Source organism: Diceros bicornis, chromosome 27 (genome assembly GCF_020826845.1).
Source record: "Diceros bicornis minor isolate mBicDic1 chromosome 27, mDicBic1.mat.cur, whole genome shotgun sequence".
In the NCBI taxonomy this organism is placed as follows: Eukaryota; Metazoa; Chordata; class Mammalia; order Perissodactyla; family Rhinocerotidae; genus Diceros; species Diceros bicornis.
In genome coordinates, this window is record NC_080766.1 from 45834924 (window position 1) to 46123281 (window position 288358).

Here is a 288358-nt window from a genome sequence, read left to right on the forward strand (position 1 = left end):
AGCCTCAAGAGTGAAGCGGGCCCCTGTTGGGAAGGAAGGTGTGTGGACAAGAGTCACCAGACCCGCAGAGCCGAGCGTGTCGAGCACACCCGCGGCGGGGGGATGCCTCAGCGTCCACGTCAGAGCCCTCGGCAGTGCCTCGGGGTCAGTGTGCGGCACCGAGACCAGTGCCCACTGCTGCCGCGCGGGGTCTGCCGGGTGGCCGGCCAAGTGGCTGTGCTCGCCGCCGCGGCACACGCCGCCCAGGCCGAAAGCTCAGCTTGGCGGCCCCGCCTCAGACCCGCGGCCCCAACGCTGGGGGCGGCCCCGCCTGAGGCCCAAGACCCCAACACCTGAAGCAGCCCATCGGGCGTTCAGACCACGCGGCGATCCGGGCCCCCGGCGCAGAGCCTCCCGGGAGTGACGCTCTCCCGCCTCTCCCAATGGGAGCCCGGAGCGACCTCGCCGCGTCCTCAGGGCCAATGGGAGCGAGCATTTGGTGTTGCTGGGCGGGCCGTGGGCTCCCAGCCCAGCCTGCAACCCGCCGCGCCTGCGCGTTCCCCTCCCGCCCGTCCTGCTGCGCACGCGCGCTCCGTCTAGGGCTGGCCGGGCGCTCGTGCCCGCGCTCGTGCTCGTACCCGCGCCGGTGCGGAGCCGCTCGGGCCGCGCCCCTTCCCTGCCGCCTGCGCTCCCGCCGGGCAGATGCGGGTTGCCCGGCTGAGGGGAGCGAGGTAGCCGCCGCCCAGCCGGACCCCGATTCGTGCGCCGGCAACGGCCACACCCGGGCGCGAGCCGGCCTGGCTGTCCGCGGGGCGCGGCCAGAGCGGGCCATGGCCGACCGCGAGTGCCCGCTGGAGGCGGTGCCGCTGCCTGCCGAGGTGCGGGAGAGCCTGGCCGAGCTGGAGCTGGAGCTGTCGGAAGGTGAGCGGCCCGAACCCGGACCCGGACCCCCGCGCGGCCCTCGCCCCGGACCCGGACCCCCGCGCGGCCCTGACCCCGAACCCCCGCGCGGCCCTCGCCCCGGACCTGGACCCCCGCATGGCCCTCGACCCGGACCCCTGCTTGGCCCTCGCCTCCGGACCCGGGCCTCCGCCCTCACTTGGCGATCTGGAGACCCCTCTCCCACCTCCTCAGCCGGGACCTTGCCAGGTCCCTTTACATCTGAGACCCCCGTCATGCTCCTCGCACCCGGGACCCACAGGCCCCTGCCTGGCGTCTCGTGGCGGGATCCCTGACCCTTTGGCCTTTGGGCGCCCGGTGGGACCCTGCGCTTTGCCCTTTGACTGGATGGTTTGGCCTGAGGCGCGTAAATCTTGATAGGAATGACTATTTTTGTTCAAGCAGTAAGCAGTGAATGTCCGAGCCCAAGGCTGCAAGTCTTCACAAGAGTGCTATGTGGTGTGCACCTGTGAGCCCAGCCTTAGCCCTGTGTGCCTCAGTTTCCTCCCCTGTAAAACGGGGTTATAACAGCAGCTGCCTCTCCGGTTTGTGATAAGGCTAAAATACCTTAACATATGCAAAGCACTTAACACTTAGAAGGAAATTGTTAGCCGCTTTTACGGAATTTTTAAAAATTAAAAAAAATATGTTCCATAAATGTATGTTTGTTAAAAATAGACTGGAGTAATTCAGCTTTAGAGGTGGTGGGTGACTTTCCCCGTCTAGATGTTCTCTCTCCCGGAGGCGTGTGTACTTAAATGCATTTTCATCTTTTAGAATCTGTTTTTTCATAGTCTTATTGTTCTTATTTTATGTTTCAGGTTGATATGTTTGGCTCAGGTTGGGGTAGTGAATTCTTGAAACAACCAACTAATAAATATGTACAGGCTTGTACTAACTCATTTAATTCTCACCAACGTTAGGGAGGTAGGTGCTGTTGTTATCTTTGTTCTACAGATACGACGACATCTACTTACAAGTGTTTTGAATTCAACATTCGAATTTTTAAAAGTTCTGTGATATGTAGCACAGTTTATTAGTGGAAGTATAATAAGAAATGGGTGGATTTGAGAATTCTTGGTGACTAGATGCTCTTGGGAAGATTGAAAAACTCAAGTTAGGAGTGGTTCTGACAGGAACTACTGTCCTGAATTTGTTATAGTGCTTCATCCAGGGAAAATCATGTAGATGCGGTTTAGATTTTACACATTTGAAATATGTTTTTGCAGATTGCACCTAATTTCTGCTCCAGTGGATTTTTTATTCTCTCAATTCCTTGTTTTGTGTTTGTGTTTGAGTGCTTTCTGGTTGACTGTTAGATAAGATTAGATCCTTTCCTCCAAGAACTTCGTAATTTATACGACAACGTGCATGAAGACAAGTACTTCAGTGAAAGAAATGCTTTTTATCCATTGAATCCATTTATGCTGTTGTCATTTTAGACATATGTAGGGGATATATAGATAAAATATAAAATTACATGGAAGTGGAGAGGAACCTGGAAATGTAGCTTAAGTTGAGGAAGAGGATGAACAAAATGTTAAAGGGAAGGGACAGCAGAGTGCAGCGGCAGCCAAGGAGGCAGGAGCCCTGGCTTCTGTCCCAGCTCCTAGACTGGCCTGACACCATTCTTTTGGCCCAAATAGGTCAGTGATTACTCAGGCACAGTCATGCTTGGCCCTCCTCCCAGGGTACTTGCACACCTTTGATGCCGGCTTCTTCAGTTTGTGTTGTGATTGTTGTTGACACGAGGCCTCCCCATTGGACTTGGAGATGCTTTTTGATAGGGACTGTGTCTTAGGTAGAGTTTTGACATCTTCACACAGTGGCTAGCATCTGGTAAGTGTCCATGAATCTCCACTGTCCATGAATCCCCACTGAATTATAACATCTCTGAAGTTGGGTTTGGTCAGCTGTAAAAGAAGATGAACACCAGCCTTACTAACGTCCACAGTTCTTGTGAAGATTCAGTCAGAGGGTATATGTGAAAGTGTGTTGAAACTGGTAAGGTATTTTATTTATATAATTAAAGGAAGGTATTATTAATGAAACACAGTCCTAAAGCAACTGAAGTTAGTTTCACTGTCATTATTATTTTTGTATTTTGATCAAGTAGAAATAGAAAGTGGACTCCTCTTTGTCCCGTGCTTTCTCCCCCTACATTTGGGGGGGAGATAAACTTATAATTCAGAATAAAGTAATGTCAAAATAGGATGACTTCACAGCACTCACATTTGTCCAAATGAGAAATTGCTTACAACTTAGAGTCGACACTGCTGGGCAGGTTGGAGGGAAGAAGAAATAACAGACAAAATGCTGTCTGTGTGGAGACTGTTAGTGAGTGATAGATACCTGGATAATCTGGAAAATCCTGCATGACTTCCCCTCAGCCTATACACAAGCAGTAATTAGTTGCAAGTATGCCTGGCCTTTATTCATAACTCACATGTGGTGGTGGTCTTCAGCATCCTCGCTGGATTCTCCCGTTGTAATTGGGATTGGCCCTCAGGGAAAGTTGTGGTCTTAGAAGGCACTGATTTCTTCCCAGAGAGCAGGTTTGCTTATTACTTTCTGTTATGGATTCCCAAAAGGGAAATAAGGCACAGCTGTGATCTTGCTCTCTAAATTTCCTGGCCGTTTTGTCCTCTTTGATTTAGGATCTCCCTTCAAATTAAGATGAGGAGCACGCTTTTCTTAGACTCCCCCCACCATGAACACACTTAGAAGAATTCACACCTATGGCTCCTCAAAGTGTATCAGAATGTCCATGGTTGAAAATGAGGTTATTAGAGGTATAACCTTGATTTTTAATAAAAGAATTAATTCCCAAACACGTGTGCTTTGTCTAGTATTGTATCACATTACCTTTGATATGCCTCACAACTGGTTTTGGTACTGAACAGTATCTTGGGGCTATTCTGCTGAACCACTTTAAAATGTGGATGATGGTGTAAGGTTTGTCCTTCGTCTTAGTGACCTGCAGTGGCTTAGAGAGGAAATTCCTACACAATAGGCTACATTTGTCCCACTCCTGTTTCTTTATTCTGGATAATAGGTCTATTCTGTAGCTTTAACTGTAGTCTGTTTCTTGTTTTTGTGCATTCTGATAAAGCAGGGGCCTCATCCTGGATGGAATAGGGGAGAAGCTCTGTTTGTGGGTGTAGAGGAAGGGACTTCTTCACAAAGCTTTTTTCCTCTTTAAAAGTCTTTAATTTCTAAAATTTGTGGTATAATTCTTAGTTTTCAAAATGACAGTCTGACATTGCCTTCACATCAGTAGACATTTGTTGTACTTCCTAAAGATTTTGTGGTATGTTAAAGTTCTCATGTCCAAAGTCTATTTACCTGTCAAAGCCCAGCCCAAATGCCTTCTTGTTTTGATCCTTTCCCGATCATCTCTGATGTGGCTACTTTCTTGCTGTTCTCATCACACTTGCCCCATCTTTTGGAGTTGTTGCTACTTTTTGTTTTTTGCATTGTTACTGTATATATTCATTCAGTAATTATTGAGTGCCCACTGGGTGCTAGCTAATGTTTCAGCTGACAAAGGTTAGGTTTAGCTCTGTTTCTTCGTTGATCATAAGACTTTGCATAATGTTGTATTAAAAGATAATGCAGATACACATGGCAGAGAAATGAAACAGTTCGAAGGAAATGTGGGGTGAAGTGAGCCTCAATCCTAACCCCCCACCTCTCCCCAGAGGTGGGCTCTGGTATCCATTTCCTGGGTTTCCTTCCAGAAGTAATCTTGCAGTCATTCCCAAACCGTGGTTCACAGACTCTGGGGGTCTCTGAGACCCTTTCTGTGGGCCTATGAGGGAAGACTGTTTTTATGATAATACTAAGCTGTCGTTTCTGTTTTCCTGGTGTTTGCACTGATGGTGCAAAAGCAGTGCTGGGTAAGACTGCTGGTGCTTTAGTGCAAATCGAGGCAAGGGCCCCTGGTCAAACTAACAGTCCTTGCGTTCTCCACCACTTCCTCACTTGCAGTAAAAACAAAGTGCCACTTTCACTTAAACATATCCTTCCTTGATGCAGCAGTAAAAATTAATTTTCTGAAATCTCGATTCTTCAGTACTCGTTTTTTTAATAGTCTACTTGAGGAAATGGGAAGTGCACATAAAGCACTTCTGCACAAAGAGGTAAGGGCCTGTTTTGAGGAGCAGCAGTTGTGCAGTATGAGTTGCAAAATGAGCTAGCCGCTTTTGTTGTGGAATGCCATTTTTACTTGAAAAAATGGGCGACAGAGAAGCTATAATTATTCAGACTTGGGTATTTGATAGACATTTTCTGAGAACTGTCAGAATTTATGGCCAATAATAATATTTGTGCTTTCAAACAAAAATTTAAATTTAAAAAAACTTATCTGCTACCATGAGCTTGACAGCTTCCCAGTACTTAAAGACTTTTTTTGATGAGATCAGTGGCAATATTAATGAATGTGGGTTTTTGGTGTTATATAATGAAATGTGTCAACATTTGGTAGATCTGCATGAGTCTATGAATCAGTATTTTCTAAATGATCAATGCATCATATTACAAATTCATGCATGGGTAAAAGATCCATTCAAAAGATAGACTGGATTGTAATGTAATAGTACGAAAAATTCATTGATATCGTTTTAGATTCTACATAGCAATTATTCTTTAAGTAACTAACACTTGCCTAGTTTTGATGTGGTATCAAAGAAGAATGTCCACAATAATCTGAAAAGACTACTGAAATACTCCTCCCTTTTCCAACACATGTCTGTGAGAGACTAAATTTGCTTCATAGACTTAACCAAAGCCACATATTGCAGCAGATTGAATGCTGAAGCAGATGTGAGAATCCACTTGTCTTCTGTGAAGCCAGATATTAAAGAAACTTGTAAAAGTAAAACAATTCCTGTACTCACTAAATGTTTTTGGCTTCATGAATCTATTATTTTTTTATAAAAAATATTATTTATGTTAACATGATAGGTTTATTATAAAAAATTTAAGTGAATTAAATATTTTTAAAGTTTCACAGTTTTAATTTCTAATATGGTAAACATTGATAGGTATAACCCACACAAACAAAAGCTCTTCGGGGTCCTCAGTAATTTTTAAGAGTGTAAGGGAGTCCTGAGTCTAAAACCTTTGAGAACTGCTAGTCCATGAGACTCTAACAAAACTTTTAAGGAAATATCTAGATGTCATCGTGTATTTATTTATACTTTTTATAATATATTTTTTAACTAATGCCTGGTATAATAAGGATTTCTTTATATATGTAAGGACAATCAGATGTTTCAATTTATAATATTATAATTTAAAATGTTATAGTTATAACTTTAAAATATATCGTTATAATTTAAAAATTATACTGTTGGTTGTGTGCCACTTCAGCAAAATCTGTTATTCATGATTCAGGAATATTCCCTTTAGAGTTCTTTCTTTTCATAGTGTATCATCCTAGTGCAGTTGTCTCTTTACAGAATTTTAATTTATAAGTTTTTAAAAGAATATTAATACTGTGATTTCAACTTTAATATCCTAAAACGTTGCATATACTGTCCATTGCCAACTATTCTGTACCTGTTGAATTCCTGCCTTTAAGACTTGTTTAGGGCCAGCCCCGTGGCTTAGCGGTTAAGTACAGGCACTCCGCTGCTGGTGGCCCGGGTTCGGATCCCGAGCGCACACCGAGGCACCGCTTCTCCGGCCATGCTGAGGCCGCATGCCACATACAGCAACTAGAAGACTGTGCAGCTATGACATACAACTATCTACTGGGGCTTTGGGGGAAAAAATAAATTAAAAAAAAAAAAAAGACTTGTTTAAACTTTGCTTTCTGTTTGAAACTCTGCCTTCCTCTAGGAACCCACCCCCACCCCCCCATCAGATGCTTGCTGTTCTGTGTCCCTTTAGCACTCATTGTATCACTCTAGTAGGGTTTATCACAATATTGTATTTATTTGCTTGTCTTTTCTTTGCCACTTCGCAGGGAGCACTTCAAGAGGAAGTTTTGATCTGTTCATCTTTATGTCCTCAACAATTAGTACATTTTAGTGAATGTTTGTTGAATTAATAAAAGAGTGAAAACTACACATAGTGTTTTCAGTTTTAAATCAAGAATCCTCTGTAATTGGTTGAATACTTAGCTTTTTGATAACAGTTTTTCAAATTCAGTGGAGCCATCAGCAGGACAGACCTGTACCTCAGGGAGCCATTGAACCAGGATGTGGTCTTTGTTGCTCTAAACTACCAGGAAGAAAAAAGTGAGGCTGAGTGTGCTCTGGAGTCCCAGCTTGAGCTGGAGAGACCCCCCTGCTGTAAAGCTTGCAGACTCGAGTCTAATCTAGCAGGTTGTTCCAGGCTCTGTGGTGGCCATGATCCACCTATGGCCTCACCTGCTGGGCTTGGGGTCCACACTGCCTTCACGCTGAGGCCACACTTCCCATTGTAGGAATACAAAAGCAGGCTCATTCCTGGGAGGCTGTGATTCCTGATGGGGACTCAAGGACTCCACATTGGCCTGAAACTTTCTTAGAGCTGCGTGGAGTCTAAGGCTTTTTCTGCCCAACCCGCCCTTTTTTCCTCTCACTTCCTCAAGGATCCACCTGCATCACATCTGACAGCTCTCCAGCCTCCTCTGGCTCCCTCCTCATTTTCCCTCACAGGGGTTTTCCCACATAAATCTCTTGCATGTCTAATCTTGTCATAGCATCTACTTCTCAGAGACCCTGAACTGCCTTATGGGGTCGCTGGTTTAGACCCATGTTGGAAGGGCTGGTTTATCTGGTGGTGTTGGTTAAAGTATCTGTCTCCCTTATCGATGGTCTATTCTTTGAGGTTGTATCTGGCACATAGTTGTTGGTCAACACGTATTGAATTGAATTATTCGCTCTTCTCAGGACCCTTGCCTGTGCCTGTGGCAGACTCTGGTTTAGTTCTCCATTGTGACACTTCATGAGAGCAGGGGCCAAGCCTGCCTTGCTCTCCTCTGTGTCCCAGGTACCAGAGCCGGCTGGTGTGTTGTCCGTGTCCACTGACCTGTTGTGTACACTTCCAGACTCTGCTGTAAAGAAAGGCACCGTTTGCTCTATCCATGTGCCTTCTTTTAACAACTGGTAGAGGGGGGAAGTTGGGACTCGGAGGGGTGACTTTAGACTGGTGGTCAGAAAATACCTCTGGGCAGGCGAATTGAGTGACAAGAGGAGCCGTCCGTGTGGCTGGGGAGAGAGCATCCCAAGCAGATGGTTTAGTTGGGCCATGGCCACAGGAAGAATGAGCCTGGTGAGTCATGTGATGAGAGGGTGGGTGTGCTGTAGGAGACAGGCCAGGAAGGCAGCCTGAGGCTGGGCCGAGCCTGGTGGATCTTTGGTTTCTTTCTAAGTGTGATGAGGAGCCACTGGAGTTTTGCTGCTTTGACCATTTATGTCCTTAAAGACTCACTAGTTGTTGTGTCAAGAATGGGTTGGAGGGAGGCAAGAGTGAATCCAGAGAGAGACAATTGAGGAGGCAGGGGCTGCTGCGTGAGAAATGGTAGCTTGGATCTAGGGCAGTGGCTGTGGTGGGAGGTGAGAAGTGATGGGATCTGAGGTTCATTCTGAAGGTGGAACTGAGGGGATTTGCTGATGGCCTGGATGCTTTGGGGGGAAGTCAGCGGGGAATCAAGAATTGAATACTAGGTTTTAGGTTTGAGATGCTGCATATACAATGGTGAGAGGAGGGGGAAGGAAATGACTGGATTTGAGGGAAAATGTAGTAGTTCGTTTATTCAAGGAAGAACTCATCTAAACACGTTAACTGTGCGACATGTGTGTGAGGGAGCCATGTGGGGATGTTGAGTCTGCAATATGATATGCAAGTCTGGACTTCAGGGGAAAGGTTCAAGCTGGAGATGGACATTTCATTCATCATCGCTTTCAAATATGTGTTGAGGAATTATAGCAGTATGCAAGATAGAAATTTCTACTCTCACAGACATGCATTCTAGTGGGATAAGAAGATCATAATATCAATAAAAATATATGTAATATTAGATTGTGATATACATATCACAGTTGAGAAAAATAAGGAAGAGGGATAGGGAGCATGCATTTGTATATTTGGGATGAGGAAGCTGCAGTTTTCACTAGGATGGACAAGTAAGTCCTCTCTGAGGAGGGGCAATTGAGTCAAGATGAGAAACTATAGATTTCTGGGAGATTTGTCTGTATAGAGGGCTCTGCAGGTGGAGAGGCCCCAAGGCAGATGAGGACCTGTTCTATACAAGGAGCCCCATAGAGGTCCGTATGTGTGGAGCAGAGGGGACACAGCGGGGAGTGGGGGAGATCCCATAGGGCCCTACATGCCTCCCCAGGATCGGCGTTTATTCTGTGGAGGAAAGCCATCACCTGACAGGGTCTCTGTCCCCATAATGAGATTGGTTGAATAGGACAAGGCTGGAGACATAGAGTGAGGTGATGAGCGACGATGGTGATGCCAGCTAGTCAGCTGGATCATTTCACTGTTTTGGGATGACTTTGTTTTTTTTTTTTTTTTTTATAATTTTTATTTATTTATTCTTTTCCCCAAAGCCCCAGTAGATAGTTGCATGTCATAGCTGCACATCCTGCCAGTCGCTGCATGTGGGACGCGACCTCAGCATGGCCAGAGAAGTGGTGCGTCGGTGCGCGCCCGGGATCCGAACCCGGGCCGCCAGCAGCAGAGCTCACGCACTTAACCGCTAAGCCACGGGGCCGGCCCTCGGGATGACTTTGAAGAATGCATTCACTGCTGTGTCCAGTGAATGTTTATTTAATGCTTCATGGAGTAACAGGTACCATGAACATCACAAATTTGCTATCCTAATGCTATATCACTTTCCTTGTTAGTTTATTAGGCATTTGAGGCCTAACTTGACTCCTGACTGCTAATTGTAAAGCTATTTCTATTGAAGTGGTACTGAAAAAGTGACCACCAACCCCCGCCCCCCCACCGCAGCTTGGCTGGGTCTCCCTCATGTCACTTACAGCACCACCTACTGTTCTTTAGGAGCACTTATAAGGAGGTACTTTCAGAGAATCCTGTCTCGTGTTTGTCTCCCCTTCTCAGTAGTCATAAGGACCCTAAAGAGAGCGGCATTGCCATCCTGCTCAGTGCTGGCCGTGGGCCCCTTCCTTGGCTGCCCAGCTGGCTGCTGTAAACCACCTTGATTTCTCACACAAGGCACTTGTTGGCAGGGTGGAAGCAGTGTTTTGTCTCAAGGGCACCCTTCTTGAAGGAGAGCCACCTGGCCCTCCTCTCCAGGGGCAGGCCCTCAGCCGAGGTGTGTGGGGTGTGTGGGTCAGAGTCATGCCCTCTGAGGCAGCGTCTACTGGTCGTTTAGTTCCCATCTCTCCTTTGACCTTCAGTCTCACAAAGTGGGGTAAATATATATCCAGGACTTAGAAGTTTGAAAAGAGACTCAGGGCTGGGGGTACTGGTCTGCTAGAGTGTAGAGTCTCTGCCTGATGAAGTGTCCTCATGGAAATATGAGCCTGGGGAAGTGGAGTCACCCCCACAGTCCATGCCCGGCACGCACACCTCATGTGGTGTACCTTTAGTGAGTGTTCACTGATGTGTTGTTGCTGTGGCCTTTCTCTCATCATCAGGGTCTAGGATGAATGTTCTATCTTTTTTGTTGAAAAGTACTAAAGAGTTGTAATTTTTGAAAAAACATTTTTTATATCATCTTTTAATGTGTTCTTTTCCTTTATGTGACATACAACCTTTATTTAGTATAAAAATGAATTCATACAAAGTATTTGGTCACTTTATGTGATATAGGGTTAAGTTAATGGGAAAACTTACTTTATTCTGCTTTGCCAGTTAGTCTTTTAAAACTAATTCTTGCTGTAGCATTTTCTTGGTAATGAGCTTGCTTCTGAGTAAGACTAATCTAATCCTTGTCGATCAATCTTTATACCCTTAAATTATCTACCATTTCTGGTATTGTATTTGTGTATTAAAAAGACTAGGAAGTTACATACTACTCGGCAAAGAAAACCTGTATAGTTAGTGAAAGACACAACACCTAAAAATTGTTACGTCTGTTGTTTATTGATAAAGAATTGCTTGAAGTGATGCACCCATCCCTGTTTCACACAGGACATGAGTGTCCTCTGTTTTAAGATTTCCTGGATTCTTGAGGCGGCACCTCAGATAATCGCTGGGGACAATAATCATGCAGAGGTTTCCTTTCAGACTGGCTTTGTGTTGTTCAGCTTGAAGGAAGGAATAGAAATCCTGTTCCTTCAGTCTACATGGACTATTCCAGGGTTAAAAGTACTATTTTGGAAATACCAGAGAAAGAACTTTTATTCCCTTTCAGATTTCAGAACAACTTTTTCTTCAGGGTCTTTGGTAAAGAATCTTTAAATTGAGTACCTGAAACTTAAAAGGACACACTCATCCTTGTTGAAAGTATGTAAGTAACTCAAAAGAACATGTCATAGTAAGTTCCTACATAACTCCTGGGCTTTGTTTCCTTAGCTTATCTCTGAAGATGAAGGAGGTTAAGGATTAGCCTTTTCAGGATACAACCAGAAAACACTAAAATTAGGATTGTTTTGAGATAAAGTTTAAAGAAATGAGAGATTCTAGCCTAATTATTAGATAATCTTGGTGTTATGGATTGAATTGTGTCCACCTCCCAAATTTATATGTTGAAGCCCTAAGCCCCAGTGTGACTGTATTTGGAGATAGGTCTTTTAAGGAGGTGATTAAGGTTAAATGAGGTCCTAAGGGTGGGCCCTAATCCAGCAGGACTGGTGTCCTATAAGAAGAGGAGGGGACACCAGGAGTGGATGCACACAGAGAAAAGGCCACGTGAGGACACAGTAAGAAGGAGAGCCAAGCAGAGAGGCCTTAGGAGAAACCAAACCTGCTGATACCTTGATCTCAGACATCCAGCCTCCAGAACTGTGATAAAATAAATTTTTGTTGTTTAAACCACCCAGTCTGTGGTATTTTTGTTATGGCAGCCCGAGCAGACTAAGACACTCAGTGTGTCATCCTGTTGTTCAACAATATTCAACAGATGAGTGCCAAGAGGCTCATGGCCTAGTGAAGGCTGAAAAACACATAAACAGTGGCAGTATTGTGAAATGTGTGTAGGACCCAGTTGGCCCAAGAAGGGGAGTGATCATCGGTACTGGGCGAGCGGGGTCAATAGAGGAAATAAAGTTTCTTCCAGCTTTGTTTTGAAAGCACATATGACGGGGGTGGAGTAGGAGAGCAGGGAAGAACATGCTAGACAAAGGAAGATGAACCAAAGTTCAGTGGGCCGGGAGATTTCCAGACAGTGCTCCCCAGGCAGATGGGTGGAGAGAGCAGGTTGGGAGGGGTAGGGGCTAGCTCATGGGAGGATTTATGCATCCTAGTAAGGCATTTGGACTGGACTCTATGTAGTCTAGACCAGTGTTGGAACAAACTCAAATGCCTCCTGCAGCCGAGTGGGGGTTGTGGATGTGTGAGGTGACTGGGAGTAGGACAGGTACCTGTCAGCTCTAGAGCAGCACAGTAGAACTCTCTGTGGTGATGGAAATGTTTTCTGCTGTCCAATATGGTAGCCACTAGCCATGGCTGTTAAACACTTGAAATGTGGCTAGTGGGACTGGGGAACTGAATAGTCAATTTAATTTACTTTTAATTAGAATTCAAATAGCTGTATATGGCTAGTGGCTACTGTAGTGGACAACACAGCAAAGTGTAGGCTCTGCTTAAAGGCATTCTATTTAAGAAGAGTAATACCAGCAAAGTGTATCTTATGTAGTTTTCTACCCCTGCTCTTGACAATGGGGAGAAAATGGGAAAGATTAAAATATGTATGTGTGTTCAAGAACCCATGAAATCTTGAAAATAGAGATGGCCGATTTTCTATTTTGTAAAAAGGGCTAAGGGGGTGGTCATTCTTGGGTGCTTTATTTTAAATAAGTCTTCCTTAATAAATGATGGGGCTGGGCCTGGTGGCACAGTGGTTGAGTCTACGCTTTCTGCTTCGGCGACACAGGGTTTGCTTCCTGGGTGCTGACCTACTCACTGCTCATCAAGCCGTGCTGAGGCAGCGTCCCACATAGAAGAACTAGAAGGACCTATAACTAGGATATACAACTATGTAGTGGGGGCTTTTGGGGAGAAAAAAGAAAAAAAACTGTGGAAGATTGGCAACAGATGTTAGCTCAGGGCCAGTCTTCCTCGAATAAATGAATGATGAAGCCAGCAGTTACTTTTTTTTTTTTTAAGGTACTAAGCAGCAATTGAAATATTCCTGTGTGATCTCTCTTTGTCTCTGTTGATCTCTGTCTCTCTCCTTTTCTCTCCTCTCTCACTCTGTGATATAGGACAGTTTTTCTGGCAGCATGCAGAGTGGATTGGAGGAGTCTGAAATTGGGAGCAGAAAAATTAAAGAACCCATTGCAGTAATCTAGGGCAAGAGATTGTAGTGGCCTGGACAGAGGCTGCACCACTGAGATGGAGATAGTGGTCTGAAATAGAATCAGCAGGCTTTAGTGTAAAGAAGTGGACATTGAAGGAGGGTCTAAGATGACTCCTGAATTTCTCAGATGAGTGACTGGAAGGTGATGGGGCTGTTCACGAAGATGTGGAACACAGAAAGAACATCTGTTTTGTACCTGTTGAATGTGAGGTGTCTCTAGGAGATCTGAGTGGTGGTGTCCAGGGGGCATTTGGATATGTGGGACTGGTACTTTCTAGAAAGGGCTAGTCTAGACGTAGAAATTTGGAAGTCCTTGGCGCATAAATTGTAATTGAAGTGAATATGATCACCCCATAGGGAGAAGTGAATAATGCAAAGAGGCCCTAGGGCAAAACCACAGGGAACCCAAACCCATAAGAGAAAGGCAAAGAAGGGAGGCCACGGGGAAGACTGAAGCAGGTGCCACAGCAGGAGCAGGTGAAACAGGAGTGTGGGTGTCTGTGCAGCTGAGGCAGAAGAGGGTTTCAAGAGAAGAAGTGTCTGTGGGAGTGGAGGGTTTTCTGGGCCCATGTTCATGACCAACCGTCAGGTGAAGATGACGCTCCTTCCCCACATCTCATTGAAATGGTAGAAGTTTTAAAAATTAAAAAGAAATTCATAGCAGTTTAGATTCTGGGAAGTCAGAAAGGTGAATCAGAACAGCAAGCACCATCTAGGTAGGGAAGACAGGAGTGGGGCAGATCAGTAAGGGACAGTGCATCCTTTGAACTAAGTTGGGAGGGATAGGAGTGGGAGGTGGTGAGGAGAGGATGTAGTTTTCTCTGGTTTTCCAGTCTGCCATACCACTCCCTTAGGAGGAGCCAACAGTTGTATGGGGAAGGGGATGATCAGAGGGCAGGCCCCACCTCTGCCTCAGCCAGAGTGACTTCTCCACTTAACACTCCTCAGAAGTGTTCACTTGGTCGGAAGGTATGCAGCTGAAAAGCTGGAAAAACACTGGAGTGGATGATATTTAAGTTCTCCTTCCAGTTGCAAGAGTATTTTAAGTTCTAATCATGAGTGTCCAGTAAGAATCATACTACAGTGTGGCTGTATCTCACCAAGTGATGTTTAAAAGCATTCTTTCATTAAATTTCTGCTATTTTTAAAAGGTTTATTATCTATTTGCACATTTATGTAATACAAACTTGTTAGCCAAGAGGGATTTTTTTTTTTTTTTTTTTGTGAGGAGATCAGCCCTGAGCTAACATCCGCCAATCCTCCTCCTTTTTTGCTGAGGAAGACGGCCCTGGACCAACATCGGTGCCCATCTTCCTCCACTTCACATGGGACGCCGCCACAGCATGGCCCACCAAGCAGTGCGTCGGTGCGCGCCCGGGATCCGAACCAGCGAACCCCGGGCCGCCACAGCGGAGCGCGTGCACCCAACCGCTTGCGCCACCGGGCCGGCCCCCAAGAGGGATATTTTTATGGAAGAATCTTGTTATCCTTCTCTGTGATATTGCTGTCTGTCTATTTGTATGTCCTAACTGCATGTGCAGGGTCTTACTTAGTTCAATGGGAAAACTTAAATAAGCTCATGAGGACTGTAGAAAATATGGCAGACATTCTCATTGAGCAAGGACTCTCTGGTCCTTGGGAAGTGCAGCCTACCCAACTGCAGAATTCAGTTTGAAACTCTTTTAAGAATTAGAAACTGCTGAATGTGGATGACTGCTTCTTGTTTAATTTTTTTTCTCATTGTGAAGTATTTCAAACATACAGAAAACTTGTGAGAATCATGGTAAAAAGACACAGGCACCTGCCATTGACTTAAAAAAATTAATATTTTGCCACATTAGTTTCAGATCTTTTTTCAGATAACTGTTCCAGAGAGAGTGGAAGCCACACTCACTCTGATTCCATTCCCTTTCCCCTAACTTCTCTCCTGAACTTGGTATTTTATCATTTTATTGCATTTCCATATAACTTTAAACAATCTTAGTGCTGTTTTGCATGTTTTAAAACTTTACATAAATGATCTACTATATGACTCCTCCTGAAACTTGCCTTTTATCTCAACATTATGTTTTTAAAATTATGATAATGGTTATGTTAATACATGTAGCTCTAGCTCATTCTAGCTACTGCTTTGTGGTATTGTCTTACATGATTATACCATGGTATATTAGTTTTTTTCTCCAAGTGTGTATATATTTTTAAATTAATAAGCTATTTTTAGAGCAATTTTAGGTTCATAGCAGAAGTGACTGGAAAGTACAGAGAGTTCCCATATAATTCCTTGTTCTCACACATGTGCAACCTCCCCCACTATTGACAACCCCCACCAGAGTGATACATTTGTTACATCAATGAACCTACGTTGACACATCACCACTTGGGTCTATAGTTTGCCTTATGGTGGTGTATATTCAATGGATTTTGACATATGTATAATGACATATATCCTCCATTTATCATACGGTCTCAAGTGTATCTTTCAAAACAAATGGAGGATGAGCAATCTGCATAGTTGCACCGGCATCACTCCACAGTCCACTTGGAGAAGAGTGCCCAGGGGGAGGCATCAGGGCCTCAGCCCAGGAGCTCAGACACAAACCAGCATGGAAAGAGCTCAAGAAAAGAGGGAAATGGAGAGAGCCTTCAGACTGGACCAGGCCCAAATGCTGGCTAATGGTGGGAAGTACAGGAGTCAAAGTGGGCTCAACACTAGAGGAAGCAGATCCAAGGTGGGTCAAGGCAGGTCTGGGATGAATCTCAGTAAAAACATATTCTGGCCACAGCTTCTCTCTTATTCTGTAGGTTGACCTGCTCCTGCTAGACCATGGGCATGTAAAAACAGTCATTCAGTTTATCTGTGTAGCTACTTTGTTAGGGTAGATCTGGCATTGTTGACCTAGAGATGTTTGCCTTTCCTAGGGTAACTCAAGGAAGCACATGTTCTTCTTCCTAAATTGCATGGCAATTTAAAAAATCTACATATATTTTTTTATTGGTCACCCACTGTATAGTGCACTCATTGGTAGCCCCAAAGAAATCAGGTCCTAATCCCTGGAACCTGTGAATGTTACCTTATTTGAAAAAAGGGTCCTTGCAAATGTGATTAAGTTAAGGATCTTGAGATGAGTTACCAGGATTTTTTGGGTGGACCTTATATGCCATCACAAGTGTCTTTATAAAAGAGGCGGAGGGAGATTATTCACACACAAAAGAGGGAGGAGAGGCAGTGTGAGCACCAAGGCAGAGATTGGAGTGATGCGGCCGCAAGTCAAGGAATGTCGGCAATCACGAGAAGCTGGAAGAGTCAAGGAATGGACTCTCCTACAGTCTTCAGAGGTAGTGTGGTCCTCCTGTCCCCTTGGTTTTGGCCCAGTGAAACTGATTTTAGACTTCTGGCCTCCAGAACTGTGAGAGAATAAATTTCTCTTGTTTTAAGCCACTAAGTTTGTGGTAATTTGTTATAGCAGTCACAGGAAACTAATCACACCCATTTTAAGGTCTGTGACATACTTAGTGGAGAAGGTATTTTCTTTTCGTTACTTGTTCTTTATTACCTCTTTGTGAATTATATTGGAGGTCTGAAATATTTTTGTTTTTTCCTTTATGGTTAGTGATCTTTGTGTCCTGTTTAAGAGGTCTTTCTCTACCTCATGGTCATGAAGATATTCTCCTGTATTATTTTTTTTTAAGTTTTATTGCTCTATCTTTCACATTTAGATGCATAATCCACATAGAGTTGAATTTTGTGCATGATGTGAGGAAAAAGTCATTGCATTTCTATTCCATATGAATATTCAGTTAGTTGACCCAGCACATTTATGGAAAAGGCCATCCTCTCCCCCACTGCTCTGGACTGATTTCTGCTCCATTGCTCTGCTTGTCTATCTTAGCACCTACCTCACTCTGTACTGTAGCTTAACTGTAAGTCTCAGTATCTGGTAGAGTAATAAGTCTGTCCTTTTTATTTTTCAAGTTTCACTTAGCTAATCTTGGCCCTTTGTATTTCCATATACATTTTAGAATCAGCTTGTCTATTTCTACACAAAAAACCTGCAAGAATTTTGATTGGAATTACTCAGAGTCTAAAGATCCATTTGGAGAGAAATTATGTCTTTACAATATTGAGTGTTCAGATTCATGAACATGCTATATCCCTTCATTTCTTTAGGTCTTTTAAAGTTTGTCTCAGTAATGTTTTTAGTTTCTGTGTAGTGGTCTTACAAACATTTCCTTAAATTTATTCCCGGATTTGAGATACAGTATTTTTCAGATCTAGAACGTATTTTAAAAAAAACATTCACAATCCCAGTTTTTAATTCCTTGATTATATTGATCGTGGTTTTTTTAAAGTTCCATTATGTGGATTCCCTTTGTGTATCTTTCTATTATCTATTGTTTTTCATGGGTTTTAGTTATAGCTTCCCTTTGCCTATAGGCCAGACACTGTAGATGCAGCAATGATTTGTGATTCTAGATGATCCTATGTTTCTTCATAAAGGATTTACTTTTGCTTCTGGCAGGGGCTCATACAATCCAAGATCACCTTAATCCACCTACGGAGAGAGTGATTTGAAACCAGCTCTAGTCCCTGTGAGGGCTGCTCTATTTCCAGTTCATACCCAAGGTGTGGTCCCTCCAAATCTCAACAGACAACCTAGGGTGTTTTCCAGGCCCCCTCCTCCTTGGTGAGTTCTCAGCCCCGAGGATCTGTCAGAGCTCTGCTCAGCTCAGCTACTTGGTTATTACTTTTCAACTTCTCAGATCCCTCCAGGGGAAAAACTGGCCCCCAATTCTTCACTTCTTTGTTAGTTCTCTGATATCTTCAAACAGATTTTAAAAAAGTGTTTTTTAAATGCAGTCTTTCTAGTTGTTTTCATTGGGAAAGTTGGTCTGAGCCCCGAGTCGGCTGTTGCCATTAATGGAATTCCTGTGTGTATGTGTGTAGAAATATAAGTATATAAATATATATGTTTTTTGAGTTTAATCAACGTATTTTCCATAGTTTATTAAAAACTTTAAGGAGATAAAAGAAAATAATATCTATTAAACAACACTGCAAACCCTGGGCCACCAAAGCGGAGCACACGCACTTAACTGTGTGCCACTGAGCTGGCCCCTTAGAAAGTCTGCTTTTAATCGCAAATGAGACATTAGACATTTAAACCCTACTATGGAGGCATATTTAATGAATGCTCTTCAATGTTGAGCATAAATAATTTAAAGCCTGCAGTCAGGTTCTGCTTTTGTGCATTAGATCTGTATATTTAAGACCTTTGTGTTGGGAAACTTTAAGACTTGGAAAGTGAAATTCTCGCCTGCTCATACTGAGTTCAAGAACCACTGTGACCAACACATGGTACCACCAGGCAAAATATTAATCCTCACAGATTTTCTCCACCTTTTGTCCTGTGCCACAGGCTCAGAGCCTGCCTGATGTTCTTTATGGTGGTCTGGCTTGAGGTTTTACAGTAGTCAAGTGTGGAGCCCCATTTGCCTCCCAGTTCTCTTTTTCTTGATTCCTCCTCTTCCTCCTTTTGGCTACCTCCAGCAGGTCCTGTCCAGTCCAGTAGCCTGTGGACATGCACAGCTGTGATAACACAGAGACCCTGCCTTAGGAACCTGGGTAGGCATGTGTGGCCCAGATTGGGACCCAGTAGACTCTTGGACCCCTTCTCTGGGGACAGAGTGGGGGCCAACACCCTTTCTAAAGGAATGGACACAGGTAGCCATGTCCTGCTCATTTTGGTTCAAGGTCTCTGGTAAGCATCTGATCTCTGGCTGTTGCTGAATTTGAAGTGGTCAAGGTGACCTACTCAAGGGCTAACTGGACCAGATTGGATCCTGCCTGGGCCCCTGGGGCTTGTACCCACTGTGCCTTGCCCTGTGGGGATGCCCCTTCTTAGGCCACACTTGACCTTTGTTGGATCACCCAGCTGCTGCCTGCCTGAAGTACTTCTTTATGTCAGACGTTCTTCTCAGGCTCGGGGGTTTTGATTTGCAGCAAGTGACTCCTCTATTTGCCTACCCTATGTGCAGGTAGGTGCCTGAGGAAGGTTCTGATGGGAGTACCCACCTGCCTTTCTTGTCATCTCTGCCTCTCTTGCCCCTCCCTAGGGCTGCTGTCCTTCATCCATCCTTCCATCCCTGCAGCCTGTCCTATGGTACACATGTATTTTTTTTATTTTTTATGTTAATTATCATACAGTCAAATAGATTTTTTTCTTTTGATGCACGGTTCTGTGAATCTTAATGTGTAGATTCATGTAACCACTACCATAATCAGGATACAGAACAGCTCCGTCACCCTAGAATACTCCTCATCATATCCATTTCAGTCATCCCTTCCTACCCTTAATGCCTGGTAACCACTAATCTGTTCTTCATCCCTATAGTTTTGTCTTTTCAAGAATGTCATACAGTATGTAACTTTTTGAGACTGGCTTCTTTCACTCAACGTAATGTCTTTGGGATTCATCCACATTTTTCTGTGTATCAATAATTTGTTCTTTTTTATTGCTGAGTAGTATTCTATGGTGTGATTGTACAGTCCATTTATCCATTCACTTGACACCTGGCTGTTTCCAGTTTTTGGTGATTATAAATAAAGCTGCATAAACATGTGTGTACAGGTTTTTGTGTGAATATAAGTTTTTTATTTCTCTAGGGTAGATAGCCAAGAGTGGAATGGCTGAGTGTGTATGTTTAACTTTAGAAAAAACTTCCAAACTCTTCTCCAGAGTAGCTGTACCATTTTATATACCCACCAGCAATACATGAGTTCCTATTGCTCCACATCCTTGTTAGCACTTAATTCAGTATTCTTTTATTTTAGCCATTCTGATAGATGTGTAGTGGTATCTCCTCATGGTGTTAGTTTGTATTTCCTTAACAGAAGGAAAATAATAAGAGCAAAAATCAATGAAATTGATTTTCTCTATTGTTTTTCTGTTTTCAATGAAACCAAAACCTGGTTCTTTAAAAAGATGATAAGTTGATAAACCTCCAAGAAGACTGACACAGAAAAAATAGAGAAGACACAAATTATCAATATCAATAATTAAAGAGAGGATATTAATATAGACCCCACAGACATTAAAAGGATAATAAGGGAATACTATGAACAACTCTATCCACATACATTCAACACCTTAGATGAAATGTAGCAATTCCTTGAAAACCACAAACTACCAAAACTCATCCAAGATGAAGCAAATAACCTGAATAGTCCTATAACTATTAACAAATTGAATTCATAGTTTAAAAACCTTCCAAAGGACCTCTGATTTCTTAACTTTGTATGTAAGGAGCTCGGAAGTTGCCACGCAGTCTTAACAACAAGTAAAAAGCTGAACAGATTGAAAAATCAGCAACTCTTCTTGGATCTGTAAGAGAGGAGACAGAGGGCAAACCACTGCCCCCAAGATTGGCGAGACAGGCAGGTGAATATAAGGAGTCACAGCTTACTAGAGCAGAGACTCATGAGCAGAAACCATTGTGGGAACCAGTGCTGGGGTAGGAAAACCTGAACTGTAATTGAGGACCCCTCCTGTAAGAGATGATCAAGAATGCCCTCATACCTGAAACTAAAAGGAAAAAGTTTACAAAGCCTTGAGCAAGGAGATAAATAGACAAAATCAGAAAATTGCAGCTCTCTATCAGAATAGGTTAGCAAACAATTATAACGTTAAAGATAAAGAGAAGAAAGCATCAAAAATAACTATAAACACTTCATTTTAATCACGAACTCACAACACAAAATGGAATAACTTGTGATGACAATAACTTAGGGAAGAGGAAAGCGATGGAACCTGATTAGGCTAATGGTAATAAGAGGTTCTCAGAAAATGAACTGTCTCATCTATGAGATATTTTATACAAACCTCATGGTAACTGCCAAACAAAAAATCGGAACAGAGACTCAAATGATGAATAAAGAGAAAATTGAGAAAACCATCATAGAAAATTACCAAACTGAAATGGCAGTCAGAAATACAAAGGAAGAGGAACAAGGAAAAGATAGAACAACTGGAAAACAAGAGATAAAATGGCAGTATTAAGCCCTCATATGTCGATAATCACTCTAATTGTAAATGGAATGAATTCTCCAATCAAAAGACACAGAGTGGTTGGATGGATTATAAAACAAGACACAACAATATGCTGCCTCCAGGAAACACATCTGAGCTCTAAAGAGAAACAAATGATCAGAGTGAAGGGATGGAAGACAAAACTCCAAGCTAATGGCAAACAAAAGAAAGCAGGTGTTGCCATACTTATATCAAAGTAGACTTCAAGATTAAAAAGATAGCAAGAGGCAAAGAGGGGCAGTATTTAATGATAAAAGGGATGTTCCACCAAGAGGACATAACACTGATGAATATATATGCACCTAACACGGGAGCACCAAAGTACATAAAGAAACTATTAACAGACCTAAATGGAGAAGTTAACAGCAACACAATAATAGTAGGGGACCTCAACACCCCACTTACATCAATGGATAGATCATCTAGACAGAAAGTCAACAAGGAAATAATGGAATTAAATGAAAAACTAGACCAGATGGACTTAATGGATATATATAGAACATTCCATCTAAAAACATCAGAATACACATTCTTCTCAAGTGCACATGAAACAACCTCAAAGATAGACCATATGTTGGGAAACAAGGCAAGCTTCAGTAAATTTAAGAAGACTGAAATCATGTCAAGCATCTTTTCCAACCATAATGCTATGAAACTAGAAATCAACTACAAGAAAAAAACTGGGAAAGTCACAAATGTGCGGAGACTAAACAACATGTTACTGAACAACCAGTGGATCAATGAAGAAATTAAAGGAGAAATCAAAAAATATCTGGAGACAAATGAAAATGACAATACATCATACCAACTCTTAGGGGATGCAGCAAAAGTGGTCCTAAGAGGGAAATTCATAGCAGTAAAGGCCCACCACAGCAAAGAAGAAAAATGTCAGGTAAGTAATCTTGAACTACACCTAACAGAACTAGAAAAGAAGAACAAACAAAGCCCAAAGTCACCAGAAGGCGGGAAATAATAAAAATTAGAGCAGAAATAAATGAAATTGAAACCAAGAAAACAGTAGAAAGGATCAGTGAAACTAAGAGCTGGTTCTTTGAGAAGATGAAATTGAAAACCCTTAGCCAGACTCACTAAGAGAAAAGGAGAAGGCTCAACTAAATAAAATTAGAAATGAAAGAGGAGAAATTACAATGGATACCACAGAAATACAAAAGATTATAAGAGAATATTATGAAAAACTATATGCCAACAAATTGGATAACCTAGAAGAAATGGATACATTCTTAGACTCATACAACCTCCTAAAACAGAATCAAGAAGAAATAGAGAATCTGAATAGATCAATCACAAGTAAAGAGATTGAAACAGTAATCAAAAACCTCCTGAAAAATGAAAGTCCAGGACCAGATGGCTTCTCTGGAGAATTCTACCATTCAAAGAAGATTTAATACCTGTCCTTCTCAAACTACTCCAAAAAATTGAAGAAGATGGAACACTTCCTAACTTATTCTATGAGGCCAACATCACCCTGATGCCAAAACCAGACAAGGACAACACAAAGAAGGAAAATTACAGGCCAATATTGTTGATGAACATCGATGAAAAAATCCTCAACAAAATATTGGCAAACCGAATACAGCAATAAATTAAAAAGATCATACAGTTATGATCAAGTGGGATTTATACCAGGGACACAGGGATGGATCAATATCCACAAATCAATTAATGTGATACACCGCATTAACAAAATGGGGAATAAAAATCACATGATCATCTCAGTAGATGCAGAGAAAGCATTTGACAAGATCCAACATCCATTTATGATAGAAACTCTCAATAAAATGGGTATACAAGGAAAGTACCTCAACGTAATAAAGACCATATATGACAAACCCCTGGCCAACATCGTACTTAATGGTGAAAAACTAAAAGCCATTCCTCTGAGAACAGGAACAAGACAAGGGTGGCCACTGTCTCCACTCATATTCAACATATTACTGGAGGTTTTGGCTGGAGCAATTAGCAATAAAAATAAATAAAAGTATCCAAATTGGAAAGGAAGAAGTAAAATTCTTGCTGTTTCCAGATGACATGATTCTAAATGTAGAAAACCCTGAAGAATCCATCACAGAAAACTATCAGAAATAATCAACTACAGCAAAGTTGCAGGGTATAAAATCAACTTACAATAATCAGTTGCATTTCTGTACTCTAATAACGAAGTAGCAGAAAGAGAGCTCAAGGATATAATCTCATTTATGATCGCAACAAAAAGAAGAAAATACCTAGGAGTAAATTTTTTTTTTTCTTGTGAGGAAGATCAGCCCTGTGCTAACATCTGCCAATCCTCCTCTTTTTTTGCTGAGGGAGACTGGCCCTGGGCTAACATCCGTGCACATCTTCCTCCACTTTATATGGGACACCGCCACAGCATGGCTTGCCAAGCGGTGTGTTGGTGTGCGCCTGGGATCCGAACTGGCGAACCCCGGGCCACCACAACAGAGCACGCACGCTTAACCGCTTGCGCCGCCACGCTGCCCCCCCGCCAGCAATAAATTTAACTAAGGAGGTCAAAGACCTATACCCTGAAAACTATAAGACATTACTGAAAGAAATCAAAGATGACATAAAGAAATGGAAAGATATTCCATGCACATGGATTGGAAGAATAAACATAGTTAAAATGTCCGTATTACCTAAAGATTCAGTGCACTCCCAATCAGAATCCCAATGACGTTCTTCATGGAAGTAGAACAAAGAAGCCTAAAACTTATGTGGAACAACAAAAGATCCTGAATGGCAAAGGCAATCTTGAGAAAAAAGAGTGAAGCTGGGAGGCATCACAATCCCTGACTTCAAAATATACTACAAGGCTATAGTCATCAAAACAGCGTGGTACTAGCACAAAAACAGACACACAGATCAACGGGACAGAATTGAAAGCCCAGAAATAAAACCACACATCTATGGACAGCTAATCTTCGCCAGAGGAGCCAAGAACATACAATGTAGAAAGGAAAGTCTCTTCAGTAAATGGTGTTGGGAAAACTAGACAGCCACATGCAAAGGACTGAAAGTAGACCACTACCTTACACCATACAGAAAAATTAACTCAAAATGGATTAAAGACTTGAACATAAGACCTAAAACCATAAAACTCCTGGAAGAAAATATAGGCAGTGCAATCTTTGACATCAGTCTTTGAAGGATCTTTTCGGATACCATGTCTACTCAGGCATGGGAAATGCAAGAAAAAAATAAATGGGCTACATGAGATTAAAGAGCTTCTGCAAGAGAAAGGGAACCATGAACAAAACGAAAATACAACCCACCAACTGGGAGAAAATATTTGCAAACCATATATCCGACAAGAAGTTAATCTCCAGACTATATAAAGAACTTATACTACTCAATGGGGGGGGGGGGGGAAGCCTGATCAAAAAATGGGCAGAGTATATGAACAAACAGTTTTCCAAAGAAGATATTCTGAATGTCAGCAGGCACATGAAAAGATGTTCAACATCACTAATTATTAGGGAAATGTAAATCAAAAGTACAATGAGTTACCACCTTACACCTGTCAGAATGGCTATAATTACCAAGACAAAAAATAAATGTTGGAGAGGATGTGGATTAAATGGCAGCCTCATATGCTGCTGGTGGGAATGCAACCTGGTGCAGCCACTATGGAAAACAGTATGGAGATTTATCAAAAAATTAAAACTAGATAGGGCTGGCCTGGTGGTGTAGTGGTTAAGTTCGCATGCTCTGCTTTGGTGGCCCAGGGTTTGCAGGTTCGGATCCAGGGCATGGACCTACGCACCGCTTAACAAGCCATGCTGTGGCAGGTGTCGTGCATATATAGTAGAGGAAGATGGGCATGGATGTTAGCCCAGGGCCAATTTTCCTCAGCCAAAAGAGGAGGATTGGCAGCTGATATTAGCATCAGGGCTAATCTTCCTCTTCATAAAATCAATCAATCAATAAAAATAAAAATAGAAATATCATACAGTCCAGCTATCCCAGTACTGGATATTTACCCAAAGAACTTGAAATCAACAATTCAGAGACTTAATGCACCCTTATATTCATTGCATCATTATTCACAAAAGCCAAAAATGTGGAAGCAACCCAAGGGCCCATCAACTGATGAATAGATAAAGAAGATGTGGTGTGTATGTGTGTGTATATATACCCACACATACACACACAGTGAAATACTACTCAGCCATAAAAAAAGACAAAATCGGGGGCCGGCTTGGTGCTGCAGTTGTTAAGTGCACGTGCTCTGCTTCCGCGGCCTGAGGGTTTTCAGGTTCAGATCCCAGGTGCGCACTGACGCACAGCTTGTCAAGCCATGCTATGGCGGCGTCCCCTATAAAGTAGAGGAAGATGGGCACGGATGTTAGACCAGGGCCAATCTTCCTCAGCAAAAAGAGGAGGATTTGCAACAGATGTTAGCTCAGGGTAATCTTCCTCACAAAGAAAAATAAAAAAGACGTCCCATTTGCAACAACATGGATGGACCTTGAGAGTATTATGTTAAGCAAAATAAGCCAGACCGAGAAAGACAAACACCTCATGATTTCACTCATATGTGGAAATTAAACAAACACATGGATAAAGAGAACAGATTAGTGGTTATCAGAGGGGAAGGGAGTCGGGGGGTAGGTGAAAGGGGTAAAGGGGCACATATATATGGTTATGGATAAAAATTAGGCTATTGATGGTGAGCATGATGCAGTCTATACAGAATACTGATAATAATGTATACCAGAAATTTCACAATGTTACAAACCATTATGACCTCAATAAAATAATAAAAAAAGAGGAAAAAATCCTGAAAGAAACAAGAGGAAAAAAGAACACCTTACCTACAGAGGGACAAAGATAAGAATTACATTTGACTTCTCAGAAGCCACACAGGCAAGAAGAGAGTGGAGTGAAATGTTGAAAGTTTGGAGAGAAAAAAAACACCAACCTAGAATTCTGTATCCTGGGAAATTATTCATCAAAAGTGAAGGAGGAAATAAAGACTTTCTCAGACAAACAAAAATTGAGAGACTTTGTTGTCAGGAATGTTAAAGTTCTTTAGAGAGAAAGAAAATAATATAGGTCAGAAACTTGCTTCTACATAAAGAAGGAAGGGCATTGAAGAAGGAAATAGTGAAGATAAAATAAGAACTTTTATTTTTCTTATTCTCAATTGATCTAACAGATAACAGTTCAAAATAATAATACAATGATATATTCAATTATGTATGCTTAAGTCATATATATGCATGTGTATATGCTTATGTATGTTTAAAGATAAGTGAAATGAATGACAGCAATGATATAAGGGATGGGAGGGTAGAATTAAGATTATTTTGTTATCATGAGGTACTAACACTTCCCATGAAGTATTAGAGTGTTATTTGAAAGTGGACTTGGATTAGCTGTAAGTTTGCAAACTCTAGAATAACCACTTAAAAAAATTAAAAAAGAAGTGTTAACTGGTATACTAACAAGGAAGAGAAAATGGAATCATATGAGATGCTCAGTTAAAATCATGAAAGGCAGAAAAAGAGTAAAGACAAAAACAGGAGCAAAGAACAGCAGCTACAAATAGAAAATAGTAATGAACATGGTAGATATTAATCCAACAATATCAGTAATCACTTTGAATGCCAATGATCTAAATGCACCAATTAAAAGACAGAGATTGTCAGAGTGGATCAGAAAACGAGAACCAACTATATGTTGTCTATAAGACACCCACTTTAAAGATACATATAGATTAAAAGTAAATGGATGGAGGAAAATATACCATGCTAACACTAATCAAAAGAAAGCAGGAGTAGCTATGTTAATTTCAGACAGAGCAGACCTCAAAGCAAGGAAAGTTATCAGGGATAAAGGGGTTACGTTATGATAAAGGGGTGAATTATCCAAGAAAACATAACAATCCTTATTGTGTATGTGCCTAACAGTGGAGCATCAGACTATGTGAGGCAAAAACTAATAGAACTGCAAAGAGAAATAGATGAATCCAGTATCCTAGTTGGAGACTTCAACAACCCCTCTCTCAGAAAAGGACAGATCTAGCAGGCAGAAAATCAGTAAGGACATAGTTGAACTCTACAACACCATCTATCAACTGGATATAATGGACATTTATAGACTGTTTCATCCAACAGTAGCAGAATACACGTTTTTCTCAAGCAAGCAGTCACCAAGATAGACCACATTCTGGGCCATAAAACACATCTTCACAGATTTAAAAGAACAGAATCATACAATGTCTGCTCTCAGACTACAATGGAATTAAACTAGAAATCAATAACAGAAAGATAATTGGAGAATTTCAGAATATGTGGAGATTAAAAACACACTTCTAAATAACATGTATCAAAGAAGAAATGCAAGAGAATTTTTAAAATATTTTGAAATAAAAGCAACAAATTCTGTGGGATTCAGTGAAAATAGTACTTACAGGGACATTTATAGCCTTGACTGCATATATAAGAAAAGAAGAAAGATCAAAAATCAATAACCTGGATGGACCTTGAGGGCATAATACTAAGTGAAATAAGTCAGACAGAGAAAGATGAATACCATATGATTTCATTTATATGTGGAATCTTAAAAAAAACCCAAACAAACAAAAAACGAACTCATAGATACAGAGAACAGATTGGTGGTTGCCAGAGGTAGGGTAGGGGGATGGGTAAAACGGGTGAAGTCAGTCAAAAGGTGCAAACTTCCAGTTATAAAATTAATAAGTCATGGGATGTAATGTACATCATGTGACTATAGTTAATAATACTATATTGTATATTTGAAAGTTGCTGAGCAAGTAGATCTTAAAAGTTCTCATTACAAGAAAAAAAATTCTGTGTGGTGATGGATGTTAGCTAGACTTATTGTGGTGATCATTTCGTAATATATACTAATATCAAATCATGATGTTGTACACCTGAAACTAACATAACATGTCAATTTTATCTCAATTTAAAAAATCAATAACTTAATTTTCTACCTTAGGAAACTAGAAAAGAAAGAGCAAATTAAATCTAAAGTAAGTAGAAACAACGAAATAATAAGAATTAGAACAGAAATCAGTGAAATTGAAAACCAATAGAAAAATCAGTGAAACCAAAAGCTGGTTCTTTGAAAAGATCAATAACATTGATAGGTCTCCACCCAGGCTAACTAAGAAAAAAAGAGAGAGGACACAAATTACTAATATCAGAAATGAACGAGGGGAAATCATACAGATCCTTTGAACGTTAAAAGGATAATAAAGTAATACTATGAACAACTGTATGCCCCAAAATTTGTTAACCTGGATGAAATGGACTAATTCCTTAAAAGACACAATTTGCCAAAACTCACACAAAAAGAAATAGACAATCTGAATAGGCCTATATGTAATAAAGAAATTGAATCAATAATTAATTACCTTGCAAAACAGAAAGCACCAAGCCAAGATGAATTCACTGGTAAATTCTACCAAACATTTAAAGAAGAAATTGTACCAATTCTCTACAGTCTCTTTCATAGGATAGAAGCAGAGGGAATGCCTTGTGATGAGGGAATGCGTCATTCTATGAGGCCTGCATTACCCTAATACCAAAACTAGACAAAGACATAAAAAAAAAACTACAGACCAATATCTCTCATGAACGTAGATGTAAAAATCCTCAACAAAATATTAGCAAATTGAATCCAACAGTGTATAAAAAGAATTATACACTACAACCAAGTGGGGATATATCACAGGTCTGCAAGGCTGGTTCAGTGTTCAAAAATCAATTAATATAGTCTATCACATCAACAGGCTAAGAAAGAAAAATCACATGATCATACCAATAGATACAGAAAAAGCATTTGACAAAATCCGACACCTATTTATGATAAAAACTCTCAGTAAACTAGGAATAGAGGAGATCTTCCTCAAGGCGATAAAGAATATCTATAAAAATTCCACAACTAATATTATAGTTAATGGTGAGAAACTCAAAGTTTTTCTATTAAAACCAGATATAAGGCAAGGATATCCCCTATCACCACTCCTTTACAACATTGTACTGGAAGTTCTAACTAATACAATAGGATAAGAAAAGGAAATAAATGGTATATAGATTGGGAAGAAAGAAAGAAAACTGGGACCAGCCCAGTGGCGTAGCGGTTAAGTGCCCGTGCTCCGCTTCGGTGGCCCGAGGTTCGCACGTTCTGATCCTGGGCGCACACCGACGCACTGCTTATCAAGCCATACTGTGGTGGTGCCCCATATAAAGTAAAGGAAGATGGGCAGGGATGTTAGCCCAGAGCCGATCTTACTTAGCAAAAAGAGGAGGATTGGCATTAGATGTTAGCTCAGGGCTGGTCTTCCTCACAAAAAAAAAAAAAAAAAGAAAAAGAAATGGTTCACAGATAACATGATCATCTATTTAGAAAATCCAAAAAATTTGAGAAATAAAACTGCAACTAATAAGCAGTTATAGCAAGGTTACAGGATACAAGGTTAATATACAGAAGTCAATCACTTTGGTATATGCCAGCAGTGAACAAGTGGAATTTGAAATTAAAAACAATACCATTTACATTAGCACCCCCCAAAATTAAATACTTAGGTATAAATCAAATAAAATATGTGCAAGATATATATGAGGAAAACTACAAAACACTGATGAAAGAAATCAAAGAACTAAATAAATGGAGAAATATTCTGTGTTTATGAATAGGGAGACTCAAGATTGTCAAAATGTCAGTTCTTCCCAACTTGATCTATAGATTTAATGCAATCCAAATCAAAATCTCAGCAAGTTGTTTTGTAGATATCAACAAACTGATTCTAAAGTTTAGGAGTAGAGGCAAAAGACCCAGAATAGCCAACACAGTATTGAAAGAGAAGAACAGAGTTGGAAGACTGGCACTACCTGACTTCAAGACTTAGTATAAAGCTATAGTAATCAAGACAGTGTGGTATTGGCAAAAGAATAGACAAGCAGGTTAATGTAACAGAATAGAAACCCTCATAAATATAGTCAACTGATCTTTGACAAAGAAGCAAAGGCAATACAATGGAGCAAAGATGGTCTTTCCAACAAATGGTGTTGGAAAAACTGACATCTACATTCAAAAAAATGAACCTAAATGCAGACCTTACACCTTTCACAAAAATTAACTCAAAATGGATCACAAGCCTAAATGTAAAATGCAAAACTATAAAAAATCCTAGAAGATAACATAAGAGAAAACCTAGATGACCTTGGGTTTGGCGATGACTTTTTAGATACAACACCAAAAGCGTGATCCATGAAAGAAATAGTTGATAAGCTAGACTTCATTAAAATTAAAAACTTCTGCTCCGTGAAAGAAAATGTTGAAAGACAGAGAAGGCAAGCAACTGACTGGGAGAAAATATTTGCAAAAGACAAATCTGATAAAGGACTGTTACCCATAATATACAAAGAACTCTTAAAACTCAACAGTAAGAAAACGAACATTTTTTTTTTAATTTTTTGTTTATTGCAGTAACATTGGTTTATAACATTGTAAAAATTTCAGGTGTACATCATTGTACTTCTATTTCCGCATGGACTACATCATGTTCACCACCAAAATACTAATTACAACCCATCACCACACACATGTACCGAATTATCTCTTTCACCCTCCTCCCTCCCCCCTTCCCCTCTGGTAACCGCCAATCCAATCTCTGTCCCTATGTGTTTGTTTATTGTTGTTATTATCTACTACTTAATGAAGGAAATCATACGGTATTTGACCTTCTCCCTCTGACTTATTTCACTTTGCATTATACCCTCAATGTCCATCCATGTTGTCACAAATGGCTGGATTTCATCGTTTCTTATGGCTGAGTAGTATTCCATTGTGTATATATACCACAGCTTCTTTATCCATTCGTCCCTTGATGGGCACTTAGGTTGCTTCCAAGTCTTGGCTATTGTGAATAACGCTGCAATGAACACAGGGGTGCATGTACCTTTGCAAATTGGTGTTTTCAAGTTCTTTGGATAAATACCCAGCAGTGGAATAGCTGGATCATATGGTAGTTCTATCCTTGATGAAAACGAACATTTTGATGGGCCAAAAACCTTAACAGATACCTCACCAAAGAAGACATACAGATGGCGAATAAGCATATGAAAAGATGCTCCACATCATATGTCATCGAGGAAATGCAAATTAAAACCAACAATGAGATATCACTGTTCACCTATTAGAATACCCAAAATTAAGAACACTGATAACACCAAATACTGGCGAGGATGTGGAGCAACAGGAACTCTCATTCATTGCTGGTGGAAATGCAAAATGGTGCAGCCACTTTGGAAGATAGTTTGGTGGTTTCGAACAAAACTAAATATACTCTTACCATACAATCCAGCAATCACAGTCCTTGGTATTTACCCAAAGGAGCTAAAAACATATGTCCACACAAAAACCTGCACACAGATATTTATAAGAACTTTATTCATAATTGCCAAAACTTGGAAGCAACCAAGATGTCCTTCAGTAGTTGAGTGGTCCATCCAGACAATGGAATATTATTCAGCACTAAAAAGAAATGAGTTATCAAGCCAGGAAAGAACATGGAGGAATCTTAAATACTTATTACTAGGTGAAATAAGTCAATCTGAAAAGGCTACTGTATGATTCCAACCGTATGACATTCTGGAAAACTATTATACAGTAAAAACATCAGTGGTTGCCAGAGATTGGGGAATGGAGGGAAGGATGAATAGGCAGAGCACAGAGGATTTTTAGGGCAGTGAAAATACTCTGTATGATATCATAATGATGGATATATGTCATTATACATTTGTCCAAACCTATAGAATGTACAACACCAAGAGTGAAACATAACTAAACTATAGACTTGGGGTAATTATGATGTCAGTGTAATTCATGAGCTGTAACAAATGTATCACTCTGGTGGTGAGTGTTGACGATGGGGGAGGCTGTGCATGTGTGGGGGTAGAGAATATATGGGAACTCTCTGTACCTTGCCCTCAATTTTGCCCCAACCTTAAACCCCTCTAAAATAACTAAATAAATAAAGTCTTAATTAAAAAAGTAGAATACAGCAAAAGATAGAAGGAAAAAATCCAAGCTTCTGGAAAATAAATCTGCAAGCCCAGATGGTTTCACTGACAAATTTTATCAAACACTTAAAAAAGAAATAACACCAATTTTATATAGTCTCTCCCATATTTTTTTTTAACTTTATTTTGAAATAATTTTGGTCTCATAAGAAGTTGCAAAAATAGTACATAGAATTCATTCAGTTTCCTGCAATAACATCTTATATAACCATAGTACATTATCAAACCATCTTCCATATATCCTTAATTACAAAGGATTATATGATTATTGTGCTAAAAAACTTAAAATGTTCAAAAGTATATGAAGTAAAAAATGAAATCTATCTTACACCCACCCCAAGCTGAATAAATAAATCACTATTAGGGCCGGTCCCATGGCTTAGCGGTTAAGTGCACGCGCTCCGTTACTGGCGGCCCGGGTTCGCATCCCGGGTGCGCACCGACGCACTGCTTCTCCGGCTGTGCTGAGGCCGCGTCCCACATACAGCAGCTAGAAGGATGTGCAGCTGTGACATACAACTATCTACTGGGTCTTTGGGGGAAAAATAAATAAATTAATTAAAAAAAAATTAAAAAAAAATCACTATTAATAATTTGTTGGGTATCCCTCCAGACATTTTCTGCAGACACAGAAATGTACACACCTACATGCATGTAAATATAGTTTTATTTATCTATTTTTACCAAAATTAGATCATTCTGTATATCCGTGGGTTTTCAGCTTAACTCTTTTTACTCAAAAGGATATCCTGAATCCATGTGGGTCATACACCCCTTGCCCCCGCCTCCCAAATACCAGGGTGTTTTTTTTAGGACCAACAGTATTCTGTAGTAATAATGTATGGCAGCATATTTACTTCTTCTTTTTGTTGATGGAAAATTAGCTTGTCTCCCGTTATTTGCTGTTATACGTAATGTGTACTGCCTATCCTTGTTCCTGTGACCTTAGGGAGTTGCTGAGTGTTTTGAGAATAGGTTTGTAGAAATTATGTTGCTGAGTTAGGGACTTGGGGATGTCATTTGGGATTTTGCATCTGTAAGCCCAAGAGACTTTGGTTTGCGGCACTGGAAGTCAACCACAGTCATACCCCTACCCTGGAGGGCTGGTAAGAACAGCTGCTAGCTCATCGACCACCAGAGAATCATGTGGTGAGTAGAGGCCCTGATGTTTTTCCAAAGTCCCCCAGGTGCCTGGGTGCTCAGCCAGGGGAGAGCTCCACCCTATCTGCGACTCCTTTGGCTGTCAGGTCAGGGTTAACCCAGGTCTGTGTGGTGGATTGGGGAGCCTGGCTCTGCTGTTTGTCTCTTTAGTATTTACTGAGCTTGGGGTCAGGAAACTTGGATTTGAGTCCCTTTTCTATTAGCTTATTAATTTTGTATCTGGATTCTATTTTGGAATTCTACCTTGCTCTCTGTGCGGGTGGAAGCTTTGCATCCGACAGCGTATTGGGTTAGTGTCTTAAGTTGGATACGTGAAAATGTGGTAACTGGTTACACATGAAAATGTGTAGCTGGTTATGTTCAATTGGTTCAGTAAAACAAATGAAACACCTTTTGGGATATCATGAGCATCAAGCAGGGAGTTGGTTTGTCTCATTTCTGAATGCTCTTTTGGTACCTTCACATATCAATGTTCATTTGAAATGGGAACATAAGAAGGAACTGTTTCCAGGAAATAAATACTTGATTTTTAAATATCCTGGAAATGCTCTGCTTTTAAAAATAAGGGTTTATCACTTTTAGTTCAGTGTAGCAATATTTAATTTTCATTTAAATTTGTCTTAATTATGTATTTTCATATATTCCAGAGGAAATATACTTTTTTTAGTAGATATTGCTTTAAAAAATACATGTGTTTTGGGGCCGGCCCGGTGGCGCAAGCGGTTAAGTGCGCGCGCTCCGCTGCGGCGGCCCGGGGTTCGCTGGTTCGGATCCCGGGCGCGCACCGACGCACTGCTTGGCAAGCCATGCTGTGGCGGCGTCCCATATAAAGTGGAGGAAGATGGGCACAGATGTTAGCCCAGGGCCGTCTTCCTCATCAAAAAAAAAAAAAAAGAGGAGGATTGGCGGATGTTAGCACAGGGCTGATCTCCTCACAAAAAAAAAAAAAAAAAAAAAAAAAAAAAATACATGTGTTTTAAAGTTGTTCACAAGTTGAAACTTAATAAGTGAAATTATACAATCATATCCTAGATCTGATTAGGGTGTGTGAGTGTCGGTAAGATGAGGACGATGCACCTCAATGGCCGCTGCAGTCAGCAGTGGATTAGGTGTGCTCACTACATTGCGGATGGGTTGATCTTAAAAATTCAGTGCTTGGTGAAAAAAATAGACAATAGAGTGAGATTTATAATATAATGCTATTCAGGTAAAGTAAAAATACATGGACACAAAGCAGTGTACATTCTGCAGAACATATTCAAATTAAAAGTCACTAAATACAATAGAATAGTGTCCTGTGGGGGTGGCGGGGGAATAAGGTGGGGACAGAGGGATAAAGGAAAGGATAGATGAGACTGAACAAGCGAGGCTCTGCGAGGAGTGGCCTGGCTGAACCAGCTGCTGTGAAAGCAGAGGCTCTGTGCAGAGGGCGGGGCGCTTCAGGGCTCTGGAGCTGTGTGGTAGCCTGGCCTGGACCCAGAGCAACTCCTGCTTGGCGGGCAGGATGGCCCACTGCTTCCCTGACCTGACATTCCTCTTCTGTAGGGTGACGTATTAATGCCTACCCAGAGGCTTTCAGTGAGGCTTAACTTAGATGTTAGACATTCAAAGGTGTCGGCTTTTTGACACAACAAATCCTGCAGTCAAGAGTTTATCTAAAGGAAATACTTGGTGAAGCACTCAACAAGTGATAGCAGTCTGTATCTTCTGATTCCCAGCAGCCTGACCACTTTGCTTATTTGGAGAGAGGGGGATGGGGGAGTGGGAGGCGGGGTTCAAAGAGGGCTTGCAAAATGCTGAAAGCTTTCTGTGGAAGACAGTTCACCCAAAGAGCAAGCTACTAGTGGGAACTGTAATATATGTTTTCAGTCTAAATAAAGTATCGAAAACATGACAGATCCACTCTGAGCACTCCGAGCTCTGGCTGGGAAACCAAATGATGTGCTTAGATTGAGAAGTGTTTCCATTAAGACACATTTCCTGTCTTGTTCCTAGGTGGTTTAATTTGTTTTTATGCTGTTCTTTATGGTAATTGATCAGAACACCAGTCCTTTGTCCTGAGTCCTTGCCCAGGGACACCCGTTGGCCTGCTAGGGCTCTTTTTCTTTGGGTCCCTTACCCCATGCTTCCACAACCTGGCTCTGTGCAGGAATCATGTGATCTTGGTGAAGGGCGGATTCAGCTTCTGTCAGTCTGGAGGACGGCCTGAGTCTGCATTCCTCACAAGCTCCTCAGGGATGCTGATCACAGGTTTTCAACACTGAAGTATCATTTCCATACAGTAAAATGCACCCTTTCTGGTGTGCAGTTCTTTAAGTGTTTAACAAATGTGTACAATCATGGAACACCACTGCAATCAAAACATAGAACAACTTCATCACCCCCAAAAATTCCCTTGTACCCTTTTGTAGTCAGCCTTCCCTCACTCCCATTTTGAGGAGGCTCGCTAGCCTTTTGAGCCTGGCTTCTTGTGCTTAGCAATATGCATATCAGATCTATCCAAATTGTTGTGTAGGTCAATAGTTTGTTCCTTTTTACTGCTGAATAGTATTCCATTGTATGGATGCATCATACTTTGTGTATCCAGTCACCAGTTGAAGGACATTAGTGTTTCCAGTTTTTCCATTATGAATTAATTTTTAATTCAAAAAATTTTGGAACATTAGAATAAATATAATTCTCTTTTTCCATTTTGTTTTAGGTGACATCACTCAAAAAGGATATGAAAAGAAAAGGGCAAAGCTGCTTGCACGTTATATACCACTTATTCAAGGTAAGGTCAACACACTCATGGCTGGCCCGGTGGCTTAGCGGTTAAGTGCACATGCTCCGCTACTGGTGACCCCGGTTCAGATCCCAGGTGCGCACCGACGCACCACTTGTCCAGCCATGCTGAGGCCGCGTCCCACATACAGCAACTAGAAGGGTGTGCAACTATGACATACAATTATCTACTGGGGCTTTGGGGAAAAAAAGGAGGAGGATTGGCAATAAATGTTAGCTCAGAGCCAGTCGTCCTCAGCAAAAAGAGGAGGATTAGCATGGATGTTAGCTCAGGGCTGATCTTGCTCACACACACACGCAAAAAACCACACTCAAGTGTTTTGTAGCAATTATATTGTCTCATAAAACTTGATTGAAAATTGATTTTAGAGTTTAACATGGGTATGTTTCATATTTTATTAAGAAGGATTGGGCAAATATTATGTCTAATATTAAATAATAAAATCCAAAGGCATAGATTATAATTTACAGCTCTGGTTTGGTATAGATCTCATTCCCAAATAGGATTTATTTTATTTTTATGATTATAGAGCATGATTGTTTTTATGATTATAGTAAGGAACATTTCCTTGCTTAGGTTTAGAACAAATATTGTAAAGATGTCACTTCTTCCGATCTTAGATTGATCTATAGAGTCAGCACATTCATCGTTTCAACAGATTTTTTATGGGTATAATTTGACAAGCTCATTCTAAAGTTTATATACAAGTTTAAAGGGCCAAGAGACTCAAAATATGCTCAAAAGAAGAACAAGGATTTGCCCTACCAGGATATGAGGAATTAATATCAAGCTATTGTCATTAAGACAGCATGGTTTGGGGCAAGAGTAGACAGCTAGATTAGCAGAGAACATGGAGCCCAGACACAGATGTGCACAGATGTGGAGACATGCCTTGTGGTAGAGGCGACATTACAGGTCATGGAGCTGGCATAGTTCCTTATCCATATGTAAGACACACGACATTGGACACAGAAACCTGTCCTAGGTGTATTAAAGGCCTAAATGTGAAAGGCAAAAACTATAGCACCTTGAGAAGATCGTCGAGGAAAACTGTCACAATCTCAAGAAAGGAAGGATTTCTTAAGTCACTAAAGTACCAAGCTGCAACCATAAAGAAGAAGAGTGATTAATGGGACTACATTAAAATTAAGAATTTCTTTGTATCAAAAGTCACCATAAAGAGCTTAAAGTGAAGCCACACAATGGGAGAAGATAACTGTAACAGAGAAGTGGAAAAGAACTGGTATCCAGAACATAGAAAGCAGCACCATCCAGGAGAACTTCCTGTGATAATGGTGATGTTCTGTAGCTCCGTTGTCCAGTGTAGTAACCACTAGCCACATATGGCTTTTGAGCACTTTAAATATGGCGAGTGTGACTGAGAGACGGAATTTTTAATTTAATTTTAATTAATTTAAACTTAAATAGCCAGAAAGTTCTCAGCATGATAAAAAAACAGTCCAGTAGAAAATGGGCTAAGACTTGAATAAGTATTTCGTAAGAGGAAATCCTGATAGCCAACAACCAAACACAAAGATGCTTCAGCTCAGTAGTAATTAGAGAAATGCAAATTAAAGCCATAACCTACCTTGGGGTGTTGGAGAGGATCCAGACAGTGGGGATGCGGACAGCTGGTACAGTTGAAGAGGTGCAGAGATGCAGCAGTTCAGGTACACACACGCCCTCAAGAAACTCCATATGTTTGCACCTCGTACCTCCTCTGTGCACAGGAATGTTTGTTATATCCCTAAACTGCCAAGAACTGAAACGTCCATCAACAGAATCCATACAGTGGAAATCCGTGCATGGAAATCTGTACAGGGGAATCCATGCAGGAGAATCTGTACGATGGAAATCCATACAGTGGAAGTGCAAACATGGAAATCCATACAGTGAAAATCTGTACAGTGGATATGTACAGTGAAAATCCGTACACAGAAATCTGTACAGTGGAAATCCATACGTGGAAATCCGTACAGTGGAAATCCATACATGGAAATCTGTACAGTGGAAATCCATACACAGAAATCCGTACAGTGGAAATGCATACACGGAAATCCATACAGTGAAAATCCATACAGTGGAAATCCATACAGTGAAAATCCATACAGTGGAACTCCATAGAGTGGAAATCCATATAGGAAGATTTATACAGTGGAGATCCATACAGTGGAAATCCATACAGTTGAAAGCTAAAGACCAACATATGCCAGCAAGGACAAATCTCATAAACATCATGGGGAGTGAAAGAAACAATTAGAAACAAATGTAGCCAGATTAAGTTAAAAAAACACGCCAAACTGTACTGTTTAGGAACCCATATGTAGTTGGTGAAGAAAGACAAGAAGATGGTTTTCATGGAAGTCAGCATGCTGTTTTCTTGTGGAGTAAGATTAGAGGGCCTGTGGGGCTCCTAAGGCACTTCAGTGTTCACTGCTTAACAGTGTGGTTGTTACATTGATTCTTTTCTTTTTTTTTTTTAATTTTTATTTATTTATTTTTTCCCCCAAAGCCCCAATAGATAGTTGTATGTCATAGCTGCACATCCTTCTTAGTTGCTGTTTGTGGGACATGGCCTCAGCATGGCCAGAGAAGCGGTGCGTCGGTGCGTGCCCGGGCTCCGAACCCGGGCCACCAGCAGTGGAGCGCGTGCACTTAACCGCTAAGCTACAGGGCCGGCCCCCATTGATTCTTTCCTGTATAATAATTCTTAAACTGCATACATGCTTTATACTGCCTGTATCAATATGATATATTTTATAATAAATCAACAAAAAATATTGAGAAGACTCTTTATATACTGACATTCATTCATCCAGAATAAAACAAAAACAAACTCTGAGTAAAATTGGAATTGAAGGAAACTATTAAGACATCTTAAAGCCTGTTTGCCAAACATGAACAGCAACCATCAACCTAAGCGATCCCTTGCTCTGTAGCATTTCTCTTCCAAGGTGGGGAGACAGGAGTGCTTGCTGTGCCCACTCCTGTGCCACTTAATTCTGGCGGCTGCTGCCAATGCAGTGAGATGGGAGAACAAGGCAGGCTGAATAGTAGAATAAAAGACAGTCGTCTTCACTTATGGAAGGTATTATTTTATACCTTGAAAACTCAGGTGACTGCTTACTTAACTATTAGAATTAGTAAGAGTTTTTGGTTTATAGAAGACAAATATGCAAGAAATATGCAAGCTTTTCTCTGGCAATATTTCTGTTAGTGAAAAAACTCACATTCACAATGATAATAAACTGCCAAATGCTTATGAATACATTTAGCAAGAAAGGCACAGAACCTATATTAGGATCATAAAATCTTTTTTTTTTTTTTTGTGAGGAAGATCAGCCCTGTGCTAACATCTGCCAATCCTCCTCTTTTTTTGCTGAGGAAGACTGGCCCTGGGCTAACATGTGTGCCCATCTTCCTCCACTTTATATGGGATGCTGCCACAGCATGGCTTGCCAAGCAGTGCGTCGGTGCGCGCCCGGGATCCGAACCGGCAAAGCCCGGGCCACCGCAGCGGAGCGCGCACACTTAACCACTTGTGCCACTGGGCCAGCCCCGATCATAAAACCTTTTTGAAAGAAATAACTAAGACCCTAAAATATGAAGAAACATACCACTTTCCTAAATGAAAAAACTTAATGTTATGAAACTGTCAGTTTCCACATTAATGTGTGAACATATTATAGTCCAATCTGAATACCTGTGGTTGATTTTTTTTCCCAAACCTGGGATTGGAAATAGTAACCCATTTGAAGGAGAAGAGTTCTGAGAGTAGCCAATACATTTTTGAAAAAGAATACAAGTGAGAAAATAAACCTGATTGCATAAACTTCATAGTCACCGCAGGAGGGTGTTGGTGTATGGGGTAGAAGACCCAATTAGTGGAAGGGAAGGGGGTCTAGAAATGATTCAGGAGAATGCAAAGGTGGGAGGATTTATTTAGTAACCGATGCCATCCCTCTGGAGGCAACAAAGCTGAAACCCTCTTCCTCTCCACCATTAGTGAACATAAACTGCAGAATGGTTAAAGCTCTAAATAGGTTTATAATTATAAAATATTATTAAATTCAGGAGAATATTTGAATAACCTTTGAGTGGGGGTTACAAGATAGGAGACTTAGAAGTTAGAATGGAAAAGAAAAGCAGGTATGATTCGCTGTGTAGAAATGACCACATTTCAGAATGACTGAGCTGCCACTAGCTGGGCCACAGCTCTGAGAGGCATGCGTAGTCCAGGGTAGTGTCCCCAGCAGACCAGGGCTTCCTGCAGGTCTTTTAGGGGTCTCATTAGCTGGGTATAACGAATAGAAATTCAAAGAAGTGGAAATGCAGATGGGCAATAATCATTAAATTATATTCGACCCCGCTAGTAGATATGGAAATAGAAATTAAAGTGGACCATTTTTCTCCTGTCAGATTGGCAAAATTCTACAACTTTTTATAACACCCATGCTAACAAGGATGTGGGGAAGTGACACTCCCATACGTTGCTCGTGGGAGTGCAAATCGCTGTGACCTTTTCAGAAAGTTATCTCTTGATATCAGTTAAAACTAAAAATATACCTACTCTTTTATCCAATAATTTCACATTGGGTTATGTATCTTTGTTGAATAAATGAATCTATCTCAAAGAATAAAGGCATCCATATTTTGGAAATTAAGTATAAGGATGTCCATATGCATATATATCACTTTGCAACGTGCCTGTTTATAATCCACAATGCATAAGATTCTATGTATTCTGCATATGAACTTTAAAGTAGTTTTATCCAGTCACAAGAAACAAAAAGCCAATAGCAGAATTGATCAGTATTGCTCTAAGTATCCATATGTATATGTGCATATATATGTATGCATATATGCTCAAATGTTGAAGAGCTAAACATTGATTTCCAGAGGGAGTGTTCCCATTCTCTAGCACTTGAACTAACCATCCCAACATGTAGTACTTCAAACAAGAGCGACATTGTCTGTTCTGCTCACAAACCTGCAGTTTGGCCAGGCACAGTGGGTAGCTCCTCCCTGTCTGTAGAGTCACAGCCCGTGTCCTGTGAGGGCTCCTCAATCACTTGTGGCGTTGGTGCTGGGAAACTCAGGCAGCCTAGTGCTGGGCTCTGCACCGCCTCTGTCCCCTCTGTCTTCTCATGTGTTCTCAGTGTCTTGGCGCAGAGAACGAGGTGGGAGCTGTGTCGCCTTTCATGACCAGCCTTGGAAGTCACACAGCGTCACTTCTGCCACACTGTGTCTGCCGACGGTCACTGACCCACCTGAGTTTGAGGCAGGGGTGGACTGCCTCTTTTCAGGGAGTGACAAGGGCTGGAGGAGCCAGTGGGGCTGGAATCCCTGCTGGCCATTTTTATGAGACATCTTGAAACAAAGGCTAAAATTAAACAGATTGTTTTGATGAAGCACAATGGAAGGCTTTGCTTTGTGCTGTTCTCATATGTCAGCAAATTAGGACTCAAACAACACCAGAGATTCTCTTTGATGACCCTGCATGCTTGTATCCCGTTCCTTACTTACTACCCTGTCCTGAGGGCCTGTGTGGTCAGGGCCATGGATGTGAGAGCCTGTGGCCTGGAGATGGAGTGTGGAGAGCCGTCCACAGGTGGGTTTGGAGACAGCACTCCGGCGTGCAGGCTGAAGCAGTGGGGCCTGGTCTCTGAGCACTCTGCGCTCTATAGTCCTTGTTATCAACGCCTCTCACTTCTTTTTCTCCACCGTTCACTGTTCCCCTTCTTTTCTGTCTGTGTCTAAGGGTGACTGGTAACCCCCCTAGTGATTGCTTGTGGGCTGTTTCTCACTGAGTTGGCTGACACCATGGACAGTGCCAGGAAAAGGGGCACGGGCCATTTCCGATTTAGGAATACACTTTCAAAGGACCTTCCCTAGAGAGTCTGCCCCGAGTAGCTGCATATTGTGCTGACGGGGCTCAGTGAGGATGGCTGTGTGATGGTCACTCTTCTTGCGGACTTGTGGACGGTGGGCGGGGCACTGTGGGGAGAGAGAGCTGTAAGTGCATTCACAGCTCTATCCCTGACCTCAAGACTCAGGGGTCTTCTGGGCTTTGAGGGCCACCGCAGGGTGCGTGTGCTTGGATCATTGTTTTTGGTACCTGTGTGCTGTGTAGCAACATATGAGATGTGTGGCCTGTTCTAAATGGATTTTCTCATAATTGGAAAAGCAAGTTGTTTAAACAAGATATTTCTATAAAATTGTGTTTCAGGAGTAGATCCATCCCTACAAGCCGAGAATAGGATCCCGGGGCCCTCACAAACCACGACCGCAGCGCCCAAACAGCAGAAGCTGCGGCCCACCAACTCACGGGATGAGCGTTTCCGGTCAGGTAGGGACCAGAGAGGGGGCAGGCCTTGACTTTCGGACTCTTAAGTCTTTCGGTTATTTTTTTTTTGCTAAAAATGTCGGGCTGGTCTGGTTGCGTAGTGGTTAAGTTTGCACGCTCTGCTTCGGCAGCCTGGGGTTTGTGAGTTCAGATCCCAGGTGTGGACCTACGCACTGCTCATCAAGCCATGCTGTGGTGGCAACCCACATACAAAATAGAGGAAGATTGGCACGGATGTTAGCTCAGGGCCAATCTTCCTCACCAAAAATAAAAAAAAAATCTATTGAAGAAATTATTTTCACTTGAACAATAATGTACTACATCATCACATTCTTCAAGAAAAAATTTAACCTTCATATAACCACAATATGTTTTAATGTAACCTGTAGTGTAAGTGCTCTCTTCTTAGGGGATGCTTATAAAAATCTCTGGAGACATCTTCCTTCTCCCTGATTAGAATAATTTCTTTAAACATTTTTGTCCATTTTTTTGCCTAGAACTGTGGGGTTTGTGTAAGTAGTTTTTGTATATTATGGAGCAGCTTTACTACTGTAGGTGTTTTAGTATTTTTTTCTTTTTCTAATTTTGACGATTTCCTTCTAATTAGATTTCTACCACTCTGTCAGTGCTTTTATGAATATTTAAATTTGTCTTGGATATTTTATTTGAATTATCAGAACATCCATGGAAAAAATTCATGTTTTCAATTATAGGTTACATATCAGCAACTTTGGAGCACTCTATTTCACCTGTTTAATAACATTTCACCATTGTGTGATTGTATATTTCCTTCATATTTAAGCTCTTTTGATAAGCCTTTTTTTATAAAGAAAAACTTTCAACAGAGAAAGAAATGGCGATTTTGTTTTCTTTTTATTTATAATTTTATTTATTTATTTATTTTTCCCCCAAGCCCCAGTAGATAGTTGCACGTCACAGTTGCACATCCTTCTAGTTGCTGTATGTGGGACGCGGCCTCAGCATGGCTGGAGAAGCGGTGCATCAGTGCGCGCCCAGGATCCGAACCCTGGCAGCCAGCAGCGGAGCGTGCGCACTTAACCGCTAAGCCACAAGGCCGGCCCCGATTTTGTTTTAATAATATCCAAAAAGAACGTTAAGATTTTAAATGTTATGTCAACATGGGAATGTGATGAAGTGATTTGAGAAATTTTTGATCAGATAATTTCTTACCAATTTTAATACACATTTAAGAAAACTTGGTCACACTGATAATAGTTTCTTTTCTGATGATATAAATAATACATGTAACATAAAGTATTACTCCAAGTTTAAGGACAAAAGTGAAAATCACCTGAGCTCTCTGAATCCTGAGACAGCCGCCATCAGCATCTCACTGCGCAGCATCTTCTTTAGCCCTGGGCGCAGAAACACACATGTGCACGTGCGTGTTCACGTAAAAGGTCTCCTTCCCCTCCCTCCCTGTCTTCCTCTTTTCCCTCTTCCCCATCCTCCCCACATCCATTGCCACGTAAGCCGTGTTAACAAACTGCTTCTGCCCTTGTGAACTTTATTGTAGTTTTAATGCTTTATGTTGTGAACACAAGACCTGTATCATAAATATGATTTGCTAATATTTTCTCCTAGGCTTTGTCTTCTCTTTGCATTCTCTTAAAGTGGCTTTGGAAGAACAGAAGTTTTAATTTTAATGAAGTCCAACTTATCAATTTTTTTTAATGCATAGTGCTTTTGTTCTTGTTTCTGAGAAATCTTTCCCTAACCCAAGGTCACAAAGATTCTCACCTGTGTTTTCTTCCAGAAGTTTTATAGTTTTAGGTTTTACCTTTAGATCTATGATCCATATTTTAGTATGAGCTCAAGGTATGGATCAAAGCTTATTTTTTTGCATATGGATGTCCGGTTGTCCTCCACCATTTATGAGGAATACACGGCCTTTGCTCCTTTGTCTGAAAGCAGTTGCACATGTATGTGTGATTCTATTTCTGGACTCTTACTCTCATCTCTTGATGTATTCGTTTATCTTTATGGCAAAACTATGCTCTCTCAATGTTTGTAACTTAGTAATAATTGTTGAAATCAGTTGTGTTATTCCTCCAAGTTTGTTTCTTATCACTGTTCCCTTGTATGTAATGTGTCTTTTTTCCCTCTGGCACTTTTAAGATTTTTCTTTTTCTTTTTATAACTGGCTAAGAGTGATTTGATTATGATGAGCCTTGGTGTGGTTCTCTTTATATTTCTTATGCTTGGGGTTTGTTGAGCTTCTTGGATCTCTTGGTTTATATATGCCTATTGTGTTGATATTGTCTACATTTTTTTTTTTATTGATGTTTTAATGGTTTCTAACATTGTGAAATTTTGGGTTGTACATTTTTGTTTGTCCATCACCCCATATATGACTCCCTTCACCCCTTGTGCCCACCCCCCACCCCCACTGCCCGGGTAACCACAGTCCAGTTTTCTCTGTCCATGTGTTGGTTTATATTCCACATATGAGTGAGATCATACAGTGTTTGTCTTTCTCTTTCTGGCTTATTTCACTTAACATAATACGCTCCAGGCCCATCCATGTTGTTGCAAATGGGACGATTTTGTCTTTTTTTATGGCTGAGTAGTATTCCATTGTATATATATACCACATTTTCTTAATCCAATCGTCAGTCGAGGGACACTTAGGTTGCTTCCACTTCTTGGCTATGGTGAATAAATCTACGTTTTTGTTCTGTGTTGTTTTGTGTATAGGTTTTTGTTTGTTTCTGAGACGGCAGTAAAGTTTAAAGTGTGTGCTCACAGTCACTGCTGTATCTGCTGCAGGCCCTCCTGGATTTGTGTCTCTCTCTCCAGCACCTTCTTCCATGCGTGTTTTCAGTTGTATGTCTGGGATTATTTTTATTAGACCCTCATGTTCAAATGATAATTTGGCTGGATATAAAATTCCAGGTTCAACACCTTTTTTTCCAACTATGTTGCCTTCTTGCACCTAGTGGTACCATTGAGTAAGGTTGGTCTGTTTCTTGATCCTTCAAGATGATTTACTCTTTCTCTCTGGAAGCTTTTAGAATTGTCCTGTTATCTTTGATGTTGGCAAATTTTATTTTAATATGTCTAAGTGTGAATTTTTCATCTTTCCTGATTAGCACCCTATGAGCCATTTCACTGTAAGGTTTCTAAATGTTTTAAAAACATTTTGTTGGAGAAAAATTTAAACATGCGCAAAAGTAGTCTTAATAATGTAATAACCCCCTTGGACTCATTGTCCACAGCTCCCAGGCATGCTCAGTCTTGGGCTCATTCATCGTCACCCACCTATTTCCTTTCTTCCTGTGTGATTTTGAAGCAAATCGCAGAGATTATGTTATTTCATTTAGGTGTCATAATATTCCTGGTCTCTGTATCTGAAAAGAATGTATATTCTTCTAAAAGATAATGGCATTATCACAAAATAATTAACAATAATTCCTTAATATCAAATATCAAAATGTTCATATGGCTTTTTTAAAACAGTTTATTTGGACCCAGGATCCAAAAAAGATCTACATATCACAAATGGTTGATATGTGTGTGTTTTCAGTCTTTCTTAATTCATGGATTCCCTCGCTCCACTCTATGCAAGAAGCTGGACTATGTGTCTGATGGCTCCTCTGTGATATAGTCCTCTGCTCCTTAGCTCCGTAGGCTCCATGAGGGTCAGGTGAGGATTTTCAGTTGTTCATAAGACTTTTTCAGAGACGAGGCTGTGTTCTTCCATCAAGAGACACAGCACGCCTGATTCTCTCTCTTCCTTGGAGTGCTGGCAACCAGTCACACTCAGTTCCTAGATCCATTAATTCATTAAGGTTGCAAGATGGTAAAACAGATTCTGTCATCCTTCCTCATTCAAAGGCTGGAATACTGCTGTAAAGAGAAACTTTTCCTCACTTACCAAAGGAGAGCCGGGATAGATGTTTAATTCTTTTCATTTATTTACTCCTTTTCAAAATAATGGGTTGGGGCCGGCCCCGGGGGCCTAGTGGTTAAGTTCAGTGTGCTCTGCTTTGGCAGCCCGGGTTTGGTTCCTGGGTGTGGACCTACATCACTCTTCTATCAGTGGTCATGCTGTGGCAGCGGGCTCACATACAAAAGAGAGGAAGATTGGCAACGAATGTTAGCTCAGGGCGAATCTTCCTCAGCAAAAAAAATAAAATAATATAAAATAAATGGGTTTAGTCACTGGCATCCTCCAAGGGCAACCAGTTAATTTTGCTTCCTCTTCTCCTTTCTTTCTTTTCTTTTATCTTGTTTTTTAGTATTGAATTTGATATTCCATCCATTCTAGCAGTTATCCTTGTTGAGATTCAAAACCTTAGCCATTGGGAATGTCTTCCAGTCGGCTCCAGGGCCTGTGAGTGGTTTGATCATGTCCTGGCTCTTAGGGTGAGATGCTCCAAGCTCATCTGTGCATCTCACGACCCGGCCCTAGAATCTGCCATTTCTCAGGGCGCTTTTAGTAAGGATGGTATTCTAGGGATACCCCTTGCCATTGGGCTGGCCATTGTTTCTAGACATTTTCTGTGGAGAGAGGTAAGACATTCTGTTTAAAGACGAACTACCACATGCATCCATACTGATATTTTCCATTCAGGTTCCAGACTGCGGAGTTTTTCTCACTTTTGTCTTTGTAGCTCTTCTCTCCCTCAGGAATGTCTGGGTTCCCAGGGACGATAGAATCACATGACTCTTCATTTGTGCTACAAACATCACAGTGTGACAGTGCCCTCACTACCACCAGCAAACAGTGTGACTGCGGAAAAGAGTTGAAATTTCTTATGCAGTTCTTTTTGTCCTGAGTAGATATCTCTAGAGGAGCAGGTTAAACAGTCTAACTGCAGTGTTTTAAGTCATTTGGAATAGTTCGTGCCAACAACTGGAGAAACATTTAGGTTCATTTGTTTCATTTTATTTTCAATTTTGGGGATTTCTTTTTTATTTAGTTTTGATTTATAACTATGAAAATATTTACATGGTGCCAAAGTCAAATCTACCAACAAAGGAATATTTAAAGAAATGTTCCTTTCACACTCAATGAAAACAAATAAAAAGATGAAGCTCAATTTTGTTACTTTGTAACCAACCTTGTAAAAAGTATCTTACTGCTCTTACTTTGGTGTAGATGTCCACACTGAAGCCGTGCAGGCAGCTTTGGCCAAGTACAAAGAGAGGAAGATGCCTATGCCTTCAAAGAGACGTTCTGTCCTCGTGCATTCGTCTGTGGAAACCTATACCCCTCCAGGTATTGATGCACAGTGTCAGGAGTGGCTTGTGTGGGTGTTTCACAAGCCTGATGTCTTAACATTTGTTTCCCGATGAGTTGGAATATCCTTCTGACCTGCAGTGATGATTTGGAAAATCGGAGATTACAACTGTCTGTATAAACTTCCTTACCTGAAATCTGTGGTCTACATGGTAGGGCTCTTGCCACACAGAGACTTGCTTTCTGCAGGACTTTTTCTGTAGATTTTAACTTTTTATTGAGATGCTATTTGCGTCTTTTAGTGAAGAGAAGAACCTAAAATAAGTGCCTAGTGGAATGCTCAAGTTCCCTGAATTAAGAATTTTAAAATTGTTCTCATCTTGTTAACTATTACTTACTGTGTTGTTACCAGGCCTTAAATGGGAGAGTATAAGGCTATTTGGAGGGTTTTTTGTTATTTTGTTATTGTTTTGTTGTTGTTACCATTAGAAATGAAGGCTTTTGTAGGAGTTTCTCTTCAGCAGTGATGTGTTTTAATAAACTATACAAGGTGTTTACAGTGTTTAGCGACTGCGTTATCTGTGCACTTAACTGCTGTTGCCCATCTTGTTATTTAAGTCACAAAACTGGCGACATTAGTTTTTGGTTTGATGACACAGTAAAAGCCAAACACACCAGATTCACAAGATAGTTTAGTGGTTTGGGTAATGCTTCCTTGCTACAGAAAAAGTTTATATTGTTGAAAAAAATCTCAGAAATGGCTGTTGAATTATTGTTTTTATGAAATATAACTATAGATACTATCTAGTTTTAAAAAGACTTTTAAATAATTGTGAAACCCATAATAAAATCACAGTTGTGCTGACTTGATAGAACCTTAATTCACAGTTAATTTTATTGACTGAAGCAGTTGTCTTGGGAAGGAATTCTTTTCAGAGCTCATTCCTGCTTCCCCTAAGAGGATGCAGGTGGACCAGGTGAGGCCTGGAGGCAGGTCTGGGCTGCAGCCCCCACAGCCACCACGCTGGCCCGGGAGGTATAGCTTGGCCCTGCCTGGGGGCTGTCCAGCCATGTGTGGAGGTGGTGTGGGGATTGGAGTGGACACTCAGTAGTAACACTGAGTGTTCACTGAGCACTCAACACTTGGGGTCTCCTTCGGTACTGGAGACCCCACCGAGGAATGTGCTGAAGCCAGTTAGGAGTTGGGGCTGTCTTCACTGCCAGGGTGTAGTGCCCCTGAGGCTTCATTTTCTGGGGAAGCTGGGGTTGTGAAGCCAGTGTCCAGAGTAGGGCCCTTGGATCTTACAGCCAGTCAGATGCAGGCCCTGCTAGATGGAGGGCCACCACATCTGGGTGCAGCTGTGCAGGCGCACAAAGCATGTCCAGCACAGGCCTGGGTGGCCCAGGTGCCAGTGTGGGAACCGCTCCCTCGTGGACTTGTCCCTACATCATGCCTGTCGTCGTTATTTTAACCACAGACACGTCGTCTGCCTCAGAAGATGAGGGCTCTTTACGGCGACCCGGGCGACTTGCCTCCACTCCGCTCCAGAGCCATTCCAACGTCGAGCCCTGGCTCGACCGGGTCATTCAGGGCTCGTCCACCTCATCCTCCGCATCCTCCACCTCATCTCACCCGGGAGGGAGACCCGCCGCCACGCTCGCAGGCCCTGCGGCCCACGCCCACATAGGTCAGTAACAGCTGCCAGGCCCCTCCAGGACAGGGGTGCCTCTGCACTCATCAAGACCCACCTTCTCTTTTTCATCTGGCAAATGTCTTTTTGATAACAAAAGTAGTTCTTGATTCTTCTGTGGTTTGGCAATCCCAGACCCTGTGGCATGTGGGCCTCCCCTGTGGACCCCGAGAAGTGCACGGAGTTTCTTGATGTCGTGTCTCCTGCTCTGGAGGGGTGGGCTGTTGCAGGTGGCAGGTGCAGGGTGGGTGGTCAGTTGGACGTGACCGCGGTTGCTCCTGCGAGTCACCCTTGGCCTGTGGCCTCTCCATTGTCTCCCTTTGCTCATTGCTTTGTCTGCACAGTTGTGGAGCCATCAGTTGTGCCTGCGTCTGGGTGGTCCCAAGGCAGAGGGCTGGGGCTGCAGCCATGGGCTGGCCTTTCTTCTTCCACATACCAGGTTAAACAACCCTTCGACCTGAAAAGAGATGTCAATGAAAGCCAAATCATAAAGATGCATAGATCTTTTTCAAATCATCCAATCCTTTAAATTACATTAAACTTAGAAAGAAAATAATTACAGACGTTTCATCGTTTGAAATCATATTTTTTAAACAAAAATAGTAGCATAGTGAGTTAGCTGTATGTGGCTGACGTGAAGCCCGCATACATTCTTGCACTAGTCCCTTAAAAAAAGTGTACTCCTCAGATCGTGCAATCAGTATTGTCTAAGCCTCATCTTCACCCCCTCTTTTTTCTAGATGTGGAGGGAAGACAAAACGTCGAGCTGATTGTAACTTGTCTGAGATCACACAGCTGGCTTAGTGGCAAAGCCAGGGCTGAGACACAGTTTTCTCGATTCTTGCTCATTTTCTTTGCTGTTAGTTGCTTTCTGCTAAAACTGAAACGGTGCACCAGCAGTGCACCCAGGAAGGATGGTGTTTGCAGTGGGGTCCCAGTGGGTGAAACAACCCCCAGTCAGACGCTGGACTAATGTGCTGAGCTGTTTTTGTGTAAAATCTCGGTCATTTGGCTGAACTGGGAGTAAATCGGGTGTTTAAGTAGCCAACAGCTTCTGTCTCAGCCTCCTCTGTGAACACATCACTGATGCTCTTCATTTTTTATTTGTTGAGTCAATACACAAAGTCTGCGCATTTCTATTGAGCATGTGTCTTCTACTGTGATATAAGTCTTAGATGAGAACTCACGACTCCTCACTCTGCTTCTAGCACACAGAGAAGCCTCCAGGACCCCTAGGGTAGCATGAGAAGCTGGAGGTTGGGCCATCAGGGCTGTGCCAGGCAGCATGTTTTATGAGAAAAGTACCCTTTGGAAAACAGATTGTTTTCCACCAGATTGTTTTGGTAGCTTTCCTGGGTGTCCTATGAATGGCTAGTGGTTGCTGCCCACCTTTCCTCAAGGAGTTTACAGTGGATAGCTTGAAAAACAGCTTTTGTACTGTTATATTTTTTCTCTGTTTGTGATGGTGATTTGACTTATTGGAAATACAGGTGTATTTCCGATGTGAGAAAAACAGTAGTTTTTGAATGTTCTGTTACCTTATTTCTGCTTCCTGAAGCTCTGTTCCAGGTGAGACATTGTAGGAAAGTAAAGCAGAGCATTTATAGTTTGAGTATATTAGCCATTGATGAGCTGTTGTCAACGCTGCTTCCCACTGGGTTAGAAATAAAAACATATTCAGCATGAAAGACTGGCCACAGTTCAAAATGTTTAACCAGACAGCTCTCGACTTTCCAGTGGGTCTTCCAGTGGTTCTGGGGCCTTGTAACAAAGCACTTAGCTGTAAGGTGTGTTTGAGTTAGGTGTTCTCATTCTCTGAAAGGCTCTGGCTGTGGAGATGTGTAAGGTGGGTTTTTACCTCCGGGGGTGGAGGTCTCCCGACTTCTGCAGGTGTGGAGTGACCATCTCCTCTCCCTCCGCTTGGTCGGCCTCACACATTGTGTGATGAATTCTGGGAAATCCCCACAGTCTTCACTTGGGCTCTATCCAATACCTTACTGTGGACTGTAGACTTCATGTGCTAGATGTTTGCCGATGTAGTTGACGTAATTTCTAAATCTGAAAATACTCAATTTCTTTCTCTGTATTATAAAATCATTCTGGAGAATTATTCAATTTGGGCTAAGGAAGAAATATAGAAAGAAGAAGAATATATTGGGTAAAAAAATTTGAGGTAGAATGTATTAGGTAAAGGTAATTTAAAAAATATATCATTTTTAATTTTGGATTAAGGAAATCAAATACCTAAAACATTTGGACACAAATATAAGTACTTATATTTAAAAGAAGTACTTTTAGTTATAGTAGTTTATTTTTATTTTCATGTAGTTTGCTTATTTTTAATGCAGCTATTTTAAAAACTACTTGTAGTTAAGATTACTATTTATGCCTTTTTTCATGAATACTGTTAAAATCATTTGTTCTTTTTGCTGGATTTGGAAGGGTGGTGAGATTTCTTTTTCAACTGAAAGAACTTCATGATAGGCAGATTTTAAAATGCTAATTTCATCAACATCAAGCTTTTTAAAGGTTTATGAAAACACTGTGTCTAAAGTTAGATTTTTCCAAATGGTGTATTTTGCTATGTAAATATTGAGCTTGTGTTTTGCTTCTATGTAATTTCATCTCTCTACATAAAAAATTCTTAGTTTGCCTTCTGCCTAGGTTATAAAATGATAGGTAAATTATTGGAATTTAAAAATTAAAGTGTTAGAGTGCCATCTGTGATGGCAGGAACATTCATTAGAAGATTAAGCAGATTACAGATCTCCACCGACATTGGCTCATGTTGGTTCTCACAAGCGGACAGGTGTCTGCAGTCATTGTCGTGGTGGGGCGCAGGAACCATGCCTTCCCAGTGGTAGACTCAGTTATAATGATAATGCTGTAGCGACTTACAGTCAGCCAGTGCTCCCAAGAGATAAATGCACTGTACACTGAAAATTAAACACAAAGTGGAAGAAGGGACTTGAAACATTTTCTGTATCTAACATAGTTTGTCTTTAAATGTGACATTAATATGTTCTGCTCTAAGAACTTGATTATAGTCTCTTAATAAGTGAGATGTGTTGAACAGGCAGTGGGGGTAGTTTTTATCTCTGTCAGTGTATTCTTTGAAGCCAGCAAAGATCTTTTGTCTTTGTGACATCCAACATACTTTTTTAGGGAGTGTGGGGTAGTTTATAGAAGCCTGGCTATTTTTTTCATAATATAACAAAAAATGGTCCAATAACAATTGATTTTAAATGTGTCTCTATGCTGTAGTTGGTGGTTCTGGTCTAGACCCCTTTGAGAACTGAGCAGCCCACATGCACACATATTTCTACATGCCATGTCTGGGAGTTCAGAGTTCACAGGGTCCCAGTGTGCTTTGGTCAACCAGAAAAACAAAATCAATCAGAATACTGCATTCCTTGCTTAGAGCTCGGCTAGTGAGGCTTTAGTTGAATGAGGTTTAAATAGCAACTTAATACTCTCTTGAATTAACAGCTGCTTTTATTTTGGGTTTGTTTTTCAAAAGCAGATCTGCACCCTGCCCCTCCTGATGTCACCACAGGCCTTGTGGAGCATTCGCACTGTGAGCGTCCACAGCTGGCTTCCGTGAGAGGTGTCCCTCGGGGGTACAGCGGAAGCGTCCTGGAAACGGCAGGTGGTGAGCATGCCTCTCTGTCTCCTTTTGAAATAGTAGAGCACAGGTTCTCTCCTCAGGTATTGAGCATCACTTTAGTGGATTTGCTGTAGCAAACCTGAGCCAGTCATCAATTATAATCCTCAGCGCATGTAAACTGAGACTGGTGTGTGCACTGAACGTTATTACAGAGCGCATCATGTGGAGAAATAATCAGGAATATCCATGGAATTGGTCAAGTGGGGAACATGGAGAGTAGGGAGGAGAAAGCCTCCAAATTTAAATTGAATGCAAAGGAGTTTGGATCTCTAATATTGTAGGAAAATGAGAAGCTGTGGGAAGTTTCTTAGTCTGGACTCAGTGTGGCTGCACAGAGCAGGTGCGGGTGTGCATGCAGCCCTGCCTGCGACACATCAGTGCCCGCGCTCTCCGTCCTCAGCAGCCTGTGAGACCGGCACAACAGCCGTCACAGCTTCCCATGTGCAGCCCAGAGATGTCAGCCTGATTTTTATCGTGTCCTCGTTTATACCATTTTGTTTTGAAATAGTTTCCAGTGTCTTTTATCAAAATCCTTTGAAGTTTTCTTTCCAGTGTACCAGATTTGAATTGCAGAAAAATCCACAGGGTCTCAGATCTAAGACTTGAACATGTATTTTGATACTCCTAAGCAGTAGGTCAAATATTGTCAAGGTCTTTCAGCTCCTTGTCCAGATACAAAAGGAAAACACTGAGTCAGCATGAAGCAGGTTTTCCATTGGTTAGATAGATTTTTAAAATCTGTTTTATTACTCTTTATATTAAGAAAGAATTAGGGCCGGCCCCGTGGCTTAGTGGTTAAGTACGTGCGCTCCGCTACTGGCGACCCGGGTTCGGATCCCAGGCGCACACCGATGCACCACTTGTCCAGCCATGCTGAGGCCGTGTCCCACATACAGCAACTAGAAGGATGTGCAGCTATGAAGTACAACTATCTACTGGGGCTTTGGTGAAAAAAAGAGGAGGATTAGCATGGATGTTAGCTCAGGGCAGATCTTCCTCACAAAAAAAGAAAAGAAAAAATTAAGAGCTTAGTTGAGGTATAGTTGATATGTAATCAACTGCACATATTTAAAGTGCGCAATTTTATGAATTTAAGATATGTATACACCTGCGAAACCACCCCTACAATCAAGATGGTGAACACACCCAGCACTCCTAAAAGATCCCATCTGCCCTTTTTGGCTTCTTCTCAGGCAGCCACTGATTTATTTCCTGACACTATAGGTTAGTTTGTACTTTCTAGAATTTTATATAAATAGAATCGTATAGTATTTACTCTTTATTGTCTGGCTTCTGCCACTCTGCATAATTATTTTGATATTCATTTGTGTTCATTCCTCTTATTGATGAGCAGTATTTCATTCTTTGGGTGCACCACTGTCTGTTTATCTATTTACCTATTGATGTATATTTTGGTTGTTTCCAGTTTTTGGCTATTACACATAAAGCTGCTATGAATATGCTTATGCAAGCCTTTGTGTGGATGTATACTTGCATTTTTTGGGGGCTCAGTACTAGGAATAGAATGGCTGGATTGTATAGTAAGTTTATGTTTAACTTTTTAAGAAATTGCCAAATTGATTGCCAAAGTGGTTGTACCATTTCATATTCCCCACCATTAGTGATGAGAGTTCCAGTTCCTCCACATCCTTTCCAACAGTTGGTATTGTCGGTTGTTTAATTTTAACCATCCTAATAGATGTGTAGAGGTATCTCATCATAGTTTTAATTTGCATCTCCTCTTTTCATCGCTTATATGCCATCTGTATGTCTTTTTAGAAGAGTCTGTTCAAATCTTTTGCTTAGGGCCGGCCCCATGGCCTAGCGGTTAAGTGTGCGCGCTCTGCTACTGGCGGCCTGGGTTTGGATCCCGGGCGCGCACGACGCACCGCTTCTCCGGCCATGCTGAGGTGGCGTCCCATGTACAACAACTAGAAGGATGTGCAGCTATGACATACAACTATCTACTGGGGCATTGGGGGGAAAAAAAAGGAGGAGGATTGGCAATAGATGTTAGCTCAGAGCCGGTCTTCCTCAGCAAAAAGAGGAGGATTAGCATGGATGTTAGCTCAGGGCTGATCCTCCTCACCAAAAAAAAAAAAAAAAATCTTTTGCTTATGTTTTTAATGTGTTGTTTGTTTTCTTATTAAGTTTTGAGAGTTCTTTATATATTCTGGATACAAGTTCTTTATCAGGTTTATAGTTTGCATTTTCTCCCAGTCTGTGGCTTATATTGTCATTCTCTTAAAGGTGCCTTTCAAAGAGCAAAAGTTTTTAATTTTGAAGAAGTCGAGTTTACCAATTTTTTCTTTTATGGATCCTACTTTTGTGTCATATCTACGATATATTTTCCTAACCCAAAGTCATAAAGTCTTTCTCCTAGAATTTTATAGTTTTAAAGGGTTTTATGTTTAGGTATATGATCCATTTTGAGTTAATTTTAGCATCAGTGCAAGGTATGAATCAAAGTTCACTTTTTTGTATCTGGACATGTAGTTGTTCCAGCAGCATTTGTGGTAAAAACCATTCTTTCTCCACTGAGTTTCTTTGGCATCTTCCGTGAAAATCAGTAGAGTGTATGAGAGGAGCCTACTTCTGGGCTCTGTATGCTGCTCCATTGCTCTCTTTGTCCATCCTAATACCAATACCACACTGTCATGACTACTGTGGTTTTATAATAAATCTTAGAAGTCATGTAGTTTGTCTTCAGCTCTGCTTTTCATTTAAAAAATTGCCTTGGCTATTCCTTTGCATTTAAATATATATTTTAAAATCAGTTGTTAATTTCTAACAAAATTCCTGCCAGATTTTGATTGGCATTTCATTGACTCTCTAAATCAGTTTGGAGGGCCGGCCCCGTGGCTTGGTGGTTAAGTGCGCACGCTCTGATGCTGGTGGCCCGGGTTCGGATCCCGGGCGCGCACCGAGGCACCACTTCTCCGTCCATCCTGAGGCCGAGTCCCACATACAGCAACTAAAAGGATGTGCAGCTATGACATACAACTATCTACTGGGGCTTTGGGGGGAAAAAATAAATAAAATCTTAAAAAAAAAAAAAAATCAGTTTGGAGAGAATTGACATCTTAACAATATTGTATATTTCGATTGATAAATATGGTGTACCTCTCTGTTTATTTAGCTCTTATAAAAATTTTTTCAGCACTGTTTTGTAGCTTGCAGTGTACTGGTATTATATATATTTTGTTAAAATTATCGCAAAATATGTTATATTTTTGATGCTGTTTTAAATGGCATTTAAAATTTTTTCCAATTATTTTTTGCTAGTCTATAGAAATACAGTTGATTTTTGTATATTAACCTTGTATTAGTTCTAGTAACTTTTTTGGTAGATTCCTTAAGTTTTCTACACGTTGTTGTCTATGAACACAGTTTTACTTTTCTTTCCAAATTGTTTGCCTATAGGAATACTTATTTTTCTGGCTTTATTGCAGTGTCTAGGACTTCCAGTGATGTGAATCAGAAATGCTGAGAGTGGACATAACTTGCCTTGTTTCCAAGTGTAGGGAAAAGCATCCACTTTTCCTGTTTTTAGTTGTGATGTTAGCTGTGGGTTTTTCATAGATGCCTTTCATCAGGTTGAGCAAGTTCACTTTTTGTCCTAATTTCCTGAAAACTTTTTTTGTGATTTTTGTTAAATGATTTTTTAAAATGATCTATTAAACTCATCATATGGTTTTTCTTTTGTAGTTTGTTAGTAGAGTAAATTTCATTGTTTGATTTTTGAATGTTAAGCCAAAGTTATATTCTCAGGATAAACCACACTTGGTTATGATGCGTTATCTTTTTTATGTATTGTGCATTTTATTTGCTAATATTTTTTGTTAAGGATTTCTTGTCTATGTTTGAGATACATATTGGTCTATAGTTTTCTTGTAATATCTTTGTCTAGTTTTAGTATCAGGATAATGCTAGTCTCAAAATGAATTGAGAAGTGTTCTTTCCTATTCTATATTCTAGTCAGAAAAAACTGACTTTTCTATTCTTGAGTCAGTTTTGTGTCTTTGAAGGAATTTATTCATTTCGTCTATGCTTTCCAATTTATGGGCATAAAGTTGTTCATGATGTTCCCTTATTATCCTCTGATGTATGTAGGATCAGTGGAGCTGTCCTCTCTTTTATTCTTGATATTAGTAATTAGTGTAGTCTCTCTTTTCGTTCTAGCTAGACAGTTAATTGAATTTTATTTATCTTTCAAAGAACCAGTTTGGGTTTAATTGATTTTCTCTACTCTTTATCTTTTTTCTATTGTCTTTTTTCTACTCTTATATTTATTACTTCCTTCCTTTTACTTACTTTTGAGTTTACTTTGGTCTTCTTTTTCCAGCTTCTGAAAACTTTTTCCAGTTTCTTAGTGGAATCTTAGATCATTGAGTTTAGACCTTTCTTGTTTCCTAATTTAAGTATTTAAAGCTATAAATATTCTTCTAAGTGCTGTTTTATTTAGCATCCCACATATTTTGACATGTTGACTTTTCATTTTCCATATTCAATTCTAGATATTTTCTAATTTCCCTCATGCTTTCAGTTTGACCCATGATTTATTTAAAACCATGTTGTTTGATTTCAACAGATTTCCAAATATTTCAGATATATTTCTCTTATATATGTAATTTAACTCCTTCTACATATATTGAAACTTTTTAATGGCCCAGCACTTGGTCTATTTTGATGAGTGTTCTACTTGAAATAATGTTGTTTGATAGATTTTTCTGTAAATGAGGTATATCCAGTTGGTTGATATGTTTGAGTCTTCCCTATCCTTATTGATTTTCTGTCTACTTGTTCTATAACTTGCTGAGAGGGGGGTATTGAATTTCCAACTATAATTGTAGGTTTGTTTATTTGTTTAGATCTGTCAGTTTTTGTTTTGTGTATTTTTAAGGTCTGTCATTAGGTGCATACATATTTAAAATTGTTATTTCTTGATGAATTGGCCCCTCCATCTTTATAAAATTTTCTTTGGTGATAGTGCTGAAATCTCTTTTATTTGATATTATTATAGCTACCTTGAGCTATTTTGTGGTTAGTGTTTACATAGCAAATATTTTTATCCTTTTACTTTTACCCTACCTGTGTCTTCATAATTAAAATGTGTTTCTCATATTTAGTATTTTATTCATTCTTGCTTTTTGTTTAAGCAGACAATCACTGCCTTTTCATTGAAGTGTTTGGATCATTTATAGTCAATGTAACTGGCAGTTTGGTTGGGTTTAAATCTATGATCCTGCTGCGTTTTCTCTATTTTACCCATCGTGTTAATTTCACCCCCTTTCCTGCCTTCTTTTGGTTTATATTCTATCTTATCTCCACCTTTGTTTTTTTAGTGGTTACTGTAGGATTTACTATATGCATCTTTACCTATTGCTGTGTGCCTTCAAATAATATTTTTCTACCTCAGTGTGGCAAAGATGGTCTTTTTAGTAAATGCTATTGGTACCACTGGAAAGCTTTTTGGAAAAAGTTAAAATTAGATCCTTTCCCCACACCACTGAAAAGGAAAAACTCCAGAAGAAGCAGATATCTAAAATGTAAGAAATGAAGAATGAAAGGAAGAAATTAGTGAATTTCTCATTAACCTGGTTATAAGTAAAAGCTTTCTAAATTTAACTAAAAACTACGTGCAATAAAAGTAAAGATACATGAATTTGACTACATGAAAGTAAAAAAAATCCTTTACATGGCAAAATAATTCCATAGAGTCAAAGGAAAATTTGACAAACTAGCAGAAAATATTTACAACATGTGTGATAGATAGTTCCAATACAAAAATGACTTTTAAAAATCAAGGGGAAAATACCCAAAATCGTATGGATGAGGGGTCAGCAAACTAGGGCTTATGGACCAGTGTCCTGCGTTTGTCAGTAAAGTTTTGTTGGAACAGGGCGGTGCCTGCCCTTCCCATATCACCTGTGCTGCTTCCTACCACAGTGACAGAGTAGGGTAGTTGTGACAGAGACTGTGCCTGCTGCCCAGAATGTTTACCGTTTAGCCCTTTAAGGAAAAGTTTGCCAACTCCCAGTGCAGGAAAATGGGCAAAAATATAAAGAAACAGTAAATAAAAACAGATATAAAAATAGGTCTTAAAAATGATCTTTAGCCTTTTTCATAATTAGAGAAATACACGTTGTTGGTGGGAACGCAAAATAGTTCAACCTCTTTGGAAGGGAAATTGGTAAAATCTATATACGGACTTACATTTGGACCTAGCAATGCCAATGCAGGAATTTACCCTGTACACACGCCTCCAAAAATAAGGAAATACATGTGCACGAAGTCATTCATTGCAGTACTGTTTATAATTGCCAAATATTGGAAACTGCCTAGCTATCCAAGCCTCACAAATTGGTTGAATAAACCTAGTACATTCACATTGTGGAGTACTATGCAGCTGTTAAAAATAATGAGAATGTGGGGGCCAGCTCGGTGGCATAGTGGTTAAGTTTGCATGCTCCGCTTCAGCAGCTCAGGGTTCGCAGGTTCAGATCCTGGGTGTGGACCTACGTACCACTTATCAAGCCATGCTGTGGCAGGCGTCCCACATATAAAGTAGTGGAAGATGGGCACGGATGTTAAGCCCAGGGCCAATCTTCCTCAGCAAAAAGAGGAGGATTTGCAACAGAGGTTAGCTCAGGGCTAATCTTCCTCACCAAAAAAAAAAAAAAAAAAGAGAGAGAGAGAGAGAATGGATCTTTATGACTTGAAATGAGGTGATTTTCCAGGAGATGTTAAGTGAGAAAACAAAGTAAAAGAACATTATAGTACACCACCTTTGTGTGAGAAACAAAGGAAAATAACAAACCATGACATATCTGCTGATCTTTATAGAAGGAAACACTGAAGGATAAACCAGAAAGCAATGAAGTTGACCACCCCTGGAGGTGGGATAGGATGGGTGGAAGGAGTTCAGGAGGGAGTGATATTTCTTTGAGTTTATCTTTTTATATAGTTTTGACTTTTAGAAGTTTGTTAATGTTCTACATACTCAAAACATAAACTTAGAGGATGGGTAGAGGGAAAAAACCCCTAAAATTGAAAGCAAACAGAAATAAACCTGATTGTATTTCCAAGAAATACCATAGCCACACTAAGGGAGTGATAGCAAGAGCTAATACAGGTAAATCATGGACATGGTGTCTGACTGTGCACCTCAGTCTTAGATGGGGTTGGGTGTGAAGAGCAGCAAATAAATCCTGAACTCTGGTTAGGAGGTTTGTTTTTTGTAGTGGTGTGGGTGAAGCAATTGGAAATGACTTTATGTACATGATAATATTGAGTGAAGGCGTCGATGTTGTTGGGAGCCAGGGTTCTCACTCTGGAGGAATGGACATCTAAGTATGAATGGGAAAAGGCAAGAAAGAACCCTATGGGGAAGACTGGAATTGGACGTACTGGCGTGGACTCATGATTTCCAAGATATAAATGTATAGGTTTATGCTTGTCTGTGCACACGTGTATATTGTACATGTAGTTGTGTATGTATGTCCATGAATACATACATGTGTCTATACATCGTATTCTTTTTTAACTCTGTGTCCTTAAAGAAGCGAAGACACTGCAGTAGCACTGAGCACATGAGTGACCAGATGTTGGTTTTTAATACCGTTCTCACTCAGAAGAACCAGGGCTTCTTGGAGAAATAGGTGATTCCAGGGCTGGGGCAAGGTAGCATGAAATGTCTCTGAAATATCTTATGACAGAAGATAAGGCAGTGCTCAAAATACTGATGGGGGCCTGTCACAAATCAATTTGCACGGGATCCTACTGACTAAAAATGGGACAGTTTGTGCGTCAAAATAGTTACGAACCATAATGATTTATAACAATTGAGAAAATAGCAATCCATGAGTCCTTCCTCATGATTGATTGATAGATAGGTGACAGACAGACAGAAAGCTGAGTGCTGACTAGTAAATGTAAATAAAGAGCTAAAGTTGGAAAATAATTTTGCAACCATTGCAGTAAAAATTGCTTCTGGCAAGAATGATCCAATGTCTGTTAAATGAAGGAAGAAAGTTCAGTGAGGATCAGGATATTCATATGGTCTTCAAGTGTCCCCTCACACATTGCTTATCAGTTGCATAAGAAAAAATAGTAACGATGTAGTGGAGAACCCAGACAGCGCTCTGGGTGATGAAAATCAACATCTCCATGAGGGTAGGTGGATGACTCATATATCTGGATGTGATATTTGGGTAGTATTTCAGCCAGGAGTACAGCACCTGAATTGAATTGTGAGAAAACCTTGAGCAAACTCAAAATGAAGTGTGTTCTAGTTAATAAAAAGAAAGAACTATAGTCTTTCAAAAAGAAGTGAATGTTGTAAATGACAAAGAAATGTTCCAGATTAAAGGAGACTATAGAGTTGTGACAGGTAAATACAGTTCTTGATTCTAGGCCGGCTCCGCTACCGGAGGAGGGAAAATGCTATAGAAGGGCATTATGGTGTCGGCTGCCACACTTGCAATTGGGTGGTGGACCAGCTAACTGTTTCCACCCTTGGCTAGGGGTGCCTGGGGCTCAGGGGGCCTTGTTTACTCCTCCTCCACATGTGCTCTTGGTCGTCTGCCCACATATGTTTTCCTTAGAGCCCTCGTCAGCCATGTCAAGAGTTTTTGTTTATTTGCATGTGTACATATTTTGCTTCTTTTCACGTAGCAGGTGGTGAGCTGGTTGAGGGCAGACTCTTGTCTGTCTTTTTGCTGACTTGATAGCTCCCAGAACAGCATTTCATTTTTTTTTTTTTAATGGTTATTTCAGATACTCTTCTTTTTTTAGGAGATTGATGCCTACAGTGAATTTTTTTTTATTGATGTTTTAATAGTTTATAACATTGTGAAATTTTGGGTTGTACATTTTTGTTTGTCCATCGCCATATATATGTCTCCCTTCACCCCTTGTGCCCACCCCCCACCCCCATTGCCCCTGGTCACCACAATACAGTTTTCTCTGTCCATGTGTTGGTTTATAGTCCACATATGAGTGAGATCATACAGTGTTTGTCTTTGTCTTTCTGGCTTACTTCACTTAACATAATACCCTCCAGGTCCATCCATGTTGTTGCAAATGGGATGATTTTGTCTTTTTTTATGGCTGAGTAGTATTCCATTGTATGTATATACCACATCTTCTTGATCCAATCGTCAGTCAATGGACACTTGGGTTGCTTCCACTTCTTGGCTATAGTGAATAATGCTGCAATGAACATAGGGGTGCATAAGCCACTTTGGATTGTTGGTTTCAGGTTCGTTGGATAGATTCCCAGTAGTGGGATAGCTAGATCATAGGGGATCTCTATTTTTAATTCTTTGAGGAATCTCCGTACCGTTTTCCATAGAGGCTGCACCAGTTTGCATTCCCACCAGCTGTGTATGAGGGTTCCTGTTTCTCCACATCATCTCCAATATTTGTTGTTTTTTGTCTTGGTGATTATAGCCATTCTAACGGGTGTGAGATAATATCTTAGTGTTGTTTTGATTTGCATTTCCCTGATGATTAGTGATGTTGAACATCTTTTCATGTGCTTATTGGCCATCTGTATATCTTCTTTGGAGAAGTGTCTCTTCATTTCCTCTGCCCATTTTTTGATCGGGTTGTTTGTTTTTTTGTTGTTCAGTTGTGTGAGTTCTTTATGTATTATGGAGTTTAACTCCTTGTCAGATATATGTTTTGCAAATATTCTCTCCCAGCTGGTGGGTTGTCAGCATTTCTTAATAATTATTGAGGACATCAAAGAGCTTTTAGTTTGTGTGGATTGTATCTCTTGATATTTCCCATATTAGAAATTAAAACTAAAGACTTAAAAAATTTTATTAGTTCATTTAAAAATAATAATAAACTCATTACATCTTAACATAAATAGCACATATTTATGAAAAAATCTCTAAAACAATAAAAATTTAGTGAGAAGAATGAGCTTGTTTTTTGTCCATCTCTCCCATGACTGGCATAATAAAAGCATCTGGGCTCTTACGTCTCGTCTCCACTTGGTCTGTTGTAATATCACATGTTGTGAGGCCTCTGGGATACTCCACTGTGTGCTCGTGAGAGGAGGAGAGTGAAAATGGGGAAATGACGTCTTAATATGACTATGAAAGTAGTTTTGACCTCATGAACCCCCTGAAAGGGTTTCTGGCATCCCCGGGGTCCCTGGACCACTTTGAAAACCACTAACTTAGGACAAGTTCTAGTTCCTGAAAGGCATTTGGTAAATATTTGTTAAGTGAATTAATAAATTCCCAAATGGCTATTTGATGGGGCCAGCTCTTGGTGGGATTTATAAGTTCCAATCTATTCATGTAGTTGGTCACTGGACCCATTTCCACGTCCTGTTCCCCAGAGGATTTGGTGTGTACTAGCCTCAGTGCTCCTCTTCCCGTAACAGGTGTCCCTGTGAACAGCAGAGTGTCCTCCAAAATCCAGCAGCTTCTAAACACCCTGAAGAGGCCAAAGCGCCCTCCGCTGAAAGAGTTCTTCGTGGATGATTTTGAGGAGTTGCTGGAAGGTGAGATTGCCCTGACTTTGGCTCTTGAGCTTATGTGAACCGGGTGGCTGTTATGTCTGGAGATTTAAGCTAATGTTCATCATATGTGGGTTGTTGCTATGATGTTATAACACAGTAAAGTGACGTTCTCTGTGTTCCCAGACTCTGTGGTCACTGTCTGTGATGGTGAATTTAGCATCACATTTGACTGCTAGCTTTATTTGAGGAGGTAGAAAATTCATTGCTCACAATTAAGAGAATTAGCATTTCTCTATGCCTCTTTTTATTTATTTATTTTTAAAAAGAAAATTACCAAGAAATGGGAAGAAGTGTAAACCTGTAGAAAGGGAACAGAAATAAAGCCCAATACAAGATTCAAGCGTGTGAATGTGTTGTTAGAGCCTCAGGGGCACAAGGCCGGCCCACCCTTCAGCTCCTGGCTCCTTTTCTGTGTAGTGTTGCCACCCCACAGATCAGCTCCAGGTGTCTCCTCCATGTGTGAGGATTAGACACAGCTTTTCGGGCATTGTTTCCCCTTTATAATCAGATAACGCCTTTCAAATTCAGAGTTCAATGGTATGAATGCTTTTTTTAGGGCAGTCTTTCTTACACTTGGGTAAATCTGGGTTACATATCCACTGGAAATATAATTGATTGTACTTTCTTTTTTTCTTTCAACATGGTGGTGGTTGTTTTGAATGCTCAAACTAATCATTTGCATCCTATATGAGTGGGACTAGTGCCTGCTTCTGAGGCGTGATCAGGGTCGGCCATAACCCCGTGAAAGCCTGGCCATCACTGCCACCGTTCTGGGGATTGTCGTGTGGGGTTACGGTAACCAGGATCCATCATTATCCATGACTGAATTTCCACCCATCCTTTGGTCAATTGGTGTGTGACTATTATAAAGGGAAGGAAATCTAAACAAATTATTGCAACCTTTTTATAATTGGTACTTTTTTAAACAGAAAATTATAAAATATGAATGCTTAAAAAGAGAATGTATGCATGGTACTATGAAATGTTGATTTTTAAATTTCAATTTTGCTTATAGTTCAGCAACCAGATCCAAATCAGCCAAAGCCTGAGGGAAGCCAGATGGTAGTGCTGAAAGGGGAACCTCTGGCCCTGGGGACTCCCTGGCCACCATCACTGCTGGCCGCCTTGCAGCGGTGGGGCACAATGCAGCCCAAAGCCCCCTGTCTGACCGCCTTGGACACAACTGGGAAGGCCATCTACACCCTCACCTATGGCAAGTGTCAACAGAAAGCAATTGGGCTTGGTTTAGGTGTAAAATATTACATGTGTCATACGGCACAGACATATAGCTTGTGAACATGATAGAACAAATTCCTGAGAAACTAACACAACTGTCAGATAAATAGAACATTGCCTCACTCCACTGTCCCTTCCAGACCACTGCCCCTTCCTCCCACCAGACGGGACCACTCAGTGACTGATGGTGACCGGCCACTGCTTTGGTTTTGAGTGTTCACATAACTATATATGCATTCCTGAACAGTGGAGTTTAGTTTCTTCTAATTTTGAACTTTGTATAAGTGGAATCACACAGTTACACAAATCATAAGCATATAGCTTGATGCGTTTTCACAGAGAAAATACACTCCTGTAACTAGCACCCAGCTCAGAAGCATTTCCAGGTCCCCAGGCCCTTGTGTCCCTTCTAGCACTCACATCCTCCGACACACAGAGGTGACCTGTCGTGCTGACTGCTGACACCTCTGGCTTTACCTGTCTCAAAGTTTTATGTAAATGGGGTTTATGAACGGTGCCTGTGCCTGCATTCTTTTGCTCAGTGTTGTTTGGGAGACTCATCCGTGATATGGTGTGAAGTTGTAGTTAGTTTATTCTCATTGATGGATGTTATTTTATTGTATGAAAACGCCAAAATTTACTCATGCACTTTATGGTAGATTTCCACTTTGGGGCTATTGTGTATAGTGCTGCTATGAACATTCTCACATGAGTCTATTGGTGAACGTATATAGGCATGCTGGATATAAACGTAGGTGTAGCATTGCTCAGCTTTAGGACACACTGCCAAACAGTTTTCCAAAGTGGCTGTGGCAGCCTTAATTCCCACCAGCAGTGTGTGAAGACTTCCAGTTGCTCCACACCCTCTCCAACACTTGATAATGTCCTTTATTTCATTTTAGCCTTTCTTATAGGTGCATTGAGGTGTCAGGTTATGGTGCTGGTCTGCATTTCCCTAATGGCTAATGATGCTTTTCATATGCTTATTGGCTATTTGAATATCCTCTTTTATGAACTATCCAAAATTTTGTCTCATTTTTCTGTTCGATTGCTAATGTTTTCTTCTTTATGTATTTCAGATACACATCTTTTGTCAGAAACATGTTTTGAAAATATCTTCTTCCACTCTTTGGACTGCCTTTTAGCGCTTTTAATTGTGGCTTTAGATAGATGAGAAGTCTTAACCTAATGTGGTCTAGTTTATCTGTTTTTTTCCTTTATTATAGTACTTTTTTGTCCTGTTTAGGAAGTCTTTGCCAAACCTAAGATCCCAAAGGTATTCTCCTACCTTTTCTTCTAAAAACTTGTTTTATTTTTCACATTTAAATGTTACAATCCATCTAGAAATGAGTAGAAAAAATTTTTTCAGTCATTCCATTACAATAGGAATAAATCTTATGAAAGATGCTCAAGACTTCTGTACTTCTGTTGTGACTTTGTATCTAGTAATCTTGTTAACTTATTCTTTTTTGTATATTAATTAGTAGTTCGTCTGTATATCTTTTGGATATCCTGTGTGCAGAGTCATGTCATCTGTGAACAATGACAGTGTTATTTTGACTTTTCTAATTCTTACATCTTTTATCTCTTTTTCTTGCCTTGCTGCACGAGCTACAACCTCCAGTACAATGTTGACTAGTGGGCATTCTTGCCTCCTTCTCCATCTTAGGTGGAAAGCTTTCAGTCATGAGGTATGATGTTTGCTGTAGTTTTTTGCTTGTTTTATAGTGGAAATTCTTTGTCAGATTAAGGGAGTTCCCTTCTGTTCCTAGTTTGCTGAGTTTTTTATCATGGATTGGCATTGAATTTTATCCAATGTTTTTTCTGCTCTGTCAAGACTATCATATGGTTTCTGTCCCCTCCCCCATTAGTTTGATGAATTGTGTTGATTAATTTTCAAATGTTAAGCAGCCCTTGCGTTCCTAGAGTAAATCTCACTTGCCATGATATCTTTTTAATAAATGTCTGGATTTGATTTGCCAATATGTTGTTTAGGATCTTTGTATCTGTGTTTGTTAGAGAGATTGGTCTGTAATTCTGTAGAAGGGAACTCACTGCCTGCTTGGGAGGGAGGAGTGTGGTTTGCTGACAGCCTCCACCTGTGGGATTCAGCTTTCAGGTCTAGGTTATGCTGCACCTGGGGCAGCCCCTGGCCAATGACTGAGCAAGGTGGTAGACAGGGCCTTGTGTTTCTGCTCAGCACGACTTTCCTTGTGAGCAGTCTGCTCGATCCCCCCATTGGGGTTGCAGAGACTTTATCACAGCTGCACTGTGGTCTGACAGCACCTCCCGCCCATTTCACCGTTTCCCTTCACAAGTTTTACTCCCCAGGAATCCTTTTTCCTGCCTAGCTCTGTCTCAGTGTCTGCTTCTTGAAGAACCCAACCTGTACCACACCTTCTCTCCTTTTGCGTTCTCCTTGCATTTTAAATGTATATTCATTTATACTTCTAAGACATTACTACTGCTGTGTTTTTTTTTTTTGCTGAGGAAGGTTCACCCTGAGCTAACATCTGTTGCCAATCTGCCTCTTTTTGCTTGAGGAAGGTTCACCCTGAGCTAACATCTGTGCCCATCTTCCTCTGTTTTGTATGTGGGTTGCTGCCACAGCATGGCCGCCGACAAGTGATGTAGGTCCGTGCCTGGGAACTGAACCCAGGCTGCCAAAGTGGAGCACACTGAACTGAACCGCTGTGCCACCAGGCCGGCCCCACTACTGTTGTTTTTTAAGTCAGTGCTCATAACTATTTATTCTTTCCTGTCGTCCTATGTGTCCCGCTGTAACCTCTCCTTGTGGCTGGCAGAACTCCCTCTGTATTCATTTTACTGTAGGATTGCTGGTGACGAAGTTTCTCGGTATATGTCTGACAACAATTTATTTCATCTTCATTTTTGAAGGCCATATTTGATGGTGGTCATTTATCTCCTTTGAACACTCTAAAGACATTGTTACTGTCTTTCCAGAAGTAAGATGCCACACTATTGTTCTTCTTTTGATGATAATGTGTCTTTTTTCCCTCTGGCTGCTTTTTAAAACTTCCTCCTTCTTTGGCTTACATCTGTCTTACTGTGATATATTTAGATATGGTGTTTTTTGAAATTTTTGGGGGGGGTCCACAGGGCTTCTTGAATCTGTGGAATGGTATCTTTAATCAGTTTTGGAAAAATTATAGATGTAATCTCTTGATATGTTGCTTCTCCCGCATTTTCTCTTTCCTCTCTGAGACTCTGATTACACTTATATGAAACCTTTCCTGAGTCCCACATGCCTTTAATGTTCTTTTTTATGTTTTACGTTCTTTTTTGTGTATACTTCAGTTTGGAGATTTTCTATTTTCCTTTATTCAAATTCTTTCATTCCGTCTTCTGAAATTTCTAGTCTAACGTGAAACTCCTAATCAGTTCTTATTTTTAGATACAGGCATATCTTGGAGATACTGTGAGTTCAGTTCCAGACCACTGCAATAAAGCAAGTATCACAATAGAGCGAGTATCACGATAGAGCCAGCATCACACTAGTGTGAGCATCGCAATGGAGTGAGCATCACAGTAGAGTGAACATCACCATAGAGCATCACAATAGAGTGAGCATCACACTAGAACGAGCATCACGATAGAGCGAGCATCACGATAGAGTGAGCATCACGCTAGAGCATCATGGTAGAGTGAGCATCACACTAGAGCGAGCATCACAATAGAGCGAGTTGTGTGCATTTTTGGTTTCCCAGTACATATAAAAGTTATGTTTACACTGTGTTGTCGTCTATTAAGTGTGCAATAGCATTATGTCTAAAAAAACAATGTACAAACCTTAATTAAAAAATACTTTATTGCTGAAAAATGTTAACCATCATCTGAGCCTTCAGTGAGTCGTACCTAATCTTTTTTGCGGTGGAGGGTCTTGCAAAAAATGCAGTGTCTGCAAAGCACAATAAAACTAGGTATGCCTGTATCGTCTTTTTAGTTTAGAATTTTCATATCTTTATTCTAATTCCTGTTCTAATTCTCTGGAAAGATTCTTTATCATTCCATGCATTTTCCTCATCTTTTCCTCTGTTGCCTGGAACACATGCTCCTGTAGTAACTGAAAGTCTCTGTCGCTCTGTCTGTCAGGTCGCCTCTGGTTCTGTTGCTGTTGTCTGTGCATTCTCTTGGTTTTGGTCTGGGGAACCTCTCTTTTGGGGTGCCTGGTACTTTTCTGGTTGAGTGTTGGTTGTTGTGTACTAGAGGCTCCAGGTGATGTCACTTCCTCAGGAGAAGTCCCCCTTGCCTCCTCTAGGCAGGTGGTGTAGTAGCTGGTCACTGCAGTCCAGTCAAGGCCAGTTCAGGCCCCATCTTCTCCCCCACTGGCCCCACCGGCACTTTGGTATGCCTGGTATGTTCTGTGTGTCCCTTTCCTCCTGGTGGGGTCTCCAGCCATGGCTTTTATCTCATGTGACTACTTAAGGACTCCACCTTGCTTTTCAGAGGTTTTCCATGTGGATTTTTAGTCTCCTGCTACACACAGACCCAAGATTCAGCAGATTTCCTGGGAGGAAGCTGGCTGTGCTCTCGAGGCTCCCAGTCTCTGCTGAAATCACTGCTTTCTCCGTGCCCCAGCAGCAGCGCTCTATGGGCATGAGGTGGTGAGATAGATGCTCAGTCTCCTGTGGGTGCCAGGACCCTAAAGACTCCCAGCTTTTGTAAAAGCAACTGCAGAGCACAGCTCCCCTCCACAGGGTTTCCCCCTGGAGTCTTAACTCTTCTAGTTATCTTTGCTGCCTCCCACAGATGTTTTCTGCGTTTTATCCAGTTTTTAAAATCATTTTAGGTGGGAGTGCTGGTCTGCCACCAGTACTCTCTCCTATTTGGAAGCAGAGTCTCTTACTGTTATGCTTTTAAGATTCATCCATATTATTGTCTATAGTTGTAGCTCATTCATTTCAGTTGAGGAATGAATATATCAGAATTTACGCATCCATTGTACTGTTGATGGACATTTAGGTCATTTTCAGTTTTGGTTATTATATACAGTGCTGCTAAGAACATTCCGGTGTGTGCCACCTGGTACATTAGCATGCATTTTTGTAGGGTTCATACTTAGGAGTGGAAGTGCTAGGTCTGGGATTATGCATATCTTCACATTTATCAGATAATGCCAAACTTTTCCAGTTTACATTTTCCAGCCCATCAGTGTGAGTCCCACCTGCTCCCTAACATTGTCAGGCTTATTTTAATCAGTCTGGCGAGAATATGGTAGTATTTCTTTGTGGAGTTAATTTGCATTTTCCTGATGACTAAGCAGGTTGAGATCTTTTCCTGTTTTTTCAATCACTTGGGTTTTCTCTTTTGCTAAGAACTGTTGAATCTTTTGCACATTTTTTTATATAGGGCTGTTTGTGGGAATTTTTTATGTGTCCTGGATACCAGTCCTTGTCAGTGACACGTGCTGCAAGTGTCTCCTCCTCTGTGCCTTGGCCCGCTCACTCCTGAATGGCAGCTTAGTGAACAGAAGTTCCGTCCAACTTCACCTTCTTTTCTTTTATGGCTTGTGCTTTGCATGTTCTCTCTAAGGACTCTTTCCCTAGGCTGAGATCATGAAGCAATTCTATTATGTTGGGAAAGCACTGTCATTTTGGCATCCACATTTAGATCTACCATCCACCGGGAATGAGCTTTTGTGTATGTGTGGGGATGGGGCCCACAGTCAGTTTTATAAGAGAGAGAGCCATTCTTGTTCCCACAGTGCCACCATTCTTCTGCAGTGCCACCTGGGCCATAAATGGAGTTGTCCACACATGGATGGGTCTTTTTGGGGTTCTTTGTTTTATCCCATTGATTATTCTGTCTTTATGCCAATATCACACTCTCTTAATTACTGTAGCTTTATAGTAAGTCTTGGCATCCGTGGAGGAAGTCTTGCCATCTTGTTTCCTTCTTCAAAAGTGTCTTGGCTAGTCTTGTCCTGTATATTTCAGAGTCAGTTTTAGAATCAGCTTCTTGGGTACCACAAACATACCTGTTGAGATTTTTATTATCATTGCTTTGAACAGTTTGAGAATTAATACCTTTCTATTATTGAGTCTTCCAGCACATGGACGTAATATATCCCTCCATTCATTCATATCTTTTTCACTTTATCTCAATAATATTGTATAATTTTCTGTGAGGAGACTTTGCATATTTTTGTAATACTTATTCTTAGGTATTTGGCATGTTTATTTTAATCTTACTGTAAGTAGTATCGTTAAAATTTTTTATTTACTGTTTTTGCTGGTTATATAGAAATCAAATGGTGTTTGTATATTGTTTTTCTATCTGGCAGCTTTGCTAATTTCACTTATAAAAGATTTGTAATGTACATAGTCATGTTATCTGCAAATAGTGACAGTTTTTATTTGTTTTACCTCCCCCCCCCCCCCCCCCCCCCGCATTGCTTTGGCTGAGACTTTCAGTAAAAAGGCAGATGTCCTTGACTTGCGTCTGCTCTCAGAGAGAAGCTTTCAGTATCTGACTATTAGTGATGACATCTCCTATAGGATTTTTAAAGATGGGCTTTATCACGTTAAGAAAGTTCCTTTTCATTCCGAATTAAGAGGGATTTTTAAAATCATTTAAAATCCTGAATGATTGTTAAAGCGTTTTACTATTTTTCACCTTTATTCTGTTAATATGGCAAATTATGTTGATTTTCTGTTAAACCTTTTTGCATTCTTGAGATAAAACTAACTTGGTCACGATGCATTATTCTTTTTTATATATAGCTGGATTCTCTTTGGGAATCTGTATGTATTATGATTATTAACATTTTGAATTGACCTTTTTACATAGGCAAAGACAACAATGTTTTGAGTTGAATATTTTTTCTCATTTATATCTCAGGTCCCACAGTTCACTTATTTCACAATGTTGCAGCTGAGTTGAGAGTTACTTACAATGAAATTTGAGCATTTATTTGGAAGGCATGGCTGCTGAAACTGCATGTGGTTGTGCCACAGGAATTTGAGAGGGGCTAAATTACAACTTCTGTGGTACACTGCATAGGGTAAACATTAGGGCTGCTTCGGGTGTTGAGAGTGGACTCAGGTTTTTCTATATTCCTACCCCATTATCACCCCTGCCTCTGTCTACCTCCTCAAACACCTTCAGTCTTCTTCACTTTTCCTTTGTCTCCCATCTTCCTCAGTGAAGCTCTCCCTTGCTAAGCATTCACCAGCGCTGGACGCTGCACATTGAGACTGTGTGCCAGGAGGGGAAATGTGGTGTGCAGGACCTCACAGGGCTAAGGGCTGAATCCTGGGGGTCCAGATGTACCACTCCAGCAGTTGATGGCTCTGGGCAGGTTACTTAACATCTCCCTGTCTAATCTTGAGTGAAAAGTGGAGATGAAAATATGACCCACCCCATGAATTGTTTTAACAGTTAAATGAATTGTATGCCACTCTTATAAGAGTGGCAATTATGTATGTACAATTATGTATGTACAATTACAATGTAATTGAGACATATTTAATGACATGAAATGCATTTACAATGCAATGTTGATTGAAGAAAGCAGGGTGAAGTATGATCCTATTTCTTGAAAATTACGCACATACATGTATGTGTGTGTGTGCGTGTGTGTGTGTATACATATGTACCTACATAACAGAAAGAATGCTAACTTTTTTCTGCTGGCTTTTCTATATTCTATATTTTCTATAATAAAATCCTGTTTTATTTATGTGTTAAGAAAAATAAATCTATAAGTTGTTTTTAAGAGAAAACTATGATGTTCGTTACAGCATTGTGCAAAATGGTTTATCATTTGGAAACTACCTGAACTTCTAGTAATAGAGTGATGGTACATTATAGGATATTATGATTGCTATATTAAAATGTTAATTATTAGTTTCTTAAATTTTACTTTGCTTAGTATTTTTATTTTATTTTAGGCAAACTTTGGAGTCGGAGTTTAAAACTGGCTTATACTCTACTTAATAAACTGACTAGTAAGAATGAACCACTACTTAAACCTGGAGACAGAGTAAGTAACTAGAACGTAACTTTACTGGAGTGAGCAAAAACAGAGACCTAAAAATCTGTTTCATTCAAGTCAGTATTCTATCAGTTGGTTAGACTTAGAGCATTAATACAAGGGATTTAAAATCAATGAAAAATAGGAAAAAATATTAAATTTGGAAAACGTTTGTGATGATATAGATAAGTTGATCGCTTTTTATTCTCCCTCATTGCCCATCCACTGATTCTTCTTTTTTTCTCTTTGACTTCATATATGTTGATGTTAATAAATATATTAATATCAGAGATTAATAAATGTTAAATTTCCAAAGCTTAAGTTTTATGAGGGAACGCTGAACTTACTTTGAAATTCTTTGTACTTTATATTCATCTCCTTTGCTATCCATGTGGCCAGGCAACCCCCTCTGCCCTACCTGCCCAAATAGAATGTGGAGGAGGCAGAGGCTTAGTTCTTCATCCTACACTGCCCAGCATAGTTGGCAGTGGCCACATGGAGCTATTTAAATTAACCAAAACTAAATAAAATTAAAAATTCAGTTCCTCAGCCACATGAGCCACATTTCAGGGGCTCAGTAGCCACCTGTGGCTAATAGCTGCCATGTTTGATAGCTTGGAGGCAGAACATTTCCATCATTGTAGAAAGTTCTCTTGGGCAGCGCTGCTCTAGGCAAGCTGAACCAGACTAGAGGAACCCAGGCATACCAGAAAGTCCAGGATGGAAAACAGGAGAATATGGTTAAAATCAGCATACTTACCAGTGAAATCCCCTAGTGAAGAAGGTTGCCTATGGTCAGATCACCCAACAATGGTAAGTTGATGCCAAGCTGACACAGAGTTTCAGGCAACTCTTTGAGTGTCTCACTCTCTAATATGAACCAATAGCCAAGGACATTTAAAGAGAGAAACTTCAATGTAAAGGAAAACAACCAAAAGGCAAAGAGAAGAATAGAAAAGGGGGAGAGAGGGAGAGAGAGAGGGAAGAGAGGGGGAGGGAGAGAGGAGGAGGGGGGATGGAGGGGAGGGAGGGGGAAAGAGAGGGAGGGAGGAGCGGGGAGGGAAAGGGGGAGAGGGAGGGGGAAAGAGAAGGAAGGAGGAAGGGGGAGAGAGAGAGGAAGGAGAGGGTGGGAGGGAGGGAGAGGGAGAGGGAAGGAGGGGAAGAGAGAGGAGCGGGGAGAGGGAGGCAGGAGGAGAGAGGGATGGAGGGGGAGGGAGGGAGGGGTGAGCGGGGAAAGAGGAAACAAACAAGCTTGGAAGAAAGCTAGATACAGAAAATGCATTTAAAAAGATTAGTATTAATATCCCTGGCGATTGAAGATGAAGATATTGCTCCATAAATCAAGAAAAAGATGCTACTAGGGAAGCCCAAGAGATAGAAAGTAGAAAGGAAAAATAGTGCAAAAATTAGACTTGATCAAAAAGGCCCAACATCTGACTAATAGGAGTTCCAGGAAGAGAAAGGAGAACAGAGAGTAGACAATATTAAAGGATAATAATGAGGCGAGACAGTATTTTAGAGCTGGAGAGCATGTTTCAGAGTGAAAGGACCTGCAGGGAAGGCAGTGGACCCACACAGAGCACATCACCAGGGATGTTGCTGCTTCAGACCAGGGATGTAGACAAGAGCCTCCGAGCTCCTGGGGAGACGTGGCATGTCTACAAAGGGTCAGCCGTCATGGTGGCTTTGGGACTGGTCAGGAGTCATACTGGAAGAGGCCAGAGTGATGCATCAAAGTGCAGAGGGAGTATGATTTTAACCCACAGTTCTGTTCCTAGTGATTCAGCAAATGTGAGGGTGGGGTAATCATTTTCAGACATGTAGGACTCAGAAAAAACTTGGACTCCCAAGCACTTTTTCTTGGGAAGTTCCCAGAGGATGTGCTTTAGCCAAATAAGTGAGTGGGGTCCAAAGAGAAGAGCCACAGTCCCAGGATGACCGCTAGAGCCCAGCAGGACTAAGAGGATACAGGCCCCAGGGGGAGTGTGGGGCTGGTCAGCAGCTGTTGAAATTTACGGGTTTACTTGACTGGTTGGTTATTTGGAAAATACTATTGATGATTCTTTGACACATCGGGTGGAGCATTTTATTTTATTTGTATTTTATTTTATTTTATTTTTTGTGAGGAAGATCAGCCCTGAGCTAACATCCATGCTAATCCTCCTCTTTTTGCTGAGGGAGACCGGCCCTGAGCTAACATCTATTGCCAATCCTCCTCGTTTTTTGCCCTTTTTCTCCCCAAAGCTCCAGTAGATAGTTGTTATGTTGTAGTTGCACATCCTGCTAGTTGCTGTATGTAGGACGCGGCCTCAGCATGGCCGGACAAGCAGTGCATTGGTGCACACCCGGGATCCGAACCCAGGCCGCCAGCAGCGGAGCGCGCACACTTAACCACTAAGCCATGGGACCAGCCCCAGGTGGAGCATTTTAGAACAAATGGGCCAGTGCATACATAGAAAGCAAAGCAAGTAAAAATGGTAGCTATTACCATCAGAAAGAGAAGAAATGTGTATTTGGCTGTACAAATGTAAACAGTACGAGAATGATACTTTATGATGTGTTGTGCTGTAAAATGAATCTAAGAATCACTAATTTATTTTTATTAAAAAAATTCTTGCATTGACAAAGACTTCCAGATACTTTCTTGACTTGCAAGAGAATTCATGTAGTTAGGTTAATTATAAGAGGTTTGACAAGATTATGGTGAATGAGTTAATGATCAGAGATGGGTGGCAAAACCATCCTCCTGTGGTAGTATGCTTTATGAAAATGAAAAAATGCAACTCTTAAACAAATTCTCTAAAAACGTATTTTCTGTACCAGACATCTAGTCTCAAGGCTATAGGTCACAGTTCTGGGGCAACCACTATTAACATCAACTTTTGAAGGAGAGCTTTCTCCTTTTCGACAAACAAGCTTGTTAGAAACTTGATTTGCAGACCTCAAGTACAGAACAAATAAAGATATAGCTTAAATTTTGTCTTATGAATTGGAGGATTAGTAGTTATCCATTGCTGTGTGTTCTCAAGGGCCCTGTGTTAACAGTCTGCTCACATGCTGTTCTGACCGGTCACTCATGGTTTCAGGCATGCCTGTTACAATATTTGGGGCTTACAAAAATCTTATTCCATGAGTAGCTTTTAATTTAGCCAGATATTATAAGAAATGGAAATTGGGATGATGGGAGAAGAGAAAGGGAGAGGAATGCAGAGGTCTAGATACTCATTACAATAACAGGAAATAAAATTGGTACCCAAATATTTTCAAAAAATAAAACATAACAATATAAGCATAATATTTTAAAATGTGAGAGTAACGAGCAAAAGGAAGATGTAAAATATTTTAAAAGTGGTTGACTTGGGGAGGGGAGAAGAGTGGAGCATGGGGGTGTTTTTCGTTAGTCCTTTTTGTCATTTTGAATTCTGTGTTTTAAAAAAATTTTTGATAAAAATAAAAATGTAAGATAAATAAAATACAACATAATTTAAACAGTGGCAGCGTGGTGATCAGGTGGGAACAGGGTGTGGGCCACCTTCAGGACTCAGAGCAGCTGTGGGGGTCTTACGTGAGATGTTCTGTGCCCACCACCCTTCCCTGTTAAGTCTTGAGTGCAGATCTGTTCACTTAAACCTTTGGTGCTAGGACTTTTTTCTGTTGGAAGATTCTTGAGATGTGATTTGATTCCGTGTCCACTTTTTGTGTTGGCACAGGTATTTTTCCTGTGGGCTCATTGGTGGTGGGTGATGGTCCCTCACTTCCCATCCCGTTGCTGCTGCCCAGATGGTCAGAGTGGATGGGAGCAGGATCTCAATCCCACTGCCAGACCTGTGCTGGACTGCCTTTAAACCCAGAAATTTAAAATTATTTTGTTGCATGTGGAGTAAAGACCTCAACCTAAAAACTATTTGTTAAAAGTTATGTAGTTGAGGAAATTTAGGGAACAAGAATTAACCCCCAAATTACATTTCCTGAACTAAATTTGAGAAACTATAAGATAATCTAAAATGTCTAAATTCCATCTAATTAGTAGATATTCTAAAAGTTGAGATGACTGAATCATTCACAAGTAGATCTCATGATTTTTCTCTGTACTGTTGTAGGTGGCGCTGGTGTTTCCAAATAGTGACCCTGTGATGTTCATGGTTGCGTTTTATGGGTGTCTCCTGGCAGAGCTGGTTCCTGTCCCCATAGAGGTGCCATTAACAAGAAAGGTAGCCCGCTGGGTCCAAGTGGGGCTCAGGTTCCCTGAGGTGCATTCTGAAGTTGACACGTCGGTTTGCTGGTGTCTTCTCTCTCCTCTGTTCTAAGGAGCAGTCTGGCAGATAGGCGACTGTTTGACAGAGGAGAGGAGCACAGGCGGGCCAGGACTTCAGAGAGATGTTAGGTGCAGTTTTGTCTACAAATCCTCTTTTTTATGTGTCTTGTTGATGAGAGGGGCACTTAGAACAGCTATAGATGGAGATGTTATATCACCTATTTGAATTTCCCAACAGAAACAATGAGCATTTTTTCCTCTAATGAATAGAATTTGGGATTTGATAAGATTTTGTTAAACTTTTTCTCAAAACCATATGTTTATTGATAATAATTTTCATTTCTTGGGGATAAATAAATGCTATAGTGATGTATTATAGCTCACTTCTCAGTGATAGTTTTGGATACATGAGATGGAAATCCTCTGGTGTTTCTGTTTGCTTACCGGCAGTTTTTATTACTGACAAATGATTAATTTGGGGACTTGCTGATGTTCTAGGAGCTATTACATTTTAGGTATACATATCAGTAATCTGATTATTGAAAGAAATACCATTTTAGGAGTAGACTAGGCATGTATTTTAGAAAATAAGAGTTTTCTATTGTATCCCAGGGTTCAGGTATTTGTTAACATGAGCACTGTCAGCAACAAATATTCAAGAATCCCAAAATAAAGTTTGCAAATAAAACCAGTATATCTCAAAGGATAACATACAGTGAACAGGTATTTAAGTACAGGGATTCTTAGGAAAAAACTAGAGATTTGTCAAACTTACAAGAAGAAAATGATAAAACTTTACTGAGGGACGTATATAAGAAGTCTTGACTAAAAGGAAATGTGCATTTCTGTGTGGAAATAATTAATATTGTTAACGGTCGGGCCTCCCCAGATTAATCTGTAAATTTCGAACACAAATCAAGTGGAAATTTCACTGCCGTTATTTTTGGAGTTTATTAAAATGCTGCTAAATGTCATTTGCAAGAAAAAACTTTGAGAAATTAGCCCATTATCCAGAACTTTATATTTCACTGCAAAAATATATCTTTTAAATTTAAAAGCAATTATATTTTATTTTTGTGAAAATATAGTATATACTTTTATAGAGTTGAATTGTTCTAGAAATTTTATGAGAGGTGAAAAAAAGAGCTCTACTTTTGGTGCATGGGCCTATGCAATAAAGGGTCCGTGTGGCGGCGCCCTGGAGGCCTCACTCCTGCCTCGCTCTCTTCTCCGCAGGATGCTGGCAGCCAGCAGGTTGGGTTTCTGCTGGGCAGCTGTGGCGTCACCCTGGCCCTGACCACAGACGCTTGTCAGAAAGGCCTGCCCAAAGCACAGACCGGAGAGGTGGCGACTTTCAAAGGTGGGCCCCAAGGGCGAGGGGAGTCAGCATGGCTCTGTGTTCTTCATTAACCTGGGCCCTCTGGGCGCACCTTTCTAGCAAGTGAACTTTGTTTATGGAGGCTGAAGGGTCTTCAGCAAAAGTGAAGTCTTTGTTTGAGGCCTTGGTGAATCTTGCTTCTCACCTGGTTCGGAGTCTAGACCTGTACTGTCCAGCACGGTAGCCACTGGCCAGAGGCACCTGTTAGATTCGATATAAGTTAATAGAAATCAAATGAGACTGAGGCTCTGCTCCTCAGGCGCTCAGCAGCTAGTGCTGCATGTGAGACGGTGAGGCCCTGAGTGTGGGGAGCAGAGGCCCTCTGACCGCCTGCCTGTCCTGTGTTCCCTGTCTGCGCCCTCACAGGTTGGCCTCCCCTCGCCTGGCTGGTGATTGACGGGAAGCATCTGACTAAGCCCCCCAAGGACTGGCACCCGTTGGCCCAGGATGTGGGGGCTGGGACCGCCTACATCGAGGTAGTGACCACTCCTAACTCAGAGCACGCTAAAACCCAGGGGCTTAGGTCTTGGTTTTCATAAGAGTGTAAGCTGCTGTTTTCTTTTTTCTTTTTAGATTACAGGCTAAAACTTCTCCTTATGTTCTGTCTTCACCCTATAAATATAAAGTGGCATATGGAAACTTACTGGGATCCTTTCAGGTGTCACTCTTACCTAATTCTCCCCTCACTGGCTCCCCTGGGGGTGTGGATAGTCATAAGGGAGCCTGCACACGCTGTTGCACTGAGGTGCCTGCCCCAGGATGAGCCCCAACTTCAAGGGTTTGGCCTCAAGGGTCAGGGCGTAAAGTGGGCCCTGGTTTAAGGGGATGGTTGGTGAAGGAGAGATGACTGACAGCTTCTGCTTTCTAAAATGCCGTCAGCTTCCATTCTGTGTGCTGTGGCCTCCAGAAACATCACATAATAGACTTTTTCTTGAAATCTTTCAGTATAAAACCAGCAAAGAAGGCAGCACAGTGGGGGTCACGGTGTCCCACGCGTCCCTGCTGGCGCAATGCCGGGCTCTGACCCAGGCGTGCGGCTACTCGGAAGGTAAGGGTGTGTGGGGTGGCTCTTCCAGCTGTGCACAAGGCACCTGGAAACTGTCACCGTATGTGTCAGATCCAGCCCTGCCTGGGGCCTCCCTTTCGTCCAGGCTTTAGTCCAGGTCGTGCGAGGGGCTGGGGCTCTCTGTGCCCCTGCTGACATGTGGGTGTTAGGTCGCCCGGGCAGCCCCTTTCAGGGTTCTTTGTGATAAATTCATGTGCATGTTGATTATATGGAGTGTGAAATCCATATTCTACCAAGTCGTCTATGCCCAGTGGGCTGGTTCAGTCTGTGATGCAGCTGTGGGGTGGTGCATTTTACATTTAAAAAAAGGGGAAAATTGTCTTACTGTGACACACTTTCCTATGACTGTGATTTTTGTCTTAAGCTGCTGTGCATGCAGATATACAAATGCAATCTTTGTGGTCATAGCCTATCTCTTGGTAACATTTGGTAGCCCCTCACTTACTGTTAAATATCAAGTATTTAACTTAGGAAACTATTATTTAAAAAATTATAAAAACAGATACATGCTAAATGGTAGTTTTCTTACCATTACAATACTGGAATTGAACAAAACTAGAAAGTAAATTGAATGATATGTTTAAATATCTAAAATATGGGTGTTTAAAAGCAAGAGGTGGCTTGAGGGCACAGCTGAAGGTATCAGTGGAGGTTTGGAAAAGGATTTTAGATATGTTCAAGGGCCTGAATAATTTTTAAAAAATTAGATCTATCATGTCAAGTCCTGTGGTTTTCTTTCTCTTCAGGTCTAGTGCTAACCCTACATGGATCACCTGTAATTTGGGCTCTTTAGCTAACAAAGGAGCATGTGCGCGGTATTCTTATTCAGAATGCAGCAGCATTTCTTGGCAGACAGACCAGACTTCTCCTTAATCCCCATTGGGTGTTTCTGCTGTGCGTGCACCTAGGGGTTGCTGTGGCCTTTGGTGGGGGACCAGATTTGTTCACAGTCCCAGGCTCTGTCCTCTGCCCGGTGGCTTCTGCCTGGCCTGGAGCCAGGCCCTGCGAGGATGTGGCCAGGAGCTTTGAGCACAGGGCCGTGCTGGGAGCCCCAGGACTCCCATCAACTCCCGTTCTCTAAGACGCATCAGTAACACCCTTTGGAGGAGAAAAGGGGCAGCTTTCTGAAGGGAAGTGACGTTTCCCGAAGGTGTAGGATGACAGGCTTGGGTGTGGGAAATGGGGAATCTGGATGTAAAGTTGAGAAAGAAGAGTATCCACCACAGTCCTCATCTCTGGCTGAGACGTGTGTAGGCTCATACAGGCTCCTGAGTACATGCTGTTCCTTATGTTTTCAGATTAGTGATCAGCACGGTTCTGTTTTAATCCAAAATTGTATGGCCTTCTACGTTTATGTTTTTCTGGTAATTTGAATAGATAACAAAGATTATTGATTAATTGGTGCATGGTATTTGGAAATCCTATATATGTTTCCTAAAACTCTTATATGTCGATGATGTACTCAGAGTTTCTCTAAAAATGCATGTGACTTGTGAAGAGTGTCACTCAGCGGTTTAACCGTCTTTATCCGCTTTCAGCTGAAACATTAACAAACGTGCTGGATTTCAAAAGGGATGCTGGTCTTTGGCATGGCGTGTTAACAGTGAGTGTCGTATGCTAAGTGATCTAATGGTTGGAATGAGGGATTTCTAATGTTTCATATCAAACCCTGTTTTTTAGGTGATGTAATTAATCCTTAACTGCTGATTGACTTGAATGGTATATCTGAACTGAAATGTCACTGTTGGAGGAGCACTGATGTTATCTTTCCCGTTTTGGCGGGGTGTAGTACTCTGTGGTCTGGACCCCGTGTAAGGCCCGCTCCCTGAGTACCCTTGTTTCCTTCACAGAGCGTCATGAACAGGATGCACGTGATCAGCATCCCATATGCGCTGATGAAGGTGAATCCCCTCTCCTGGATTCAGAAAGTGTGTTCCTATAAAGGTAACAGCAAGTAGCATCATCACTGGATTCATCCTTCATTAAAGAAGTCTCTTTGAATTAATCTTTGGTGATTAAGAAAAAGATAAAGTCAACATGCAGAACTGCAGATGTGGGCTGAAGAGCCCTGACGACCAGCATGTGCCGTGGCGAGGTCTGGACTCGTGGGCGCTGGCTGCAGGCTGTCGTGTGGCCTGACCTGCGTGTGCAAGGCCTGGGTGTGGGCAAGGCCTGGGTGGCCCCTTGTGGAGGACTGCTCAGTGACAGCTCTTTTCTGCAAGGACCATAGGCTTCTAATTTTATTCTCTTGAAATTTCCTTTACAATCACATCAGTGCTTCTAATTCTTGGTATCTGAGATGGTTTTAATTTGAAGTTAGGGCTTTTCAAGCCACCAGTAGCAAAATTGTTTATTCAAATGAAGAAGTCTAGACACAGCAATGGGGCTGCCCATGGGGCCTTGCCCCACCCTGCCCCCCACCTTCAGGCAGTTAGTGCTTCCCAAGCAGGGCCACACCTGATCAGTCTGGACTTCCCTCTGGCTCTGCTCTGGTGGAGCTCAAGGGCACCTTCACTGACCCCTGAGGCTGGGCCTGGGGTCTGTCTTTGCACTAACTCGTTCTGGGTACCATGTTTACTTGTCTACCTATGCTGACCATAGTGCCACTTACTGAATGCGGATGTGGGATGTGCTCAAGGTGGTAGCTGTCTCTGTTTATCCTATCCTACGGAGGAAAACTGAAGCCTAGTGGGAGGATTTGACGGGTGCTGCCCACTAGTCAGGGCACAGCCAGGACTGAGGGCCAAGTCAGTCTGTTTACATCGTGGGATCCTCCCAGCACACCCCCACATGTCCCGAGGCTTCCAGTACACCTCCAACTCGGCCACACGGCTATGTGAGTTAGCAGCTCAGGGTGGGACAGCATGAGACGGAAGAGGCAGATACGGAAAGAACAAGATAGAGCTTCTGAGAGAAAATTAAAGTTGAAGGCAGATCTGAGTTCACTGTATCTAAATCGGACCTCAGAGTTGATGTTGAAGTGAAACGGATTAGGGTGGGTTAAACTGCCTGTGAGACGTGGCTGCAGAGAACGTGTGGCCTACAGTGTCCATCTGTGTGTCTTTGCTCTTGCATGCGCACCTGTGTGTGGGGTGAAGCACTGCCTGTGTGTCTGTAAGACGCAAGGGTGCTAACTTCCCATGACGCAGGGCGCGTCTGTGTCCCCTCCTCTGCAGCCCGTGCCGCGCTGGTGAAGTCCCGAGACATGCACTGGTCTCTCCTAGCTCAGCGAGGTCAGAGGGATGTCAGCCTCAGCTCGCTGCGCATGCTGATCGTGGCCGACGGCGCTAACCCGTGTGAGTAAGCCCAGGATCAAGGGTTGGCCCTCGCAGCATCCCCTCCTGCAGACCTGAACTCGCCGGAGGGATGAGGCTGAACTAGAGCATGTTGAGAGACAGCACTGCAGTGTTGTGCAAATATAAATGTCCTGTAGTGTTTTATAACATATAACCTCTTGTTGGTGACTCATTGGTGTATCTCGCGCATGTTTATTAGGGCACTCAATTGAAAAGCCATTTTAACACAGTTGACAGAAGGTACATGCCTGAATGAGTCATCTTTCTTAAGAAATGACCAGAATGTAGATACAGACTGGGAGCCTCCTCTGAGCTTTGCGCCCTTTGACCTTGTGCCCCCACTGCGTTTGCTTAACCTCTCTGTATGCCTGGTCCCCCTCGTCCTCCCGGCCAGAGCTCCCCTGGTGTGCTGCTGTGCACCCTGGGCTCTGTGCGGGGGTCTGAGCATAGCTGCTTATTGGGGGCTGTCCAGGGCTGCCACAGGTGTCCTCTGGGCAGCCTTGGTTGACTTTTGTTGGGGGTTTCCATGCAGCATAAAGCTATTGCCCAGGTAGGTGGGAGTTTTCTCATTGGTTTAACAGCTGTGTTTTGCTGTTTTGCATTGAAACTGCCCTGGACCAGAGGCTGGCCTTTGATGTAATCCCACTGGACACTGTCCAGTGTCCCCTGTGCTCCTGGGTACTCCGTCGCTCGGGAGAGCACCCCACTTTCCAGCACACCAAAGCCTCTCATTCCCTTCATCCACACTTGAGCCCACTGGGCCTCTACGTCCTGCATCCGAAGCACTGCAGTACTGCTCACATCTGCGTCTCCACCCACGCCCTCAGCCCTGCTCCATCACTCCTGTCTGAACCTGTTCAAGTAGCCCAGTCAGTGCAGGATGCTCCCCTGCAGGGCCTTCACCCTCTCAGCCACTGGGCTTTCCCACCAGGGAGCCCCTCCCCAGGCTGGCCCCCCACAGACCTCAGATCCCTGCCCCTCTGAGGGCCCATGGGTTCTCTGTAGCACTGACCCATCTGGATTATCTTGTTTGTCCTCTGCTGTCACCCGATGCTAGCACGAGTCTGGACGCAAGGGCACCTGAGAACAGGTCCCTTCCTTTCCTCGGGCCTCACTGTGGCAGAGGGCTGGAAGTTTGTACTACAGCCCTGGGGTCCCGACAGTTGCAGCCCCAAGCAGGCAGCACCCAGCCTCCTGGGAGCTGAGTTTTCACATCTGTGACACCTCAGACTGTGGCCAGGGTGATGCTGGGGGAGAAGCAGGGGCAGCCTGGGGGCAGACAGTATAGGCCACCCCTGCAGGGGGAGGCGTGGCGAGGTCACTTGGCAGACTGCAGCTCCGTGACACTTCTAGGAGCGAGGCGCTCACGTGTTCCTGGGGCCTTGTGACGTGGAAGGTTCAGCTCCATAAACGCTCCTCGGTCACCTCCCACTTGGCAGACCTGCGAGGAGAGGGGACGAGGCTGCATGTGATGGGCCGGGCAGGGCTGGCCATGAGTTAGACCTCAGAAACAGCATCGGGGTTAAAAATAGGCTTTCGGGGGGCCGGCCCGGTGGCATAGTGGTTAAGTTTGTGCGCTCTGCTTCGGCGGCCCGGGGTTCGCGGGTTCAGATACCGGGCCCCGACCAATGCACCGCCTATCAAGCCATGCTGTGGCGGCATCCCACGTAAAGTAGAGGAAGATAGACACAGATGTTAGCCCAGGACCAGTCTTCCTCAAAAAAAAAAAAAAAGGCTTTCAGTGGGAAATTTCTGACTCTTCCTTGCTGGTGATTTGAAAATGCATCATGTTTTTCATGGAAACAGCCCACTGCCTCCCCATAAGACTTCTACCTCCTTGTATTGTGACAGGATCTTACATCATGACGGTTTAAATGTGAAATGGAGGGAGGGTCAGCATGTGCGGCCTCCAGGCTTATCACTGCGGCGTCCTCCCGGAGCCATGTGCCCAGCACGTTGGCAGTTGAGGGCTGACCCCGCTGGCCTTCCAGTTACCTCTTGTATCCCACTCTGTTGCACACAGGGTCCATATCCTCCTGTGATGCGTTCCTCAACGTCTTCCAGTCCAGAGGTCTGAGGCCAGAGGTCATCTGTCCTTGTGCCAGTTCTCCTGAGGCGCTGACGGTTGCCATCCGCAGGTAACTTAAGGACTTGCTATGTCTTGTAAACACTTAATTCTTACTCATACAGCTATTACCTGTGGCACCAACTTTGGTTAATTTGTTTCTAAGCAGTGGAAATCATGAAGCAATGCCCGATCCTGTGCCAGTTTCCCAGTGTTTGCATGGTGACAGGGCGGCCCCCTGTGTTGGCTGCACGACCCGCCTCAGCCTGGATTCGTGGTGGGAGTTGGATATGGGCTCCCTGGGCCATAATGTCTGGATTCTTGCAGTATGTGGGCTTGTTTTCCCCAAGTGCTGCCTCTCACGTCAGGAAGGCCTTGCCGGCTTGCTCTTAGCCACAGTAAACTTGTCAGCCCCGGTGCTCCGCCCTGTTCTGGGGTTGGGTGAGCAGCCTCCACAGTGCCCGTCAGCCATAGACTGGGGTCCGTACCTGCGGGACCGTTGTCTTCCTGGAGAAGCCCCCTGCACCCCGCTCTTGTGGCTGCCTTCTCTTTGTGCTCATCTACTGCAACTTAGAGGGCGAGGCTGGGAGGCCTCAGAGACGACAGGCTCATGTTCTTCCTGTGCTTCTTCCACACCCACGTCGCTCCCCAGGCCACCGCAGGTGTGCCCCTTGGTTCGCTGTTCCTGCCCGAATCCGCTCTCGCCTGCCCTAGGGCTCGTGTCCATAGCCGCCCCCAGCAGCATCCTGGGGCAGAGGGCAATGGGCTTCCCGTTGAGAGTCTTCTGTGTTAATTTTCTACTCCACTCACTTGTTAGAAAATCAGTCTCAGTTGTGAACTTGTAGTGTGTTCGTATATTCATAGATAGTATGTGCTTTCATATGGGCAAGGATTAAGTCATCCTAACATTTCAATAATGACTTATCATTAAAAATCACACCTTTATCCTTTACAAACCATAAAATATTCTTCATTCCTTTGTTCCATGGTGACTCCTTTTGCTCAACAGTATAATTTCTTCTCACTGGAAAAGATGCTGACCTTCGTTTCTCAGTGTTCTAGTCACTACTGCTGTGTAACAAATCATTCCCACACTGGGCGGCTTAAAGCAGAAACAGGCATGTTATTATTTCTTGTGCTTCCTGCGGTCAGGAGTTTGGGAAGGTCTCCGCTGGGCACTTCTGGCTTGCAGGCAGATGGTCTCTGGACTGGAGCGGGATCAGGGGGCTTCCAGATATTTCTTCCTGTGTGCCGGCTCAGGGCCTCTTCCTCTGGTCTCTTGGAGTTCCTCCCAGCATGTTATCTGCTTACCTGGCTGCCCAGGGCTGCAGGTTGGTGTCCCAAGATAACCAGCATCACTTCCACTGTTGTCGCAGGCCACCAGATGAAGGGAGGGGACACAGGCCCCACCTTCCGATGGAAGGAGTGTCAAGGTCCCACCGCAGAGGAGTGCATGGGATGGAGACGTCGTCGAGGTGGCTTTAGGAATGCAGTCTGCCACACACAGTTCTGCAGCCGGTGTCCTCACAGTCTGTGATGCAGAGACGGGGCTTGGTGCAGCACTGCACTGCAGGCACGGTGGGGCGTGGGTCCCATCTCCCACGGACTCTTTCCCCTTGTCAGTTAATCTGGTTTTGTTTTCTAGGCCACCTGACCTGGGAGGACCTCCTCCAAGAAAAGCTGTGCTGTCCATGAATGGTCTCAGTTATGGTGTGATCAGAGTTGATACTGAAGAAAAGCTGTCCGTCCTTACTGTTCAGGATGTTGGTCAGGTGATGCCTGGAGGTGAGGGATGCAGGAGTGTGTCAGGTCCTGTGACCGATGACAGAGTCGTAACCACTCCAGGCTTTGTAGGAGTGCTCGGGAAGCACACAAGTAAAAGATTTCTTTTTTTCCATGGAAATTGGGATTTAATTTGTGCCATATTTTTTCAGTTTTTTGCCTACCTTTGTGTTAAGTTTAAAGCTGAGCTAAAATCCAAGGGAGCGTTTATGGCTGTGAACCTGACTTCTGGTTCTCCAGTGTTGGGGAAGATGGTGACAACACTCACATTCTGGAGTGCCCTCCTTATGCCAGGCTCGGTCTTCATACTTCACACATGTTGAGGCATCGACTCCACAGCGCCTATGATGGCTATAAATAACTTGGTAATTAGATTATCTCAGGGAGTCGTAACTAGTGTGTGTTATCTTAGGAGCATGACTTTAAAGGTCCCAGAAATCCCCGTGGGTTCCAGAAAGGCCCATGTGAGCCATCCTGCACATGGGGCCTGGTGGGCCTGAATGTCACATGAGTCGGTGGGAGCTTTCCTGCTGCCCAGGGCAGGGCAGCGGGAAGAAGTTGACAGAGCAGCCTCCCTGCAGCTCTCCTGTGGGCACGTCCACACGGGGTGACGCTGTGGCAGGGTTCCACAGAGGAAAAGTAAGAATAGAGCCTGCCCAGGAGGCCCTCGGTGACAGCTGTGAGTGGGGGAACGCTCTGTTTATGCTGCTCTGAGGTCACCCCTCTTTGTCTCAACCCTGCAGCTGCTCCAGCTCCCCTCCTCACCACACCAGCCCTTCTGGGGTTCATGTATAACTGTCTTGACCCACCCTGGTGTCTTCCAGAGGCAAGTTTCCGTCTCTCAGTTAGTCACCCCATTCCTACTGCTTGCAGGACTGCATTTGAGGTCACAGGGCCTGCGGGCGACCCTTGTGTCCGCAGTGCTGCCTCCCACAGGCGGCCCTGTTGACAGGACGTGAGCCACTCAGGCGTTCCAGAGGGAGAGCCTGCGGGCAGGGGCTGCCCGACCCTGTGCCTCTGTGCCAGAAGTTGGGACTCCTGGAACAAGACTGGAAATTCAAATTTTATTTCTAGTTTGCACAATTTTATTGATATGAATTGTATTTTTTCCTTCCTATAATTCTTTCAAAAATATGGAATCATTGGTCCTGTAGTATGTTTGAACATGAGGATAAAACATTTTACAAAGAGCAAGGAGCAGTAGTCTTATTTGTTTTAGTTGTTATGAGGCAAGCACAAGTAATTCTTCAAGAGATTGGCAAAAAAAAAAATACGTGATTTTTTTGAATGAAAGTATAAGAGACTTGCATAGTAGTGCTTATTTTCTTTTATTAGTAATATGTGGATGAGGGTGGACTGTGTGTGTGTGCACAGTGTTCCCCTAGGTGTGTATGCACAGAGTTCCCCTAGGTGTGTGTGCACAGTGCCCCCCTAGGCCCGTGCGTGCACAGTGCCGCCCTAGGCCCGTGTGTGCAGAGTGCTCCCCAGGCCCGTGTGTGCACAGTGCTCCCTTATGCGCGTGTGCACAGAGCTCTCGTAGGCCGGTGTGTGCACAGTGCCCCCCTAGGCGTGTGTGTGCACAGTGCTCCCCTAGGCCCGTGTGTGCACAGTGCCCCCCTAGGCCTGTGTGTACACAGTGCTCCCCTCGGTCCGTGTGTGTACAGAGCTCCCCTAGGACCATGTGTGTACAGTGCTCCCCTTGGTGTGTGCACAGTGCTCCCCCAGGCCCCTGTGCGCACGGTGCTCCCTAGGTGTGTGTGTGTGTGCACACAGTGCTCCCCTAGGTGTGTGCACAGAGCCCCCCCACGTGTGTGTGTGCACAGTGCTCCCCTAGGTGGGCATCTGTCAGCCGGGATTGTTGCAGAACTGATCAACTTGTTGAAGGCTGATGATGTCTTGTCTTCAGCACATGTACAGCCTCCCACTGTGTTAGCCCCACGGGCTTTGTGTGTACCCCAATACGAAGTGGATTTGTGGCCTTCTGTGCCTTAAGTTAGGGTCCCTGTCATCATGGTGTGTGCGTGGATGTGAGAGTAGCTGGCTGTGAGCTGAGGGCTGCCTGCACAGTGAGGTGCACGTGCGCCCCACACTTCGCTTCAGCTGAGCACTTCCAGCGTTCTCTCTGCGGCGTCTTTGATCTGATTTGTGAGCAAACAGAAATAAACGACTGATTGCCCCTCCTTTCTGCTCTCCTTGCTTACTGTCTTTGGAGCTGAGAATATATTAGAAAAAACTCAAGAAGAGGTGAAAGGACAATGCCTAGGTGACTGCAGGTTATTTAATTCATCACTGAGTGACCGAGTTTCATTTAATTGACTGCTGCACATTGTGGTGTGTGTTTTGCTCTCTTGTTGGAGGCTATTTCTGGGTGCCTGCTCTGTGGCAGGGCTGGGTGGCCTAGAGCTTCATTGACAAGACAGGCAAGGTCCCCAATGCCAGGGGGCAGGCAGCAGGCAGGAGTGTCAGGGATGGTGACCACCAGCAGCCAGGTCAGCCAGCATCTCACACGGGTGCAGGAGGGCGATGCAAGAAGAGTGAATACAGAGTCTGCGTGTCTGAGTGAAGACCCTGTCAGTCTTGGCTTCTTACATGAGGGTGCATGGGACCTTTTCATCACCTCACATTGGTTATATGCCATACATAAAAGATAAAGACTTCAGGGGCCGGCCCAGTGGCATAGCGGTTAAGTTTGCATGCTGCGCTTCGGCAGCCCAGGGTTCACAGGTTCGGATCCCAGGCGTGGACGGATGCACCGCTTGTCAGGCCATGCTGTGGTGGCGTCCCATATAAAGTGGAGGAAGATGGGCACGGATGTTAGCCCAGGGCCAGTCTTCCTCAGCAAAAAGAGGAGGATTAGCAACAGATGTTAGCTCAGGGCTGATCTTCCTCACACACAAAAATATATATATAAAGACTTCAACTAGAGGGAGTGTATGTTATACATGTCAGAAAACTCATTAGAAGAACATACTGTATATATAATGTTTTGTTTGTTCATATATTACAAATACAGCAGCAAGTAGATCTTTGGGAATGATCCATTTAAATGTATACTTTATGATTTTGAGGGTTTTTTCTCTTTTTAGCTAATGTATGTGTTGTGAAGGTAGAAGGTACTCCTTATCTTTGTAAAACTGATGAAGTTGGAGAAATATGTGTGAATTCCAGCGCAACTGGTACAGCATACTATGGACTGCTTGGAATCACAAAGAATGTCTTTGAGGTTTGTACTTTTCCTGACCTTTAGTTGAAAGTAAGTTCCACAAGCATCGGTGGAGTGGCAGTGGGCAAAGCGTGCCTGGAGAGCAAAGCCCTTGGGCAGGCTGCCCTCTGGGCGCCTGTGCTGCCGGGTCGGCAGCCCTGACAGGCGTCGAGATGGGCCCAGGGAAGCCAGCACTCTGCATGCTGGCATTGTTGGGTTGTCAGAAGAGTCCAGTGAGCGCCCACTCCTCTGGGCCAGGCGCTGGAAACACGGAGATAAGGAGCTAGAAGGAGAAGCACAGGCCTGTGGAGGCCGTGCTGGGAGCGGGAGCCCGAGGAGGGACTTGTCAGCCGGCAGACACTCTGGCCCTGGGGCAGCCTCTTCCCCTCCAGGGAAGCACCGGTGACAGCCCCATCTGAGGAAGCACACTCTGGCCGGCAGGCTGTGCGCATGCTGGGCTCTCCTGCCTGCCTACTGGGTGCTCTTGGCTGGTTGGTTGGTAATCTGTGGACCACAGTCTGACCGGTTCCCTCTCCGCTTTGTGCAGACTGTCCCGGTTACTGCAGGAGGAGTGCCTGCCTCTGATAGGCCTTTCACCAGGACAGGGTTGCTGGGCTTCATTGGGCCTGTGAGTATGCCCACTGCCGGGACCTGGGCTTCCAGACGGGTCTCAACTCGGGGGAGGAGATGCTGCTGGCGTCCAGTGGGTGGGTATCTAGAGGCCAGAGATGCTGCACCACGTCCCACAATGCACAGGACCGCACCCACGACAGAGTCCTGTCAGCCCAGAACGTCACTGGTGCTGAGTTTGGGAACCCTGCCCACAGCCCAGTAGCATTCACAGTCCTTTACAAACTTCACCTACAGTGTATCCCCACCTCTGACTGTTTTCGTGTTGACTCCCTCCCTGGATGGCCCCTCGCCCCCACCCCAGACCACCAGGCTGTAGGACCCCTTCATCCCACGCTTGCCCCCTGCCCCGGTTTTGCCTGTCACCATGAGCGTGGGGTGTGTTGCCCCTGTGTCTGAGTTACTTGGCTTCCATGTGCTATCAGCTCCTTGTAGCAGGGCCTGACCCGCAGGGCCTGACCCACAGGGCCTGCTGCCGTGTCCTGAGTCCCAACCAGTGTCCTTGCCTGCAGGATAACCTGGTCTTCGTTGTGGGCAAGCTGGACGGGCTGATGGTGGTCGGAGTTCGCAGACACAATGCGGACGACATCGTGGCCACTGCGCTGGCCGTGGAGCCCATGAAGTTTGTCTACAGAGGCAGGTGATGCGCTGCAGGTCCCTGTGCTGTGGCTTTAGATCCCTTCTCTACTTGAAGTTGGAGAAGTCTGTCTGCAGTAGAAGGGAAGCGGGAAGCCCAGGGATTTGAATACACAAAACCCAAAATTTCCTGTTCATCAGAAAACTTCGCAAAGACAAGGATGGTGCTTGCAGCAAGGATGCCAGGGTCGGTGTCCTCTCTGTCCACAGAGCTCATGCGGTTCTTTTTTTTTTTTTTTTGAGGAAGATTGGCCCTGAGCTAACATCTGTTGCCAGTCTTCCTCTTTTTCTTTTTTCTCCCCAAAGCCCAAGTACGTAGTTGTATATCCTAGTTGTAGGTCCTTCTAGTTCTATGTGGGATGCCACCTCAGCATGGCTTGATGAGCGGTGAGCAGGTCTGCACCCAGGATCCGAACCAGTGAACCCGGGGCCACCGAAGCAGAACGTGTGAACTTAACTGCTACGCCACCGGGCCGGCCCCTCTTGCAGTTCTTTAAGAGAGTGAGATCCAAATATATAATTGGGCAAAGGGGCTGGGGACACACAACCACAGAGGGTGAGTGACAGCAAAGGGGCACCTGGGCCAGCTTCCTAATAGCCTCAGACATGCAAATTCAAACAGTAAGGTACCATTTTTTCTGAAGTCTCCAAAGGCCAATTCTCTTTTCTACTGAAGTTTAGCAAGACACGTAGAGTGCTCTACCTTGGCCCTGGGATAAGAATCAATTCACCTTTTCTGGATGTCTTGGGCATGAACTTTAAAAATTCTCATTTCCATTGAGAGGTAAATGGACCTCTGGACCAGGCCTTGGGTGTCTCTGGCCGAGGAGGGGACACCCTGTCCAGCTCTGTTCAGCTCCCAAGCTCTCCGTCCTAGAGGAAGCAGCCCCTTCTAATTTGTCCACTCAGCTATCTGCATTTCTTAATTTTATTCTTCTCAAGGGGGTGCTTTTGTTATTCAGACTAGAGTGCCTGTGAGCCTGGCTAGACCCTGCCTTTGAATATACCTTAAAGAAATCCTTAGGGAATTCTGCCAAATGATTGGTCAGCATGGGCTGCTGGCCCTTTCCCCAGGTCAGGATGATGGGTGTATTACAGCCGCCCAGGAGAAACTAGCAGGGCAGCCCTGTGTGGGTGTGTGCCTGGAGCATGGGTGCCCAGGACATCATGACCTGCCCTCACAGCAGAAACTGGGGATACTGTTGGTGTAGGTGTCCACGTGGTAATATCAGGGTAGCCCACACCTGCTTCTGAGGTGGATTAGGGACACCACCTCCTTACATGGCCATCAGAACCTGATGGTGCCTAGAGGTGAAAGCCCCACCTGATGAGGCGATGCCAGCCCCAGTGATTAGCTGGGGTGTGGGGTGATTGCACCTGCAATTGGACGGGGTGGCCTGCCAGTCCCCACCAGGGAGGAGCTCGGGGACTACAACCACCTCAAAAGAGAACCACAGTCGATTGAGTGTGAGTGCCACTGGAAGCAGAACATCCAGGAATATTAGCAACATGTAATGAGATCAGGAAATCATAACAACATTTGTTTAAACAGTTTAAAGAACACAATAGATGGAATAAATAGGATAGATACAGCTGGAAAACGAATTGATAAGCTGGAAAGTCAGATTGAGGAACTACTCCAGAAGTAAAGAAATAAAAAGTTAGAAGAAAAGTTAAGAAAGATGAGAGGAAGAAGGGCTGGCATTCAGACAGCAGACTTGGAGATGTGCATGGCGGAGGGTGGTGTCTGAGAAGTGGGAGGCTGGAGTTCTCTAGATGCAAGAAGGGCCCTCAGAGTGGGTTTGGCAATGGAACCCAGAAGAACACATCAGACTTCCCATTGGTGGGGCTGCTGCAAGAGCATGACAGGGCAGTAATGTTTTTAAGTTCTTAAAAGCAACTTTTATTGTAGACTTTATGTTCCTGCAAATTGTCGCTTCATTGTGCAGTAATGAGTAAAAAAATATTCTTGAGTATATAAGTTTCAGAAGTTTTGTCACAAAAAGACCCTTATTATGAAACACTTTCAGATGAGGTAGTAAGAAACAAATACAGGAAATGCTATAAGATGTATGAAAATAAGGAAAATTTAACACTGGGTGAAGTTTGTTTTATAAAAGAGTGTGTGTGCACCAGACTAAGGAGAGGACAAGAGAAGCTACGTCCATAACAGTCCAGAATTAGAACAGTAGACTTGCTAGCATGATGGGTTTGATGGGGAGACCAGCTTCTTGTCTTATAAGGAAAAGACGGCAATATCCAGTCGAAGTCTAAAGGAGGAGAAAGGCAATACAGAAAGAAGTAGAACGTCGCAGTTCTTCAAGTAAGAGAGGAAGTCCAAATATGTCAATCACAGTAAGCATGAGTAGATGAACTCTGCGAGAGCAGTGAAAGAAAGGTTTAATTAGTTGGATTTAAAAATATAATTAATAGAATGTTTAGATAAAGATTTTTGCACAGGGAAATGTATCACATGTATTAACGTTACAATTAAGGAAAATTTTTAAAAAAATGTGTGCCTAGTTGTTTTGCTTTGCACCGAAGTCTTCTCTGTTTTAGTGAATTGAAACTTATTTCAACCATAGTTGAGGAGGTTGACTGCTTACTTTTTAAATTCTCAGCAAGCAGCCCATTGTTAGATTGGCTTTTCAACATCAGCACTTCCGCATCTTCCGTTTCAAGTGAGAGGAGGCTCTGCGTCCCATCTGGCGTCCTTTGCTGAGTGGTCATCTTTGTCCTCATCCTCCTCCAGGATCGCGGTGTTCTCTGTGACGGTGCTGCATGACGACCGGATTGTCCTCGTGGCAGAGCAGCGGCCCGACGCCTCCGAGGAGGACAGCTTCCAGTGGATGAGCCGAGTGCTGCAGGTGGGTGCCAGGTCACGCTCCTTTTCTGGCCTCTGTCACTGTGCGGTTCAGAGGAGTCCAGCTGCTCGGGGTGTTCCCCGTTCCATTCCTTCAGACTGTAGGCGGTGAGCCTCACCTGCCCAATCCTGTCTCCAGCTCGGTTTTTGAAACACTGTCACCTTGTTGTAACCGGGCTGAGCGGGCCAGATGTCCAGTGGCCCCATGCTTGATTACGGGGTTGACTCGTTGATACTCATGGCTTCCAGGACCCCTCCTCCACCCTGCACATAGTAGGCACTAAATAAACAGTGCTTTGTAAGGATGAGGGAACAGCATTTTGAAACTATGTAATGCTGTAATATTAGTGTGTCCTTGTTACCTAAAGAACAGTCCCATTGAGCTGCTGTCACTTAGGGTGATTTAAAATGAAAATATCACTTAGATTCAGAGTAGGCCAACACCCAGGGGTGGACTGGTGAGAAATGAGAACTTGTACACCTCTGTACCAGTTATTTTTTCATTTAATATGAAAATGTTCCAACATACAGCAAAGCTGAAAGAATTGTGCAGTGACCTCCTAATGCCCACTCTGTGGGTTCTACAGTGGCCAGCGTGTTGTGCCACTTGCTCACCACATGTCTGTCCCTCTGTCCGCTCCTCAGGGTGCGCTATATTGTGACACATCGCAGTGTCACCTTCTCCTCTGTGCTTCTGTGTTCATTTCTTTAAGTACTGAACTAGAGTTCAACATATTCTTTTGTGGAGAGAAGGAGGTAAAATTTACGTCCAGGAAGGTGCACAAATCTTAACTGTACCATTCAGTGAGGGGTTTTTTAGTCAACTTTATTGAATATAATTTACATGTAGAATGAGCCTTTTTTTTGTTGTTGTTAGGAAGCTCAGCCCTGAGCTAACATCTGTTGTCAGTCCTCCTGTCTTTGCTGAGGAAGACTGGCCCTGGGCTAACATCTGTGCCCATCTTCCTCCACTTTATATGTGGGATGCCTGCCACAGCGTGGCTTGATGAGCAGTGGGTAGGTCTGCACGCAGGAGCCGAACCTGCGAACCCCGGGCCGCTGAAGCGGAGCACGCGAACTTAACCACTACGCCACAGGGCCGGCCCGAGAATGAGCCCATTTTTAAGTGTACAGGTTGATGAGTTTTGACAGATGTATGCACCCAGGTAACCACTGCACACGATAATTAAAATACAGAGCATTTGCATCACTCCAGTGGGTTCTCCCGTGTCCCTTTGCGGTCAATACCAGCCCAGAGAACCACTGGTCTGCTTGATGTGACTGCTGATGAGTGTTTCTTTCTTGCCGCAGATGTCCTGTGTAGACCACCTCACGGCGTGTGCTGCTCCTGTCTGGCCACTCTCCCTCAGCAGTGTTGTGAGAGGATCAGTGGTTCACTCCTTTGTATTGCTGACTTGTGTTCCTTTGCTTACCTAGACACATCTTGATGGACGTTTGGGTTGTTAATTTTTGGTTATTCTGAATAAAGCTGCTATGGACAATAGAGATTTTGGGTTCTGGCAGCTTTTCAGAGTAGCTGTCTGGTGTGCTGACATCTCCAGGTTGGTTGTGTGAAGTTGTGCACAGCCCCACAACCACCTGACAAAGGAAATGGGCCTCAGAGTACTGTTTCTTCCACAAATTTTTAGTGTTTTTTGTGGAATATTTCTAATACACCAAACATAAAAAGAACTGTATAGCACCCACGTGTTCCCATTGCCCTGCTTCAGTGATGACATCCAGGTCCTGTCTGCACCTCCAGCTGTCCTCTCCCTTCTCCCTCAGGAGTGTTCGGAAGCAAATCCCAGATATCACGTCATTTTATCTGTAAAGATTTTAGTATTTCTTTCTTTCTTTTTTTTTTTCGTGAGGAAGATTAGCCCTGAGCTAACATTCGATGCCAATCCTCCTCTTTTTGCTGAGGAAGATGGGCCCTGGGCTAACATCTGTGCCCATCTTCCTCCACTTTAGTATGGGACGCTGCCACAGCATGGCTTGACAAGCGCTGCATCAGTGTGCGCCCAGGATCTGAACCTGCAAACTGCAGGCCACCAAAGTGGAGCGCGTGCACTTAACCACTGCGCCACCGGGCCGGCCCCTAGTATTTATTTCTTTAAAAAAGAAATACCATTATCACATGTTAAAAATTAACAATAATTTATTTTTTTATTGAGATATAATTGACATATAACATTATATAGTTTCAGGTGTATAATGTAATGAATTGATATTTGTATATATCATGAAATGATCACCATGCTAAGTCTAGTTAACATCCATCAACACACAGTGATAAAATTTTTTTTCTTGTGATGAGAACTTATAAGATCTAGTCTCTTAGCAACTTTTAAATATACAATACAGTATATTTAACTATAGTCACCATGCTGTACATTACATCCCCAGGACTTAGTTATCTTATAACTGGAAGTTTGTACCTTTTGACCCCCTTCACCCATTTCACCCACCCTCCACCCCCTGCCTCTGGAACCACCAAAGTGTTTTCTCTATCTATGTGTTCAGTTTTTTTTTTTTAAGATTCCGCATATAAGTGAGATCACACAGTATTTGTCGTTCTCTTTCTGACTTCTTTCAGTTAGCATAATGCCCTCAAGTTCCATCCATGTTGTTGCAAATGGCAAGATTTCCTTCTTTTTTATGGCTGAATAGTATTCCATTGTGTGTGTGTGTGTGTGTGTGTGTGTGTGTGTGTGTGTGTGTGTATACACACCACATTTTCTTTATCCATTCATCCAGTATGGTAAATAATACTGCAACAAATGTGAGGTGCAGATATCTTTCTGAATTAGTGTTTTCGTTTTCTTCAGATATATACCCAGAAGTGGAGTTGCTGGATCATGTGGTAGTTCTATTTTTAATTTTTTGAGGAACCTCTATATTGTTTTCCATAGTGGTTGCACCAGTCTACATTCCCACCAACAATATATGGGGGCCCCTTTTCTCCACATCCTCGCCAACACTTGTTATTTCTTGACTTTTTGATAATAGCCATTCTACCAGATGTGAGGTGATATCTCCTTGTGGTTTTCATTTGCACTTCCCTGGTGCAATGATGGTGAATGATGTTGAGCATCTTTTCATGTACCTGTTGGTTATGTGTATGTCTTCTTTGGAGAAATGTCTATTCAGAGCCTCTGCCCATTTTTTAATAGGATTTTTTTTTTGCTGTTGAGTTATATGAGTTCTTCGTATATTTTGGAATATACGTATATTTGGAATATACGGAATATATTTGGAACCCCTTCTCAGATATATGATTTCTCTCATTTGGTAGGTTGCCTTTTTATTTTATTGATGGTTTCCTTTGCTGTGCAGAAGATTTTTAGTTTGATGTAGTCCCATTTGTTTATTTTTGCTTTTGTGGCCTTTGGTGTCAAATCCAAAAAATCATTGCCAAGATTGATGCCAAGGAACTTACTGCCTATGTTTTCTTCTAGAAGTTTTATGGTTTCAGGTCTTACATTCAAGCCTTTAATCCATTTTGAGTTAACTTTTTGTGTGGTGTATGATAGTGGTCCAATTTTATTCTTTTGCATGTGGCTGTCCAGTTTCCCCAACACCATTTATTGAGGAGACTGTCTTTTCCCCATTGTATGTTCTTGGCTCCTTTGTCATAAACTAACTGACCATATATGCGTGGGTTTATTTCTCTTCCATTCTCTTCTCTTGCATTTCTGTTCCACTGATCTCTGTGTCTGTTTCCATGACAATACCACACTGTTTTGATTAGTGTAGCTTTGTAATATAATTTGAAATCAAGAAGTGTGATGCCTCCAGCTTTGTTCTTCTTTCTCAGAGTTACTTTGGCTATTCAGGGCCTTTTGTGGTTCCATACAAATTTTAGGATTGTTTGTTCTATTTCTGTGAAAAATGCCATTGGGATTTTGATAGGAATTGCATTGAATCTGTAGATTGCTTTGGATAGTAGGGCTATCTTAACAGTATTAATTCTTTCAATCCACTAACACAGAATATCTTTCCATTTCTTTGTGTCTTCTTTAGTTTCTTTCATCAGTGTCTTATAGTTTTCAGTGTATAGGTCTCTCACCTCTCTGGTTAAATTTATTCCTAGGTATTTTATTCTTTTTTATGCAATGGCACATTGGATTGTTTTCTTAATTTCTGTTTCTGATAGTTTGTCGTTAGTGTATGGAAATGCAACTGACTTTTGTACATTGATTTTGTATCCTGCAATTTTACTGAATTCGTTTATTAGTTCTAACAGTTTTTTTGGTGGAGTCTTTAGCGTTTTCTATATATAATATCATGTCATCTGCAAATAGTGACAGTTTTATTTCTTCCTTTCTAATTTGGATGCCTTTTATTTCTTTTTCTTGCCTAATTACTTGGTTAGGACTGCTAATACTATGTTGAATAAAAGTGATGAGAGTGGGCATCCTTATCTTGTTCCTATTGTTAGAGGAATAGCTTTCAGCTTTTCACTGTTGAGTATGATGTTGGCTGTGGGCTTCTCATATATGGCCTTTACTATGTCAATGTACATTCCCTCTATATCCACTTTGTTGAGAGTTTTTATCATAACAACAATTTTTGATGTAATTAAATATCTAGTCACTATTCAGATTTCCCTGATTATTTAATTTTAGTTTGTTTGTTAGATTCAAGATCAAAATGAGGTAAAAAATGTTGCACTTGGTGGAGACCGGTTTTTAAGTCTTTTTTAATCTATGGACTCTTTCTCTGTCATATTTTTCTTGCAATTTTATTGACAAAAACAGGTTGTTTGTCCAGTATGTTTCCCTAGTCTGAGTTCTGATGACTGTGCCTCTGTGGTGTCATGTAATGTAGTCCTCTGTCCCCTGTGCTTCCTGCACGTTGCTGGTTAGATCTAGAGGTTTGATCAGACTCAGAATGTTTGTTGCCAGAATGTTTGTTCTGGCAAACATTCTTCATAGAAGGGGGCATACGCTGTCTGGTCATCTCTCTGTTGTTAAGCACTCCTATGTCCACTGATTTGTTAGGACTTCACGGTGCCGCTCCTTTGATTCTGTCATTCCTTCTTCATCATTGGCTGGAGCAGCTTTAGAAGTTTCCTCCACAGAGAGTGCACGTCCTCTTCCGTCACCGGGGACCTGGAGGGCAGGTTATGCAGGAAAACAAGGTCAAGGATTGATGTCAGAGTAATGAGCAGTTTCCCAGAATCCCCTAAAAGTGACCAATGAGTTTTGTTTTGTTTATTTGATTCATTATGAACTAGTGGATTTAAACATATTGGACGTGTTTCAATCTGCTGTAGTTATTATCTTCATTTTTCAGTGGTCAGTGGGAGTGTCTTCAGGGTGGCTCTTAAGTCCTTTTGAGACCCCCTGGGACTCTCTGAGGCCACAACAGAGAACAGGAAGATCAGACGCTTGGGGCAGGTGGGGCATTTCGTGTCCTCGACCTGTCATGGCTGGGACCCCAGGGGCCTTGCTGCCTCCCGGGGGACGTGGAATTGGGACCACCATCTGGGCACTTGATGTTAGTGGCTTAGTCACTGTTTCTGGGCTTTTTTCAGGGGACAGAGTAGGAAGTGATGTCTGTCTGTTTGTAAGATTACCTACATCATGAGTTTATACTGCTGGTTCCAACTCATGTTTAAGACCATGGGTTCTTAGTGAACTCGTTGATCTCCCTTCTCCTACAGGGGAAAGTGGCAGTTGTCGCCAACTGCAGCAGGACTGCTCACTTACCTCAGGCCTCTACACACACTGCAGCCTCAGAGTAACCCTCGCTATACTACCTTTACAACGTGAGCTTTCTGAGAGCAGCTTGCCCATATGGCATATCCCATGAGGGGTGGACTAATCAAACAAGTGTTTAAAGTCACTTTAAGTAGATTCTGTCTATGTGGCTGTGCCACCAACCTGACTCCAGCTCGGTTGAGTTCATTTGTTTTATTTCACTTTCAGTTGTTAGGAATTGCTTTTTAAAATTTTAAGTTTTTGGTATGTAAAATATATACATGATTCCAAAGTCAAACCTGAAAGAGAAGTCTAGCTTCTGCCCCTGCTTGTTCGCTCCTTCTCCCACAGGAAGTCATCTAACACTGCTTTTATGGCTTATTTAACCTTGCATTGTTTGATGTAAGCAGCTACAGGTTTATGTACGTGTGTACACATGCACAGTGTGTGTGTGTGCATGTGTGTGTTCAATGACAGAGAAGGTACACACATCTCTCCCTGTTTTCTCATTTTATAAGATGTCCCAGAGATCACTGTCTCCTTGACTTCTGGATTTGAATGTTCTCCCGAGAGCAGTTCCCTGCCTTCCAGCTTCTTACTAGCCTCGAGTTGGTCAGCATGTGCTCAAACGCAGTTCCTCCTATCTCGTGTCCTTCCCTTCCAGGCCATCGACAGCATCCACCAGGTGGGCGTGTACTGTCTGGCCCTGGTTCCTGCCAACACCTTGCCCAAGGCTCCTCTCGGAGGGATTCACATTTCTGAAACCAAGCAGCGCTTTCTGGAGGGGATGCTGCACCCGTGTAATGTGCTAATGTGCCCTCACACCTGTGTTACCAACCTTCCCAAACCGCGCCAGAAACAACCAGGTTAGTTGTACATAACAGTATGTGTCTATTCTGTCTTAAAATTGGTGGCAGCTGTACCTGTGGTTAAACGTGCAGCCCCATTGGACCCTACATCTCTGGGGTGGGGGTTAAGAGCCAGAGCGAGTGACACACGAGGCCGGTCACTACCTCCTGCCTCCCGAGCCACAGATGAGAGAACTTTACCACGTCACCAGGGGTGTTTTCCACCTGCCTGTTAGAGCCCATCTCCACGACTAAGTTCAAGCGTGGCATCTTAGCTTTGGAAGCCTGGGTGATGGCTCCTGGGAGTAGAAATGATGCCCAAGAGCAGCAGGGATCTAAAGAGCCACTGTTGGCCACTGCTGTGCCGTGGGGCAGCCAGCCAGGCTGAGGCCTGGGGTTCGTGCTGCTCCCTTTCGCCCTGTAATCTGCCACAGCCATGGGGTTGATGGCACCTAGGAGGTCTCAACAAATGGTCAATTTCCCTTCCCTGGTTTAACTATTATATACAGTTTTTCATTCCTTTGGTTATGTAAATTTTTAGTAAATGCTAACTTTTCTTTTGTTGATTATTGAACACATAAAATATCATTAAATAAAATACATTTAATCAGGAAGATTTAATTTTCTGATTTATACATAAAATACAATAAAACAATGAAATATATTAAAAGTTTAGCTGTGGCTGAGGTCAAATCGTATCCCCCCAGATAATGCCATATGATAAATTTTTCAATCTGGCATTGTTTATATTTAAGAGAGAGATTCTCTTTGTCACTTAGCATAAACCTTGTAGCTGGTTTCCTGAACAGCTGTATCTTAGTGACGAGTCACATGCCTAATTCAAACAAAAAGTGCGATAGAAAGAAAGTCACGTGATGATTATATATCTGGAGTCATCAGCTTCTCATTCAGAACCCCCCTTGTTTCCTAGAGGTTGGACCAGCCTCCATGATTGTTGGCAATCTGGTTGCTGGGAAGAGAATCGCACAGGCCTCAGGGAGGGAGCTGGCTCACCTGGAGGACAGCGACCAGGCGAGGAAGGTAACAGCCCAGGGCCTGGGAGGGTGAGGAGGCCCTGCTCCCTCCTGTGTGAGGATGCAAGAGACTGAGCTGGCCTCTCTGCGCAGTTCCTGTTCCTGCCAGACGTGCTGCAGTGGCGGGCCCACACCACTCCCGACCACCCGCTGTTTCTGCTGCTCAACGCCAAGGTGAGGGCAGGGCCTGTGCCCCATGTGTGGGTGAGTGGAGCCCACCAGTTCTCCAACACTCCACACTCTATCCTCATGATTTCGTGTTCAAGATCAGGCCTTCACTGGCTGGCTCTCTCTGCCTACCCTTTTCTATGTAGAGCCCTCGGCTTTCACACAGTTCACACAGTAACGTTTCTATTGATTTTGTATTTAACAGGAAAATTCTCATTAGCTTGCTTTTCAATAAGAACAGTATGCATGTAAATACTCCTAAGTAAGCTAAAAGGAAATGTTTATTTTGTAAAAATTAGAATTTAGACAATGCATTTGTTTATAGCTTTAACATGACAAACACTGCTTATTGTCCTGATCCTGCTACAGATTCAGAAATTCACTCTTATGAATTTTGGATACTTTTAAATGTGTACTATACTGTACTAGGAGCTTTTAGGATATAAAGAAGGAGAAGCTGTAATCCTCATATCCAAGTTGTGGGCAAGTAGACAAAATATAAAGACATGAAAAGTTAAATCTGTAAAAACCCCGCGTGACTGTTAGATGTGTCCTACAGACCGTAAGTATGCTTGCGCTTTAACACAGCAAGGGGCCCATCACTGTGGTCTTAGAAAACGCTAGTCCGGCTTTCATTACTGCTCTTTACTGGTCACTATTTCTTCATTCAAAAGACATTTATTGATGCCTACTCTATACACAGTGTTAAATAAGATAAAAAGGGCCCCCGTTTTCAGGATGCTTAGAGTAAGTCTTCCCTGCTAGAAAACTAGTCCATAGGAGAGATTTATGTTCCTTGTTCACTGTATCCACGGATCTAGAAAAGTCTTCAGTAAACATTTATTTTACAACTGATTGAGTTCTAAAGCATGGAGACAGCCAGTAATTAACAGTTGACCACGATAAAATCTGCTCACGATGAGAACCTGAAGATCAGTACGCGGGGATGTGACTGAGTGCAGGGGCTCTGAGGCAGGCAAGGCCCAGGCGCTGGGTTTTACCCCAAGGGAGTGGCAAGAAGCCCTGGATGGGGCTGAGCCATGAGAGGCATGATGCGGTTCAGGATTCTGGGCGACTCCTCTGGCTTGTAGGAGAGTAAATGTGGTAGCCATGGTCCTGGAGGCCATGGTCCAGACATGAGATGGCAGATCAGAGAAGAGGAGAGCAGTGGAGACATGGACAAGTGTGAGATGTGGTCAGAGGCAGGGCCTGCAGGACCTGAGAGTGTCCTGAGTGTGGGCATGAAGATTTGGCTCTGGGTTGTTGGCTGAGTGCCTGAACAGATGGAGCAGATGGAGTGCTTCTCAAGGGAGGAGGGAGCCATGGGTGGGGGTCTCACAGACATGCTTACCAGCCCTGCATGTGGAGAGGTTGAGCTCGGTGGAGCGGTCAGCCCACAAGAGCCCAAGGTCATCTTTAAAGCTAGGAGACAGCTCAGGAGGAGCCAACAGAAGACAACCTGGGCTTCTCCAAATCCATTCCAGGTTTTTCTCAAAGTTACTCATAAGTTTTTGCATTTCTTTTGGTTTCAGCCTTCTCCAGGTTTGAGTTGTCCTTAGGTCCCTGAGGATGGGCTGATCTTTGACCTGGGAGGAGGCCTGTGGCCATGGCACAGGGTGGCCCGTGGGCCTTGGGGTCTCCGAGTCACCTGAGGGAGCTGGCAGGGCTCTGAGCATCTGGGCTCCCAGTGAGCCCAGTACTGACGTTCTGCGTCTCAGCGTGGGTTGTGAAAGCGAGTCTAGTTGGCTTGTGCAAAGCGTTGAGGACCTCTGGGCCTGGCTCCACATATAAGCGCATTGGCCTGTGCAGCGGAAGCATCAGTCGAGGAAAAGTGAGGGTTTTGACGTTACGCTGATCTGTCCTGGAGTAATATGATGATTAGACCAAGTTGCACTTTTAGAGGCCTCCCTGACTCGGGTCAGCAGAGGGAGGGAGGCGTTTGCTGGGAACTGGTCCCCAGCCCAGATGTCCTCACAGACATGAGGTGAATGGATGAGCTGGTCCAGGTGTAGAGAGGAGCCCTGCAAGTCAGCCCAGGCACTCTGAGAAAGCAACTTGCAGAATGACGTGCTGACTTGGTGGATGTGAAGTTGAAACATGCATAAGCTGGGGCCAGCCCAGTGGTGTAGTGGTTAAGTTCACGTACTCTGCTTCAGCGGCCCAGGGTTTGCGGGTTCAGAACCCGGGCCTGGACCTATACATGGCTCATCAAGCCATGCTGTGGCAGCATGCCACATACAAAATAGAGGAAGACTGGCACAGATGTTAGCTCAGGGACAATCTTCCTCACCAAAAAAAATAAATAAACGTGCATAGTCTTATAGTTTAGGGATGCTTGTTTATTTATTGTTTATTATTTATTTATGTCTTGTTTATATTCAGGATGGTGGTTGCTTCTGGGGAGGAAGGGGATAGAATTGGGAGGTGTATGCAGAGTGGTCATGATTTATTTTAAAAAAGAGAAATTGGGGCTGGCATGGTGGCATACTGGTTAAGTCTGCACGTTCCACTTCAGCAGCCCGGGGTTTGCGGGTTCAGATCCCAGGTGTGGACCTACACACCACTCATCAAGCCATGCTGTGGCAGCGTCCCACATACAAAATAGAGGAAAATTGGCACAGATGTTAGCTCAGGGACAATCTTCCTCACCAAAAAAAAAACAGAAATTGAAACAATGTGGCAAAATATTATTAGGCAATGAGAACCTGGATATTTATGATGTTATTCTTTATAAAATTGTTATATTTAAAATATTTTATCAAAAAGTCCAAAAGCGTTTTCTTTAATCGCAGTCTCTGACTGTCCCAGACAGGTGGAGCACCCACTGCTACGGGCTCTCAGGAGACGCTTGACGGCTTGTCCATTCACTGCTGGCACAAGAGCCACCGTTGGGAATGGTAGTTGAGATCCAGGTGACTAGAAAGGATAGCAGATGTGTCTCTAGGCCCAGCACCTTGTCCTGGTTCCTTGTCCTAGCACTGGGAGTTCAGAGTACAGGATATGCCCAGTGTGCACACAGGAACCCAAGGAGCAAGCATTCTGTGCCCCACCAGCTCAGTGGTGACTCAATTGCTTTCCTAGGGGACGGTCACGAGCACAGCAACCTGTGTCCAGCTGCACAAAAAGGCAGAGAGGGTAGCCGCTGCCCTGATGGAGAAGGCAAGAGTGAATGCTGGGGACCATGTGGCTTTGGTCTATCCCCCAGGTAAGCACACCAGGCGGTCCTCAGCCCTCCTCTCTGCACCCGCCCACCTCGCTTGGCTCTTCCCTCACCGGACAGTCCCTGGGGGTGCCAGTGTCATGGCCACCTTTCCCAGACTGCTGTTGCAGTGGCTTCTGGTAGGCTCCCGGGCTGCAGTCCTGCACCCCTGCAGCCAAAGCAGTGCAGCTTCTGAAACTTAACCGTGGGTTTTACTATTTACAGTTAACTTCTTTACACATCTGTGCCCCTGTTGTGATTATGACCCGATTGTGATTGTCCACGTGCCTTTTAGCACAGCTTATACTGTACTTCTGCTTTGTTCGTCTGCTTGTCTTTCCCCGTCTCTCCCCAACTTTCTTTGTGAGGAAGATCAGCCCTGAGCTAACATCTGCCAATCCTCCTCTTTTTGCTGAGGAAGACTGGCCCTGAGCTAACATCCATGCCGATTTTCCTCCACTTTATGTGGGACGCCGCCACAGCATGGCCTGACAAGCAGCGTGTCAGTGTGTGCCCGGGATCCGAACCCAGGCCGCCAGCAGCGGAACGCACGCACTTAACCGCTACGCACGGGGCCAGGCCTTCCCCGACGTTTTATTATTATAAAAGCAGACACCCTTGTGACCACCAGCCAGGTCAAGAAATAGACCTTTGCCAGGCACCCAGAAGTCCCTTTGCACTCCTGTCCCAACCACAACCTCCCACTTTTCCCAGAAGTAGGCTCTATCCTGACTTCCAAAGTCATCATTTCCTCCATTTCGTTATGTTTCGATCACCCCGATGAGCATCCCTACACATCATAGTTTTGTCTGCCAATTTTCTTTAGATTTGATATATTTTTAACGTCTCCTTTAATATGCAGGCTCCCCCTTCCCTCTCCTCCTTAAAGTTTATCCACTAAAGACCTGGTTTGATCCTGTAGAGCTTCCCACAGCCTGGAAGTTGCTGAGTGCATGCTCAGGGTGCGAGTCAACATGTGCTTTGGTCCCTGTGTTTCCTGCAGGTTGGCAGCTAGATCCAAACACTGGGTCAGACTTGGGTTCAATTCCCTTGCCAAGACTATGTGTGGTATTGAGTTATTTCATCAGAAGCAACATGCTGGGTTGTCTCCTTTTGCAGTATTAGCAGCCATTGATGCTCAATGTTCTACATTCATTAATTCATTAGGGGTCACAAAACAGTGATATTCTAGCATTTCTTTTTCATTTATTAGCCATAAAACTAATAAATAGACACTTCCGCTCATCTAGTATTTGATCACCCAGTGGTAGGGTTCATAAAGGAAGGGCAGGATGAGTGTTGATTCCTTCCTTCTCTTGGTTTTCAGTAAAATGGATTTTGTTCCTTGTCATACTCCAAAGGTGACCAATCAATGGATTAAAAAATATATATATATATGTATATATATCATGATATAGCATAGATTTATGATATATCATAGATTTAAACCTATTTGTTGGGTTTCAATCCTTTGCAATTATTTTCTTTATTGAAGCCCAGATGGCACTTTGGCCAATAGGAGCCTCTCTGACTGGCTCCTGAGTCCTTAGGACATGACCTCTGGTCCCTGATGGCTTCACTGCTGTCGGGTGTGACAAGGTGCTCCAGGCTCATCTTGTGCCTGTCCTACCGCAGACCTGGAATCAGCTGTCTCTCCAGGGACCCCCAGTCCTGCTGTTCCCACAACAAAGTCTGGGCATGAGGGATGCTCCTTTCTCCTGGGTTGGCTGCTATTTGTTAGCCTTTTCAGTGAGCAGAGCTAGGAATTATAAATAAATATAATTATATCTCTTAGAGAGGCACTACCTCATGAGTTCGTACTGTTATATCCAATTCAAATTCAACATTATAGGATTTTTATTAAACCTCTGCTACATGGTATCTATATCTCCTTTTTTCCATACCAAGAATCCTGATTCTGCAGGACAGAAGAGATGATAGAATTTGAATACCCTGTAATTACTTAACTTTATCCCACATCACACACAGCATTCCCAAAATAACAAATACCATGACCGCCTATGTGATTTTTGAAAACAGTTTAAAATTTTTTGCACATGCTTTCTCCATCCCCATCTTTTTCTTATAGTGGTGTGATGTCAGTGTTGTCAGAGGGACAGCCTTGACAAATCCAGCCTTGCTGTTTTCACCCTCGTTTGGTTCCAGTTCCACCAGTGACCGTATTTCACGCTCACCTTCAGTCCGCGTGTCTGTGTCTTTCTGGTCAGGCTGGTTTTCTGAAGCCCATTCTCTAAGTGATTTCTCAGGAGGGCTTCATGGGAACAATACCCCTGGGTTCTTGCTTGATAACAATTTGTACACTTTGTAATTGAAAGTCATTTTTGCTAGATAAAAAATCCTTGACTCACATTTCTTTCCTTGAGTATCTTAAATATGTTGCTTCATTTTCTCCTGGTATAAAGCATCAACAAGCCTGATGATAATCTAATTTTCTTTCTCTCTGAGTCCCTTGCTGTTTTTGCCTAGATGCCCAAAGGATATTTTTCCTTTTCTTGAAGTCCAGTACATAGTCTTGATGTTGGTTGTTATGGGTTAACATTCTTGTGTATAAGGTGTCTTTAAATATGTAGCTTCACAGCTTTTTTTTCTAATTTCAAGGAAGTTTTCTAGAATCATAGTTTTCTCTGTGTTCTGTTCCCTTGCTGGATTTTCTTCACACACTCCTACTTGTGTCATCTGTGTGTTAGATCTGTTTTGTCTTCAGTAGTTGTCATTTTTTCTTGACGTGTTTCTGTTTCTTACTAAATTTCTTTTTGAGTTTTAAAAGTTCCTTTCTTTTCATCTGTTTTCTTAAGGCTTTATCTGTTGTCTTTATTTGCTCTTGTGTTCCTTCTGGTTTCATCTTCATTTGTGAAATGATTTTTTATAATTTCTAGTTCTTTCCTCATTTCTGACTTTTTTCTAATTCTGATTTCTGTTATTCTTTTGTATCATTTTCTTAATGTCTTTTAGCACATTTTGAAGTAGACAATTACAGTTTTTATTTGCTGTCTTTGTATGGACAGATGATATTCTGTTTTTGATTCTTTTTTCTTATAACTTTGTGTGGGATTTCAGCTTGTGCAGTGGCCTCCCAGCCGGCTCTGTCCCCTTCCCCATGCTTCCTGTGGCCTCTCCCTCTTGTTTCTTGTCTCTACACTGCTCCACGTGTGTTCCACTTCCAGCAACAGTCTCTTCAGTGTGGGGCCCTGCCCCCTGTTGGGGTGAATTGCTGTTTTCAAATGCTCACAGGTGTTAATTGTCACCAATGACTGGATGAATGGTTTTCTTTCCTCTCCCTGCTCTCTGATCAGACCACAATTTTGGAAACAAGAAGGTGGTGATCTCCCCAGTCAAGAACAACTGTGTCTCCCACCGGGCACTCCATGTCCTTCCTGCTCCCTCCCTGACCTCAGAAACTTCTAGAAATCTTCACTTGTCCCTCCCCTTCCCTCCTTTCTTCATCCCCAACTCATCACTTTGTTGAGGGCATTTGGTTCTTAGGAGAATTTCCTCACTCGTTTCAGTGCATACCCCAGACAGTGTGTCCTTCCCGTTAGACTGGATCTCGCCCCCTCCTCTCCTCCCTACCCGCTCTATTCTATCCTACCCCTGTCTTCAGGTCTCAGTTCTGTGAGTCTGTTCTTTGGCTATTAGCAGGTTGTTTTTCTTCCAGATCTGGGCGTGGGCCATACGCACTTAGAACGTCTTTCTCTTGCACTGGCGACTCATGCCTCAGCTGGAACAGGAATCCAGGTCTCTCTGTTTCTCTTGGTTTTGTATGTGCTTCTACAGGGGTGTGGGTGATAATGCCACTCTCTGTTTTCCCTTTGTGAGTTGTCGTCGTCCTAGAATCTTGTTAGTTTTCCTTCTCACCTCCGAGTTCAGGAATTTTACTGGGGTGTGCCCAGGTGTGGGTCCTTTCTCTTTTTCTTGTTCATTTAATCTTCGGACTCTCATCTTCATCTCAGGAAAATGTCCTTTTTCATTACTGCCTTATTTCCTTCTTTTTCTGCTTCCGGAACCCCTCTGACTCATGTTTGCATCTGCCCTCCATGTCTCGGATCTGCTCTGTGGTGACGTCCCCTGTGTGTTTGCTCTGTGCTGACCTCTTGCTCACCTGATCTCCAGGCCACTTGTCCAGGCCCCAGCAGTGACCGTCTGTTTTCAGCTTATCTGGTGGGACCCCGGGTGCACTCGGCACTTTCTCTGTGCTGGGACTCCTCCCTCCAGTGGGAGCTGGGCAGCCTCTTCCTCGGGGGGCTGCCGTGGAGTGTAGAAGTCCCTGTGACCATCTGCCCACCTGCTCCCCTGCCTGGGAGCCAGGGTGAGGTGGCAGCCTGGTTTACTTCTTGACACAGGTGCTTGGTAATTTGAACACTCCAGAACTTCCACTGGCATTTCAATTCCTTCTACTTTTTCCAGTCCCTGGAATGCAAGGCTGTTTTTCCCAGGGGTGATTGTAATTCCCACTCTTCAAGTACCCCCTGGGTTCCAGGTGCTTTCTGCAGCACCTTTGTGTAAGGTGAGCATCACCCTGACTGAGAGGAGGTGGAGACACAGCCCTGCTGGAGCACTCCCTCGCCCCCCGTCAGTGCCACACCATGCTGAGAGCCTGGGAGGACGAGGGCATTTCCTGAGCTCAGGGCTGGGGCTGCAGGCCTAACAGCGAGTGGGAAGGCATGCTCAGGGAGGGGCAGGGCTGAAGTCACAGGGTGTGTGGGAACTGCCTTCAATGCTTCAATACAGGAAAGAAGAAGAAGAGAGAGGGGGCAAACACGGTGCCATCTTGATAAATGAGAATCTGAATGATGAAGATGGGAGCCTGATGCTCTTCTCTATCTTGGCATACGTTTGACACTACTCATAAAAAAATTTTAATGAAAAAAATAAAATGCATGGTGAAGTTCTAAATTTACATTTTAAAAACTTACCAGCAGGTGGAGAGTATAATAGGTGGAGGGCAGAGCCGTGGCCCTGTTGGAAGGCCTGGAACCTCCTGAGGGTGCGGGTGGTCTGCAGATGCACACAAGCGTGTGCCTTGTGCATTTTGGGGGGTGAAGGGAGAGTCCAAGACTTTCTTGCAATTCTCAAAGGGGTGTGTGACCCGAGGGATTACGAGCTGATGCTGCAGAAGGGTGGGGTGCTCACTGGGTGATGCCAGGGCCAAGAGAGAAGATGCACATGCAGGGAACAGCGGGAGCCTTATACGCTCAAAGTCATACCTTTCTCTGTTTAGTTTGACTTGTTTGTGGTGTGTGGGGCGGAGTGGCCATGCACAGTATAAGACTATCAGTGCACTGACCTCAGCATGGCCCCCATTCAGTCCTCCTAGCTACCCGCACGCACAGAGCAGATGGGTGTCCCCCTGGCAGTAGTACTGGTGGAGCCAGCCTGGCCGAGTGGGTGGGCTCAGGCCCCTGCTAATGACCAGCTAAGCTGCCCTGGCCCCAGCGGTCACATTCCCAGTTACTGATGGAGCACTGGGAACTTGTAATCTGGTGAGACCCATAGCCAGGTTAAATGTTGCACATTTATTTTGACTCTGGAATCGAAACAATCTGAGGCTGGTGTCTTGGTGTCTTGTAGCCTGAAGATGCCAGGCAAGGCCTCATGTGATTTGAGGCCAGCATCTGGAGGTGCCTCCAGGGTGTGGGGTGCGGGCGTTCTCAAGTCAGACTGAATTCAAAATGGGAAAATAGGCTTTAAGCGTGGTACGATTCCCCCCAAGTTTTAAATATGGGGAATTTTAAATATATAGAAAAGTTGCAGGAACAGTGCATTGGCCCCGCGGTGCGTCATGTGGTTGAGAGCGAGGTGGAGCATCCTGGCCTGTCCCTAGGGCCGTAGGCCTCCCTGTACACTGTCCAGCGCCTTGCCCAGGAGAAGCGCCTGGGCTGCAGCCCCCAGCCCCGTCGGGGCGCGGACGCATGGCCAGGAGGTGCGGAGCCTCGACCAGGCAGCCTCTGCATCCTTGGGTCCTGTCCGCGTCTATCCTCAGGTCTCCTCCATGTCCATGTCTGTGTCCATGGTGGACGGTGCCGCCCCTGCATTCTTCCGTCTCCTCCACTGTGGACAGACAGTTCGGCCCTCAAAGGTTTCCTTGCTGCCCTCACTCACCCGCCCCACTGTCCACCCTGGCGCACAGGGATGGCAGGCAGAGCTCGCTGCACCACGAGGCCCCGGGCCGCTGCCCTTGGTGGCCTCCTCTGTGCCGTGGCCATGCCCCCTCCCCTCTCCCCGGCCTCCCAGGGGGACCACTTGCAGTGGGGACAGCTTTCTGTCCATGCCTAACAGCCTGTGTTTGATAAATACCCTATTCGTTTGGAGGAGTGGTGGTTTTATCCAAGTAAAGACCCCTCATCTTTTTCGCCATACCGTGGCACTAGACACCGGGAGCCGTGCTCGGCTCCGCACTGACCGTCTCTGCCCATGCGTCTCCCCAGGGGTCGACCTCATCGCCGCCTTCTACGGCTGCCTGTACTCTGGCTGTGTGCCCGTCACCGTCCGGCCCCCGCACCCCCAGAACCTCGCCACCACTCTTCCCACCGTCAAGATGATCGTGGAGGTACGTATGTCCTCGGGCAGCGTGCACGTCGGACCTGACCCCGGACCCGCGTGCGGGTCGGACTGAGGTCTCCACTCCTCCCGGCGTGCGGTCAGTTCTCTAGGGCTGAGCAGGTGGGTTTCCTCCCTGGTGCCGCATCTCACTCGCACCTTCAATCCCTGTGCTCCACAGGTCAGCAAGTCTGCGTGCGTCCTCACCACGCAGGCGATCATGCGGCTGCTCAAGTCCAAGGAAGCAGCGGCCGCCGTGGACGTCAGAACCTGGCCGCCCATTCTGGATACAGGTGCGTGCTCAGCGCTGTTGGTGTGGGCGCGAGCCCCGCGTCGGCGAACTTCCTGTCCTTCCCTTGTAGGGACTGCATTGTTGCCCCCGAAAAATAAGTTAGGTAAGAACAGCTGAAGTAAATAGTGAGGAGGTGCTAAAAGGAGCCTCCAGCTGGATGCCTGGCAGGAGCTGTGCTGGGTGCTCAGAAAGGAGAGAACCATCAAGTTGGGTTCACTCATGGCACGGTTGCTTTGGCCAGTGGTGGTCCAAGGCCTGTGTGCCTGCAGACCGCAGCTCCTCTCGCTGCCTCTCATGCCCACCCATTGGCTGGCACTTGTGAGCACACAGTTTCCACAGTGCACACGCATACACCCATATGTTGTCTCCATCATTGGTGAATGCTGCCACACGCCATGAAAGGCTTGTGGGCCAACCCGGAAGGGCTGAAAAACCTTGCCCCCACCCCCCATCCCCCCTCCCTCCCTGGCCCATGGGTTCAGCCTGGGACTGAGAGTGCTTTGCCCCTCCCCATAAAGACACCCCAAACCAGCACCCTGCAGGCTCCAACGGTGAGTCGTGGTACCCGGACGGCCAGGTGGGCGCTGGCCAACAAGCAGACAGGAGTCTCTCCTTCCCCATGGTGCTTGCACTCCAGGGCGCCACCTGTGAGAGGAGGTCAGGGATGGTGTCGTCTGTAGCCACCTGCCTGATACCCAGCGACAGGTGTGGGGAGCGGCTCCAGGGCAGCTGGTGTGGGCCAGGGGTGGGCTTGGGAGCAGACTGGCTCCAGAGAGTCCCATCGCCTCACTGGCTCGCTGCGAGCTGGGCGGGCTCCTGCCCTTGCCTCACCTGTGTCCCCCTCATGGTCTTACAGGAACTTGATGAAGCACTGAGAGCCCCAGGAGCCCGTCCACGGCACTCTCACCGTGGTTGGAGTGCTTGTTATCCTGGCTCCGCCGTAGGCTCTGCAATTTTTGGCGATTGCCTGCTCCTCTGACCTTTCCCACACAGTTCTCATGGCCCGTCTCCTCCCCTGCATGTCCACCTCGGCACTGTCCCTGTCACCACATGCTGAGCACAGTCATGGGGGGCTGCTCTGTGTGACATTCACTTCCAGGTTGAAATAAGCTTCCCCAGCTGCACACACGGCCTGCTATCTCGTAGCCCCACTTCCATCTGAGCTCACTCGCCTCGGGACTCCAGGGACGAATCATGTCTTATCTCTCCCTGCAAGAGCCTGAAGCAGCATTAACATCACTGGTCTCTCCTGCCCAGCAGATGACATACCGAAGAAGAAGATAGCCAGCATTTTCAGGCCCCCCTCCCCAGATGTGCTCGCATATTTGGACTTCAGCGTGTCGACTACCGGAATACTAGCCGGCGTGAAGGTGAGTCCTCTGATCTTAGCTCCTGTTTGCTTCAGTCCTTGACACTGGGGTGGGCAGAAAGGATGTTGGATGCAGTTTATGCAGGCCCTTCCTTTTATCCAGAGCTTGAAGCAGCAATATTGTTCCTTACAGTTTGTGTTAAATACCAATAAACTGCAAAATTAGATTAGCCTGAGAGTAACCATATTTTGATGTTTTATGGTAATGTCTAAACTTTCTGATTTATGACTGGCCTCTAGGAGCAGGTGGCTTTGATGAGTCTATCTCCTTACCAGGAGCCAAGAGCTGCATTTAAAATGCTTTATTATTCTCATTTAGAAGATTTTTGGTGTGCTATCTCCTGGGTATTGTTTTGCTTATACGGGGATTTGAGACAGCAATCCTTTAAGGAAGTAAATATATGTGGACCTCAGCAATGTTGTTAGCCCTCTTTTCCTTCACATCACTGAACAGAACTTTTATTTGACTCTTTAGATGTCACATGCAGCCACAAGTGCCTTGTGCCGGTCCATAAAGCTGCAGTGTGAGCTGTATCCCTCAAGGCAGATTGCCATCTGCCTTGACCCCTACTGTGGCCTCGGCTTTGCCCTGTGGTGTCTGTGCAGGTGAGTGCTGCAGGTAGAATGTGCAGGTAAGAGGAGGAAGAGTTTGTAGGTAGAGTGTGCAGGTGAGTGGAGGGAGAGTGTGCAGGTGAGAGTGTAGGTGAGTGGAGGCAGAGCGTACAATTGAGAGTGCAGGTGAGTGGAGGCAGAGTGTGCAGGTGAGAGTGCAGGTGAGTGGAGGCAGAGTGTGCAGGTGAGAGTGCAGGTGAGTGGAGGCAGAGCGTACAATTGAGAGTGCAGGTGAGTGGAGGCAGAGCGTACAGGTGAGAGTGCAGGTGAGTGGAGGCAGAGCGTACAGGTGAGAGTGCAGGTGAGTGGAGGCAGAGCGTACAGTTGAGAGTGCAGGTGAGTGGAGGCAGAGCGTACAGTTGAGAGTGCAGGTGAGTGGAGGCAGAGCGTACAGTTGAGAGTGCAGGTGAGTGGAGGCAGAGCGTACAGTTGAGAGTGCAGGTGAGTGGAGGCAGAGTGTACAGTTGAGAGTGCAGGTGAGTGGAGGCAGAGTGTACAGTTGAATGTGCAGGTGAGTGGAGGGAGAATGTGCAGGTGAGAGTGTAAGTGAGTGGAGGAGGAGTGTGCAGGTGAGAGTGCAGGTGAGTGGAGGGAGAGTGTACAATTGAGAGTGCAGGTGAGTGGAGGCAGAGTGTACAATTGAGAGTGCAGGTGAGTGGAGGCAGAGCGTACAATTGAGAGTGCAGGTGAGTGGAGGCAGAGTGTGTGGGTGAGAGTGCAGGTGAGTGGAGGAGGAGTGTGCAGGTGAGTGGAGGCAGAGTGTGCAGGTGAGAGTGCAGGTGAGTGGAGGCAGAGTGTGTGGGTGAGAGTGCAGGTGAGTGGAGGAGGAGTGTGCAGGTGAGTGGAGGCAGAGTGTGCAGGTGCCTGTATTGCTGCTCCCACCTGCTAGGTTGGAATTGCTCTTGTAGTTGTTTAGAACCTTAACATTCTAAGATGCGTTTTTGATGCCCAGGAAGCCGAAGATACACATGTGAGTGGGTTTGTTTGGGGGTGATGTGGTTTGGAGTCTGGGTCTAAAATTGAGTAAGAGAGTAAAAACATACTTCTCATTAAATACAAACACTGTCCATTACTAGTAACTGAGAAGAGGCTTCTTAATCCCATCATTACTAGGAAGTAGCAACAGATCTATAGGACACCGAGCCCCCAACCAGCAGGCCCTGTCCCTAACTGTGACCCGGCTCCTTCTGAAGTGCTTCGAGGGAGACCAGGAACCCCTGTGTCACACCCCCGCCCCCAGCGTGTTTTTCTACTGAAACTCCCACTTGACATGAGGGCAGAATTGTGCCCCTGTTTCGGCTAGAAAAGTGTCCTTGAAGAAGGAAAGAGGCGGCCTCACCCTGGGGCTGTGCTAACCTCCGCGGCCTTGCAGCGTCTACTCTGGACACCAGTCTGTGCTGGTGCCCCCGCTGGAGCTGGAGAGCAACGTGTCCCTGTGGCTGTCGGCCGTCAGCCAGTACAAGGCCCGCGTCACCTTCTGCTCCTACTCAGTGATGGAGATGTGCACCAAGGGCCTAGGCGCGCAGACCGGTGTCCTCAGAGTGAGTGCGTGGCCATCCTGAGGCTGCCTGCCCCAGCTTTCCCTCATCTCTCCTCAGGAAGGGCCCAAAGTGGGCCCCTGGGAACCTTAAAAAAAAGACTCCCAAGACCTGTCCAAGCAGTTTTTGGAAACAGAAAAAACCCTTGCCGTGTGCTGAGCACGCTTACTATGTGTCCCCCTCCTGGCGCCCACCTGGCTGTGCCCCCGCGGCAGGAGGGGGGACTGGGGGGTGGGCTGCGGACTCCTGCTCTGAGCACATTGCTGGGTCCTTGAGGCCTCAGGGTGTGGAAAGGCCTGGGGCTGGAGCCGAGGGAGCCGTGGAGGCGTGCACCGGCCAGGAGGGCGGCTGTGGAGGCGGAGCAGATGCGTACTCTTTAGTGCTTCCGTTCTTAGAATTTTGAGGAACCGAGACCCCGGTGGAGGAGGCGGGGTCTCTGTTCAGCTCGGCCTTTGTGTGCCTTTGTGCATTCGGACCTGGGGCCAAACGACGCGTGGGTCCCTCAGAAACTCCCGCGGACAGCGCTCAGGGCCCAGGTCTCGCCCCGCCCCTCCCGCAGATGAAGGGGGTGAACCTGTCGTGCGTGCGGACGTGCATGGTGGTGGCCGAGGAGCGGCCCCGGATCGCGCTGACGCAGTCCTTCTCCAAGCTGTTCAAGGACCTGGGCCTGCCTGCGCGCGCCGTGAGCACCACGTTCGGGTGCAGGGTCAACGTGGCCATCTGCCTCCAGGTAAGGCGCCGGCGGGCCTGGGAAGCTTCCTGCTGCGCTCGGGACGAGGGTTCCTGAATCGTTGACGTGCGTCATTGTACCTGCTGCGTCCATTTCTTGTCCTCCGAGACTCAGATCTTTTATTTACAAATAGCAGTTTAGTTTTGAGAGCAATGAGGATTTTATTTTAAAAGACTTCTATTCTCATTGATGAACAAAGTCTTATTTGGAAAAAATATAAATTGTTCTTGAACAGTGACTATTATCTTACCTGGAAGAATCTCTGAGTTAGATAACAATATGCAGCTAATTTTTTAAAGCAAGAATAAATTTATTTTTTAAAGCTATCTAGCTTTAAAGTTTTAAGTTGAAACATTAATTGATGTGATAATCTGTATTGCCTCGAATGCATTTTTAAAACCAGCTATTTCACTTATTAAAAGGAAACACAAAGTTTCAGAAGTGGAGCAGCTATTTTCCAGATTTTGTACTAGTATCGCCATTTCACTTGTTCTAAAAGCATATTGAATGCCTTCCTCACCCACACAGACAAGAATTGTTGGGAGGGGAGGCATCATGGGAAGCAGAGCAGGGCGGGGTGTAGGGCTGCTGCTCAGGCCCCAGGGCCTTTGCCTGGTTGTGGCCCTCTTCTCGAAGTGCTCTGTCCTGGGTCAGCTTGTGCCAGGCACAGGGCAGGTCTCGACTACAGAGACCATTATCCTGGTTTCCTGGCGTTTCTGCTCATGTCCTGTCAACCGTGAAAAGACTCTGCTGACCACTCTGAGCCTCAGACCCTGCCATGTGGCAGGAGGAGTGGGGTGGGGTGGAAAGTAAGACTGAGCATCTGTTGGCAAGTAGTTAGTGGCTGTAAGTGAAGACTTCACTGCTCAGCATCTAAAAGCCCGTGTCCTCCTTACTCCATATTTGAAGGTATCTGTTCTGTTTGTCAGCATGTGGGGTGCCACGTGTGATGGCACAAATGTTAATGGGGTGTTCACCTGCTTGCTTTGAGATGCAGTGACACATTTTACTCTCTCTGACTGTGTTTCTCACGTGGCCTGTTGCTTTCTGTTTGTCTCCTGTGGCTGTCTCCTCCCTGTCTCGCTCTGCTGGCCTCCTTTGCCTCTGTCAGCCCAACAGGCTGGGAAAGCTGGCTGAGCAGGTACGACCTTGACCTCGGCCTCGAGGCGCCTCTGTGTATCCCCCATGAGTTCATGTGGCCTTCTTATGAATTTCAGACAAATATGTATTTCTTTTGCTGTCTAACTTTGCTCACAGTGGATATATTTGACATAGTACAAAAGCTCCTTTGTAACTAAACTTAAGAGCAAAACTATTTTTACAAGATTTTAACATTCATAGCATTGCCTGTGGAGGAAGAGCTGTGTTTAGTCTCAATGAAGAAGTTTTTGTTTTAATTTAATTGTACCTGTACAAAACAACAGGTCATGTTGTTTGGGATCTTCAGAGAGTAATGTTGAGCAGACTATCTGTTGAATTTGATGTTCCTTATCTAATAAACAGAACATAATGTTCTTCCATCAGGGTCAGCGTCAGGGGTCAGATCAGAGGAGAGAGAAGGGACGATGTCATTCGGGCTGATCTCTGAGGGAGCCTCTGCTGTGCTCAGCCCTCAGGAGAATTAGGTCAGCTGGTGGGAGGCCAGGCCCAAGCCGACGGCTTGATGGAGACGCCCCGCAAAACCCGTAGTGGTGTTTTCACCATAGCATAGAGAATAGAAATCTGTTAGAACTGAAATGTAAAGTTGTAGGATTTGACGTTTTTATTCAGTGTTATTGGATGTTTCACTCGTTGTTGTCAAGCCATGTAGGTGTGTGAATGGAAGGCATCAGGGCCCCTGGGCAGACTCCCTGCTGGGAGCAGAGCTGCTCCCTTCCCAGGCATCCCCGCTGGCAGGAGCTGTCACGCAGCTGTGCCTGTGTAGACGCAGATACGCTCCTGAAAGCGAGATGAGCCTGAGAATCCTGAACGGAAGTTCCTCTGCTGCTCTCCTTCCAGGGCACAGCCGGCCCGGACCCCACAACTGTCTACGTGGACATGAGAGCGCTGCGCCACGACAGGTAACGGCCTGTCCACACCCACTGGTGAAGTTCTGCAGGCTGGGTCTGCCCTGACTGGACCACCGGGCACCAGATGTTAGCAGACGGCTGGCTGAGTCAGCAGCTGTGGGCTCTGCTCGGACGTGCTTCACTGGGGGGAGCCTGGGCTTCCTTCTCTGCATCCCTGTGTCCTTGAGGCTCAGTCCGTGTCCCTTTATCTGTCATTCCATGACCAGGAAGGACACAAGAGTGACCGAAAGGTTGACATTTAGCTTTTTATGGGGTAGAAGACAAGTAAACCAACTAATGGCAAGGACTCTTTTACATGATACTATTTTAAGGCAAGATATAGTTTTTACATCAGTAAACTCGTGCTGGGGGCCACAGTGTGTGCCTGCCAGTCTGAGTCCCTCCCAGCTTTGAAGTTCCGATCCTGGTTCTGGATCCTCAAAGGTGTCCACGCTGCAGCTTGAGGTAAACCCGGGTGGAGCTTACTGGGGGCTGGGACCAGCTGGTGGGGAGGGCTCCAAAGAGACTTGGAACAGACTCCTGCCCTGAGCATTGCCAGGTGAGCTGGGCAGGTAGTGCCGGCACACGGAGCAGGTAGAAGGCAAGTCTCCTGTAACACCTGAGGTCACTACTCCAAGGTCACAGCAAGATAATGATCAAAAGCCTAAAAGCTTGGCTGTTGTCAACAGACTGACTGTCACAGTGGTAGTCAATTTTTGATTACCTTTGAGTTGCTGTCTTAGAGATTGTTATCTGTGTAGTAAGTTTTATTCTGAAATTTTTTCCTTGTTAATTTTTAGGGTACGTTTGGTAGAACGGGGCTCTCCGCACAGTCTGCCATTGACGGAGTCTGGAAAGGTAGTGGAAGATTCAACTTATGCCTCTGCCCCGTGTCCGAGTTCTTTCTGTCGTACGTCAGTTCTGGAAGGTGCTGGGAGCTGCGGGTCTCCTGATGAACACAGATCGACTGTGGTCGGGGCTGGGCAGGGCTGGTGCAGCAAGCCTCCTCTGCTCCTCACTACAAACCCACACAGGTCTTAGGCTGAGTCCTTAAATACACATCTGAGCTCAAAACCGAGAAAGGGAGGACTTCGGGTGCAGTAACCCGGAAGCAACTCCCACTGCTGGGGCTTGAGGCTGTAGGGCCCCTCAAGTCAGGGTCCGATGCCATCACTGTGGTCCTGGAGCGAGGGCCGGCATAGGTACACATTTGGAGCATGTGGCAGCCCTGGCCCTGGACTGGGGCCTGGAAGAACTCAGCCCCTGGCCCAGGTGACAGCCAGGAAGTGGTCCCCACCGGAGTCTTGGGCAGCAGGTGAAGTCCTAGACCCTGCGTTGGCCATTTACCATTAAAGCTGGTCCAGGCGTGCTGAGGCCCTGGGAGCCCACATGGGGTTTGAAGAGGGGTGGGGCCCAGGTAAAAACTGAGCTGCCATGACCGGGGTGGGAGGTGGTGGGCAGCAGATGTAGACCCAGGAGACCAGGCGTCCTCAGAACTGGGGAAGGTTGGAAGGAAGGAGGAGAACTCACACGGCCCGATCTGGCACTGTGGTGAAGGGGGCAGCCTGGGTGGTGTGACTGAGCAGCGGCCGTGTGCCTCAGCTGGGTGCCAGGAGACAGCAGGATAGCGGGCAGGGCCGTGTGCCCATCATGGCCAGGAATACATAGCCCCCAATCTCAGGGCCTCGCACGGCTCCTGCTGCGTGTCCCTGGTGGCTTGAGGGTGCAGGCAGAGGTCCATGCGTCTCTGTGCCTGCACAATCCCAGAGGCAAGAAATGGAGCTTGGTGCAGCCCATGCCGCCCGCAAGGGCCACCCCAACTCTGCTCACACACTCCCAAGCCACAGCTGCCTTTAGGGAGGCAGGGAGGTGCCCGGAGTGGGACAGGGCAGTGGGGACAGCAACAGGACAAGGCTGTGGTGGACGTGCTGGGAATGAGTGAGGAGCGGGCATGCGGGAGCCGTGTGCCTGCACAGGGTGGCCAGGGTCAGTCCCCTGAGGAGGAGCAGCTGCAGATATCTGGGGCGGCTGGTGCAAAGGTCCTGGTGTTGGGAGCGTGGGCCGCAGGGTGGCCACTGTGGCTGGAGCTGAGCGGGGGGAGAGAAGGAAGAATGAATGAATGAGCGAGCGAGCGAATGAGTGAGTGAGCGAATGGGTGAATGAGTGAGTGAATGAGTGAGCAAATGAATGAAGTCACCTGCAGTGCAGGGCATGGGAGGACACCTCCTGTGTGCCTTGTGTCGCCTTGCTCCAGTAGAGCGGCTGAGAGATGCCCGTGGGGCACTGAGGCTGCTGGCTCCCTCCCATCCTTTTCTGGGCGCTGAATCTCACGCATACACTGGAGTGCGTACCCAGCACGCCGTTTCTGCATCATCCTTTTTGTAAACTTAGCATGTTTTCCCTGATCAGTAAGGGCAAACAGTTCTTTTTAGTGCCTTTTCATCTCCTGTCACGTGTGGCTGCACCAGGACTGTTCTAATCACCCCGTTTTTCTTGGGCTTTTCTTCCCTTTCTTCCTTCTCATATTTTGTTACAGTAACTTGGGCCTGACGGATGTGTGTTCTGGAAAGAGTGCTCTGGCTGCAGGGTTCAGGTGGGCCACACAGGGAGAAGTCGGAGGCTCCACCAGTGTCCTGCAGCTCAGGACGGTCCCACCAGGCAGCGTGGCGGGGGTGTGGCGACAGCGGGAGGAGAGGAGGGCCTGGTGCTGACTGTGGGCGACAGCCTGCACTCACACCTTGCTGTGACCCCTCGTCCCTTCCTCCCACCTGCGTGGGGGTCCCCACTGTCACCTCCCATTTTATACATGGGGAAACTGAGGACACAGAACAGGTGTGCAGGCCCAGACAGCCAGATGGTCTGACCTGAGCCCAGTGAGGGCCCCCTGGACCAGGCGTGGGGGTCCTTCCCCAAGACACTCTCCCCTGGAACGTTCTCCATGGTTCCTGGATAAGAGCCGTTGCCTCCATTTGTCGTGAGTCAGCAATTGGACTGACTCCGAGTCATAGGACAGGAAGGGCTTCTTCACACTTACGTTCCAGGTCCAGAACTAGGAGGCTCCACGGAGCCCACGGACAAAGCCCTTGCAGGGCTGGGCTTCGGCGCAGCCAAGCTGTAGTGCCTGGGTGGCCCTCTGCACTTGTGTGCCCCCATGAGCATCATGGTCTCTTCGTGTGGCCTTGGTGAAAGGCCCCAGGGAGAGCACATGCTTATGTAGACCCTTTCTGCCCTTCTTGACCTCAAAATAGGGTCTGTTCTTAGGAACTCGGGTAATTTTGCTGAGCTTCACAATTTAATTTTGTCTATTAAAGTCTCTTATTTCGGTTAAAATTCAAAGTTAAATTTAGGTTGGCTTCTAAATCTCCTGATCACTCACATGTGCACGTCATGTCGTTTGGACCAGCTTCTGAGGACATTACTTTTAATGCAGTTGAATCAGGAGTCCGTATTGTCTTTGACACGTGGCGTCGTTCTCCTTCCAGATCCTCCCTGGGGTGAAGGTCATCATCGCGCACACCGAGACCAAAGGGCCCCTTGGAGACTCACACCTGGGAGAGGTAAGGCTGGGGGGCTTTGGCCCCAGGGGGACATGTGCTCTGGAGCCTCTCACACCCCTTTCTGCCCCAGATTCAGGAATTCTGGACTCTTTAGGGTCACACGTGCTTTTGGGAATCTGTCACAAGCTGTTCAGTGCTTCCTCCCAAAGCACGTTCTTTCTCCCAGACTCAGTCCTTGGGTAGGATTTTGGGATCCCGAGGATGAGCCCCCGCAAGAATTCCCCCAGCAGCAAAGGGAAACCTCGAGTTTTGTAGGCACTGGGAGAAAGGAGCCACCCAGGAACCAGCAGCAGCAGACAAAGCAGCTGCCCCTTAAAAAGCAGTTCCTGCACCAAGCCAGGAATGGCAGCCCCAAGGGAGGGGCTAGCATGGGGCAGACACTGAGGCTGGGAGGGAGGGGTCCTCTGCATCCTGAGGACACAGGTTAGAGGAGTCCCTGTCCTTCCAGGACACAGGGTGTGCAGGAATCGTTGTGTTGATGTACTTGCATTTATGCACATGTGTCTAGAGTAACTTGAGGCAGGTAGGACCTCTCACCTGGAGACCAGAATGGCAGGTAGAGTGCAAGTCGAGGCCTAAGTGCCCAGGTTGGTCTGTTACGGGAATGGTCTCATGCTTCCAGTTCCAAGCTCTGGGGATGTGCTGTGGAACCAGTGTCCTAGCACCAGGTGGGCATAAGGACCATTGTGGTCTCTGCTGCAGACAGCTTCCGGGGTCCCAGCAGGTGGTGCTGAGGGGTATTCACACAGATGCTGCCCAGTCTCTGTCAGAGGGGGATGATGATGTCCATGAGCCTGGGGGCCTCTCTGGCCACTCCACATCCTAAGGGGAAGATGTCCAGTCCCAGGGTGGGTGTGGTCGGTGTGGGGCCTCCCCCTCAGCCATCCCGTTCCTGGCCAGCTGGACCCAGGCCTGTTAGGGCAACAGTGTGCCCCCGAGATGGGCACGGGGGGTCTTTGCCAGGCTGAAAACACACCTCGTGGCAGAATCCCCTGTGGGCTGCCCCGTCTCCTCTTTTGGATGCTACCTTGTGGGGATGTCTAGGAGCCAGGCACTCAGTCTCGGGAATCGGCTGTGGGTGCTGGACGGGACCCGTGTTTAGAAGGACGTCCCAGGGGGCCCATGACACTCTGGGTACTGTTAGCACGCGTGTGGCCGACGAGGATGTGTGGATGTATGTAAACTTACGCACATCTGCCGGGCGAGTCTAGTGGCAGTCATCCTCCACTCTGAGCCCTCGCTCATTTCACTTGCCCTGTTGGAAGTGCAGATTGCTCCCAGTCCTTTCTTATTGTGAACAGTAGTTTGATGTGAGGAACGGCAAGGTATCTCTGTGAGCCCATCCACATCGCGGAGTCCCACAGACGTCATTCCTGGCCAAAGGGGAGGAAAGATTCATTGAAAGGAGAGGAAAGTTATTCGTTTGCTTTCCCTGCCCGCAGTTTTGACTTAGTTCACAAGATAAGACACCCTGAAAACAACCGCTTGCCCCTGCCTTTGCTCGGTTTTTCTTAAGCACTCTTGGCTAGCAGATGTCTCCTGGCAGAGTCTGTGTTCAGCGTTTGTGACGCGCCAACATTCTTGTCCTCTGGGCCCCACCAGATCTGGGTGAGCAGTCCCCACAACGCCACCGGGTACTATACAGTCTACGGGGAGGAGTCGCTTCACGCCGACCACTTCAGTGCCCGGCTGAGTTTTGGAGACACTCAGACTGTTTGGGCAAGGACTGGCTACCTCGGCTTCCTCAGAAGAACAGAGCTCACGGATGCCAGTGGAGGTGAGGGGTTAGGTGAACCCCTTGCATGAGCCCGTGTCTTTAGATATGGGGTCAAGGACATGCTCTGATAGTGCTTTTCTCTGACAATGACTGTTTTCCCCTGTGGCTGTCCATCACTGTCCTTGGTCCTTGGCCTCTGCTGAGGATGTAGGGGTTAGCGATGAGGCCATCAGGTCCTCCCCAGAGCCACCAGCACATCTCGCCAGCTGTGTGTGGTGCCCTCCCCACGCATGACTACTCAAAGTTGCAGAGTCCCTTGGGCCACAGCAGGCTGGCCAAAGTCAGAACTTTTAGTAGCCCCTTAGAAGTTGTTTGGTTTCCAGAGATAGTACAAATTATTTTTAAATATATATTCAGACATCGACACAACTTTTCTGAGGTGGTTACTGGCTACAGAGATGTAATCACAGAATCAAGTGTTGGACAGTGCGTCAGGGCCAGCTGCACATCTCACCTGGCAGGGGGCTCGGTTATCACATGGCATTGAGTAGCCAGCGGCCTGTCCTGGAGAATGCTGACTCAGGGCTGACACAGACATGCAGAGGGCGCCCGGATTTCACCGTGTGCCTTTCTGAGGTGTGTGAACTGTGCCATTCACAGAGCGACACGACGCACTGTATGTTGTGGGGTCTCTGGATGAAACGCTCGAACTGAGGGGCATGCGGTACCATCCCATCGACATCGAGACCTCCGTGATCCGAGCACACAGGAGCATTGCCGAGTGGTAAGAGCCCAGAGGAGGGCGAGTCCCACCCTGTCCGCCCATCCTCTCTGGGGCAGAGCCAGGAATGGTGGGCTTCTTCCCGGTCTCCTTGGTCCTGGCAGACCCTCTCCACCAGGGACGTGCCTGAAGCTGCCTGCTCCCTCTCGCAGGTTCTTATCCCTCCAGATACACTCTGAGAAACACGCCAGACACTCCTTGCTGCCCTTTGCTTGGGGTTTTGCTTGGTTTTTCCTGTTTTCCTAATCAATTTTCAACTAAGAGTCCGTCCCTGAATGCACAGGCAACACGTGAGATCTCCGCAGTTACCTGAAGTGTTTCTGCTTTTAATATGAATTTTCTAGTTTAAATGGTTGTGACTCATAATTTCTTTACTTTGTGGGGAGCTTGCATTGACACAGGTACAGCGTGCAACATAAAATAATACTCTTGGTTCTTAGCAGGAAGTTTAATTAGAATAGATATTCCTCTAAGACACGTTTAGCCTGACCTTTAAATTGTAACTGATGTTAAGCAATAGTGTGAAGTCAATGAATTACTTGGGTTTTCTCATTATTCTCTATTTGGCACCGTGTCTCACATGTCCAGTGGCCCCAGAAGCCTGTGCCCATCCCTATGTGACACCATCTGTCTGCTCCCTGCAGCGCTGTGTTCACCTGGACCAACCTGCTGGTGGTGGTGGTGGAGCTGGACGGGCTGGAGCAGGACGCACTGGACCTGGTGGCCCTGGTGACGAATGTGGTGCTGGAGGAACATCACCTGGTCGTGGGCGTGGTGGTCATCGTGGACCCAGGTGTGATCCCCATCAACTCTCGGGGCGAGAAGCAGCGCATGCATCTGCGTGATGGCTTCCTGGCCGACCAGCTGGACCCCATCTACGTGGCCTACAACATGTGAGCACAGTTCACCAGCCCCCTGTCCCGAGATGGCCGTGATCCAGGCTTCCCAGCGCTGGAACCCACTGAGGGTGCCGGAACGTGTGAAAACACTGCAGGTCTGCGCCACTGGGAGAGAGGACTCCAGTCTCACAGAGCACTGTGCCCCGTCCTCTGCTTTTCCAGATCCATCTCAAGGTTGTCCAAATCTCATTTTAGAAACACTTCTTGAATTATTTGAAGAAAGCTTTTAATCTTCAAGGACATTTATAAAAAAACAAATGTCAGTGTTTTACAGGTGGGGTGACTGGGAAAAGGAAGGCCTGGCACGGGCATCACAAGGAATTGCAGGCACATAGTTGCTCTCTGCCGTATTGCGAGTTAGCACTTTTTTGGCTAAAAATATAGTTCTTGATTTTAAAAATTCAATTATTTATTCCCACTTCAAATGACAAGTTCACATATAGAATTTACCCCAGAAGGAACGTGAGGCCCCAGTACAGCTGCTTCACTTCCGTTTCACAGGAAGGAGCAGGGCCCAGAATAGCGGGTGGAAAGGGGCGCGTCCCAGCCTGCCTTTCCTGCTCAGACCCCACACCAGGCGCTTCCTCTCTGTCAGTTCTTTTATTGAAACAGGCGTGCCCCACTGTCTTCCTATGTTGTCAGTAATACTCAGTAAGTGCCATTGGGGCTGTCAAGTTAGATGCTCTGTTTTAGAAAGATAAACCAGCATTTAGTTTTAAACCTCTTTCCTAGGTTTGTAACTTTATGCTGTTCAGTTGAAGTGCTTGTTTTTATAACACCACAATATAAATTCTTTTCAATACATGGAAATGTACTGAATTATTTTTATTCCAAGTCAGTGGATTTGGAAGCATTGGTGGCAGCATCTGAGGTTTCACGTCCTCAGTGCTGTTTGCTGAGCACCTGTGGTGCAGTCGAGGAGCCGTGGGGAGAGCCTTGCCCCACGACGGCTTTCACATTTTGAGTTGTGTGCTTATAAAATTTGGCCAAACCATATTCAATTATTTTATTCAAACTTGACTAAACCTGGTCATCTAATATGGTAAACCTAAATCAAAGAAGAGAATGTAAAATCCTTTAGATACTTCTAAGAATTTGAAGTGAAGCTCAAATCTAAGACATAGATTATTTTTATATAGCTAATAAAGAGTGTGTTATGAAGTTGTTGGGTTTTGGTGGGATTGAGGGTGGAAAGTTTATGAATCATGCATGCTTCATAGAAACAACCAGGTTTTTCGGGAATTAGCCTGGATCAGTGCCTAACAAAGCTGTTAATTCTCCACCATTTTAAATTCTCCACCAAATGGGTCTGGCTAACTGGGCCGACTCTCACATCTTACTCTTATTTGGCTACAAATAGCACATGCATAGTAGCTCTGTTGGCCTGTGGTGATGGACTGTGGTGTGGTGTGTTACAACATACTGGAATTCTAATAATCCTACTGTAATTATGTACATAGTCTGTGTAATTTATTGTTTGACATACAGAAGTTCCAGCAGTGGACTAATGGACATTCCTTATAATAGAATGACCAGCAGGGGAAAGAACTACCTAACCCTAATCTTAATATTGTAGTTTTATAGCAAATAAATATTGTAAAATCTTTGTATTGAAAGGTCAGTGGCAGTAAGACAAGGTGTCTTGTAAATTAAGATTTTAAGAAGTGCATTAAAATATTTTAAAGTTACTCTCTGGGAATTCTGTATATCACACTAAAATTGTTTTATATCATTATGTTAATAAAAGTTATTGACTATTTGTAATTCTGCATTTTGAAATGTGTGAAAAGGTTTTTAAAGTTACCCCAAATAGGATGTATTTTATTATGCATTCCTTTTTCTGAATATAAAAGCATTTATGCTTACAGCATAAATCTACAAAGTACATTAAATTATAAAAAAGAAAATAAAAAGCTCCTATAATCCTACCTTTGAGTAATAGCAGCATTAGTATGTGACATAAATCCTTTCAGGAATTTATTTTTTCCTTTTTAAGATTTTTGCAAAATTAGATCATATACTTTTATAATCAGCTTTTGTACTTAATAAATTACAGACTTTTTAATCTATAACAAATATTCTTCTACATGTCTCAACAACTGTGTCATACAGGTGTGCCGTGACAACGGTAGCTTTCACTCTTGCTGTACGTCAACGTTGTTTCAACAGTGCTGCAGCGGACCTCCTCCTGGATGTGTGTGCTCACTTGTGCGATTACAATCATTGCCTCAGGCTCAGTTCCTACAGGTGGAGTGAATGGGTCAGAGTTCATGCCAGGTTTGAAGCTTTGGGTGTGCACTGCCCTCCAGAAGGGCAGTGCGGGAGTCTCCTCTTTCTAGCAGCCTGATAGGGCTGGCAATGGACTTTTGCTCAAGATTAAAATAAATCCTTGCCAATTTGATAGTCAAGTAAGTGTCATGTCACCATAGAAATACAAAGGATTATGAGAGAATACTACAAAAAGGTCTATGCCAACAAATTGGATAATCTAGAAGAAATGGATAAATTCTTAGAATCATACAACCTTCCAAAACTGAATCAAGAAGAAATAGACAATTTGAGTAGACTGATCACTAGTAAGGAGATCGAGACAGTAATCAAAAACCTTCCAAAAAACACAAGTCCAGGGCCAGATGGCCTCCCCAGTGAATTCTACCAAACATTCAAAGAAGACATTACCTATACTTCTCAAACTCTTCCAAAAAGTGGAACAGGACAGGATGCTTCCCAACTTATTCTACAAGGCCAACATTACCCTGATACCAAACCAGACAAGGACAACACAAAATAAATTACTGATGCTGTGCAATATCACTGATGAACATAGATTCAAAAATCCTCAACAAAATACTAGAAAATCAAATACGACAATACATTAAAAAGATCATATACTGTGATCAAGTGGGATTTATTCCAGGGATGCAAGGATGGTTCAACATCTGCAAATCAATCAACATACTACACCACATTAACAGAATGAAGAATAAAAATGACATGATCATCTCAACATGCAGAGAAAGCATTTGACAAGATAGACCATCCATTTATGATAAAAATGGAATAAAATGGGTATGGAAGGAAAGTATCTCAACATAAATAAAGGCCACACATGACAAACACACAGCTAACATCATATTCTAATGGTGAAAAACTGAAAGCTATTCCTTTAAGAACAGGAACAAGACAAGGATGCCCACTCTCACCACTCCTATTTAATATAGTGTTGGAAGTCCTAGCCAGAGCAATGAGGCAAAAAAAAGAAATAAAAGGGATCCAAATTGGAAAGGAAGAAGTAAAATTGTCACTATTTGCAGATGGCATGATTTTATATATAGAAAACTCTAAGGAATCCACCAAAAAACTAATAGAAATAGTAAATGAATACAGAAAAGTTGCAGGGTACAAAATCAAAATAGAAAAATAAGTTATGTTTTTATACACTAACAACAAACTAGCAGAAAGAATACAGTCTCATTTACAATCACAACAAAAAGAATAAAATACCTAGGAATAAATTTAACCAAAGAGGTGAAAGACCTATACATGGAAAACTATAAAACATTGTTGAAAGAAATTGAAGAAGACACAAAGAAATGGAAAGATATTCTGTGCTCATGGATTGGAAGAATTAACATAGTTAAAATGTCCATACTTCCTAAAGCAATCTACAGATTCAATGCAATCCCCACCAAAGTCCCAATGACATTCTTCGTGGAAATAGAACAAAGAATCCTAAAATTTATATGAAACAACAAAAGACCCTGAATAGCTAAAGCAATCCTGAGAAAAAAGAACAAAGCTGGTGGCATCACAATCCCTGACTTCAAAATACACTACAAAGCTACAGAAATCAAAACAGCATGGTACTGGCACAAAAACAGACACACAGATCAGTGGAACAGCATCAAGAGCCCAGAAATAAACCCACACATCTGTGGACAGCTAATTTTCGACAAGCAAGCCAAGAACATACAATGGAGAAAGGAAAGTCTTTTCAGTAAATAGTGTTGGGAAAACTGGACAGCCACATGTAAAAAAATGAAAGTAGACAATTTTCTTACACCATACAGAAAAATTAACTCAAAATGGCTTAAAGACTTGAATGTAAGACCTGAAACCATAAAACTCCTAGAAGAAAACATAGGCAGTATCTTTTCGAATACCATGTCTCATCAGGCAAGAGAAACAAAAAAAAAGAAAAAACAAAAAACAAATGGGACTACATCAAACTAAAAAGCTTCTGCACAGCAAAGGAAACCATCAACAAAACAAAGAAACAACCTAACAATTGGGAGAAGATATTTGCAAATCATACATCTGATAAGGAGTTAATATCTAAAGTATATAAAGAACTCATACAACTCAACAAAAAAATAACCCAATTAAAAAATGTGCAAAGGATCTGAACAGACTTTTTCCAAAGAAGATATACAGATGGCCAACAGGCACATGAAAAGATGTTCGACATCATTGATTATTAGGGAAAGGCAGGTCAAAACTACAATGAGATACCACCTCATGCTCATCAGAATAGCTATAATTAACAAGACAAGAAATAACAAGTGTTATAGATGAGGTGGAGAAAAGGGAACCCTCATACACTGCTGGTGGGAATGTAAACTGGTGCAGCCACTATGGAAAATGGTATGGAGCTTCCTCAAAAAATTAAAAATAGACTTACCACATGATCCAGCCATTCCACTTCCGGGTATTTATCCAAAGAACACAAAAACACTAAGTCATAAAGGTATTTGCACTCCTATGTTCACTGCAGCATTATTCACAATAGCCAAGACTTGGAGACCACCCAAGTGCCCATCAATGGATGAATGGATAAAGAAGATGTGGTATATATGCACAATGGAATACTACTCAGCCACAGAAAAAGATGAAATCTTGCTGTTTGCGACAACATGGATGACCTTGAGGGTATTATGCTAAGTGGAATAAGTCAGATAGAGAAAGTCAAATACCATATGATTTCACTCGTATGTGGAAGATAAAAACAACAACAACAACAAACACACACACACATGGATACAGAGATTAGATAGGTGGTTCCCTAGATGGGAAGGGGAGACTGAGGAAGGTGAAAAGGGTAATAGGGCACATGTGTGGTGATGGATGGTAATTAGTCTTTGGGTGGTGACCATGATGTAGTCTACACAGATATCAAAATATGATGATGTACACCTGAAATGTATATAATGTTATAAACCAATGTTACTGCAATTAAAAAAAACAGCTTTGGAAGAAGAAGAAAAAAAATGTGTCATGTCTAGTCATGTTGAATATGTTTTCACGTGTTTATGGTCATTTTTATTTCTCATTTGATGCACTCAATTCAGATTTGGCAGTTCTTATTGTGTCCAAGGTTTTTTTTTAATTTATTGATTTGTAGGAGCCATTTTATACTAAGAATCATAATCTCCATATAGTCCATACTTTTTATAGTGGATCATTTGTATCTTGATTCTCTTTGTTTTAATTCAGATTGTTTTTGAAATGTTCTAATTATTTTATGCAAACTATGGTTACTTGTACTTAATTTCAGATTATGAATATAGCTAATTTGTTTCAAAGCGATTCTACTAGGACGATTAGCATAACTCCCCCATAACCTATGGAGGAGTACCTGGTAGAGAAATAACTTACCTCCAGTGTTTGCTCAATTCCTGCCAGAATCTGCTTTCAGACCTTCCAAGCTGTTCTAAAGAAAGGGCAGAAAGACCTGCTGGTGCCTCTGTGTCTCACTGACAGTATATATGGTCATTGAATCATGCATACTTACTTGCTGTGTACAAAAGGAGAAAGCAGCATTCTCTTTCTATCTGAGGCCATTTTACATAAGTTTTGGGTTTTAATGGCTTAAGGAAGAAACATTTTTTTCTTTAAATTGGATGTAGTAACAGTGTTATAACATCATGTATAGTATTCATCCTCTTTTGTATGATGTTCAGTTTCAGTAATGGAGAACTCTTTTAAAAAGTAACAAAATGCAAAATTTCAAAACCAATTGGTTTTAGATTTTTTTGCTTCTTAGTTCATAATTTGTGTTAGAGAGGAATGTATCCATGCAGGTGGCTGGGCTGTTTTCCCTCCTTCCTGTGGGTGGTCTGGAACCCTGCAGCCTCACCCCAGTTGAGCTCACTCCCTTTCTTACCCTGATCCTCCTCCTGGTCTCCCTGCATCTAGCTCTGCTGTTGGAGGTTTAATGAGGGAAATGTTTTACACGAGCCCGTGAAATATTTTGGAAGGATCATTGTGGAGTTTGCCAAGGGTGGTGGAAGAAGAGAAATTGAGATTATTATTAGTTTCAAGTGCCAACTGAGTGTAGTGTACCTACCTTATTCCCCAGACTCTCAAAGTGACTGAAAGGCCAGATATCATGTATGTTCATTACAGATGCTACTTAAAAGCCAATAATTGAAAAAGGACCACGAGGGGCCAGATGAAGCTCTGAGGGAAATAGGGAGTGCAGATGCATGGTCACCTGTCGCCACTCGCAGCAATAGCGAGCTGGACTCCAGGTGGGAGCACCCAGCTGCTGCAGGAGACTCCAGATGGAGAGCAGCAGAATGCAGGCCACCTGTAGGCTGCTGTGCTCTGATGGAGTGGAATATGTTCAAAACCAAGCAATGTTTAGCATTCACTTTACATTAAAAGGTAGGGAAGGAAGACTGACTCCTGGCATGACAGCCTGAGAAGCTCTGTGGACATGCTAGCCAGTAAAACTGGTGAAAATTATTTTTTAAAAAACCAACCATTTAAAGCCTTTGGAAATGATCCTAAGGGCATACAGCAGATGATGAAACATCTTTTTGAAAGTTTAGTAAGAAAAGCAAGAGTCTGTTATTTGAACCAATACTGCTCCTTCCCTCCCATCTCCCAGCTGAGCCAGGCAGAAACTCCACTTCAAACTGGTGCAGCCAAGAAGACAGGGTCCTGCCCCCAGTTACCTATTGAGGAGGCTAAGTTCTGAGTGAGTGCATCTGAGAGGTGGGAGATCTCTTCTTCTATCCAGCCTCCACTCATGGAATGGAGCCTCTACCTTGGGTGAAGTGCCACTGGGAATACAGGGGCCCCAGTTGCCTTTGCCCAGCTTGTAAGATGGTGGTTCCTTGCCAGGAGAGTCAAGCTGAGAAGACTTCAGGCTACTGCCCCTCACTTCACTGAGCACTCAGCTCCTAAAGTAGGGGTGTCACTCAGAGAGAAGTGTGCCATTGTTCCCACTCTGGCTGAGCCAGAACCCTGGCTCAGAGATTTTACCTGCTGGGAGAAGGAAGCTATAAAACAAATAGCTCCTCATCTCCCAAAGGAACTGACTTCATTTGCAACCAGACCATGGAGAAGTTCAATCATAAGGGCACTCTCAAAAACAGTAGAAGTTTGGTGAAAGGCAATGGGGAGGAGATTCATAGATTCAATGAGGGTACAGGCTAAACTGTAGGCCAGCTATTTTGCAGGAGAACCAGGGAAAGAGACAGCTAGGAAGAGCCCTCCTGGGGTTAGAACAAATCTCAGACACTGACCTTGAGAACTATTCCTTCAGTGAACCCTGAATTGGATCAAGTTAGGCTGTAGAGCAATTTATGTCCCTAGAGCATTGTTGAAAACCACAGAGCAATCAGCTGGCAGTTGGTGGAGCTTAACAGCTGGGTATGGTCAGGGAAAGAGACCAGAGAGCCCTGCCAAAACCCCTGTCATCCCAGGGTGACCGTGGGCATACCCAAAGCCGCACCTCCCTGAGGAGCACCACCAGAAGTTTAACACGGGGAAGGGGAGAGGGGGACAGACTTTACTGAAGTGATCCAGCCAGTCACTAAACAAATAAAACAACAATAACAAGCCCTGGGTGGAGGAGAGAGTGGCAAGAACCCAGAGTTGCTACAATGTATTATTTAAAATGTCCAGTTTACAAAAAAAATTATTAAACATGTAAAGAAACAGAAAAGTATGACCATACATCAGGAAAAACGAAGACAACAGAAACTGCCTGTGAGAACAACCAGATGTCAGATTTAACGGCCTTAAAAGTAGCCATTTAAAATATGTCACAGACTTAAAAGGAACCATGATTAAAGAAGTAAAGGAAGGTATGATGACAATGTCACATCAAATAGAGAATATCAACAAAGAGATTAAAATAAAATATAAAATATCATAATATTTTATATATTTATTATATAGCTATTACATAATACATATTAAAAATGTAAATTATAAATATATAATATATCTACTGTAAAATATGTAATATATGTAACAAATTTATATATATATAAAAGGACCAAATGGAAATTTTTGGAGTTGGGAAAGTACAATAACGGATGTTAAAAATTCACTAGAGGGGCTTAACAGTAGTTCTGAATTGGTAGAAGAAAGAATTAGCAAACTTGAAGATAGATGGATAAAGATTATGCAATCCAAAGAAGAGAGAGGGAGAAAAGAATGAAGAAAAATGAACAGAGCCTCAGAGAAATATGGGACACCACTAAGCTCAACAACATATGTGTAAGGGGAGTATCAGAAGCAGAGGAGAGAGACAGAGAAAAGAGCAGGAAAAAAACCTGAAGAAATAATGGCTGAAAACTCCCCCCAATATATTGAAAAGCACTAACCTACACATCAGGGAGCTCAAGAAACTCCACTTTGGATAAACATCAAGAGATCCACAGACATATATAGTAAAAATACTGAAAATCAAAGGGGAAATCTTGAAATCAGCCAGAGAGAGACAACTTGTCACTTACAAAGGAACTGCAATAAGATTGACAGCTGAATTCTCAGAAGCAATAATGGAGGCCAGAAGACAGTGGGATAACATACTTAAAGAGCCAAAAGAAAAAAACTGTCAACAAAGAATTGTATATCCAGCAAAGCTACCTTTCAAAAGTGGAGGCAAAATAAAGACACTCCCAGATAAACAAAAACTGAGTGAATTTGTTACCAGCTGATCTGCATTACTGGAAATACTAAAGAAAGTCATTCAGGCTGAAAGCAAGTGACCCCAGATGGTAATTTCAATTCACATGAAAAAACAAAGAGCACTGGTAAAGAGAATTATGTAATTATAAAAGACTATGCAAATGCACATTTTTTGCTCCTTAACTGATTTAAAAAGCAATTGCATAAAATAATATGTACATAATGTTGGTCTTATACATATAGAAATGTAACATATGTGTGATATTTTTGTCAATAACAGCACAAAAGTAGTGGATGGAAGCAAAGCTATTGGGCTACTTTACAGATGGTGAAGTAATAATTACAACAATGTATTTTTGGGTTTTTAACATTAATAGATGTAATATGTATAACAATAATACCACACAAAGGAGGGAAATAAAATAGATATCTAGAAGTAATGTTTCTATATCTCACTGGAATTAAGCTAGTATAAATCTGAAGCTGATTCTGATAAGATGTATATGGTAAGCCCTAAAGCAACCACTGAAAAAATGGCTCAAAAACGTAAAATGGCAGAGGTAAATCCAACTATATCAATAACATTAAATGTGAATGGATTAAACAATTCATACAAAAGGCAGAGATTATCAGACTGTGCATATATAAAAAAGAGCCAACCATATGCTATTGACAAGAGATATGCTTTAGATTCAAAGATACAAATAGATTGAAAATAAAAGAATAGAAAAAGATACTTCATGCAAATAGCAACCACAAAAAATCTGGAGTGGATATACTAATATCAGATAAAATAGACTTTAAAACAAAAAAAAAGTTACCAGAAGAGATAAAGAGGAACACTTTATAATGATAAAAGGATCAATCCATCAGGAAGACCTAATATATATGTACCTAACAATACAGCACCAAAACACATGGAGCATAAACTGACAGAAATGAAGGGATGATAGTTGGAGACTTCAATACGCCACTTGCTATAAGGGATAAAATAACTAGGCAGAAGATCAACAAGGAAATAGAGGACTTGAACAACACTATAAACCAACTAGACCTAACAGACACCTGTAAAACACTCCACCCAAGAACAATGTACAAGCAGGTACAAGAATGTACATAGGGCATTCTCTAGGCTAGACCATATGCTAGGCCATAAAAGAAACCTCAATAAATTTTTAAAAGATAAAAATAATACAAAGTATGTTCTTCAACCACAATGGAATGAAATTAAGAATCAACAGAAAAAAATTTGAGAAACTGACAAACATGTGAAAACTGAGCAACACACTCCTAAATAACCAATGGATCAAAGAAGAAATCAAAAGGGAAATCAGAAAATACTTTGAGATGAATGAAAATGAAACATATAAAAACTTATGGGATGTAGCTAAAGCAGTGCTTAGAGGTAAATTTATAGCTGTAAATGCGTATATTAAGAATGAAAATCTCAAATCAATAACCTAACTTTCCACCTAAAGATACTTTTGGAAAAAGAAGAGCAAACTAAACCTGAAGAAAGAAAATAATAAGAGTGAAAGGAAATTAATTAACTAGATAATAGAAAAGCAATAGAGAAAATCAATGAAACAAAAAACTGGTTCTTTGAAAAGATCAACAAACTTTTAGCTAGACTAACCAAGAAAAAAAGAGAAGACTCACATTACTAGAATCAGAATGAAAGAGAAGACATTACTACCAACCTTACAGAAATAAAAAATATTATAAAGAAATACTATGAATAATTGTATGCCAATAAATTAGATAACTTAGACGAAATGGACAAATTTCTAGAAAGACGCAAACTACAAAATCTGACTCAAGAAGAAACAGACAATGTGAATAGACCTATAGCAAATGAAAATATTGAACAAGTAATCAAAAAACTACCCACCCAGGTGGCTTCACCACTGAATTCTACCAGACATCTAAAGACAATATCAATTCTTCACAAACCATTCCTAAAAATACAAGATGGAACACTCATTTTATGAGGCCAATATTACCTGATACCAAAACCAGACAAAGACATTACAAGAACAGAACACTACAGACCAATATCTCTTATGAATATGGACACAAAAATCCTCAACAGAATACTAGCAAACCAAATCCATCAACATACAAAAAGAATTATACACCATAACCAAGTGGGATTTATCCCAGGAATGCAGGGTTGATTTAACATCTGAGAATCAATTAAGGTAATATACCATATTAATAGAATAAAAAGCAAAACCACATGATCGTCCTCAATAAGCGTAGAAAAGGCATGTGACAAAATTCAACACCCTAGGAAAAGGAAGTTACTTAACCTGATAAAGGACATCTACAAAAAACCCACAGCTAACATCACACTTAATGGTGAAAGACCAGATGCTTTCCCCACTAAGATCAGGAAGACTTAGGGGGGTCACACAAGGTGTGACCACCAGGAGGAGGGGATGAGGGGCACCTTAGGCATGTCCGCACCCCACCCAACCTTCCTGAACGAGGAAGCTGCAGTCCAGGGGGGCCCAGCTGGGTGAGCCCGGCCAAGGACTGTGGTCTCCCTGCTCAGGGGTCCTCAAATGTTGAGGATGGTGAGGCGTCTCCTACCCTCTGCCTTGCATACACTCTGCTCTTGAGAGAGAGGCCCGCTGTACAGGCAGGGCGGGCACAATTCCTCTAGAAGGATCATCTAGGCGGACAGTGCTGCCTTACTAACCTGGTGTTTCCTAACTTCCTTGAGGATGAGAATCACCTGAGGTCTTGTTAAAACAGTCCTACAGCCAGACAGGGCCCCATCCCAGATATGGGAGGCCTGGTGCCTGGGGTGTTTAACAAGTTCCCCATGGAGATTCCTGTGCAGGGAGCTGTGGGGCCTGCAGGACCCAGAGCACCCTCCCCAGCGTCCACACCCAACCCCTCACAGAGGGGAAAATTATGGGAGTGGCCTCCACAGTGTGAGAGGTACTCCAGGGATCTGCATGTTAAACTAGGGATACTGGGCTGCGGGGTCTTCAGAAAAGCCTGGGGGCATCAGGCTTTGTTCTTGAGGTTGCCAGCCTCAGTCTTGGCTCTGCTCCACATCTAGCCCTGTGCCCAAACCTCCCTGCTTGGCCTCCTGCCAACTTGCTTCAATGATGTGTATTTTTCACACTCCTTTAGGGAGAGGCCAGTTCTTTTCTCCCCAAACGCAGTGAAGGGACGATGTGAGAGGATCTTACCTGGCCAGATTGCTAGTGGACATGGCCACGAGGGTCATAATCAAAGAGGCACAGGAACCCTCTCTCTGCCTTCAGGATGAGAGACTGCGTAGTCACTGTCCGTGCCCCCCTGGGCCCCAAGGCAGCCCAGTCGTCAGCACAGGAGTGGCGCCAGGCACTGTCTGGGCTCTCTCGGGCTGGGGGTGAAGGGCAAGTGGAAGCTTACCCTGATCCGTCTCCTGGTGCCCAGACATTCCCATCTATCTGCAAGTACAAGAATGCAAGTTGTATCTGGGCCAGAGAGAGATGGAATCCGCAAATTTAAACACCCTGATCAACAAAATCTCAATACTACGCAACCAATAACAAACTGCATATATAAATTGGCTGCTGAGGCACATACAAGATAATTGTCATCTAAGCCCCTAATTTTAATTTTAATTTTTGGTATTCATCAAAACAGACTTGTTTTTCATTGAATTTGCATAAATATGATAAATTTAAACTATAAATAAATAAATAAAAATAAAACCCCCAAAACAACAGCAAAAAAACCCAGCAGCCTCATGGGACAGAGATGTGGGCCTTCTCATCACTTCCCAGGAAGACTTGCCAAACTCTCTCCAGGGCCTCAGCTGGGGGCTGATGGGCGAAGGCTGAAGGGCCTCCCTTGCCTTGGAGACCAGGGTGGGGTCCTGAAGGAGGGAGCTGTAGGGAGAAGCTCACAGGCTCATGGAGCTAACAGGGGTGTCAAAGCTGTGAAGACAAACTACCCATAAGGGAGATACCCATAACGGGGCCCCAGTTGACTGGGGAAAACTCACTTTCCTTGGCAGCTGCCGGAGAGCAGGTTCTGCTTGGGACACGGCCAGTCCTGGGGAGGGGAAGGTCTAGAAAGGTGGGTGAGAGCGAGGGACTGACTTCAGGGCCAGAGAAGCTGGGAGGGCAGGCAGAGCCCAGGCCTACCAAACCCCACACCTCACTACTCCCTGTTCCCTTGGCAGGGCCAGGGCTAAGGAAGGAACATGGCCCTGGGCTCAAGAATCCACTGGCCCTCTGGCAGTCCCTGTGCCTGCTGGCAAGTGAGGATGGGGTGTGGCTGGACTCTGTGTGAGGGCCCGAGGCTTTGTTCCTGCTCCCCTCCTCGATGATCATGAGACCAGGATGAGCATTCCGCCTTTCGGTGGCAGGAAAGTCTGGTGATTATGTGGCCTGGCCTGTGGACAGGGACAGCAGCCCCTGCTGGGGTGGTCCTGGCGGTCCAGAGGGGGGAGGATGGGCCCCCAGCAGGCCCCAGGCTCTTCCACAGCCCTTGTCACTACAGGGCCAACAAATGGGACCCTCAGCTTGGCCCCAGGATCTCTGCCCTGAGACTCAATGCTGCTGTCAGGGACAGATTCTCTGGGTGACTGTGGCCCAGTCTTGTGGACCAAACTGATAAACTGACTGGCATAGGAAGTTCTGTGTGGCTGAACTAGGCCATGGGAAAGGCAACAGGAGACAAGAGAGTTCTCTTAAATGCAGAGATCCCATTGTCCTGTCCTTGAGGCCTGAGTGAAGTGCATTTGCTCCTAGATAAAGTTGGGACCTGATTTTCTCTGGGGATGCCTAAGACAGCTTATTCCCCCCAGACCCCATGCCTTGCTCCACGCACCCTCCTGCCCACCTGGGGATGCCTGAGGCTGCTCTGAGGCAGGTCAGACCGGGGGTGGGGGGGGGGGCTGTGTGGGGACCAACACCGCCCTTTCATGGAAATATATGGTGCTTCTAGGTGAGGGCAGGTCATGTTCCGCTGAGGACAGGTCAGAGGAAGAGGACGTTTTACCACCTGGAGCTAAGGGTAGTTGGTGTGAGAAAGCCCCCAAGGATGGCTGTGGAGATGTGCTGAGGAACAGCTTCCCTCCCTGAGGTAAAGGAGTACATATCCCCTGGATGTGAGGTCAGGGGGCACACTCGGCGGCTGCCCTAAGCAGGCTCCTAGAGGGCTGGTACACTCCAGTTCTTTCCAGTCTGGTTTGGAAGGAGGGTGGACATTTGGGGACTGTCATCTTGGGATTCTTGGATCAGTGGGGGCAAGGGAGGTACCAGCAGGGACATACTCAACTTCTGGCTACAGCAGCAGGGTTGTCCTCTGGTGTTGGAGTGTGGAGGCGAGGTCTGGAGAGGTACATACAGGGCAGGCACCACAGTCCAGAGCCAGGGATCCAGTGCACAGGGCTTTGCTAGCCTCCGGGCTGAGGCAGGCAGACATGGTCTACCCTCCGGGCCTCCCAAGCCTGCTCCTCTTCCTGCATTCCCCAACCCAGCGTGTCTCCAGCTTTGCCCAGTGCCCGGGATGGGCTGCATAACCTGCAGGGCCCAGCGCACAATGAAAATGCCGGGGCTCTTGTCCGAAAGTTACCAAGAATTTCATGACAGCAACAGCAGAGTGCTGAAGTGAGGGGAGGTCCCGTGGACTCCCCAGGCCGACCCGCACGAAGCGGTGGATGGTGCCCCGGATGTCAGCTCACACCACTGAACAGACACGTCTCTCCAGACGTGGCCCCCATCTCTGCTGCCCCCATCTCTCCAGAGACCCCTGTGTTGTCCCCACCTCTGCTCAAGCCCCTGCCTTGCACTACCAGAGCTCTTCCTGAGGTCAGTCACGGCGTGGACTGGCCCGGCCGAAACCCCTGGAGCGCCCCCTGCCCTGGGGATAAGGCCCAGAGCCCCCCCCTGTGCCCCGGCTCCTGCGGCCCCTCACACTCAGCAGTCACCCAGCTCCTGGGGGCCCCACTCCCTGCGTTCCTCCCCGGCCCTGCCCTGGCCTACTGGGCTGCTCCTGCATACCTCGGCTGGCCATCCTGCCCGGGGCACCTCCACTCACGCCCCGCCCCCGGACAGGCAGCGCAGGGGCTTCCCCACCCGGAGGGTGTGAGCCGTCTCGCGGGGTGTCGGTGCTGCGTATCCTGTGCTCGCACTGCAGGATCCCACAGGCCAGCCCCACACGCCGCGGCCGCGCTGGGTCTCTTCCGGACAGGGAGGCTCAGGGCGGCCCAGGGCGCGAACCTGCGCTGCCCTGTTAGAGACACGTGGTCAACGAACACCCAAGGGACTGCTGAGACGGAAACAGGGCCTGTGAAGCCAGGGCCGCGGGTCGAGCAAGCGCCACTGACCACGTGGGGAACAGACCCGCCAGAGCAGAAGCCCCCCCGTCCGTGCGCCGCCTCCGCCCAGCGCTGTCTCCTCAGCGCCCTGACTCCCGGGTAGCCACTTCCGGTCTCGGATTCGCTCCAGCATCCCGAGGTGGACATGTGACTGTCTGGACCAATCCAGCTGCCCTCCCTGGCGATTGGTTCACAGAAGGCCACGTGATACCAACCAGGCAGGAAGTTCCCGGGAGGATCTTCCCCCCCACGCTCCGCTCCGTCCTCAGCTGCCCGTCACACCTGGTCCTTCTGCACCCCTCTATGCCCCATCTCTTCACGGCGTTGGGCACCCTACCTCTCACACCCCACCCCTTCACACCTCGCCCCTTCTCGCCCCTCCACACCTGCCCCTCCACACCCGCCTTCACACCTCGGCCCTCCTCACCCGCCCCTCCACCCGGCTTCACACCTCGCCCCTCCTCACCCGCCCCTCCACACCCGGCTTCCCGCCTCGCCCCTCCTCACCCTTCCCTCCACACCTGCCTTCACACCTCGGCCCTCCTCACCCTTCCCTCCACATCCGCCTTCACACCTCGCCCCTCCTCACCCGCCCCTCCACACCCGGCTTCACACCTCGCCCCTCCTCACCCGCCCCTCCACACCCGGCTTCACGCCTCGGCCCTCCTCACCCTTCCCTCCACACCCGCCTTCACGCCTCGCCCCTCCTCACCCGCCCCTCCACACCCGCCTTCACACCTCGGCCCTCCTCACCCTTCCCTCCACACCCGCCTTCACGCCTCGGCCCTCCTCACCCGCCCCTCCACACCCGCCTTCACGCCTCGCCCCTCCTCACCCGCCCCTCCACACCCGGCTTCACGCCTCGGCCCTCCTCACCCTTCCCTCCACACCCGGCTTCACGCCTCGGCCCTCCTCACCCTTCCCTCCACACCCGCCTTCACGCCTCGCCCCTCCTCACCCGCCCCTCCACACCCGCCTTCACACCTCGGCCCTCCTCACCCTTCCCTCCACACCCGCCTTCACGCCTCGCCCCTCCTCACCCGCCCCTCCACACCCGCCTTCACACCTCGCCCCTCCTCACCCGCCCCTCCACACCTGCCTTCACACCTCGGCCCTCTTCACCCTTCCCTCCACACCCGCCTTCACACCTCGGCCCTCCTCACCCTTCCCTCCACACCCGCCTTCACACCTCGCTCCTCCTCACCCGCCCCTCCACACCCGCCTTCACACTCGCCCCTCCTCACCCGCCCTCCACACCCGCCTTCACACCTCGGCCCTCTTCACCCTTCCCTCCACACCCGCCTTCACACCTCGCCCCTCCACTCCTCGCCCCTCCTCACCCCTCCATGCCCCACCCCTTCATGCCGGGCCCCATCCAAGTGTCCCGCCTCCTGCCCCCGCCCTGGCGTTGTGGAATGCAGCATCTGCTGCCATGATGATGCCAGGCCGTGTTGACTTCGCTCGTCTCCCTAGTGTTGCAGGTGTTTCGCTTTTATTCCATGTGGAGCGGCTACGGAGACTTGTTACAGTGCTCGTTTTATTTAATGCAAGTACAAGCGATCAGTTGGTTTATGAGTTTCCAAGTCTGTGGCCTTAAAAAATAAAACAGGAAAAGGGTTGGATAAGATTAATTTGAATTTCCCTGGAAGTGATTTTTAGTATTTATAACTTGTGTATTTGAATTATTTGAAATGATTTATTTGAATTCGTGGGTACAAAAGCACAAGTTCAGGTTTCCACTGACGCTGACTTCACCAATAGCGGGGAGCAGACCCTGACTGAGCACAAACAAGTGAAGCACGACATCCACGGACAGACCAGGCGCTTCATTAGGAACCCATCATTTTACAGACAGAGGAGGCCAGGGAGACGAAATTACTTGCAGTACACTGATCTCCAGAGTGTCAGAGCTGAAACTCTGGTCCTGAGCCCGGGCGTGCTCCTTCTGCTGCACACAGGTCCCACGGATCCAGCAAACTGTGATCTTATCCGAAGAATTACACTGAATGTAGAATTTTGATTCTCAGTTCTGCTTAGAGTTAAAATATCAGTATTTGTTGGTTTATGAGACATATTTTTCCATTTAGAACTGTTAGCATTAAATATTTACTCGGTAATCACAGCTCACTGTAGGCAAAGGGATCTAAACGTGACCATGCTGTATAGGTAGGTGGGGCAGCACTGTCAGATCACCTAACTACTGTGGGTTTCATCTACACTGATGATGAACAGATTTGAGGCAGGGCAGCCTTTTCAAAGGGCGGTGGACAAAGCTTTGTATTTTTAAATGTAGTGGAGACAAGGAAACTACAAATGTCCGGGGTCATTTTTGGTGGTTTGTTTTTTCTGGGTTAGGATTCTACACAGCCACAGCAGCCAGTAGAGCACATGCTTTATGACTGAGAATTGACTTTCCTAAATGATTATTACCAAGAGTCCCAGGGACCAGCCAGCTAACACATATGCCTAATATAGCAGAAATAATGATGGGGGCCATTAAAAACAGCCCTTGGAAAGAGATTTTCAATTTTTCATTCACAAAGCAAATCAAGCTTCCTAATTAGCTACAACGCGCTGGAAAGCTCGGCTCCTACTAGCCTGCAAGCCCTTGCTCTCTGCTTCCTTTAGTGACCTTCATCTCTGTTACAGGAACAGCTTGGCTGCTTTCTTTAGTTCACTGGTGTTCAAAGAACTCGTGGCAGGCAGTGGTAACCATGGCGACGAAGGCCATAAATTCCTGGAAGTCACATTCACCATCTCCATCGTTGTCCAATGTTTCCATGACTTTGTCGACAACCTCCTGCTCTTTGATTTCCTGAGAGATAAGAGAAATTGCCCAGCTTATTTTTAAAGGAAATTTAAGGACATCAAAACATGATTAAAAGTTGGCTGGCTTTCATAATTTGTATCAGAAACAATCCAAGATGTACAATACAAAATGCCAGAAAAGATTTCTCCTGTGACCAGGGACTGTTGGCCAGGCAGAACCCTCTGGGGGTCTGGGCTATTTAAAAAGACTGTATGGAACAACCAAGACCTGAAAAACTGCAGGTTGTTATCACTGTACTTTAAACAAAACACCTGGAAAAGAAGACTACAGTCTAGATCCGCATGGGCATATTATATGAAAATGTCTTGAAAGAAAAAATGAACTTTTGGCCCCCCTAAGGTTTTCATTGTTTCTGTGTGTGGAAGTTCCTATAGTGAAGGCTTCCAGTGGATTTTCATGTTTTGAAAGTGTTTTTTGGCTGAAATAACTCTTGGGAACATGTCCTAAATTTGTTAACTCCTTGTGTTCTTTTTGCCTGTTGAGTTACCTTATAGGGCATGGAACTTTTCCTGACAGTTCTCTTGTCCAACAGTGAAGCCAAGAGAATGGTGTCACAAAGGCTCAGAGGAGCAAACACAGTGCAGGGCTACAAATGTGGTGGAAAGAATGTGGCACTGAACACTGAAGAAGAGCATAAATGCGGATTGCTCAGAATAACTAATCCCTAGGGCAGGAGATCTTGGCCCAAAGAAGTCAAGTAAAATGTACAATTGCTGCCTTGAGTATAAAACATATGAAAGATTGAGATTCCAGTGGGGGTTGCGCTGGGCCCTATAAACATCTGCTGAACGGTGGTTGGGAGCAGTGCATTAATTTCAATACATTATAGATTTGCCTCCAAACCGAAATTACCTTGATAAAATGAGGCCAACAAATGTTCATGATATCTTGATACACTGACCATGAATTCTTTCTCTTTTATAAATTGTGGTTCCCACATGCTAAGCTTTTTTTATGTTTTAAAGTCAATAGTTAATAATAGTAGCTACTACTTGTTATGCTTTCACTATATGTTAAGCATTTAACAAACACTGTCTTGTTTCATCCTTACAACAATCCTTTTTACAGAAGAAACTGGAACTTTTTTTTTGATGAGGAAGATTCTCCCTGAGCTAACATCTGTGCCAATCTTCCTCTGTTTTGTATATGGGACAACGCCACAGCATGGTTTGATGAGTGGTGTGTAGGTCCACGACTGGGATCCAGGCCCTCGAACCCCAGGCCGCCAAAGTGGAGTGTGCAAACTTAACCACTATGCCACCAGGCCGGCCCCAGAAACTGGAACTTTTTGGTTGTTAAGTGGAAGGCAGAATTGTTGGGACTAGATAACTGAATGTGTGAGTGGGGCAGCTGCCACTCTGAACTTGGATGCCTGAGAAAACCAGTCCCAGAATCAAACTAGAGGACACCAACCCCTTTCAAGCCTCCAGGCTGCTTCCTCTGCTCTGGCAGTGCCATTGACAGCAACGGAGTGTTTGGGTGGGAGTAGGGACAGGAGAACCCCAGCCAGCCTTGCAGACGACGGGTGCTGCCTTGCTGCTGGAACCTGGGGCTTGTCCTGTGCAGAGAGGCTCGGCTAGGTCAGGAGGGCGGCTCCCCATCACTGTGCAGCAGGGCCCTGCCTGGTGCTCTGGTATCTTCCCCAGAAGTAGCTCTTGGTCAGACACTAGTGCACTGGTTCATTGTCTGGCCATTTCCCCTGTGTGTGATTGGTCCCTTCAATGACCTTGGTTCTGGGCACTAAGGGAAGGTCAGGTGCCAGGTGGACTGCAGTTCTTTGCCTCAAAGGCACAAGACTGGTATGCAGTAGGGATGCTGGGTGGCTGATCTGAGGGCAGTGGAGACGGTGGGTAGGGAAGTGAGTCCTCCATGAGGTGTCTGGACGTACTCCCACCACAGGCCAGAGCAGGAACTGCCTGGAGAGTGACAGGGCTCATCGGGGGCCCTCATGCAGCTTCCTAAGTTAGGGTCTCAAACTGAAGACGACTCTTCTCCAACGTCCTCACTCCAGGGAGCCCCCTGCAAGGCCTCAGGGCCCCCAAAGGATGCAGGGGCCTCTCTCGTGCCCTCAGGCAAGTAGGTTGTGGCCCTTCACTGATGTGCCTGGCTGGGTGCCCCAGAAGCAGAGGCCGTGGCTTCAGGCCTGTGTCTCTCCCAGTATTGAACATAGTGAGTGCTCAGTAAACTTTGGCTGAGTGAATGGCATCTTCTATCAGCATGGTGCATGCTAAACATCTAGCCAAAATGGTCCTTTTCCCAAAAACAAAAGCTTATTTATAACAACTTGCTTATATGTTCACTATGGCCCTTGATAAGTCATGAAAATATATTTTCCATCCCATTCTGCCATCATTATTGCTGTAAATCCTCAGATTTCTTTTTTCAGAGAAAAGTCAGCATTATTTGGAACTTTTGAGACAGCAGTTTTTCCTTGATGCTTCTACTATACACAAAACAGATGAAAATGAAAACAGTGGGGCCCATCTAAGCTAGTCTCCATAATGAGGGTTCAGTTGTGAAAACAACTTTTCAGAAGAAACCTAGTAGTCCTGAAATGGAACTGGAATCACCTCAGGGCAGCTCAGAAGAGAAAGTGTACAGGTGGTTTTATAAGTGGAGAGGAGAATGGCTAGACTGTTGATTTTAAAAAGCAAGGCTCACCTCTAAAAAATGGGAAAGCTCATTGTTGATGAGCTCCTTGAGTTCAGATTTCTTCAGCTTGTGCTTGTCGCCCTCCCTTCCGGAATATTGATGGAAAACATCAATGAGGGCCACCATGGCCTTCTCCAGCTCAGACATCCTAGGGGGCCACAAAGGAAAAATGTCTTCTCATGCTTCTGCCTTGTTTGTATATAGAACAGTTAAAGTGTTATCTAAACAGACCTCAACCCAGAGGAGGGGGCTAGACCGGCCTTGGCTCATCTTCTTTCAGGCTTAGAGAAGGGCACTCTGGGAGCTTGCACAGTTGTCACAATTCTCCCGTCTGCCTCTTAGACCCACTCTCCCACCCTCTCCTCTCTTCTCTGTCCCTGTGGGCCCCACTGATAAGTTCCCATGCCCTCTGGCTTCCAGTTGGGTTTGGCCAATGGGAAACTTCAGGAAAAATACAGAGGCAGAACAGTGAGGGAGTTCAGGGCTAGAGTCCTCCTTCTTCCCCAGTTGGCGACCTTCTGCCCTTGCAGGGCTCCAAGACGAGTGACAGAGCGTGGTTGAGCAAAGCGTCGACTGCAAGCCGTTAGAATTAATGAGAAAGAAGGTGACTAGGAGCCAAACGAGAATACAAAAATCAATAGTGTTCCTGTATTCTATCAGTAAACAACTAGAAAACATAGTAGAAAAATCCTATTCATATAGCAACACACATATCACTTAAGAATAAGTTTAGCAAGAAAAGTGCAGGTCCTTCAAAAAGATTCTAAGGATCATAAAATGTAGGAACTTGCTTTCCTTTGAATTAATACATAAATTTAGCTCATTTTTAATAAAAATATTTATGGGATTTTTTTTGATGGGTGAGGAACATGACCACAAAGCAGCTGTAAAATTCAGCTGGAAAAATAAATACAGCAGAATTGCCACACATGTTTTTGAAAAAGAAGATCAATGAAAGGTACCTTGACCTACTGGAAACAAAAATGTGTCATCAGGTGATGGGATCAAGCTGGTTCTGGGGCAGACTAGGCAAACGCGGCAGGAAGATGAGCCACAGGCGGGTGTTTAGCATTCACGCAAGAGCTGCCTCTGGTGCGCAAGGGGAGTGTCGCCTGTTCACTGATGTGGCCGCACAAATGCTGGAATAAGTGTTTCTTTGCAGTTGCCAACGTAAGAAACTTCCTACTTCCCTCACAGCATGTATCTTATACCACAGCCTGCAAACTGAGGAAATATCTGTTTAATCCTGGGAATTAGGCACATCTTAGACAGGATGGCTTGTCAGTTATCTCTTAAAACTGAGATACTCAGCCAGAGAAATTTACCAACTTTTGGCCTTGAGTTCTAATCATTAAAGAATCTTTGCACTGCCGTAGTTAAAAATAATAAAAAAAATTACATCTGATTGTTGAAAAATCATTCCCATGTTGAATATGTCACATCTTAAAAATAAACTGGAATAAAATATTTAAAATTTTACTTATTTCTGATTTCCTAAGGGAAAAAGGATTGAGAATGTTTGTCTTGGCCTGATCGTTGCTAAATTTACTCTATTAGTAATCAGTATTGCTCTCAAGTCCCTAAAAATCAGATGTATCACTTGTAGATACAACAATTCAGATGGATTAAAATCTTTAATAGGTCATACCTTCTTATCCTTTGCACTCAAGTTTTCAATTATTGATTTTTTTGTTTTTAAGTAACAAAACAAAAAACCCGAGAAACTTTTGTATCATCCTGATGCTTCTCAAAGTCTGTGATGATTTGGGGAAGGGGAGGTTAAACTAATTTTTCATGAAGAATGCCTACTGGGATTTTTTTAAAGGCAAGGCATAAAACATATAGTCTATATGTTCGAAAACTCCATAAAATGTGATTTTCTTCATAACCACACTACAAGTTAATTAGGAAAATTTTTTCCTATTAGATTCTCCCTTTTGAGAAACAATTGATGGTTTAAAGCTTATCTTTTAAGAAAAATATAAATCAAATATCCATGTTTCCTTTTCACTTCATTCTGTGAATATTCTGCATTAATCTTTTTATATGAAAAACAAGAGAACTTTTGGGCTTTAACTCCTTAGAGGGACACATCACACATGATGTGAGGGTCCCCTCTAAGGAAAGGGTCCTACTTCCCTGAGAAATTGTAAGACTAAGGAAAGTTAAACTCACCATAAACCCCAATTTCTTTGACCCATTTTGTAATTTACTTTTAAATAGTAAATTTACTTGTAAATTTACCTGTACAGTTGTCATGTAATTTCTGAGCGGTGTCCAGGGGGACCCTGACATTTCCCATTGAGGGAAACTGGAAAACCGAGAAGCAGGTATATACCAAGGGCTGGGGCAGAAGCCACGAGAAGAGAAAACATTGCTTTATGTTGCTTTATGAGATAGGGCTAAACTAGCGTCAGGTTGCCCGTCATTCTCAGCCCCTGGGAGAAGCAAAAACCCTGCTCTTCAAGGGGCAAAGATTGCAAAATATTTCTAAGAAGCACTATTTGTAGTACTTCTGGAGAAATGTCAGCAGTCACCTCTGAGCCACCAGACCTGAGGTTTCTCCGATTTATAGGAATAAAAACATAGGCAAATGAATCTCTAGCTACCTAGAGTTGAGGTGATCATGCCCACAAAACAGTAATAAGATCCACACTTTTGAAACGCTGCCATTTACCCTAAGGGGACTTTTTAAACTACTGCCCCATTCCCAACCCCACCCTCTTGATCCCCTGCCCCCAAAAGAAAAGAATAGGTTTTCCTGAGTGTCCTCACGTCAGTGGCTGTTGGTTGCTGCTCCTCGTCACCTCTGGCTGCAGAGTCTGGAGTGGCAAGAGTGATGGGCAGAGGCAGCCTCTTATTCCTTGCTCCCTGGGCGGTTGGGGCGTAGGCCGGTGCAGTCCCACTGCAGGCCGAGGCAGCCAATGGAGGCCGAGGGTGGGGGTGGGGGCGGCTGGGGCGGCCAGGCCTGCACACAGGGCTGCATTGACCAACTGCCACGGCCACCCAGGGACTCGCTGGAGAGCCGGGACTGCACATGGGGCAGGAAGTGGGGAGTCAGCTTTTTGTGCCATTTTTAAATTTATACACGAATATTGATGTTCCTCTAAAGGCAAGGTTGGAGGTGGGGAGAGGAGAGAGACGGATTAATTGATTCAGACAAAGCAAATGTGCGGCCAAGAACATGAAGCTTCCAAGTACAGGATGAACGCAGAGGATTAAACTCTGAATACAGAGTTTCCAATGGAGAAGCCCTGAGCTTCTCTCCCCTGGTCTGGCCCCCACCCTCGGACGGGTCGCCCTGCGGACATCAGTACTCTGAGCTAAGCAGGGTTGCCTTGAGAAGCCGCTGACCCCAACATCTGCAGGAACTGAAATGTGTGGCAAAGTAGGAACTTGATGCTTTTAGGGAAAAATCCTTATTTAATATGATTGAGGCACGTGCCAGGTGCACCCCAAGGCCTCCTTCACCCCAGGGTGAACAGTCACAGACTGTCAGACCTAGACAGTGCCCCAGACATGTCCTGTCCAAATGCTGTGTGTTATAGACAGGTACAGGCGGTGAGCCCCTCTCTGAGGCCCCACAACCAGCCACAGGAAAGCCAAGTACAGACTTCCCACCCCCCGTCTTCAGTGGTACCCTACCCAAGCTATTTCCAAGCAGAAACTCAAATGGTAGGCATTCCTCTAGACTCATTATACAAAAAGCATTTGCCCCAAACTCATCAAAGGACGTCTAAACCAGAATCAGGGCCCTTGTGCTGACTCAGGTCACAGTGGCCACGGAACGATCAAAACACAAAGATGTCTGTGGATACAGTTGTTTTGTCGTCATCTGTTTTACCAGGAAATTCATGACTGTTCAACACCCAGAAATGTCCCCTGGAAATAGCATGGGGCTGTGAGCCTCGGGGCTTGAGTCGTCCTCACCTGGACCCCGAGCCTGTCCCCACACCCCCGTGAGTGGGACCTGAGCGATGTGGTTTGGCTGTATTTCCTCAGCTGCCCCAAGGCTGTGGTCTCGTGAAGGGTCAGACACCTGCTTGCTCTGTGAAGTGCAGAACTTCCCACATCTGAGGAAGGAGCAACCGTGTGCTGGGTGCCCAGGCACTGTGTCTGAGGGAGCGCTGCTCCTGCGCACCCTAACCACTCCCCTGCGCGGCAACCTGGGCTCTGGGTTTGCCCTTCAGGGTTCACAAAAAAGCTTCAGCCTGCTCACGCAGTTTGGAATCCACTCATCTGACCACTGGATGCCTGAGCATGGGGCCTGCCATCTGGACACAAACCTCACAGCCTCCTGGGACAGCCAAGAGTGGTGTCCTGTGCCCACCCTGTTCCAGCTTCTGTGGGAGCAGGCGGGAGAGGACGTTCTTCAGAGAAGTGAGAGAGTGGTGTCAGGGCTCACAGGCTGCGAGAGAAACAGCCCATCTGGAGGAGAGGGGCTTTCACGTGCTGTGGGGCCCCCAGGGTGGCATCCTCCCCCACTCCCCAGGAGCTCACAGACACAAGTTCTTCATGTAACTTTAGAAGAACATGGGAAAGACATCTGTGACCTCACCAAGTTTCCACAGACTCACAACTCGAGGCTGAGTTTCAGCGCCATCACTTGACAAAAGTGTGACTTGGGACAAATTAGAACTGTTCTGCGAGGGGGGTGATCAGAGCCCTCACCTCACAGGGTTGTCTGGGGCCAGAAGTCCTTCCTTGACCTTCACACTTCCAGAGGACCCTGCTTCCCTTTCCTGACACCCTAGTTTTGAGTCTCATCTCATTAGACTAGAACCCCTGGTCTAGTCATGTGTGACTTGCACATTCACTGCCTCCCCTCAACTGTTTTCCACAGGAGGGCCCTGTACTAAAGCACCTAGAAATACGTTATTGAGTGGGACACCCGTGAAGCTCTTTGCTTGTGGTCTGCCTATGACCATATGGGATGCCGTCATTGAAATAGTCTCCCCTGTTTCAGTGGGGATGGTGGGATTTCAGAGTAGCAGAGCTGAATGACCTCACTCAACCATCAGATAGGGTGGGTGTGTCTGCTGTAAAGGGGAGAGGGACAGACCAGTAATCAGAATGCCTTGGTCCCCAGAGCTCTTTGGCAGTGGCTTACTGATCACAGTGTCCCTAGCAATGAGACAGATGGACGGCCTACTTGAGTAGTCCTTAACCCACACAACAGGAAAACTCTAGGTCTGGTAGCCAAAGCCTGACTTGAATCACCACAGTGGAGAATCACAGCCTCTCTCCAAGTTGCCAGACCGAAGTCGGGTTGGACCAGAGCCTCTTGGTTGAAGGAGAGGCAGGTCCCCTTGAGAGAGACCCTGCACTACTGCCAGTGTACGTGTGTGAGTGTTCTCCACACCTTCCCCACCTGCACTGCAGACACTTACTAATGCGACCGTGTAGTAGGGAGAAGGAAATACCCAGATCTCTTCAGGGATTATTAGATAGGCTCTGCATTGATGCTCTGCATTGATGCTAATTCCTGGGGCCACAAAATGGACCTGTGGCCCACTGGTCAAAGTAGGGATTTCAGGTGACAGTCTTAACTCTACCAACTCACAGTGGGCCCAGGTCATGCACAGATTTTCTCTGCAGGTATTTCTTCAGCTCCTGAATGTATAATCAAAACAGACATACTTGGTCACTAGCAGAATCCCCTTGCTGGCTCTCTTACATAACGAGGTGAGGCTCATTATGATAGGAAAAGCTAGGTGAACATCCCTAGAAATTTTCTTCTTATCATGACAGTGATAAGTAAACCAGAAGCAATACTGTAGCTCTTGGGAGAATTTCAGAGATCAATGCCACCATCAAAGAGCTGACATAAGCAGGGGTGGTGATACTTATCACAAGCCCATTTAACTTGCCAATTTGGCCCGTGCAGAAGTCCGGTGGATTGTGGAGAATGACTGTGGACTGTCATAGATATATCAGCTGGTGACTTAAATTGCAGTGGCTGTGCCGGATGAGGTATCGCCACTGGAGAAAATCAACATAGCCCCTGGCACTTGGTACACAGCTACTGATCTGACTAATACCGTTTTCTCCAAACCAATTTTCAAAGACCACCAGAAGCACTTTTTTACCTGGCAGGGCCAAAGGCATACCCTCATAGTGTCCCCTCAGGCACATGTCAGGTCTCCTGCTCCTCGCCATAATATTCTCTGCAGACGTCTTGATCATCTGGGCAGTCCACAGAGCAGCACATTGGTCACTCTACTGATGACAGTGTGCTGATTGGGTGTGATGAGAAGGAAGTGGCAAGTACTACAGATGCCTTAGTCAGCCACATGCAAACTAGCGAGTGGGAGATAAGCTCCACAATTTTGAGGCCCACCACCACAGTGAGGTTTCCGGGAGTTCAGTGGTCTGGAACATGTTGAAATGTCCCCTTCAAGTGAGAGACAAAGTGCTGCACCTTGTACCACCTGCCAGGAAAAGAAGCACAGCATTTAGTCAGAGTTTGGGGATTTTAGATACGAATGTGCTACACTTGCCTGTGCTACTTCAACCTGTGAGGCTGGCAGCGTCAAGTGGGGACCAGAGCAGGTTTAGGCTGCAGTACAAGCTGCTTTACCCTTGGTCCTTCAGATCCAGTAGATCCGATGGTATTCAAAGCGTCTGTGACACACTGGGATGTGGTACAGACCCTCTGACAAGCACGAGTAGGAGAATCCCAGCTCAGACCTCTAGGATTTTAGAGCAAGTCTGTGTCCTCTTTGGCAGCTAAGGATTCTCATTTTGAGAACAGCTTCTGGCTTGCTACTGGGGCTTAGCAGAGATTGAACACCTAACCCTGGGACATCAGGAGACCATGCAGCCCTAGTGTTGTCTGACCCACCTAGCCATAAGGTTGGTGTGTGTACCAGCAGTGTATCATCAAATGGAAATGTCTAGGAAATGAGTAGGTGGCTCAGACTCCTTGGACACCAACTCCTGTTGCATCGCCTCCCCTCTCTCAATCCATGCCTGTGTCCTCCTGGGGTATTTCTTATAACCAGCTGACTGTGGAAGAAAACACTTGAGCCTGGTTTATAGGTGGGTCTGCATGATACGCTAGTATCACCCTGAAGGGGACAGATAGAGCACAACAGCCTCACTCAAGGGTTACCCTGAGGGATGGTGGTGAAGGGAAGTCCTCTCATGGACAGAGGTTTGAGCAGCACATTTGGTTGTCCAGTATGTCTGGAGTGAGAAGTGGCCAGGGTATGGATCTTGGTTAATTCATGGGTTGTTGCTGATGATTTGGTTGGTCAGCAAGTTGGAAGGAACAGGATTGGAAAATTGGTGACAAGGAAGGCTCTGGAAGAGGCATGTGATGGACCTCCCTGAATGAGCACAGTTTATGAATACATTTGTGTTCTGAGTGAATGCTCACCAGTGGGCATGCACTGCAGAGGAAGCTCTTAATAATCAGCTGGAAAATGATCGACCCTGTGGGTGTCAGCCAGGTATTACTGCAGCCACTTCAGGGCTCGCTTAATGTGTCCATGAACAAAGTGGCCATGTGGCAAGAATGGAGGCATGCATGTGCTCAATGACATGGACTTCCCCTCACCAAGGCTGACCCAGCTACTGTTGCTGTGGCTAGGCCACTAGCCAAGATCAACAGTGAGTCCTGTGGTGACCAGCCAGACACATGGTGGCAGGTTGATTACATTGGACCGCTTCTGTCATAGAAGGGGCAGAGATCTGTCCTCACTGGAATAGACATATATTCTGAATATGGATTTGATTTCCCTGTCTGTACTGCTTCTGCCAACACAACATCCATGACCTCACAAAAGCCTTATCCACTGTAACGGCATTCTGGACAGCATTGCATCTGATCAAGGAACTCATTTCACAGCAAAGGAAGTGTAGCAGTGGGCTCACGCCCATTAAATTAACTGGTCTTCTCACACATCCCATAACTCAGAAGTGGCTCACCCAGTTGAAAGGTGGAATAGCTTCCTGAAGAGTCAGTTATGGTGCCAGTTAGGAGACAAGATACCGAAAGGATGGGGTTCTTTATTACAGGATACAATATATACTTTGAATCAGGAAACATTATATGGTGCTGTGTCCTCCACAGCCAGAATGCATGGGTCTGGGAATCAAGAATTGGAAGTACTAGTGCTCCTCTCATTAGTACACTTAATAATGTAGTTGCAGAATTTTTGTTTCTTGTCCTGGCAACTTTGAGATAGTTTGGAGATCTTAGTCTCCAGAGGGGAATGCTTCCACCAGGGGTCATAGCACTGGTCCCACTGAATTGAAAGCTGAGACCGCCACCTGGCTACTTTGGGCTCCTTAGGCCCCTGAACCAACAGGCAAAAGAAGGGTTAATCTACTTCCTTGTGTGATTGATCCCAGTTACCAAGGGGGAAGTTGCGTTACTGCTCCACGATGGAAGCAAGGAGGACTATGGAACACGCTGCTTCTCTGGGGCTTCTCTTAATGCTTCCATGAGCAGTGGTAAAGGTTAACCAAAAACTATAGCAACCAAAAAAGTAAAAATAAAAATAAAGCAGGACTATTGAGGACTCAGGCTCTTCAGGAATGAAGGTTTGGGTCACTCTACCCAATAAGGGACCCAGAGCAGGTTCTTGCTGAGGGCGAGGGAGCTATGGAATGGAGACTTGAAGAAGGAAGCCACAGATGTGTCAGCTACAACCTCAGGACCAGTTATGTAAATGAGGATCATAGCAGCTTTGTATATTTTTTGCTTGTTATATGCATGTGTTTATTTACTAACCAACTATTTTCTTCTCTCTCCTTCCCAATTTTTATTTTATAAACAAGTTGTTGAGGGTTAGCATTTCAGTTTAATCTTTAGGTAACTGAGTTTTCAGTGGAACCATAACTGAATTTGAGGATAATTAATATAGCCAGCGATGGGTACAATGACTGTGGGGACTGTGCATCTTCTCATGTGGAGAAGGGTCGGCACTAGTTCACTTATAACAAAGAGAGCTGTGCCTTTTTAGGTAGAAATATAGAATGATTTAGTTGTAAGGGAGCCCAAATGTGTGTGGAATGTTGCTAAGTAGCCAAATTTGTGGACTGTGCCTGTTATCCATTTATTGCCTCTCAGGTCTGATTCTCTACTTCAGTTCTTGTGCCACATCCATGGACTAGACTCTCTAATCACGCCTCCTTACTGTGCGTGTGATGTTCAGTTTGTAGCGAGGGATGGTGTTAACACCCTTGGAGGGTGTTAGAGGGCACTGCAGGAGGAAGGGGCTTCTCTTCCTGCTTCTGGTGGAGCAGGTCTTGCTTTGTCTCGCTCCTGCGTCACAGTCCTTCACAGCATCTGATGGTGCTCTGCTTCAGCCACCATGTCCCGAGAGGGCAGCCCTTGGTGACCTTGCAGCCTGGCGTGGGCCTGGTGGCCACTTGGCCCTGTTTTCCTGACGTGGACACTGCACACTCCAGAACTTGCGTTCACAGCAGTCCCCACTCCCTCTGCTCGTGCACCCACTGGCCTCATCCTGCCTGTGCCCTGGAGGTTGTTTCTCGTGACCTTCCTGGTGCGGTCACCGCACAGCCTGGGCTCATACCCACAGCGGCACCCCCACACCCTCTGTGCACCTGCCGACCAGCCTCGGCTCGCCTGTGCTCCCTCGGTGTCAAGAACTGTGAAGCGCTGCGATTTTACACTGCTTGCGAGCTGACAAGTTAGCACGTTATTGTTTCATAGACGCTGGCAGAAGGCATGAGGTTCCTGGCTCAGAGATTACTCACAGAAAAATCAGTAGTGAGAGCCTCATGTTCCTGTTGGCTCCCCCGCCCCCGAGTCCACAGCTCTGGTGCAGATGAGCCTAGATGAGGACGTGCACGTGTGGGTTGTGTTTCAGGAGGGTGCACTGAGCCCGGGACTCACTGCTTTCATGCCGGTGGTGATGAGACTGCCCTTCCTCCAGGTTGCTCCCCGCAGCACGGCCCTGAGCGATGGCCCGGTAAAGAGTGGCCAGGGCCTTGCATTCTCGGCATGCCCAGCAGTAACGCGCAAGGGACGCTCAGGGCTGCAGCGGTTTCCTGTCCACACAGGTGTTCCTGCTGGCCGACCCTGTGGATCAGCTCTGGCCTGGGCAGCCAGCAGACTTCTCCAGCGTGGTGTGAACCCCAGCTAGGGGAGGGGTCCTTCTTCTGTCTGTCCATCCTTGGTTACTGTCCCTCACCACTGGGATGCCCTTTAGAGTTCTCTGTGTAGTTAGGGTCCTGTGGTAGTTTCATAGTCTTGATGTTAAACTTGCACTGTTTAAGTTACCATCTGGTTTCTGTCTCTTGATAGGACCCAGACTGATACACTAGGTAATGAGAAAAATAAAAGAGTTTATTAATTTTTCATTATGCTTTTGTTAGTCTAAAATGATTTCAAGATAAAAATTTTTAAAAGATACTATATGGGAAGAGTAAACGCAGCAGAAAGGACAAATGGTGACTGAAATCAGCAGTTTTCTTTGAACATATAACATCCCCAACTAGTGTGCTATAATCTATTTTTTACCCACAGAACATTCCTGACACCAAATGTGTGGGTTTTTCCCCCACATCAACCAATTCTCTGACACCAGCTGGGCGTCCTACAATTCAATTCAATTCTGACACCATCTACCTGGAGTTAGCGTCAGACCCCACAGGTTAGGGGCTCAGTCCCACAGGACCCCCCCTTCAACCATAATCACAAGTCCTGGGTCACATGTACTTCTGACTGACCACCTATAAATTGGGGGTTCCCATGACCTCTTCCTTAGGGTCAATAATTTGCTAAAACAGCTCACAGAACTCAGAAAAACAGTTAACTTACTATTATGGGTTTATTATAAAGGATGCAATTCAGGAAGAGCTGGATGGAAGAGATGCATGGGGCAAGCTTGGAGCTTCTATGCCCTCTCTGAGTGCACCACCCCCCCAGCACCTCTACGTGTTCACCAACCTGGAAGTTCTCTGAACTCCATCCTTTTGGGTTTACATGGAGGTTCCATTACACAGGCATGATTGATTAAATCTTTGGCCATGGGTGATTAACTTAATCTCCAGCCCCTCTCCCCTCCCTGAGGTTGCGGGTGAGGCTGCAAGTTCCAATCCCGTGGTTGGTTCCTCTGGCTACCAGCCCCCTTCCTGAAGCTCTCTAGGGGCCCATAGATTCACCTTATTAGCGTAATCTCAGGCGTGGCCAAAAGGGGTTTGTTATGAATAACAAAATATGCTCCCCTCACGCCCCTTCCTCAGGAAATTACACAGGTTTTAGAGCTCTATGCCAGGAACTGGAGATGAAGACCAAATATGTATTTCTTGTTATATCACAATATCACATGATGTAATAAGACATTGTAAATATAAATAGCCAAACTGTAAAAGGAATGGGTACTACTGCCCAAGTAATACAAAAGCTTAGGGAGACAGAGTCCCAACAAGGGGCTGGTTGTTGGGTGGCAATCACTACAGGTGTTTTCCAGGAAGCTGAGACCAAGGGACTGCTGAGTGTGACGCCGGGAAGAAAGGTGTCTGCTGTGAATAACACTGAAGCGACTCCTCTGGTTTTGCTGTCTTTATAGCCAAGAGCCATCTGCTAGGTTAGTGGTCATGGTATTGTTGACAAATGCCAAAGATTTCAATCTGCAAAACTTTAAGGATAAGTGGGAGGGCGTGAGGAGGCTCAGACCCTATTGCATCTAGTCCACAGCACCTCTCGGTGCCAAAGGCACCTTGTGTCACCTAATGGTGAGGGTCTGCTGGCTGAGGGAGGCAGGCTGCAAGAGTGGAGGTTCCAGCATTGGTCATGGTAGGGAAGAGGTCCACATCCCAGGCAAGAGTGCCTTCTCCACCCAGGTGGTAGATGGAGATGCTGGTGGATCAACAGGCACCTCTTTTAGGTGCACAAATGTTCTGCCACGGTCTTCATCCATCACCTAGATGCTCCTTCCCCCTTCAGCCCACCCTTCATCCACTTAGCAAACACTTAGCACCGATTAATTCGTAACCAGATCCAAGCTTAGCTGAGTCTGCTCAGGGGTCAGGAAGAGTCATTCTGGCTTGAGTTTTCCAAGAGGAAAGGCCTTGGGCAGTGACATTGTTCTCTCCCACAGAGGACAGTGCCATCCGCCACCAAGCTGCTCACGAGGTTGGTTACAGTGACCCGTGTCCATAGGGAGAAAAGGACGCCTGTGTTCTAGAGGGACGTGGGAGAAGGGACAAAAGGCTTCTGTTTTAGGGAATGCAAGTGTCAAGGCGATGAGAATTAATGGCCTTTCCTATTACAAAGAATGCTACCACCAGCCAGCAGGCGGCCATGGGGAGAGAGGCTGGAGTCTTGGAGCTGGGTTCAAATCCTGACCCTGTGGAGAGACCTTCATCAAATGACTTACCCTTTCTCATCCTCAGTAAAAGAGGGGAAAAGCGGTACCCCCTCAGAGGATTGTTGGAGGAGTAAATGAAATTTTGCACATACACACACACATGCGCACATGTATATATAATGTGAAGTGCCTAATGCACTCAATTAATGCTCATTATTATTGTCATAAAAATTAATATTCTTGTCTTTCAAAAGAACCTGAAACTGTCAGGTGAACTCCTGGTACAGAAGGCAGACAAAGCAAAGCAAAGAACAGAGGACAGGGATTTCTCTCTGAGCCAGTACATTAGGGTCCAAAAGTGCAGAATGAACTCGTTGGCTAATTTAGAATACTTTGAGTCCAGGAGGCTCCCAATGTGGCAAATTGTGATAGAGTATCTGTCTTTCATGGGTATCACATTTTATTATTTTTATACCCCATCAAATTCCATGAATCCATTTGGTTTCTAGCCAGTCATTCCAGAGTGGGTGCTCCCTTGCAGAAGGGCAGGCCCAGTGTGAGCAGAGCTGGCGTCCGCCCTGGCGCTGGGGTTTGCTTTGGATCCATGGCAACGTTCGGGGCCAGCTCAAACAACAGGGCTTTTGTTTTTGTTTTTGTTTTTCAACTTTCCTTTTTAATTTTGAGAAGGAGCTGGAGGCTGGAGCAGGGTGCGCACACCCCACGGAGAGCTGCTTTCCTCAGCCTGCTTTGTGCGTGTGAGGTTTGTTGCCCAGGGACTGGTCTCAGTGAGATGTGAGATGAAGTGCTGAACAGGTGCCAGGGAAAGGCACCAACAGGAAAGTCGAGAGTTTTCCCCTGGGGAGAACTCTGCCACATATATTCATTGGATTATACTTTTTATAACTTTTAAGGACTCCTGGAAATTTGCCATAAAATCATGTCAGGTTTAAAGTTAAAAAAATCACTAAATTAGCCCATTGGTTTTTCACTCAGTGGGAACATTTTCTTAATTTAACTACTCTGTAAGCATCACACATTTGTGTGGCTTTGTCCCGTTGTGGGCCCAGAACAGCACACAGTATTCAACCACATTAGGACGAATGAACAACAACGAAAATCAGTTGACTGTTAAAATTGTTTAACTCATGAGGATTCATACACCACTATTTAAAAAATGCCTCTGTGGAACTGACCCATCTTCAACAAGAATGATCCAGGGCGTGGGATGAGTTAACTAATTTAGAGATTTAAATAAAGAATGTACGAAACAAAATAGAGAATATGAAAGATAAGGAGGTGTAAATTGGAAGCCTAATTCCTAGTAGTTTTTCTGCTGCAGGACAATAGTATTTTTTGCTTTTTAAAAACAAACTTTAAGTTAAAGACACTGTAAAGGGTTGGCACTATATTTAAAATTTTAGTATCACTGAAGTATATCCATAGGTATATTTATTACCTAATAGTTCAACTGAGTGCTAATATAATAACAATGTAAAGGATGCTTAGATAAAATTGTAGGAAGGATGAACTATTTTTGGAAATTAAAACTTAGAGTAGCCTCCATAATAAAATTGAATAAGTTGATATAATTCTTATGATGTGTGTATTAACATTGTTTGTTAAACATCTAAAATCATTTTTTCTTAGACTTCTAAATGTCTTCTGCAATATTTTTATATCACTAGTTCAGCTGATGCATTCTTAATGTATTGAAACTTTTTTCAAGATTTCTTGAGGAGGCTCTCGCACAACGCTTCTGGATGCAACCTCGGGGTCCCTGGAATTGCTTTGGCCTACCCATCGGGGCTTGAGAATGCCCTGGAGACTCTGTTTGTCTGACCTGCCTGCTTGCTTCTTCCTATTCCCCAGCAAGAGGCCCCACCCCTGCTGCTGGGACCACGGGACACAGAGGCAGACGAGGACAGCGTTAGGCAATATCACAGTTTCTAAAATGAAAACCCAGGCGGGGGGGGGGTGGGGTGGGGGGGTGGGGGGTGCAGGAGCTTGCAGCAGTGTTGAGCCGCCTCCAGGTGGCCTGCTGACTTGGTTGCCGCCTGGAACTAGAAGAAGGAGGAGGAGCTGGGTTCCTGAGTTGTGCTGGGCCAGGAGGCTCAGCGTTCTCAAGGCAGGACCTGGAGCAGGGCCTCACGGTGGCTCTCGCCGGGACAACTCGCACCTGGAGTGACAATAGTGAGTTGTGTGCCCTGATGTTCTCCACTGGGCAGAGCGCTCAGCAGGGCTCAGACTTGAGTGTGCCCTGGTTGCCCCGGGAGCTGGTTAAGAGTGCAGAGTATGGAGAGGCGCATGCACAAGGTCCACAGAAGGCCTTTGTCCATCTGGACGGGTCTGTGAGGCACCGATTAAACTCTGCTGGAGTCTGAACAGACGGTCTTACAGTCCCACCCTCAGCACTTTCACTCTGGGACCATTTTCCCAACAGTGCCGTGGGTTCCATTTTCACTCGTGCTCTTTCTTTGAGAATCTTCTGCTGGGAGAGACTGGGGATGAAAAATAGTTTCATTTTTCAGTCCAGCCAATCCTGGCTCCTTTATAGTTCTTTTAAGTTCTGTTTGAAAATTGAATACTTCCTTCTTTAGCTCCTCTCTCTCTCCCAGTTGTGCAGCTGTGAGACGCCGGTTGACACTTTTGACTCTCTGCCTGGAAATCTCCTGACCAGCTCTATCAGTTAATGGGGATGGTTTCTGCTTTTACTCCCATGCAGGCAACCATGGTGCCAGGCTTCCCACCACTGAATAACAAGAGGCTTCCAATAACATTCCCTTTCTTTTCTCTGGGCCTTTGCTGGCAGCCTCCTCAGGCCTGTCTCCCACTAACACGGTCTGAAAGGCCCTTCCAGCCTCTACCTGTTGCCTAGGTGTGAGCTAATGCCACAGGTGGTAGGCTTTTGTTATGGCAGCATCCTGATTCAAAGCACCAAATTCTGTTCCATAAGAAGCCACCAGCTAACAGCATAGCAACCTCAATACTTTCTTATTCTCACCGGCACAGTGGGTCAGGGCATGGGGGGAGGTGCTGCTTGGCTGGGCTCCATAATGTCTGGGCCTCAGCTGGGAAGACTGGAACAGCCAGAATGGCTCCAGTGATGGGGGTGGGGTCATTGAAGGCCTCCCCGGTCGTATGTCTGGCGCCTAGTCAGAGGTGACTTGACGGTTGGGCTCAGCTGGGACTGATGTCTGGAGTGCTGGGTGTGGTGTCCCAGGTGGCCTGGGCTTCCACAGTGGCTGGGTTCTGAGAAGGAGTGTCCTGAGAGTGAGCATTCTGCGAGACCCAGAGGAAGCTGCATGGCCTCTTGTGAGCTTGCCTTGGAAGTCTCTACTGGTCTCGCATTCTGCTGGTTAAAGCAGATACACGCCCACCTAGATACAGGGAGAGGGAACGTGGGTCCTATTCCCTGATGGGAAGGAAGTCAAAGAATTTACAGCCATTTAAAAAAACCACCACAGTTCACGCCAACCACAAATGATTTACCAACAGTAGAGGGCCCAAACCATTTTAAAGATATAGAACATTCCAGGATCCCCGAAGACTCCTTCATGCCTATTCCCTCCCTATGAACCTTCCTTGTACTTTTCTTTTGAACGACATATGCAATCTTTTTTGGAAGGGGTAGGGTACGCACCTATGAGTGGAAATGTTGAATTACGGGATAGGCGTGTTAACTTTGCTAGAAACTGACACATGGTTTTCTAACAGAATTATACCAGCAACGTAAGAGAACTCTGATTGTTCAAGATACTCACCAACACTAAGTGTTTTTGGTTTTTTAACATTTATCCATTCTGATGGGTGTGTGGTGGCATCTCACTGTGCTTTTAATTAGTGTTCCTGGGTGTATCAATTAGCTTTTGCTGCATATCAAACTGTCCCAAAATTTAGTGTTTTAAAACAACAATCACTTATTTAGCTCACGATTCTGCGCTTTGACTATTTGGGATTTATTCAGCTGGGCAGTTCTCATGCTGGCCTCATCGGGACTCACTCACGTGTCTATAGTTACTACTGATCAGCTATGTGGCTCTGCTTCTGGAGGTGGCTGGTTGTTGTGTCTATGTGTGTGTGATGGGTATGTGTGTGTGTGTTTGTGTGTTTATGTGGATGTACAAGTATTTGTGTGTCTGGGAGTATATGTGCATGTATGTATGTGTACATGTGTGTTTGTGTGTGTCTGTGTGTTCATGTGCATGTGTGTGTATCTTTGTGTATGTGCAAGTGCATGTGTGTATGTGTGTGACTTAGCCATATGTCTGTCATCATCCAGTAGGTTCACCTAGGCCTTTTCACCCTGTGGTGCAGGTTTCAAGAACATGAGAATGAAAACTGAACGGCCTCTTGAATCCTAAACACAGAAATTGCCCATGACCACTTCTGCTACTTCTGTAGGTACACCACAAGCCCAGATTCAAGGGGTCCACCTCTTGCCGGGAAAAACTGTAGAGTATTATGGCCATTTTTGCAATCTCCCACTCTTAGTGCTCTGGCCACAGCATATTTACATTCCTCAAACACAAAAATCACCCCAAAAGTCCATCCAATATGGCATCAGGCTTAAAGCTCAGGATCTCATGGTTGAAGTCAGATCTAGAAGCAGCTGAGATTTCGTAGGTACATCTCTTCTTGTTCCAGAGTCTTGTGAACTAAGCACAGCATGTGCTGGTGAGACAGGGGAAGATCACACAATAGATACTTTCATTCAGAGAGGGGCAGAATATAAAGCACATAGTCATTACTGGTTCACCACATCCTGAAATCTCGCAGGGCAATGTTCCCAGGTTCTCCTAGACCAGGGCAGGACAAATGTTCAGTTTAGAGCCTGGTTCCACTCCCCACAGTGGTTCACCAATCCACTGTTCTCCACCGCTCCCTTGGGAGTGGCACCATAGTCCACTGTTTTCAGGGTGCTGGTCTCTGCCCATGAAATGTCCTTCCTCTTTCATAAGGAATGGCCCATATTTGCCACTGAGTGGCTTCCTCAGCATGATTGTCGCCCATAGAAAGTTGGGGGTCCACAGGCAGAGGCCTTGTTTCATTTTGAACCATCTCCATCCCCCTTAGTCCAAGCTGGTAGTGCTTTTGCCAGCATAAATTTCCTAAGTGGTGTTCCACTGTATGAATATACCACAATTTGTGTATCCATTCTCCCATTGACTGACATTTGGAACGGTACCAACTTTTTTGGCTATTGTAAATGAAGTGCTATGAATATTCTTGGACAAGGCATTTTTTGGACATAGGTTTTTACTTCTCTTGGACAAATGCCTTGGAGTTCTTCTGGGCCACAGGATAGCTATATGTGTTAGGGACTGAATTGTGACCCTCAATATTCATATGTTGAAGCTCCAACCCCCAATGTGACTATATTTGGAGATAGGGCCCTGAGGAAGGTAATTAAGGTTAAATGAGGGACCCTAAGGTTAAAAGGTGGGACCCTAATCCAATAGGACTGGTGTCCTTATAAGAAGAGGAAGAGACATCAGAGCTCTCTCTCTCTGTCTCTGTTATGTGAGGACGCAGTGAGAAGGCGGCAATCCACAAGCCAGCAAGAGAGCTCTCACCAGAAACCGAATTTGCTGGCACCTTGATCAGGGACTTCTAGCCTCCAGAACTGTGAGAAGATAAATGCCTGTTGTTTAAGCCATCCAGTCTGTGGTATTTCGTCATGGCAGCCTGAGGAGACTTAATCAATATGTTTAACTTTATAAGAAACAGCCAAACATTTTTCCTTAGTGGAAGTAATATTTTATACTCACTCAGCAATGTATAATAATTCTGGTTGCTCCATATCCGTGTCAGCATTTGAGTGTAGTCTTTTTAACTTGAGCCATTCCATGTAAAGGTATCTCATTGGTGTTTTAATTTTCATTTCACCAATGATTACTGATGTCAAGGAATTTTTTCATGTACTTATTATTTGTATATCTTTTTTCATGAAGTGTCTGTTCAAGTCATTTGCCCATTTCTATTTATTTATTTGTTTATTAATTTAGTTGTTGAGTTTTAGGAGTTTTATATATTTGGTATACAAATCTTTTGATAAGCAATGTTTTGCAAATACTTTTTCCCAGTCTATGGTTCGCCTATTTGTTTTCTTTTCTTTTTTTTTTGCAAGGGAAGGTTCACCCTAAGCTAACATTTGTTGCCAATCTTCCTCCTTTTTTTTTCTTCCTTATTCCCCCCAAAGCCCCAGCGCATAGTTGTGTGGAGTTGCAAGTTCTTCTGGTTCTTCTATGTGAGCCGCCGCCACAGCACGGCTACTGACAGACGCGTGGTGTGGTTCTGTGCCCGGAAACCGAAACCTGGGCTGCCGAAGCCGATTGCACCAAACTTTAGCTGCTAGGCCATCAGGGCTGGCTCTCACCTATTTGTTTTCTTAATTGTGTCTTTTGATGAGCAGAGTTTTAAGTTTTGATAGTCTAATACAGCAGTCAGCAAACTGGGTTTTTAAATACAAGCTGTATTGAAACACAGCTGCATCCATTCATTCACATGGCTGTGTTCATGACACAACTGCAGAGTTGAGTAGTTCTGATTGAGACTGCCTGCAAAGCTTAAAATATTTACTATCTGGTCCTTTACAGAAAATGTTTGCTGACCCCACTCTAATTTACCAATTTCTAATTTTATTGTTAGTACTTTTTACATTGAAGGAAACCCCCTGCCTCTAGCTTTAAAGTTTTAGCTTTTATATGTATGTCTATGATCCATCCCAAATAAGCTTGTATGTAGGGTGTAAGGTGGGCACTAGGTTCATTGTTTCTAAACAAATATCCACTTCTTGCATTCCATCTTTTGAAAAGACTTTCCTCACTGCCATCAAATTGCTTGGGCACCTTTGTTGGAAATCAATGACTGTAAAAGTGTGGGTCTACTTCTGGACTTTCTTTTCTGCTCCGTTGACCTCTTTGCCTATCGTTTTGACAATATCACATTGTCCTGATTACTGTATCTTTATAATAATTCTTGAAGTCAGAGAGTATATATCTTATGATATTGTTGTTCTCTTTTAAGATTGTTCTGCCATTCTAGGTCCTTTGCATTGCTCTATAAATTGTGGAATCAGTTTGTCAGTTTCTAGAAAAAAATCCTATTGGCATTATGATTGGGATTTTGTTGTATGTATCAATCAAGTTGTGGAGAATTGACTTCTTAAATATATTGTTTCCAATATGTGAACATGGAATCTCTCGCCATTTATTTATCTTTTAAAATTTCTCTCAGCATTTTAAAAATAGTTTTAGTGTAAAAGTCTTGCACATATTTTTGTTAAACTTATTCCTGAGTATTTTATGTTGATACTTGTTCCGGGTCTGTCTCAGTCTATTGATAGTGATGCTATCCACTAGAAATGCCTGGGGGCACTCACCTGGGCTCCTACTATTTGTGGGGACCCCCCACAGACATTTCCAATGTTGTGGCTCGACTGGCCCTCATGGTTCTTATTACGATTGCAAGACGCACCTCAGCAACAACCATTATGGAACTTTGAAAAGACAAGGTTTATTATTCACAAGTCCTGGAAGGTACATGCATGCCCCGGGGCCACACAGCGAGGTCGCAGGTAGAGAAAGAGAGAGAGAGAGAGCACACATCAGTGAGGGCTTGGGCTTCTGCCTTTACTGGGGTGGAGGGAGGGTGCCTAGAGTTTTGTGGGTTCACTCTTTTTTTGTGTGTGTGAGGAAGATTGGCCCTGGGCTAACATCCATGCCCACCTCTCTCTATTTTATATGGGACACCACCACAGTATGGCTTGACAAGTGGTGCATGGGTTTGCGCCCAGCACCCGAACCTGTGAACCCGGGGCCACCTAAGCGGAGTGCACGCACTTAAGCGATACGCCACCGGGCTGGCCCCTGTGGGTCCACTTTTTATTGGTGAATTTAAAACATAAGAACAGTGATTAAAGTGCAGGAAGGGGAAAACAAGTGGTCAAAAAGTCAGTTATCTAGGTCACCCAGGGCTTTTCTAAAAAAAACTTCCTGGGTAGGGTGGCCTGGCTTTTTAGCTAGTTGTGTAGCTGGCAATGTGTTTATTCATTTATTGAAGTGGATACCTCAGCAATCAAAAGCTTTATGTCAGGCACTTATAATCAAAAAAGCTAATGGTCAGCTACTTACCCTACAATGCTATTATAAATGGGTTTTAAAAAAAGTTCATTTTCAATGTTTTGCTCCTAATAGAAACACACTTTTTTCTCTATGTTGATCTTGTATCCCACAATCTTGCTAAATTCACTTATTTGTTCTAGTAGTTGTTTTGTAGGTTCCTTAGGCTATTCTATGCGAACAATCTAATCTTTTGTGAATATACATAATTTTATTTCTTCCTAATAGTTATTCTTTTTATTTACTTGTTGCTTTACTTGCCTTATTGTGCTGGCCAGGATTTCCTACAAAATATTGAATAGAAGTGGTGAAAGTGGATACATTTGCCTTGTTTCTAATAAAAACTTTCAATATAACATCATTAAGTATGACTTTAGTGATAGTTTTTATTTTTATTTTTTTGTTGAGGAAGATTGGCCCTGGGCTAACATCTGTTGCCAATTTTCCTCTTTTTGCTTGAGGAAGACTGTCATTGAGCTAACATCTGTGCCAGTCCTCCTCTACTTTATGTGGGAAGCTGCCACAACACATCACAGCTTGATGAGTGGTGTGTATGTCTGCACCCGGGATCTGAACCCGTGAGCCCTGGGCTGCTGAAGCAGAGCATTCGAACTTAACCACTGTGCCACTGGGCCGGCCCCAGTGATGGAGTTTTTGATAGATGCCTTTTTACAGACAGATGTTCTATTTTTGCTGATATTTAAAAAAATCACGATTGGGTATTATTTTGTCAAATCCTTTTTAAAAATGTACTGAAATGATCATATGATTTTTTTTCCCTTTATTCTGTTAAAATGGTGAACTACATTGATTTTTAAGAGTTAGACCAATTTTACATTACTGGTGTCGGGGGAAGAGGGAGAATCTCCCTCTGCCCTTTCCCTTAAGGTTCTTCTGGCTGGCCAAATAATCAACAAGACAGGTTAGCAGGAGAAAATAATACCAAGTTTAATAACATGTATACATGGGAGAAAGCAGGGACACTGCGTTTCTCAACACAATAGCAGAAATTCTCATCTTAAATACCATCTTCTTCTAAAGACAAAGGAGGATGTTGGGGGTGGGGGGTGTCAGTTACAGGAGATTACCACTAAAGCACTGTAAACAAGGGTAAGGTTATTATGCAGATTTAAGGCCTCACCTTCCACATTGATAAGTTTCTAGAAATGAGGTCATCCCCCCTCTTCCCAAGACAGAGAGGGAGATACCTTTACAAATGGAGATTTCCCTTATAAATGTAAATGTTTGTCTGGCAACTCCTTGCAGGGCCATCCAAAGAATGTGGCCAGAGACAGAACTTCTGATAAGATGGGCTTGTTGGTGCCTTTCCTATTGTAAGATCTATTTTACATTATATTACAGCCATCAGATGGAAGATCTGTTCCAGGAAGGAGCCACCATGTCAAATTCTTTAGGCAGTTAGTGGGGGAGGTCAAATGTCCTTCAGAGAAAACAATCAAGGTAAAGAGATATATTTCAGGGTGGCCAAATTTTGATCTCCCACACTGGCATAAACTCCACATGGTCATAATGTATAACCCTCTGTACATATTGTTGGGTTGGACTTGCTAATATTTTGTTAAGGATTTTTGCATATATTTTTATGAAGGATTTTGGTCTGTAATTTTCTTTTCTTGTATTTCTCAGGTGTTTGTATCAGAGTTATGTTTGCCTCATAAAACAAATTGGGAAGCGTCCATCCCCTATTTTCTTTAAATTTTGTTAATATTGGTGTTATCTCTTCTGTAGGGGAGGAAGAGAATTCCTCCACCCTCTAGGTCCTTCTGGCTGGTCTTAGAATTAAATTACATGAGACAGAATAACAGGAGAAAATCAAAGTTTAGTAATATGTACACATGGGGAAAACCCAGAAAAACTGAGTAACTTGTTAGAATGGCCAAAGCTGCCACCTTTTCAGCTAAAGACAGAGGAGGATGTTGGGGGTAGTGGTTTGGGGCTTCAAAGGGGAGGAAGGCAACTTACATGGAGATGGAAAAGGAAATGTTGTTAAACAAGAGTTTGCTGGGCCATCTATGACAACGGGATCCCAAGACAGGACTTTGATAAGAATGGGCTTAGCAAGGATGCTCCCAGTCTACTGACACCCAGAGTTATCTATGGTGATGGCCTGTCCTGGGGCCAGGGCATCTATCTTAAATTCTTTCAGGCCATTAGGGGGAAGGTCAAAGTTTGTATAAGAGATATGGAACTACACAGATTTTCTAAATATACTTGTTCAGTTTTGGTAAGTTATGTTTTTCAAGGAATTTGCCCAATTTATCTAATTTGTCAAACTTTTTTTGACATAAAGCTTCATAATACCAGTTTATTATCTTTTAAAAAAACCTATAATCTGTACTGAATTTTTCATTCCTCATATTGGTAATTTGTGTTCTTGCTTTTTTTATTGCAGTAAAATATACATAAAATAAAATTTATCACCTTAACCATTTATAAGTGTACAGTTCAGTGGTATTAAATACATTCACATTGTTGTGCAGCCATAACCAACACCCATCTCCAGAACTCTTCATCATGTAAAGCTGAAACCCTACAAGGATAACATGATCTCCCTCTTCTCCCTCCCCAGCCCCTGGCAACCACCATTCCACTTTCCGTCTCTAAGATTTGAGGACCACGTCCTGCCCTTCCCAGACCACAGCGCCGCCACCTGCCGACCCTGCGCAGCCACCGCACGGTAACCCGCACTGACGTTGTCCTGTTTTCCTTTTAATCCCTGACTTCCTCTTCATGGAGTAAAAACTTCATCACCATGCTTCCACTTGTCAGGTGGAAACAATGCCACGCCGTTCACACCTTGCAGCCGGAGATGGGAAGGTTAATTGAATTATTACCAAAACAGCAGGAGGACGGGGGTCCTGTTGCAGAAACCTCAGCGTTTCCGTCGCCCATAGCAGGCTTCTGACCACCCCCCCCCCAGGCCCAAATGGGCCCCGGCCCCCACTCCCCTTCCCCGGGTCGACCCGGCCTCCCCCAGCCCCACCTGCGCCCCGCCCCCCGGCCCCCACTCTCCCTCCCCGGGTCCGCCCGGCCTCCCCCGGCCCCCGCTCTCCCTCCCCGGGTCCGCCCGGCCTCCCCCAGCTCCACCTGCTCCCCACCTGCGCCCCGCCCCCCGGCCCCCGCTCCCCCTCCCCGGGTCTGGCCGGCCTCCCCCAACCCCACCTGCGCCCCGCCCCCGGGGCCCCACCCCCACACCAGCGGCGCGGCTCCCCCGCTCGCGCGACGACGGGAGGCGGGGCCCGTGAAGTGCGCCTGCGCGGGGCGCTCGGCCCAGGCCAGAGTACTCCACGAAGGGCCTGAGCGCACTGCGCCTGCGCAAGCCCAAAGGGGTGACGCCACTTGTCGTGACGGCGGGGACTGCGCAAGCGCGGGGCGCCGAGCCCAGGGCGGGGTCTTCTCCGCGGACGCGCGCACCGCGCCTGCGCGGGCCGAGGGCGGCGGCTCGGCTCCCCGTAGGCATCGTCTGCCCGTGCGCGCCGGCAATGAGTACGCGGGATTCAGCGGAGAAACGCGGCTGAGGTAGGTTTCCCGTTTCCCGTACGCTGCCCGGGCGGCTGGACCGCGCGTGAGGCAGGACACGCCAGGTGACCGGTCCGCGCCCGACGTCAGCTAGCGGGCAGAGGCCTCCGCCCCTTCCCAGACCGCCGGGTGCCTTCCCCTCCTCTGCTCCGTGCCCCGAGCTGACCATAGCTCGGCGCCCCTCCCCGCGGGCCACGCCCCGAGCCACGCCCTTGCGGAGGCTTCCCCGGCGCCCCGCCCACCGCTCTCCTAGCCACGCCCCCAGGCCACGCTCCCTCCCGTCCGCGCCCTGGGAGTCCGGCCGCCCCGCACGCTGCGGGTCACGTTACACTCCCTGTCCCCCTCCTCTCCGGCTCCTGCATCCACGGCGCCTTCTCCCCACCCCTCGTTGGCCACCTGCCCCTGAGGATCCTCGGCCCTCTCCCGGACAGCGCCCGGAGCCAGCGTCCTTGTGCCCCGCCCGGGTCCGCCCTCCGGCCGCGCACCGTCCCGCCCCATCCCGTGCCATCCTGGCCCCGCCCCATCCCAGCTCATCCCGCCTCATCCCGGCCCTATCCCGGCCCCGCCCCATCCCGGCCCCGCCCCATCAATCAGTCCCCAACTCACCGCATCCCGGCCCTATCCTGGCCCCTCCCCATCCTGGTCCCATCCCGCCCCATCCAGGCCCCGCCCCATCTCGGCGGTATCCTGCCCCGGCCCGGTCCTGCCCCGTCCCGCCGCATCCTGGCCCTGCCCCATTCTGCTCTTGTCCCTCGCCATCTTGGCCGCATCCTGCCCCATCCTTCTCCGCCCCATCTTTCTCCGCCCCATCCTTCCCCGCCCCATCCTTGCCCTTCACGCCCCGTTCCTTCCGGCCCCCGCCCTATCGACCGGGCCTGTCCTGGCCCCGCCCCACCCTGGCCGTCTAGCAGTGTTTTCCAATGAAAATGCAATGTATGTATTTTAGTATTTGTGATGACAGATGTCACAAAAATAAGTATTAGATCTTGATAAGTGAAGCACGCATTTTAAAGAAAGAATTGCTGTGTAATTTAAAAACCGTTCATCTCAGAGCATAGTACGGATTACACTGTCACTGGAAAAATGGGAATTGAGAATGAGAAGGAAAAGCCTCTGAAGATGCAGAGTTCCTGTTAGTGGAAACACTTTAAAGCCCCAGGTAGGGAGTTTTAATTGGAATTAAAGGTATCAGGGTTCCAAGAACAAATGTGACATCTATTTGTTGTTTTAAATCAACCCAGTGATCTAAGAGAAACCAACAAGCTTCCCTAATGAATAAGATTGACGCTTTGCAGACTCCTCAAGAAAACACACGCTCTTTGAAGTTTATAAATTGTAAATGCTTTCAGTTGTTTTTGTAAAAAGTTGCGTTTATAAACTTCATTTTTATTTCATTCTTTAGACATACATGTTTTGCTTCGGTTCTGTAGAGGAACTTTATCGTGGACCTTAGACCTTAAGTGACGGAACAAGCGTTTTCTCATTCTCTCTCTTTTTAAAAGTAGGAATGGAGGGGAGAATGAAACAGTAAAAGCGGCAGCTATGCGGCAGATCCTAAGAGAACTATGGCAACACCGGGTGACGGCCCCAGCAGTGAGTCGCAGGTAATTTCGGTTCTGGTGTGTAAACCTGTATTTAAAGGCCGTGAATGTCACTGACTCAGCCCAGGGTGGTGGCGCTGTCCTTGGACCTTTGAAGGTGGCCGCTGACAGTGGGGTGCTTAAATAGGGGAAGTGCAGTGTTTGCACGGGTCACAGATGGCGTGCTGAGTTGGGCGTTGTAAACACCGCCCAGGGCTCTGGGGTTCCGTTTTTGGTACTGAAGCTGGTGAAGCAAGCACATTTTCTCAGTTGTTTGATGAAGTCCCAGGCATAATGTGTTAAAGGCAGGTGGGACGCATTAGAAAAGATTTATGTATTCATACTGCTTTTCTACCTGGGATACACGTATAGTTTCATTCAAGTTACCAGTAAAAAAAAAAAAGTCACCTTAAATTTCAAGGAATGTTAATTATGTAAAATTAAAACCAAATGAATAATAAATAATGTTTTAAAAAAATCAAACATTTTCATGTCTATGGTGTCAATTTTAACATTTTTTTCTTTTCCTTCTAATGATTGCTCAAATTTCATTTGGGTTTTTATATATAGGAATTTTATTTATAGTGGGTCATTTCATCTGTCAAAATTACTTATAAAATGTTTCAATTCCGTGGATGTCTTATTTTTCTTTTGATAAATTTAAAAATATTGGAACAGTTACAGAATAACATTGCTTACATATTACACAGAAGTGAAAACTTGTTAACATTTTGTCATATTTGCTTAAGAATATATATATAAATATATGTAAACAACAAGACCATAGATAACAGTTTGTTCTCCAACCTCAGAACCCCAGTCCCATTCTTCCTTCTCTGTCTCCAAAGGCAAGCACTACTATGAATTATGAATTGATCTTTGTGCTTCTGCACCATTTTTTATACTTTAATATTTTATATAGGCATCCTTGAGCAATATATGATGTTTGTGCTTTTTACAGTTTATCTAAGTGGTGTCATATTCTCTGTGTCATCTGCAGCTTGCCTTTTTCACTAACGTTACTTTTGGGGGGTTTGTCGTTGGTGTGTGTGTAGCTATGGGATGCTCCTGTAGCATGTTCCTTATATGAATGTATCACGTTCACACATAATGTATATAGGTCTGTTGCAGTCTTACTATTATGCAGTGCATGTACACGACATTTTATTTATTTCCCTTTTGTTGGACACTTAACGTTTGCATTTTTTCTCTATTTCAAGCAGTGCTGCAGTGAACATCCTTCTGCAGGTCTCCTTGTGCACATGTGCCCTGGGGTATATTCCCAGTAACGGCATTGCAGGGTGCAAGGGATTGCGTGTTTTCAGTTTTACTAAATAGTGATCAGTTGTTCTCCCAAGTGCTTTACCAGTTCACAGGTCTGCCAGTAGCCCACATAGTGCTTGCTAACACTTGAGACCATCAGATTTTTACATTTTGGTCAGTCTGATGGGTTAGAAATGGTATCTTGTTATTTTTGTGTTCCTGATTACTTGTGAGTCCTGGTAGTGTTTCACTAATATTTGTGTTCCTCCTCTTTTTTGGGGCGGGGTAAGGAAGATTTGCCCTGAGCTAACATCTGCTGCCAATCCTGCTTCTTTTTTGCTTGAGGAAGATTAGCCCTGAGCTAACATCTGTGCCAGTCTTCCTCTATTTTGTATGTGGGATGCCTCCACAGCATGGCTGATGAGTGGAGTAGGTCCGTGCCTGGGATCCCAACCTGTGAACCTGGGCCGCCAAAGCGGAGCACCGTGGAACTTAACCACTCAGCCACAGGGCTGGCCCTGTGTTCATCCTCTTACTAGCACCCTCCATTACAGAAGAGATGCCTTATGGTCACAGTTTGTGTTTTATCTTTTTCCCCCCTTGATCAGTCTTTTTCGGGTTTTATTGATTTTATGTTTTCAAAGAAGCAGTTTTGTGTTTGTTGACTTTCTCTTTGTTCATCTGTTTTCTATTTCATTAATTTCTGCTTTTATCTCTATTTTATTCAATTCTATTTGGGTTTAATTTTCTCTTTTTATAGCATCTTGAGATGGAAGCTTGGATCACTGATTGTAATGTGATCTACTATGTCTTATAGTAATTTTGCTGTACCAGCTTTCTTATGGTTAGTGCTTGTGTGGTACACACATGCACGCACACCCATATCTTTTCAACCTAGGTCCTTATGTTTAAAGTGTTTCTCCTATAGTTGTGTCCTTTTTTTTCCGTCAGATAATTTCTGCACTTTAATTGAAGTATTTAGTCCATTAGCATTTAACATAATGACTGATATGGTTAAGTCTAACGTCTTGCTTCTGTGTGTCACATTTCTTCTTTGTACCTTTTTCCATTCTTGCTTTCTTTTGGATTAATAAAGTACTGCCTGTAATTCCACATTATCTCCTCTGGTGGCTTTTTAGCTGTGCCTTGTTGTGTTATTTTAGTGGTTACTCAAGAGATTGTGACGTGTATCCTTAACCTGTTCCAGTCTTTTTTTTTGACCATTTCGCGACGTAAGAATCCTCCAGATTAGTTTCATTTATCAGCTCCCATTTTTTGTGCTGTTACTGTAACATATTTTACTTCTATGTTATAAACCCCACAATAAATTATTGTTTCTTTATGCTATCAAAAGTCTTTTTTATGAAGTATAAGAAATAATCTGTTTCTCTGCAGTTTTTCCTTTTCTGGATTCTTTACACCTATCACTGGCAAAAATTAAAGACAGTGATAGTGGCTGTTGCTGCTGAGTATTCTGGCTGAAGGTACTCCGTGCGTTGCTGGTGAAGTGTGAGGTGCTACACCCTTATGGAAAGAGTCTGACAAATGTTTGGATGAAAACTGTTATTTGTTTATCCCTGGCAGTCTATCCCATAGAAATAAAATGTCATCACATAAGGAAAACTGTGCACAGACGTTTGTGGCAGCATTGTTGATGGTGGTAGAAAACTAGACACAAGAGAAAGTCCATCGATTGGAGATGACGGAAGAATGAGGCAGAATTCCTGCTATGGAATATTATATAGCCATTGGAAATTATAAGTTAGAGTTCTAACAGTTGGGGAGTTTTTCACAAGGTGTTGTGTGAGTAAAAGAAGCAAAATTAAAACAGAAGGTCTGTGATAGCCTTTACAAAAAACGACGTCAAAAGAAAAAATAAACCGTGTGTGTGTTTGTATATCACATGAGCATGGAGAAACTCTGGGAGGGTGTACACCGGGGGACTAATACAGACTTCGGATGGTGGTGAGAGGGGGATGATGTGGGTGAGCAGGGACGGGATGGAGACAAGCTACAAAGAACGTGATACTGTGCCCAAACTAATCATGTCCCTCTAACAGGAAAATGTGCAGAGGATACACATGGGCAATTAGCTAAATAAAAAAGAGGACCAGTGAGTACCTAAAACACATGTTTGACTCCATGATAATCAGAGAAAGGCAAATGGAGGTAACAAAGACAGGTAATTTCTCCCCATCAGATCGGCAGAGATTAGAGTGATGAGTCAGTCACCTGCCTTCCCAGAGCTAGGTCCTGATCTCTGTAGGGGTCTAAGGAGCCGCCTTTCTGGAGGGCGTTTGGGGGTGAGGTTGGAAGTGAGGCAGGTATGCGTCCTCTTGATCCACTAATTTCACATCCAGGAATTCATCTTAAGAACATTGTCAGGGCCAGACAAGATGATTTATGTCTAAGAAAGTTCCTCTTAACATAATTCATAATCGTAAAAACTGAAAACAGTCTGTGTGTCCAAAACTAGGAGACTAGATAAACATGTTATAATAATTCATAGAATGGAATACTATCACGTATTAAAAATGTGTTTAGAAGTATATTTCATAATGAAAAATGTTCAGAATTTAATAAGTGGAAAACATCACAAGGCAGAATTGTATGATCCCAATCAACACCCTTATGCACATGTTATATGTACACTTTAAAAAAAAGCCTGGAAGGATATAAATGTTAATGTGTTGACCGTCATTATCTCTGGCCAGTGAGCAAGATTACAGATGCTTTCACACATTTTCTAAAATGAACATGAATTACATCTGTCTTTAAAGAAAATTTGTTTAAAATGTATATATTGGGAGGGGGTTGCCACAGTGAACTGGAACACATGATAGGAGGTTCTGCCACCTCCAGTGGCTATCTTCCAGGCAAGCCTGTTCTGAAGAAAAGTGGTGGTGGGGCCCTCAGGTCCAGGGGCCTCTCAGGGTCCTGAGCAGCACGTCAGCAGCAATGCAGTGTGATTGAGGCCGGCTGCTTGTGCCAGGTCGCTGGCACCTTCCATAGGCCCTCATCGAGGCCCGCCCAGCTCTGTCCTCGTGTCTGACGAGGTCTCCAAGTGTAATTCCCTGGAGACAGGGCTGCTTCCTCCTGGGCCGGTTGTCACTCTTAGGGAGCGCTGCTGGTGATCAGGTCTCAGTCACCAAAGACACTAAACGTGCCTCTTGTTCTTTCTGTGACGTTCTCTTGAGGATGCAAATCCTCTTGTACTAGAGACGTGGAGTAAAGGTGGAGTGAGGGTGAGATTGCTTGGTTCTGCTTGTGAAGGTGACCCAAGTTGTTTCCATGATAAAAACCTGGCCACATGAATCTTCATTTGAAACCCTCCTGATAATCTGGAGCCAAAAAAAAAAGAGAGAAAGAAAAAGAAGCCCACAGTCATTCCTTGTTCTGTCTTTGGCTTGAAGCAGGAGGGACGAGAGCCTGTTGGGCATGGTGAAGAAGAGCGCCTCCAGGAGGGTGTGCACCCTGAGGAGTTCGTGGCCATCGCGGACTATTCTGCCACCGACGACACGCAGGTCTGTGTGCGCTTGCTCACATGCAGGGGTCGTGTGCACCAGCTCCGGGTCGTATGCATTCAGCACATTCAGTGACAGAATTAGATGTAAGTTTTGCAGAAGTCATGCCAAATTTAAATAAAGAAGTATTCAGATGTTTAGAGCTGCGTGAGACCTGTGAGTGACCCTGCTCTTCCTAGCCTAGGAAATTCTGACCCCAAGCCTGAATGTGAAAGACACCTGGGTAAGGAATGAGGGAGGAAGCACCCGTTCCAGTGTTTGCTTGGAAACCTTGATTTAGAACCTATTCTAGTTAATGAAAGATGAGGCTATAAAATAAAAACATCTACTTGAATGTAGCTTTCTTTACTTTGTAACAGGAATTTCTTAATGTAATCCTCCAGTAACCGAATCAGCTACCACATAGCTGAGTTACTGGGAAGAGGCTTTTGAGAAATTCTGTCCTAAGCCATTTGAAAATGTTTAATCTTTCTTTTTGGTGAGGAAGATTGGCCCTGAGCTAACATCTGTTGCCAGCCTTCCTCTTTTTGCTTGAGGAAGATTGTCTCTGAACTAACACCGGCACCAGTCTCCCACTATTTCTATGTGGGATGCCACCACAGCATGGCTTGACGAATGGTGTGCGGGTCCATGCCCGGGATCTGAACCTGCAGACCCACAAAGTGGAGCGCACGTACCCAGCCACTACACCACCGGGCCGGCCCCTGTTTAATCTTTCTTTTAAAAAACGTCAGTTAAGCTGTGCTCTTCTTTCCTGTAGATGTCCCACACGAGTGTCTAAATCCTGATATCATTTTCATAAATTGTCAGTTGGTGTAATTACCATCGACTCCTTTTTGAAATGGCTGTGATTGGGGCCCTAGTGATGGGGGATTTATCACTAAGCCCTGGTTGAAATACCAACTACAGGGTTTTCTTGAATTTTCACTTCCGTATATTTTTTTTCCAGCTCAGTTTTTTGAGAGGAGAAAAAATTCTCATCCTGAGACAAACCACTGCTGATTGGTGGTGGGGCGAGCGTGCAGGCTGCTGCGGGTACATCCCAGCCAACCACCTGGGGAAGCACCTGGAGGAGTGCGACCCCGAGGACACGTGGCAGGATGAAGAGTATTTCGGCAGCTACGGAACCCTGGTATTGCTTTCTGCACTCCCTGTTCACCACCCGGATGCTGGTTTCTTCTCTCTAGTTTTAGGTTCTAACTTTAAAAAAAAATATCTGAGCTGCTTCTGCTCATTGTTTAGAGCAGGGCTCGCAGACCTTTCTCCTGATTAGCAGGCTGTGCGGTCTGGGTGAGGCTGCTGGGCTCTGCCGTCGCCGTGCGAAGCAGCCGTGAAAACACAGAAGGTGGGCGTGGCTGTGTGCCAATCAGACTTTGTCCATGGTCGTTGAAATTTGACTTTCATGTAATTTTCGTGTGTCACATTGTTCTTTTGATTTGTAAAAGCCATTTAAAAATATAAAAGCCCTTTTCAGCTTCTAGGCCATAGAAAAGCAGGTGGTGGGCTGAAACTTTTCTCAGTATTTAAAAAAAGGTGATAAATTTTACTGTAAAAATAAAGTACAAAAAAGTCATATAAATCAACAGTAATACTTCTAAATAACTAGCTTATTAGTTTGTTTTTTTCCGATATGGGTAAAGACCCATAATCCTATGGTCCAGATAACCCCTGTTTATATTGTAAAACAAGATAAAAACAGATACTTGCAGGATAAACGTTGCAAACACAGTGTTGAGTGAAAGAAGCCAGATATCAAAGAACATCCAACATTTGATTCAATCGTATAAGGTTAAAAGGCACCATGAAAAGATAGTGTTTATGAATGATGTGTAAGTGGTGAGACTCTGAAGGCGATCAGGGACCCGGTTCCCCTGAGATCAGGGTGGAGGTGACCGGTGAGGGAGGGCCGTGCGTGCAGGGCCACGTGGCGGGGTGCTGGCAGAGTTCTCCTGCTGGTCGTGGGAGTGTTTGCTGGATAACTGTTTGATACACTGTAAGGCACTCTTTAAGGTACTTTTTTGTAGGTATGTCATATTTCACAATTAAAAACGTTAAAATAAATGAAAAACCAGTGATGTACATACATGGTTAGAGCTGTCAGCCTATTAGGAAAAACAGAATGAAAATCAGTAGTCTGTCTCCTCACTCTGCTGCCCCTAACCCGAGAGCCCCACTGCTCCCTGAGGTTTCTTTCAGCAACTGTGTTAATGCTTCTACCAAGTCTAAGCCACATCTGTTTTATTATTTTAAATTTACAGAAAAGGAATAGTTCCACACACACAGTTTTCACCTCATCTTTTCACGCAGCTGTATTGTTTTGAAGGTTTGTTCTTTACAACAGCTGCAGAGTATTATGTTGATTTTAAAAGGACCATGTTGGTGGGTTGCTTATTCAACAGCTTTTTATCATGACTAGCAATGCTGTAGTGGATGTCCTCCTACACGAATCCTGCTAAACTTTTGCTAGAATTCCCATTGGGTGAATTTGTAGGGTGTGTGTATGTGTTTTTTGCTTTGGTGGATTGTGCCAATTTGCTCTCCAGAGAGATTTGCTGATTATACACCTACCAAGGGTGTGTGAACACTTATGTCACCACCACAAATCATCAAAGTGAAAAAAGATTTCCAGTCGTAAAGGTGAAATATGGTATCTCTTGATTTTGATTTTCAGTTTTTTATTATTTTTTTATCTTTTTATTTTTTGCTGAGGAAGATTCACCCTGAGCTGACATCTGTTGCCAATCTTCCTCTTTTTGCTGAGGAAAATTTGCCCTGAGCTCATATCTGTTGCCAGTCTTCCTCTGTTTTGTATGTGGGCTGCTGCTACAGCATGACCACTGACGAACGGATGGTGTAGGTCCATGCCGGGAACCAGACCCAGGCCACCAAAGCAGAGCACCCTGAAACCAGGCTGCCAGGGCTGGCCCTGGTTTCCTTTTTTTAAAGTGAGATTGATCATCTTTCATATTTATTGGCCTTTCGTATTTTTTCTTCTTTTTGGTAAACTTTCATGCAATTTTCCCATTTTTCTTTTGATTTCTGTCAATTTGTGTGTTAACTAAGCAGCTTAGCCTGTGTGTGTGATGCGTGTCACACTTAGCACTTGCCACTCTTTTCTTCAGTGGTCCTCTTTGTCTGGTCTAACTGGTCCTTTTGTTGTGGCTTCTGGGTTTTGTGTTCTACTTTGAGGCCTTCTTCACTCCAAGATTATAAGTATCCATGCTTTCTCTTGGCACTTTTATGATCTTATTTTTAACAATGAAATGTCTAAATCACTCTGGAATTTACTTGCAAACAATGAGGTACAATTCTGCCAGTTTCTCCCCACACACCGTCTGTTGCCGTGTCAGTTTCTGGGTAATCCTCCTTTTCCTGCTGATGTGAGAGGCACGTTTATCACGTGTTCAATTTCTAGGGTCTGTTTCTGGAATCTCTCTTCTGTTTCATTCGTCTGTTTATTTCTTCTGCAGTTCCAGATGCTTCTTATTATTGTAGCTTTTGAACGTCTGGGAGAGCTCAGCCTCTTACCAGTTCTGTTTTTTAGCATTTTCATGGCTAGCCTTGGCTGTGTATTTTTTTGAAACTAAATTTATTATCATTTTGTTGTGCTCCCCCCATACCAAATTGGTTAGCATTTTAGTTGGTATTGTATGCAAAGTATGCATTAATTTAGGGAGAAGTGACATCTTTTGTAACATCACGCTGACTGTCCCATTTCTTAAGCCTTGTTGTTCTATGTCTCTCAGAGTTTTGAAGTTTGATCATACAGGGTTGTGTACCTTTCTTGTTAAATCTATTCCTAGATATTTTTGTGTATTATTATTGTAAATGGTTGGGTAAAGTGTTCTGTGAATACCAACGAGATTAAGTTGGTTGATAGTGTTGTTCAAGTCTGTGTCCTTACTGATTTTCTGTCTACTTCTGTCAATTACTGAGAGAAGAGTGTTGAAGTCTCTGACCACGATTGTGAATTTGTCTATTTCTTGTGGCATTTCTGTTGGTTTTTGCTTTGTGTATTTTGAAGCTCTGTTATTAGGTACAAAATATTTAGAATTATTATGTCTTTTTTTTTTTTTTTTTGTGAGGAAGATTAGCCCTGAGCTAACATCCAACGCCAATCCTCCTCTTTTTCTGAGGAAGACTGGCCCTGGGCTGATATCCGTGCCCATCTTCCTCTACTTTATATGGGACACTGCCACAGCATGGCTTGACAAGCAGTGCTTTGGTCCGCACTGGGGATCCGAACCTGCAAACCCCGGGCCACCAAAGCAGAGCACGTGCACTTAACCACTACGTCACCGGGCCGGCCCCTAGAATTATGATGTCCTTTTCTGCAGTGAGTCCTGTGTTGTTCTGAATTGACCCTCTTCCTCCTTGGGAGTAGTCTTTGCTCTGAAATGTGTTTGGTCTGATGTTAACATGGTTGCTCCAGTTTCCTTCCTCTGGCGTCACGGGGCCTTTGCATCCTCGTTGTGACTTTCTGTTAGGTGATTGCTGCAGGCAGGATGCCTGGGTCTTGACTCATCCACTCCGACAGCCTCCCTCTGTCCTCGCGTTTGTTTTTCGGTCAGCGCTGTCTTTGTGAGGAGCCGAGATGGGCTCGTGGAGGCCCTGTCCAGACCTCTTGTCTGTGCTGACACGGTCTGGGTGGTCTGGCTGTCTGTCTCCTTCTAAGTGGTGCCATTTCTAGGCTGGATTTTCTGCAGCTCAGACATGAGGACTGGGGCGCGGGGGACGGGTGCTGGTGCAGCCTCGCCGGCAGGGGGGATCTGACCACTTCCTGGCTTCGTGAACTGTCTGGAGGAGCCTTCTTCCTCTGCCTCCCTGGGGGTTGGCCCGATTCCCATGGGCTGTGTCCTCGGGTTTCAGATGTTGTCCTTCGTCTGGACGCAGCTGGGGGCCTCACGCTCATCCCCGAGGGTCAGGTTGGTGGGGTGTCATCCCTCTCCACAGCTACCGTTTCTGCACTCCCCAAGCAAATGAAGGGCAGATTTATGTGTGAGAGTAACTGGGCCCTTCTGGGTGGAGCCCGTGTGCCTCTGCTGGTGTCTCTCCTGGTGGCTTGTCCGTGTTCTCTCTTGGGAGACACTTGTCAAGTTGTGTCTGGTCGGGAATGCAGTGGTTCCTCCCGTCTCCATTGGAAACAGTGGTCAGGAGGGTGACGTCTGCGCCGCCTCTCGAGTGCTCCGTCCACACCCGCTTCTCTGCTTACCTGGCTCTTGGGGAGGTTCAGGGAGCAGCTGCAGGCAGCACCACACTGAGCTGGAAGGATTCCGGAAATTTCCATTTCCTTCCTTCACTGTCTACTCTTATTTTTATCCATTGACATATTTTGGTCTTTTGATTTTTTTAGAACTCTTTGTTGCTCATGTTTTTAGGTGTAGGGTGGTGGAGTCAAGGGAGTGGGCTCAGGCTCTGATCTTCCATCATAAACCAGGGATCAGCAAAGCTCTGATCACAGGCCATGATTCTTCATGTCTGTTTCCTCTAGAAACTTCACTTGGAGATGTTGGCAGACCAGCCACGAACAACTAAATACCACAGCGTCATCCTGCAGAATAAAGAATCTCTGAAAGATAAAGTGATTCTGGATGTTGGCTGCGGCACTGGGATCATCAGCCTCTTCTGTGCGCATTACGCGCAGCCCAGAGCAGTGAGTAGACACAGCTGTCCCTTCAGCGCCTTCTGAGCCGGGTCCTGGTGAGGTGTCCTCTGTGTGTGCGAGGTACTGTGTCGGTGAGACGGGCAGTGTGTGCTTGGAGGCTGAGCCGTCAGAGGCCGTGACATGGGTTTAATGAGTCACAAACAGCACAGAGTGGAATAGGACAGAAAAGAAAACATCTGAATGATCTGCATGTAGTGGGATATTTTTTTGTGAAATGTTTATTTAAGTTAAATATAGAAGCACGTGTGTCCACGTGTCTGGGCTGGGCCACTTGGGCAGATCACCATCCAGGTGTCGTCTCTGCATGACTGCCTGGCAGGGACAGGACGGACCATGCTCTGTGATGCGTGCGGGACGCCCTTCGTCCTCTTCCCTGTAAAGCATGTCTGGGCTGTGCAGAGTTGCAGCCTCGTGAAGGCCCTGACACAGGTAGATGGAATTCCTAGTGTACAGGTGAGACTGCAGTGCAGTGACTGCCTGGGTCCAGATCCCGCCAGCATCAGGATGTAAAGCTCAGGACCTTCCTCTAGGAACCTGGATTTGAAATTGTCTCAGAAGCCACTGATATCCTGAAAGTCCAGCTGTTCTCAGTTGAGTGCCAGGAACTTCCTGGGTCAGTTATGGACTGTGTTGCTGTGCGTCTGGGGGCCGGGCCGCTGGGCCTTATCCAGGAGGGCCCCTGGGGCGGGCTGCCCTGCGAGTGTGCGGAGCCTCTACCCACCTGCGGCCCTGTGTCTGCATCTTAGGCAGAAGACAGAGTTAGAATTAGTGGCAGCTCCCTTCCAAGGGCTCTCTCTGGTGGAGATGACACACCATGGCCTGGCTACTGTCACTGCTGCCACACCTGCTTCCTTCTGTCACTGCCGTTTGCTGTTTTCTCTCATGCTGGTTCTGACTTGCCAAGGCGACATAGGCTCGGGGAGAGTAGATGACAGGCCGCTGTGCGGGGCTGGGACAGGCACTGATGGTGCTTCTGCCACGTGCAGGTGTATGCAGTGGAGGCCAGCGAGATGGCCCAGCACACGGGCCAGCTGGTCATGCAGAATGGCTTTGCCGACATCATCACTGTGTTCCAGCAGAAGGTGGAGGATGTGGTACTGCCGGAGAAGGTGGATGTGCTGGTGTCCGAATGGATGGGGACCTGCCTGCTGGTAAGGAACTGCTGGGGTGGGGTGGGGTGGGTGGTTGGGCTCGTGTCTGGAATCTTAACAAATCGTGATTAATTTTGACTTTTTTCCTAAGGTGATATGTTATTGATTTCTTAGCTCAGTGTCTTGAATTTTTAACTGATTAAAAAAATGCCTTTATGAGAAATCTAAGTCAAAGTTAATGTAACTTTCTCATGAGTGATTTGCATAAAGTCTGTTCTCTTGGGGAACCTGCGACTATCCAATACTTACTGTCTTGGGCTGTTTTTTTAATACCAGCAGAGTCTTTGTCTCTTTTCCCCAGCCTGGGTCTCCCCTCTCCCTGCAGCTCCCTAATTAGCATAAGGGAGACCCAGCCTGGAGTTCAGGCTCCCCCAAGTCACTCTCCCCCAGGCTCACACAGATGGGAGTGGACAGTTTTCTGGTTCTGCTCCCACCCTCCCTGTTCAATGCTTTGTGTGCTCACAAACTCTGAGCTTAGAAGGCAGGTGAGAGGTGAGTGGGAGCCAGGCCTTCAGGTCTGCAGCTCCTCCCACCTCTGCCTAGCCCTCTCCTGGGCTCGGCATCTCGGGACCTAACATGTTAAAGTGAAACATCCCAATCTGAAATTTATTCTGTAAAAATCCAGAAAAATAACATCTGAGAAGAATACGGCTGATGTTTCCAGTAATAGATCCATTTAAATAATAAGCAGACAGCTGTCGAATGTTGCCGCAGCTCCTTATAGATTGCAGAGATTGAGGGAGATGACAGCAAATGACCTTGGGCCTTTAACTCTGTTGAAATTATGTTGTCTGAAGATAAAGTGTACATAGAGTCAACATCCATGATAATTTGGCTTGTTAATAACCCCTGTGGATTTATACGATGATACACAGGGTACAAAGGAACCAGCTACACCATTAATCCGTGAAGTGGGCATTGGCCTTTGCCCCCCAAACACCAGCGTTCATTCAATAAATGTGTATTGAGCCTCGTGGCCATGGGGAAATGGGGAGCCAGCCTGCGGTGGAGATATGTCCCCATGCCCAGGGCAGTTGGGGGCAGCCTGGGTGCCAAGGGTCCAGCTCTGCTCCTGGCCGGGTGGGAGGGATGTGGGAGGCAAAGAGGAGGGTGGGGGGAAGAGGGAGGAGGAGGACGGTGAGAAGGGGGGTTGAGATGGTGGGGTGGGGGCGGGGAGGAGAGGGGGATGGGGGCAGCATCCAGCCTGCGGGGGCTGCAGCCTGGATTTGGGTGTGCTGGGCTTCGTCCAGTGGGGCAGGCCAGTTTAGGCTCTCTGTGTCCCTAGGACTTTGCCATGTCTTAGGCCACCAGGAGCTTTTAAGGGGTGGAGTAGAGATCAGCTTGTGTGTGGGAGACCACACTTGGTATGCATGGGCTGTAGACTGCAGGGCAGGGGGAGGGGGCGAGAGTGGGTGGAGAGGATAGCGGGGACCCCTGGGGGAGGGCGGGTGGGGCCTCGGGGGCAGCCCACTGGACTTGGGAAGGGTGGCTGGGTGCAGACTCTGGCCGGTGGGTTGGATGGGTTTGCTGTGTCGGAGGCAGAGGACAGGCCTGGTGGGGAGGGACTTGCTGATGGGGGTGTGGACATAGCGGGCCTTGAACTCGAGGGGGTGGCGAGGTCTATTCTATATGCAGGTGCAGGTGTGGGTTTGACAGAGGGGAGTGGATGGTCCGGAGGGGCGGCCTGAGCCGAGCACCTGGAGGAGAGCCGTGGCTATCATGTTGAAGCAAAACCACCTGGCGCTTTTCCTGGTGCTGACCTGCCCGGTGCTGACCTATCAATATTTTATAGTTTTCAGTGCCTGGTGTTGACTTGCTCGGTGCTTACCCACCTGGTGCAGGGCAGTGGTGAGGACAAATGAGGGGGTGGCAGCGAGTCACTCAGGATGTGGAGCGGAAGCAGATGGAGAGGCTGGAGGCCGGGTTGCTTCGTGCAGATGCCCAGGGACGTCCTGTGGTAACTGTTGATGACCCGGCCCCCTGCGGCTGCCCCTCTTCCCCTGTGCTTCTGACCTCCTGGATTCCACTCCACCTGTTGGTTATCCGCAACATTTGTTTATTTATTTATTTATTTTGTGAGGAAGATTAGCCCTGAGCTAACATTTGTCACCAATCCTCCTCTTTTTTTTGCTGAGGAAGATTGGTCCTGGGCTAACATCCGTGCCCATCTTCCTCTACTTTATGTGGGATGCTGCCACAGCATGGCCTGACAAGCGGTGTGTAGGTCCATGCCCAGGATCCGAACCTGCCAACCCCAGGCTGCTGAAGCAGAACATGCACCTTAACCACTACGCCATTGGGCCGGCCCCTATCCACACCATTTATTGAAGAGACTCTCCTTTCCCCATTGAGTATTCTTGGCTCTGTTGTCACATGTTAGTTGACCATGTATGCAGTGTGTACGTTTGTTTTTGGGATCTCTATTCTGTTCTGTTGGTCTATGTCTATTTTTGGGCCAGTACCACACTGCTTTGATTACTATAGCTTTGTAGTATAGTGTGAGATACCTCCAGCTTTGTTCTTCGTTTTCAGGATTGCTTTGGTTATTTGGGGGTCATTTAAATTTTGGGATTTTTTTTCTATTTCTATAAAGAATGCCATTGGAATTTTGATAGAGATTGCTTTGAATCTTTTAGATTGCTTTGGGTAATAGGGACATGTAAACAATATTAATTTTTCCTATCCAAGAACACAGGGTATCTTTACATTTCTTTGTGTCTTCAGTTTCTTTCATCAATATTTTATAGTTTTCAGTAAACAGGTCTTTCACCTCCGTGGTTAAATTTATTCCTAGGTATTTTATTCTTTTTGATGCAATTGTGAATGGGATTGTTTTCTTAATGTCTCTTTCTGATAGTTCGTTAGTGTATAGAGACGCAACTAATTTTTGTATATTGATTTTGTATCCTGCATCTTTATTGAATTTATTAATTCTAATAGTTTTTTGGTGGAGTATTTAGGGTTTTCTATGTATAATATCATGTTATCTGCAAATAGAGACAGTTTTACTTCTTTTCCAATTTGGATGCTCTTTATTTCTTTTTCTTGTCTGATTGCTTTGGCTAGGACTTCCAATATTATGTTAAATAAAAGTGATGAGAGTGGGCATCTTTGTCTTGTTTCTGATCTTAGAGGAAAAGCTGTCAGCTTTTCATTGTTGAGTATGATGTCAGCCATGGGTTTGTTGTATGTGACCTTTATTATGTTGTGGTATGCTCCCCAGTACCTATTTATTACCATGGAATGTAGTTGAGTTTTATCAAATGCTCTTCCTGCATCTGTTGAGCTGATCATATGATTTTTACCCTGCATTTGGTTACTGTGGTGTATCACATTTAGTGATTTGCTATGTTGATCTATCCTTTTGCCTCCCAGGAATAAATGCCACTTGATCATGGTGTATGGTCTTTTTAACATACAGATCTTCCTTGACTTACAATGGGGTTACATGCCAATAAACCCATCATAAGTTGAAAATGTTGTAATTAGAAAATGTGTTTAATACACCTAACCTACTGAACGTTATAGCGTAGCCTAGCCTACCTTAAATGTACTCAGAAAACTTACTTTAGCCTACAGCTGGGCAAAATAATCTAACATAAAGCCTGTTTTATAATAAAGTATTGAATATCTCATGTAATTTATTGACTACTGAGTGAAAAGCAGAATGGTTGTTGGGTACAGAATGGTTGTAAGTGTGTTGGTTGTTTGTCCTCGTGATTGCACGGCTGACTGGGAGCTTCGGCTCAATGCCACTGCCCAGCATCATGGGAGAGTATTGTACCGCATATCGCTAGCCCGGGAAAAGATCAAAATTCAAAATGTGAAGCACAGTGTCTACTGAATGTGTATGGCTTTCACATCATGGTAAAGACAAAAAATAGTAAGTCAAACCATCGTAAGTTGGGGACCACCTGTACTGTGAAATTCAGTTTGCTAATATTTTAAGGATTTTTCCTTCTCTGTCCATCAGAGATATTGGCCTGTAATTTTCTTTTCTTGTAGCATCCTTGTGTGGCTTTGCTATCGGGTAATGCTGGCATTGTAAAATGACTTTGGAAGTGTTCCTTCCTCTTCAATTCTTTGGAAGAGTTTGAGAAGGTTTGGTATTAATTCTTCTTTAACTGTTTGGTGGAATTCACCATTGAAGCGACCTGGTCATGGACTTTTGTTTGTTGGGAGGTTTTGGTTACTGATTCAATCTCCTTACTAGTAATTGGTCTGTTCAGATTTTGTATTCATGATTCAGTCTTGGTAGGTTGTATGTTTCTAGAAATTAATCCATTTCTTCTAGGTTGTTCAATTTATTGGCATATAATTGTTCATAGTAGTCTCTTATGATCCTTTGTATTTGTGTAATATCGGTTGTAATGTCTCTGCTTTAAGTTGTAATTTTATGTATTTCAGTCTTTCTCTTTTTTTCTTGGTGAGTCTAGCTAAAGATTTGTCTATTTTGTTTATCTTTTCAAAAAACCAGCTCTTGGTTTCATTGATCTCTTCTAATGTCTTTTTAGTCTCTATTTTATTTATTTCCATTCTAACCTTTGTTATTTCCTTCCTTCTAATAACTTTGGGCTAGTTTGTTCTTCTTTTACTATTCCTTGAGGTGCAAAGTTAGGTTGTTTATTTGAGATCTTTGTTTTTTCTTACTGTAGGCGTTTATTGCTATAAACTTTGCTCTTAAAACTGCCTTTGCTGTGTCCCATAAGTTTTAGTATGTTGTGTTTCCCTTTTTGTTTGTCTGAAGGTATTTTTTTATTTCTCTTTTGAATTCTTTGTTGACCCATTGGTTGTTCAGGAGTAGGTTGTTTAATCTCCACATATTTGTGAATTTTCCAATTTTCTTCTTGTTTTGGATTTCTAGTTTCATAGCGTTGTGGTGAGAAAAGATGCTTGATATGATTTCAGTCTTCTTAAATTTATTAAGACTTGTTTTGTGACCTAACATATGATCTATCTTGGAGAATGTTCCATGTGTGCTTGAGAAGAATGTGTGTTCTGCTGATGCTGGATGGAATGTTGGATGGGATGTTAGTCCATCTGGTCTAACATGTAGTTTAAGTCCAGTGTTTCCTTATGATTTTCTTTCTGGATGATCAATCTCTTGTTGAAAGTCCCCTACTGTTATTGTATTGCTGTCTATTTCTCCCTTCAGATCTGTTAGTATTTGCCTTATATCTTTAGGTGCTCTGCGTTTTGAGGTTTTTTTTTTTTTTTTTTTTAAAGATTTTATTTATTTATTCTTTTTCCCCCCAAAGCCCCAGTAGATAGTTGTATGTCATAGTTGCACATCCTTCTAGTTGCTGCATGTGGGACGCGGCCTCAGCATGGCTGGAGAAGCGGTGCGTTGGTGCGAGCCCGGGATCCGAACCCGGGCCGCCAGCAGCAGAGCGCGAGCACTTAACTGCTAAGCCACAGGGCCGGCCCCGTTTTGAGGTTTTAATTGAGATTTTACATGACTCCATTTTCTCTCCTTTCTTAGCATGTCATACTCTTTTTTTCTTTTTTAAGTGGTTTCCCTTCATCTTGCAGTGTACATTTACAACTCATCCAAGTCCACTTTCATATAATGCTATACCACTTCATGGGTAGTGCGAGTACCTTATGATTATAAAATAATCCTAATTTCCCCCTCCTGTCCCTTGTATAATCATTGTCATTCATCTCACCTATATATGAGCATCCATAAACATATATATACATATGTACATAAGCATACATGGACATGGTCAATTACTGTGTTGCTGTTATTTTGAACAAATTGTTAGATCAATTAAGAAGAAGAAAAATAAAAGTTTTACTTTCACTTGTTCTTTATTCACTGCTTTTATTTCTTTATGTAGATCCGAGTTTCTGATCTATATCATTTTCCTTCTCTCTAAAGAACTTCTTTTAACATTTCTTGCAAGGCAGGTCTACTGGCAACAAATTCCCTCAATTTTTGTTTGAGAAAATCTTTGTTTCTCCTTCACTTTCGAAGGATAATTTGGCAGAGTACAGAATGCTAGATTAGTGTGTTTTTCCTTTCTACACTTTAAATATTTCACTCCACTCTCTTCTTGCCTGCATGGTTTCTGAGGAGAAGTCAGATGTAATTTTCTTTGTACTCCTGTAGGTAAGGTGTTTTTTATCTCTGGCTTCTTTAAGGACTTTATCTTTGAGTTTCCGTAGTTTGAAAATGCTATGCCTGGGTGTGCATTTTTTAGTATTTATCCTGCTTGGTGTGCTCTGAGCTTCCTGGATCTGTGGGTTGGTGTCTGACATTAATTTGGGGGAAATTCTCATTCATTATTGTTTCAAATATTTCTTCTGTTCCTTTCTCTCTTTCTTCTCCTGTATCTTCATTACATATATGTTACACATTTTGTGGTTGTCCCATGATCCTTGGATATTTTGTTTTTCCAGCCTTTGTTCTCTTTGCTTTTATGTTTTTGAGGATTCTATTGTCATATCCTCTAGCTCAGAGATTCTTTCCTCTGCTGTGTCCTGTGCACTAATAAGCCCGTCAAAGGCATTCTTCATTTCTGTTACAGTGTTTTTGATCTCGAGCATTTCTTTTTGTTTTTTCCTTGGGATTTCCACCTCTCTTTTTGCATTGCCCATCTGTTCTTCTCTGCTGTCTACTTTATCCTTTAGATATCCTTAGCATATAAATCATAGTTGTGTTAAATTCCCAGCCTGATAATTCCAACATCCCTGCCATATCTCAGTCTGGTTCTGATGCCTGCTGTGTCTCTTCCAACTGTATTTTTTTGCCTTTTGGTATGCCTGGTAATTTTTTCTTGATAGTCAGACATGATGTACTGGGTAAAAGGATCTGTGTAAATAGGCCTTTAGTGATGTGGTGTGAGGTGTGGGGAAGGGGAAGTGTTCTATGGTCCTGTCAAAGGTCTCAGTGTTTCAGTGAGCCTGTGCCTCTGGACTGTGAACTTCACAAGGTTCCTCAGTTTTTTCTCCCCCTTAGGTGGGACAGGATGTCTAAAAGGGGCTGGAGTTGGGTATTTCTCCTTCCCCAGCTCAGTTAGGGCTCTGGTAAAACGCTCGCAGGTAGGCTCTGGTTAACTAGTTTCTCCTGAGGGCAGACTCTGTTGAGAAGAACAGAATACTCTGGCATATTTCAAAGTGATTCGTTTTCTCCTGCCCTGTCAGAAGCATGAGGGGATTTTCTCCAGTATTTACTGTAGGACCCTGGTGGAGGTCCAGGAGGTAAAACTCACAAAAGTGTGGGGTCCCCCAATGACTGAGCCCCCCTGGAGCTTTTAACTCTCAGTTGTCCATGCTGAGCCTCCAGCAACTCGTCAACTGCAGGTCAGGTTTCCTGCCTCAGCACTGGTGTCTGGGGAGGTTTCTGCTCTGGTGAGTTGTGGTTCTCTATGTTGGCCTGTCAATTTCTCCAATTTTGGAGGCAGCAGATTGCTCTGTGACCTCATTTCTCTTACAGATCTAAGAATAGTTGTTGATTTTTCAGTTTGCTCAGCTTTTTACTTGTGAGGACAGAGTGGCAGAATAAAAAGCTGCCAAGCTTTTTATAGGCTGGACTGGAAAATTTGGCAAAATTCAGCTTTAGTTCATGATTAAATTTTCAACAAGCTAGGAATAGAAGGGAATTCAGTCAACCTGGTAAAGGGCATCTACAAAAAACCTGCACCTACTTAATGATGAAAGGATCAATGCCTTCCCCCAAGAGCAGGAATGAGGCAGGACCACTCTGCCATTCCCATGCAACATTGTTCTGGAAAACCTAACCAGTGCAAAAGAGAAAGGAGAAATAAAAGGACACGGACTGAAAACAAAGAAAGAAACCATCCCCTTCTCAGACAACGTGATTGTCTTTGTAGAAAATCCCAAGGAATCTCCAAGACATTTCCTAGAACTAATAGGCAAGTTTAAGATCACAGAGTGCAAAGTCAACACACAAAAATCGGTCATATTTTTATATACTAGCAGTGTACAATACCATTTACAGTTGTGTTTACATCACAAAATACTTAGAAATCCAATAAAACATGCACAGGGTCTGTATGCTGAAACTGTGAGATGCTGTGAAAGAAGTCACAGAAGACCTAAATAAGTGGAGAGATGTACAGTGCTCATGGACTAGAAGACAGTCTGGTAAAGATGTCTCAAGTTAATCTATAGATTTAATACAGTTCCAATAAAAATCCAAGCAGGATTTTTTTTGTAGATACAGACAAACTCATTTGTAAAAATAAAATGTGGAATGTAAAGAAGCTAGAATAGCTGATACAATTTTTAAAAGAAGAATAAAATTGGAAGAAGTATACTACCTGACTTTAAAACTTAGTATAAAACTACAGTAGTCAGCACAGTGTGCTGTTGGTGGAGGGACAGACACATAAGTCAATGGAACAGAGTAAAGAAATAGACTCCTACAAATATGGTCAATTGATTTTAACAGAGGAGCAAAATCCATTTAATGGAGAAAAGATAGTCTTTTCAATGAATGATGTTGGAACAGTTGGCCATCCATATGCAAAAAAAAACACTTCAACTTTAAGCCTCATACTTCATACAAAAAAATTAACTCGTAATTGATTATAGAGCTAATTGCATAGACTATAATACTTATTATAAGTATTACAATTTTCAGAAGAAATCATAGGAGAAAATCTTCATGGGTTAGGCAAAGAGTTTTTAGGTGTGACTCCAAAAGCATGATCTATTAAAGAAAAAGTTGATAAACTGGACTTCATCAAAACTAAAAATATCTGCTCTGTAAAAGATAGTGTTAAGAGAATGAAAAGACATGCCAAGATTAGCAGAAAATATTTGCAAATCACGTATCCATTGTGTATCTTGAATATACAAAGAACTCTCAAAATTCAACAGGAAGAAAAAAACCTAATTGAAAAATGGGCAGAAGACTTGAACAGATGCTTCACCAAGTGGATATATGGGTGACAAATAAGCACATGAAAAGACAGTCAACATTATTAGCCATCAGGGAAATACAAATTAAAACCGTAATGAGATATAACTACACACCTATTGAAATGGCTAGAATTTTTAAAAATACAATATTGCCCAGTGCTGGCAGGGATGTGGGTCAACTAAAACTCATAATGGTGGGAATATGTAATCGTGTAGCCATTCTGGAAAACAGTCAGGCTATTTTTTATAAAGTTAGAGGTACACTTACCATATGACCCAGCAATTATACTCCTGAGTATTTACACTGGAGAAATGCAGGCTATGTTCACACGGAAATCTGTACGTAAATTTTATACTAGCTCTAATTATAATTGCCAAAAAACTGAAACCACCCAACTGTCCTTCAACAGGTGATAAACAACTGTGGATAAACAGCTGTGGTACGTCCACATGATGGAAGACTAGTGAGCAACAAAGCAGAATGAACTCTTGCTACATGGATGACATGGACAAACCCCAAAAACGTTATACTGGAGTAATTAAAATTATATAGAGTAATTAAAAAGTGTGATATTGTTACAAGAAAAGATAGATGAACAGGATAGGAAGCACAGAACAGAACTTTTTAGTATACGAAAAAGTTGGTATTGTGAGTAAAAGAAGCCAGTCTCAAAAGATTATGTACTGTATGATTCCATTTATATGACATTCTCAAAAAGACAAAACCGCAGGGATGGAGACCAGATCGAGGATGTGACCACAAAAGGATAGCATGAGGAGTGTTTTTGGGTAGCAGAGCTGTTCTGTATCCTGATTGTGGTTGTGGTTACACAGATCTATGTAAGTGTTAAAATTCATAGACTGTAACCAATTTACTGTATGATAATTTAAGAAATAACATGAAGAATTATACGTACATAGTTTTCACGTGTGTATATTTGTGTGTGTGTAAAGAAAAATCCTTGAAGATAAACTGCCGAGTGATGACAGTGGTTCCTTCTGGGTGCTAGGTTTACTCATGGTTTTTATTTTTGTTTGTGCTTTTCTAAATTTTTCCATACTGAACATGTATTACTTCTGTAATAAAACCTGCCTGAGGTTATTTAAGAAAAACAAAACCCGTCTGTGGCTTCCCATCAGCTACAGGATGCAGGGCCTCTGGCTTCTGCCCTGCTCCCTGGCACGCCTTCTGGTTCAGACACACAGCCTGGCCTCTCGGGGCTGTTAACGTCCCATGTCCTCAGTCCTAGAGGGCACGTGCCCCCTGTGCTGGGGTGTTCTGAGCACCGGGGGGGGGGGGGGCATTTGGCCGCTCTTCTGACTTAATGGACGTGAACCTCTGTGGCACTCCTGATTTGATGTTTCATGTTTTTAGAAAGTGATTTCAGTCAACTTAAAGGGTTGTGAAAATTTGGAGAATACCCCAGAACAAATTGATCTTGTTTGACAGTTAAAACCGTGTAGCACTTAAGGGCTCTTAAAAATGTATTAGCAGCTAACTCCTGAGTGACCGAGGTGGGGCGAGACTCAAGGTTTCTCCCGACCTTCAGCCGTGTGCCAATTATGAATTATAACGTGACTTGATGCATAAATCCAGGCTGGCAGGAATCGGTGACCCCTGATATGTGGGTACAAGGTGAATCCTCCAGGACGTTGGCTGGGCAGCGCTTACCCTGGCCGGTAATACTCTTTGAGGGTGACACTTAGAAAGATCCCAGACTGTCTGAATGCAGCCAGGGAGGTCTTTGCAGACTCGGGCCTCAGTCACCGTGTCTCCTGTGTGTCTCCCTCCCGTGCAGTTTGAGTTCATGATTGAGTCCATCTTGTACGCCCGGGACGTGTGGCTGAAGGAGGATGGGGTCATCTGGCCGACCACGGCTGCGCTGCACCTGGTGCCCTGCAGTGCGGACAGAGACTACAGCAGCAAGGTCCTCTTCTGGGACAATGCCTACGAGTTCAACCTCGGCGCCCTCAAGTGAGTGGCTGCGGTTGGGGCGCATCCAGGCACTGCATGGGGCTCCGGGCGTGCGGACTGCAGGCTTTCTAAGACACAGAACCTCTGTATTCTGTTGCAGAGCATGCCACAAATAATCTAAGTTGACTCATGTGCCTGAGAATTTTGCACATTGCCTTTAACGCCTTCAAACTGGCAACAGATGTGATGGGAATTGAAATGTCTTTTGCAGTGTGAGTTCCCCAATATAATGGGAAAAATAAGGTCATGTTTCAAAATGAGGCTGGTGTAAATGTGTGGGCCGTTAAAACACAAATGTGCTTTCCCACTAAAAGCTCTAAATTTTTAGTAAGCATCAGAAAATGTATTAGTGAAGTTGTTCCTTGCATTTTGCAAAGAAAGCAATTCTCCAAAGTAGTTGATTTCCTGATTTTTAACATGCAGACACACTTGTTGAGTTAAGCTTCAGGTTCTAACATAAAATGATTTCCTGATAAGGCCTTTACATTTCTAATGTTGCCTTTTCTGAAAAGAGTGGTGACATAAGTGGGCTGCTTCCTCTTCTGAGGGTACCGTGAGAATTAGGCAGAGACCCAGCATCGGCCCTGGAAGGTAGGGAAGGGCCTTTTTTGTCAGAAGCTGCAAGAAACTTCGGTTCGTGCAGTGAGGACCAGATGAGCCTGGACGCCTGTGAGACACCCAGATGGGGAGTCAGCTGCGGGACGGGGCCTCTGGGCCTTTTTGTTTTTTATTGAAAAGTTTTAAAAAAGAGAAAATAGTAACATAAAGCTATGAAACTTCCCCAGTTAACGTGTTGTCATGGTATCCTCCACCCAAATCCCTGAGGGGGTGGGGTGAAGGTCCCTGACAGAGCTGTCCTGTAGTTCATCCAGGAAACAGTGGGTAGGAAGGGCTGGGAAGGTTCTGAGAAGAGCAGTGAGGAGGTTCTCATGCTGCCGGGCATCAGCGTCCCCAGTAGTCAGAGTGATTGAAGCCATGTGGTCCTGTGACCAGAAAAGAGCAGAATAGGTCTGGAGGCGGGAGCAGGCGTCGCTGTGTGGAAGAGGGAGTGAGGTGGAGTGAGGGCCAGGGCAGCAGATTATTCTGGGACAGTTGTTTAGCCCCTTGGAGAAAGTTCTTTTCTTCTCTCACACCATACATTATTAAAATTTAATTCCATGTGGATTTAAGAGTTTTGTGTTAAAAGATCTGCATCAACTACAGGAATCTTTGGGGGCCTGTGTGTCAGGTTCTCGACGGAAAGAAAGTCAACAGAAACAGAGAGGTGCTGGACTTCATTTTATAAAGATGGACAGAATCTATGTGTCAGAAAACAGCAAAAATGTAATTAAAAAAGGCAATGACTACATACTTAGAGAAAGTTACTAGCTGACAGATCTTAAGAGTCAATTAGAGGGGGCCGGCCCCTTGGTTTAGCGGTTCAGTGCGCACACTCCGCTACTGGTGGCTCAGGTTCAGATCCCGGGCGCGCACCCATGCACCGCTTGTCCAGCCATGCTGAGGGGGTGTCCCACATACAGCAACTAGAAGGATGTGCAGCTATGACATACAGCTATCTACTGGGGCTTTGGAGAAAAAAAGGAGGAGGATTGGCAATAGATGTTAGCTCAGTGCCGGTCTTCCTCAGCCAAAAAAAAAAAGAGGAGAATTGGCATGGATGTTGGCTCAGGGCTGATCTGCCTCACACACACACACACAAAAAAAAGTCAATTCGAAAAAGATGAATACCCAAATGAAATTATAGCCAAGTCACAGAACAGGCGAGTCACGAAAACTAAATAAAATTACCAATAAATATTTGAAAAAAATTGCAACATCATTAGTAATTAAAATGAATGCCATTTTTGCCCACTAGATGAGTGAAGATTAAATTAAAATAGAGTCCGTGCTGCATGAGTTGCAGGTGAATAGGACAGAACACTGTCTGCCCAGAGCTGTGGGTGTGGGGACTTTATAGGGCAGGTCCACCCCACCACCATCAGAGCCTCTGGCTGAGAATGTGCATCACAGGGTCATGGCCTGGCTGGACCATGGCTCTCCATAGAAGCCTGGTTAAAATGCTTTATATCTGTCTGATAGAGTATTGTGCCACTGTTTAAAAAAAAACCGAGTGTTTTTAAGAATGTCTAATGATATTAGTGTTAAGAGAGAGCAAAACAGGGAAGACACACACCATTTATACAGAATGACTCCTGTTTTGCACAAATATGTGTACATGTACATATGTCTGTGGGGAGAAAAGTCAGTACATCAAAATGCTACTGCAGGAGTGTGGCGGATTTAAATTTTTTCTTTATGCTTTTCTATATTTTCCAAATTCTTTATAAATGCATAATTATTTTTATCATCAAAAAATATTAAAAATATGTACATACAGTGGAATCTTTATTAAAACGTTTACTTTTATTTGCTATTTCTGAAGTTACTGCCATGCTTAATTTTTGAAACATTTCTGTGGTAAATAATGGATTACCTTCTGGCAAGCACGGGGTTCAGCTGGTGAAATGGGGGGCTGACAGGCAAAGCGCCCCTGCAGGAGGCCCCGCGTCTGTCTCTGTGCTTAATTTTTGTCGAGACAGCACAAGGGTTTCTCCTGAGGGTCGGGCTCAGGTGGGCACCTTCAGTCCTGCTGATTTACTACGTTTACTTATTACAGAGTGACTCACGCAGGAATATCTTTTTTATTTGCTGTGTAATAGAAGATCCCTGAGAGGTATTTTGAAATGAAATAGATTCTAAAACCGAGAACACACTGGGGCTCCCCTGTCTTCTAGGTACATGGAGCACGTTGGTTTCTATGTGTTCAGACCCCATGAATAGGACAAAGGGAGGTGCCCTGTTGCTCACACCTCCGGCAGAGGCTCCAGAAGGCTGTGTGGAGCCCAGGCTGGCAGCAGGGAGGGGGGACACAGGGCCCTGGGGCCGTTAGAGTTGGGCCCTCGGCAGCCCCGCGTCTCCCCTCAGGCCGTAGACAGTGGTTTAGAATTCCTGCTGATACAGAAGTGAGAAAGCACGATGTCACACATGTGTGTGTCAAACCTGAGATGTTGGTAAACGCATTTGAGCAATTACTCTCACCTTTTCCCCAGATCCTTAGCAATTAAGGAGTTTTTTTCGAAGCCCAAGTATAACCACATTTTGAAACCAGAAGACTGTCTCTCTGAGCCGTGCACTATATTACAGCTGGACATGCGAACTGTGCAGATTGCTGATCTAGAGGTGAGAAAAGATGACTGCTTCCTTCTCACATTAAATAACTGCTGCGTGCACGTGAGAAACTTGTCATACAGATGTACAAATTTGCTAACTTTTTGCTGTGGATTTTCCCAGTCTTTTTTTTTTAATGTTCTAATTTTGTCTTTTATGTTTTTACGTTATTTTCTCCGTAGTTAACCTCTTTAACATCTTGAATTATTTTTAGATTTATGTTTAATATTCTCAGAATCTTCATATTCACATAAATTATATCTAATTTCATCATGGAATTTGAATCAAAAAATTTTTAAGGTTTTTTTAGCCATCTATGACAAAATTCTTAAAATTCTTTCTTTTATTTACCTCTTTTGCCACGAGGTGGCGCGTGTGGATTCAGGATGTGACCATTTTAAGGGTGGCCCTGAGGCAGAGGAGCAGGTCCCTGAACCCCCCTCTGGAACTTAGATGGGCAGGACTACCCGAGAACAGAGCTTTTGAAGCTTGAGTCAGTTTTGGCGTTGAGGAGACCCAGCCTGTAACTATGCGAAGAATTGAGAAGAGCAAGTTTTCTGCGTGAATTTGGGGGTAGAAAATTAGGAAGATGAGGCCCACATTGCTTGAAACCTTTTCTGATTATCTGCAGCCTTTGAATTCACGATGCAAGTTTTAATATTTACTTTCCCCAGGAGGAATTTCATGTGGTTTTTAATGTATTCAGCTAAACTAGCAAGTTATAGAGTTGTTTCATAGTTACTGAAATAGATGGTATGCTGCTTCGTTCAGCACAGTGTTGTGGGATTTGTGAAATGTGGCCCGCAGAGGACAGAGTTGCTCATTCTCACTCACTGAGAGCCGAGGCGGCGTCGTGTCGCGTGCCTGTGGAACCCACTGGGTTTTCTTATTTGTTTGCTTGAACACAGACAATGAAGGGCGAACTGTGCTTTGATATCCAGAAAGCTGGCACTCTGCACGGGTTCACAGCCTGGTTCAGCGTCTGGTTTCAGAACCTGGAGGAGGACGAGCCGCAGCTGGTGCTGAGCACGGGACCCTTCCATCCGTGAGTGCTGCTCCCCTCCCTCGGTGGGTGGTCGTGCGAACACAGCGGCTCTTGGAGGAGTGTGAACGATTTGCCTTAAGTTTTTGGTGTGACAGAAAGCATGACAGGGTCCTGAAATGAAGATCCAGTAATGTCAAAAGTTGACCTAAAATCTCCAGACCAGGCTGACCCCTGGGCGGGGAGCTGCGGCCTGGAGCCAGGGTGTGTGGGTGGTGGGTGGGCGCTGGGACACGCTTGTGTGCAGGTGAGTCTGGGGTGTGCGCCCCCACTCACCCCTGTATCGGGCTTCCGGGGGCTGCTCCCGGACCCCCTGGATGACAGACACAGGGCTGCGGGAGGAGCAGGCTTCGTCTTTTCTCAGTTGCCCTAAAGGTTGCCACAGCCTTTTATAGTCTCACACCAAAACAGTCGACAGAACCCTAGGGGCTTTTGCTCAGACTCTTTGGGGAAGGCAAATGTTTCTTGAGACAGTTTTTGTGTGGTAACGTTTTGTGGTTGTGTGCTTGCTCACACGCGGGGGGAGCTGACGTTTCTGTGGTGCGGGACCAGCAGCCCTGTGGAGACACCGCCTTCATTTAGGGGCTCTCATTGCCCTTCTCAGCACCTGCCCTCGAGACGCTCCTCAGACATGGCAGTCGGGGGAAGTGAGCAGGGCATCGGGGAGGGGGTGGCAGACACGCCCGGGCTAGGTGCTGGCCGTGGCATCTGGGCCTGGAAGGACCCCAGCGGTCCCTTTGTGAAAGGAGAGCAGGCCGAGGGGCTGTTTGCCCGGAGCGTCCTGTGGAGACGGCTGCGCTGGGACTCCGGCCAGTCCCCCTTCCAGAGCCAGCGGCACAGTTGTGAGCTGTCCCCAGATGAGGGCAGGAGCCCTAGAAACCAGCAGTGAACAGTGGTGTGCTTGGGTGGGTTTCCACTTGAGCGTCTGCTGTGGGGTCATGTCAGGGGTGGTGGGTGGGGAGCAGGCGGGGTGCAGAGCCCGAAGACACGCTCAGTGAGGGGCCGCGGCGGTTGAGGAGGAGTGGCCTCGAGTCGGGGAGGATGTGAGAGACGCGGAGGGGGAGGCTGCCGCGCCTCGCTGCTGGGCGTGACCACGGGGCCCACGCCAGGTGCGCTGGGTGGAGGAGAGTGTGGGCACCTCTGGGCGTCAGAGCCTGCAGAGCTTCAGGAATCCCAGAGGGTAACTGTTTCCCCCAAATGTCACAGTTCTCTTGCCCACATTCATCCTAACTTTCAGAGAAGAAGGACTTTTTGGGACATGATTTCATCAGTGTAATTCCTGCTTTAACTGCAGGAACCAGAACCTCGGGCATCAGTGGCTTAGAGAAGGGGGCAGGCTGGCTCGGGGTGGATGCCCACTGTGCGAGGACACGGCGGCTGGGTTGACTGTGTGAGGGGCCTGGGGAATGGGCACCACATGGGGACCCTGTGTCTGGCCATGCGCCCTCTGGGCCACCAGGGTGAGCTGCCCTCGCCCTGTCTGGAGCCTGAAAAGGGTCCAGGAGCCGCGTCCTCACTGGGCTGTCTGGAGTCGGCCTTGTTGTGACGACTCCGCCGTCCCATCTGGCTCACAGGACTGGGGTGCGTCCAAGGTGAACCTGAGAAGTCGGGCTCCCGGAGAGGAGCCAGCGCCAGGTGACGCCGCGCTCCCTGTCTTGCAGCACCACCCACTGGAAGCAGGTGCTGTTCATGATGGATGAGCCCGTCTCCGTCCACAGGGGAGACGTGGTCACAGGCTCCGTTGTGTTGCAGAGAAACCCAGTGTGGAGGAGACACATGTCTGTTGCTCTGAGCTGGTCCGTCACTTCCACACAAGACCCCACGTCACAGAAGGTAAGATATTTAGCTGTAAAGTCATATGCAGTGGTGCTGGTCCTGGGAGACAGGTCTGTGGTGACGCAGTGGTGGACACTCGTTCCCACCCCAGCCAGACCCCTCGGCCACACCTCATCGGCGTCATTTTTCTAATCCTTGGGCTGGGGAGTGGGTGCTGTTTTTTACAGAGCAGGAAAGAGGTGCAGGAAGGCAAGTCATGTCCTCTGACACAGCTAGTCAGTGAGAGCAGAGACCCACACCAGCCAGGGGGCTGCCCCTTCTGCACGTCCAGGGGCCCCAGGTGGAGGGAAGGGGCGGAGGGCTGAGCCACTGCTCAGCCTTCCACACGCCGTGGTGCCTTCAGCAGTGTGTCGTGTAGGTGTGTGGTGTGGGAGTCAGGTTCTCACTGGAGCAGTGATTTGAGGACGGAAGAGCCGTCGTTCCCATGAGGAAACAGTGCATCCGGGCGGGGGCCTGAGGCTGCTGAGAAATGGATTCCCTTCTTCAAGACTCAGGGTTAATGTAGGAGAGAAGAGAGAACAGTCAGTGGTTTCCCTTGTTTTTTAATACCTGCTTTGTGCTTTACTTTATGATAATTTTATGTTAGAAGTTTAGATGTTTGTCATTTAAAAAAAGATTCTGCACCTGAATGCCATTCTCTTGTCCAGTAGTAAATTATTGTTAGGAAATACTGCATGTTAATCAAACTGAAACAATTTCTTATTTGATTGATTTGTTTTCTTTGTCCTTTTCAGGTTGGAGAAAAAGTCTTTCCAATCTGGAGATGACAGCTGATGTTCTCTGGGAAGCAGTGCATGTATTGGAGGAGTGAACATGAGTGAATGAAGACGCACCTGATGTGAATGCACATTCCTGTGAAGGCCCGTGAACTCTCGCTCGCCTGGAAGGTTGTAACACCCTTATCTGTGGGCTCCAGGCCATCGTCAGGGTCCCCCACAGACAGATGTGCATGGGCTCAGCGAGAACTGCCCTCGCCACTGTCCCTGCCCGTGTCTGTCCTCTAGAAGTAGGTTCTGTTTCCAGGTGTCCACCAGTGGTGTCCACAGTGCTGACCTGTGGGTGAGTTGGTGGCATGGTGTTCCTGAGCTAGTTTAGTTCTCAACTCGTAGGACACACACATCAGCCTTGTACCCCTGTGAAGTGACTGTTGATGCGTCCTGTGTTAATGGTTCCTTCCTGCCCTTGCTTCATCCACTCAGCATGCGGAGCCTGGGGTCGCACAAAGCCGTGCAGGATGTGGAGGTGGCAATGCATGCGATGGGGCTCTGCATGGGATAGTACAGTTGTAGCGATGTCTTCCAGGTAAATTACGTGTTGGATATAGTACATGCTCAATAAATATTTTTAAATGAATGTTGGTGTATATCCTATTTCTATGCATATACATTAGTTTTTACAAGCAGAGCTCATACTATATGCATCACATTGTAACTTTTCTCATCTATTATGAAGAAACTTCCGTGCTGTCTACTTTTTTGTGTGTGTATTGTTTTGATTTTTAGTTAGCTTTCTATTGAAATATAAAGTATAAACTCCAAACAGCGTAAGTCATGAGTATACAGATGGATGAAATTTCACCAAGTGGACACATGTGTAACCAGTGCTCTGACAAGACCTTTCAACACCCGGGAGGCCCCAAGTACCCCTTCCACTCAGTACCGCTCCTGAAGGTGATGCCTGACTTCTGACACTATAGATTGCTTTTGCCTGGTGCTGAACATTGTATGAATGGAGTTATACATTGTGTGTTTGCTATGGACTGAATGTTTGTGTCCTCCCAAAATTCATATGTTGGAACCTAACTCCCAAGGTGATGGTGTTAGGAGGTGGGGCGTTTGGGAGGAGGTTAGTTCATGAGATGGAGCCCCTGTGAATAGGAGTAGTGCCCTCATAAAAGAGACCCCAGCGAGTGTCCTGCCCCTTCTGCCACTAGAGGACACAGCAAGAGTGGCTGTCTGTGAACCAGGAAGTGGGCTCGAAGCAGACACCGCGTGGGCCGGGGCCTTGGTGTTGGCCTTCCAGTCTCCAGACTGTGAGAAATAAACTTCTGTTGTTTGAGCCGCCCAGTCTCTGGTGCTCTGTCTGGCAGTCCGTAGGGTCTAAGTGCTCTCATGTCTGCCTTCTTCAGTGCACGTATGTTTGGGAGCTTCATCCATGAGTTGTGTAGTGTGTTGCCTTCTCATTGCTGGGTAGTCCACTGTTTGAATGTTGCACAATTTATGTGTCTTATTCCACTGTTGGTGAAGTTGGGTTGTTTCCAGGGTCCAGCTGTTTTGATTGGTGTGAATGTGAACATTTCTGTATGTGTGTTTTCATTCACGTAGGTATGTACACATTTCTGTTGGGTATATACCGAGGAGTCAGCTTTATTAGAAATGACCAGTTTTTCAAGTTGAAGAACCTTCTGTCTCTTCCAGCAGTGCGTGAGGTCGCAGTGCTTCACATCCTCATCATCAGCGCTGCACACCCACTGTCGTCTGTGTTTTCATTCTACCCTTCTGGTGGGCGTATGGATTCTGTGCATTTCCCTGGTGGCTGACGCAGCTTCCTGTGTTCCCTGGTCATTGGCTGGCCTGCTTTGGGAGTGCTTCTTCAAGTTTTGTGCCCATTTTGCTATTAAGGTTGTTTGTCTGTTTCTAATTAATCTTGCAGGGATTCTTGATATAATCTGGCTAGGAGTCCTTTAACATATATTTATTTTGTGTGTGTCTTCTAACCTGTAGCTTGTTTTTCACTCTCTGTAGAGTATTTTGATAAACAGAAATTCTTAAGTTTTATGTTGTCCAATTTGACATCATTTTTCTTTCAGGTTTAGCATTTTTTGTGTCCTATTTAAGAAACTGTGCCTATTCCAAGATCATAAAGATATTCTACTATATTCTCTTTTACAGCTTATATTGTTTATCTTTTGCACTTAGATCAGTACTCCCCCTGGAATTGATTTTGTCATTGATGGGAGGGAGGGGTTGAGATTTATTTTCCCCAAGAAGTAGAAGCTTAGATCATCGATTTCCAAGCTTTTTCCTTTTCTAATATATGAATCAAAACTGAATTTTCCTCTAGAACTGCTTTAGCTGCAACAACATATTTTGATATATTTTCAGTATCACGCAGTTTCAAATATTTTCTAATTTCTGTTGTGATTTCTTCTGTTGTACCATAGATTATTTAGAAGTGTGTGGCTTACTTTCAAAAAGTGGGATTTTCTAGTAATCTATTCTTATTGATCTCGAGCTTAATTTCACTCTTGTCAGAGAACAAACTGAGTGATTTCAAGCCTTTTAAATCTCTTGATCTTGTTTTGTGACTCAGCATGTGTCAGTTGTATGCGTATGTACTTGAAAAGAATTTGTATTCTACTCTGAGTGCAGAGCTCTAAATATATCATTTAGGTCAAGTTTGTTAATTGTGTTATTTGGATAGTTGGATCTTGACTGATTTTTGTGAGGAGGACCAGCCCTGAGCTAACATCCAATGCCAATCCTCCCCTTTTTTGCTGAGGAAGACTGGCCCTGGGCTAACATCCATGCCCATCTTCCTCTACTTTATATGGGACGCCGCCACAGCATGGCTTAATAAGCGGTGCGTCAGTGCGCACCCGGGATCCGAACCAGCGAACCCCGGGCCGCCACAGCGGAACGTGCGCACTTAACCACTTGCGCCACTGGGCTGGCCCCCTTGACTGATATTTTTGTCTGCTTATTCTATCAGCTACTAAGAGGGAGGGTTAAAAGTCTCTGTCTTAGTCTGGTCAGGCTGCCCTAACAAAATACTATAGGCTGGGTGGCTTAAACAATAGGAACTTATTTCTCAGGAATGTTATTTGCAGGAATTTATTTCTGGAGGCTGGGAAGTCCAACATCAAGGTGCCAGTGAATTTGGTGCCTGGTGAGGGCCCTCTTCCTGACTTGCAGAGGGCTGCCTTCTCGATGTGTCCTCCCATGGTGGGGAGAGAGGGAGCTCTCTGGCGTGTCGTCTTGCAAGGACACTAATCCTATTGGATCAGGGCTTTAGCTTTATGACTTCATTTAACCTTAATTACTTCTTTAAAGCCCGTATCTCCAAATACAGTCACATTGGGGGTTAGGGTTTTGCTATACAGTCATTCGTTGCTTAATGATGGGGACATGTTCTGAGAAATGTGTCATTAGGTGATTTCGTAGTTGTGTGAATATCATACAAATCTAGATAGTACAGCCCACTACACACCTGGGCTCTATGGTACTAATCTCATGGGACCACTGTCATATATGTGGTCCATTGTTGACTGAAAGGTCATTATGCAGTGCACGACTGTACACTGTTTGTGTCCCCGCAAAAGTCGTATGTTGAAACCTAATCCCCAATGTAATGGTATTTGGAGGTGGGGCCTTTGGGAGGTGATTAGGTCATGAGGGTGGAACCCTCATGAATGGGATTAGTGCCCTTATAACAGAGGCCCCAGAGAGCTCCCTCGTCCCTTCTACCATGTGGTGACACAGTGAGAAGATGGCCATCTATGAACCAGAAAGTGGGCCCTCACCAGACATCAAATCTACTAGTGCCTTGATGTTCGACTTCCCAGTCTCCAGACTGTGAGAGAGAAACTTCTGTTGTTTATAAGCTACCTAGTATGTAATATTCTGTTATAGCAGCCCAAACAGACTAAGACAGAACTCAACCTATGAATTTTGGTGGGACACAGTTCAGTCCATAACATTCCGTCTTGCATGCAAAATACATTCACTCCATCTCAACAGTCCTGGAAGTCCTAACTCACTCCAGCATCAACTCTAAAGTCCAAAGTCTCATTGAAATATCATCTAAACCAGACATATGTGAGACTTGGGGTAGGATTCATCCCGAGGCAAATTCCTCTCCAGCTGTGAGGCTGTGGAACCAGACAAGCTGTGTGCTTCTAAAATGCAATGATGGGACAGGTGTAGGGTAGACATTCCCATTCCAAAAGGAGAGAATAAAAGGGTTACAGGGTCCCAAGCCTGTCTAGAACCTAGCAAGACAAATCCCGTTAGCTCTTGAGGATGGACAGTAATCCTCCTCGGTCTGGTGCTCTGCCTGCCAGGCCCCCGCCCGTATGGCTCTTGGTCACCACAGTTTTCTTGTCTTCCCAGCTGGTGACTGTAGATGGTTTACTTGTTTGCTGCCTTTTTCTTCTCTAAATGTAGGTCCCACAAGGCAGGTGTTTTGTCTCTCTTGTCTCGTTCTATTTTCCCAAGCACCTGCCTCCTGGCACATCCTCGAGGAATGTTTGTTAAGTGAAGGAATTGTGTTTGTTACAGGAGGAGCAGAGAACAATGTGAGCACAGAGGGAAGTGTTTAGTGTGTTTCTAAACCTAGGCCAGGTCAAGTAGCCAAAAAGCTAAACAAAACAAAACAAAAGCAGCAAATAAGAACACCTTCTCCTAAATTACTCTTAGGTCAGAGAGGAAATAAAGACTACAGTTACAGACGCGTGGATAGAAGTAAAGGCAGTATCGGTTGCACAATAGTGACTTAAGGCATCAGTCAAACTTGTATTTAAGCAAAATTTGTGAATGTTTCACATCTGCTTTTTAAAAGCAACTTTTTTTGAGATTTAATTTACATATCATATATTTCACCCATTTAAAGTGTACAATTCAAGTGGTTTTTACTATGTTCACAGAATGGTGCAACCATCACTACAATCTAATTTTAGAACATTTCATTAGAAACCCCGTACCCATTAGCAAACACGCCAATCTTTCCCAACCTCTCCACTCCCAGCCCTAGGCAACTGCTAATCTACTTCTGTCTCTATGGATTTGCCTATTTGGGACATTTCATATAAATGAAATCCTACAATATGTGATAGTTTTTGACTGTTTTTTTTCAGCATTTAGCATAATGTTTTCAAGGTCACATTGTAGCATGGATCAGAACTTCATTCCTTTTTATGGAAGAATGATATTTCACATTTTGTTCATTCATCTGTTGATGAACATTGGGGTTGTTTCCATTTTTTGGCTATTGTGAACAATGCTGTTATAATTGTTCCTGTACAAGTTTTTGTGTGGACATATGTTTTCATTTCTCTTGGGTCTATACCTAGGAGTGGAATTGCTGGGTGATATGGTAACTCTATGTTTAACGTTTTGAGAAACTGTCAAACTATTTTCGAAAGTGGCTGTGCCATTTTACATTCCCATCAGCAAGATATGAGGATTCCAATTTCTCCACATCCTTGCCAGCACTTGTTTTGTCTTTAAAAAAAATTATTATTATAGCCATCTCAGCAGATATGAAATGATATCTCATTGTGGTTTTAACTTGCATTTCCCTAATGCCTTACGATGTTAAACATCTTTTCATGTGCTTCTAGTCCATTTCTACATCTTCTTTGGAGGAATGTCCATTCAGATCCTTTGCCCATTTATTTATCTTATTGTTATTGAGTTGTAAGAGTTCTTCATATATCCTGGATACAAGTCCCTTATCAGATATGTGATTTACAAATATTTTCCCCATTCTCTGGGTCCATTTTTCACTTTGTAGCACAGATGTTTTTAATTGTGAAGATATCCAATTCATTTTTTTTTTGGTCACTTTTTTTTTTTGAGGAAAATTGGCCCCGTGCTAACATCTGTTGCCAATCTTCCTCTTTTTCTTTTTTCTCCCCAAAGTCCCAGTACATAGTTATGTATCATGGTTGTAGAGCTGTAGCTCTTCTGTGTGGGACGCCACCTCAGCATGGCTTGTTGAGTGGTGAGTAGGTCTGCGTCCAGGATCCGAATTGGTGAACCCTGGGCCACTGAAGTGGAATGCACGAACTTAACCACTGCGCCACCAGGCCAGCCCCTGTCACTTGTGTTTTTGGTGTCATGTCTAAGAAACCATTGCCTAACCCAAGGTCATGAAGATTTACTCCTGTGTTTTCTTCTAAGAGTTTATACTTTGAGTTCTTGCATTCAAGTCCAGGACCCATTTTGAGTTAATTTTTGTGTATGGTGGAAGGAAGGTGTACAACTTCATTCTTTTGTATGTGGATGACCAGTTGTCCCAGCACTACTTGTTGAAAAGACTGTTCTTTCCCCCATTTAATTATCTTGGTGCCCTTGTAGAAAATCAGTCAATCTCACATAAAATGAAAGAGAATGATAAGAAAAAATGATAAAAGAGAATGAAAATAAATGAAGCAAACATCAGCTTATGATAAAACAAAAGAGAATAAATATGATAAAACAAAAGAGAATAAATGAAGCAAACATCAATTGAAGCTTAAAAAATAAGCAAATCGGGATGAAGCACACATAAAAGTGAAAGCAGAAATTAGAAAGACAACAGAAAGATCTCTGAAAATGCTCTAATATTTGGAAAGTAGAAAACATTCTAAGTAATCCATTGCTCGTAGAATGGGAAATTAGAATTTTGAACTGAAAGAAAATGAAAAAACAGCAAAATTTTTGGGATGCTGCTAAAGTAATACTTAAGGGAAATTCATACCATTAAAAGTCTGTATTACATACTTAATGCCCCTGAACCATACACTTAAAAATGGTTAAAATGGTGTATTTTATGTTATGTACATTTTACCACAATAAAAAAGTCTATGTCAGAAAAGAAGAAAGATCTCAAATTAAGGATCTCAGCCTCTACCTGAAGAAAGTGAAAGACAAAGTAAGTGGAATAAAGTAAGTAATAAATATCAAAGGAGAAATCAGTGAAATAGAAAACAGTAAAATAATGAGACCACTGCTGGTTCTCTGAGATTAACAAAATAGATAAACCTCTAGCCACAAGTGGGGAACAGGGATTCAGCTGTCCCTTTAGACCGTTACCACACTGCCTGCTGTTGGAGCCTGTCCTTGCCCTGCCCCAGGAGGCTGATAGGCTGCCCCTTGCCCCTGTGGTCCCTGCCCAGGGGATGTGCGACCGTTGTAATTTGTAGAACAAGTGAGTTGATGTGGAAAGGATGGTCGTGACTTTTTACTTTGTAACTACTTGGGGCACAAATGCTCAGCTGGGTACCAAATGTATTCTATGTCCGGGTCGAAAGACCGTGACAGTGGTGAGAAATATTTCTGGAGGGTGCTGTGTGTCCCTGCTCTGGGCTGAGTCTGGGCAGGTTCTCGTGAAGGCTGGAGAGTGTGAGTGTGTGTGTGTGTGCGCGCTCCTGGCCCCGGGCGTGGGAAGCAGCCCCTCATGGGCATCCTCCCACCTGCTGTGGTGACACCTTTCATACCTCCCTGGCTCTGCACAGCCCTGGCCCCAGTGAGCTCCTGGCAGCAAATCTTTAGTCACCAATCTGCAAAGAACAGCATTTATGGTGCAGTTTTTTTTTTTTTTAAGGCAGATTGGCCCTGAGCTGACATCTGTTGCCAATCTTCCTCTTTTTCTTTTTTCTCCCCAAAGCCCCAGTACATAGTTGTATATCCTAGTTGTAGGTCCTTCTAGTTCTTCTATGTGGGACGCCACCTCAGCACGGCTTGATGAGCGGTGAGCAGGTCTGTGGCCAGGATCCGAACTGGCGAACCCTGGGCCGCTGAAGTGGAATGTGAAAACTTAACCTCTAGGCCACTGGGCCGGCCCTATGGTGCAGTTTTGTTATTGTCATTTTGTGGGCATCTTTAAAGATTTTATTTATTTATTTATTTTTCCCCAAAGCCCCGGTAGATAGTTGTATGTCATAGCTGCACATCCTTCTAGTTGCTGTATGTGGACGCGGGCTCAGCATGGTCGGAGAAGCGGTGCGTCGGTGCGCGCCCGGGATCCGAACCTGGGCCGCCAGCAGCGGAGCGTGCGCACTTAACCGCTAAGCCACGGGGCTGTGTGGGCATCTTTAAAAATCAAACCTGCAGTGAATGTCTCAGACAGCAACCCAGGTGGGAGGAGAGATGAGGGAATGTGGGAGAACCAGGCCACTGTCTCGGGGGCCTAGGTGGGCATGGGGGCTGCCACTGGCTGGGTCCAGGGGCTGCCCCGCTGGTCTTGGTCAGCATTGGGTTATGGCAACTTTTGGTCCATGGTCCCTGCTGTGTGGTTTCTGTCCACTGAGTTCTTTACATCCTCAAGCCAACAGCTGTGAGTGTCTGACCCCAGAGGCCACGAAGCAATCTCAATATTGTGACAGGAAGGCCTCATCCCAGATGCACTTGGCTGGTTCTTTACAAAATACGCTCTCCACACATGCAGACGTGTGCCTCATGGTGCCCCAGGGGTCCAGACGGTGCGCTCCTGGCTGCTTTCTCCAGAATTCAGCTGTCAATTGCATCAGCAGCCTTTTCACACAGCGGGGAGTTTGCTAATGCAAGTGCAGCCATGTGAACTCAGATGAAACCCCAGACAGCAGAACCACCAGCCACCAAGATCTGTCTGCAGGGCGATGAAGAGAAATCATCCTGAAGGATTTTTAGCTATGGGTTCTCGGCTCCATCCTTCCTCTGGCAGACCCTGGCAGGGGCGACGAGGGCCTGTTGCTGGCCTGGGGGTCCAGTCTCTCAGGTTTTGCCTTTGCCTAGGTCAATTCATTTACTGTGAGTCTTATGAGCATGGATGGCCAGGCTCAGCATGGGGAATGCGGCCCCACACCTTGCCCACCTGTGTGGGGTCCTGAACCATGACATGAGAGGGATGGGATGTAGGAAAGCCCAGGGTGAGTTGTCAGCCCTGTGCCCCACACCTAGCACCAAGGACAGGAACTCTGTCCTCACCAAACAGCTAAGGTGGGCCTGGGCACAGACAGGTGTAAACCTGAACAGGGAAGACTGATGGTGTGGAAACAGAGGGGTGCCAAGGGAGAGACTGGGCAATGCTGCCATCTGGGTGGACCTAGAGGGTCTGCATCACGAGAGCCCCATGGGCCAGTAGACTACCTCACTTAGGTACAAAGTTAATCTCCACAGCTCATGGCCCTCTTGGAGCCATTTGGAGCCTGTGGGCTCTCTGCCTGTGGAATGTTCCCTGTGGATTTCCTTAAGTAGGAGGCTCTTGGAGGTTCCTTTAGTGAATTGGAGCCTGGACATGGACTTGGAGGTCAACTTAGTCAAGTTCCAACTTTGGATCAATCTCTCGCTCTCAATCTGCACCTCAATCATTGTTGGCCCTGGTGCACCTGGGACTGAGCTCTTTCAGATGTCCCACAGGTCCAGCGGTGGCCGCCGCACTCCATGGCTAACCAGAGGGATCTACACGTCCATTAACTTCTGCCCACTGTCTGTGGAGCAGTTTAATAAGGGGCAGCAGATAATTTGGTGATTGACTCCCCATGTGCAAACACGGGTCCTTCTTTTCCTCCCACTGATCCTGCATGGGCCTCCCCCCTCACAGCCTCCCCCCTCGCTGCCTCCCCCCCCGCTGCCTCCCCCCCCGCTGCCTCCCCCCCCGCTGCCTCCCCCCTCGCTGCCTCCCCCCTCGCTGCCTCCTCCCTTACAGCCTCCTCTTTCATGGGTTTTGTGAAGGAAGTAAAATGCATAGCATTTCAACCCAGTGTCCCCTTCTGAGCAGGTTTATCCCTTGGGGTTGTGCCTGGTAGGGCTGGGCTAGGGAGCTGTGGCTTAGGGCTTTAGCCCTGCACACCTCCAGAAGGAGCTTGCACTCCTGTCTGGTGGGCCCAGAGGGGCTGCCTTAACTCTCCCTTCAGGACCCTGCTTCTGGGTGACCCTCAGTCCAGTGGTGGGGCCTGGGCTTGTCCCCCTGGGTCCATTGAGAATTCAAATTCCTGTCCCAGCTTCCAGCTGTATGACCAGTGCTGTGTGAGCGTTTGTGTTCACAACCACTCAGGTGCCAAGAAGAGCAACTCTAATTTCACAGGAAATGAGGAAAGTACAAAGTAGACCTCATGCAAAGGCCAGGTGACCCTGGACTGGACCTGAGGAGGGAGGCAGGAGGGCCTCCAGGCTGCACAGCACGTCATGGGAACCCGCCTTCGGAGGCATGCTGCAGCCCAAATGCCATAGGCACTGGGGGTTATTGGTATTCGATTTATACATTTGTTTTGAATTTACATTTAGTTTTTATTAATATATATTTAAGTTATATGATAAAAATAATTTAGATTGATACTAGTGAGATAGAATTTTTTTTCTTTAGAAATTGTCCATACATTATTCATGCAAGACATACTGACCTAACACAAGACACATGTCCACAGCTTTGCAATGTGGTAGGAATTAACCAGGATACACTGCACTCTGCTGTGAGAACCAGTACCCCCATCCACTCCCACCAGGATCTTGGGACAGTTGCCTTATTTTCAAGGGGACTTTACCTCCCCTGCCTACATCACAAGGATGTGGTGAGGATCAAGTGTATGAAAATGCCTTGGAATCTGCAAGGCAGATGGCACACTTCATCCATCCACTGATCTGTCCGTGCATTTGTCAGCTCTCTACTGAGCTCTCTTAAGCCCCTTGCTAGAGTCAGCCCCATTCACACTCATGCATGTGGATGCCCACAGAGCCCTGAGTCACCTTATCCCTCTCTTACAGAATAATAAATGGAGCTTGAAGAGGTTAAGAGGTTTCCCCAAGGTCACCCAGCTGCCTGGCAGGCATCAGACTGACCATGTGTTGTGACAGGCCCTGGAGTGATGGATGGTGATTTCGGGTGTTAAGAAAAGGTCTCTTGTGGGTTGGGAAAGGGGTGGGGATGGGCAGGCACTGGCAGGCTTCTTCATTGCTCTGTAGTCCTTGCTTTCTCTCTAATGCGTGAACCTCATTTGAGCTATTCTGCTCCACTGCACACAGCCCAGAGGGCCGTGAGTAATGCTAGAGGAGCTGGACCCTCTGGGGAAAGCAATTGGTCAGCTTTTGGGGAAGACTGGCCACATCAGCTGGGAGTACTGTAAGTGTGGCCTGGGAAATGAGTCCCATTTTTAAAAAACTGAAATGAAATTTTAAGAATTCACACTGAAAGTGAGTGAATTCTCTGCCATGTGAGGAGCTCTGCATGGATTCAGAGCAAAGTAGATTGTGGTGATGATGATGATGATGATCTTAGTGATAGTTATGAGGAGGACAACGGTGATGATAATGGATGTGGTGGTGGTGATGATGGTGGTAATGATGCTGATGATAGTGGTAATGATGATCACTACCATTTATTGCTACTGTGGGCTGCACTCTGTATGAGGCATCTTAAAGCAGCTTTATTTATTGCCAGTTTTATAGAGAGGAAATGGGTTACACATTAAAAAATACATAAAAGTAGAGGTTGAGTGAAGCCATACCGGAAGAAATGTGTTTGTTTTTAATGTACTAAGACAAAATTAATATTAAATGACTTCTACTAAAATGAATAAAAAGGAAAACACAGCCATAGCCCACAACAATTTACTCTCTTTTCCATCCAAAGACAAAAGTTCACCTCCAAAATTCATCAAAGTTAAGTCTGAATGTAGAAGAGACAAAGTGGGGACAAGCATAACTTCAACATTTTCAGCAGTATTTTAGTAATTTGATGTTTCAAGTTGCCCTTTTCATATTTTTAAGAGCTATATTTGTTTAAATATTTTCCATTAAAATTCCCTTAAAAAGTACTGTATTTGTCAGTGTTCTCCAGAGAAATAGAACCAATAGGATGTATGTGTGTATCTATATCTCTATATATATCTATATCTATATCATCTATATCTATATCTATCATCTCTATCGAGAGAGACAGAGTGACGGAGAGAGAGACAGAGAGAGAGACTTGAAGGAACTGGCTTATGTGATTGTGGAGGCTGGTAAGTTCAAATTCTGCAGGGTACTGGCAGCTGGAGATCCAGGGAGGAGTTGATGTTGCAGTTCGAGTCTGAAGGCAGTCTGCTGTCAGAATTCCCTCTTCCTCAGGGGAGGTCAATCTTTTTCTATTAAGGCCTTCACCCGACTGAAAGGCCCATCCACACTATGGAGGGTGATCTGCTTTACTTGAAGTCTACTGATTTAAATGTTAATCACATCTGAAATATACCTTCACACAAAAATATAGAATAATGTTTGACTAAATATCTGGGCACTGTGGCCTAGCCAAACTGACACAAAATTAACCATCACAAGTATCACTCACTTATTTTGGAAAAAAAAATTCACATTTATTTAAATATTTTTGAAAAAAAATTTTTCCTGCAGCTAATCCAGCATTTAGAGCTAACTTCTACTTTTCAGGAAACACAGATGGTAGAAGGACTAGTTAAATAGCAGTCCAAGGAAGCCAGATCTGAATTTAGGAAATCTGTGAGATGAATGACTCAGCCACCTGAACACGTCAGTGACAGGACAAATCCATACACACAAAAGGGGAGAGAGGACTGAGAGAGAGGTCTGTGATGGTAAGCAGAGGTTTAAGAGACACAGGAACAACATACAATGTGTGGACCATGTTTGGGTCCTGGTGGGAATAAAACCAATTGTGAAAGGACATTTTCTTTTTTAAACAATATGTGAAGTTTGAATTTGAAACGGGCACAAGCTGACAAGAAGAAATTATGGTACATTTTCATAGATGTAAAAATGACATTGTGGTTAAGTAAGAAAATGTCTTTTTTCGTTTATTTGTTTATTTGAGATGCAATTGATGTTTTTGCAGGTGAAATGACATGATTTTTGGGATTTACTTTGAAATTACTCCAGCAAAAAGGAGAGTGAGGATTAGTGAAACAAATAGCAAAATATTGTGATGACTGATGATTGTTGAAGCTGTGTGATGTGTATGAGGTCTGTTGCACTTTTTATTTTTGTGTATGTTTAGAAATTTTCAATAAAAACATAAAATAAGTAAATCTATTAAATATTAAAAATGTGTTTACATATACATATAAAAAGATATAAATAAATCTATTAAAACATTGCACTGATTTTCCTTATAAAAATATTATACAATTTGAATTTGTGTTGATAAAATTGTATTTGTTGAAATCTTTCACGCATGGTTCAATTGCACCTTATACTTTCTTTGTATCCAAGATTAAAGCTTGTTGTCTAGTTGCCTAGTTTGTTACATTATTAAACCCAACTGTTCTCTCTACATTCCCATCTCTCCACTGAGATATAACTTTCATTAGGGCAAAATGTTTGTTCACAGATGTATCCTAACACCTGTAACAGCAACTGGAACATAAATATTTGTTGAATGAGTTAACAGAAAACACTCTAGATTGCACATAAACATTTCACAAATTTAAACAATGTTTTCATTCAACACAGTCTGAGGAGGAGCCAATCCAACTTTTCAGTAATTAATAAATGAGTATAGCATTAGTTCTGCACCTTCCTTTCAGGACTTTAAAAATAATCTATACATTTTATGAGCCTGATGATATACTATGATCACATACTAAGATTGCTGGTAGGTTACATAAGACTCACATGAAACTGTTGTTGTAAATGCGAATTTATGAAACTTAGCAGAAAACATTTAAAAACATCTTGCACTTTTCTCAATACAACCTGACACACACACAGCTCAACAAAGGGAAGTCAATTTGGCGTCCTGACCAGGTGGTTTACTCCTGGGTGTGTCCCTACAATCTGTTTCATCTTCAAAATGGTGTCACGTCAGGAAACTAAGGAAGTGGGTTACAGGGCAAAGCCCAAAGCAACATCAGACAAAAACTGGCTTTAGAGCAAATAAGAAGTGTTTTTTGAAGGAGAAAATTCCTTGTTGGTTGCTTCTTGAGGCCATGTAGCCAGCAAAATGGATCCCAGTGACTTGGTTTATGCTGTTAATTGCTTATTCAGCCTAGGTCACCAAATAAACGAAGACGAAAGATAAAACGGTTTGAAAACTTCAAACTGGTTTCTCCACTCGTCAGGCAGGGCCGCGCGACTCACAGCCTGCCCGTGACGGGCGAGGAGAGGAGGGGCCTCTCGGGTCCCGCGCTCGCGGCCACCGAGCAGCTCCGCGAAGCTCGCGCAGGTGCAGACGCGGCCGGCGGAGGCCGTGAGCCTCGCGGGGCGCCGCGCCGGCGGGGAGCACAGCCCCCGGGCCCAGCGCGCCGCCTCCACGCAGCCCGCCCTCGCGACGCGGCCTTGCCACGCCCCCTGCTCTGAATCCCAGCGGGGCCGTGACTGCGTTGACCAATAGAAAGCCGAGGAAGGGACGCAGAGCCCGTTCCGGCCTGGCCGGCGCTTCCGCTTCCGGTCACTGCCGCTTCCGGCCTCGAGAGCCCGGAGCGGCCGCGTGGCAAGTGCAGGCCGCTCGGCGGGAAGGGCGGCTGGGCGTCGCCGTTCAGCCCAGCTGAGCGTCCAGGTGATGCAGACCCGGTGACACTGACGGCAGCCGAAGAGTGAGCCCCTCGACCCCACACGGAGCGAGCGAACAGCCGGGCCCACAGCCTTCGGTCCCGCCCGGCGTCCGCGCTCAAGTCCACGCCCCGCGGAGGCGGTGGGGCTGGCTCACAGTGCAAGGACAGAGCTGGGGTCGAAGGCGTGACACTGCTTCACACTTGCGCTTTATTTCCCTTTTTCCTGGGTTTGGTGGTGTAGAGAAGGTCCAGGAGGCATAGTTTGGTTTTTTCCTCCCGCCTTTCAAGTAAGGAAAAAACCATTCAAAAACTTTCCATGACAATCTCCATGCTGTACAGCTCTGACGCTCCTTAGTGACCAAGAACTTTCCTTGGGTAGATCCCTTAACTGCTGCCATTTATTCAGTCAGCGAATGTTGAGCTGCTGCTGTGCCCCGGGTGCTGGGGACACAACTATGAACAAGATGGAAAGGACCTTTTCCCCTGGAGCCTGGGGTCTGGGGAGGGAGGGATTCAGATGCAGCACAATAAGCATGAATGAGATAACGGTGATAGTGGTGAGTAATAGGGAGAGCTTTGGGAGGAGGAGTGGACTGGGTACAGCCCCTGGTGGTCAGGGAAGGTTTCTTTGGAGGTGACGTTTGAGCAGATTCCCGAGTGACCGGCAAGAGAGCACTGGGAAGATCCAGGAGAGGGGGTGAGGTCAGAGGTATGACACATGCAAGTCCTGAGGTGGGAATGAGTGTGGAGTGTAGGGGGGCAGTGAAAAGACCTGCTTGGGAAGCAGGGGGCATGTGTGAGAAGTGGGCAGGGCCAGACCAATGCAGGACACTGTTGGCCAAGCTAATAAGTTTGGACTTGGGCTTAACCGTCATGGAGGACCACGTGCATGTGGAGAGCAAGGGAGCTGGCAGGATCCAGTGTAAGTTTTGAAAAGCGTGCTGGCTGCCGGGTGTGTAAGGAACAAGGGTGGCAGTGGGGGCCTGCATGAGGAGGCAGAGATTAGGATGACTGGGACCAGGTCCCTATCATATCTTTAGGAGAGGTCTGAGGTGGATCTGGCAGGACTTGCAGAAGAATGCAATTTGGGGTGAGGAGATGGTTAGAGTCAAACGCTGAGTGTCTGGGTGACTTTGCCTCATCTCCCATAGTAAATTCTTCCAGCTAAGCTAAGCAGGTGCTATAGACTGAATGTTTGTGCCCCTGAAATTCATATGTTGGAAACCTAACCCCCAACGTGATGGTATTAGGAGATGGGGCCTTGGGAAGTGATTATGTCATGTAGGTGGAGCCCTCATGATGGGATTGGTGCTTTCATAAAAGAGACCCCAGTGAGCTCCCTCCCCCCTTCTGCCATGTGGGGACACAGTGAGAAGACGCCATCTATGAACCAGGAAGCAGGCCCTCCTCCGAGACTGAATCTTCTGGCACCTTTATTTTGGCCTCATCAGCCTCCAGAACTGTGAGAAATAAAGGTTTGTTGTCTAAGCACCTAATCTGTGGTGTGCTTGTTATAGCAGCGTGAACAATGAAGACAGCAGGAGTTTTCCTGGGGGGAAACTCAGTAGAATGGAAACCTATGGAAGTGGAAAATCATCCCAAGAAGCAGAAAGAGCCCTTGTTGGGCACTGGAGACACTTTAAGGTGGAGACTGTGATTTTGGAAGCCTATTTGACTGACTTTTGGGGAAGGAAGGAGCTGATGTGTTGGACTCCATAATAGTTACTAATCCCTCCCATTTCTGTAAGCGCAGCCCTTTGCAATGTGACATTGCGTCTACTTCCATGAAGAGATGGCGTCTATCTCCTCCAGCCATTGACTCTGGGCTCATCCACATGGTTTCTTTGGCCAATGGGACATCACAAATGTGACCCAATCAGAGGCTTGAAAAGTGCTTTCGCATTGGGCAGCCTTTTTCTGCTGCTCTGTGGGACCTCAGACCACCACCATGTGAATAAGCCCAGGTCAGTTTGATAGAGACACATGGCCCAGGGGGCAGCAGCACCAGTGCCAGTTAGAGGGGGTCATCCTGGACTCATGTAGTATTAGTTTCCTGTGGCTGCTGCAACAAATTACCACAAACTTTGTGGCTTAAAACAACAGAAATTTATTCTCTTACAGTTTTGGAGGCCAGATGTCCAGAATCAGTTACACTGGGCTAAAACCAAGGAGTCGACAGGGCCACACTTCCTCTGGAGGCCATAGGGGAGGATGTGTGTCCTTGCCTCTCCAAGCTTCTACAGCTGTGTCCTTGGCTCTTTACCCCTCCTCCATCTTTAAGGCCAGCAGTGTAGCATCCTCAAATCTCTGATCTCTCTTCACACGGCATTCTCCTCTGCTCTAGCATGAGCCTCCCTCTGCCTCTCTCTCTTATAAGGATACTTGTGATTGCATTTAGGGCCCACCTAGGTAATCTAGGGTAATCTCCCCATAGCAAGATCCTTAATGTAATTATCCACAAAGACCATTTTTCCATATAAGATAACACTTATACGTTTCAGGGATTAGGACCTAATATTTTGGGGGGCCATTTTTCAGCCTACTTCTACCACCAGCCCCACCAGCTGAGCGCCAGCTGACTGTTGATGTGGGGGTGAGCCTGAGAAAGACCAAGCAAAGAATCTCAGCTACTCCAGCCAGAACTGCTGACCACGGAATCCTGAACTAACAAATAGTCCCTGTTTCAAGCCATTACGTTTTGGAGAGGTTTGTTATGCAGCAAAAGCTAACTGATACATGATGCTTTTGTTTACATGGCAGCACCTGAAAGCCAGTTCTCACTCCACCCCGCCCCTTTGGATTTGGTTTATTTTCCCAACATGGCTTCTGAAAATATTAGTTATTTCCTTAGTAATTGGAAGCATCCCTTTGCCACATCTGTCTTTGTCTCTCATCACTAAAATCATGAACCAAACTTCATAAAATAAAATCAGTCTTGAACAGGCAGGATAATAAAGTAGCAAACACCTTTACAAGGTTATGTTATTTATGTATTTACGTGTGCAGGTATGTATGTACTTTTTTGCTAGTCATATATGGCACAAATATGACTGTTTTGAGACACAAAAGTACTATGAGAGTAGGTAGCAACCTGGTTATATGAAAGGTTATTTTCTAGATCTGATCATATTAATACCAAAGGTGCATGAGCTGATAGAATTCTCTGCAGAACCAGATGTTAACTGTATTTTCAAATCTGTATATGTGTGTGTGGTGTGATGTGTGTTTATGTGAGTGTGTGTGTGTTGTATATGTGGGATGTGTGGTATGTGTGTAGTGTGTGTAGTGTGTGGTGTGTATGTGTGGTATGTGAGTGTGTGTTATCTGTAGTGCATATAGTGTGTGTGGTATGTGGTGTGTGAATGTGTGAAGTGCAGTGTGTGTGTGGTGTGTGTGTTGTATGTGTGTAAGGTGTATAGTGTGTGGTGTGTGTGAATGTGTGATGTGCAGTGTGTGTTGTGTGTGTAGGGTGTATAGTGTGTGCGGTGTGTGGTGTGTGTGAATATGTGAAGTGCAGTGTGTGTGGTGTGTGTGTGTAGGGTGTATAGTGTGCGGTGTGTGTTGTATGTGTATAGTGTGTGTAGTATGTGGTGTATGTGTGGTATGAGTGTGTCTGTTCCTACTAGGATCTCCACTGATCACCCTGTCAGGTGCCCCAGCTCCCACCCCACACCCAGCACCTCCTGACTCAGACCTGGGCATCCCACCTTCTGTTCCGTCCCATGTCACTTTTGGGCAGTGGTTTCCTCCTTCAATCCGATTCCGCTTGCTTTGGTGTTTTGGGTCCTGAGTTTGTGAAGGAGTTGCAGATCTACTTGTTGAAAGCTTGCCTCTTCTGTCCTCTGCAGGGGCTTGGGTGGGAGAGGTGGCTCCGTGCAGGCTCAGGAGGGCGCATGTTGAGCAGAACATCCTTCTATTCACAGGACGGGAAACGCAGTGCAGACAAGGCACTCTCTGGTACTTTCTCTGGTACTTTCAAGCCCCCGTCCCCCATGGGGGCACAGTCAGGGCCACAACCATGGCAGCTCCTGGAGCCCACCCAGTCCTGCTGCTGAGAGGCCTCCACTCCCCAGGGCTTCATCGTTCTGAGGGTCCCACGTGTTTCGTGGACACTGAATAGTCTGCTGTCTGTGCTCTGCTGGGGGCCCTGCTGAAGCTCTACCTGTGGGTCCTGTCCTCTGGGCAGTGTTCAGTGTCCAGTGTCCATCTCAATGTCCACTCAAGCCCCCTACACCCCATAAAACCCTCTGTATGAGTCACCCAAACATCTTTGAAACATAGATGTGAAATTGCATCGTCGGATGAGATAATCTTTAAGATACAAACAAAATGCAGCTTATGCTATGTGGGTATAAGTAATTTTTCTGTTGAAACCCAAATGTCCACTGAGGTCACCCTATTCTTTGGGGTTTACATGGCCTTTGCTCAGATAACTTATCTCAAGGTTCAGAGCCATCAAAGGACCTCTTGGAAGTTCCAGCAAATTCCAGGTGCTCTGGCCTCTGCCTACTGTTTCTTGGCTTAGCTGTTTCCTCCGAACGTTGCCTTTTTGTGTGTCACCCTCTGTCACTGTTCCGTCTCTTGGTTTTGAAGTGCAGGCCCATGTCCTCAAGGCACAAGGTGTGTGTGTGTGCAGTGGGCGCTCCTGAGGGCTGCGGGCAGCACGCGTGGCCGTCAGACCAGCACTTACAATATGTGCAGCCCCTGCCGCTGGCTGCCATGTTTCCAGAAGCACCCACCTCCACCGCGTTCTTAGTGCCTCTTTCCTGGTCCCCTCCCCGTCCCTGTCCTCTGTCTTCACCCCCCCTGCCCCCCGCCCAGGACTGTGCTTACTTCTGAGACATCTTTGTGTCTCTGATTCCTTCCAACCCTTGGGAGTCGTGCTTTTCACACCCAGAGCAGATTATCAAGGTTTTCTGTTTTTTGTGTGTTTTTTCTGCAATAGAGAAGACCATCTATTGCAGAGAGACATTAAATCACCCCTCCATGGGAGTCATATGTCAAATTTTCTTTCTTGCCTCTAGACACACACACACACACACACACACACACACACATATACACAGTTTCAGACCACATCCACATCTCAGTGGTTAAAGTCAACATTTGAGGCTACATCTTCACAAATGTGCAGTAATTTTTGCACAGTTATTCATGGAAGTATTATTTAGTGATAGCAAAGTATTGGAATAAACTCAATGCCCAACCGCAGGAGACTGGTTGAATTAACTGTGGCATATCCCGAATGGAGTACTATGTAGCTGTAAAGAAACAGGAAAGTTTCCATGGAGTGATGGGACCTGATTTCCAGGATATATTGTTAAGTGAAAATAACAAGGTGCAAAAGAGTATGCAAGTATGCTACTTTTTGTGTAAGAAGAGAAAATGTAAATACACATATAAGAAGAGAAAATATAAATATGCATATACATGTATTTATTTTTTCCAAAAGAAACTCAGGAAAGTGGTTGTCTGCAGGGGTGGTGGGGACAGGGTGCCCCTGGAGCCATGCAAACACACAGCCTGTGGAGTGTGCAAAAGGGTGACCTGTGGAGTGGTGGGACACGGTGGCCCATGGAACATGCAAACATGATGGCCCGTGGAGCGTGCAAATGTGACAGCCCTGCCTGTATTGTACGTCCTTTTGGTTAACAGCAAAAAATATACATGTGACCCAAATTAATAAATTTGCATCTTTAAAGACATTATTCAAAGTAGGCAAGCAAATCTGTTCCCTATAAGAAACAGGGAAATTGGAAAAGCTCCTTTAAATTTGAAAGGCATGTCATGTTCACAGACATTTTTGAGAGTCAACTACTTTTTCTTCTCCACACAGCTTCCCCCGATCACCCGCTGAGGAACAAGAGTGTCACTTTACGTGCAGAGGGAGGTGGATTCTCACAGAATATACAACAACAACAACAACAACAACCACCATGAAAATGGACAAGGTTATCGGACCTCTTTCAGATTTCATTTTCTTCACTAGAATTCCCCTGAATGGAGCAACAGAATTTGAGTCATGGAGCTTAACAGGGAGCAGCAGGGGTGTTCAGCGATTCTCTGAGTTTCCCATTGTGTGAAACCTCTTTGCCAAAAGCTCAGAAGTCCGGGCTGCTGGAGCCAGAAGCTGGGCTGAGTGAGGCTGAAGGCTGGGGGTCACGACTCCGTGGAACACTGCTATTTGTGCTTGCTTCGATTTTTAAATAAATTTTTTTCCATTTCACAATCAAGACATTCCTTGTATAGACAACTTGGGAAACAGAGAAGAAAGAAATTCCCCACCGTCCTGCCCCCTAGAGACAATCGCCTTCTACTTCACCTGTGTCCAGAGGGATGACCACCTCGTTTTGGGCCTCACCTCCTGCGGCCTTTCAGAGGCCCCCTGTGTGCAGGGCTGTCAGCTCCCACTGTACTGGACGCCCTGTCAGGCTGCCCTGTCCTTCCTCCTCCCCTGTAAAGGCTCTCCCGGCTTCTCCACAGCCTGTCCACCAGCTCTTGCAGACTCACCCCACACCGGCTGGCGACCTCAAGGGCCTCAGGCCTCTGTCCTGAGCTCCAGACCCACAAATCTGGTGCTCCTAGAACTTCCACCCCAAGTCCCCTGAGCGCCCCAGACTTCCCAGCTCAAGTCCTGACTCTGCCTTGAATGAGTGGCTCCATCTCACTGTGCCTCAGTTTCCCCATGTGTAAGCTGGGGATAATGAAGTACCTTCTCCAGAGGGTTGTCAGGCAGATTCAGTAAAATACTGAGAATACTCACAACAACCATCGTCTCCACAGCCCACGAGACAGATGCCAGGATCCCTGCCAGGCCTTTGCTGCCTGTCACTGTGAGGCCTGGCTGTGCTGCCAGCTCCCCTGGCCCTCACCCCTCCTCCTGGCCAGCAGCATCTGGGGGGCCCCCCTCTCCATTCTGCCCACTCTACCCTTCCTTGTCAGTGATTCTGGAACCCAAAGAGGAGTTGGCTACAGCAGGGCAACATGAGGACCCTTGTGGTGATGAAATGTCTTGTACCTTGACTGGAAGGGGTGCTGGGGTGTGTGCAGGGCCACATCCTGGAGGGCTGCCACTCGGCTGGCTCAGAAACGCTGCCTCCATCCCGAGACCAGGGAAGCCTTGACGGCTCCAGGAAGCCTGTGAGGTTGTTCCTGGGTGGTGGCATTGCTCACGGGATCAGGAGCTCTGGAGGCCAGTCCTGAGCTCAGAGGCTGGCCACACACCTGACATCACGGTCATGTCCCGTGGCGGGGCCTGGCAGAGCCGGGCTGTGTCTGATGTGGTTCATCCTTCTGTGATGCAGGGAGGGTGACCCATATGCACCCCCTGATGAATCCTGACTGCTGAGGAGAACCTGGTGCCCCATCTGTTCCCAGTGAGGGCTCAGGTCTGGGCGTGTGGTTCTGGCCAGTGCAGGGGAGCAGAGTCTGGGGGCATCTGGGAGAGGTCCTGAGAGAGGCCCACCCCTCTTCTGTGCTGGGCCTCGTTCTCTTGTGAGATGCACCCAGCTTGCAGCCATCATCTTGGTAATGGCAGAGGTTGAGGCCCACCCTGGGGAGAGAGGGGCTGAAGGAACGGCAGGGGACAGAGCCTGGTCATGAGCCCTCCTCACCTCTGGCCTTGAGCCTGACCCTCAGAGCCTGGTTAGCCCAGGAAGTGCTATCACTCCCTCTAGGGCTTTTCCAGGCTGTGGCAAGAGCAGAGTTTAGGGAATAGTGGGCAGATCTGTCTTCACAGGAGATCCAGCCATCCCCCTGAGGAGCAGGATGTGGCCTGTGCTCTCCTGTGTCCACCATGGCCAGTGGACCCTGGGGCTGCCTGTCACAGCCCTCTCCCCACAGGCGGCTGCCTGGGTGGGGTGACTTGTTTCCCCACATCCTGAGCACAGAGTTCGGTGAGGAGAGGAGCTTCGACCCGGGAGTTGGGGGGGGGAGCATTTCAGGGTGGTTCCACGAGGACGATGGGCCATTGGCCTGGCTGTGCCTAGGTTTCACCCGAGTCAGCGGGACTCAGGTATTTCCTGTCCATTTCAAAGGGTTGTTGAGGGAACGGAGCGACACGGCAGTGGCCAGCTGAGGGACACACACGGTCGCCCACACCCTCGGGCTGGGGCTTGTGTCCACAGGGGGACGGGGCTGCAGGGACAACCCTCCACCCTCAGAGTAAAGCCCCTGGGGCCCGCAGGTCCTCAGGGAACCGTCGGTGGGGGAGGTTGTGGGCCGACGTGGGGGCGGGGCAGGCGGCTGAGCACGAGCAGGGGGCTTGGACAGAGGGGGCCCTCGGTCACAGGGGCACCTTCCCGCCTCGGGGATCCATGGGAGCCCTTCCCTGCGCACGGCCGAGCGGAGCGCACGCGGGGCGTCTGGGCAAGGAGGTGCCCCGGCTCCAGCGGACGAGGCCCCAGACCCGCGTTTCCAGGAGACGAGACCTTGCGCGGGGAGGGGGTGGTCGACCAGGCCTTGGCCGCTTCCTTCGCGGCCCAGGGTCAGACCGGTGCGCAGCCCCTCGCCCTGCGCTCCGCGCCCCTGGTCTCCGAGTCCCTCTGTCTCACCTGGTTTCACTGCACTGGGAGCGTCGGGGGAGTGAGATCTGCAGAGTGGAGTTTGCTCGGCCCCTTCCCAAGCCAGACCCAGATCCCTGGAAGGCTTCCCCTCCATGCTGACTGGGACCCTCCTACAGGCAGGCTGAGAACACCTCCAAACACCAGGACTAGGAAAACTCAGAAACAAAAAATTAGACCCCAGTCTGTGTACTTGTGTGCACGCACAAAAACAGCACTAAACTTTATGTACATACTTTCCCATCTGGTTGGAATTTTAAAATGAATTCCTTTCTTGGTTGAGAGAAGATTCTTGCTTCCAACCAGAGAACATGGTTTCCACAAATCAGTAAAGTTTTGGGGCCACACAGGCCACCGTGGGGCCCCCCCCCTAGAGTCTGAGGGGCTTCCAAGGAGAATAAGGAAAACAAGATGAGGAGGTGGGGAGATGCTCTTCCGTGATGAACCTCATGTTTTCCGTCTTCCTTGGATGCACTCTGCAGCCTGGGAGCAAAGCCTGACACCCCTGCCGGCTTCACACTGTGCCACCTGCTGGCCTCAGCCTCTGTGGCTTCCCAGGGCCATGACCACTGGGTTCTGGATCGTTGTGGGGTCTTGCCAACCTTATTGACCACATCAAGTGTGGGGGCCTGTACATCCTAGGTGACATCCAGGAACACAAATCATGCATTATTTTTCCTAAAACGGTTTTCCTATAAGAAAACAAGCAAAGCAATCTATGACTCCAAAATCTCTTTTGGTGCCAAATAAAATTTTATAAAACATAGGCTCTGTGAATTGTACATCTTTTGTCTCATGATTCCTGCTGTGAGAATCTGAACACCACCAGTTTCTGCATTTTATATGGAATTTAGAGGAGGGTCAGTGGGGGAGGGCGTCCAGGTCTGACTTCTGGCCCGTCTCCCCACCATCACCTGGGGCCTCCGTCTCCTCTGTTGTAAATTGAGGCTGCTGAAACAACTGCTCTCCACCATCTCTTTCGTCTCCAGCTTTGTGACTTGTCGACTTGTTCCTAAGGGTGCCTGTCCCAGCATGTCCTGGTTGGCAGGGAAGTATCTTTGTTTTGGACCTCACAGCTCTCTGTGGGGAGTCTCCTTTTATAACTGAGGCCAGAACGTGAGCCCCTTGCTTTTTCCTCCAAGGGGTGGCAAGGTAGTGTCTCTTTCACATGAGGTGGTCTTTTTCACACCCGAGCCCCTTCCCCAGATTTCCTCATGTGCCTTGTGCAAAGTCTCCAAGTGTTTGGAGATTTTTCTGTTGTCTTTCCTTTATTAATTTCTAGTTTGATTCCACTGAGATGGAGAACACACTATTCATGATTTAAAGTATTTTAAAGTTATGAGGTTTGTTTCATGATGCAGGATGTGGTCTATCTTAGTATATAGCCCATGGCACTTGAAAAGAATGTGTGTTCCGCTGTTGTTGGGTAGAGTGTTCTATTAATGTCAATTAGATCCTGTTGGTTGACGGTATTGTTGAGTTCTTCTCTATTCCTGCTGGTTTTCTGTTAGTTATTCTATCAATTGTCCAGAGAGGAGTGTTGAAGCCTCCAACTATAATTGTGAATTTGTCTGTTTCTCCTTTCAGCTTTATAGGTTTTTGCTTCATATATTTTGTAGCTCTGTTGTTTAGTGCATGCACATTTAGGATTACTGTGTCTTCTTAGTGGGTTGACCCTTTTGTCGTGATATAATGTCTCTTTCTGTTTCTGTAACTTTCTTTGCATTAAGTCTACTTTATTTGATATTAATATGACCACTCTTGTTTTCTTTGTTAATATGTTCATGACATATTTTTTCCATCCTTTTACTTTCAACCTGCCTGTATTGTTATATTTGAAGTGAGTTTCTTGTAGACAGCATTTAGTTGAATCATGTTTTTTAATCCACTCTACCAATCTCTGTCTTTTAATTGGTGTATTTAGACCATTTATATTTCATGTAGTTATTTATATGTTGGTGCTTCTGTCTGCCATTTTATTTTTTGGTTTGTTTATCCTCTCTGTTTTTCATGCCTTCATGTGGGTTACTTGAACATTTTTAGAATTTCAATTTGATTTACCTATAGTGTTTTTGAGTGTATTTTTTTGTATAAACTTGACTGGACCATGGGGTACCCAGATATTTGGTTAAACATTATTCTAGGTGTGTCTGTGAGAGTGTTTCTAGATGATATTACATTTGAATTGGTAGAGTGAGTAAATCAGATTGCATTCCCCAATATGAGTGGGCCTCGTCTAATTAGTTGAAGGCAAGAATAGAACAAAAATGCTGAGTAAGGGAGAATTCTCTTTCTCTGCCTGTCTTTGAGGTAGGACATTGGTCTTCTCTTGCCTTCAGACTCAGACTCAGAATGGAAGTTATACTGTTGGCTCTCTTGGTTCTCAGGCCTTTAGACTAGAACTATACCATCAGCTTTCCTGGGTCACCAGCTTCTCTCTCTCTCTATGTATATATCTATATCTATATATTTATAGATATCTATAGATATATAAGATACATGAGATTTATATTTATTTATCTTCTGTTTCTCTGGAGAACCCTAATACATACATTATACATAACTTATCAAAGTCTATTGATGTCCATAATTTACCAATTTAGTAAAGTGTGGAAAACTTACATTTTTTTTGTTCCTTTGCCCTCCCTTATTTATATTATAATTATTTTGAATATTTCCTCTACCTGAATTTAGAACCACTTCAGATAGTGTTATGTTTTTTGCTTCAACTGTCAAACATAATTTAGATGACTCATGATGAGACAGTCTATTTCATTTACTATTCTTTCTTCCTTTCTGATGTTCCACAGTTTCATCTGTTATTGTTTCCTTTTTCTTTAGACAACTTCCTTTAGCCATTTTTAAAAGGGTAGTTCTGTTGGTGAAAAATTCTCTTAATTTTCCTTCATTTAATAATGTCTTGATTTCCTCTTCATTTATTAAGGATATTTTTGCTGGACATGGGAATTTAGGTTGACATTTCTTTTCTTTCAGTACTTGAAAAGATAGTGCTACCTTCTTCTGACATCCATGGTTTCTGATGAGAAATCACTGTCATTCAAATTATTTTCCCCCTATAGGTAGGTGCCATCTCTCAAGTGATGCTTCAGGATTTTTTTGGTCTTTAGTTTTCAGAAGTTTGGCAGTGATATGTCTTGGTGTGTATTTCTTTGAGTTTATCCCTTTTGGGTTTTTTCAGCTCTTGAATCTATAGATCTATGTCTTTTGCCAAATTTGGGAAGTTTTCAGCTATTATTTCTTTGGGTGCTTTTTCAGCCCTGCTCTCCTTCTCCTTTCCTTTTTGGACTCTGATGGTGCACATGTTAGATCTTTTACTACAGTTTCCTAAGTCCCTAAGGCTCTGCATATTTTTTTTCAACCTATTTTCTCTCTGTTGTTCAGACTGGGTAATTTCTCTTGTTCTATCTTCCAGTTCACTGATGCTTTCTTCTTTTTACTCCCTTGTTGTTTAGCTCATCCATTGCATTTTTAATTTCAGTTATATTTTTCTGTTCTAAAATTTCCATTTTGTTCTTCTTTATATTTTCTATTCCTGTGCTAAAACTTTCTATTTTTTCATTTGTTTCATGTGTTTTCATAATTGTTCAACGAAGCATTTTTGTGATGGCTGCTTTAAAATCTTTATCAGGTAATTCTAACATCTCTGTCATCTTGTGTTGGCATCTATTGATTGTCTTTTTTTCATTCACTTTGGGATATCCTTGGTTCTTGCTATGACAAATGATTTTCACTTGAAACCTGGATATTTTGGGTATTATGTTATGAGACTCTGGATCTTATTTAAATCTGTTTTAGCTGGCTTCTCCTGACACTGCTCAGCAGTATTATGGCCAGGTGGGAGCAGAAGTCCAGGTTTCCCACTTGGCCTCCATTGACACCTGAGAGAAGCGGTTCTTCTTATTGCTGGGCAGGGATGGGAATTCCCCACGAGGCCTCCACGATACCTCTTGCTGAGAGGGGTTGGGGTGGCTTGTTACTGCTCTCCACCTGGCCTCCACTGACACCATGAGGGAATGGTCTCACTACCGCTGGGTGGTGGTGACATTTGTGACTCTCCACTAGCCCTCCTCTGATGCAGTGGGGAGTGGGAGGGGTGCTTCATTGTTGCTGAGTGGTGGTTGAAGTCCTCATGTGGTCTCCACTGACACTCCTGGGTTTGGGGGCCTTGTTGTGGCCATTGGGGTAAAAGTCCTGGCTCCCCACTTGGCCTTTACTGGATGCACCCTGGTGGAGAGTTTGTGGTGCCTGGAGAGGTTGGAAGTCTAAGTCTTTGCTTGCATGAGTGGGTATGGGGCCACAGAATTTTCTGTGGTGTTTGGCTGGAATAGAGCAATTATGTCTAAAAGTTTTCTCTCTTGCTAGTTTGTTCCTCTTCTGGTTGTTTGATTATAGAGAGCTAGTTTTTGTTGGAGCTTTTTAAAGTCTATGCTCATTGGTGTTTCCAGTTTGCTGGCTTCTTGGCTCCAAGTCTGGATATATTAAACAAATAAACGAACAAACAAACTCAACAACAAAACCCAACCCAACCCAACCCAACCAACCAAACACACAAAGGAAGAAACATAGTGCTGTGTCATTCCTTGGGTCCCAGTGTCCCTAGTTGGTCTGTCTTGTTCGCTCTACTTCAGTCTTCTTCTTAGGTGTGTTTGATATGTAATGTCCAGGGTTTCAGTTGTACTTTGTGAACGAATAGGGGAAAAAGTCTACTCCATTTTCCTAGAAATATAAGTCTGTGTTACTTTTTTATTAACGGAAAAGCAATATCCCTGCCATGAATAGATAAGCACAAAACCTAAATGATGTGAAAATGGGCAATGCAATTCCATCTAGGTATTATTATTGGGAAAGCACCCAGCTGAGTCTTGGTTTCTGCTTAAAAAGATTAACAAGTGTTTGATGGTGTTACAGACTTACGAGCACCACACTGGGGGATTATTGTTGGTATTAACAAGACCCCTTACATCACATCCTGAGGAACTCACACTCTGGGGGGTACCAATATGTGTAACTGGTCCCTCTCATACTGGAAGCACAGGGATGAGTAAAAATATTTTTAACATTATGAAGCATCATACACACAAATGAACAATAAAGTGACACCCATGGGCCCACCACTGGTGAGAGAAATGGAACGTTATCAATATTGTGAACCCCCTGCCTGCCCCTCCAGGCCTTCTTTTTGCCACCCCATGCCCCTACCATTCTGGCATTTTGGGTTTATCATTCTGTAACACATATGCACATATTCTTAATAAAATACTGCTTTAATTATTTTAAACTTTATATAAATGGTATGATACTGTGTATTCTTCTTCAGTATTCATATTTCATCCAACATTATGTTTCTGAAGTTTATCGATGTTGATGCATGCAGCAATAATTCATTAGTTTCCATTGGTGGATGTAGCATCCCACCATATGACTGTTCCACAGTTTGCTTGCCTTGTTGGTGGTCATTTATGTTTCCAGGTTTTTGCAATCACAATGTCTGTACATATCTCATGATGTCCCTGTGCAAGCATTTATCGTGAGTGTGTACCTAGGAAGTGTAGTGTTGAGTCAAAAGGTGTGCACTTGTTCAACTTTACATGATAATGCCAAATTATTTTCCAAATTTGTACGAGTTTACACTCCTGTCAGGAGACTATAAGATGCCCCATGTCTTTACCAACACTTAGTATTGCCAGACATAAAAATTTTTGCCAATCAGAGGGTGTGAAATTATCACAATTTTAATTCTAATTTATTTTATTTCTGCTCAGGTTGTCTTTTTGTTTATTGGCCTTTCTCTTTCCTCTTGTTGTGAAATGTTTGTTTATGTCAGCTTTCTATTGGGATGTTTTTCTCATTGATTTGTATAAATTCCTTCCATATTTTGAATATTTAGCTTTTGCTGGCTATGTATATCACAAGTATGTTCTCTCACTTTGGTTTGTCTTTCCATTTTATTTACAACATATTTTATGCATAAAGATTACTAATTTTAATGTAATTGACTTTACCAATTTTTTCCTTTATTGCTTTTGCTCTTTATGTCTTGTTAAGAAAATCTTTCCTATCCTGAGGTCATAAAAATGTTCACCTATATTTTCTTCTAAAACGCTGGAAGTTTTGCCTTTCCTAATTATCTGCTCCATTTAGAATTTATTTTAGTGTATAATACGGAGACCCAATTTTATTGTCTTCCATACAGATAACCAATCATTTTAGCCCCACTTATTGAATGACCTATCTTTTCCCCACAGTTCTGATCCCCCTCATCAAGTTTCCATAGATGCCATAGTCTCTTTCTGGGCTCCGGCTCCGTCCCTCTGGCCTGTGTGACTGTCTCTGCACCAACACCACAGTCTCCTCATTGTCATGCTTTATGGAGGGCTTGATAGCCAATATGGCAACTGTGGCCCCTTGTTCTTCTTTATGACGAGATATCTTGGCGAATCTTTGCCCTTCATCTGCCTTAGACATTTTTGAAGCAACTTTTCAAGTTCTATGAGAAACCTTGCAATTTTGACTGGAATTGCACTGAATCCTTAGGTCAGTTAGGAAATCCTGATACTAATCTTAACCCTAACCCTGACCATTATGATGCTGAGTTTTCCAATCAGAGCGGGAGTGAGAACTGCCCTAGACTTTCACAGGCCTCTGTGTTCAAGTTGGGTCTGCTTGGACTCCAGCCCCTGTGTCACGGGGTTTCCTGTGGCAACCTGTGGGCCCAACACAGCTGCAGGAATCAGAGCTCATCAAATGGCTCTGTGGAGAGTCCACCAAGCCTTCAGAGGATTTGGGCACCTGGGTCCCCAGTGCATCTCCACCCATGGTCCAGTCACCTCTTCTCTATTGAGTAGCTATTATTGGGAATGAGAAATGGACCCAGATCCAGTGCTGAATCTCCCAGATGTACCTGGAAAGTTCCAGATGATCCCAGACAACCCCATCCTCCCTGTGTTCTTCTCCCATGATTAGCTCAGGCACAGGCACATGACCCATCTTGGGTCAGTGGAAAGTGACTGCTGGGAACTTCTGGGGAAATTTTACTTGCTCTTGAGAAAGAAGCAAAGAAAGGAAGGACAGTCTCTTCTGTGCGGCATGTTGAGGCTGTGGTGTGGGCCCCGGAACTGCTGCCTGTCCAGAGCGAGGCAAACACACCGCAGAGGGCAGCACCGAGAATCAGAGACACCAGCAACACTGGGTCATCCCACAGCCTCCTCACTCACTGGGCTTCTACTCTGGGGGTCCCTGGTCTAGCTGTTTGACCAGAATGGGGTTTTCTGTTCATGCCATCCGACAGCACTCCCTCTGACAACCCCTGAAAGAGGACTCCAGATTCCCTCAGGGAAACTCCCTGCCCACTCTCAGCCCATCTACTTGGTGGAAGCCCCCCAACTCCAGGAGTGGCGCCCACGACCTTGGCTAAGCCAGGGGAGTATTTCCAATTCATAAAAGTCCTGGAAGGGAACCTAATGCACCTCTCCCAGGCCGACAGTACAAACCCTGCAGCAATGGAGGCTGTTTTATGCCAGAGTTTCTGGGCTCTCCTCTGAGTTCTGATGCAAGATGCTCCTTCCATTCCCTTAGCTGGTCTGTGCCTGGCACCTTAGGGGGGGGTGTGTGCCACACCCCAGAAAAGGGTGAGTGAGTACAGCACAGACCCGCAGCACCCATGACTACTGTTTGTGACCTCACAAGCCTGCTCAGTCCCTCCCCTTTCACTCCACCCCCTCCTCCTGGCCAGTCCTAGCCCTGGGCAATCAAGCACTTGGCCTTCCCAGCGTGCGCCTGGGTCCTCAGGTGGCCCTTCAGTCCCCTTCATCAGTCAACAGCAGCATTCCCATAGCCCGGGCACAATCTGAATTATAGCAGTTGTAAGAAATGTTCCAGGAACTGTCTCTGGTGTCCTGAAGGACAGTCATCAAATTCTTTTCCAATCAGACTCAGTAGAAGGAAGAACACAGTTTAATAACCTGATTGCACAAGTCAGGCTGCTTTTCACATAACATTTGCCTCAACTCCTCCTGCTTGGCACAGACCAGAGACAGAAAGGAACCAGCAAGTCTGTACTCACTAAAGTTGAGTCAGACCTCTAACTGTAAACATGCACGTGCACACATTTCCTGTCTGCTTTAATATGCTGAATCATGAAGCACATCAGTAAGAGGTTATGTTATTGGACATGTAACACACATTTTCTCTTTTCGAATAAAGAATGATAATATTTTGCTGAGAGCCTGGGTTATATTTGATTAAAAGTTATTATTTCCAAGATGTTGATTAAGCCAAACGTAGTCTTTATTATACTGTACACCCCAATTATTAGGAAGACTGATTTTGTTCCTTTGAATGATTCATCACTCTGGGGCAATTTAATGGCATCGAGGGTATTGATGAAGGCTTCATGCTTCACCTACCGGGAATCCTGTAACTTCTGGGACAAGAGTGCAATTCACAGGAGAGGGAAGGCTTTTGGGCAATATCAGTGCATTCTGTGGAGGCAAAGAACAAATCCACGACTTGGATATCACCCTGGGCAGTCAGATAGCTGACTGTTTGGCAATATGGAGCCTCCTTCTTGACAAGAACGTGGGGTGGCAGACTTTTAAAATGAGTTTACTTGCTTGTGGTTATTTTTGACTTGTTTGGATATAGACTGGGATAGGGTGTGACTGGTGCACTGAGACACTCTGAGCCTGGCTTCTTAGCCTGGGCGTGGCCTTGTGCCTCTGCACTCCCATCTCCCTTGCCCTCTAAGTCCCCTGGAAGGCCGGCTGCCCACAGAACCGAGCTTGCTGGAGCTTGCTGAAGCTTGCTGACCTCCAAGTGGTTGAAATGCAGATATCCGTCTGCCTCCTTGTCATCTTTACCTTACCTGAGCACATGCTGATAAAAGACATGCTCTGAGAGTCTCTGGGAAAGGCAGGACTGTTTAGGGAAGCTCAGTTAGGGTCGGTGTCTTCTGCCTCACAAGACTCTGTTGTATTTATGAAAGTCTGCCAAGGAGACGTCAATGAGTCAACAAATACGTTCTTAAAATGTAAGTGCTTCAGGGAGGCCTGAGGGCCAACCAGCCTCTCGCATCCTTGTGGAGTCCATTCAGTTAGGTGCTCACCTAGCATCTCCTCTCCTCCTGACATCTCACCCAGCTGTGGGGGGAGGCAGTGAAGGGTGTGGCAGTGGTTGGGGCAGCAGGAGGGAAGAGGGGCTCCAGAGAAGGGAAGAGGGAGAGGCCACAGGGAGCAAGTATGGAGGATCCTGTGCCCAAGCTTAGCCCAACTGAACTTTCTCCTGAGGATCACCCAATGCCTGGAGGCAGAACAGAGCCTCTCTCCCTCTCTGCCCTCCCAATCCATGGGTTCCTGGCCAGCCTCACCACATGTTAAATACACATTTGTGCACTGGTCCCTACAAGACATTTTCTGGGGCAAGTTCTGAACAACCCATGCTCACCTGTTACCTGGAGATGACTGCTCCCAGCAGTGTTGCAGGTGGGGATGGCTGTTAGTGGGTTCCGACGAAGTCTCCCTCCCAGCATTATGTCCCTGAGTCCCCTCCACTCTGATTCTGGGCTCTGCTATGTGGCTTTGCTTGATCACTTGCCCAGCAGAGGGACTTGTCTTCTTGGGGCATGTTGCAGCCAGGGAATCCTGGTATCTTACTGCAGAGCCCACAGAAGAGAACCAAGGAGCCCTGGCTGACACCCAGCAAACCACCAGACATGTGAGTGAGGCATCTCAGACCCGCAAGCCCCAGCTGAGCTGCCAGATGAACCGCAGCTACACGAACGACGCAGGCAAGCCCAGCAGAAGAACCACTCATATCGCAGAGTCACGAGCAAAGAGATGATTGTTATTTTAATCCACTAGGTTTTGGGGTGATTTGTTACTCAGCCATATGAATGAGACACTAGACATATGTGTGAGCTGTGTGTTGACTGTCGCTGTTTCATTAGAGTCCCTAAGGGTAACCCAACAACATGGAGAAACGGGGTGTGCATGTTAATTGTTACACACGTGGGACGAGCCTGCACTTCACTTGGAAGTTTTTGAGTAGTTTTATAAAGCTCGTGACCCAGCTAAAAATACCGTAGAGGGACAGCTCTCCATGTCAGGGCTGGCCTCGGAGTGTTCAAGCGCATGCGCCGTTTTGTGATTAAACTTTGGACAGAGGAAAGCATAACAAGTACTCCAAGTAGACCATTGTCTGTTAGGACGCGGTGCTGCCCATGTACAGATTCCACACGAGGTTAGAGAACTTCCCCTACCCCACGATGGGAGGCTGTCTTTCCTGGTTTATTGAGTGTCAGTGAACATTTTTGTGTTTGTTTTCTCCCATTTTTCATGCTGCAGGGCTTTTATGATGTCTTGGTGTTTTGGGTCCAAGGATCCAAGATGGCAGACTTCCTGTCCACAAAACGACACCATCAACAGCCAACGGATCTGACGCTGTGGGAAGTGAGCACGATGGCTTCCCTCTTACTCCCTGCCATGCGCAGGTCACACAGTTTCTGGTAAGTGGTGGTGGTGGAAATGGCGGTGTCAGAGGGTCCTCCCACTGGGCTCTGCACTGGCAGGTCCCCTGGCCTCTCTGTGCTTTACTTCTGTGGTTTCTTCATCCACCTATTTATTCGTTCAGACATACAACAGACATCTGCTGTGTGCCTGGTTCTGGGTGACAGTGGTGAGCAGGTCGGATGGTGGAGGCATACTTGATGACATCTGAAGTCCATTTCAGTCCTAAAAGATGAGTTCTGTGGTTCGAAGCCACAGGAGTAAGTGATGGTGCTGCCTAAGCCTTGACCGTTCTGAATCCTTTAAGGAAGGAGAAGCAGCAGCCCCCTGGGCCCCACCGGCCACTCTCCTTTTGCTCTAATGTGAGACTGAACACCAGGCATCCTGTGTCTCAAGGGTGTACCACTGTCTGAATCTTCCATCCATGCATCCTCACGCCTTCCTCTCAGACGGGGCACTTGTCCTCCTGCACACGGCCCCACAGAGGACCCACTTATCCTGCTCCCTAAGACACTGAGTGCAGGCTGAGCCTCTTTCAGGGGTCCAGACCAAAGGGGCACATATACGATCTTCACCTGTGGCTGTCAGCGTGTTCCTGTGCTGTGAGAGCCGTGCGTCTAGATGGCTCTTATCAGAAACAGGTCGTCTGACATGGAGCCTCAGCCCTGAGCTTGGAAATGTGGTCGCCAAACCACAGAGCTCTGAGATTCCCTTCCAGGCAAACGTCAGGATATCCAGGGGGTTGGATGCTCATCGCGTCCCTTTCCTATTAACGTTTTTGTGGTTCAGAACTTACTTTTTAAGCAAAGAAGAGAATTCTGTGTGCTTCTTGAGTATAAAGTGCACAGAATGAAATAAAGTCAAAAAACATCTTTGGGATCCAGAGAATAAGCTTTCAGATATGTGTGTTTATACACATAGAAAAAGGTTAAAACCCAGCAATTTGGAAGTTTAAGATCCTTCAATTCCAGGGATAACATCAGTAGTTAGGACCCCAGAGCACCTCTGCAGACACGGGGTGCAAAGCGTGGCACTGCTTCTCTAAGTTAGAACTTGGAGGAAAATGTGCTTCCTTTTGGGCCTGGAATCCTGGGTGCCATGGTGCTGGGCACTTTGTTTTGGTAACATTGCTGTTAGGAATATGTGAAACATTAGATTAGGACAAAATTACAGAAGATAGGGTTAGTCCAAGGACTCTGAAATTGATACTTGTTTATAGAAGATGTAAGTTCAAGGCTTTAATTAGGAATCTATTTACTTTGGTTTCAGATATAAGTCTAACAAATTTGATCTTCTGATTTTCTAACCTCTCACAGATGGAAAATAAAAAATTGGAAAGTGTGTGAGCTCAGGGCCCCCAGAGACGGGAGCCTGAAAGCCCCAGAAGTGAGGATTGGCAGTGTGACAATAAGAAAGAGGCAGAAAACCCAGAGAAGCTGCGTGTATGGTGGGGCTTCAAATGCAGCTCTATGGGGCCATTGGGGTCCAGGGAAACTGCTCTGCATTCCTGCAGAGCCCCATGGCAACCCTGCCACGTGAGGACCTTTATCAGCAGACGCTGCTGAGGTGCATCTGCTCCTCGGTGGGTCACAGCACTGCCGGGGTGACTTCCATCCAAAGCTGCATTTGAGGGAGGAAGTTGTGCTCATTTGAAGAATCCATATGCCTAGAGGTCCTTGTCCCCTGGCAACACCCGGCAAATGAGTGGTGCTTGTGCAGTAACCTACACGGGGGCCGTGAAGTGGTGCCCGGAGGGGAGAGCACTAGGGTATGAGAGCAGAGCAGAAGAGAGAGCCAAATTAAAAACACCTATGACTAGTTCAAGCTATGGGTGTCCAAGGCTCAATTACACGCAGGTGTCCAGGTGGCTCAGTGATGGTCCGGGAGACACCAGGTGGGAGGAGATGGCAGCTGGAGGGCCCACCAGGTTATAACCAGGGTCTTCCCAGGAGTAAGGCCATTCCTGCTGTCCACCACTGGCCTCACTTGACCAACACTGACAGTGACCTGCTACATTTGCAAAGTCCCTCCATGTGTCCCATCGCTGGAGCCTCACAGCAACTCTGTGCCTAGGCCTGGCTCGGCCGGCAATCCCCTCCTACGCTGGCCGGCTGGGCTGAGGCCCCATCACGTCCAGATTTGCCGGCAGCTCTGCACTTGACCGGTGAGGTGGAGCGCCCCTCCCCGCTGCCCCCAGGTGACTGTGACCCCAGTTTCCAACACCTACCTGGAGCTGGAGGTCATGGCTGCCTTGCGTGGATGCAGGCGGCCAGGGAGGGTCAGGAGGGCAGCAAGGCAGGATCGGGCTGGGCTGTCCCCGGGGTCTGCTCACAGCACCTGGGGCTGGGATGGCCAGTCTGTCCTTGCTCTGCCTTGTGGGCTCCGCTGAGCTGTTGCCATGGCTGCCACCTGTACCTGGGGAGTTGCCCTTGGAGTCAGGGGCGGGCAAGGGGCCCAGCTGTGGGGCCTGGGGAATGATGTCTCTTAGGCAGCCACCTGGGTGCTGGGCATTTGGCACCCTTCCTCTTACCCAACTGTAATTCTCCTGGGTCTGCAGCCCCATCTGCACCCACTGCTGCTTGGTGGCCGGGCCGGGGTCTGCACCACGAGAGCCCTGTATAGCCAAGGGTTCCTGTAGAAGCACCTGGCAAGGACAGGTAGGGCTCCCCATGAGCTGACTTCCCCTCAGGGAGCGGGGTGGGTGCTCTTGACTCCCAAGTGTATCCTCTGGTATACCTGGTGCCCCTTGCACAGACGGGGGCAGACCCCTACACAAGTTGGGAGGAAGGTCACTGGCTGGCCCTTCCCATGAAAGACGGGGGTCGGCCACAGCTGAACATGTGTGGCTGAAGGAGTCAGGCTGGGCCTGCCCTGCTCCCTGCCCTGCCCCCACTTCCATGGGGACCACTACTGGCTGGCCCTGGATAGGGGAATCCCAAATGCTGACCAAGGGATGGGTAGCACATGGGTTGACACAGGAGGTGGGGTCTGAGGTGATTAAAGGCCCCTGACACTGACCACTGTGTGTGAGTGTCCAGGGCATGGATTCTTTGCAAAGATCCAGAACACCAGGGCCTGGCTGAGCCAGGTGTCCAGGAACATTTTCTCCCAAAGAGAGTGGAGGTGTGTGGGTTGGCGGAAATGCCTGGGCAGGCTGGCTGGGACTGGAGGCCTTGGGTAGTGGGCTGAGGTCAAATGTTGCTGGTTTCTGGCATATCCGCAAATCTACAGGTGCTGCGTGGCTGTGCTGAAGCTGCCTCTGTGGTGGGCTCTGGAGTGAGGGGCCAGAGATGGGTAAATGCTGAGGCTGTGCTTGAAGGCAGCTGGGCGCTGTGTTTACATCCTGAGGGGGAGCTACTTCCCTGCCTGGCTGGGCTGGGCCCAGAGAAGACTGTGGCCTCAGGGTCTGCAGAGCAGTTGTGCTGGCACGGGAGGGCAAGCCCACACTCCCTCCGTCATGAAAAAGCGCCTCCTTCGTGCTGTGGGGGGCCCTCCCCTGGCTGGGTGGCAGCAGGCAGCAGTTCTGAGGCCCTGCAGAGTCCAAGTCAGCCCTGAGAAGGTTCTCTCTCCACAGGGGCTGGAGAGTGGAGCAGAGGTCAGGCTGCTCTTCTGTGTCCTTCTCCAGCAGGGTCTCGATGAGGGCCAGGAAAGAGCTGTCTTCCCCCTGCTCTTCCTCCTCCTTCTCCTCATGCCTGTCATGGGACACCCCCCTCTCCAAGGGGGAGTCTCGGCGGGTGGGGGTGATGTGGGACAGGTGCATGGATTCATCTTGTATCATGGTTCCAAGGAGAGAGCGCCAGTGCGCAGGACCCTGGCGAGTGGGGGAGCCCTTCCTTGCCCTGGTCCTCCTCCTGGCTGGGAGGGGAGTCAGGGGGCCCACAGGGCTGCTCTCATACAGGACAGCCTCCCCCGTGGTGAAGGTGAACGGCAGCTGCAGGGCCCGCTTGTGCAGGTGCTCCTCCCCCTCCGCGTTCCTGAAGATGAGGAAACACAAGAGCTAGTCTGAGGATGGGGACGTGAATGAGAAAGGGGTCTTCTGGCCAACGGACAGAGTGGCCAAGTAACCAAACAACTGAGCAAGGGGGCAGGACATCATCTGCTCTGGTTTTTCTACCTAACGAAGAAGCAGCCATAGTACTGAACTTGCTTCTCTCTTGTATTTTTTGGAGAATGAAGTCTTGATCAATACTTTCTATCTTGGATTCTGAAATAGTCTCTGAGGAAACCACTTATTTGTGGGGTGAGTATTCCAAAAATCCATGTAGAAATTCCCTAAACTTCAAGTTTATTTTGAAGAGAAAAAATCATGACACAAATACGATATATGCAACTGTTTTTCACTGGGGAAAATAATCTCTCCCTTCCTTCCTCCCCTCCTTTCCTTCCAAAAGACACATGGGACACGGCTGCTGTAGGGCTGTTGTGACGGTCATGTGACACCATGCTCAGCAAGGTGAGAACCTCCCTTTTTTGGCCTGACTTCACTTGGAACCCCACAAAGGAAAACTGACTAAACTAAACTAGAGTGTCTTTGGCAGAAGCTGACCAGGATGGTGTGGGCACAGGAAAACCCATCACAGGAGGGACCTTTAGAGAAGCTGGTATCTCGCCCAAAGATCTCCTGTCATACCCTTTATCTTTAAGACTATTTTGACATTAACACAGCCACTCTGGCTTTCTTATGCTTACTGTTTCTCTTTTTTTTTTTAACATCCGATTACTTCCAACCTATTTGTGTCACTATTTTAAAATGTATCTCTTGTGGAAGGCATATTGTTGAGTTCTGCCTTCTTATCCATTTTGACAATCTCTGTCTTTTAATTGGAGTGTTTTATCCATTAACATTTAACGGGATTATTGATATGGCTGGATTTAGGTCTTCTGTATTACTATTTGCTTTCCATTTGTCCCCTCTGTTTTTTTCTTTCTGTGTTCTGTTCATTCATTTCTTGCCTAGATATGCGAGTTTTTTTTAGAAGTTTATTTTAATTTACATACTGAATTTTTGGCTATATCTTGTGCACTATATTTTTTATGGTTGCTCTAGGAATTACAATATACACCCTTAACATTTCAGTGTCTAGTTAGAATTAGTACTATGCCACTTTACCTAAAACATACGCACCTTGTAACTGTATAGTCTATGCACTCCCAATAACCATCTTTTATGCTAGAGTTGTCATATAGAGTACACCCACATGTTATAAATTTCAAGCTATGTTATCACTTGGGTCCTTATTGACGTTGGGCCCTCACTCCCGGCCCGTATTCACGTTGGGCCTTCACCTCTGGTCCTTATTTAGTTAGGCCGTAGCTTCCAGCCCTTACTGAGGTTGGGCCCTGACTTAGAGGACGCTCACGTACAGCGGGCCTGCATTTACGCCTTGCTTCCCGATTACCCTTAGTGCGGCCCTGGCGTAGGACAGGACCCTCGCTCAGTTAGGGCCCGCGGCCGCGCCACGATGCAGTGGGGCTGGCCGCTGCGGAACCCCAGGCGGGCGGCGGCCTGCACCCACAGCCAGCCGGCGTGCTTGGTGAGCAGCCGGAACACGGCGAGCCCGCTCTCGCCCGCCCTCATCACTGCGGAGCGAGGGGCGCTCGCGGCCCACTTGCCGTCCCTCCGACGCTCGGGAGTCTGCGCTGCGGGATGGGCGGGCGGCGGGCGGGGCCGCAGGGCCGTGCGAGGACTTGCCCCACCTCCCAGGGGCAGGGTGGGGCCCGAGCGTGCCTCCCGAGCTCACTCCGCACGTGCTTCTCCGCGCAGTACCTCATGTCGGCCGTGTGGATGAACTGGTAGCCCGATCCCCTCCTGCAGAGTTCACTCTCCGTGTAACCCAGGACCGCCTTGCCTCTGCATAGAGGAGACACCTCACACCCCCATCTTACAGCCAAAAGGAAGGAAGAGCCACTGCCCCACCCCAACACCTCTCCCAGCTCCTCACGGTTCTCTGAAGCAGGCCTTTCAGCTCAGTGCCCCACCCATTGGATCTCCTTCTAGACGCAACAGCCGAGGAGCAATCCTCCTCTGGACACTCCAGGTCGGAAGGGGCATCTCTCCTACCAGCAGGGCTGGGGCAGATCGTTTAAGAAGCCTCCACACCGAAAAGATTGTGGTGCCCTCTCAGACACTTCTGCCACACATGTAATCCAGAATTCTCTTTTAAGCCTGTGCTTCTTTACCTGTGCTGTAGAGCAGTGGCCTGTACCCAAAATTATGCATGTGAGAGACCAAGTGGAGTTTTTGTTAAGGAGAAGTTCCACAGCTTTCATGGAAGGGCTCTGGGACTGCTCAACATACTAAAGACCAGTGTCTTAGAGTAAGAGATAAAACCTGCATGCCATAGTACTGACAATACTTTGGATCACTTGCTCTTAAACCGGTGCTTTCTGGAATGCGTTCTAAGAGACACTGGTATTGTAGCATGTTAATTGATGTTCCCCCAGGAAAGGTTCCATGATCAAATAAGTTTGGAAATACAAATGGGTCAAACAGAGCTAATTAGATTTCTTCGTAGTGGGACTTCTTCAAAGTTCACTATGATCTATTACTGGAAGTTTCTGAGGGAGAGACAATACTTCTCAGGATTTGCTGTCTGCATTACACTCTAACCCAAATGCCATATTCCTACATGGACAGTTGGTACATTGCTCCTATAAACAGCATATTTTCTACTGACTGACTTTACAGAACCCATTTGGACAATTGTTCTTGCCTTGCCTTTGGTCTTAGACTCAGGATTTGGGTGATAACTAGTCTTGGAGCACTGTTGGGTTCCTAGGAATCATGACTTCTGGTCAGAGGGATGTACCTGGAATCACAGGCTATTGGTGTGAAATCCAACTTGTGTTTTGTTTGGAAAAGAAATGTTTTGTTTTGGAGCTCCAAGATAGTGACTGGCTGGCGAGGTGTTGCGGTGGCAAACAGGGTGAGTTGAGGATACACGAGGATGCCATCTTCTGACCTATTGTTCTGTCCAGGGAGGAATTTAAGATGGCCATGGAAATTCAACTCCTAAGAAAAGCAGACCCCAAACATCATAAGCAGATGAAAGAGAAGAGGATGTTAAGTAGCTAAAACGGTGGACATAACTTATCCATTATGGGACTCAGAGGGTACAGTATCCTCCTTGGAGTTGAACAGGCAGGACTCCCCTTCTCCCCCTGGAGCATAGGTGTGCACAGGCCTGGAGCCTTCTCATTCTTCTGCCCTGCCCGTGAGGCCCTGATCATTTTTCTTGGCTCCTCAGTCCTCCCTGGGGGCCCTGACACACACAGCCTTTTTCACAGAGCTGCGGAGTGTAGTGTTAATTGAGCTGTGAGAGGGTACAGTTCCAGGAATTGGTAGGCACTGTTAGCTGATTTTGGTGATGGTGAAGAAGGTGGATGTTAACATCCTGAGTTCACCAGGGACCTCTATTTAGGGCTGTACCAGAGGTAACAGGTATAACTAAATCCCAAGTAAACATATCCAAGTCTTAACTAGGCCGAAGAAGGTTCAAAAGACAACTTGGTCTTTAACACTCTGACCCTCTGAAATGGCAGTGAACTGAAAGCCAGAGGGCTCTTCCTGGGATGGTAAGGAAGCCTGCCCCAACCTTTGGGCAGTGTTCCCTCTGAGCAGAGCCATGCACTGGTTTAGGAAGTCCTGACCCTGTAAGGACAGTGTGATTACCAGAAACCCAGAAGAATTGTCCAGCAGGCAGCGGAACCGACAGACAAAGCTTCTCTCCAGATAGGAGGGGTCCTCCAAGGGCTGATGCTGCAGGCTGTCAGTGGAGGTATCACTAAGTGGGAGAAACTTCTCCCCACGCAGAGCTGAGAGGACAGAGAGACAAATGAGGAGGCTCCACCAGAATAGTCATCATCACAGAGCTGAAACATCTATAGTTCTGGAAGAAGCTGGTGGGTGGAGAGAATGTGGGGTCACAAGCACTGTGGCCAAGTGAACTTGGGCCTTCACCAGTAGGATGAGCTTGATCAGCCACTCAGGCTGATCTTCTCATTCATCAGATGATACTAGCAGTCCTGCCTGCTGACCTGCCTCATGGTGTCCCGAGGAGCAAGATAAAAATGAAGTGATGCATATAACATATATCCAGCAACCCCATTGGCTCTACTGTGGAAACATACCTTGGAGCCAACCACTTCTCATCACTTCTATCTCTACTGTGCTGGCCAGTCTCCTCGTTATCAGCTGGGCAGAACACCTTGGTGGTTAAGAGCACAGACCCTGGACCCTGACTGGAACTTCACCTGTTGTGTGACCCTGGAGAAGTTATTTAACCTCTTTATGAGTGTTAGTTTTCTTATCTCACTTTATAAGGTTATGATGTGAATTAAATTTATATACATAAAGGACTGTGAACGGTGCCTGGCACATTGTAACCTCTATATAAATTGACTGTTATTTTCATCATTTTTTTACTTGCCTTAACTTTCCCATAGCCTTCTAACTGGTGTCCCTGCTTCCACCCTTTCCGCCTACAGTCTGTCCTCCACTCAGCATCCAGAGTGACATTAAAATATAAGTCAGATCATGTCACTTCTCTGCTCAGAACTCTCCAGTGACTTACTACCTCAAAGTTTGTAGTGGCCTGCATGGCCTACCTGTTTGCCCCTGGTTCCCCAGCAATTTCCCACCAGTCTTCCCTTGGCTCTTTCTGTGCCCTTCTCTGTGGCCTCCTTGCCATTCCTTAGCTGTGCTAAGTGCACTTCTGCCTCAGGGCCTTTGCACCTGTGCTCTTCCTTCTTCCTGCACTGCTCTCCTCCATTTATCCACGTTTCTCTAAATGGCAGCATGCACACCTCATAACTTTTCTCTCTCCTTACTTTAGTTTTTTCTTGGCACTATACCCCACCAGAAATGGTACATGTTTATTTTTTTACCCCCTTCCCCCATTAAAATTTAAGCTCCGTCACAATAGGAACTTGGTCATTTTGCTCGCTGCTCTGTCCTTAATGCTTAGAACATAGCCTGGCACATAATAGTGATGGTGCTCAGGGTAAGCTACCCCAGGAAGCACCACTTTGGTATGCGGATTATTTCGAGCTGAAGACAATAAGGACTCAGAGAACTCAGGAAAAATATTTGAGTTTCCCCTCCCAAACTGCCTGAAGAATTTAAAACAAAAGATCTGTTTCAGGAAGGAGTTATCATCATGACTGCTATAAAGATAATGTAGGATAGAGGTTACAATAGAAAAGGCACCAACAAGCCCATCTTATGGGAAGTTCTGCCTCTTTGGCCACAGGCTCTGGATGGCCCTGCAAGGAGTACCAGACAATCATTTACAAGGGAAGTCTCCATTTGTAAAGGTATCTCCCTCTCTGTATTGGGAAGAGGGGGGATGACCTCATTTCTAGAGACTTATCAATGTGGAAGGTGAGGCCTTAAAACTGCATAATAAACCTTACTCTTGTTTACAGTGCTTTAGTGGTAATCTCCTGTAACTGACTCCCCCGACCCCCAACATCCTCCTTGTCTTTGGTTGGACATGGTATTTAAGACGAGAATTTCTGCTATTGTGTTGAGAAACGCAGTGTCCCTGCTTTCTCCCATGTATACATGTTATTAAACTTGGTATTATTTTCTCCTGTTAACCTGTCTTGTTAATTATTTGGCCAGCCATAAGAACCTTAAAGAAAAGGGCAGAGGGAGATTCTCGCTCTTCCCCCGACAATAGGCACTCAGTAAACATTTGTGAACTGAAGGACTGAACCAAATGTGGTAGAAATGCTGATTTTCTCATCCTTGTTTTCTACAACAGATTTCAGTAATGCTATGCACAGAAAAGTGACGAGATAGTCTCCCCTACCTAGAAAAAACACTTCTGTGGAGGATGCTGCTTTCACCTTTTTTGAAGTGCTGGTTCAGCCTCCTCTCTCTCCCAGCCCAGGAGTTTGTAGGGAGGTCTTCTCAAAGGGTAATAAGAGAAAAACCAAACTCTTGGGATTAAAAATAAAAGGACCATCTAAACTTCATTAGAAAGTCAAGGATGAAAAACCAAATCTATTCTCTTTTGCTGTTGTGGGAGATCAAGATTTGGCCACCCTGAAATATATCTCCTTACCTCGATTGTTTTCTCTGATGGACATTTGACCTCCCCCACTAACTGCCTAAAGAATTTGACATAGTAACTCTTTCCTGCAACAGATCTTCTATCTGATGGCTGTAATATAATGTAAAATAGATGTTATAATAGGAAAGGCACCAACAAGCCCACCTTATCAGTTCTGTCTCTCTGGCCACAGTCTCTGGATGGCCCTGGGAGGAGCTGCCAAACAAACATTTACATTTATAAGGGAAATCTCCATTTGTAAAGGTATCTGCCTCTCTGTATTGGGAAGAGGGGGGACGACCTCATTTCTAGAAACTTATCAGTGTGGAAGGTGAGGCCTTAAATCTACATAATAACCTTATTCTTGTTTACTGTGCTTTAGTGGTAATCTCCTGTAACTGACTCCCCCCACAACATCCTCCTTTGTCGTTGGCTGAACATGATATTTCTGCTATTGTGTTGAGAAACGCAGTGTCCCTGGTTTCTCCCATGTATACATGTTATTAAACATGGCATTATTTTCTCCTGCTAACCTGTCTTGTTAATTACTTGGCCAGCCATAAGAACCTTAAGGAAAAGGGCAGAGGGGGATTCTTCCTTTCTCCCCACACTGTAATTCTCAACCTGACAGGTCAGATTATATTTATATTTACACTGATGGTTTTCCTTGTGTCACATGAGAATTTGACTTATCTACACTTAAGTTCTGCACAAGAATAAAATAAGAACAGGCTTACAATAGCTTAGCAACCCTGAATGTTTTAATGTGAGGAATGAAGGGAGGATTTAATCAGAGTATGATCTGATAAATTTTATTACTGTTCTTTCTTAATCTCCTGTAGTGAAGCCCCTAGCACCATGTCTGGCACATGGTACACTCTCAATAAGTGTTAGAAAGTCTACATCAACTTGAATTTGGTTTAGGTGGATAGTTTTTAGATGTTTTTTGGCATATTTATTGCACTATTATTAAAGTTCTACTTGTCTTTTGAAGAATATTGTCATGCATACATTTATAAACATGTGGGTAGACTGCAATATGGTTTCTGCTACTGCAGGGATGTAAGGGTATAAAAGAAATTTAAAAACATGACGTTATATGCAAAATTTCAGAGTATCCATTGTTAACGACATAATTCAAACTTGCTAGTGTCATTTTTGACTATGGTTTAAAATCCAGGCCTCACATACCACAGAATTTGTGCTGATAAAAATGGATAATTTTGCATTTTAGAATTTGCCTATTTAAAGATGCTACAGGATTTGCTAGATTTAAATTTTATTTCCTAAACTGCCAAATGAAGGAAAGAACATATAACACTCTTCCCAAGTGGGCATGGAAATTCCATTCAATATTTTATTTGGGGTTTGGGAAAAAGAATGGAAAATTCCAAGGAAGTGGAAACGAGAATTATAATGGTATATAAAGGTCACCACATGGTTTGCTGCCTCCAAGTATGTTATTCACACCTTACATATAAGATAAGGCATAAATAGAAATGATGGAAACATACTAAAAATTCTTTTGAATGACTTTATTTGTATGTATTTGACTACAAAGTGCTATGAATGAAGTAAGACAATTTGGAGTACTTTTGCCCTCACTGTCTTTTGAACAAGTGCCAAGAACTGTTCATGCATAGCTATTCAATTAATTAAAAAATCTGTTGAGGGGGCTGGCCCAGTGGTGTAGTCGTTATGTTTGTATGCTCTGCTGTGGCGGCCTGGAGTTTGCAGTTTCGGATACTGAGTGTGGACCTACATACCGCTCATGAAGCCGTGCTGTGGCAGTGACCCGCATACAAAATAGAGGCAGATGGGCACAGATGTTAGCTCAGGGCAAATCTTTCTCAAGCAAAAAAGGAAGATTGGCAACAGATGTTAGCTCAGGGCCAATCTTCCTCACCAAAAAAAAAGAAAAAAAATCTGTTGGGTTATTATTGACAATTTTTAAAGTATTCTCAAATATTTTAGATTTACATATGAAAATACAGTTGGAACAGGAAGTTATTACTTTCACTAAGGAAGCAATGAAATGAATATAAGGATCCACTAGGTCAGAGGCAGTGGTGGTGCAGAAGCTAGAGAGCTGAGGGGACTGGGTTGTTGTTGTTGTGTCTTGGCCTTAGACCACCTCAGTGGCTTTAGAAAGGTCCCTGCTCCACTCTGTAGCCTTGTTTCCAGAGCTTTGAGACAGAGGGGTTGGAGTAGATGCCCACTAAACTCCACAGCCCACACTGAACCTCAGATCTCTGTTCCTTTCCCTTGACCCTGGCCAGTCACTATGGACAGGGGTGGAGGCACAGAAAGAGTCCACACAGAGGCGCAAAGCTCAGTGCTGAGCATGAGGTTCCTGCCTCCAAGGAGCTGATAATCTGATGGGAAAGAAAAAAGAAAGTAAAGAATGTTTCGTGATAACTAACTGTACCCTACTGGACTTAGGGCTGGTCGGGACGGAGTCTCGTGTGGAGTGTCTGAACTGGGGCAGGCTTTGGAGAGGGAGGACTAAAACCACCACAGCAGCCAAAGCTGAACCGAACTACAGCTGAGTCTTACAAAGTTATACAACCATACCTTCTAGTCAGTCTTGTAAGTTTATTCTTTTTAGTATTTTAGGCTCTCTACCACAAAAAGGATAGCATTATTAGGGTGCAAACATTGGCACATGGCCTCATTTTTTTCTAAGCGAAATCTCTGTTTTTTGAGTATTTCATTCTTTTCTGACCATCCTTCACAACAAAACAGGGACGAGTCTGTCCTTGTATCCTGTGTGGGTGCATTAAATCACTCTAAATCCTTGCAGAGGGGACCTGTATCTGGACTTACAAAGTGGCATTTACTTGTAAATGACAATATTGCCTTTTGCCTATGCTTTCCCATCAGTCAGCAGAGTAACACATGCTCAGGGCGTAATGGCCACCCCTCCTGTATACTCATCAGACGCTCAGATGCGAGTCCCCTGCCAGCCTGAACTTGGTTCAGGGGACGGCACCTGCCTGGGCAGGCAGGACGTTTACTTCAGCCCGAGTCCCATCACTCACCAGTTGGATCCATCTGGGCAAGCCTCAGTCTCCTCATTGTACATTCATTCATTCCAGCAACTACCATTCACTGAGTGCTCTCTTTGTCTCAGGCACTGTTCTAGGCACTGGGAATACACCAGTGAGCAAGACAGTTGCAATCCCTTCTTGCATCCTACTCATATTAAAAACAACATAAAGTCATTCTACATGGTTGTTTTCCAGTTACCAGGAGAATCACTTGAGGTCACAGACATGAGAGGGATCTGAAAGATGCAGATGCCAACACACAGGGCCGCATTCCTGACGCAGCTCTCCTTACTGTCTTCCCCTCACGTACCTGGGACTTAGTGAGCACTCGATCAGTACTTAATGCAAGATACATTCAAGCTGAGAAGGTCTAACTTCCTGGTCTGATTTCTTCCTTATGGACTGTAAGGGTTGAAGCACAGGTGCAGGGTTGACTTTGCATTCGAACCCTTTCCCTCTGAGCCTTGGGGACTTACAGTGGGTGTCCTGCTCCTCTTCTCTGCCGACAGGTGCTGTGTCTGAAGGCCAGCATAACTGGCTCTGGAACATGGCTCTGTCCTCCTTGTGGATCAGCTCGAACACGCTCTGATAGATGACATCTGACTGCAAAGACCAAGGGCAGCGTCACACTCCCGGGGCAGCTGCCTGCCTTCCTGAGCCAGGTGTGATCTGTTCACCTCAAATGTCCCTGAGCCCTGTCCAGCCCCTCTGACACCTTCCAGGCATCTTGGACTCACCTGTCTTTGTCCCTCCCTATCCTAGGGGCTGGCTGGTGCACTCTGTTCCTGTTTCCCTTGTGGTAGATCAAGATTTGACCACCCTGAAATATATCTCTTTACCTTGATTGTTTTCTCTGAGGGACATTTGACCTGCCCCACTAACTGCCTAAAGAATTTGACATGGTGGCTCCTTCCTGGAATGGATCTTCTATCATGATGGCTGTAATGATAATGTAAAATAGATGTTACAATGGGAGGGGCACCAAGCCCCTTTTATCAAAAAACTCTATCTCTCCCTGACCACATTATCTATAGATGACCCTAAAAAAAATTGTCTTCTTGCCCTCTGAAGTCCCAGACCACTATCCACCCCCAACACCTTCCTCGCCTTTAGCTACAATACTTAAGCAAGCAGCTTAGACAGAGGGATGAGTTGCTCATTTCTGAGTTTCTCCCATGTATACATGTTATTAAACTTGGTATTATTTTCTCCTGCTAACCTGTCTTGTTAATTATTTGGCCAGCCATAAGAACCTTAAGGGAAGGGGCAGAGGGGGACTCTCACTCTCTCCCCACACCCTCCTCTGGTCTTGCACAGCCCATCCTCCAAGACCACTGCTGTCCCCAGACCCAGAAAATATCGCATGAAGTGGACACTGCCATGGTGTTGGAGGCCATGCCTGTACTATGTCTTGAAAAGGGTGGTGGTTCTTGGGGCCAGTGGGAAGGAAAGAGTGACCGCCTAGGAAACAAGTCACAAATCAGTAGCAGGGAGATGCCCAAGATGGGGGACACCCGTACGAAGCTACTGGAATAGCCTCTGCAGTTGGCTTGAAGCTCTATGGAAGGAGAATGTTGAGTTTCCCTGGAAGCCAGTCATTAGCTTTTCTGGACAACAAAGTCAAACTGAATGAGAACAAAAGTCTCACTTCTAGGGAGATCCAAGTTTGTTCTGTCATTTGTTGAAGGAGATGAGGGAATATAAATGCTAACGTAATCTCAAAAGAAATGGGTCTAGCTATATAGCGATTTGAACATGAACAAGAATTAAGGTATCCTGTCCTCACACAGATTTTGCATATTTTACACATAACCAGAATGTTAAATAGTCTTCAAACCACTTTGCCTTAAGGAGTCTTAGCGTATTCCTTGTAAATCAGGCAGGTTTAATTAAAATAGAATGAGTCTCCCCACCCTCACTTATAGTTAATAATTTGTTAAGTTGTTATCTATTTGGGTATAGTTTGGGATTCTTCTTGACCTTCTGAGAGGAATTAAATGCTGTTGAAAGTTTTCTGTCAGCAATAAAAAAATTTTGCTGGACCAAATTCTGTCCAAAATAAGTGATATTCTTCTTCACTCTTCCCCTGCATCCCCCACCCCACACACAGCGTGATCTTCAGGAGACTGTTGTATATAACCATTTTCTGCCACCAAACTCAGGGAAAACCAGTACACAGTATGGTGATAAATATTTACAAAGGTCTGGTTTCTAATCTTTGAAAAGACAAAGACACTGAGGGGCTTGGCAATGGGCCTGCAGGCTGGAAGGAGGGGAGGGCAGGTGGAATGAAGACTCCACATTACGAGGAAAGTCTGAGGGGAAGTAACAGAGCAGAAGGGTTTAGGAAAACATTAATGGATCTTGAGGGATTGCAGCACGAGGGCTGAGGCCAAGGGAGGTGGGCTTCAGAGGGACCACCAGGGCAAAATAGAAAAGACAGCTTGGAGGAGTGCTCCCTGCCTCTACCTGGTGGAGCCACGCACAGTTCTGGTGGGCTGGAGGGCTGAGGACAGAGGCAGAGCCCTTGGCGGGGGCTGCTCCTCCTCTGTGATCCTGATTTCTCCCTTTTTTACCCTACTTGCTGGCATTTCTCCTGCAGCTCTGCTCACTGCTCCTGAGGCTCCGAGGTAGAAGAGCATCCCAGCACAGCAGCACTTCCTCTTCTAACACCACCCTGCACAGAATGAGGCGCAGAGGGCCCAGAGTGTTTCTCTGAGATGAAGGGCTTTGGACAAGTTTGTTTTTATCTTTTGGAAGCTTTTTCATACAGGAGTCCTATCCCTGAGTCTTCCTCCACATCACGTTGTCTTCAGCAAGGACAAGTGAGTCAGGAGGCCGGACGTGGATGGTGCAGGTGTGGCGAGCATGGGGGCCTCAGGTCTGTCTTTGATACAAAACTCCTTCTCAGGTTCACAGCTGAAAACCAGATACAGCATAATCATACTGACTGATATCTTTTTCTAAAGGAAAGGTGAAAAAAGACTGTAAAACTTCTCAGCATTTGTCTTCTCCTCACAAGTTAGGAGGTAAGTCCCAGAGCCAGCGTCGGGCACGCTGCGTGCTGCATGGGCCCCCAGGTGGCCATGGGAATGCACGAGGGGTGGAGATGGAGGGATCCTGGGTATCCTTGTTCCTCTATTTCAGAAAACCCCCTGTTGCCGCGGCCTTTTACAGACCCCTCCCCCTGCACTCTTGGTGAGCGATGCACATGCAGGAGCAGTGCTGTGTTTCAGTCCACAGGGCAGTTCTGTGAGGCACAGAATGTCTTCCTGCGGTGGTGGCCATGAAAACGCCCCCTCAGATCTACAACAGCAGGGAGTGAACCAAGGGCATCCCCAGCTGCTGCCGCTGAAATCCACCATGGCCCTGACTCCAAGGCAGGCCTGTCCCTGGAGACAGGACTTCTCTGACAGGAAGCTTGGCCTTGAGGGCTCCCCTTTGTCCTTGTCAGACTTCCTTAGAGCTGTACTGCAGTCTAACCCTCCACCCCACCTCCCTCCTTCACGGAGGTCTGATCAGAATTCTCAGGGCCCCAGGAAACGGGGCAAACCCGTTGCTTAGGTGGCTCTTTGAAGCTGGAAAAAGCCAGTGGTCAGTAAAGAGGTAATATTGAGTTGTCCTGGCAGATGGCAGAGGAAGGGACAAAGAAGCTGAGGGGAAGGGGTGTGCCTGAGTGATGCATTTTGTGAGTGCAGAAGACCCACTGGAGATTACATACCATAGGAGGGCCTGGGGCACCCCACTCACCAAGGCCACCAGAGTGCACTTGTGGAGGGCACCAGCGTCACTGAGAGGTTTGGTGGTAGGTGACTGTCCTCTGCAGGTCAGGGATGATGGTAGGATGGAAGTCATTGAGCTGGGCTCAGACGAGCTGGCTCATTAATATCCATAGAGATGATGGAGCCCGGAAGTAACAGAGGCCAGGTGGCAGCACTTATTTACCAAAAGCCAGCAGGCTGCAATGGCAGTGATGACTGACAAGGATGAAGAGGTAATCAAGGGGGCGTGGCCCATAAAGAGTTGTGGGGATGGTTAATAGAGCATGGTGTCCCTAGGGGCAAAAGAGATGGGCAGCCAACAATGGCACTGCTTAACATCTACAATTAAAAAAAAAAAGGCAAGAATGGAGAGTCAGGGGGCTGAGGGCTGTCACCTCGATGAAAAGTGACAATCTCTTGCTCAGTTTCTGGGCCTGATACAATTTTCAGATCTAGAATCCATTGATAGAAGAGGTGGCAGTTTCCCTAGGAGGAAGGGCTCTGCAGCGCCATGGCAAGATATTTACTCAGGTGACCATACCTCCTACCAACAGACCTCCAAACATCTGGACATTCTCCTTTCCTAGCATATGGCCAGCTGAGTAAATATCTGTAGGCATGTTAGGGAAGGGTGGGGGGTCTCGCAGTATATACTTGCCACCACAGCTACTCCATTATTGCCCCTTGTGCTGGGTCCAGGCAGCCAATGAGGAAGGTTGGCTAATGTCAAGTGGTCCAGTCATTTTGTCCGCTTGGTTGTCCAGTGCTTCTTCTACAGTGGGTGCTTTCTGATGGGCACTAATGTGCAACACAAAATCTCCACACTTGATGTCCCCCCCATGCCCATCTACATGCCCTGTCAGATGTCCTTGTCTCAAACCTTCCAGTGCTTTTCCTTCCAGGCCCCTCACCAGATGGACAGACCAATGGCTGCTGCTGAAGAATCTATATATGTTCACACCTTGGGTCACTCCTCCACACAAAGTGGACGGCCAGGGGCTCTGCTCTCAGTTCTGCTCCCTCAAAGCTGGCAGCATTTTCTACTCTGGGGGAGATCCTGGCATGTCCCTGACCACTGGACCCCTCAAAACCTCCCTGAAGTGTGGATCTCTGTTTTTCATAGGGCTGATCTCCCACCCTCTGAGGCACATGTATTTTAAGGCCCCCAGCACACTAGACTCCTCTCACTTGTCCTGCCTAGTCAGCATGTTGTCACTGTAATGGATCCGTGTTGTGTCCTGGGGGATTTACTATCCTCACTGTGGGGGTGGGGTGGGGTGGGTGGGAGTTCAGGCCCCTTGGCTTTTCCATTATGATATTTCTCACTCCACAGGCCAAAGACCCAGTCTAGGGGTTACTCCAACTTTCCACCAGATCCATTCCAATTATGCGCTCAAGGAACAGGTAAATGACCACTGGGTGGGTCCTGGGACTCAGTGGCTTTGCTGTGAGCCAGACTTGAGCTGGCACTTCATGTACTATCTGGACTCCGTAGCACCCACCCTGACCTGAGGGCCATGATGACACTTCGTGTCTCTGGACTCAGAACCCTCAGGAATGAAGGTTTGGGTCACACCCCCAGGTAAGCCATCAAGATGTGCTGAGGTGATGGTCGAGGGTGAGTGGGATTCAGAATGGAGAGTGGAGGAGTGCCCCTTGCTACCCTGAGATCAACTGCAGTTTGTCCACTCACTGAGCTCCCCTCAGGAAGAGAGGCTCATGGGAGCCAAGGGGGAGCTGATCCCCAAACCCATGTGGAGAAGTAGATCTGTGCAGCACAAGCAGTGAGGGTGACAGTCATGACAATGTGCCTCTTGGAGTTCTGACTGAGGGGTGTGTAACGCTGTCCCCTTTGGATCCACCACCATGTTTGCGCTGGGGCCACAATCCCCAGAGGTTGCTTCCAGCCAATGACTGAGCATGGCAGGGGTACCAAGGCAGGCCTGTTCCTGGAGGAGGCAGGACCCCTCTGACAGGCAACTTTGGATTGAGGACGTCCCCTTGGCCGTGCTGAATTCCCTCAGAACTGTGATGCAGTTTTTTACCCAATCACATTCCTCCCCAGTCTCCCGCCCAAGGGTTAGACCTGCACTGAGGTGACAGCTCCCCCTGTCTCCCCTCATTCCCCCTCACCAATTTCCTCACAGAATTTTCCCCTAAGGAATCTCTTGCTCGTCTCATCCTGCCTTGGCATCTGATGCTTAAAGGACCTGGGCTAACACTCTCTCCACCTGGTGAGGAAGCCAGTGCTTTGGGAAGGTTCACTCAAAGACATACAGCGTGTGTGTGTGTCTTTGAGATGGAGACCCAGGTCTTCAGACTTCCATTGTAGCCCCCCCCAGAGATCAGCATTACACTGCCTTGCCCCACCCCCAGACTCACCCAAACTCTTCAGCTGAAAAAAAATCACTCACTTGATGAAATCCCAAGTAGTCCTGGACAGTGGGAGAGACGTAGAGAACATAGCCGTCTTCTGTAACAGCCATAAGGAAGCCGTCGAGGGTCTAGGGAGAGGCAGAGAAGTCAGTTCAGCTTTATTCCTTATTTCGTCTTATGTTTTGAGGCTGTGGAGCTCCAGAGGGCCTGGGTCCAGGTTGCGAGGTATTTCTGCTGAGCTTCCTTTTGGTGTGGAGTGTCACCCACATCTTGAGTTGTCACTTCCTAAAGCAGGGCCCAGGAGAGCCAGCTAGTCTGGCTTCTCAAAAATGGTGAATAAATGAAAAGCAATAGGATACATTGGAGTCTGTAAGGAAGTCATTTTTTTTAAAACTAATTCAGCCTGATCTTGTTTTTGCAAAAAGGCCCGATGTGGCCTGTTGAGCATGCGCTGTACATCTGCTTTAAACATTTACAATGTCCCAAAGCCAAGAATGATGCCCTTAATGATAGGGATGTAGATTTCCCCCCATCAGCATTTCTTTAAGGATAAGCATCTCTTCCTAGGAACTAAGGATTAATTACTGAACTGCTGTTCTCACCTTGTGACCACTGAGCTGCTGTACCAGCAAAGCAATCTCATGACTATTATAAAAGGGGCATTCCTATCATATGTGGTGTATGTTCTTTGTTCCAAGATGGTATATAACCACACTGTACACCCCACTTCTTTGGTGTGTTTCCTTCCTTGGGGAAGGAAGCCCCCCAGGCTGTAGTCCTCACACCTGGCCTATATAATAAACTCACCCCAATTTTGACTTATAGCTTGATTATGGATTATTTGCATTGACAACAAGCTCAGTGCAAATATTTCTCACTCACATCAGCTCCTGAGGAAAGGTGAGTGTGTGTGTGTGTGTGTGTGTGTGTGTCTGTCTGTCTGTCTGAGGCAGCAAAGTAAAGCCAAATTTCAGCTTAGACTGTTGAGAATACTGTAAACTGAACAACAGTTAAACAAATACACACACGCATTTTTTTGTTTTCCGCTCTGCATCTCTCTAGTGTGGCCCATCCCTCTGCTAAACCAACCCATTGGAGGCCTCTCCTCGTAGGAGACAGACAGAGCAGCTCAATGTTTGCCATTGGCTAAGGTACAAGCTGGGTTCACCTGGGCAGAGTGGCTAAAAATGGTGCTCATTCATCCTCCCACACCTCCTGGGAGCCATCGTATTAGAAACGCCAGGAGCATAAATTTTTAACCATTTTTCCAGGAGATCCTGAGGAGGCATCCAGCCTTAGGACAAGAAAAGTATTTTGGTTGTGGTTGAGATGAGTTTAAATTTTAAGCTTTAAGTCAGAAACCTTTTTGCTATACTCATGTCAGGGAAACACATGCTTATGGTTTGAAGCCACTCCCCAACATTTCCAGGTACAAATTACAAACAAATGCTAATTAGGAAAAATACATTTTTTCAGTGAGTATTTATTGAACATACATGTTCCCAAATCTTAGCCTGAGACAGACAATATGTACAGTCGCCTTTGGCCTCCAGGAGAAGAGGGTTTACATGGGAGACAGGCTCAGTGGGAGCAGAACAAAGAAATGACACAATGCAGTCAGCTGTGGGTTTTGCAGAGAGAGGCCAGGGCAGTTGGGGCCCAGAGTTCATGAGGAAGCTGGGCCAAGAGCTGGGATCAGGCCTGCAGGTGGTTTAGTTTGAAGGAAAAGGGTGATCTTGGGGGTGGGGTGCAGGATGTGTGTGCCAAGTCTGAGGTGCTGAGTGACTTCATGAACTAAGAATAGAAAAAATTGTAAAAGGATAAGTACCAAAATGTTTACAGGAGTTATTTCTGGTGATTTTTGACTATCTTTATAACTTTTCAACTATGGACAAGTTTATTTTTTTAAAAAATCAGGCAACACTGTGTGCTTGTGGATAGCAGGAGGTGTGCCTGGGAGGAGCAACAACATTGTGTGGTGGGATTAGGCAGGATTTCAAAACATTGCACCTCCAAGTATCTCCTATTTTTTTGTTCTGCTGAGGAAGATTTGCCCTGATCTAACATCTGTTGCCAATCTTCCTTTATTTTGTGTGTGAGCTGCTGTCACAGCATGGCCACTGACAGACAAGTGGTGTAGGTCTGCATCCTGGAACCAAACCTGTGTTGCCAAAGCAGGGCATGTGGAATTAAACTGCTAGGCCACTGGGGCTGGCCCAACAAATATCTCTTTTTTTTGGGGGGGGGGGAAGGGGTGAGGAAGATTGGCCCTCAGCCAACATCCACTGCCAATCTTCCTCTTTTTGCTGAGGAAGGTTGTCATTGAGCTAACATCTGTGCCAATCTTCCTCCATTTTGTATGTGGGTCACCACCCCAGCATGGCTTGATGAGCGGTGTGTAGGTCCATGCCTGGGATCCAAACTCATGAACCCCAGGCTGCTGAAGTGGAGTGTGTCGAACTTAACCACTATGCCACTGGGCTGGCCCCAACAAGTATCTCCTTTTAACTGCTATCTGGTCACACCAGGAGGGCGGGCTCTGGGAGCAGCAAATGCCTCAGGAAAAGATGACCAGCAAAAAGAAAGAGGAGACTTCCTGACATTTGTGTTTCAAAGGCCAAGTCTTCAGGCAGAGAAAAGGGAAGGAATTCATGGGTCCAGTCAAGACAACTGCTTGGACAATGCTGGTGACACGACATCAGCACAGCTGCCTGCCCCTGAGACTTAAAAAGGTTCTTGAGGCTGTGGGAGTATAGACAAAGAGAAGTGAAGGAGGCTACATGCCCAGATGTCCCTGAGAAGCTGGGGTGTGGGACACGAGGGCTGCCCACTCCTCATGGAGGATGACAGAAGCATCAGATAGGTTTGAGGTTTGAGGGGCTTTAGAAAAAATATTTTTAGTTTCTGCACAGTTAGTGGCTCTGAGATAACCTTACTGAGACTTGAGAAGTGGGCTGAAGGAGCAAGCCTTATAGAGAGTGAGAACTCCAGAGAGATTTCTCTGACTCTGGAGACATTTGTTTATGGACCTGGGAACATGGAGCCATCCCTGGTTGTAAAGCTGTAGACAGTGGTCTTATCATTCCCCTAGAAAGATTCATTGACATCCCAAATGGTTGGAGTCATTGTTCAGGATCCTTTCCAGGGTTTTTCTCCTTCCTTTCAGGAGGGGAGGGGAACTGCATGTATATAAATGCCCAGATTCTTAGTTTTTATTCCTTGCCCATAATGTGACTGAACCAAAGTGGGCCCACTTCTTGGTGAGTTGAAATCAAAGCTTTCACCAGAAGTAGTTGTCACAAAAAGTAAGATTTATTTACAGCAAATAAGGAGCCCAGGGGGAATTATTTCCCAAGCTGTGGCTCCCTGAGCACAGGAAGGCAGGGGCCTTTTATTTCAGATGGGGAATGAGTATTCAAAAGGGAGAGGTGGGTATTGGCTTGTGCAGGCTCAGTTGGAAAACGTGCTTCCACATACATCACATGTTATGGTAATAAGGCCTAAGCTCCTCCTGGGGTGGAGACATTAAAATGAAGCAAAGGTAATCCCTTGGGCACTTCTCAGCCCATCTGTACAGACATCCCTCTTGTGGTGGGGTTTGGACCAGTTCAGGGCGGTTGGTGATTGTATCTCCTAACATAACTAAAAAAAAAAAACAAAAAAAAAAACTTTGAAAAACAGTTAAGTGCTCCCAAACATCCTCTGAGTTGCTCAGGGCAGTTAGCTGGTGACAATAACACAGGCTTGAGTGAATAGGACAACTTCCACTTTCACCACACTGCCTAGGGGTAGGGAATGGGGGCACAGGGCCACCACATGGTTATTTTTTACATGTAAGTAAATAATAGTTAATCTGTTCTGCTCCAGAAACCTCATGTGTGCATTCAGGTTTATGGAAATATATGAAGACCAACCAAATGAGAACAGCAAAGGCTATTTATTCAGAGCTTGCTGGAGCAAGGGAGTCAGCCACTGTCACTTGAGTTTTGGCAGAGACTCAAATGCAGGCAGAGGAGTGGGAAAACTTCATAGTGGGGAAAAGGGATGGCTTCAGACACGCCCTGATTGCAGGCTGTTGGTGTGGGGAGGCTGGAGAAGGCTAACTAAAAGTGGGGCCTCCTATGTGATTGGTTAGGGGAACATATCTGACTTTTTTGGTTGATTGTAAGTTGGAAGCAGCGACAAAAATTGGGAAGCTGTGAGTTATCCATCAAGTCCTGGCCATTCTAGGTGGATTGTTACAGAGGTCATTGTCCAGCTTCCTGAGTTACTAGAGACAGTAGTCTAATTTTCTAAAAGTCTGACTTCCAGCAGGCTGGCTTCCTGGGCTGTCTTTTGTAGACAATGGGTTGGTTTCCTGGGCAGGTTGCTGCAGATTGTTCTATTTTTATATTGCCTGTTTGTATATTCAGTTTCTTAGGATAATATTAATAAAGATAGATATTTAAAGCTTAATAGTCTCCTTTCCAGGGTAAGACCCAAGAAGTGATTGCTTGGTGAGTCTAGACAGAGGTGCCTGGGACACATCACACTGTTTCCCCAGCCCAGGGTGGGCAGAAGAGCATGAATTATCCTGAACCTCGAGGACACCAGTGGTCAGGAACAGGGGAAGTCAGCAGGGACTGCATGGATGCACATCCAGAGTACAGGAGGGACAGGAACCTCCCAGAAGTTTCCAGCATGGACAACCCCCATCAGATGCCTTCCAGCCCCCTAACCTTGGCTCTATGCAAGTCCCCATGAACTTAGATCAACTTCAAGAAGGACAGAAGGGACTCATGAATTGACAGAGGCTGAAAATATTAATTAAATTTGAGAAAAACAGAGGAAGCTATGGTTCTTGCACACCTCAGTTTGTGGTCTGAGATGGTCACACTCTTCTGATAATAATGATGAGGGTAACAGCAGCAGCAACAACAACAGTAACAATAATCTTGTGGAAGAACATTACATTCTCCTTTCCTGTTGTGGTTTTACTATATAATTGTATCAGTCGTTGTAATAATTCCTTTGATACACTCAAATTTTATACACCTCTCGATTCATTGAGCTCAACTGGGTAAATTATCAACCCGGTTAAATTCAGCTTCTGCCTACCCTATGTCTGCACCCTCACAGCTGAATGCGACTGTTCCCACTTTACATTCATGACTGTGAATTTTAAATGGCCTCTGATGCTCCTCAAAAATCCTGGTCCATTCACTCTCAATTCTCTTGGATGACTATTTCACATCTTATTCTCTCTCCTCAAATCTCCAACACCTCCTCCCTGGTCATCACTCATAGCCTTGCTTCCTGTTGCACTGAAAATAAAAAGCCATGGGAAGAGAACATCTACAGGCTCTGGACACCTCTCTCGCCTGCTTTTCTCTGGGCCCACGGGCTTTGCCTCGCCCTGGTTACCACAGGCACACTCTCCACACTCCACGCCAAGCACAGCCCCTCCCCCACTGGTACACCAGGTCTGCCTCCATGCGCTCAGGCAGCTATCAACAGTGTGGAAATGTGTCTTCATGCTCTGTTATTCCTCGTCACAGGGACTGGTAGAAGGAAAAGTCAAACAATTGAGCAGTTCTTACACAGGAGGTAGGAGAACAATGCAGATTATAAAGCTGGTATTTAGAAATAACTCTAGACATTTTTCAAGTAAACAGAAGATGACAATTTTGGTAAAATAAAGCAACATACCTCAATCCTGCCTTATACGACAGGATATAAAAGCCAGCAAAGGACTGCCTTGATTCATGAACTTTTTTTTTTTAAACTTCTGAACATTCTATTTCCTCATGGGGTATTATTAAGTGACACTAATCTGCATGTATCTATATATCCATTTCCTTCCCCAGGTTTGAGAAATTCTCAGCTATTATTTCTTTAAATAAGTTTTCTGCTCCCTTCTCTCTCTCTTCTCCTTCTGGGAAACCCATTACCCTTATGCTGCCCTTTCTAACAAAGTCGAATAATTCTCATAGAAGTTCTACAATTTTTTAAAAGTCTTAGTCCTCTCTCCTCTTCTACCTGCATCTTTTCTAAGTTTCTACCTTCGAGCTCGCTGATTCTCTTCCATACAATCTGCTCTATTTCCAATGTTTCTAGTGCATTCTTCACCTCATTTATTGAGTTCTTCAGCTCCAGAATTTCTGTTTTGTTCTTTTTTAGAGTTTCAGTCTCTCTGGTAAAGTATTCCTTCTATTCATTGATTTTATTCCTGAGCACATTGAACTGCCTTTCTGATTTTTCTTGTAGCTCGTCGAGTTTCTTCCTGACAGCTATTTTGAATTCTTTATCAGATCACAATCCTCCATGACTTCATGTTTGGTTTCTGGAGTTGTTTTCTTTTTGCTATGCAATAGTACCGTGGTTTTTTGTGGTGATGGCTGAGTTATTCCTCTGCCACTGCATTCACTGTAACACACGTTTTTTGTTTACGTATAGCTTCGTTCGTTTTGATTCAAACTTTTCAACTGCTTGGAGAGTAGAAGGCTTTCTTTCATTTTAGGTAGGTGGTGCTGTAGTGCTAGTTTTTGGTATCTCTTACCTGAGCTGCCTCTGGCTATATTGAAGGATCTGCACGTTCCACCCTCCACTGCCTCTATTTCTGGTGTTACTGGTACTCTCATTGCTACCTGCTCTTCTGGAGATCATTGATGCCTTGCTGTTTCTGGTGGTCCTGCAGTTGCTATTGCAGTTTGCCACCTGGGGCACAGGGATGGCTGATGCCTCAGCCGCATCTGAGATCACATGGGTTGGAAGTTTCATTGCTGTGGCAGGGAGAGGGGAAGAGTGGGGAGGGAGCAAATGTTCAGGGGGCACCATCTCAACTATTGTCTGTTACCTTGCAGCTGCAGGTGTTGCTGTGGTTGTGATGTAGGAGTTCTGTGCACCTCTCTGCTGGGGGTCCTGGGATCACGGGGCTCCTCCTCCACTGCTGTTCTGCTTCCTGTGGCCATATGCCACCATGGTTGGCTGGCCAGAGTCACACGTGCACCTCTGCTGCTGCCCACTGGGTTCTCTGGGGCTAGGGACAGCTGGCTCAGCTGCTGCAGCCGAGGGTCCAGGATTCTGGGCTCTGCCTTTGCTGTTCCCCCATTTAGCCTCTTCTATGTGCTCCAATCCACCCACCTCTGTATGTACCAATGCGTGGATCTCTCCAGCATGTTAGTGTGTTGGGCAATGTAGCCTTTGTTGGGTTATGGATGCTTTACTCACTGTAGATGGAAGGGGAGAGACAAAAGGATCCTCTCAGGCTGCCATGATGATGATATCTGTGATTCCTTTTTATTGTTGAGTAGTATTCCATTACACAAACATACCATAATTTGTTTAGCCATTCTCCCAGTTTTCAGAGATTTGACTATGATAGTTTGGTTTCCTTTGTATTGATCCTGCTTCAAGTTCATTGGGTTTTATGGCCCCACGGGTTGTTATTTTTCATCAAAGTTGGAAAAATTTCAACCATTATTTATTCAAACTTTTTTCTACCTAGTCTTCCTCTCTCCATTTCTTTCTTGACTCCAACTGCATGTATGTTAGACTTCTTGATAGCATCCTGCAAGTCACTGTTTCTGGTGGTCCTGCAGTTGCTATTGCAGTTTGCCACCTGGGGCACAGGGATGGCTGATGCCTCAGCCGCATCTGAGATCACATGGGTTGGAAGTTTCTGCCAAAACTCAAGTGACAGTGGCTGACTCCCTTGCTCCAGCAAGCTCTGAATAAATTAAAATAAATAGAGCAACATACACCGAGGGTCCATACAAACATGTAGAATAAAAAGTAATACAAGTTGCTGAAGATCAAAGTAATTTCACTCTACTTTATTAGTGGAGAATTCAGGAAATGGCTACCAAAGGCAGCAGCAGTGTTAGACCTTGTTTTTCACCAAATAAAATTAGCCATGATGAAATTGCTATTTTGGATTTGTTTTACATATTGAAGAATAATTCCCTTTATAAGGTACATTTGCTTTTTTTAATATTAATTTGCTAATAATAGGATGAGAGTGGTTCATCTATGCAGGGGAATGTCATGATGATAAGAAATCTTAGTGGAATACATCACAAGACAGAAAAAAGCAGGCACGGTAACCCAAAACTGACGCAAAGCATAGAGGGAAAAGCCTAAAAAATGAGACCAAGTTAATAGAAAAGGATTACATAATGATAATAAAGTAAAATTTAAGTGACATGACATTTCAGTGAAAAGCGCTAAAGTCTAAGGCATGTAATTTGAGTTCTGCTGACAGGGAAATGCCCATTGTGAGCATGTTAGGATGGCCTAGCTGACAGGCAGGGGCTGGACAGCTGCACTGACAAGGCAGCAAAATCTAACTTCAGGAAGGAACATGGCCTAATAAAGGCCAGCTCAGGTTAGAATCATCTTGGAAGCAGTCAAAGCTAGCTATAGACTTTCTGGCTGACCACCAAGAACATATCCTCATGAGCTGTACTCCTGGACTCCTGTTGATCCCCCCTATTTGATGAAACATATTTCTTTTCCCCACTGCTATGCAGGGTCACATTTGTCAGAGGGCAATGAGCATACATGAGTGAGTCTATTTCTAGGCTCTTTATTCTGCTTCATTTGGCTGTTGATCTTTGTGTTGATAACACAGTGCTTTAAAAAATGCAGATTTAAAATATATCATTATATCCAGTAGAACATGTCTTCCTACTTCCTTCTCCTCCTCTTCCTCCTTCAAGATATTCCTAGCTAATCTTGGCCCATCGCATTTCTGTAATTTCAGAATCAACATTTCAATTTCCATGAAAAATTCCTACTTGATAGGAATTTCATTGAATTTACTGATAAATTTGGGGAGAATTTACAAAATGGAGTCTCCAATCTATGAACAGGTATATCCCACATTTTATTTAAGTTTTCTTAAATTTCTCTGGGGGAGTCTATTCCTTAAATTTGATGTGATTTATTCCTTAAATGTTTGGAATAATTCAATGGGGAAGCCACTTGTGTCTGGGGTTCTCTTTGGGGAAAGATTTTAAAGAGTGAGCTTAATTTCTTTAGCAGATGTCAGACCATTTAGATCTTCTATTTATTCTTGTTTCAGTTTTGGTAAGTTGTGTTTTTGGAGGAATATATTCACTTCATCAAAATTGTCAAATTTGTTTGCATAGAATTTCCCCTAATATCATTTATTATACTTTTTTACTGTTTGTAGATTCCATAATAACATTCTGTTTTATGTTCCTAATATTGACAATTTGTGTTTTCTCTTTTCTTGATCACTTTTACTAGTGATTTATTACTTTTAGTAATCTTTTCAAGGGACCAACTTTCACCTTTGTTGATTTTCTCTATTGTATATTTATTTTCTATTTCATTTATTTCAGCCTTTATCTTTATTATTTTTTAATTCTACTTTGTGATTGCCTTGATAATTTTTTTTTAGCTTCTTGAGAGTCACACTTATGTCACTGATTTGCTCCCTTTAATTTCCTGTAAATCTTTAAATGCCTTGTGGTAGGCAGAATAATATCTTCCCAAAGATGTCCATGTACTAATCCCCAATACCTGTGAATGTGTCACCTTGCATAGCAAAAGAGACTCTGCAGATGTGATTAAGCTAAGGATGTTGATATGGGAAAATTATCATGGATTATCTAAGATATGATCAACTATATCTAGCATATGATCAATTTTGGTAAATGCTCTATATGCACTTTAAAAGAATGTGTATTATACAGTCATTTAGTGCATCATTCTATATATGTCAATTAAATCAAGCTTTCAAGTCATGTTGTTTAAATTTTTGAAACCCTTATTGACTTTTTTCCTGCTTGTTCTACCATATTCTGAGAGATTATTAAAAACGTCCTATTATGATTTTGGATATGTTTATTTTTTCTCATAGTTTTGTCAGTTTCTTCTTTATGTGTTTCGATGTTATGAAATTGGATGTAAATAAATATAAAAATATTATATCATCATATAATCAACTTTTATCAATATAAAACATTGTTAAAAAATCTCTAGTAATGTTTGTTGTTTTGAAGTATTTTGTCTGACATTAAAAAACCATACTACCTTTCTTTTGGTTAGGGTGTGCATGGAATATACCTTTCTATCCTTTAACTTTACACCCTCCTGTCTTTTGTCTTAATCTGTGTTTCTTGACAGCTGCATAGGTTTTTTTTTTTTTTTAATTCAGTCTGATGATCTTTGTCTTTGAATTGTAAAATTGAATGTTATATTTAACATCGTTACTAGTATATCTGTGCTAATTCTACCAATTAAAATTTGTTTTCTATTTTTCCCACATGTTGGGTGTTCCTTTTTCTTCTCTTTTCCTTCTTTTGGATTGTCACATTTCCATTCTTTTATTCTCTCCCATTAGCTTGGTAGTTATAAGTATTTTTACTGTTATTTTAATGGTTACCTCATATACATCTTTGACTTATTATTATCTGAAAAGACTAGTACTTGTATTACTTTCCAGCTAAATACTTGAAAACTCTTTAACACCATTTTCCATACTCCCACTTGTCTTATATGCTATTCGTGTCACAAAAAATTTTATTATTGCTGTTCTTCCTGCATTTTTGAGTTTTCTTCTGGATTTTCTTCTGCTTGAACAAAACTCTTAATGACTTACTTTAGTGTAGGTCTGCTGCTGCTGATTCTCTTAATTGTTGTTTGCCTAAAAATGTCTTTATTTCACCTTAATTTTTGAAGGATATTTCCTCTGGTTATAAAGAAATTTTGGGCATTTTGCAGCTATCATTCTAGTGTGTTCTGGTTTCCATTGAGATATTGACTGTCAGTCTGTTGCTCCTTTGAAGGTAATATGTATTTTACTTTCTCTGGCTATTTTTAAAGATTTTCTATTTTTCTCTAGTTTTCAGTAGTTTGACTATGACATTCTTAGGTGTGATTTTACTATGTATTTATTTTTGGAGTTAGTATGTTTCTTGAATCTGTGGCTTTTAGTATAGTCACAGAGTTAGGCAGCTATCACCATAATTTAACTCTGGAATACTTGTTCACCCCAAAAAGAAACCCTTGTACCCATTAGTTGGACCGCATTCTCAGTCTTGGGTATTCACTAATCTACTTTCTGTCTCTATAGATTTGCCCATTTTGGACATTCTATATAAATGGAACCATACACTTTTATAACAGGCTCTTTTCACTTAGCATAATGCTTTCAAGGTTTACCCACATATCAGTACTCCATTCCTTTTTAATGTTGAATAATATTCCATTATATGGACATACTACATTCTTTTTGATCCATTCATCAATCGATGGATATTGGGGGTGTTTCCACTTTTGGCTATTATGAATAATGCTGCCATAAACATTCAAGTGTGAGTTTTTGTTACTTGCTACAGTCTTTTTTAAAATGGCCATTCTAGTGGATGTGAAATGATATTGATTGTGGCTTTGATTTAAATTTCCCTAATGACTAAAGATTTCGAGCATCTTTTCAGGTGCTTATTGACTATTTGTATATCTTCTTTGGAGAGATGTCTATTCAAATTCTTTTCCCATTTTTATATTGAGATATTTGTCTTCTTATTGTTGAGTTGTAAGTGTTCTTTATATATTCTGGTTAAAAGTCCCTTTCAGATATATGACTTGCAAATATTTTTTCCCCTATGGTTATCGCTATTTTTCGTTTATCTTTTCACTTTCTTGATGGTGTCCTTTGAATCACAAATGTTTTTATTTTTTAAAATTTTTTGTTTATTGCAGTAACATTGGTTTATAACATTGTATAAATTTCAGGTGTACATCATTATACTTCTATTTCTGCATGGATTACATCATGTTCTCCTGTTCACCACCCAAATACTAATTACAGTCCATCACCACACACAAGTGCCTAATTATTCCTTTCCCCCTCCTCCCTCCCCCCTTCCCCTCTGGTAACCACCAATCCAATCTCTGTCTTTATGTGTTTGTTTGTTGTTGTTATTACCTACTACTTAATGAGTGAGATCATACGGTATATGACCTTCTCCCTCTGACTTGTTTCACTTTGCATAATACCCTCATTGTCCATCCATGTTGTCACAAATGGCTGGATTTCATCGTTTCTTATGGCTGAGTAGTATTCCATTGTGTATATATACTACATCTTCTTTATCCATTCGTCTCTTGATGGGCACTTAGGTTGCTTCCAAGTCTTGGCTATTGTGAATAATGCTGCAATGAACACAGGGGTACATGTATCTTTATGCATTGGTGTTTTCAAGTTCTTTGGATAAATACCCAGCAGCAGAATAGCTGGATTGTGTGGTAGTTCTATCCTTAATTTTTTGAGGAATCTCCATACTGTTTTCCATAATGGCTGCACCAGTTTGCACTCCCACTGGCAGTGTATGAGAGTTCCCTTCTCGCCACATCCACTCCAACACTTGTTGTTTCCTGTCTTGTTAATTATAGCCATGCTGACAGGCGTGAGGTGATATGTCATTGTAGTTTTGATTTACATTTCTGCAAAAAAAAAGTCAGCTGAGATTTTGATAAGGATTGTGTTGAATTTGTAGATCATTTGGGGAGTATTGCCATCTTAAAAATATTAAGTCTTCTGATCCATGAATATAGATGTTTTTCCATTTTATTATGTCTTTAATTTCTTTCAACAATGTTTTGTAGTTTTCAGTGTACAAGACTAGCACTTATTCTGTTAAATTTAGTCATAAGTATTTTATTTTTAATGTTACTGTAAGTGGAATTGATTTATTAATTTCATTTTCAGATTTTCCAATTTTAGTGTACAGAAATACAATTGATTTTTGCATATTGATCTTGTATCCTGCAACGTTGCTGAACTTGTTTTTAGTTTTAAAGTTTTGTAGTGGATCCTCTAGGATTTTCTACTTACAAGACAGGGTCATCTGCAAATAGAGGTAGCTTTACTTTTTCCTTTCCGGTAGGGATGCCTTTAATTTCATCTTCTTGCCTAATTTCCCTAGAACTTCCAGTAAAATGTTGAGTAGAAATGGTGAATGCAAACATACTTGTTTTTTCCTGATCTTAAGGGAAAGCTTGAGTCTTGCACCTTTAAGTATGATGTTTGCTGGGGCTTTTTTTGTAGACATCCTATATCAGGCTGAGAAAGTTCTCTTCCATTCTTATTCTGGTGAGTGTTATCACTAAAGTGTGTCAGATTTTGCCTAATGCCTTTTATATGTCAATTGAGGTGATCATGTGGTTTTTTTCCCTTTATTTTATTAATATAGTGTATTACATTAATAGATTTTCACGTGTTAAGCCAACTTTGCATTCACTGGGAAAATCCCACTTGATTCTGGTGTATAATCTTTTTTATATGTTGTTAGATTCAGTTTGCTAGTATTTTCTTAAGGATTTGCACCCACAGTCATAGGAGATATTTGTCTGTGATTTTCTTTTCTTGTGATGTCTTTGGTTTTGGTTTCAGGGTAGTACTGGCTTTGTAGAATGAGTTAGAAGTTGTTCTCTCATCTTCTATTCTTTTGGAAGCGTTTGTGAAAGGCTGGTGTTAATTTTTCTTTCAGTGTTTAGCAAAACTCAGCAATGAAGCCCCCTGAGTCTGAGCTTTTCTTTGTAGGATGTTTTAGATTTACTAATTTGATCTCTTTACATGTTATAGGTCTATTCAGACTTTCTATTTCTTTTTGTGTAGGTAGTAAGAACTCATCCATTTTGTCTAAGTTTTAAAATTTGTTGGAATACAGTTGCTACTAGTATTTGCTTATAATCCTTTTTGTTTCTAGAATGTCAGTAATGAAGTTTCCTCTTTCATTCCTAATTTTAGTGATTTGAGTCTTCTTTCTTTTTTTTCCTTATCAGTCTAGCTAAAGTTTTGTCAATTTTGTTGATCTTTTCAAATAACCTTTCATTGATTTTTCTGTATTGTTTTTCTGATCTCTATTTTATTCATTTTCATGTTAGTCTTTATTATTTCTTTCCTCTGAATGCTTTGGGTTTTGTTTCCTCTTCTTTTTACAATTTCTGAAGGTGGAAAGTCAGGTTATTAATTTCAGAGCTTTCTTTTTTAATATGGGCATTTATAGCTTAAAATTTTCTGTAAAACACTGCTTTAGCAGATTTCATAAATTTTGGTATGTGGTGTTTTTGTTTTCATTTATCTCAAAGTATTTTCTAATTTCCCTCGTGATTTCTTATTTGACCCATTAGATATTTAGGAAAGCATTGCCTACTTTCTAAATATTTGTTATTTTTCCAATTTTCCTTTTGTTATTGATTCTAATTAAATTCCATTGCAGCTGGAGAACATATTTTGAATGACTTCAATTCTTTTAAATTTATTGAGGCATGTTTAATGTCCTGGCATACGATCTATCCTAAAAAATATTCCATGTTTGAGTAGAATGTGTATTGTGCTGTTGTTGTGTGGAGTTTTCTATAGATTTTGTTACACCTAGTTGGTTTTTAGTGAGGCTCAAATCTTCTATATCTAGTTAGTCTTCTATATACAGTCGATGTGTTCATTATTGCAAGTGGGGTATTAAAGTCTTTAACTACTACTGTTGAATAATTTATCCCTTTAACTCTACCAGTTTTTGCTTCATGTATTTTGGGCTGCAGTTGTTAGGTGCATATATATTAATAATTGTTATACCTTTGTGATGGATTGGCCCTGTCATCATTATAAAATATCTATTTCCAATAATATTTTTTTTGTGTTAAAGTCTATATTTTGCCTGATGTTAGTATAGTTGCTCCATTTCTCTTATAGTTGTTTTTTGCATAGTATATCTTTTCCCATCCTTATATTTTCTATTTATTTGCATTTTTGATTCTACAGTGTCTGTCTTGTGAGAACCGTATAGTTGTGGATCTTTTTTTAAAATACAGCCTGAGAATCTCCATCTTTTGATTGGGTTGTTTAACCATTTACATTTAATGTTATGATTGATATTGCTGGATTTACATTTGCCACTTTGCTTTTTGTTTTCTATGTCTCATATCTTTTTTGTTTCTCTTTTACTATGAATATTTTCTAGTATAACATTGCAATATCTTTAATAACTAATTTTTTGAGTTTTTAAAATATGGTTGCTCTATGGCTTACATATACATAATACATTACCAAAATATATTTCATATTTATGCCAACTTAATTCCAGTGAGCTATAGAAACTTTGCTCCTATATATCTCTATTCTCTGTCTCTGTTTCTGATATTATTTTCATAAATATTATGGCTATATATGTTACAAATCCAATAATACCATGCTATTTTATTACTTTATATAATTTTATGCATTTTAAATCCACTTAGAGAAGAAAGGAGAGCAAATATATATTTGTAGAAGATTACCTTATTAAGCTCCTTGCTTACCATTTCTGGTTCTCTTCATTGCTTCTTGTGGACTTGAGTTAATATCTGGTGACATTTCCTTACTCCAATACAGGTGTGCTCCCACTTGCCTCCTTTACACTGTTGTTATTGTCAACTATGTTAAATTTCTGTATGTTTTAGGTTCAAAACAATTTATACATGTTTTTTTCAGGCAACTTCTTTTTAACATCAATTCAGAGAAAAAAAGGAGAAGAAATATTATTTTGTCTCTTATAATTACCTATAATCACCTTTATCAGTACTCTTTGTTTTTCCTGTGGATCAAATTACTGTCAAGTATCACTTGCTTTCAGCCTGAAGAACTTCCTTGAGTACTCCTTAGAAGGTGAGTCTGCTAGCAACAAATTGTCTGAGTTTTTGTTTATCTGGGAATGTTTTTATTTCACCTTCACTTTGAAATATAGTTTTGCCAGACACAAGATTCTTGGCTGATAGATTTTGTTCTTTCAGCACTTTATGCCATTGCACTGTATTCTGGCCTTCACTGTTTCTGATGACAAGTCAGTTGTTAATCTTACAGGGGCTCCCTTGTACACAAGTCATTTTTCTCTTGCTGTTTTCAAGATTTTCTCTTTGTCTTTGTTTCCAGATTTTGACTATGAGGTGTCTAGGTGTGGACCTCTTTGTATTTATCCGACTTAGAATTTGTTGAGCTTCTTGGACATGTACATTAATGTTTTTCATCAAACTTGTGAATTATTAAGCAATTACTTCTTTGAATGTTTGTTCTGATCCTTTTTCTCTCTTCTTTCCTTTTGATACTCCCATTATATGTATATTGGAGCATTTAATGGTATCTCATATTTCTCTGAGTCTCTGTTCATTTCTCTTCCTTCTTTGTTATTGTGTGTGTCTGTTCTGCAGATTGCATAATCTCTATTGACCTACATTCATATTCACTGATTCTTCTGCCAGCTCAAATCTACTGTTAAGCTCTTGTAGTGAATTTTTCATTTCACTTATTGTGCTTTTCAACTCCAGAATTCCTATTTGATTTCTTTTCTAATTTCTCTTTCTTCATTGATAATTTCTATTTGATGAGATATTGTCATCTTATCTTCCTTAGTTTTTAAAATATGACTTTCTTTAGTTCTTTGAACACAATTATAATAGCAGCTTTGAAGTTTTGTCTGCTATATTCAACATCTGGGCCTCTCAAAGGCAGTTTCTATTGCCTTCTTTTATTCTTGTATATGGGTTACACTTTCCTGTTTCTTTGCATGTCTAATAATTTATTGTTGAAAACTGTACCTTTTAGATAATATAGTAATTCTGGATACCAATCCCCATCCCCATCCTGGGGCTTGTTTTTGTTGTTTGCTTGTTTATTTATTTAAAGACTTGGATGGGTGAGTTCAGTGAAGTCTAACTAACCCTCCCCCTGCAGCCTCTGATCTCACCCCCTGTATGGCATAGCCTTGGGTGTGTGCACAGTCTCCCTGACCACCAAATGGTGATAACTGTGTTTATCCACACTGTGTTTGATTGTCTCTTTCCTTGATCTCCTCCTCAAGCTTCTGGCTGGTCTGTCTCAATTGGCATCACAGTCAGCTGGCATCCTCCACTAATTGCCAACTGATTTCTCTATTGTTCCACAGTATGACCCAATTACAGTTAAGCCCTTTCTGAGAGCAGAGGTTTGCTAGATTTTGAGGTTTGTTCTGACCCCAAGTCTCCTCTAAACTGTCTCTTTCCTTGATTTTCTGTTACACTTTAGCTGGTCTACTGTTTTACCCTCTTCATTGCTAACCACCAAATTTCCCATTGTTTTTGAGAGTGCCATTATGCATGAACTTCCCCAAGCTATGTTCTAAATTGTTAGTTCCCTTAGGGAGAGCTTCAGAGCTCTCTGTTCTTATGGCCTGTTTCTCTCTAGTGCCCCTGCACTGGAGTTGGGAGCATGGATGTTGGCTGCTTCTCTGAGTTACACCTCTGCTCTGTGATTGGGATCCTGGGCAAGATCTCTGGTCACCTTGGCTAGACCCTTCTGATGTGGATCCTCCCCACTACAAGTGACCTAGGTTGGGGACATTGGGGCCCAGTTTTTTCAGCCTGCCATTCCTGGGATAGAGTTTATACCCTATGAGTGGGGCTGGGTGTGGGAAGAAAGTCCCAGTCTTCTCAGCCATGCTTTCCTGGAATAGACCTTTGACAACATGAGCTGGGGGTGATGAGAGACGTTAGAAGCCTATCCTTCCTAGGGTGAAACCAACCCTAGACTGGGAACTGGGAAGAGAGAGAGTCTTGTCTTATTGGCTGCACCCATCCAGAGTAGAGCCTCCATCACACTGAGCTAGGGTAGGGGGTATCTGCCAAACTCTTCACATTGCCAGTCCAGAAGTCCCACCCTCTACATCATTATTATCACAACCAACAAAACAAATAGAACATTAATAGATTATTCTATTTAGTTAGCAAACCATTCAGATTTTTACCATTTATTATTGCTTTATATTTTATGTCTGGTCTTAGTTCACCATTTCTGTGTCCAGAGTGTTTTTATAAAAATTGAATGATTTAAATTTAATTTGGTCTTAAATGACAAATATCTGAATGTACTCCCATAAAATGAAGTAAAATATTTCTTTATCAACTGAAACAAGTTCATTATTATTTATTTTAGCAACTGAAACTAATTCTTATTGACAGCCATTTAAAATGCAACTAACTATTAGTCTGTGATGGTTAATTTCACTTGTCAATTTGGCTATACCATGGTGCCCAAATGTTTGGTCAAATACTAGTCTCAATATTGCTGTGAAGTTATTTATTTTACATGTGAATCACATTTAAATCAGTAGACACTGAGTAAAGCAGATTACCTTCCATAGGGTGGGTGAGCCAATCAGTTGAAGGAGTCAAGAGAAAAAGACTGAGGTCCCCCGAGGAAGAAGAAACTCTGCCTTCAGATAACCTTTGGACTCAAGACTGCAATGTCAACTCTTCCCTGGGTCTACAGGCTGCCAGCCTGCCCTGCAGATTTCAGATTTGCCAGGCCCCACATCACATGAGCCAATTCCTTAAAATCTCTCTTTTATAGACACACACACACCACACACACACACCCTATTGGTTCTGTTTCTCGGGAGAACCCTAATACAGAATTTTGGTAATTTTCAATTAAACAAACTAACTTTAAGTTATTCTTTAGGCATTTCATTTCAAAAGATGTTTTTGTGTTAAAATTTCTATTTTAAAGGTATAAGTACACAACATTTCAAACTCACTAAAAAGTAAAGAGAACAGTACAACCAACAGTCATACATCCAGACTTAACATATGCTAACATTGTCACAAAGTCTTTGTAGCAGGTCTCTTTTTAAGTTTTTAAAAAAGATCTGAATCATTAAAAATGTAGTTCCTTCAGCTTGCAAGTGGGGAGAGGAGACCACAGAATTTTAAGACAGAGTAACTGTGCTGAGACTGAGTCTTCAGCCAGAGAAAGGCCTAATGATTTTTCTCAACAGATAAATAAGCCCTTACCATATAAATAACGATGCAGTGATCTTTCATGCCATCTCCTCTTTCCCGAAGAGGAGACTCACCTGCTTCTATGGCCAGTCACCCCGTGATTATGCATATTCTTCCTGGATCGTCTGCTGAGGTTTTGTACTTCTGGTTTGTGAGATGAAAATCTGCCACATTTGTGATACCCAGAACCCAGATTCCTTGCTAGGGTACCAGCAATATATTATTTTTTAGATAGAAAATTACAGAGAAAGAAATCTTTTAAATGCTCAAAAGTAGTAAAAATGAAATATGAAATGGCAACATTTCCATCTACACAAAATATATTTTTCCTTTGCACATTTGTTTCATTACTTGGGATTTGATGGCTTACAGTACAATTTTCACATCCATCCCTCCATCTGAGTCTCATACCCCCTGAAGCAGGCAGGGAAGATTGAAAACCACCCTTGGGGGGAGAGATGACTACTACTTGACTGGCAAGTGGTCATCATGGATTGACATCCAAGGTTTCTGACTCTTCCCACCTCATGTGTGACTCCCACTCACATGGCACTATGATTATAGAACTGTCCAAAAATGGGAAATTAGATATAGAATACTCTATTCATTCAGAAATTTGACATAATAATTAAAGAAAAATTCAACAAGAATTGAAACAAAATGTTTTCTGGAAAACTCTGAGGTCTGAATCTGTTATAATCATAATCATTGACACAGAATAGAGATGGACAATATCATACAGTACCTGAAGAAGCAAGTCCCCCTCAGAAAACAGTTCTACATTGACCTGTGGAGAGGTGTGCTCAATTCCTCCTGGGTTCATGGGTGGGTCAGCTGAGCAGTCTGCTTTGCTGTCCTTTAGGGTGGCTGAGAAAGAGAAAAGGTGTTATTATGAGCACGTTCTGGCCCCCAGGGATAGAGAAGAGAACCCAGGTGACTCTGGTTCTCAGGTCCAGAATGGCAAGTGTGGCTCTGTATATTGGCACCTTCAGCTTTTCTTTGAAGGTTCCAGCAAGAGTGGCCATATTTGATTGAACACCTGTCCCCCTCCACTTGGGAAAAGGACCTCATTTTAACCTTTGTCTGAGCTGTTCTGACTGTAGTTTTTCTGCAGGCAAAGTATTCATTCAGTTCAAATGCTGCCACCTCTGAGGGGCCCTTGCTATTTCTTCTAACAAAAGGTAATTACACCTCTCTGAGCTCCCTTAGCATTATGCAGCTACCACCATAAAAGTGTGTCTTGGTGTATGACCATTTCATTTCTGCCTTACACATCAGATCAGTAGAAGTGCATGACACAACCTGTTAGGAAAAATTGCAGTCCCAGATGCTTGGCCTTGTTTCATCACCTCCACCCATCTTGGTCTGAACCACCACCAACTCTGGCTGAACAAAGATAGCAGCTTCCTTACTGGTCCTTCTACTTCTGTCCCACACAATCAAGTCTCCAAATAACAGCTAACATTGTCACTGACTATGCACCTTGAGAGACTCAAAGGTGGGTTTGGAAGCAATTGAATCTTTTTCCAAGTTTTTTCTTTTACTTTTGCGTATTAGGGAGATGTAACCACCAACCATCCTGAAACTGACCAAGCCTCACTACAAGAGCTAAGCCCATGACCTCTGCCTTATTTTTAATACAAAGATCTCTCCAGGAGGAGCTTAGGCCTCATTATGTGCAAGCATGTTCTCGAACTGAGCCTGTGCAAGCAAATACCCCCCTCTCCCTTTTGAATATTCATTCCCCAACTGAAATAAATGTCCCTGCTTCCCTTTGTTCGGGGACACCATGACTTTGGAAATGATTCCTCATGGCCTACTATTTGCTGCAAATACACTTTACTTTGTGAGACAACTTCCACTGGTGTAGAGGCTTACTGAACTCACCAGGAGGCAAGCCCACTTGGTTTGCTAACAACATAATATTTCTTAAAATTATACTGCATATGACGTCACTTTCCTGCTCAACACCCTCCAGTGGCCTCACACCTGGCAACAAAATCTTAAGTCCTGACCACGATGTATCAGTTAAGATTCACTTTGGATTTGAGTAAACAAAATTCCCAAGACAAAAGTTTCTCTTATACAATCTTCGAACTGTGCAGTCAGTGCTGTGTGCAGCTGTGCTCTCTGAGCTGCCCTGGGACCAGCTCCTTCCAGCTCGCTCTACCCTTCTGGGCACAGCCTCAAGACATCATCTGGCTCCGCTTCTGGAGGAAGAGCATGAGAAGAAACAGCGGGCCCAGTGCTCTCCAGGAAGCAGCCACGTGACTCGTTTGCTGTAAGCCTATTGGTCAGGACCTGTCACATGACCATGAGGCAGCATGATCCTTTTCAGGGCGGCTCTGGGAGCTGAACTGGGACCTGGTCTCTGGCCCACGTCAGCCCCTTGGCCTTCTCACTGTTCACAAAACAGGCCTGTGGGCGCCAGGTGCTCCGCAGGCGCTGTCTCTCTCCTGGAGGCTCTTCCTGCAGTTCCTTCACTTCCGGGTCTGCTCTGACGACCTCCTCGTGGCTCGTCACCTCGGCTTCCAGTCAGCGCGTTGGCCGCTGTGTGCCTCGCTCCGCTGTGTTCTCCCTCGGAGCCCGCGTCTGACGTCATATCGTCCTCTGTTTGTGGAGCCCGCGTCTGACGTCATATCGTCCTGTTTGTAGACTCACAGTGTGTCCTCCCCTTGGACGGGACCTCCACGCCCCCAGGGCTCGTTTTGCTCCTGCTGAGTCCGCGACACCAGACGCAAGGGCAAGTGCCCGGAAGGCCCATCAAATGTGGGGATGCACCTTTTCTCTGTCCTTATCCTCTGTCTGTGAGTCTGGGGTGAGTGTAGCCAAACTGTGAATTCCAAACCCTGTTCTCCTGCATCTGTAAACGTGAAGAGAATACGGCCCCAGGAGGTGCACTGTTCCGTTCTACACAGACCATCCCTGAAGACTTCCCGCAGGGAGCTGGAAAAGGGAGCCAAGAAGGCTGTGCCATTTCGCCTTTCTGGTGTTATCTTTAAGTATGGGTAAGTCTGTACAAGTCTCAACGCTATTTAGCTGGGTAAACACAAAATTTATTACTAACGCAGATAAAGAAATAATTTCATAATTTGCTTAAAGATAAATGACTCAGTGCAGACGCTGGAAACACCTCCCCACAGAAGCATCAGTCATATTGGTGGACGTATTTTCTTCTAAGTTGAAGATTAAAAAGAAGAGAGCAAGCCTCATCTAAAAAAAACCATTTAACCAAAATGGGCATAATTTTGTGATAGGGTGTTCAACATTAAAAACAAGCACACATGGCCTACATTTTCCTCTTAATCAAGACCTCCTTGGGCCGGCCCCATGGCTTAGCGGTTAAGTGCGCGCACTCCACTGCTGGCGGCCCTGGTTTGGATCCTGGGCGTGTACCGACGCACCGCTTTTTCGGCCACGATGAGGCCGCGTCCCACATACAGCAACTAGAAGGCTGTGCAACTATGACATACAACTATCTACTGGGGCTTTGGGGGAAAAAAATAAAAAAAATAAAAATTAAAAAAAAAAGAATTCTAAAAAAAAAAAAAGACCTCCTTTAGTTTATACAGAAAATAGCTTCGGAACTGAATAGCTCATGTCTTTAGGGAAAGTTGGTGGCAAAGATGCACTGGTAAGCATGTTAACAATCATTGGAAAGAGAGTCTTTCATCATGTGGATTTGGCAACAAAGGGCCAAACATGGCAGCTTCTGAACATTAGGCAGCAGTCTCCCTGTCAAAGGCAGGACCAAGGGCATCAGGTGAGTATAATTTCCTCACAGTTCCTATGATTGGCTGCCTTGTTCCCCAAATAGTGAAAATGATTTTTGTAATCAAGTGATTTAGGCTCAAAATACCCACTAATCCAGGTATCATTGTATTTTCTTACGTACGGTACATATTACCCTTTAGGATCAGAAGCTTCCCGAAGGAGGGGAAAAACTGGCCCCCAGTGGATAAGCCCCTCTCTACCCTTCTTTTTCTTCTCTCTTTTAGTCTCTCCCAGCCAAAGAATTGACAAGTTCCTCTCTGTCTACAACCTTGATGCTTTGTCAAATGAATTTTTTCCTCCTCAAACCTCTTCAAGGAAAAGCATCTGAAATTTGGCAATGATGTTGCCAAAATCTGTTCAGATTTCTGGCTTTCCATTGAGATGTTATTTCACCCAGGTCCCCAAATATTGTCCTCACATTCCTCTCAAATGTTTACTAAAGAAGGGCTGTGCTTAAGGCTCGTGAAGAACTGTTGGGATGATAAGAGATACAATCTTGGAGTTGGAGGTGGTGGGTAGAAAAACGTATCTCCAGGAAATACCAATTGGACCATCTGGAGAGCTGTGACCCAAGGTGCACTCTGACCTGTGTGTAGGAGGCACTCTAACCACGCTGGAGGGAATGAGGTCTGGGATGCCTTCATGGAAGAAGTGGCAGATGAAACAGACCTTGAAGAACAGGCAAGATTCCAGCTGGCAGTGCTCTCTTCAGAACCTCATTCCTGAACGTGTTTTCCATAACTGGCCTCTCTGACACTTTCATAGCCTATCTAGTCTGAAAATGCATGGCTTGTGTGTGCACCTTGATGCATGTGCATGAATGTGCGCTCAGGGTCCTGGTCCTCAACCCGCTGCCTAGAACCTTCCTTCTGTTTCTTAATCTTTGAGTCACACTCAACTCTGAGCTCTGCCACCACACACACACCCTGAATGGGATGAAAAGCTGCTTCGGGGTTTTCATGCTTTTGTCTCTAGGCAAGTTACACATCTCAGCCCAAAGTCCCACAGAGAAATCTAACGATTCAGCATTTTGTCAACGTTTTTTATCTCAGTATCAAATAGGAGGGTGATGGGCTGTCGACACTGGTGCAGAAATCATCTTTCACTGGGCTGGCTCAGGAGGGAAGCATTTATCCTAAACCCCTAAGTTCCAGGCTAAGGATTCCAGGTTAGTGGCTCAAATCACTCATAGAGGGAACACTGATGACACCAGGGGAGGTAGTGTTGTTGGTGGGGACTGATGTGAGCAGGAAATCCAGTCTGAGGAGTCAGCTGCATGGTAAACACTCTCTTTCAGGACATTCAGAAAAAGAGAAAGTGTGTCCTGGTCAAGAAACAATGGAAGGGTGGAGGGACTTGACTGGATGTTGAGGCAGCCAGAGGAGGAAGCAGGCCACATCTGTTGAGGAGACTACAAGATCTTTGGGTCACAGAAACACATAGGATGTGACTCAGCCTCCTCAGAACACACACTGCATGAGGTTCTGCGGATGCTGCTGAGGAAACGTGGGGCCGAAGACTCCTGCTCCCCAGGAGTCCAGAGCTGCCCAGGGGGCTGAAGTCCCCCCAACCCTAAGCCTGATACAGGACACTCCAAACCTCTCTACTTTTTTCAAGGAGTGGGTCACTCAACTCTATACCTGTAATGGACAACTCTCCACAAATCTTTGAGAAGAAAAAAGATCCAAAGGTTAAAGTGAAATAAGCAAAACAAATGTTTAATGATCTCGTTGGCACAGCTTTTGTTTAACAAAAGTATTTTACAGCCACAAAAATACCCACTGAGTGATCTGGCTCTGATTCTTGGAAGGAAATCCAGGGGCTGTTGGAGCTGTTCATGCTTGTCCAAGCCCACATCAAAGATGGAGCAGTCGTGAGCAACAGCCGAGGCTGGCTTGAAATCAGAGGAGAGTAATTTGTACAGAGAGATCCGTGAGTCATTTTACTGCTTAGTAATTTAAACACCCTTCTCTGTCCTCACAGATGCGTGGCTGGTTGTCTGGGGAGGATGAAAGTGTGAGGGGTTGGTGCTGGGGAAGGAATTCAACCCAAGAGCGGCCTCGCACTGAGATATCCAGCAAAATGGGACGTTACTCTCTTCAGAGTGAGACATTTGGGCCAGGCCCAGGCTGGCAGGGATTCAGAGTGCCTGCACACTCCCACTTCTGCACCACCCCACAGAGAAGCTCCACCTCTCCTCAGGCTCCTGTGCCTCCCTCCATGCGGAGGGCTCATGTGCTCCTTCACTGGGCAGAGCAGCTCCAGCCAGGCCATCCCCCGAGTTCCCAGAGGAGCATGAGCAGCGGGCTCCTGTTCAGCCAGTGGTCTCTCTCTTTGGGGAGGAGATGTGGCAATGCACTTTTCCCCCATCTTTCCAGCAGAATCTCCTTATCTGCCCTCTCTACAGGACAGTGAGCCTCCGAGTCTGAGACCCAAGTGAGGAGCTAGCCAGTCTCCTCTAGCTCGAGTTTGTGGCTTCAAACTGCCTCATCCCATGTGGTGAAAGAGGCTCTGTCCAGTGCAGCGCGAGCAGCTTCAGCGCGGGCTCTGTCTCTTGCTGCTGTGCCACGTTTGGAGAGCCCTTGACCTCTCTGAGCCTCACTTTCTTCATCTGTACTAGGGGATGATGACAGTGCTTCACAGAGTCAGGTGAGATACAGGAACAAAAAGCATGGCTCATAGAGGATGCTCAATAGATGTTCATTTTTTCTCACTGAGAAGAAATTAAATAATACGAAAATTATATAATGCCGAGTCACTGAGAAACAGGGAGAAACAGGATAGCTGGACTTGGTGAGCATAAGTCAGGTGAACATGGGTTAAAAATTTAGTTATGAAACTGTTGACATATGACATAGGAAACTTCTGTTTGCTGCAGAAGTGAATGGGGGCAGGGAAATGCTCCCCAGAAGCAGTTGGATGTATCCACCCCATTTACTGGCCCTCCAGTGCCTGGATAGGAAATTGGCATGAGGGGAGGTGGCATGGAGGGCAGGAGAGAAGGCTCATGATGGACACAATATGGTCAGAACACACAAAATCAGAATGTGCTGGAGAATATTCCCAGAGTCACACAGATCTTGATTCAAAGCCCATTTAGGTCAACTTCAGACACCTAGGTCAACCACAGCCCTTCTGGCTCAGTGACTGCGTTACAGGAGGTCAGAGGAAGCAAATGCGCAGGGAGGGGAGCTCCCTCGTGCTGGGAGACCGCACAACAGGAACGTGGGTGAGGCTCTGTCCACACGTCCGGTTCCCAGGAACTTTGGGGCAGGTGGCAGTAGGACAGGTGACCATTGGGCAGTGTACCAGGAGGGGTGCTCCTGGGTGGAGCAGTGGGTGGAGAGAAATCTCACCCTTACTGGTCAGAGCCAACTGCTCTTCTACAGCCCCCTGGCCTCTGCAGAGCCTCTCCTGGCGTCACTGCAGCCCCTGGGGGACGAGGGCCTCCTCCAACTGCAGGCCTGGAGGTCCATCTTTGCCTTTATTGTTGCTGCGCCCTCCAGGTGGCCAGTGAAGGGCCTGGTGTGGACCCTTGCTGCTCAAGGTGTGGTCTGGGACTGGGAGCATCTCCTGGGAGCCTAGAGATGCAGGTTCCAGGCCCCGCCCAGACACAGTGACTCAGGATCTGCATTTAGTGTGGCCCACAGGCACAGGCACGATGAAGTCTGGGGTGCGACGGCATGGCCTTGGTCAGGCCTGCTCCTCTGCTCGTGCTGCCAGCCTTTTTTCCTCCCAGGGCAGGTGAACTCCTCACTTCTGCCCGTGAACATTCTCTGAAAGAGCGAGCGCCTGTGGTGTGGGGGTGAGTGAGCTCTCCGGGACTCCCCTCTTTGCCCACAGCTCATGTCCCTGGCAGGTTTGGACGGGGGGACGCCCCATGCGGAGGCTGCAGGCTGTATGTGTGTACGTAAGCAAATGAAGGGAAGCCTCCTCTCATCCTGTGTTTTCCTCATTGCTCCGGTGAGTGGAGGCAGGTTGGCTTCAGCTGATCCCAGCCCGTGGGTGAAGCTGCGGAGGACGGTGGAGCGGAGATACTGAGAGAACCTGGGTCTTGGGGCCAGCACCCGCCTGCGGCCACCCTCCCTGGGGAGATCCTGGGGTGAGTTACTACATGGACGCAGCCTGAGTCAGCGTTTCAGCTACTGGCAGCCCAAAGGGTCCTCACTGATTCATACCTATTGACAAAAGCATAAAAAATGGACTGAAAGGACCAACCAGATTCGGAGCCAAGGATTTAAGGGGGAGGGTGCAAGGATGAGGCTTGTGAGAGAGAAACCTGGGAGGCTCGAAGAAGACTCGGTGCTCAGGGGTGAGCCTGGTTCGCTGTGGAGAAGGTGGAGGAGGTGGGGATTGGCTGATGATGGATCCTGAGTTGGGGGCTGAGGGGACCTGGGAGAGGGATCGGGCACAGGGATGCTGAGAGCGTGTGGAGACAGAGTCAGGGGTGCGGGATGACAGGGGTCCAGGATGGCAACGAGGCGTGGTGGTCAGCAGAGAAGCTGTGAGTCTGGGAGGGAAGGAGCATGCTCGGGCCCACTGATACTTGCAGAGAGGGCGTGGGGTCCTCCCATGGGGCAGAGCGGGCAGGGGCTGCAAGGCGGGGCCCTCCTGACTTTGCCCCAGCTGAGGGATCCAGGTTGGCAGGGGCCTCCGTGTTCTCAGGAGGAGGGGAGCACGGAGCCCAGGTGTGTCCTTGTCCCTGGAGAGACCGTAACTGGGCCATGCCCCCAGGAGCCTTCTCTCCAGCCACAGTCGTGAGGCAGTCAGTGGGAGTTTCTGGAAATGCCATGTGCAGACACCCATTTACATTTAATTGTAAGTCTATGTAATTTAACTTTTAATAATGGCTTTATTTAGCCACCAATAGCAAAATTCCTGAAAATTTAACGTTGACTCTCGTGAGCTGGTACAAGCCAGCCCCAGCACACCACTGGATCCTGCTCCAGCCCCAGTCTCTGGGCTGAATAAACAGGCACTGCAGCACGAACGGGGGGAAGCCCCGGCCAGCAGATACCACCCACCCATGGACACGCGCTGGGGGCTGTACACACAGGTGCTCTTCCCCTGTGAAGGGACGGCAGTCTTGGCGCCTCGGGCGGCTCCCAGTCTCCTCCTTTTGCTACTATTATAGAGACACTGCATTTTTCTAATACGTGGTCATGAATACATACACATTTGCACCTCACCACACCCCACACAGCTGTTCTTGCCAATATTAACAGCCTTGGAGTGGTAGGTCTTTGATTATGGGCTTCCTGCAGGTCAGCTGAGAAAACACCCAAGGGAGGGAGGAGGTATGGCATCTCTGACTGCAGACCTCTGGGTGGAACTTCACCTCTCTCCCTCCTTCAGTCTCTGAGAAGGTCAGAATAAAATTTAAAAATGAATACACCTCAATTCTTCCAATGTTACTGAATGTTCCCCGTGTTCCAGGCACTGAACTGAGTTTCCAAGATGAACCAGCCACACCCCCACCTTTGAGGAGCTCACTGCCTAGACCAACACTACCTACACTTTCAGCATCTGTGGACCAAACATTTATCACAATTTAGAATAATGCAAATTGAATGTGATTTCAATTTAATTATAACTTTATAAAAATGAAATGCGTGATGTTGTTTGCAAACTTTCACCATGGTGACGATTATCCAGTTAAGCATTTTTTCTTACTCTTTATTTACTTTAGAAAATTCAGGGCATTAGGAATGGCAGCAAATTTAGAGCCAGTTCGAACAGACTCCATCTCTTATCAACCAAGTGATTAAGGACTGTCTTTCAGAAAAACTGCAAAGTCACGCAGCCAGGGCGTGCGCAAAAGGAGAAATCGTGACGTGAAGCGACCTCGGAACCAAAGAGCCTCCTTCCACGGAACCCGAGGACCAGGACGGGACCAGAACTTGAAAGCATGACTCGTATCAGAAGCAAGGGGTCCCCCATTCAGGAAAATCCAGTGTTAAAATTCCTTCCCAATTTCATCATAAATGTTTAGAACCTCATCATAAATGTTTAAAACCTTACTATAATACCTGAAGCCCACCAATCGAAACCTGTCCCACTAGTGTTTCTGCGTGCCAACCTGTTCTCCCTAACCTCTTAAATTTTGTCCCAAATCCGGAATCGGGGAGACAGATCTGAGGGCATATGCCCCCTGTCTCCCTGGAGATCGATCTCACAGAATAAAAGCTGATTTCTCCCCTCAAAGGCTGGTGCCATAATTAATTGGCTTATTTATGCACATCAGGCAGAGAACCGCAATTTTGTGTTGTAACACAAGTATCACGGTTATCTCTGGGTGATGGGGTTATAGGTCGGTTTTCATTGTTTTACTGTTTCTATGTCTTGTTTGTGCATCCTGAGATTTCAGCAGTAAATGTGCATTGCTCTGCAAATAAAGGAACTCCACACTAAGGGAGAAAGAAAGCTGTTCCTAGTTCAGATGTTGCTGAGCTGTTCCTTCTGTCCTTTCCTGCAGAGCCCCGGCTGTGAGGGGCAGCATCTCTGCCCAGGCCCCCACTGTGCCGGGGGGCTCATGCCCATCCCCTTGTGGATGGGGCCTCAAAGGGACATGTGAAGGAAGCCCTGGGAGTTCCAGGGAAGCCTTTCCTTGTAAGAGGAGACAAGCACAGGGGCCGCCTCCTTTGGCCAGCTGTGTCTGCTGGGAACAGAGGCCATGGTCTTGGGGACGCCCAGGGGACAGATCCAACATGCTGAAGCTGGCGGAGCAGAGAAGGGAGAGGACTCGGGACCTCCAAGTCCCCTGAGCCTGACTCCTGCCTCATCGTGGGGGATGATGCACTTTTCTTACACTTTAAGTCATTTCTTAAGATAAGATGGGTTTCCAGGACTTGCAGGTCCCAGCTGAGCTGTCCTGAGGAGAAACAGATCCTATGGTCTGGCCTCTTCTCCACTTAGTGAGAAGCTGGCTCAGTGGGTCTGGGCCAGCTCAGTGGAAGAGAGGGCGCTCGCTCTTCCAGAGGGGTATTCTCTGCTGCTGAGCCCCCACCCCTGGGCCTGTCCTCCAACCTGGATGACATTCCTGCTGTTGCAACAAAACTTCAAATCCACGAACAGGAAGATACTATCTTTAAAGCTATTTTTATACCAAGATCAGAAAAACTACATTCTCTCGCCTTCCTTGGAGCTAGGTAGCCATGTGACACCAAGATATAAGCTAAAGTCACCCAGGAATGCTGGAGGTAGGCATTACCACTCATTTCTTGTCTCCTTCCTCCTGCCTGGAATATGAGCCTGAGAGTAGGAACCATGAAGCCACCTGTGACCAAGAGGCAAAGGCCAGTGACCGGGCAGACAGCAGCACATGTCCTTGACAGAGCCCACGTGGGTGTGGATCCTGAGCTCAGCCCTCCCCACCGTCTTGAGGGTCCAGCCAGGAGTGGGGACTGTTTTCCCAAGCTGGGTCCTGAGATGGCTGAGCCTCTCTCCCAGTGTCTCCCCTCTCCTGCCTGGATGAGACATGCATCCCCCTGCCATTCAGAGGAGAGACCCAGAGGAGGATGCGCAGAGTTAGTGGGAGAGAAAGGACTCAGAGCCACACTCTGAACAGACCAGAGCTTGGACTGGGGCAAGGATCAAGGTGTTTCCACCCGAAGCAGCTCACAGCACACAACACTGTAAATCAAGCAGCTCTCCAGGGCAGCCCCCGGGCACACACGTGCCTGTTTCCTTTGGGCCATCCTGTGGGGAAATCAGACCCAGGGCAGAGGGTCTGGGGCCCCCACCACTGTCAGCTGCCTGCAGCATACGTGAGTGGGCAAGGCCAGGCCCCATGCTCACTGGCCCCACCCAGTGTGGTCTGGAGGTGGACGTGGCCCTCGCACAGCCCAGGGCAGGCAGACTGTAGATGGACAGAGGCAAGCAGAGGAGCCAGGACAGGCCACTGGGGGCCTTCGTGCACTGACAGGGCTTTGAAGGTCCCTGTGACTCCCTCCCCTCAAAGGATTCCAGCCCCTGTGGAATTCACATAACATAAAATTAACTGTTTTAAATGGAGCAATTCAGTGGCATTTAGCACATTCAGAATGTTGTGCAACCATCACCTCTATCTAGTTCTGAAACACTGTCAGCACCCCAAAAAACCCCATATTTGCTCAGCAGTCACTACCCAACCCCCTACCCCCAGCCCCTGGCCACCCCCTCAGATGTGCCTGACCATTGCGTAGACACTCCATGTCACTGTTGTACATGATTAAATAGCTGCTACTTTTCTACAGTTGTCACTCCATTTTGTGCAAAGTTTCATAATTCTCAGTACCTTATGAAGGTCAGCTGGATCCCGTTAGTTTTTGAGTTTCTTTTTTGAGCAGCTATAACAATGTAACACTGTCCAGGCCTAGAGTCTTCCTTTGTTCATCCCCCCAGGGCGTGGCTCCCGAGTTACGGAGGGGACACGTTCTCCTCCCCCTGGGTCGCAGGGGGCCACAAACTCGCCTGTGCTCAGCTGTACCACCCAATTCATGGAATACAAGTTCCATCTGCAGGAATGGGGTAAAGCTATTTATCTTTCAGCAACAACACAATGAATTAGCAAGTAGGACGAGGAAGAGTAGAATGTGCCCATTGATGACTGAGAATTTTAGAACAGTTTTCCAGAAGAGAGAAGAAGTATCCTAGTTCACACCCTAGTTTCGGAAAAATGGGCCTTGTTCTGAGCTGAAGTTCTGCAAGGTGGAGGAACCCTTGGATTCTCACAAGAAATGACAAAGTAAAGGAAGGAAAGAAGTCGGGCAGTCAGCTAAGGACTTCTGCACACGCCGTTCTGTGAAGAGCCTGGTGCAGGACAGAGCCAGCCAGGGGACCTGTGTCCTTCCATGGACAGCCTGAGAGACGATGTGGAGCCTGGGATTGGCACATTAAGCTGGGCACGGACTGCCCCACCTGTGTTCTGGTTCACTTGCCCCAACTGTGTTCTGCTGCACCTGCCCCAACTGTGTTCTGCTGCACCTGCCCCAACTGTGTTCTGGTTCACCTGCCCCACCTGTGTTCTGGTTCACCTATCCCACCTGTGTTCTGGTTCAGCTGCCCCACCTGTGTTCTGGTTTACCTACCGCACCTATGCTCTGGTTCACCTGCCCCACCTGTGTTCTGGTTCACCTACCCCCACCTGTGTTCTGGTTCACCTGCCCCACCTGTGTTCTGGTTCACCTACCCCCACCTGTGTTCTGGTTCACCTGCCCCCACCTGTGTTCTGGTTCACCTAAGCCCACCTGTGTTCTGGTTCACCTGCCCCACCTGTGTTCTCGTTCACCTGCCCCACCTGTGTTCTGGTTCAGCTGCCCCACCTGTGTTCTGGTTTACCTACCGTACCTATGCTCTGGTTCACCTGCCCCACCTGTGTTCTGGTTCACCTGCCCCACTTGTGTTGAGTGTGGTGCCTTCCATCTCTGCCTGAGATCCAAAGGCAATGGTGTAGCTTTTGTCTGAATGGAAATGTAACTCCAAGTGCTTGTGCCCATGGCCTCGTCTCAGACCTTGTTTTGGAACCACTCACCTGCAAAGTAGCTCTTCGCTTTCAGGTAGCCCATGATCAGCCTGAGGATGGAGAGCTTGTCGAGCCGAACCCGCACATCCTCAGGGAAGGGCAGCAAGTTGGTGAGTTTGCTCAGCTCTTGATTGAGGCGGTCCCGGTGCCGTTTGGAAGGGTTGGACTTGGCTCCCTCTGGAGGCTGTGACTCAGGACTCGGGGGAAAGAGAAGAGTGATCATTGTCCCACCTAGCTCTGCTATTCAACTCTTGATCACCCATGGGGCCCCAGCGCTGTGCCAGGCACTGTGCGGCCCAAACGCCTGCTCGGTATTCTGAGGCAGAAACCCTATCCTACAGTTTCAGACTCTGCCCATCCATAAAGCCCCATTGCAGCTCTGCCCTCACTGCCATCCTGGCATGGATGAGGCTGCTCCACTCCGAACATGTGTGTTAGACCTGGTCGCCCTCAAAGCAGCATGCGCCCAGGGACAGGCCATCCCTCCCCACTTTCCTGGCGCCTGACACATTTGCATCCACAGGCAATTTTTTTTTGTGTGTGAGGAAGATTAGCCCTGAACTAACATCTGTTGCCAATCCTCCTCCTTTTGCTGAGGAAGATTGGCCTGGGCTAACATCTGTGCACATCTTCCTCTACTTTATATTGGATGCTGCCACAGCATAGCTTGACAAGTGATGTGCCGGTGTGTGCCCGGGATCTGAACCTGGGAACCCTGGGCCGTTGAAGTGCAGTGTGCAAACTTAACTGCTACGCCACCAGGCTGGCCCCGGCACATGCAATTTTTACGAAAGTTTTTTTTTACGTGAGGACAACTGGCCCTGAGCTAACATTTGTGCCAATCTTTCTCTATTTTGTATGTGGGATGCCACCACAGCATGGCTTGATGAGTGATGTGTAGGTCCATGCCAGAAATCCGAACCCACAAACCCCAGGCTGCTGAAATGGAGCATGTGAACTTGAGCACTACACCACTGGGCCAGCCCCTACATGCAATTTTTAAATTAGGAAATCTAAAACATGCAATTTTTAAATTAAGAAATCTCTACACCACAATTAACACTGAAAAGACTGAAACTCCATTTAGGAAACTATAATTTATTAAGAATTGAGCACACACACACACACACACAAACATATACTCAATACATATCTAGATGTATGCTCTTTCTCTCTCTCTCTTTTCTTCTCTCTGTGTCTATATTGTAAATACATATGTATTACACATATGCACGGTCTCTCTCCACACACATACATAAACGCACATGTATACATTTATGTATACGCTCTCTATGTAATCTCCCATCATCAAAAGCAGGGAAGAATACTTCCCGTGAGATGTAATAAAAGGTTTCAAGTGTATCTTTCAAAGAACAGCTGCCAGAGGCTCCCCTCTGGGCCCTGTATTCCTGTGCCCCATGCTTGCCCCTCGTGGCTCAGCACTGACCCACTGGGTGGAGTGGGCAGGTTATTATTTCTGACCCCCTCATGAGGAGTTAGTTCTCCAAAGTGGCAAGGCTAAAGCTACTTCCACCAGCTCACCTCCAAAGAACAACAGTATCACTCTCTAGAGAGCAGGAGCAAGTTTAAAACACTGGTAAGCAAAAGATATAGTTTTTTAAAAGCCACATATTTAGAAGACAAATGCTATACTCAACCTATTCTTTCTAGAGGCAAAAAATGAATGAAGCTATTTCCACCTCATTTATAAAAGATGCCGACAGTTCCCAATCCTCATGGCTGCTGTGCAGGAAACATCCATCCTGGGCCAGTACACAGCAGGTGCTCAATGCGTGTGCACCTTTTTTGTGATAGGATGTTAAAATGGCAGCTGCAGCTTCCCTGCAATTCCAGCTGAGCTGACAACATCCCGGGGTGTGAGCATAACAAAAGGAGTCTCAAGAACCAGTTTCACAACTCCTGGCCCCACACTTAGGGGATGTAAAAGGGCCAGGAAGAGAAATTTCCACGGAAGAGGGTTGCGCTTTGATCCCCACCCCTCTCACTGCTCCCCCAAATGGAGCTGGAGAGACAAAGGGGCCTGAGATCTGGGTGGACCACGCAGGAGAAAGGGCCCTCCAGAGCTGTCCTAAGTCCCACTCAGGAACACTTGGGAAGGGGGAGGACACACCCAGAATTCTTGTGATGAGGAAAAAGCATTCTCCTCCACTCCTGGGGCCCAGTGTGCGTGTGTGTGCATGTGTGTGCATGCATGTGCACATGTGGGTGCTGCGTGTGTGAGGCAGGCAGACAGTGTCCACCTCTTCCCCCCAGCAAGTACGTGGCCAGGCCCAAGAGGCAGTGGTGCTTTAGTGAAGATAAGAGTTTTAATTGTTCTGGGGAAGCCGGCTTTCTAATTCATGAACAAGACTTTGCCACTAAGGACAACCTGGGGTCTGTCTATTTATTACCCAAGAGTGAGCAGGAAGCATCTTGGAACCTGCCCTGTTTTCACCCAGGGACAGAGGGCAGTGTCTCCGTGAACATTTTGAAAAGCCACTGGGAGACAAGTTGATGACATCACCCAAGATGGATTAATCCAGGGTGTTGGTGATACATTCTCTCTTCCCCAAGTCCTA

At 45.0% G+C, this 288358-nt stretch overlaps 3 protein-coding genes and 1 long non-coding RNA gene across 24 annotated transcripts; 3 read left to right on the top strand and 1 right to left on the bottom strand.

The window, feature by feature from the left end:
- The first annotated feature begins 644 nt into the window (after positions 1 to 644).
- Positions 645 to 127125, top strand: DIP2A (disco interacting protein 2 homolog A). 14 transcript variants are annotated; one of them, XM_058523346.1, is made up of 39 exons: positions 865 to 900; positions 9468 to 9709; positions 36373 to 36444; positions 42686 to 42805; positions 47928 to 48047; positions 49487 to 49696; positions 53220 to 53351; positions 63769 to 63888; positions 64922 to 65119; positions 73056 to 73147; positions 77239 to 77349; positions 78630 to 78753; positions 79138 to 79247; positions 79717 to 79819; positions 81376 to 81440; positions 81688 to 81781; positions 83014 to 83133; positions 85157 to 85271; positions 86844 to 86983; positions 90067 to 90203; positions 90730 to 90810; positions 91325 to 91452; positions 94201 to 94315; positions 100681 to 100882; positions 101796 to 101905; positions 101992 to 102072; positions 105148 to 105271; positions 111712 to 111833; positions 112005 to 112116; positions 113373 to 113485; positions 113960 to 114090; positions 115469 to 115637; positions 116194 to 116364; positions 118363 to 118424; positions 119213 to 119270; positions 121895 to 121969; positions 123572 to 123746; positions 124347 to 124470; positions 125112 to 127125. In XM_058523346.1, exons 2-39 carry the CDS (start codon positions 9655 to 9657, stop codon positions 125362 to 125364), a joined length of 4644 nt encoding a protein of 1547 aa, XP_058379329.1. In that variant the 5' UTR covers positions 865 to 900; positions 9468 to 9654; the 3' UTR covers positions 125365 to 127125. The 14 variants fall into 14 exon arrangements, with proteins under 14 accessions (XP_058379323.1, XP_058379324.1, XP_058379325.1 ...); XM_058523340.1 differs by lacking the exon at positions 9468 to 9709 and having other exon boundaries at positions 645 to 900; XM_058523341.1 differs by lacking the exon at positions 9468 to 9709 and having other exon boundaries at positions 645 to 900; positions 113376 to 113485.
- Positions 127126 to 143299: 16174 nt separating this feature from the next.
- On the bottom strand, positions 143300 to 146254 carry S100B (S100 calcium binding protein B). Its single transcript, XM_058523351.1, has 2 exons — positions 146117 to 146254; positions 143300 to 143440 (listed from the first exon to the last, which is right to left on the bottom strand). The coding sequence occupies exons 1-2, from the start codon at positions 146252 to 146254 to the stop codon at positions 143300 to 143302; spliced, it is 279 nt and encodes a 92-aa protein (XP_058379334.1).
- Positions 146255 to 160499: 14245 nt separating this feature from the next.
- Positions 160500 to 169466, top strand: LOC131392975 (uncharacterized). Its single transcript, XR_009215816.1, has 3 exons — positions 160500 to 160584; positions 169105 to 169212; positions 169305 to 169466. It is a non-coding gene; the product is annotated as an uncharacterized LOC131392975 (long non-coding RNA).
- Positions 169467 to 169965: 499 nt separating this feature from the next.
- On the top strand, positions 169966 to 201542 carry PRMT2 (protein arginine methyltransferase 2). Of its 8 annotated transcripts, none has more exons than XM_058523352.1 (12): positions 169977 to 170054; positions 171106 to 171213; positions 171560 to 171658; positions 176311 to 176421; positions 177371 to 177553; positions 181913 to 182074; positions 183073 to 183237; positions 193929 to 194104; positions 197194 to 197323; positions 198220 to 198356; positions 200015 to 200186; positions 200924 to 201542. In XM_058523352.1, exons 3-12 carry the CDS (start codon positions 171620 to 171622, stop codon positions 200954 to 200956), a joined length of 1308 nt encoding a protein of 435 aa, XP_058379335.1. In that variant the 5' UTR covers positions 169977 to 170054; positions 171106 to 171213; positions 171560 to 171619; the 3' UTR covers positions 200957 to 201542. The 8 variants fall into 8 exon arrangements, with proteins under 8 accessions (XP_058379336.1, XP_058379335.1, XP_058379337.1 ...); XM_058523354.1 differs by having other exon boundaries at positions 176314 to 176421; XM_058523353.1 differs by lacking the exon at positions 171106 to 171213 and having other exon boundaries at positions 169966 to 170054.
- Positions 201543 to 288358: the final 86816 nt, after the last annotated feature.

Coding starts and splice junctions, on each gene's coding strand:
- DIP2A (XM_058523336.1), top strand. CDS start 41,818: ATGAGACATCTTGAAACAAAGGCTAAAATTAAACAGATTGTTTTGATG. Junction 91,453..94,200: donor AAGTTTGTCTACAGAGGCAG/GTGATGCGCTGC, acceptor ATCCTCCTCCAG/GATCGCGGTGTTCTCTGTGA. Junction 124,471..125,111: donor CACAGGAGCATTGCCGAGTG/GTAAGAGCCCAG, acceptor TGCTCCCTGCAG/CGCTGTGTTCACCTGGACCA.
- S100B (XM_058523351.1), bottom strand. CDS start 146,254: ATGTCTGAGCTGGAGAAGGCCATGGTGGCCCTCATTGATGTTTTCCAT. Junction 143,441..146,116: donor AGCTTTCCCATTTTTTAGAG/GTGAGCCTTGCT, acceptor CTTATCTCTCAG/GAAATCAAAGAGCAGGAGGT.
- PRMT2 (XM_058523353.1), top strand. CDS start 171,620: ATGGCAACACCGGGTGACGGCCCCAGCAGTGAGTCGCAG. Junction 182,075..183,072: donor ATTACGCGCAGCCCAGAGCA/GTGAGTAGACAC, acceptor TGCCACGTGCAG/GTGTATGCAGTGGAGGCCAG. Junction 194,105..197,193: donor TTCAACCTCGGCGCCCTCAA/GTGAGTGGCTGC, acceptor CCTTTTCCCCAG/ATCCTTAGCAATTAAGGAGT.